The 288,358-nt window shown below is 38.9% G+C and overlaps 6 protein-coding genes across 11 annotated transcripts in view; 5 read left to right on the forward strand and 1 right to left on the reverse strand.

Moving 5' to 3' along the window:
- Positions 1-28,472: 28,472 nt before the first annotated feature.
- Positions 28,473-56,805, forward strand: NDUFV2 (NADH:ubiquinone oxidoreductase core subunit V2). 2 transcript variants are annotated; one of them, XM_070940625.1, is made up of 8 exons: positions 28,473-28,589; positions 33,155-33,220; positions 35,520-35,582; positions 35,729-35,845; positions 36,167-36,335; positions 37,349-37,458; positions 53,271-53,347; positions 56,662-56,805. In XM_070940625.1, exons 1-8 carry the CDS (start codon positions 28,548-28,550, stop codon positions 56,753-56,755), a joined length of 738 nt encoding a protein of 245 aa, XP_070796726.1. In that variant the 5' UTR covers positions 28,473-28,547; the 3' UTR covers positions 56,756-56,805. The 2 variants fall into 2 exon arrangements, with proteins under 2 accessions (XP_070796726.1, XP_070796727.1); XM_070940626.1 differs by lacking the exon at positions 33,155-33,220.
- Positions 56,806-63,171: 6,366 nt separating this feature from the next.
- On the forward strand, positions 63,172-149,184 carry ANKRD12 (ankyrin repeat domain 12). 4 transcript variants are annotated; one of them, XM_070940630.1, is made up of 14 exons: positions 63,172-63,341; positions 98,127-98,263; positions 114,937-115,084; positions 121,869-121,937; positions 129,591-129,737; positions 130,829-131,029; positions 131,632-131,774; positions 133,285-133,432; positions 134,435-139,002; positions 140,741-140,839; positions 141,113-141,256; positions 144,639-144,734; positions 146,289-146,362; positions 147,791-147,860. In XM_070940630.1, exons 2-13 carry the CDS (start codon positions 98,177-98,179, stop codon positions 146,310-146,312), a joined length of 5,874 nt encoding a protein of 1,957 aa, XP_070796731.1. In that variant the 5' UTR covers positions 63,172-63,341; positions 98,127-98,176; the 3' UTR covers positions 146,313-146,362; positions 147,791-147,860. The 4 variants fall into 4 exon arrangements, with proteins under 4 accessions (XP_070796731.1, XP_070796729.1, XP_070796728.1 ...); XM_070940628.1 differs by lacking the exon at positions 146,289-146,362 and having other exon boundaries at positions 63,172-63,456; positions 147,791-149,184; XM_070940627.1 differs by lacking the exon at positions 146,289-146,362 and having other exon boundaries at positions 147,791-149,184.
- Positions 149,185-154,510: 5,326 nt separating this feature from the next.
- Positions 154,511-172,494, forward strand: TWSG1 (twisted gastrulation BMP signaling modulator 1). The gene is made up of 4 exons (XM_070942373.1): positions 154,511-154,630; positions 167,588-167,687; positions 171,758-172,021; positions 172,313-172,494. The coding sequence occupies exons 1-4, from the start codon at positions 154,511-154,513 to the stop codon at positions 172,492-172,494; spliced, it is 666 nt and encodes a 221-aa protein (XP_070798474.1).
- Positions 172,495-184,679: 12,185 nt separating this feature from the next.
- RALBP1 (ralA binding protein 1) lies at positions 184,680-215,095 on the forward strand. Of its 2 annotated transcripts, none has more exons than XM_070940632.1 (10): positions 184,680-184,919; positions 197,033-197,329; positions 200,607-201,065; positions 203,644-203,993; positions 206,745-206,906; positions 207,947-208,078; positions 209,124-209,231; positions 210,105-210,226; positions 210,852-210,972; positions 212,417-215,095. In XM_070940632.1, exons 2-10 carry the CDS (start codon positions 197,086-197,088, stop codon positions 212,693-212,695), a joined length of 1,977 nt encoding a protein of 658 aa, XP_070796733.1. In that variant the 5' UTR covers positions 184,680-184,919; positions 197,033-197,085; the 3' UTR covers positions 212,696-215,095. The 2 variants fall into 2 exon arrangements, with proteins under 2 accessions (XP_070796733.1, XP_070796734.1); XM_070940633.1 differs by lacking the exon at positions 212,417-215,095 and adding an exon at positions 211,409-211,523.
- Positions 215,096-218,470: 3,375 nt separating this feature from the next.
- Positions 218,471-260,688, reverse strand: PPP4R1 (protein phosphatase 4 regulatory subunit 1). The gene is made up of 20 exons (XM_070942375.1): positions 260,588-260,688; positions 260,036-260,080; positions 249,694-249,829; positions 248,893-248,999; positions 243,375-243,517; positions 241,056-241,202; positions 238,454-238,561; positions 237,120-237,185; positions 236,338-236,496; positions 235,048-235,175; positions 233,753-234,255; positions 230,911-231,086; positions 230,667-230,765; positions 229,072-229,257; positions 228,088-228,249; positions 227,696-227,796; positions 222,351-222,471; positions 222,127-222,261; positions 221,442-221,583; positions 218,471-219,538 (listed from the first exon to the last, which is right to left on the reverse strand). The coding sequence occupies exons 1-20, from the start codon at positions 260,592-260,594 to the stop codon at positions 219,375-219,377; spliced, it is 2,835 nt and encodes a 944-aa protein (XP_070798476.1). The 5' UTR covers positions 260,595-260,688; the 3' UTR covers positions 218,471-219,374.
- Positions 260,689-280,041: 19,353 nt separating this feature from the next.
- RAB31 (RAB31, member RAS oncogene family) overlaps positions 280,042-288,358 on the forward strand; it is a 24,213-nt gene continuing 15,896 nt past the window's right edge. The window contains exons 1-2 of the mRNA XM_070942376.1: positions 280,042-280,320; positions 288,241-288,320. Of these exons, the coding sequence (XP_070798477.1) occupies positions 280,282-280,320; positions 288,241-288,320 (119 nt within the window). The 5' untranslated portion in view covers positions 280,042-280,281. The remainder of the gene's footprint in view (positions 280,321-288,240; positions 288,321-288,358) is intronic.

Here is a 288,358-nt window from a genome sequence, read left to right on the forward strand (position 1 = left end):
CTGTTATTTCCATTTTCATGTACTAATCCAAATGAGAAAGATCATCTCAAAGGAGTAGAAAATATATCTGTATTCCTAACAGCAGCACTGATAACACTTTTGTATTCCTTTCTCTAAAATCGGCTCTGAAATAAACTTTGTGATGGGATGCTGTTCTGTTATTCTAAGTAATGTATGACTGTTGGCCTGATGCTGAAAAGAACCACCAATGAAAGGCTTTATATAAGCTAAGCCAAACAGCATCCCTAAAGTTCATTCAGGTATCAATAGACAGAAGATAGATCCAGAAGTCAGCAACTAGGTTTTTATGCCCTAATGATCATAGATCAGCTTGATACGATTCTTACACATATATCTAAATCTCTGACTTTTCTTTCAAATGTCAATCCTTCCTCATTAGGTTTTACCCAGCATTAAATTTTATTTTCATGAAATAAATGTTGTTTTAGGGAACATGCTGTCATCTTAATGATCAGCTGAACGTTAATGGAGATATCATGATTTTATATACATAATATTCACTATAAGTAATAATAAATAAGGCAGTTTCTCAATATGGAAAATATAGTCAATTCTCCATTTTTCAATCTCCCCTTTTAAAACAAAGCTTTATCTTTAAATACAAATGGGAAGGGAACAAAAACCATTGATCTAAACCAGTCATTTGGAATAAGTTAAAAATGAATTACTTATACTTACTTATTCCATGTATAGATGAACATTCATTTTATTAGTTATATAAAGCATCCCTTTGCCAGTTGCCCAAGCAAAACAAATCTGGGACATCAATATAGTCAGTAAAATTTTTAAAAATGCAAACATTAAATATTGTACTTAAATAAGAATTTAAGTAATATTTAGAGTCATATTATCCTACTAACTCAGAACTGATCTTTTTTAATCTAATCTTTGGATGATGAAACAAAAATGATGAGAGAGAGGAAAGAGAAGAGATATTCCCATACTAAAGGAAAATATAATTTCAGTTTTTTATGAAATGAAGGATGGGCCTTTTTCTAAGTGGCATATGTTTGAGTTTTCAAAACAAACCTAGAAAAACGTCCAATATAACACAGCACAGAGGAAGTGCTGAAAAGCTGCAAAACTGTTGGAGAGATGAGACATTTTGCATAATCTAGTTGGCAAGTCTAATCCATCATCTTCCAGACACTGTTTATAACCATCAGGACAATCCCTATTTAATGCAGCTGCCCTCTCCCTCCCCCGTTTATTCCTAAGTACCATCTGTTTGCTTTGCCTCTCCATCTCTCACGTTTGAAGCTACTGTTTCTTGGAGTGACAAATGAACAATCTACGGTAAACTTAATTCACTGGCATAAACAAGAGCATAAGATCCAGATGGGCACCCTTAGCAAGAAACAGGAGCTCTGGAATAGAATACCCTGTTTGTGGAATGAATCACCATAACAACAGCAAATTCGCTTCACTGTGGCACAAATGGTTACGGTACTTTTGGCCTTCTGGAGATGTACCATCAGGAAATAAACAGCCAGCAGATGCCATTTTATTGTCCATTTTGGAAAAAATGAAAAGATGAGAAACTTCACACCTTGACTAGAATCTTGGGAGGGAGAAAGGGAGGGAGAAATATGGTAGTTTGCTTTAGGAAAATGAAAAATAAATGATGGATCTACATATTTTTTCCTCTCCATATTGCATGTATGTATTGAGTTCATATTAAAATATTGTGCTAAAATTGAATTAATAAAATGAAATTTGCCTTCCTAATTATGCTAGGGCTAAATTACAACTATGTCACTCTTAGCTACATTAAGGCTATTTCCTCCGGATTATATAAAGAAGGATTCTAATTTGCTTCTACCAAATTCTGATTATGATAAATGGAACAACTGCACAAAGCATTTAAAAGAGGGGTGTTGGATAGCACGCTAGCATGAACAAAGCACCTCTTTCAAAACGACAGAGAAGCCAAATCCATTGCTCAGTCTGCACAGCTGTCTCTAAAGCTCTCCCTGCCTGTCTCTACAGACTAACTTCCCTTGCACAGTGTAAGGCTGTTTCGCCTGTTCAAAGAGAGCTGTTTTGTTCAGGCTAACATGGTTGAAAGCACCTTTTTCAAATGCTTTGTGATTCCTTGAAAATGAGTCATTTGATTAAGGAGTGTCCAAAATAGCACTGCAATGGTGTGATGAAAGCTCCATCTGTTTGGTTTTTAAAAAATATCTGGCACAATTATTTAAATTGGATGCTAATAAATTTCATAAATACAAATAGATGAACATACTGAAATAGACTTTCTCAAAATCCACCATTTCATAATTTTATAGACATGGTTTCAGAAATGTGACCTTTATGCTTTGAAATAAATGGTTCATGCAAAGGAATAATCTTATACTATTATTTTATGGAAGGAACTGAAGAAAAAGGAAGGGGAGATCCTGGGTGAAACAGAAGCCACAACAGTAATAAAAAACAAGATATAGTCAGATTACAAATCACTGAATCCGAGAACCAATGTAGGGTACAAATTACCTTGTTGAACTGGGACTGGAGAAACCCAAGAACAAATCCACTTTCAGCCATGAATTGTCTTGACTTTAGAGCAATCATTCAGCCTAAAACTCATAAGGTTGTTGTGGGGCTAAAATGAACGACAATTTCTTTAATATTTAATTATGGTTTATTATTAAAATAGTAAGATAATAATTACAAATGGAAAATCTACACAAAATGGGTGTTCTTCATCAGTAGTAGGACTACCGCTAGGAAAATGTCCAACTGCGTGTGCGGACTCTATGCAATACCAGCATATTCAGATGCTTTGCTGAGCAAAGTGGATTAGAGTATGGTATAACACCTGCAGTTACTCTTGCCCTTGGCTTCAACTGTCTTGATGTTTCTCAGATTTGGATTAAGTTATACAACAAGAGAGGCTTCCAAAGTTATATAAGATCAGGCTTCCAATGGAATCAAGCTCCAGGCATTTATCAGTAAGTACATGGAGTTAGAAAAATTGTTGGTCAAGCCAAAAGTAGGAGATAATCCAGAATAAAAGGAGTCATTCCTTCCAAGATATCTAATATCAGAAGGGGTGTGTGTGTGTGTGTGTGTGTGTGTGTGTGTGTGTGTGTGTATTCAGTCACTTTATTAAATGATGATACTACGTAGACTTAGGAACTTCTCACTCTGATACTTCCTTCATCTCAAAACTGAAATAGTGATGTTCCTTCCCAAGACACTTCTGAATCTATAGGTTTGTACAAATATTGAACATAATGGGATTATTTCTATATCTACTACAAAGTAACTAATTTATCATTCTCAAATTCATTAGCATTCTTGGCTGGGAATTACAGGAGTTAAAATTCAACAGGTATGGACAGCTACAGACTAAGGAAGGTGGCCTGCAATTTGTATAGTTATCCTGCATCGGGGTGAAATCCAGCAGGTTCTGACAGGTTCTGGAGAACCGGTAGTGGAAATTTTGAGCAGTTTGGAGAACCAGTGGTGGAAATTTTGAGTAGTTCAGAGAACTGGCAAATACCACCTCTGGCTGGCCCCAGAGTGGGGTGGGAATGGAGATTTTGCAGTATCCTTCTCCTGCCACGCCCACCAAGCCATGCCATGCCCACCAAGCCATGCCCACAGAACCGGTAGTAAAAAAATTTGGATTTCACCACTGTCCTGCATCCTTAGCTTTTCCCAATACTTCTTCCATCGTCTTTCTTTTCCCCACTCTAGGAATGCAAATATTGATTAGCAGGGACAAGAGCTGTTTTCTGGAAACTTGTGGGAATTCTTAGCTAGGAACAGATAAAACTGAAAAAAATTATCCCCAAAGCTGAAAATACTTACGGCTATTCTGTCTTTAAAACTGTTGAAGGGAAGGCATTCTCTGTGTCCCTTCATTTCTAAGGGTGGTTAACTAAAACCTTTACATTAAAGTCTTCCTTTAAATTTTCATAAACAAAATATCCAAATCATCACTGGGTGTCCCCTATTATATTGTCCTCTTTCAGAGAAGATCCAAGTATTGGCAACAAAGCTGTCCTAATGGCGAATAGTACTTGTGGATGGGCTATATCTTGTTGTCATTCCCACATGAGCTCTATTAATAAGATTTGCTTCTAAATATCCAATACAAAGCTTATTCTCTCATCAAGAAGATGGAGCACCATCTAGTGGTAATGAAGCTTGCAATAATATAAGATGAGAAAGCAAAGTAAGTACAAAATTAAAACCAGGATTTGATTTTACAGAACAAAATATCACCCCTTTCAGATGCCCTATTATGAGGCCTTTTCCATTACATCACTGGAAATGTGGTTACAATACAGGCCCTTCTTTTGGTTGATGGGAAAATGTCTTCTCTTAAAGAAGAGAAAGAGACACATTCTTAAATGTATTTCATTTATGTCGAGAAGCATAATGGCTACTTAGCACCTTTCTTTAGAAAAATAAAAAGTTGACAAATGAGTCTAAGATCAGATATGCTTGTGTGTGTGTGTGTTTGTATTTGTCTGTGTGTGGTATAGTGTGTGTATGTGCATTTGCAGAATGTCATCCTGAAATATTATTAAGTGTTCCAGTGAACATTGCAACAAGAATAAGATGCACTTGGGATATGTTTTGATGGTACTTTAATTCTCTGATCCATTCCATTTCCTGTCTCCTAATGGTGCCAATAATAATCCAAGACATTGAAGAGCACTGAGTTAGCCTGTTAGTCAGACAGTGTTCAGACAGTGGTTATTTAATAGCATAATGGCTATGCCATGAACATCCCTTGACTCCTGGGAAAAAAAATGTTCTTAGTAATGCATAAATATCATGGTTATAAGGAAAAAGCCTAAAACTAGATCATAATTTAGGAAGAAAATTCAGATTTTCATCCAACAGATGTTGGATAAATCTGTAATTCCTTCCTCAAATTTGTAGATATTTGCAATTACCTGCTGATTCCTGGCACTCAAGAAAGCAATACTCCTCATTAAGCAATATTTTTATCCTAAATCTATGCAAACTGAATTGACAAACCAATCTCATTATTACAAATGTAGAACATCAGTTTCTTTCAGTTGAATTTTAATATTATAGAATCCATATGCACAAAAATACATGCAAAGCAAAAATCAGAATCAAAATAATGCTGTATTTTAGAGGCAGACACCTCTGCCTCTAAAATCGCATTGTATGAGCCCTGTATGAAGAATAGATAATATATAATAATATAGAAACCAAAATACATCTCCCCCCCCCTTGTATACCTTACTCTCTCCTCTTTCTCTTTCTTTTTTCTCTCTCTGTCATTTATGTGCTCGATCCTGTACTTCCTAGCTTGTGTAAGGTGTTAAGTGGGAGATGAAAAACTGGTTTGTCTGATCAATCCGAAGGAGCCAAAGAAACATTGTAAGGATGCTACACAAACCTGGCTGAAAGCTATTGACTCTAGAGAGGAACTCTATTAACTGACAAGTTCAAATGAATTTTGCCAGCTGGCAAAAGGTTGTTTTTGCAGAAGTCCACTTGAATGAATAAAGCATTTTAATAGCTGCTTCCTTGACAGCAGAAGGTCAGCATTTGATCTCTCTCATTAGAAAAAAGGGCTGGTGCAACACTGAGAGACTGATGCCTTGTTTTCCACAATGGAAAAAATTGCCTAGAGCTCCTTTGTCAATGAACATGAGATCGCTCTAGTCCACATGCAAAGTAATGAATTGTTAAACTGACCAAATCTGTACTTTCCTGTAATACAGACTTTAAATTTTCACACAAAAATGCTGGTTTTATTTAGTAATTACTGGATACTGCAATATTTAACTATCACATGAAATTACATTCTATCAGTATTTCAAATTGCAGCCATTTTTTCTTCTTCTGCGATTGAATGTGTTTCAGTTGACATATCAGGACTCCTATCAGCTAATGCCATTTCTTCCCGTGTATCGTTTGGGTCATTTTATGAACATAAAGAAAAATGTTCCAGCTTCATTAATAGTTCCTAAATAAACACCCCTCATTTATTATTTCTGTACAAAAATATGGATATATGAAAAAAGAAATGATTAAATGAGAGCACGCCAACAAGACTCTGTTCTCCCTTGCAGAAATTCCTAAGCCTTTGGGAAATATATCTGTGTTAGTTTAATATTTACATCCAGGTGGAAAGTTCTCCTCCCTTCTTCTTTGTTTGATCATTATAAAACATAAGCAAAAGGCACAGTATAATTACCCTCAATATAACAAGACATCCATCAATTACAAGGGAACAGGGTTACTAAAGAGAAATTTCTAAAAATAATCAGTAGCGTAGCTTATCTAAGACATTACTGAGCCTTTTACAAGTGCCATGATGATGGATTAAACTTTGATTCTATAATTTCAATTTCACTTCTTACCTTAAGCCACAGGTGTCAAACTTGTAGGGATCACATTGCCATCTCATGACGTTTCATGATGTTTTTTCCCTGCGTGTGACACATCTGGCCCGCGGGCCACTAGTTTGACACCCCTGCCTTAAGTAACAAAATATAATTCTTGTTTATAAGGTAAATATAAACTTGCTTGGACAATTCCCTTTCCTCTTCCTTCCTAAAGAATAATAGGAAGGATTCCTCTGAAGCCCTATTCCCATTTCATGTTTTTCTATAAACATGTCTATCAGAGAAAAATTAACACTCCCTCTGTCCAGTCCAGTAAAAAAATGAAGAGATCAGCATATCATTAAATAGTTCTTTGCATGATGGTTGACAATTCAACCAGGCAGAGACAGAGTGCTTCCCACAGCCCAGCTAACAAAACAAAATTGTTGACATGCACATTTCTCGAAAACTACTTTGTTTTTCCACCGACCACAACTTTTGATTCATGAAAAGGAAGTAGAAGGTGTCAAGATCTGATCATGTTTGCAGCATGAAAAATGAAAACTATGACCCAGATCTAAGAAGCCATGAAAAACTAGGTCTTATTAACTCCTGAAATATTTATCAGCTGTAACTTGTTTTCTTATTATTGAAAGACTGTGCTTCTTTATCCTGCTCTAGTAGAAAAAAGTAGAAAAAATATCTTATTTAGAACATAAGAGAATCTTATATAAAGATGTAACAGTTCAGCCTTTAGATATAGAGATTAGCTCTGTTCTGGCCAGCAGAACAGTCTTTAAAGAGGGCAGCTAAATGGCTAGTAGCAGGTACAACTGCCTTTCTCAAAGGGAAAGTACCAAGCTCTGATAGAGCACTGATCAACACAAGCAAAATTCTCACAATCGTTACAGCATTATTTTTCCAAAACAACTTCTCATATACTTAGTCATTTCCTTCTTTTACAGTATTTATGACTCATTCAATCCCAAAGGATTCTGGGACATGTAGCATATCAGCATCACCCCAAACATACACACATAATAATGCTATATGGAATGATATCTCCCTAGAATTCCATCCTGCTCACTCTGTTGATTTTTCACAAACTGTTGAAAATCGGATTGTTCTCCCAGGCCTTGGAGTAGACTGGTTGGTTGAGCTCCTTTAGGATTCTGCATAGGTTTGGTTGGTTTGGGTTGAGGTATTTTTCAGTTTTCTATATTATGAGTTAGTCTTCTAGTCAGCCATATATTTTATTCTTTGCTATATGCTATTTTTAATTTTATTTTATTGTAAGCTGCCAAAATTGCTGTGGAATCAGATGACCTCAAATTTAAAATATTAAATTCAACCTATCGTGATTTAGCATGACATTTGAACTTATCACCTCAAAAGATGGATGGCATTCACATTTTTATAATACAACAATAGTCATTCTTTACATAAGAGTCTGCTGCAAGGAATATGGATGCAAGGAATATGGATGCCTTAAATGCAAGGATAGCTTTTTCCAACTGGATGTTCCTCAGATGGGTTGGTCCTATCATTCCAAGACCCCCCCCCCCCATGGCCATGTAAAGTACAATCTGGAGATTTTGATTTCTGTGTTCTTCAGCAGACACAGCTATGAAAAAGGGGTAGGGGCCCTCCTTACCCCTGGGCAAAAAAAGGTGTTTGGTGTTGTCAGTTAGAAAACATATCTAGGTAAAGTGCTGTTCACTTTTGACCAAGATGTTGATGGTACACATTGATATTCTTAGCCTCAGGACTGAGCGGGACAATGGAACTGGTGTTCAGAATGATTAAAAATGCCATGAAAAGAAACAGGAAAGTTGGATGTTTCTAAAGGCTTTCCATTTTTCTCAGCTATTACCAGAACTAGGACTTACTTTCTTTTTCTTGAGAGCAGGCATCTCCACTATGGAGAAGCCATATTGAGCACAAATGGCTGCATTCCAGTTATCTATTCCAGTTATCCTATGAAATTCACAGTCAACTACTATTCAGTTCCTGCTAATATATGCAGTATTTCTTTCATAAAGGGACTTTTAAGAACCCCCCCCCTTTTCTTTACTGTGGTCCAAGTTATCACAATCCTTGTTACTTGCTTTAAATCCCCACCTCTGCCTCTGCTCTATTTAACAGATATCCCTCCATGATACCTAAATAGTTTCTGCATACAGTATTATCGGATTGAGATTTAATGCTTTATCTATACCATGTTTACTGGGACGTGGTGGCTCAGTGGCTAAGATGCTGAGCTTGTTGATCGAAAGGTCGGCAGTTCAGCGGTTCGAATCCCTAGTGACGCGTAACAAGGTGAGTTCCTATTACTTGTCCCAGCTTCTGCCAACCTAGCAGTTCAAAAGCATGTAAAAAATGCAAGTAGAAAAATAGGAACCACCTTTGGTGGGAAGGTAACAGTGTTCCATGTGCCTTTGATGTTTAGTCATGCCGGCCACATGACCACGGAGACGTCTTCAGGCAGTGCTGGCTCTTCGGCTTTAAAACAGAGATGAGCACCCCCCCCCAGAGTCAGGAACGACTAGCACATATGTGCAAGGGGAACCTTTACCTTTATACCATGTTTATTTGGATAGGTTGGACTTTAGTCCCATGCATCAGAATCATATACTGGCTTCCCCCCCCTCCCCAAATCAGCACTAATGAACATTCAAACCAGCCTGTTCCTGGGCATTAAGAGACATGCTGTCTAATTGCTCAGGGAAAACTATACAAGTGTTAATGGCAGGATTGAAAAGTCACTAATGGCTACAATGGGATCTGAACTGCTGCGCCAACCATTAGACAAGATAACTGGCGAATAGCACAGTAACAAATATACATGTTTGTAGGGGTGAGGATAATCCTTAAGGACTTGTTTGCAAGGACGACTCTCCTTGGTTTACAACTTTTGTTTGTTCACTTAAATCTAGGAAGAAAGAGAAGACTTTTAAAGGACTCAGGAAATGTCTATTTTATAGATCTGGAGAGTTGCAAACTAAAGTCTGCAATGATGAGATATTAATCTTTTGTTCAATAATTAAAATTTCATAAACTATGTAGCATATTTGAACTTCATTTAAAAAAAAATCCATTGCAGGAGAATCTGATAGATATAGCCCCGTTATGGCTCCCCTCTGTGTTAGGAATACTTTTACTTTATGTCTTCCAAGCTTCAATTTTGCAAATTCCTTGACATAAACTTATATATGAATTTATAAGAGGAATTATAATTTATATAGGAATTTAGAAGAGATGTCTGTGAGATATAAATTAATGGCCAGCTTAGGACAATTTGCATATGAGAGGCCAAATTCTGACATATTCTGATATTTTTTGCTTGGAATTTCCATTTATATCTGTAAAAAGTGTTGGATTTAGATCATAAACCTTTGACTCTAGGAACGTCAACATTGCCTCTGGAACACTTTTAGATGAAGCAATATTTCTTGTACTGAAAAGATTCATTTCCGGGAATTCAAATTGCAAGAAAGTCAGAGGATTTAAATGATAATAGATAACCCATGACCTGTTGGCTGATCATTTAGAGTTATTTCCTTATCAGATTCTCAATGCCTTCAACAATGTCAGTTCTTAAAAATTCAGGGAGATAGTCAGATATGTATCTGCCTTTAAAGTAGCCCAAATCTGAACTGCATAGCCTAGACAAATACCAGGGGTTGATCACTGGAACTATTTTATGACATTTTGTATTATGTCATTAAATGTTCATAAAATGTTTTATAACATTTTCCAAATTTCAGTTTCATGGATCCTGTATTTTGAACACATTCTATAAGATAGCCCACTTGGATGAAGCAGTTTTGCCCTGAGATCAGGGGTGAAATCTAGCAGGTTCTGACAGGTTCTGGAGAATCGGTAGCGGAAATTTTGAGTAGTTCAGAGAACTGGCAAATATCACCTCAGGCTGGCCCCAGAGTGGAGTGGGAATGGAGATTTTGCAGTATCTTTCCCCTGCCATGCCCACCAATCCACAACATGCCCACCAAGCCATGCACATAGAACCAGTAGTTTAAAAATTTGGATTTCACCACTGCCTGAGATTCATTGTTTCACCCAGTTAAAAAATGACAGACACAAGAGTTTTAGTGTTGTATAGACTAAATAGATATCAGAGAAACTTCTGTAGAAAGATAGCACCCACCCTTCTCCTAGAAGAATGAAATATTCTAGGAAATATTAAAAAGGCAGAATATTATACCTCCCTGGATGAGAAAAGGAGAAACATGCTCTTGGAAAGCAACCCCCACCTTTGTTAATAGCCTCAGAAAGACTGGTACCAATCTATCTACAAGACAAAAGGCTGGGCCATCTTATCTACAAAACAAAAGACCTTCACCCTCAGGACATAATAGGATTAGCCCTCTACCCATGTCACCACATGGCACCTGGAAAGATTGCATCACCCAGCAAGGTTCAACCAAGCCTGGGACTCAAGAAAGCCTACAAAGTTACCCTTGCACGGCCCCATGGAAGCCTGACAACCAATCAGAATACATGCCACAGGAACAGGAAGCAAATTCAAAGCCCAAGAGAGGGTATAAATCTCTCTCTCTCTCTCTCACCCATCTGCTCAATTGCCCAGGACCTCAAATCATGTGGTCCTGTCCACCATTAAACCATCTTTCTAAACAGCCTCCATGTTTCCAGTGTCTTTCTCCCCACTTGGAAATGAACCCAGATAGACATTTCTTCCAACACTTCCTTAATCACAATGGAATTATTTTAACATCAAAGGCCTTTTGATTTTGTTATCTCCTCTGAAAAATAAAAGTCTTGATGACAGGACTCTTTGGTAGGGTTTAAAATGTGAGTTTTTAAAAATTAAATGATAATTGTAGCTGTTTTGGGAAAAATTACTAAAATGCACATACATTTATCTACATGACTGTAAAGGTGAAAGAAATTAATTAGCATGCGCACAGCGTCCGTGATGATGTCCGGGCGGGTGGGCGGAGCCTCCCGCCGCCGCCATTACTGGTTCACCTGAACCGGGGCTAACCGGTAGAAACCCACCACTGGTCCACATAATTATTTGTCTTACACTAGAACAGCCAGGTGTGCTTGTGTCTGTATGTCTTTGTGGTTTATGGTCAACAGAGATTGGAAACGGAGTCTTACTATTATTTATTCTTTAGTATATAATGAGAATACGACAAAGAGAAGAAAACATATATACACAACCCACATAATCATATACAAAACTTCTACAGGGTACAGCAGTGATCTCATAACGGATGTCCAGTTCAGCTATCCAGGCGATTGCCTCTGGTGCTGCTTCATGCAGATCTTTCAAGGAACCAAAGAATGCAAACCATGGACAGTCTTTCCATTCATAGGCCAGTAGTCTAATCACAACATTACAGCAGCATACTAGGATGCTATGTAACTTTACTTCACTTCTTCTTGAAATCAAGAATAAATTATGAAGAAGTATATAGAAGACTCTTAAAAGTCAGGCTTAAATGTACTAGAAAGCAAGGTGACGGGCCATTTTTATCTACATATTGTCTCCCCTCTGAACAAATAAATGATGAAAAGTAAGATAGCATTTAATGGGTAAAATATTTGCCATGTGGAAAGCTCTTCAGAACTGTCTGGAAAATTTGGATTCTAGCTTCCCCGTTTTAAGATGATACATTTTTGCAAGTTGTATTAGTGTGAAAGGACAGTGCAAAGCTAAAGGCAGAACATACTCTACTGAGCGGTGGGGTGGATTATGCAGCATTATTTGCATGGTTATTGGAAGGAAACCCTGGTTGCATGTTGAAGAAACAACAGTTGGTTGTCAGGAAAATAATTCATATTCAGAAATTTTGTTTTGGTTTTATCTACAGTTTTACTGAAAAATTTTAACAGAATCTGTTGCCTCAGAATATACAATATAGTTGGCCTACGATTTGGAAATAGATGGAATAGGACACCAGAAAGTAGGTTATTCTGAAGCTTTTTCAGTCTGAGTTCAGGTCGGGGCATAGCACTGAAACTGCATTTAGCTAGCCACACCTGGCCTAGGGCCAGCAGAGATAGAGCTATAAACATTTCCTAGCTTCTCTTTGCTGAGTCCATGTTGCAACATAGTCCCAATGCTTGTAGCTGGAAATAGTTCTATACCTCATTGCTGGGTATGGATTTTAACAATCCTCCAAATTTAGCACCACAGCAAATGTGAGACACAGCTTCAAAATCGCTACTTCTCACTCTAGACAGGAAGTAGTAAATGAAGGGGAAAAATACATATATATACAACATTATAGATATTCCTTAATACACACCACTATCCTTTCTACTCTTTGGGAAGGTCTAAAGAGTGAAAAGGGCCCAATGATTAGAGGTGTACCACATCAACAAATAAACAGTTAAGCACAGAAGACTCTGAATTCCTTTTGGGTTTTCCTGCAGTATCAACAGGATCAGAACACAGAACAAACAATAGAGTAATTTCAGACTCAGAATGAGGTCTGACTTTGTTAATGGCTTACACAGGGGTGGGTTCTACTTACCTTTACTACTGGTTTGCAACAGGGCCGGACGCACGCTCTGTCAAACCCCCGCCCGTTGGTAACCCCGAAAGGAAAGAACAACTCGAATCAGCTCTTGGATGCACGAAGTCCTTTAATCCAGGTCACAACGAGAACGGCAGGTGACATCAATGCGAAATGCAGAAAGTCGGCGTTGGGAGCGGCTGCCTCCCAACGCCCTTTAAACTGGAGCGCCGATAAAGGAACCACCCTTCCGGGTTGGGCGGCCACAGCGCATGCGCCAGAGCTCCGCAGGAGCGGAGGGCGCACAAACGTATCCCTATCCCGGCCGCAGGGTGACCAACCGCCTGAATACCTGGAACAACACCCCCCTTCACCACAGTGATTATGCATGGCTGCCACCCCCACCCCGATCCATGCCGCTACGAGCGAACGAGCCCTGGTGCGTCCAGAGGGTGGCTGTCGGGGACGCTGCGGTGAGCTGTCGAGGGCTCTTGACAGGCGGCTCCCCCTACCAGTGCTGCTCCTGGAACACAGAAACAAAAGTATTACTTTCAACATAGAGAAACAGATGCTTTCCCCCTCAGGGCCCAGGTTTGTGTGGGTAGTGGGTGTGAAATCGTTTAACCAGCCGATTAGCTCGTATATCATCGGCCCTGACCCACGAGGCTTCTTCGAATGGATATCCTTTCCACTTCACTAGGTATTGTATCCTGCCTCTCCAATATCGAGAATCTAACAGGTCTTCTATTTCATAGTGATTCCCTTCTACTGGTCCAGGCCTAGGTAAGGTGTCTCGGACAGCTTCGAGTGGTCTCAGCAGGCTACTATGGAACACAGGATGGACCTTACCCAACAACGGTGGTAATTTCAGTTCCACGGTGACAGGGTTAATAACGCGCACAACAGGGAAAGGGCCTAGATATTTTGGGCCTAACTTTCTGCTAGGGGTACGGGGTTTCAGGTATTTTGTGGATAAAAAGACCTGATCCCCTACTACGAATGGTTTGTGATCAGCCCTTTTTTTATCCGCCTGGTGTTTATATGTTTCTGTTGCTTTGTCTAGAGCCATTCGTATATGTGGCCACTGTTTCCAGATGTGCGTAGCCCATTTATCTGGCGCCAGCTGCGTCCGGTTTTGGATGTCCAGTTCAGGTATAGCAGGAAACTCTTTACCTGATACAATCTGAAACGGGGTATACCCGGTACTACCATGAACCGCATTGTTGTATGCTATTTCAGCAAACGGGAGTAGCTCAGACCAATCGGACTGCTGGTATGATACGTAGCAACGTAGATATCGCTCTACCAGTGCATTCGCTCGTTCGGCTGCTCCATTAGTACACGGATGGAATCCGGAACTCAGGCCCTGTGATGACCCTATCAATTTCACGAACATACGCCAGAATTTCGAGGTAAACTGGACCCCCCTATCTGATATTATACGTTGAGGAGCCCCATGTAACCGATAAATGTGCCAGATAAACAATCGGGCTAATTTGCGAGCTGACGGTAGTCCAGTACAGGGAATGAAGTGGGCCTGTTTCGAAAAGAGGTCTACTACGGTCCATATTACCGTGTGACCATTACTTTCTGGGAGATCGACGATGAAGTCCATGGCGATTTCATCCCAAGGTCGTGTGGGCTCCGCCACGGGTTGTAGTAGGCCAAGGGGTTTTCCCATCCGGGGTTTTGCCATAGCACATATCCTGCAGCTCTTCACATATTGTTCCACGTCTTTTCTAAATCGTGGCCACCAAAACTGACGGCGCACTAGGTGTAAGGTTTTTTGTACGCCAAAGTGCCCAGCTGCTTTCGTATCATGGCACCTGTGCAGAACGGATTGTCGTAAAGCCTCGGGAATATACAGTTTATCTCGCACCCAGATAAACCCATCCCGTTGGGTCGTGGCTTGTTTGTGTTCCGTCACCCACGGATCATTGATCAACTGCTTTTGTAGCTCCTCCTTCCACGCAGAGTCTAAACCAGTATAGAATGTCTGGCAAGCTCGTTGGCTTCCTGGCAGTATTGCCTGTACCACCTCTTCCCTCTTGCTGTCATACTGTGGTAAGCGGGACAGTGCGTCTGCTAGGAAGTTCCGTCCCCCCGGAACATACCTCAACCGGAAATCAAAGCGTTGGAAATATTGTGCTCAGCGCACTTGTTTCGGGGACAGCCGTCTGGGATTCTGCAAAGCCTCCAGATTCTTGTGGTCCGTCCATACCTCGAATGCAATACCGCTACCCTCTAATAAATGTCGCCATGTAAGTAAGGCCCATCGCACTGCAAAGGCCTCCTTTTCCCAGATTGCCCAACGCCTTTCAGTGATAGAGAATTTGCGTGACGTATAGGCACAGGGAAGCAACTCTCCTTCCGGAGTTTTTTGTAATAGAACCGCACCCACTGCTACGTCACTGGCATCCGCTTGTACCACATACGGTAACGCAGGGTTCGGGTGTCGCAAGATAGGTGCTTGTGCAAATAATGTTTTTAACGCCTCAAAGGCTTTTTGACAGTCTGGAGTCCAACAGAGCACCTGGCCTGGCCTTGCTTTCACCCCCGACGCCTTGGTGCGTAATAAGTCAGTTAACGGGAGAGCTATGTGTGCAAACGCAGGAATGAATTGCCGGTAGAAATTGGCGAAGCCAAGGAAACTTTGTAGTTGTTTCCGGGTCGTGGGCGCTTGCCATTCTAGCACTGTGCTCACCTTTTTTGGATCCATCTCTACTCCAGCCTCTGAAATGCGATACCCTAAATAGTCGAGTTTCTTGCGGTGAAACACGCACTTTGATAATTTAACAAACAACTTCGCTCGGAGTAGTTTTGCCAATACTTGCCGCACTAACGCGACATGCTCCTCCATCGTTTTGGTGTAGATGAGGATATCGTCGAGATAAATGAGGACCCCCCTGTACAGATGTTCATGTAGTACCTCGTTTATCACCTGCATAAACACAGCTGGGGCGCCTTGTAAGCCAAAAGGCATAACCCGAAATTTATAGCTTCCCAACGGGCAATTAAACGTTGTCTTCCACTCGTCACCAGGCTTAATCCGTACTCTATAATAAGCCTCGCGAAGATCCAGTTTAGCAAAAACCCTCCCGGTGGATAGAGTAGCCAGCAGATCTTTCATTAACGGCAGGGGGTATAAATGCTCGACACAGACAGCATTCAAACCACGAAAGTCCACACATAGACGTAGGCCCCCATCTTTTTTCTCCCTGAACAACACAGGCGCAGCTAAACGGGAACGGCTGGGTTGGATAAAACCTCTGGCTAGATTTTTGTCGATGTAACGTCTTAGTTCCTCCAACTCAGGCCTTGTCATCGCATACATACGTGGTTTGGGTAGGGTAACCCTTGGTTTTAACTCTATAGCGCAGTCAGTGGGTCTGTGGGTCTGTGGGGTAACACCTCGCACTCCTCCTCTTTAAAGACAGCCTCGAGATCTTTATATACATCCGGATATGTTGGGGCTAGACCAACTAAACCCCCCACCTGTGGTCCTGTCTGGTCCACCTGTGCCTCCGGCTCTGGGTCTGGACCCACAGTCAGTCGAAACCCCCCTTCCCACCATATCGTGGGCCTCCATTTGTCCAACCACGCAAGACCCAATATTACAGGTTCTACCATCGTGTCAACTACCACAAAACGAATGGTCTCCCAATGTTCCCCGATACCCAACATGACTGCCTCAGTGACCCTGGTTGTCGGTTTCCCACCCAGCAAAGAACCGTCCATTTGTTCAAAACGGATGGGCGTGGGTAGTTTTAGTATGCGGAGACCTAATTCCTTAGCTACAGTTTCTCGAATGAGACACCGAGTACACCCGGAGTCTATTAATGCGCCCTGTTGGACCGTCTTTTGAGTGCGCGGGTGCTTTAGTACAACAGGTATAACAAAGGGCTGTATTGGATCACTTACCATAGGGTCAGTCGGAGCGTCATTGTCACTGCTGTCTGAGGGCCCCTGGGTGGCGTTCTGCTCGGGTGGCTTCTCCGTCTCCAGTCGAGACCCTCGGGATATGGTTGGAGTTGTTGCTCTGGACCAGTCTGACGAAGAGCGAGCCCGTTCCTGGCCCCTCGCTACCGTTGGCGTGCTCTTAGTGGACGGTGCTGCAGGTAAAGGGCATTCTGCTGCTCGATGCCTAACCGATTGCAACGGAAACACCGGATCGAGCCCCGCCCAATGAACGAGGGGGAGATGTACTAGCCACTGGAGGCCCTGGCAGCTTATCCACAGTACGTCGAGACGATAGGGGATAGGTAGTCACCCCCCTGGTACGGAACTCTCGTAAGCCCACATCCAGATCCACTGCTGCATGGAACCAATCTGACAATTTAGGGCCCAATCCCCGGTACACACAGGCCTGCCTTAGGTCCCTATCCAGGCCTAATCGGAACTGGTGCACTAACAGCCGTTCAGGCCACGCTCTTAAACGTCCGGCTACAGTACGGAATTCCTTGACGTACTGCCATGCAGGGCGTCCCCCCTGCTTCAAGGCCACTAGCTCCCCTTCTAACAACTGTGTCCGTGACTGGTCTTCAAAGCGTGATCGCAACGCCTCTAGGAAACGTCCCACATCAGTCAGTTCGTTGGCATGGTCGCTATGGAGGTCAGCGACCCAATCCGCTGCTTCACCCGTCAGCACGGAGGTAATAGAAACCACGATGGCATGCGCATGCGCAGAAGCATTTTGATGATGTCAGGGTCCGTGGGTAGAGCCTCCCACCGGTTTTACTACCAGTTCTATAGAACCGGTGCGAACCGGGATCAACCCACCACTGGGCTTACATTTGGATTAGACAAATTAAAATGTCTACTCAGAGCCCAGTGGTCAAGGAGCCTTTAGTTGTCAGCACATCTGAAATATGACATCCATGATATCTGTGAAAACCCCACTGAAAAAGATAACTCAAAGACTTATGTAATATCAAGTATCTTATTTCTTCAAATAAATTTGTGATACAGGAATGCTGCCCTTATTCAGGCCAATTTGTTTTTTTAGAAGGGGCAGTTTAGAAATTTATAGGACTTGGAACATTTGAGTTTATTTACATATATACTGGTTTTCTTAAGGTGTTGATCTAGAATTTGGGAGATCTACTATATATGATTCATTCTTGACCATAAAAGCTCCCTGCGTAACATGGGACCATCACTCGTTCTCTCAGGCCAGCCTTTGTCAAAGACTACAGGTAGTCCTCAACTTACAACAGTTCGTTTAGTGACTGTTTGAATTACAATGGCACTGAAAAAAGTAATTTATGGCCATTTTTCACCGTTGCAAAATCCCCATGGTCACGTGATCAAAATTCGGCCACTTGGCAATTGACTATTGTTTATGGCGGTTGCAGTGTCCTGAGGTCATGTGATCCCCTTTTGCGACCTTCTGACAAGCAAAGTCAATGAGGAAGCCAGATTTCCAGAAACAACCATATTATAATTTAACAATTGCAATGATTCGCTTAATCACTATAGCAAAAAAGGTTGCAAAATGAGCAAAATTCACTTAATAAATGTTTCCCTTAGCAACAAGAATTTTGGTCATAAGTTGAGGACTTACCTGTAGTTGTTTTGGAATTACCTCAAAATTGGCGAAAGGGATGGTCCTAATAACTTTTGATTCAGCTCTTTAATTCCATGCAGGACATAAGCAGAACTATTGTTTTCTGATAGGCTATTAAAATATTTCTAATATTATGCAAAATAGTACAATTAAATAATTAAAGATCTGTATTGCATTATACACATATTTTTCCAAAGTTCAATAAATCGAAAAGAGGGGGAAAAGGTTGGGAGAAAAATAGAATTTGGTTCAACAGCATTGGTGGAACATTTTCTCAGTTTCCTCATAGTTAGAACAATAAAAATAGAAACCAAAGAGATCAACAGAATTTGTGACATTAATTCGTCTTCTGGGCAGAAATGATTTATTTGAAGTATAGTGTTCTATAATTAAGAATAGCATAATGGTGCACAAGAGAGCTATAGACCAGAATTATTTGATTGGTTATATACTGGGAATCTGGCCATTAATAACTATTGCATTTTTTATACTGATCATATAAAATAAATTAGGGCTAGGCATTGGGTTTTCTGATATTTAATTTATTGACAGAAAAACTAAAACCCATGAGTCAAAAATTAAAATATATACAGGTGGTCCAAGGTAATCAAGTAATAATACAAAGTAACAGGTACATTTAATCAATAGATTAATATCAACTATGACCTGGATCACTGAGAATCTCCATAGACATTACTATCAATCATAATCCTCAATCATGGGGTTGGAGGTACTACAAATTAATTGTAAGAAAGGGTGAAGCCAGAATTAAATATTTACCTATATTATTTTTAGGAATCTTTTTCTTTTTCTTCTTTTTTAATATTTCTAAAACATAATATAATGAAGATTTCCCATTGTTCAAAATGTATACTTATTTTTATATCAAAAAAACAATTTAATGCACTCTGCTTAGTATTTTTACTAAATGTTATATTGAGCAATAATTGCATAGTTTCATTAATTATCTATTTTTCATTGATAATTATTTTTTGAAAATACAATTTTGTTTTAAATAAAATTAAATAATTTTAAAGACAATAATAATAATAATAATAATAATAATAATAATAATAATAACAACAACAACAACAACAACAACAACAACAACAACAACAACGAAATCATGAAATATCGCGGCCTGGCCATAGAAACTACACAGCTATGGATGAAACATGTCACATTGATACACATTGTCATCGGGGCACTTGGTACCATGTCCAAGAATTTCACAAAACAGTTCAAGAAATTGCAGCTTCCTGCAATAACACCAGTGGAACTGCAAAAAATTGTGCTACTCAGAACATCATATATTTTAAGAAGGTACTTGGTTGATACCTAGGACCCTGGCAGCAACCCGTATCAACCATTAGCACCCGTCAATGGTATTTGTGATGCATTTTTGAATGTTCAGTTGACTGAATTTCATGTTTAATGAATAAAGTAAATAATAATAATAATAATAATAATAATAACAACAACAACAACAACAACAACAACAACACACCTTACATAACAATAGTTGAAAAGAAAGAAGTATGGTTCATTGACATTGCAATAGCTGGTGATGCACGGATTGAAGATAAGCAGCAAGAAAAAATCACAAAGTACTGGGACTTGCAAATTGAAGTTGAGCGACTGTGGAAAAAGAAATTGTGTGTTGTCCCGATTGTAATTGGAGCCTTTGGAGCAATACCCAAAGGGCTACCCCGCTATTTAGAAATTCTAAATTTACTGGACTTGAACATTTTGACTTTACAAAAAAACACCTTACTCGGAACAGCTTACATTCTCCGACGATATCTTAACAGTTCCTAGGTCCTTGGTTAGGACTCGAGCTGCTGAGCTATTAACCAGCCTCAAAGGCTGTGAATCTCACTAAAGATTAACCAATAACAATAATAAAGCAAGCACAGAGTACTGTTGATATGCCTTTTAAAAGGGAAAAATTAAAATATGTATCTAAATCTGTATATGCTCTTTTTTTTCCTTCCTAGCATTTTCCCAAAGATCAACTAAATGTCAATCCATTGGTTTGGCTTCTCAGCTGAACCAAACATCCTGGGCTGAGAGAGAGTGACTGGCTCAAAGTCACCCAGCCGGTCTTCATGCCTAAAATGAAACTAGAACTCATCATCTCCTGGTTTTTATTCTGGCGCCGTAACACTTAACCACTTTTTTTTTGTTAAATAAAGTTGTAACTGTTAAAAAAGCAATAATAATCATAATAACATAAAATATTACACTAGCTAATAAACACTATACTTGTTTTTTTTTCCTGTATTTTAGGACATTGGTTTAAACATGGTATAAAAATATGGGAAAATATTTCTTGAGATTTTAAAAGAGAGATGGACATTTAGTTTAGGCTTTTAAGGAAATGTACTCTGTACAGTTTTTTAAAATAATAAAATGAAGAGAATAGAACACAGCTGTGTTTAATGCATTCCGCAATTAAATGTACAAGTCAACTTACCACTTACATTAAAGATTAATATGTCTCAACTGAGTAGTTTAACTTCCAATCTAATTAATTTTGCTAGGGAACTAGTGTTTTTTTTCTTTCTCATTTTCTCGTTGAAAAGGCATCTAGAATCTCCCTGCATTTCCCAATTTGGCCTCATATTATATCACAAACAGTTTGTTTAAAAAATTAAAAAGAAATAAAATGTAAACTTTCTACAGGTCACCAAATTAGATATCGAATGTTATGGCAAGGAACTTAGAGGGAATGTTTTCACCCAAGATATAAACCTAGAATCTGGATTGTTTCATTTTGGTTTAATGTATGGATGAATCCAGTCAATTGTTTATTCAATAAATCATAAGTAAGCAGTCAGTTGAAAAGAAAGCCACTCTTGTTATGTTGCATCATGGGGAGGAAGGAAAACCTCTACATAGCATAGCACTCAATGAGCAAAAGGTGTTAATTGCATAGACTGTGCCCTACATAACTCTCTTGCTTGCTTCTATGCACTTAGCAAACAGCAGAGAATGCCTTGTGCTGCAAAAGATTCCCATCCAGATGGAAAGATTTCAAGACTATAGTCACACTTACATGAGGCAAAATAAAGGTTTCCTTGGGAAGAAAGCCACTCAGGCCTAGCTCATCAGAATAGAGCCCTGTGGCTTCGCACAGCTTCATTTGGTGCCCAGTTGCATCATTTCCTAGAATGAGAGGCCCTTCAGATGTTACTCATGTCCTAGTCACTTCATGGCTCAGTTTACTGTGTTACAGACTTTCTTTGAAGGCCACTTGGAAGCTTCGACTAGTCCAGAATGCAAAGGCAGGGACTGTGATAGGCATGCCTTGGTATGCCCATGTGATTGCCAGATGTCTTCCAATCGTGATTCAACGTGCTCGTTATGATATATAATGCCTGATGTGGTTTTTTCCTGTAGTGGTTGGACTAGGTGGCCTGAGCTGGAGGCCATATATTTATTATCTACAAATAAGATAATTATTTTTTCTAACCTCTCATTCTAGACAGTTATAAATATTTTGAACAACACAGGATCTAACCCTGGTGATATGTCACTTGACACTTTCCCTCAACACAACACACAGCCATCCTTTGTGTCTATCAGATCTTTGATAGCTGTCTTATCTGAAAGGGATTTTTCCTAAACATGAATCTCTCCAAGTTCTCTTTAGGAAGCACTACTATCTGTTGCTTTTGGTTAAGAAATTAATTGCAACTAACTCTTCCCCTTGCAAAAAATAAAAAAACCCAGGAGTGCTTCCCTTTGAACTGGGGGAACGGGCAGGGGTGGGAACGGAGCGCTTTTACAATTTCCTTTTCTTCCTTTCTAAATCTTGAATGGGATGTTTGCCAACATCTCTCCCCTTTTTGGGGGGTGGGAATCAATGCCGTAAATTATTTATTGTCATTATTATCAATTTGGATATCTGGCCTGAAAAGGGTTCTTCCTTCTCTCGAAAAAAAAGACAGAGATGGAAATCCCCCCCCTCCTTCTCCCTCCCATTTCACTAAGGCTGTTCCTTCCTTCCCCCTCTAGCTGATTTGTTGGGCCCTAATTGTCCCAGGTGTCGAAAAACCTAGGACGAAACCTCCTTCTGTGTATGGGCTGCGGTGAAGCGCCTGGAGAGAGTGGCCATGGCCGTTGTGCCGTGGCGAAAGATTGGCGGAGGGACAGCCGAGGAGAAAAATTTGTGGCTAATAATCCAGAGGTGAAAACCTCAAGTCGAAACAGGGAAGGAGAAGGGTTCAAGCCGAAAAGTCCTAGATCGGTCTTCAAGGACCTTCAGAAGGTCAGAAATAATGAAACCAATTTCATCTCTGGGAGGGAGAAGATTCCACAATGTGAACATTGAAAAAAGCCTGCCACCTAGGGCCTGCCAAATGTAGCTTCCTAGACAATGGAACTGTAATATGCCCATTCTATTGGATGTGGTGGAAAGTGCAGATGAAATTAGAAAGAGGCAGTTCCCTCAAAAAACCCTGTCCCGTATCATCTAGGCCTCAATGTCAGCACCTTGAATTGGGCCCAGAAATAAACTAGTAACCATTGCAACTTGTGCAGCAGAGGTGTAACATGTGCTTAAAAGAAACACATAACTAGGAATTAAATGTGTTAACAATTGTATTTACTTACAACTTCAATTTCATTTGCAGTACAAACAACTTACAGCACACTGAGCAAATTAGAAACCCGGTTTTCCTGTTTTATAAATGAATTGTGTAAGATAATTTCTATATGTCATTATAGTTGAAATGTATTTGGTTTCAGGTTTTTGATATAGTGCTATGAGATTGATTTAACTTTTAATGAAGAATGGAGGAATTATACGTCCCAATCTTTATTTGTATATGTGTCTATCTTATATTTATGGTTTGGGTTTTTTTTGCATCCTCTTGCAGGGAATGAGCTTCCCTGACACCTATACTTGCTGCCACTGCATGTAACTGTTTAGATATTATCATAAGAAAAGAATTAACTGATAAAAATTCAGATTGATTGACATCACTATAAATATATGTGTGTATAAATGTATGGTAAATAAGCAAGTGTACATGTCAGTGAGGTTCATTTCCTGCAAGGGGATGCAACAGTACCATCTACTGGTTTGATAACCAGTCTTACGAAAAATGCTAATATCTACAGCATATCCTGAAGTTGAATGGTAGGGAATATTTACAGTGGCTGAATTATAGCTACCAGAAATTCCTGGCTACAAGAGGGCTACAGCTGTCTCACAAAAATATATTCCGCTCTCCCGATTATGGGTATACAGTGATAAGAGATAGAAATATTTATCCAGCAGAGCATTATGTGAAATCGTATTTACATGTATAGGTCCACTTTACTCTTTGTTCACAAAATACATAGGCTGGTGCCATGCCACAGCAACTGCATAATGCTGTCAAGTTTCCATGACTATATACCCATATGTCAGACAACCCTTAACTGTTTTAGTATGTAACCCTTAAGCTGGCAGCATCCTTCAGCAATTCCGAAGTATGTGAAGTCTGACATACTTTACACTAGAGTGTATCAACCCTGACAACTTTTAAGATTTGTGGACAGAGAAAGGAACAGTGGTTTACAGATTATTCTGTCAGGAATGCAGCCAAATGGCCATCCGAATGGGAACAATCCAGCCTCTATTGGCTACTTGTGGCTCATGTGCACACACCATTATTGTTTATGCCCCTGGGCTCTCTCCTCTGCCATTATTGTTTTCCATCCTCTTGTAACCTGATTTGCTTCCGATTCCTAAATTCAACCCTAATCTCCAGTCTCCCCCATGAGGCCAGAGATATGCTTTGTAGCAAGCAGTTCACTGTTATAAAGAAACCAACACTCTTGTGCTCTAGAAGGAGGATGGCAAGAAGGCAGGTGGGTCTGCAGAGAGGTCAAAAAAGTGAAACTACACCTTCCAAAATAAAAACAATGGTCACAACTGTGGGATCGAAACCTCACCATTAGGAGCAGGGATTTGATCCCAGAATGATGGCCACTATCTTGACTTTTTGACAGTCCCAGCAGATGCCTTACATGCATGGCTGTTGACTGGTTGGCTGGCAATCTAATTTAGGCTGAACTCAGGGGGCCTTTAGAAAATCCATTTCCTTCTGGCTCAACAAAATTCTGCACTAATAAGGAATAAACAAGCAGATTAAAAGTGGTCCCACAATAAATCTTTTCAGATAAGCATATAGGGTCTAAGGTTATATATATACAAACATACATGTCCTTACACAACTTGTTGGTAAAATAATGACTGTGGCTATCATTTGAAATCCTGTAGGCCTTTGGCACAATACTTATGTAATCAAAAGAAATGACTGGAGATTTAGACTGGAATTTATATCTATGTATACAGTACATGCTTCTTGCATTTGTCCAGAAGATGGCAGTCAATAAATGCTATACCAGTATTTTTACTAGAACTAGTTAATTCTTCCTTAAGCCTTTTAATTAAAGAATACATCATAATAAAATGTTTCTTAATTGTTCCTTCATTTACAAACCAAACTCTTTCTCATCTTACATCAAAAGGTGATATTTACAGTATCACCTTCTAGTTCACATTAAAGTCAATCTTAGTTTCAGAAAAAGCAGAAATGCTACTTAAAAAGTTGTGAAGGATGTTCACTCAAATATCTTTCTTCGGGGAAACTGATTCAAAATTGACTTCACTTTGGACAGTGTTTACTTAATTAAACTGATATATAAACTATGTCATATTGCACATGCGCATATATGCGTGTGTCTATCTTTATTGAAGTTATATTTAAATGCTAGACTTCTGAACCAGAAGTTGTCTTTTACTTATGACCGTTCATTTAATAATCATTTGAAATTACAACAGCTTTGGAAAAAGTGACTTATAGCCTTGAAATTATGACTATCATCGCACCACTTCTGCAATCACAATTTGGGCATTTGGTAACCAGCTTGTATTTACGATTACAATGTCTTGCAAGTATGTGATTACAATTTGTGATCTTCTCAGTTGGCTTCCAATAAGCAAAATCAATTGGGGAAGCAAATTTGTTTAATGAGCATGTGATCCATTTAATGACTATGTGATTCACTTAATGACTCCCAATAAAAATTGTTTATAAAATTGGGTCTGGTCACATGACCACATTGCTTAACAACCAAAATTCCAGTCCCAATTGTGGTCTTAAGAGGTACCTATATTCATAAGGCTATTTAATATACTTGTCAACTTATGTGAAGAAAAATATGTGTATCAACACTGGAACAACTAGCAATCTATTTTATTTCTAGCAAAATACCGGTAGATTGAATGTAAACTTTGGGAAATACCTTTCAGTGATGTGAGTTGATACTATATACTACAAATAATTTTTATAATTTTATATCTGCGGGCTAATTCAGGGTATTTTACTGGCACATCAAAAGTATATTGATTGCATTATAAGCAATTACCATTCATTTCCAAATGTTGTATTGTAGAATTTCAAAAACTGATGGAGTCAGGACACACATTGGGAATTAAGAATGAGATGAAGGGACTATTTGCATTTGAAACACCCTGCAAAAGATTACACTTTGGTAATATTATATCTTTGGTAATATAACCAAAGATATTCCTTTGATCCAAGGATTAATTAAGGTTTGTGAACTGGGTGCTAGCATAGAAAACTCTTTTAAGATGATCTCAACTAATGTTAGATTTACTGTCTGTACTTCAGTTTCTATATTAAGAAAGAACAAAACTGAGAAAAAAGTCACAAGAGTCTAGTTCTAAATCTACTATCTTTTCAGATCAATATTAACAGACCAAAATATATTTGTACAAAGTTTGCACTCCAAGACAAGATTTTAAAAGTTTCAATTTTCAATTTGGTTGCTGAGAATTTGGAATACGTGGCTGTTATTACTAGATGGGAATTGAGAAAGTTTAACCTCCTGTACTATTTAGTTACAATAATATTATTTGAGAACTGGAATTTATTTTCTATCTAGTTATCTGCTATTTGTAATACCTTCCAAATTTGTTTTGGGTATGTGGAACATCAATAATGATTTAAATAATAATGCCATATTTACTTAATAGAAAGCTGAGATCACTTTTCCTCATAATTAGAATGCAAATATTCATATATTGATGGTGCAGTCCTATATATTAGGGGTGAGTGACCTTTAGGTGACCAAGATACATACTTAATTTTTATAGAAGGTATTTTACATAAAGCTTTCATATGATACAGACAAGCAAAGTTAGAATTTTGGGGAGGGAGGAGTAGCCTAGTTTTATGAAGGGGTTAATAAAGTGTTGTTTTTTAGAGTGATGTATAAGAAACATATAGTTCTTGAACTAAAATATTTCAGAAAACTTGAATTGTTCATTCTTCATTTGTATTACTCCAATCTGGACATTCCAATGATAGTCCAACATTTTTCTGGAATAGTATGTGTTATACAGATATATTTTTAAACGATGCCAAGCATATTTTAGGATTTAAATTACAATAGTTCTGTTCACATGTCAAAATAGGAAGAAAGGATTATACTGATTTTGGCAACTTTTATCAAAAAAGTCTCCAACAGCCTTCCAAATGGGAATCAGAATCAACATGTAGCCATGGGATGGCTGATGGGAATTAGAATCAACATGTAGGCATGAGATGCCAAACTGCCTGCCCCTTTTAAAAACCATATGCAGAATGCAGAATACATAATAACAGTTGGAAGGGACCTTAGAGGTTTTCTAGTCCAACCCTCTGCTCAGGCAGGAAACCCTACAGCATTTCAGACAAATTGTTGTCCATTCTCTTCTTAAAACTTTCCAGTGTTGGAGCATTCACAACTTTTGGAAGCAAGTTGTTCCACTGATTAATTGTTCTGTCAGGGAATTTCTCCTTAATTCTAAACTGCTTCTCTCCTTAATTACTTTGCATCTATTACTTCTTGTCCTGCCTTCAGGTGCTTTGGAGAATACCTTGACTCCAGGGGTGAAATCCAAAATTTTCCCCTACCGGTTCTGTGGGCGTGGCTTGGTGGGTGTGGCAGGGGAAGGATATTGCAAAATCTCCATTCCCACCCCACTCCGAGGCCAGTCAGAGGTGGTATTTGCTGGTTCTCCGAATTACTCAAAATTTCTGCTACCGGTTCTCCAGAACCTGTTAGAACCTGCTGGATTTCACCCCTGCTTGACTCCCTCTTCTTTATGGAAACCCCTCAAATATTGGAAGACTGCTATGTCACCTCTAATCCTCTTTGTTAGACTAGACATACCCAGATCCTGCAACTATTCATTATGTTTTAGCCTCCAGCTTCCTAATCTTTGCTGCTCTTCTCTGCACCTTTCTAGAGTTTCAGCATCTGTTTTATAGCATGGTGACCAAAACTAGACATACTATTCCAGGTGAGGTTTTCCAAAGCAGGATAAAGCAGTGTTAACACTTCAGGTAACCTTCATACTATCCCTTTGTTCGTGCAGCCTAAAACTGCATTGTAAGTTCTCCTAAATTTCTTCTCTATTTCTTATGCAAGTAAGTTCTCTTAAATTCTTTTTAGATGGATTTACGCAAGATTACACTATAATAAGCATGCATCTCTGCTCCAGTCAGCTTCTATGTACAACTAAGATGTCATATTTGGCCGATTTACTGCTCTCTTAGTGTCCTCATTACCGCCCTTATTATTGGCATATAATGAATTGGGAGATGAAATCGGTTCTTCCCTCCGCTGCTACAACTTTTAGTAAACATCTCAAGCGCAGACTCGAACGGCACAGAAAGGTAGTCTTGGCAGCTTTGTAGAAGTGTGGTTTTGCAAACTGGGACTGTTTTTAAAAAGCCAGCAAGCGTAAAAGTACGCATCATGCATCAGGACTCCAGCCTGAAAAACGGACAGCCCGGTCAGTATCTGATCTCTTCCACGGTCTTCAGCTGCACTTTTGAAAGGAAAACCTCGCGTTTTTCTAGGGCGCTACTCCACCCGTGAGTGGCGCGTGCGTCCACCGTAATGGGCCTAAAAAAGCGCGCGCGCCGCACTCCCAACAGGCCGGTTGTTTTCACTGCGCCGGTTGCGCATGCGCTGCCGAGAGCGCCCAGGGTACTGAGTGTCTGTGACTCTTGAGGGCGGGCGAACCGGGTTGAGGTGGCGGTGGAGGCGGTTGCTGCCATGTTGTTCTCTGTTCGTTTTCGGATTGCCTTTCCACGCCTGGTAAGGAGGGGGCCGGGAAAAGTTGGCGTCCTTCAAGGAGCAAGTGGGGCGCCGTTAGAGAGCTGAGGGAGAGTTTGAGCTACCAAGGGCATAGTGGCCTTCCTCTCCGGGAAGGGGAGGAGCGTGAGGCTCGGGCTGTTGTACCTCACTTCCTCGGCGGAGGAGAAACGAAGGGTGGGTGTCAGAGCAACGCTATTTTGCTATAAGCGGCGGGCCTAAGCCGGCAAGCGAGGGGAAGATGGATGCGGAGCGAACCACCTGTCCCTTTATATCGCCCCGAAAATCAGTCCGTCTTAATTCTCAGATTCGTTCCGTTTATGCTAATTCGCCTGGGTCGAACTAGAGGATAGTGGCATTGACCGAAATTTGCAATTGTCATAATCGCCCGAACGGTTTTTCTACCTCTCGGCTTCCACAAAAGTCCTCTTGCATTAAAATACACCGTCAGTTGATTAATGGAACGCGGGAGCTGAAGCTGTATGTAGCAGGCAGCATTTTCTACATAAATTTGAGTTGGATAGTTACACGTATCTGCTGTTGTCCTGAAACAATGATCTGTTGTCCTATTGGCAAGTAACATTGGTGTGGAAGATATATGAATATTGATTTCTAAAAGAAGCCTGCATCTTCTAGATCGTTAGAAATAACAAAACTCAAAAGGTTTGCTACACATCTTTCCTTTTAATAATGTCCCAAGATAGTAAGCACTTCCTGATTCTTATCTTTTTTTATATATATAAACAGAAAGAAAAGGGAATAGTATACCAGGCAAAGAAGTTTACATTTGTACACCATGCATTATTTTTGTATTTGTATGACCTGGTTGTTTTAGATGGACGTTGCTCATTGCAGAAAACTTTTACTACCCAGGACACTGTCAAAATTTCAAATAAGTCCATTAAACTAGCAGTCATATCTTGTAGAATCTTTGATCAAAATTATATGTCAAGGTCAATGTTATATCTGGCTAATAGCTGCATCAACATCATTTTAAAAATATTCATGTTAATTCCTGTACTTTTGCTGCTTGAATGTCTATTGTATCTACTGCGTATTGTCTCTTGCCTGGAGGCTATCAAAGCATAGATTATTTCATGGAACTGAAGAGGTCATTTAGGCCAATTAAGCCCTTCATTAAGTGCTGAAATAGAAATTAAGGTACATCAGATGGTCTGAAGGCATTTATTTAATCTAAAAATCTTCTTGCCAGTTGTGTAACCCTTTTCATAAATTTGGTAAACAAACAACAAAAAACCTCCAGATCAAGCTGCCATCTCAATCATCATCTTGCTACACCCCACTCTGCTATCTTTTCTCATGGCTAAATATGCCATACGCCTGCAATCTCTCTCCACATAACTTAACTTTTTAGTCTGCAAATCATCCTATTGCATTCTCTGAATTTACTCAGTTCCTCAGAAACTTTTAAAGGGGGGGGGGAGTTTGCCTAGAACTAAACACTGTTTCGAGATGCTTTATTCTGAGCACGCTAAAATGGGTTAAACACAATTTAGCACAACTAAAGGTGGAATTCTTAATTTCCTGAGTTTGGAAATTATATTCTATTGTATTGATGTATGATCTGACAGTAAAACAAAAGAAAAGATGATTTAGTAATCATCTTTTCCAAGATTTTTCATAAGAATTCTTACCAAAACAAGTAAAGCACTTTTTCCTTCTGATTTGATTTTTGTTACCTAAACAAAACTCTACAATTTTCTCTGATAGATTTCATTCCAGTCATTCACTTTATTCCATTTTATTAATTTCAGCTTGTATCTCTAATTTGGCAAAGTTGTGTTGAATTTGATTTCAGGCTTCTAAGAAATTAGCATATATATCTACCTAATTGAGTGTTATGCACAACTTCGGTAAGCATTTCCTTTGTAAATATTAATAAAATGTTTAGAAAACCCAGGAGTGATCCTTGTGGCATCTGACTTCATATCTCTTTTCAGTTAAGATGTACTGATTAGAAAGACCTTAGATCTACTTCAGTTCCCTGCCTACTGCAGAAATCCACCTAAACATCTGACTGATGACTTTTATTTAAATGCATCCAAAAGAGCCACCCATCTCCTAACCCGAGTCTTCCATAATTGAACCACCCTTATCATTAGGAAATATTTCCAACCACTAATTCTGTCTTCACTGCTTCATTATTTTTTCTATAAACATTCTAGTTGTTTCCAAACATTTGTTGCTCTAATGAATTTGTAAGGAAACAAACACTTTTTTTATAATCAATCCACATCATATGTAAATTGGGATTTCAGCTGTTGTAATTCTCCAATATCATTTTATCAATCAGATTTTGATTTTTTTGTAATCTTTTTCCTTTTATTTTCTTTCTGTCCTATTGGAAAGATTTTTTTCTGAATCTTAGATTTGTCTACTATTATGCTTGTAAATAATTTAAACACTGTAGGCAAGTATGTTATTGGTCTATAATTTCCTGATGGTGTCCCTTTTGCTGGGTCTTTTTGAATCATAAGTTTTGTCAGTTATTAATCAGTTACTAATGTCTCTTTTATGCAATACTTCATTAAGCTGTTTAGTTATAACTGAATGTCAGATATCTGAGCTACAAGCTATGCAATTGATCATTTGCAAAAAAAAACCCTTTTCACTCAATTGTTAACTGTTTCTGCTGTTAATTCTTCCATTTAATTTTTATTAAATTCATTTTCAAATTATTTTATCCCTTCATCATTTTTATTATCATTTTTTGAGTTTCTCATAGATCTTTCCAAAACTGTATTGTTTTCTTTTTGTTTGGTTTTCAGTTTTCAGAATTTGTCATTTATACTTTGGCAGAATTGCCACTGGTCTGATTGAAATAGCTGATTTTGCTTAAATTGGATGATTCACGTCTCAGGTTTTCCAGCTATTGCTTTTACTGGTTGCTTTATGATTTCCAAAGCTGCTTTAATTTTTCTGATGCTAGTTGTTTTAAAACTAGGCTTGTTTTGATCCTTACATTGTTTAATTTTTATTCTTTCATGTTCTTTAAATTACTTGTATCTGATCTTAATTATTTTATTTTGGTCTGTGACCTTCCACTTTGGTATTAAATATGATTTTGCGGTTTTGTTTTCTAATTTTGATACCCAATTCTTCTGAAAATATCACTGTTCAATTGTAGGCAACTGATCGAGATGCTCTTTTAATCCTTGCAAGAATCTTATTCATATCCTTTGTGATTATTTTGCAAGTGCATTATGCTTTTGGCTTATGTTCATTTGTGATTCACCAAAATATAAGATGTATTTTGCAGGTGTTGCTGACTAGTAATGGTCATCCTGTACTCAATTTTTTACTTTTAGCTACCCAAACATACATTTACATTGTCCCTATTGCAGCTTTTTGCTTACTGTTCCAATTTGTTAAGATCCTTCTGTCAAGATGAGGAATCACAGATGAGCATTTTTACAAGATCTATTTACTGTAATTGTCAGAGTATCTGGTCCACACTTAACTAACTTGCTAATCAATTTAACATGATGAATACTTTGTTAAATTTTTTGCAAAATTAAGGCTGCAAGATTCTTAGAATCCATTAGGAAAATTACATGATCAAAAAGAGGTCAGGTTAGCCTAGCAAGATTGGTTCTGATTTCTGGGAATTACCACATTATTTTCAGGGTACTGTATCCTTCTATTATCTGCTCTAGAATTTTCCTAGATATTGAAATTGTACTGACTAGTCTATAGTTTGTTGGAGGTTCCTCTCCTCAGGACATTTGCTATAATTTATTCAGCTGTCATTTTATCAGTTGTCCAGAATTCCTCGAGAATAGCTATAGCCACTTCATTTGGTCTGGAGTTTTAAATTCATTCAAAGAAATATTGTATTCCCTCAGCATGTTTCTATCAAACGGCTCCTCATTGTCATTCAGTTTTGTCCAAATATGAACAACTTCCTTGTTTGCAATAATTTCCCAATCCATTTTTAGGGAACTGTTTTTAGACAGATTTAGAAACACAACATTATTATAAAGAACAAATTTTATTATTTCAGAATTTGCACAATATTTCTTTAGCATACCAGCAAAGATAGTAAATCAAGCTGCTAGATATTTCTATATTAAAGATTTGTAATCTAGTTCTCACAGTTTTATTCATGTAAGCAGATGTATAGATGGTTGGTTATTATGTCACAAAAGCACCAAAGATTCTGTTGATAGGATGACTTTTTAGTTCCTGGAGAAAATGAGCCTTATAGGGATTTCTGAAATGCAGGCTACAGAAGACAAAATTCAAGCTGTTTATCTTTCCTTTTCCAAACTTCCTGCAGGTAATTTCTTCTTTTGAATCATGAAGATTTAGATGCAGGTAGAGGACAAATTTGAAGTGTTAATACATATTATTACAGATATTACTACCTACTTTTGCATTTAATACTGTATATTTTTGGTTTATATGTAGTGTAGACAGATTATCAGCAGTACAGTAACAAAATAGACTCATCTAATTCAGTAAGGATAAACATAATTTAAGATCGGTTCGATTTCTTAGCTGTAATTGGAAATACAAACTATTAACTTTATATGAAATATTTGTAGGTGACAAATATTCGTTGCCTTTATACATCAGCAGAACGCAGAAGTAGTGGTGGAACTTTGTTTGTGGTAAGTAGTTTGAACAAATGATTATACAAAATGTTTAGTGAAATGGAAAAATGTGGCTTTTATTTGTGTGCAATTTGTTAATTATTTATAACATTACACTTCCTTTCTATTAGTAATAATAAAACTGCTATACATAGTATTGTAGGTGATTGTATATATGATTGTTGTACTTGGCAAATATATCAACCTACTGAATTATCATGTTTACTTAGAAGAAAAGCTCATTATGTTTAATGGAATCTATTTCCAGCAAGAATATAGAGGATATTGGCCCCCAAAGTGTAAATGCTTATCTGTTATATTCATACATATCCCATTAAGCAGTCATGTATAAGCTTCTTGCATTAGTTTTACATATACAAAATGACTATGGTAATTTTGTATAAGTCTATCTGAATGTATGTCTATCTGACCAGACTTCTGATTTTGTCAATAGTGAAGTAAGAATCGAAGTTGGAAACAAAAACCATATTTTATAACTTTAAAAGTGTATTAAACAATTGTGTGGTATGGTTACAGTATATATTCCGGATTAGTAGCATATTTAGTTGTTAAACTTTATAACAACATTGAATATCTAGCAATTGATTTGATATAAACATTGATATTTTGGGTTTAAAGTATTGTGTTAAAAAGCATTTTAGTAATTCCAAAGAGAATATATTTGATTGGAGGACCTTCCCCACTTTCATCAGTGTTCACCTAAAACTTTCTCCAAAAAATATTTCTTTTTTCACCATTGGCATCATTCTGTACATGTCTTACATTTGTGGTACTGTGCATTATTGTTCTTTATTCCAAACAGTTCTGTATTGTTTTTTCTTACATTTAATTGGGAAATTAATGTGTTTTCTAATACATTTTGTACAGGACTGGTACTGTCTCGTCACATCCTTTGTACTTTCACTTTTATTTAATTTCCTTTCTTCTGTTTCTATTTTCCCCTAACAACCATTTCTTTCTACAAAAATGTGGTTTGTCCCATATTCATAATTTCCTGTCACCCATGTATCCTTCACTAACTCTTAAACTTCCGTTATAAACTGTCAGCTTTAAAATTCATATTTATTCCTTTTTCATGTCTACACACAAGTTCTTAAACTTTGTATTCTAAACAAAGCAATATTTTTCTAAGCAGATATTCACCGGTCACTATTCTCATTCCTTCTTCAGTCTCTGAATGGCTCAGTGTCTTTTAACATGCGCTGGAATTAATACTTTTCCATTCATCCTAACCAAGTAACATTCTATCAGAATATTCATGAACTGGCAGAGACATGGTAACAAGGTCAGCCAATGATTAGGCATAGCAACTGGATCAGCCAATGAGGGCTGTTTGGAAACAGAAACTTAAGAAGTCTGGGCATGGCTTAGCTCTGTGCTCAGCTCTAAAACAAAACTAGTATACTCTGAACTCTGAATTGAAACTGATCTCTCCTCTCTACCATGTTGGAAGAACAACTATTGGTATTGTACATTTATTCATGTGTTATATTGCATATAAAGGGAAGTTAATGAATCCTGCTGAATCAATTATCTGTGTGTGCTTTCTGGATTTGACTTTTGCAACAAACTGACACATTCTCCCCTGGATCATCTTATTCAAAATATTGTGTAGTTTCTCCTGAAATAATGAAAATGGTACTGCTTCCAGGAATCATTGGGAGCAAGTCTAAGTGTGCTGCAGGGGATGTTGGGGTGGGGGTGGGGAGACCTGGCAGGAAAGGGCGCAGCAGAATCCCCCTGGTCTGTTGACTGTGAAAGCGCTGCATCTATTGTGACTTTGAAGAAACAGGTTCGTATGTAGTTTTGGGATGTCATTCGTTGTTTGAACAGTCATCAAATGGCATGTTTCTTAAGGATTACTTGTACTGTAATATTTGACTGGGTACAATAATTTTTATAGCTTTAGGTGATCAATTAAACGACATTCAACTGTATAGGTTATCATAAACTTTTAATTTTTCAATTCTGCATCCAATTACTGCAACAATATTTTCACTTATTGCAATTTGCTTACATAATAAACATGTAAATTGAAATGATGATCAAAGTATTCATTATTAATACACATATCCCGTGTGATATAATTAAATAGCATGATGCAACATTTTATTTCTGAAACTACTGACTAGAGTGATGATGCATAGAAGATGGTTCCAGTAATTCAGCTATTAGTACAGCTTTTCATATCTTCTTAAAACGAATCTCTCCTCATGAAGTATCATAATTAAGATACAGAAGCTATAATTTTTCTACATCTAACCATCTTTTCATTATTTTATTGTAATTTGTACAGCACAGAGATACTCCTGAAAACAACCCAAATACCCCATTTGATTTCACTCCTGAAAACTATAAGGTATGTTTTATTTTGTTATTAAATTACTTGGGCTTTTACACCATTTTAGTCCCTTTTTGATGACTTTTCATGTTTTGATGGGTGAAATGCTGTATTTCTATTTCAATAAAATTGGTTATTGTAATATTTATTTTCTTTAATAATAGAGGATAGATGGAATAGTAAATAACTACCCAGAAGGACATAAATCTTCGGCAGTAATCCCAGTCCTGGATTTGGCTCAAAGACAACATGGATGGCTACCTATATCAGCTATGAATAAGGTACTTATCTTTAATCTGATATTTTAGCATATGTATAACTGAACAATATTAACACAAAATAATTTTAATATTCATTAAGTACCTCATTTAAAACAAATAATTTAGAATGTTGCCAGATCATATAAGGAAGTTTATTAATCTTAAAAATATTCAGATAATTTCACAGTATTTACTGACTTCAGATTGCACTATGTGCAATAATTCTGTGAGTCATAATTTAAGAAAATTAAGACATTGCAAGATTTTCATTGCTTCTGCTAAAAGTACTAATATATGTAAATATATTATTCAAATAAAAAAATGATTTTCTCCTATTTATAGATTGCTGAGATTCTACAAATGCCTCCTATGAGAGTTTATGAAGTAGCAACATTTTATACAATGTTTAATCGTAAGCCTGTTGGGAAATATCATATTCAAATCTGCACTACCACACCTTGCATGCTTCAAGATTCAGATACTATATTAGAAGCCATTCTGAAGAAGCTTGGTATGAAACAACACTTAATTTTCCTGTATCATGAGTCTGTTCATGTTGTATTGACTTTTCTTACTTAATCCAATTTATATTTGTACTCTGAAAAGCATATTTGCAAAGAAACTTGATCATGACAAAGTTACCCTTGTATCCTGGAGAGCTGGACAATAGGATTTTTTTAGCTGTTGATAGTGGAGCTACATAGCCTGAGAGGCTGGTTTATAGCTAAGAAAAGGGAGAAAAGGAAATAAGAGCCTGAGAAAACAGATTGAAGGAAACTAAACAAGGAGAGAAGCAACCTAGAACTAAGGAGAAATTTCCTGACAGAACAATTAATCAGTGGAACAACTTGTCTCCAGAAGTTGTGGGTGCTCCAACACTGGAGATTTTAAAGAAGAGCTTGGACAACCATTTGTCTGAAATGGTATAGGGCAGTGATGGCGAACCTTTTTGGCACAGTGCCCAAACCGGAAGGCAAGTCACGTGCACGTGTGTGCCAGAGCGTCAGAAATCCAATGGCTGAGCTGGGGTGACAGCGCACGTACCCACAAAGGGCTCTGTGCCCCACCTCTGGTTTCTTGCCTGAAGACCTCCAAGGTCCCTTTCAACTCTGTAATTCTTTTCTATTCTAACATTTTGGCTTTTTGTGATGCGAGATCCCTTAAGGGGCAAGATGCATATGTTTAAACTTGCTGAAATTTAAGATACTATTTCATTCTTCCCCCAGCCCACAAAATAGTTTCTTGTGACATTTATGAAATAAAAATACCTTCATTTAAGATAACATTTGGCTCATTATATTATCTAACAGCCAGCTATATACCCATACATTCCTATAAACAGGATTGCAACTCTAGTGGCAAGAACAAATTGGGAAACGTGCTAATTTAATACAGTAAATCTAATACTGAATTATGCAAACTGCCATAATCAGTTTTGGAACATTGTATTGGGACAAATAGCCATAAAGTTTTCATGTTTACAGTTTGCTTTATTATAAATCAAACTAATTTGTTTTGCCTCAGGTATAAAAGTTGGGGAAACTACGTCTGATAAACTTTTCACTGTAACTGAAGTTGAATGTTTGGGAGCTTGCGTAAATGCACCAATGGTACAAATAAATGACAACTATTATGTAAGTAGAAATAAGCCTTATATCTTTCAGTGTATCCATTTTGTATATGCTTGTTGCCTGGAAAAATTAAATTGGCATAAACAGCAAGTTTTCTCTATCATAGTATGGGTTTTCATATAATATTCTAATGAACAGATTTACTAAAAATGAATTTTATATGAATTAGATCAGTGGTTCTCAATATTTTATTTGTTGTTCCATCATAAAAAGAGCAACTTTTTTTCAAGAAGGAAGTTCACAAAATTTTAGGGATTTTGCTTATTATTTATTGTGCTATGAAATTCTATACACTTTCCAACATATAAAGATCAGAAATTTGAATATGGCTATGCTGTGTGCCAAGCAGAGAGCAATATATTTTCTGCAAGATCCAATCTGGGTCAGTCACTGGAACCAGAAATTTAGTATTCCAAACTTTTGGACTTATGTTGGAGCCCATCCTCAAGGAACTTCTGGAACGAAACATATGGTTTGGACTATTCTATGCATTGTTTTTATATGGTGCCTTCCTATTGGTTGATTTGTGTGTTGATGTGCTTCAAGTCCTTGGCTTCTAAGTCTCTCGTAAACTGGTGGTAAATCAGTACTCCTGTTGACTGACAAGGGGCCCGTTTCAATCATTTCTCTGGCTATCTTTCTACTTGCACAGTTAATAGTCTTAGTAACTGCAAAATTGAATATACCGTATTTTTCGGTGTATAAGACGCACCTTTTTACCCCCAAAAAGGGGGTGAAAATCTTGGTGCGTCTTATACGCCAAATATAGCCCCGGCCCCCACCCTTTGGCCATTTTCGGCCAGTTCCAGGCGGCAGAGAACTGGGTCAGGGCACAGCCTGAGGAACAACTCTCCCTCTTCGGGACGGTGGGGGGTGGGGAGAATCTGCCCAGCAGCAGACCCGCGATCCCCTTCCTGATTCCAAACATGAGGTGTGCAGAGACAAAAAAAAGTGCACATTGTTTCAGGCGGTGGATCTGGCCAGGAGGAAAGAGAAGTTGAGTCTGCTGAGAAGAAGGACAGGAGCGTGCGGCTCTGCAATGTGCAGAAAAACACTTTCGGGCGGCAGTGCTACAATCTCCTCCCCGAATCCAAAGCACTTCCCAGTTCCCCGCTGCACATTGCAGGGGAACTGGCTGCCACCTGAAGTGCGACTCTTGAGAATTGCATTGGGGAATCCGGGCAGCAATGGCTGGAAAGGAGGAACGTTTCCCTTTAGGGGCTCCCATTCAGCTCGGCTTGGCTCCTGGGCGCAGAGAGGGCTTAGGCAGCAGTGGCGGCGGCTCCTCACATTGCTGGGGAGTGAAGTCAGTGCGGCCAGAGGGGTGACCAGCCGCAAATCGTGGCACCTGCCTTGTTCCCCGAAGCTGCAGGGCAGATTCCCCCCCCCCAGACCATCCTGAAGAGGTTTGTTCCTCAGGCTGTGCTCTGTCCCTCCCCCCAGAGCATGCGAGGGGTCTCTTTGGGGGAAAGCGAGTAGTCCCTGCACCTCTTGCTTGCAGGAGGAGGAGGAGGGCGGCGCCACCTTAAATGCTGGTAGGCAGAGGTAAAATACTTTTTTCCTTGTTTTCCTCCCCCAAAATTAAGGTGCGTCTTACACTTCGGTTTTGTTTTGTTTTGTTTTGTTTTTTATTGAATTTGTATACCGCCCTACTCCCGAAGGACTCAGGGCGGTGAACAGCCATAAAAATAAAACATATAAATACAAAATTTAAAATAGAGATAAAACAAATTAAATAAATTTGGCTGAACCATATTTAAAACCCCAATAATTTAAAACCGAATTTAAAATTCCCATTTAAAAACGGAGAAGTTTAAGTCAGGCCGGCTTGCTGGAATAGAAACGTCTTAAGCGTGCGACGGAAGGTGCGCAGATCCGGAATCCTCCGTATCTCGGGGGGGAGCTCGTTCCAGATAGTAGGTGCCCCCACAGAGAAGGCTCTTCCCCTGGGGGCCGCCAGTCGACATTGTTTGGCCGACGGCACCCGGAGGAGCCCCTCTCTATGGGAGCGTACTGCTCGGTGGGAGGCTATTGGTGGTAGCAGGCGGTCCCGTAGATAACCAGGTCCTAGGCCATGGAGCGCTCTAAAGGTGATAACCAAAACCTTGAAGCGCACTCGGAAGACCACCGGGAGCCAGTGCAGCTCGCGCAGGAGGGGCGTTACATGGGAGCGCCACGTCGCTCCCATCACCACCCGCGCGGCCGCACTCTGCGCCAGTTGGAGCCTCCGAGTGCTCCTCAAGGGGAGCCCCATGTAGAGAGCGTTACAATAGTCCAGACGGGAGGTGACGAGGGCATGAGTGACCGTGCGTAATGAGTCCCGATCCAGAAAGGGGCGCAACTGGCGAATCAGGCGAACCTGATGAAAAATCCTCCCGGTCACGGCCGTCAAGTGCTCTTCTAAAGACAGCCGTGAATCCAGGAGGACACCCAAGTTGCGAGCCCTCTCCGTGGGGGCCAATGCTTCGCCCCCAATAGTCAGCGATGGCACCAGCTGACTATATCGGGACGTCGGAAACCACAGCCACTCGGTCTTGGATGGGTTGAGTCTGAGCCGGTTTCTCCCCATCCAGATCCGTACGGCCTCCAGGCACCGGGACATCACTTCAAGGGCATCGTTGGGGTGGTCTGGGGTGGAGATGTACAGCTGGGTGTCGTCAGCGTACTGATGGTACTCCACCCCGAAACCACGGATGATCTCGCCCAGCGGCTTCACATAAATGTTGAACAAAAGGGGCGAGAGGACTGATCCCTGTGGCACCCCACATATAAGGGGCCTCGGGGTCGACCTCTGCCCCCCTGTCAACACAGACTGCGACCGGTCGGAGAGAAAGGAGGAGAACCACCATAATACGGTGCCTCCCACCCCCAACCCTTCCAACCGGTGCAGCATGATACCATGGTCGATGGTATCAAAAGCCGCTGAGAGATCTAATAGGACCAGGATAGAGGAACAACCTCTATCCCGAGCCCTCCAGAGATCATCCACCAACGCGACCAATGCCGTTTCCGTGCTGTACCCAGGCCTGAAGCCCGACTGGAACGGGTCTAGATACGTCGTTTCATCCAGGTACCGGGGAAACTGTCGTGCCACCACACTCTCAACAACCTTCGCAACAAAGCGAAGGTTGGAGACTGGACGATAATTAGCCAATGTTGCCGGGTCCAGGGAAGGCTTCTTGAGGAGAGGTCTCACCACCGCCTCTTTCAAGGCAGCGGGAAAGACACCCTCACTCAATGAAGCATTTATAATCCCCTGGAGCCAGCCTCGCGTCACCTCCCGAGAAGCCAGCACTAACCAGGAGGGGCACGGGTCCAACAAACATGTGGTCGCATTCAGTCTACCCAGAATCCTGTCCACGTCCTCAGGGGTCACAGAGTCAAACTCATCCCAGATAACATTCTCAGGACCTGCCCCCGTCATCCCCCCTGGATCTACCCAGTCGGAGTCCAGATCTTCCCGAATCTGAGTGATTTTGTCATACAGATACTGAACAAAGTCCTCGGCTCTTCCCTCCAAGGGGTCCTCCCTCGCTTCCTGATGGAGCAGGGAGCGGGTCACCCTAAACAGGGCGGCCGGGCGGTTATCTGATGACGCAATAAGAGCAGCAAGATGAGTACATTTTGCTGCTTTTATCGCCACTAGGTAATTCTTAATATGAGATCTTACCAGTGTCCGGTCAGATTCAGTGCGACTGGCCCTCCAACTACTCTCTAGGCGTCTTTTCCGGCGCTTCATCTCCCTCAGCTCCTCAGTAAACCAAGGAGCCAGGTGAGATCGGCGCCGGGTCAGAGGCCGCAAAGGCACGACTCGATCCAGAGCTCCAGCGGCCGCCCTATCCCAGGCGGCCACTAAGTCTCCAGTCGAGGCGTGAGCCAGGACCTCAGGCATTGGCCCAAGCTCCGTCTGGAACCTATCAGGTTCCATCAGGCGCCTGGGGCGGTACCATCTTATCGGTTCCGCCTCCCTGCGGCGGGGAGCAGCGGTTCGAAGATCAAGGCGAAGGAGAGAGTGATCCGACCATGACAAGGGCTCGATGGCTATGTCCCCTATCTCGAGATCACTCAGCCACTGTCCAGAGACAAAAATCAAGTCCAGTGTGTTTCCCCCCATGTGCGTAGGGCCATGAATTAGCTGGGTCAGATCCATAGCCGTCATGGAAGCCATGAACTCCCGAGCCACCTCAGACGTCTCACCCACGGACGGCAGGTTGAAATCCCCCATGACCATAAGTCTGGGGGTATCAACCGCCACCGCAGCGATAACGTTGAGTAGCTCGGGCAGGGCTGCTGCCACGTGGCAGGGAGCCAGGTACGTGATCAGCAAACCCATCTGAACCCCATGACCCCACTTCACAAGGAGGGTCTCACAACCGGCCGTCTGAGGAACAGTGGCCTCCCTCGGCCTAAAACCTTCTCTAATAATAACCGCTACTCCCCCGCCCCTCCCCTTATACACCGAAAAATACGGTATGTCCTTGTTCGTTGCTATTTGAGGCTACCAATGAGTTTGAGTCTACTTGTCTGACCACTCACTTGTGTTCTTGCAATCTGGTTAGCTTCCTCCATGTCCATCCTACATAAGTCATGGGGCAATCCATGCAGGGAATCCAGTAAATTACATTAGAAGTATCTCCCACCTCTGGGTAGTATGCAATGCCCACTTGCAGATATCAGAAGCTGCATTCTACTGCTTCTGAAATGTTTTTGATGTGCCATATATTGATCTTATACCTTCTTTCACTTCATGTGTTACGCAGATATCTTGTAATAAATGCTTATGGGTACCCATTCTGCCTGAATTCTTCACATAGGTACCTTCTCTCCAGTTATTTAGCTTGCTTTGTACTACAGTGAGTCTCACCCTGCCATTTGGTGTTCTGAGGCAACTCTTTTTGTATGACAGTGGATGGTTACTGTTGAAATAAAGAATATGTGGAGCGTTGGTAGCCTTGTGATAAACCATGGTTTCTAGGCTTCTATCTTTCTGCCTATTGACAAGCACATCTAAAAATGTTAATTGTCTAGCTGTTTCTTCCTCCATGGTAAATTGTATGTCTAGAAAGATGGAGTTCAGTAGAGTATGAAAGTCTTTCAGTGCATTTCTTTTGTGGATGACAAACATGTTGCCCATGTAGCGGCACCAAAATTTAGATGGGTAGTTTAGAAATGCACGATGTTCTAGTTCGCATAGGACAGTTTCTGCAATGATTCCTGATACTGGGGTGATCCCATGGGTGTCCCTTCTTTTTGTTGATTCTTCTTCTTGTGTTATATCTGTCATCGGACGTTGGCGATCATGTTGGCAATCCTATTTTTGTCAACAGCCGTATGAAAAAGTGCTGCTGGGTTTTGTCCAAACCAGTCCCTTAGGTTTCGAAGCCATGATGTTGTTCTTCTGTCTGGACCTCGTTTGCCTTCAATCTTTCCCTGGAGGATTAAGTGAAGGATGCCGTATTTTTCCAGAGCGCTGCGTCTACACTCCATAGCTGGATTATTCCTCATGTTCTGACAGCAACTGGGTGAATTATTCAAATTTGTTTTCTCTCCATCTCTGGTCATGCCCACTTGTCCCATGATTCCCCAGTCTTTCACTCAGTTGCTGACAGACTGAGGTGTCATTTTGTTCTCTCTCTGGAAATTCCACCCCCCTTTTGGTAGTGCGACTAGGCATTTAATTTATTTTTGAATTTCTTTCTTGATCTCGGTTGAGAGCTGCATTTCGCTTGATTTTTTCTGCTGGGAGGCTCGGTGACACGTCTGGAGATCCAGGCCATCCCTTGCCTTAGTGCTTCGAGCGCTTGACAGCCACCAGATTCCGACCCCTGGGGCGGATCCGGCTTGGATTGCGGCCACCACACATCCATTGCCTCAGCGTTTCGAGCGCTTGACAGCAGCCAGATTCTGACCCCTCGGGGCAGATCCGGCTTGGATTGCAGCCACCAGGCATCCATTGCCGCAGCGCTTAGGGCGCTTGACAGCGACCAGATTCCGGCCCTTCGGGGCGGATCTGGCTTGACTCTTGGCTGCTGGTGGGTGCCTTTGGCGGGCAGCTCGCCGTCGTCGGCCCCACCACCACCTCCTTGTGGCGCTCCTTGGTTAAGGAGGCTCCGGAGCGTTCGCACGAGCTTCATGCACGCTCTGAGGACATCTTTGGCGCAATACGATCGGAGGAGCGGCTGGCGGTAGGTGAAACTGTTGGGGTGGCCTTTCCACGCTCGGATCCTAGCTCCGGACCGAGTGCTTCAGATCGAGCTGCCGTTTTGGGTTTCGGCAGTTGCGCCTGCCATTTTGGACAAGAAACGGGACAGCGCCCGCCATTTTGTGTCCACAATTGTGCCGCGCTTTGGCGCCAGACCCTGAGAAATCCTCTACTTTGTCTGGTGGCCAACGCTTGCAGTCTGGCGCCCTTTTGACCTCCCTGCCTTTGCCCAGTGCCAGGGATCGGTAGTCAGGTGGACGCATCTGGGCCCTGCGGGTTTCCGACGCCTTTCAACCCTACAGCCTGCGCTTTCTACCTTCTCACCTGGGTCTCAGTGTGTCCTGGCCCATTCTGCGCACCAGGGAAGCGGCTGGGGGTTGTCAGTCCCACACCTCCCTTCTCACCCCAGCAATACCTGGCTGCTACCAGGGGGTCTCTCCCAATGGCGGATTCTTCACTATCGTCCGATTTGGAACAGGAGGCCAGTCCTCCCAGTCATTCTGCGTCACGAAAAAAAGTGGCAGAGAAGCGGTCTGTTTCATCCAGCCGCAAGTCCCAGAAGTCCAAGATGGCCTCCGGCTGCGACAAGGATGCCTTGTGGCGGCACAAGGCCTTTAAGAAACAGTACAATAGGGCCAGGCAGGCGACCTCGGTCGCGCTCGGTCTGGTCCCACAGCCCTTACAGTGTTGTCCTCCAACACAAATCAAGCCTACTTCCTCTATTCTCCCTCCAGACACATCACCAGGTGGCCCGTCCTCAGAGGTCATGGCTCATCCGACTCAGTCGCTGTCTGCCTCAAAAGGGGTCTCAAGTTCCATGCCAGATGTTTTGAAGGTTGGCTTGGATCCATTTCGGGCTCCTCGTCCAGTTGTTCCTGAAGCCACTTTCACACTGACTGCAGCAGGGCTCCGAGCAGCGGAAACGTCATCAGCGAGCTTTCAACTCAATTTCCAGTCCATATTATCTACGGCCTTGTCCACGATCTTTGCTGCGGGTCTACAACAAGCATCCCTCCCCCCGGCTCCGTTACCTGGGCAAGTGGTGGCTCCCAGTCAGGCCGCTCGCAGCTCTCGCTCACCACAGCGAGGGGACTCTGACTCTTCCACTGATTCTGACCAGGCTGATGCTGACCCAGAGGACCTCAAGTTCTCAGAGGACGAGGGTTTGGCTCCTGATGTTCCGGCCTTTATGGATCTGTTCAGGCCTGCCCTCTTTAAATCCCTCCTGCACAAGGCACGCTTGACCACTAACTTTGGGGCGGTCAGTGAACAGGCTTCTTCTAAAGCTGAGGCTGGGCCCCATGATGCCTTATTTAAAGTGGCTAAACAGAAGGATTTTATCCCGTGCCCACAACTGTGGATGTACTCCAAACACCGTGGGGTCAGCCCGGGTCCTTCACAACGTCCAGCAATCTGGATAAGAAGCTGTACTGTCCGGCTCTGGAACTGGAAGCACTCTTAGAGTTCCCGACTGTTGATGCCCCACTGGCAAGCCTCGCTTCACCATCGGCCGTCTCGTCGGACCCATTGGATGGCCTAAACTCCGAGGACAGACAGGCGGAGCTCGCCTTCCATAAGTCCCATCAGGCGTAGCCTGGGCAATCAAAATGGCGTCAGCCACCTCGGTTTTCAATCAGGCGTCGCTCATTTGGCTGCAACAATTGCAAAAATGGCTTCCCCCTGAGGAAACCAGATTACATCAGGACATCAACAAGATAGTCGCAGCCACTGAATACTCCGCTGATACTTCTCTTAACTCGGTGAAATTCGCCTCTCGGGCCCTCGCCTCGGCAGTCACCTCCCGGAGGCTCTTTTGGCTTCGTCATTGGAAGATGGATGCCAAAACCAAGTGGAAGCTCTCAGCGTCTCCGTACAAAGCCCCCAACCTGTTTGGGGCTGCGCTAGACCCAGTCCTCGTTGAGGACAAAGATAAGCGCAAAGTGCTGCCATCTTCTTACCGCAAAAAGGACCAGCGCTACACGCCTTACACTCAACGGCAGCCCTTTCAGACTTTCTCTGGCCCCGGGGGGTGATTGTCTTAACGTCCATCTTTCCAAGGGGCTGACCACTTTACGGGCAGACAATTCCACGACCGAGGCAGACCACAGCAAGCCTCCAAACGCCCGTTTCGTGGCGCCGCTTCCAAGTCATTCCGATGGGGCAAATGATTCCGGGCCGCCGCATCCCATCGGCAGACGATTGCAAAACTTTTAGCATCAGTGGAACTTGCCGATGTCCGATGTGTGGGTCCGTTGGACCATCTCTCAAGGCCTATCCATAGAATTCATCGGTTGCCCCCCGTCTTGTTTCCTCAGATGCCCGGTTCCTGGCTCGCTGGACCAGCGCCGACTCCTGTCAGCAGAGATTGCGCACCTTCTGGACATCAACACAATAGAGTGGGTACCCAAGGACCAACATGGGACAGGTTTCTACTCGGTGTTCTTTCTCGTGCCCAAGAGCTTGGGCGGCTGCAGAGGGATCCTGAATTTGAAACAACTGAACCTTGCGGTCCGCTACCGCAGATTCAAAATGCACTCCCTCTGTTCCATCCTGTCGTCCGTGCGGCAAGGGCACCTCCTGCAGTCAGTGGATCTGTGCGAAGTGTACCTGCATGTACCGGTTCACCCCTCTCACAGGCAGTACGTGCGGTTCGAGTATGCAGGCATTACCAATATTGTGCCGTGCCATTTGGGCTTTCTTCGGCGCCCAGGATTTTCACCAAACTAGTGGCTGTGGTGGCAGCCACCCTTTGGTCAGTTCCGGTGAGAGTCTTGTGTTACCTGGAAGACATTCTGGTCCTGTCATCGTCCCAGGTCCAGGCAACCCGGGACATGGAGCTGGTGATCTCAGCCTTTCGGCAGCACGGTTTCTTGATAAACATGGACAAAAGTCAATTTATCCCCTCCATCCACATCTTGCACCTTGGGGCAGTGATCGACTCCTCCTGGGGGCAGATGTTCCTGTCTCAGGACAGGTCCTGAGCATCAAAGACTTGATCACCCAGGTCTGGGCTCGCAGATCTATTCCTCTACTGACCCTATCTCAACTACTGGGGAAAATGGTGTCTTGCTTCAACATCGGCCCTTGGGCATGCCGACACTCCCGCCCGTTACAGTGGCTTCTCCTCCCCTATCAGCGGAGGGGTTGTTGCAACACGACAAACAAGTCGTACTTACTTCCACAAGTTTGGCTGTCGCTTTACTGGTGGCAGTCTTCGGCCATTCTGCAGGGCTGTTCCTTTCTGGAGCAGGACCGGATCGTGCTAACCACAGATGCCAGTCTCCAGGTCTGGGGTGCCCACATTGCCAACCAGGTGGCACAGGGACAATGGTCGTCATCGGAGAGACTCCACAGCATCAACCTTTTAGAACTTCGGGCGATTTGCCTGGCTCTCCGGCACTTTTGTCACGCTTTGGAGGGCTGTCATGTCCTGGTCCTCACGGACAACATGTCGGCCAAAGTGCATGTGAATCGGGAAGGGGGCACGAGGTCCCACTCCTTGATGCTCGAATTGGCGAGACTCTTCAGCTGGGTGGAATGCTACCTACTTTCGATCCGGCCGGACCACATCTCCAGGGTAGCTAATGTTCGGGCGGATTGGCTCAGCAGGGAACAGATCGACCCAGCGGAATGGCAACTGCATCCCCAGTTGTTTCGAGAACTATCTACCCGCTTCGGGACGCTGGTCATCGACCTGTTCGCCAGTCCGTCCAACGCTCAGCTCCCTCGGTTTATAACCCGAGTCCACTGGCAGAAGACCATGATGCTCTATGATGTCATTGGCCTTCTGGCCTCCTCTACGCGTCCCCACCAATTCCACTCATTCAACAGGTGGTTCGGAAGATGATCATTGCCAAGGCCGATCTCCTGTTGGTGGCTCCCAATTGGCCACGCTGCCCATGGTTCGCTGACCTCGTAGAGTTTTCAGTCAGAGGTCCGTGGGTAATCCCTCCCCATCGGATCGCCCTGTGCCAGGGGGCTATCTGCCATCCAGAGCCTCAGTGGCTCTAGTTGGCCATCTGGCATTTGAGCGGGTCATCCTGAAGAAGGACCACCTGTCGGACAAAGTAATCGGCACCATCTAGGCTTCTAGACGGCCGTCCACATCTCGAATCTCGAGGCGTCTTGGAGGGCGTTTTGCACCTGGTGTTCCGGACACCATGTGGACCCGACTTCGGCAGCTATCCAGGACATTTTGGAGTTCCTTCAATCAAGTTTGGATAAAGACTTGGCCCCAGCCACGTTTTTATTTTATTTTATTTATTTTATTTTGAATTTATATACCGCACCTTCTCTCGAGGGACTCAGGGCGGTGTATAGCCAGATAAAAACATACAATACAAACATTAAAAAACAATTAAAAGGATATATATTAATTTGGCCCCAATTTAAGATAACAAACCAATTAAAAAATTAAAAATATGTTAAAAAATATATTAAGCCAGCCCGGCTTGCTGAAAAAAGAAAGTTTTAAGGGCACGGCGGAAGGCACCGAGGTCTTGGATTCTCCTTATCTCTGGGGGCAGCTGATTCCAGAGGGTAGGTGCCCCCACAGAGAAGGCCCTCCCGCTGGGGGTCACCAGCCTACATTGTTTGGCTGATGGCACCCCGAGGAGGCCCTCTCTGTGGGAGCGCACAGGTCGGTGGGAGGTCATCGGTAGCAGCAGGCGGTCTCAAAGATAACTAGGTCCTATGCCATGGAGCGCTTTAAAGGTGGTAACCAACGTTACGGTGTCAGGCAGCGGCTCTGTCTACGGTGATTTCGTGCCTGCCCTATCAGTCCTTATCCCATCATCGTTAGGTGCGGGGATTTCTACATGGTGCCACCAATTTAAGTCCTCCCACTGTACGTAGATATCCCTCCTGGGATCTTCCACTCGTCCTACAAACGCTCACCTCCCCACCATTTGAACCTCTGGGTTCCATTTCGCTCAAATTCCTTTCATTGAAGGTGGCTTTCCTCCTGGCTATTACCTTGGCCAGGAGAATCTCAGAACTTTCCGCTTTATCCATCAAGAAAGATCTCTGCATTTTTCACGGTAACATGGTGGTGCTTCGTTTGGACCCATCTTTCACTCCTAAAGTAAACTCGTGGTTTCACTGGGCCCAGGAGACCATTCTGCCGGACTTTTGTCCGTCTCCAAAACACCACCGGGAGGTACTCTGGCACACACTCGATGTTCGACGTGCTCTTTGTCGTTATATCCATAGGACGGCTTCCTTTCAAAAGACAGAGGCTCTCATGGTCTCTTTTCATCCGGCCTCTATGGGCCAAAAGATTTCTTCATCCATGGTGGGCAGCTGGATTAAAGCCTGCATCTTGTCGGCCTACGACCTCAAGCACAGCCCATTCCGGGCAGGATCCTGCCACACTCCACCCACAGTGCGGCAACTTCGGCGGCATGGGCGACTCAGGCATTCGTGTCAGACATCTGTCGGGCGGCCACATGGACTTCTTTGTCACCCTTCATCCGCCACTATAAGATTGATACTTACGCCTTGGCTGAGGCATCGTTTGGGCGGAGGGTCCTGCAAAGCGTCCTCTTGGACTGAGCCTCAGGGAGCAGTCAGCCTCCTACGCCTGGGTTATGAGCTTGGGTATGTCCGAGCTATGGAGTGTAGACGCAGTGCTCTGGAAAATGGATGTTGTCTTACCTGAACGTCCATTTTCGGGGTGCTGCGGATACACTCCATTCCCTCCCTTCCTTGTTTGGGGCTTCCTACTTTGTTCCTGTTGTTTGCAGGCTTGGCCGTTTCTGATTCCTGTCTCCGGGCGGTTCCTTTGCTGTGCTGCGCCTTTGTTCAAGACTGGGGAATCATGGGACAAGTGGGTTTGGCCAGAGATGGAGAGAGCAAAAAAATTTATATAATTCACCCAGTTGCTGTCAGAACATGAGGAATAACCCAGCTATGGAGTGTAGCTGCAGCGCCCCGAAAATGGACGTTCAGGTAAGGCAACGTCCGTTTTCTGGGTGTTGCATCACATATCCAAAATATTCTAACTTTTGCTTTTTAATGGCTTTGATTATTTCCCTTTGCTTTCCCAGGAGGCTTATCACCTCCTCATTTGTGATTTTATTAATCCAGTTTATACATAACAGTCATTTGTAAATCCACATTTCAAATGCTTCTAGTTTCTTCAAGGGGTTTTCTGTCAGAGATCAATTCTCAACTCCGTAGAGCAGGACAGAAAAGGTGTAACATCTGGCAAGCCTGATTTTCAATCTTAGGCTTATGTCGTGACTGCAGAAGACCTTTTTCATTTTGAAGAATGCTGTTCAAGCTTTCTCTATCCTTGTCTTTACTTCACTGATCATGTCCCAGCTTTCATGTAAATTAAAACCAAGGTATGTGATCCTTTCAACTTTTTCTAATAGTATTCCTTCTGAATTTATCAGTGATAAATTAATGGGTTGTTTGCTGACCATGATCTTGGTTTTTGAGATGTTAAGCTTCAAGCCATATTTTTCAGATATTTCTGAGACTCTGTTGATGGGGAGCTGAAGGTCTTCATGCTTACTGGCAAGCAGAACTGTATCATTAGCATATCTTAAATTGTTGATCTGAACACCATTTACTTTGAGGCCAGCATCAATGTTTTCCAGTGCTTCGTTGAAAATTGACTCAGAGTAGATATTAAATAACAGTGGAGACAGAATACAGCCCTGCCTAACCCCTCTTCATATTTCTGCATCATCTGAGTATTTTTGGCCTAGTCTCACATTTGCTAGTCTCAAAATTGCTCTTTTCGCTGATACATTTCACTTTTGAATATGAAAAGGGTATGCTGGTGGTACTGGAGTAACTTCATGATTTGCGTCCTGGTTAGGTTGTTCTGATCTGTGTTGTACTCTTCTGATTTTTTAAAATCTACTATATTATATGTGAGGAGGGGTGGACATTGTGTCGGAGGAGACCATGATCTCATCAAGAGTCACAAGAGCCTTGTAGTTTTGGCAGCACAAGGAAACAACAGCCAATTGCCAGCCATCAATATGCCAATCGACCAATAGGAAGGCACCACATAAATACACACATAATAGCCCAAGGACAGTTCTGTTGAGCGAGAAGTTTCCTGAGAATTGGCTCCAGCACAAGTCCAAAAGCTCAGAAGATCCTCTGGTCCCGGTGACTGATCCAGATTGGATCTTGCAACATTATCCTGGGACATGTATACTTCATTTGTAATATATTTTCTGCCATTTAACCTAACTTCCATTCTGTCTCTGAAGCCCTGAAGTAGATGCAGCAACTTTTCCCATGCATAATCAAAAGTTATAATCTCATGCAGATATCCCAGGTAAATTTGGATGTGCTAAGCAACCACAATTATTTTTTAAAGCTTTGACTGATTTAAAAAATTAATTGCCTCAAAAATTAATTTTGCTTTTCCATCATTATACGGGCCTGGTGGCTCAGCAGACTGATAGCATTGTGATTAACACCAGCTGTCTGCAATTACTGTAAATTCGAATCTCACCAGGCTCAAGGTTGACAGCCTTCCATCCTTTCTAAGGTAGGTAAATTGAGGACCCAGTTTGTGGGGGCAATAAGCTGACTTTGTATAAATATACAAAAGTATGAAGGCTATTGCTTAACGCATTGTAAGCCACCCTGAGTCTCTGGAGAAGGGCGGCATATAAATCAAATTAAAATAAATAAAAAATAAAAAATAAATTATAAACAATCACTTTTATTTATTTGTGGCAAAAACATAAATATTAGAATTATAAGAAACACATATAATGCACTCAAGTGAAATAAATCAATCCCTCAAATTGTATCAAAACTAAAATAAAGTTAGAAGTAAATGATATCACAGTAAAAAAGATATTCAAGAAACAGAACAAGCAAAAACAGAACTTGCAATTCTGTCCAGTTGTCTATTATAGCTAATTCCCTATTCCTTTTTACTGACTGGCTATGCCTAAGTATAGACCTATCTAGAAGAGAGAAGGTAAGACAAAATAACACAGCTTGGATTCTTATTAACTAGTCTTCAAGAACATTCATAAGCAGAAGGACCACTAGAGGAAGCTTAGAAGTCTTGACCCAACAAATTTCATTGTCTAATAATAGCAAAATTGCCTCCATGAGGAGCAAAAGTATACTTAACAGTCTGGTTAAGGTACTCTCAAAAGTAGGTACAGATAGTCCTCAATCTATCACCACAATTGAGCCCAACATTTCTATTTTCAGCTAAACAAAGTTAAAAGAGAGTTTTGTTCCATTTTACGACTTTCTTGCCACAATGTTAAGTGAATCACTGCAGTTTTCAAGTTAGTAACACTGTTGTAAAGTGAGGGTGGCTTCCCCATTGACTTTGCTTCTCAGACGATTGCAAAAGGTGATCACATGACTCCAGGACACTGCACAGTTGTCAGGCGTCCAAATTTTGATCACATGCATGGGGATGCAATGGTTCCAAGTGTGAAAAACTATCTTAAATCACCTTTTTGTGTTGTAGTAACTTTGAATGGTCACTAAACAAAAGGTTAGTCGAGGACTACCTGTATAACATAATTCACACCTAAACTCTTGGCACTCAGTGCAAATTGATCATTGGTGCCATTGGCTTTCTGACTGGGCAGGAAGTATTGCCTGTACTGATTGAAAACACAATGGGAAGGAAATATGAATGTGGCTCCTGCAGGAGAGCATATTCATCTCTTGTCAGTGATAACCATAATTTTTTCTTGTCAAGAGGTTATGCCCATTATGAAACCATTATCTTTTTAATTGAATTGTTTCTAATTGGCATGTTTGTCCTTATGCATATTTATCTGAATAAATTAATTACAAGATGATGCATTATAAAGGCTTTTATCCTGGCAACTTGAAATGTGATTCCTTCATACCAGTGTAAAACTCTTACTCCTCATTCAGTTGGCAAGTTTGCTTGTGTACCACCTACATTGCTTTTGTGCAGTAAATCAGGTTTTTCAAATTGTACCCTTGTTCTCACTAGGGTTTCATGAGAACTTGATGTGGTTCCTTGAGAGATTAAAGGGGGTGGGGAAGTTCAGACATAGTCAATGTTCTCTTACTACAGTGTTACCTATTGTTGGGAGTGGCAGAATTTGTTAAAAAAATATAAATTGTTTCCATAACTTGAAAAAGCTTGAAAATCCCTGTGCTAAATCACATGTAGTGTTCAATGAGAGCATGATGCTTTTTACTATGTGAGGAATTCAACTCAATTGACATAAAGATATAGACAGATTTTAGTATTTTCCTTTTCCTTTTTTGACTTTAGTTGAAAAATTAAGAAATCTATCATCCTCAGGTATCTAATTTTGTCAATATTCTATGGCTAATATAATAACTCAACATTAACTATGCATTTGATACAGATACAGTAAAATACAATATGCATATATATTTAATCTTAATATATAGGTTTTTTATTATGTCCAGAATATCACAGAAAGTCACAATTGAAAGATAGGCAGCCATATAAATAAATATAAGATAGTCTGTTAACTTCTGAAATACAATTATTGTAGTCTTCTGTATCAAAAGAAAGAGTTCTATAACATTAAATACAATAAACATACTCATAAAGAAAATGTCATATTTAATTTGTGGAATATTGTTTTCATTAATTTTACAGGAAGATCTGACAACAAAAGACATTGAAAACATAATTGATGAACTGAAAGCTGGAAATATTCCAAAACCTGGACCAAGGTATATTATTTGCATAATAAAATACCATGAGAAAGCAAGAAAAAAAATCTACTAAAACAATCCTGTAGAACAGTGGCCCCCTACCTTTTGGGCACTGGGGACTGGTTCCATGGAGAGGGGTTTTTACGCTGACTGGAGGGGCTGTGGTGTCATATGCTGCCTGCATCCTATGGACTGGCATGTTTCTGGCATGCCAGTCCACAGCCCGGGTGTTGGGGATCCCTAGAAAGTTCTTAGGATATATATTTCAGTGTAAGATTAAATATAAAATCTTATTACCAGGACATCTTGCTTTTTATGTTCCATGCTATGGTGGTCTACAAGAAGCTGCTTCTTAATTTTTTTTATTTTAAAATAAAAATTTTTTAGAGTATAAATATTAAAAAAAACATAACATGACATACACACAACAAACATTTATACAACATATAAACCAGTGGTTCTCAACCTGTGGGTTGGGACCCCTTTGGGGGTCGAACGACCCTTTCACAGGGGTCGCCTAAGACCATTGGAAAACACATATTTTCAATGGTTTTAGGAATAATTTTATGGTTGGGGGTCACCACAACATGAGGAACTGTATTAAAGGGTCACGGCATTAGGAAGGTTGAGAACCACTGATATAAACAAAAAGAAATTATGTTTCCTTCTTAAGCATTGTTTCAAAGTGACATTCTGCTTGTTATATATTTCTTCACCTCTCCTTAGTGTAATGACATTTTTTATACCGGCAACATTTCCCCTCTAGGTTTTTTGTTTATTTCTAATTTTTAACCAATTATACCATTTATTCCATATTTTATAGTAATCTGATTCTTCTCTTTCTTTTATTTCTTTGGTTGACCTATCCATTTCAGTGCATTCTAGAATTTTTTCTATTAAATCTGTTTCGTTTGGCGTTTTTTTCTTGCTTCCAATTTTTTGCATATATTATTCTTGCAGCTGTTAGTATGTGGATTGTGAGATATTTAATATCTTTAGGGTATGGTTTATTAAAAATTCCTAGTAAAAACGTTTGGTTCTTTATCTGTCTGTGTTTCTGTTATTTGTTCCAGCCATTTTTTGATGTTAGACCAAAATTTCTTTGCTGCCAGGCATGTCCACTATAAATGATAGAAGGTTCCTTGTGTCTTCTTACACTTCCAGCAAATCGAACTATTTTTAGGGTGTATTTTTGCTAGTCTGGTTGGAGACATGTGCCACCTATAAAATATTTTCAGTTGGTTTTCCTTGTACACCACTGCTCTTGTTAGTTTTATATTTACTTGCCAAAACTTTTCCCATTTTTCCAAATTTATTGTATGTTTGATATTTTGAGCCCACTTAATCGTTTCCTTGACTGTCTCTTCTTCCATTTTATAGCGTAAAAGAAATTTGTAAATTCTGCTAATTAGTTTGTTTTCTGAATCTAATATAATTTTGTCTATTTCTTGTTTTTGTTTATGAATTTCATATATTTTTATGTGTTCTCTATATTTAGATTGTATTTGGGTATAAGTCCACCAATCTATTTCCCTATCTAAGTCTGTCAACAATTGTTGTTTTGTCTTCAATTTACCTTGATAGTCAATTAAATCTTTATTATCTTATTATTTTTGTCTTATCTGTTAGATTTGGGTGTCTAATTGATTCTACCAGTGATAACCAACTTGGTATTTTCATATAGTGCTGTTTTTTAATTTTAAGCCAAATTTGTAGTAATGAGTTTCTTATTGTGTCTTTTGAAGTATGAATGTGTTTCGTATCTTTCATCCCACATAAAGGAATGCCAGCCAATTTGAAGTTCGTGTCCCTCAATTGTTAAAATTCTAGGATTTTTTAATTCTATCCAGTCTTTGACCCAAGACAATACTGCTGCTTGATAATGTCTCCCAATCTGGCAGTGCAACTCCTCCTCTATCTTTTGTGTCCTGAAGCAGCTTAAATTTTATTCGTGGCCTTTTCCCTTGCCATATGAATTTAGATGTCATTTTATTCAAAGTTTCAAACAACCATTTATCTATTTTTATTGGAGTAACCTGAAACAGGTATAAGAATTTAGGCTGCTTCTTAATTTTTAAGCAGTAGAGAAAGATGCTTGTAGGCATTTTTGAGAAGTAATATCAAGTATTTGCCATATTTTATTGGAGATAGATTGCTTTTCTTATATATGAAATATTTTTCTCATTTCTAAATATGGTAACATTCTGTCAAGAGTTTAATTTGGTAGCCCTATATCCCCAAACTTATTTCAGATGCCTAAACTTTTTAGGCAAAGTTTCAGCCAACTATTATCAATGTATTTTGATGTTGTATAGCAGGGCTGACAAACTTGCGGCCCGTGGGCCAGATGTGTCACACGCTGGCCACATCCTGTTTAGCGAAGGGGGGGCAGTCCCGATACGTGACGCTGCTGTGATGACACGAGTCTGACACCCCTGTTGTATAGGATAAAGTTAATTAAATGTATTTGGTAGTTATATTGCACTGTGCATCATTGATTTGTGATGATCATTTGGTTTATTTTCATCAGAATCTGCTTTTTGAAATTTCAGGGTTTCTTAGTTGTTGAGAAACCAGTTCCTTTTGTTACTTAATGTTCCTTTTAAGAACAAAGATATGTCTATAGGAAATGTAAAGAAAAGAAAATAATATTCATACTAGGTAGTCATAGATTCTAATCTTGTTCAGAGTTACTCTTAAGTAAACCTTACTGATTTCAGTGGGATTACACTCAAGCAGACATATACTTCAGTGTGCAGGTAGCCCTCAATTTATGACAAATTGCTTAGCAATCATTCAGTTACGAAGGACCTCGTCAATGATACTTATGAGGTTCACATGGCCACATTTTGGGCAGTCAGCAACTGGCCCACATTTGCAGCTTCTTGCAGTCACATTTGCTGGCATTTACAACTGACATTTATTTCTGGTTTTCAGTAAAATTGGTCCGTTGTCAACAGTTAGTTCACTGAATGACTGTGGTGGTTGCTTAACAATCGCTCCAAAAAAGTTATAAAATTAGGTTGGTCATGTGGTGACTCACTTTACAACTGTCATGACTTGCAGCCATAATGGGCAGGCTTCATTACAGTCATTAAGTTGAGCATTATCTGTAATCAGAAATAATGTGTACATTTGGCAACTAAAACCCTCCCACCCACGCATTTCTATTTCTTTCATTCACATTTTATCTTGTATTGAACTAAAAGATGCTTAAAACAAATCATTGAAAGTTGAAACAAATTTTTGTGGATGTTTCAGAATGACTGAAAATATATTGAACAATATATTCAATATAAATTCTAATATTTAATTTCTATTTTTTTTTCCAGAAGTGGACGTTTCTCTTGTGAACCATCTGGTGGTCTGACTTCTCTGACACAACCACCCAAGGGACCTGGTTTTGGAGTTCGGTCAGATCTTTAAAACTATTGTTCTAAGTGTAAAAATATTGGAAAAATAAATTCTAAAATATACGATGGAAATGCAAATTTATATTATTATTTTAAACAGGCTAAACGTGTATTTTATTTATTAGAAACAAGAAATGGAAGAAATCCAAATTATTTATTTATTTAGTGTATGGCTGGTCACACACAATATTAAAACACTTCATTTTTACAGGTTAAAACATTTAAAACAATTAAAACAAGAACAGTAAGAAAACCTAAGAGGAAAACAGAAATAACATTTCAGAGTTTAATGTCGAGTTTGGAGATCCAGTCAGTAGCTGTCGTTGTTACGCAAAATCCAAAAATTCCAGTTAATCAGAAACAGTGTAGATCAACTATATTTATAATTATTAACAGTTATATCGACGTTTCACTCCCAATATTATATGTGACATATCAGTGATGCATAAAATAAATGTAATGGAAATGATAGCATATTGCTCACTAATCACAAGATTTTACTAACAGAAATGAAGTTTTGGCATCCCACAATACAGGGTTAATTGGTACACTGATGAAGTAGCCAGAATGCTATAAATATTCTTTGGAGATAATGGCACAAAGAGAATTTTTAAAAAGTGATTCTTACAAAAATACTTGTCTACTGTTAAATGAGAACTGAAGGAAAAGCTAGACTAACTTTAGTCTTTAAAAAAAGCCTTGCACTTATTTCCTATTACTTCTGAGAGAATTGCCTTTCCACAAGCTAAAAATTGAGTTGGTCTGGAATCTTAGAAAAGAACTGACATCATAGTGACTATTGTGTCAGTCTGTGCTTTGTTTTTATTATTCATTTATCATGGGTGTTTTATTTAATTTCTAATTATGTATATGAAGCGTTGTCCTCTTGTGGCAGCATACAAATCAAGTAGGCAAATAATTATATTAAAATGGCATATCTATTAATGCCAACTATAGCTATAACTATATCCAGCCAAGCTGACTACCAAAAATTTTAAAATGTAGACAATCTTGCTTCATAATATGTATTTTATGTGTATTATAAGTATAAAATTTAAATTGTGTACATCACCTAGACACATACATAAAATGGATAGATTATAAATTTAGTAAATAAATAAATGGAAAAAATGTTTTTTTTAAATTTCTGATTGACAGGAAAATGAATTAATCATCAATTTGTCAATAATGTCAGTCTGAAAAAAACCAAACTCCATATCAGATGGTGACATACAATGAAAGAACTAAGCAATATGTTTTATTGCATACTCCTCCCAATAAGATAGTTTGTAACTGCTTACTGGTATAGTTTGGTCAGAATCTAAATTCTTCTGTGCTTGCCATACTTCTGGAGATATCCATAAATTCTTGTAGCTTTCTGTTGGGGTAATGATTGCAATGTGATCTACATTTATTTTCTATTAGTTTCTGATAAATTTTGTTGTTAGTTGCAAAGTTGTGTCTGACCCATCGCGACCCTATGGACAACGTTCCTCTATGCCTTCCTGTCCTCTACCATCCCACGGAGACCATTTAAGCTCACGCAGACTGCTTCAGTGACTCTATCCAGCCACCTCATTCTCTGCCATCCCTTCTTCTTTTGCCCTCAATTGTTCCCAGCATTAGGCTCTTCTCCAGTGAGTCCTTCTTTCTCATTAAGTGGCCAAAGTATTTCATTCTTATAAATAGAAAAAATCTAAAGTATTTTGACTGCTAATATACCTATTGTATAGAATTTCAGTATAGTCTTTGCATCTTGCTGATCTTTGAACTAGTTATCTGTCAAGTGGGATCTTTTAGTATACTACATTCTTCTATGTTCAGAAATCTTTTGGAAGACTTTCCCTTTTTTTTTATAATCTGTTTCTATTCTCAGTATTTTTACAGATATCATAATTCTGCTTGTAAGTTTCTTTCCATGATCTCAGATTTTCTTAGTTTTGGCTTCTCTTCTTGACAATTTTCCATCATCTGTTCTGACATGCATTATTGTTTCATCTGCTGCGTGATCCTTTACAATCTCTTTTCATATTGACCCTTAACAATTTACTTGATTTCATTCTACAGTTCCTCTAGTTCCTTATAAATGATGTTCAGGACTTGAAAGCAATACTTGATGTTATCCTTGAAAATGGTGGTGCGTTCATGCTTAAGATCATATTGTAGAAACTCCTTGGCTTTCTTTCATTTTAGCTTGACTTGGAACTTGTACATGAGCAGTTGATCTGCTTCACAATCAACCCCGGCCACATTTTTTTTCCTATTATAATAACTTTTCCAATTATTGCCAATAATGTAGTGTTTAATTTTTGTGTGCTGTGTCTGGAGATTCCATATATGTAACAGTTGTTTTGGTTGTTTGAAGAATGTGTTAATAAAGAAATTATTGGATCGTCAAAAACTAAATTGTTCTGCTTCATTTTCGTTTCCTAGGCTGTATAGTCTAACATTGTTTTCCTCCTTTTCCAACTATAACATTCCATTCTCCAACCACAAGCAGCATATTTTATTTCCACATTCTGTTCATTTCAGATTGAACTTGATCAAAAAATTCATTAACCTCTATACTGCATCAATTATTGAAGCAAGGCTGTCCCTGAAGTGTAAGACATATTTTGTCACTGACGAGACTCTACCCCAGTACTGTCTTTGCTATAATCCTATGAAAGAAATGCCATTTTTTCTTATTTCCTTAATAAAAACAAACACAAAACTACTCGATTCATTATTTCAATTCATTAATACCTGAGATGTCACTGTGTAGTTGATTCATTATATGATTTCACTGTGTTGAGATTTTTCATATCCATGTTTATCTTCTATGTTCCCACTGTAATTCTGTTTTCAGTTTCCGATTTTATTTTCCTACATTGCAACTTTCCCGCAACTAGATTGGCTTCAATCTAGACTTCATAAAACCATTAGTAGTACTCAAAAAGCTCAACTGTTCTCAATATCATATTTGCTGTCATTTAGTTAAGTGCCACTTGGTCCATGGAGCCCATCGTCTGGCATTATATCATCAATCACTTTATTCTGTCTATCCAGGTAGTTTTCATGGTTAAATACAGGAATGACCTTACCATTGCATTTTCCCATGCAGTATGAAATATTTGCAGTTGTTGCTAAAGCAATCATCCATTTCTTCTTTTTCCTATGTGTCTGCTTCCGTATATAAATCCCTGTCAGCTTTAAAAGGGCACCTAGGATGACCTTCACATCCCGGATGATGTAACTATATTGTATTGTTGTAAACTCCTGGCGTTCATAGCCCATTCTCCCAGGAACAACTACACACTCACCAAGATGAGGCAGCATAGCTTGACTTGAAGGACATACACATAAATTATCTTAACACAATATTTATTTGCCTTATTTCAAATGAATTTATAGTTTGGTATGAATAGCTAGATTCTCAAACTAAATCCATTCATCAATTACCCTAAAATGTTACTGCAAATCTGTTTTTAAGGTCACCAATTTATGGTATTGCAAATTCAAATTCATTTTATGTATGTATGTCTCAATGTGTGTGTGTATGGGATTTTATAATCAAGCTAATTCAATATTCAAAAAGATACCATTACTTTTTTCATGGATAAGAGGATTCTCTGGTTTTTATTTTGTTCTCATCTGAATTCTTTTTTATTGAGTGATTATATTTCAAAACCAGCTTTCTTTTAAGAAAATATAATTAATGAAGTTTTTAGGCCAAACCTAATGTAGTTTTAAGTCAGTATCAGTAGCAACTAGCTATAATTCTGATTAAGCAATCACTTTCCTTCTGAATAATTATTGTCACGTTCCCATTATATAAATTTTGATTGATATTCTGGGCATTATTTCATTGGTTTATATGAATATGATATTTTATAGATTGTCTTCCATCTAAAGTCTAAATTCTACAAAACTGAATGCATGTTGTGCTCATTGATCAGCGTGTAGTGTATATGACAACCTTTCAAGAATAGATACAAAATTATCATGCAAAGTTTTAAATGAAAATGGAATATAAAGAATTAAGCATTCTTTATTAAAGATTCCCATTTACGGGCGCTGTTCTTCTGATCAATGACAAAAATCATTTATGATACTGCTTTCAGTTATGCATGGGAACTGAAAGAGCAGAAAGAAAGAAATGGGAGAATATTATCTTGAGATATTAATATATCTTCAGAGATATTAATATTCAACTTCGTTGCATGTTGACATGACATGTTTGTTGTGGTCAAATGTGTATTATGGCAAACTATACTTTTCTATGCATTCTCTACACAACAAAATTAAAGAATCCTCTGCATATTGGGGGGATGAGAAAAAAAAAGAAACCTACATATTGTGAAGGTTTAGAAAAAGGGGATTACATAAGGATATAATAAAATAAAATCACTAATTTAAAAAAATCTGTAAACTGATAGATTAAACTATTCAGCATAATATCTCTATTTCTCATTCTCCAAAAGAAAACTACTAAATCTGTTAAAGAAGGAAATAATGCCTTGAATTATATTCAACTAAATCTGTGGCACATCTCCTTTTCTCATAAAATCTTTTGGAAAATTGAGGAATCCTCTGGAGGAAAATTAAGGGAATTCATGGATTGAATCTAAGTGAAAGTCTTACTGCAAAAAGAATAAGAAGCTTACATAACACTGAGTGAATCATGTTGATATTTAGGCTCTTTTTTTCTTGAAATTTTATATTTAAGAGGAATTATTCAGACCAAGATAATTTGATTTTTGTTCTTATTGGAGATTTGGTTTTTTTACTGTGACATGGGCAAACATCTAGGGTACATAAGAGAGGCAGTTTGGTATTAAGGCATCAAGCTACAAATTGGAGAATTCCAATATCCTGTTCTGCTTTAAACACAAAGCCAGCTGGGTGACAGCTTGGGCCAGTTGCGCTCAGTCCTAGAAAGATGGCAGTGGCAAACCAAGAAACTACAGGGGCTTGCCCAAGCATTACCAGGAATTAAAGCTTTCTTGAAGGCACACATTTATTATTTGTAAGGCCAAAAAAACTGAATGACCACTAGCTGGCAGCAATACAGTTAAACCCATAAATAATGTCTACTCTGTTACAATTAAAATTTTGCAATGAAATTAAAAGCAGCAGAGGTCTATCTGCTATGTTTGTTCCTGAATGCTGAAACGGAACAATCTTAATATAGACCTATTGCCTATAGATTTATTTGTATACTAATAGTGCTGTATACACCACCTTTTCAGATTCTAAATATAGAATTTTATGGTCCAAAAAGGAAAATATTTTTACTATATATTCATCCTAAATAGGCAAAAGGTCTTAATTTAACATAAGGGTAACTTCATAAATCTTCGTTTACACTTGTAACCTAGGACAACACTGTATCCACCAATCATTTTTAACTTAAGGCTAAATTTAATAATATGATATTTGATAACTTACCAACATACAGTATTTTGATTTAAATCTTAATTCTAAAGCCCATTTTTCTATATTCAAGTAGAGACAGGTAGAGATCACAATTAAAAACGCAAGAATGTTCCGAGCAGCCTTTCGGACTTGTAACGGCGGCGTCTACTCGAAAGTTTCCAACAGAAACCCGGTTGTTCGCGACACTTATTATTCAAGACAAGCAAACGGATTGCATGGAAGTCGGCCTACACTGACATGTCAATAGTGCACTGAGCTCCATTCGTGGATTTCACGCGTCCATCCTTCGAAAGGAAAAAAAAAACGGGGGGGAAAGGTCTGCAACAAGTACAAAGAAAAAAAAAGGACCCGAATGCGGTTTAACACCTGCTCCCGGACGGCTGTTTTATTAGGATGCAGCAGAGCTCCTCAAACCAGCCACGCATGCGTGCTCACTGTTTATTAAAAATTCACTGCGCCACCGTCCTTCCCAAAGCCCTTCCCTCGGGAAGGGAGTAACCTGAATGACCGACTCCTAAACGTGCTTCGGTACCTGTTCGAATCACCTGGACAAGCGAAGTCCGTAGATTCTTCTCTCCCCTCTACGCCTCTTTAACAGAACCACCCCTGCCCCCGCCGCCGGTATTTCGAGAAAGTTCTAGCCGCACCACCCAAGAAGAGAAGATGATCTCGACGCTTGCGCACTAACACTTTCTCCGCCCTCTAATCGTAACCGTGCCCGTTATTCTTTTTTTTTTTTTCTCCTTCTGGTCGGTGGCTATGTTAAGAAACGACTTAAATTACTGCCGCGGAATCCCTAGAAACGCTAAGAACGGGCAATTGTGACGTCGGCCTTTGCTCCGAATTCTCCTCACCTCCCTTCGCCTCGCTAATGCTCACGACCGCACCGCGTGTCTACCCGTTCCTCTCGCCCGACTCCCGTCACGTGAATGGCGTTTCCACCAATCCGGTAGGCGAGTGACAAACCGACATACTGACGGACTTGAGGGGGGGGGGAAGAGGCGAGGAAAAGGGGAGCGACTGAACTGAGGGGAAGGGGTGTCGTCCAAACCCGACTGTTACCGTAGCTGTTGGAACGGGGTTGGAACTCGGGGCGCCGCTCACTGGCAGCGGGTGGCTGAGCAGCCTGGAAAGGACAGCCCGTCTTGTCAGGAGTCGTCTCTCTCTTCCGCTGAGGAAAGGTAAAGAGAGGAAGAAACTGCCAGTGTCGCTACCGCAGATTCGGGTCCGGGGAGGGGGAATGAAGGCGGCGGCGGCAATTACGTGGATGACACCCTCGGTTAATATCGCTGTGAGGTGAGGGGGGGAAAGAGGTGGCGGGAATAAAAACAGCCGCGGTGGGGTTTTAACGCTGCTCCGAGATTTTCAATTTCGCTTCCTTCTGCCATATATAGATATATACGTGTCTGTCAAACTCGCTCCTTTCTGCAAATGTGGCTGTTTTTCTGAGGTAGTGAGCGTGTATGTCCGCCCCTCTTCAGCCCCAACCCGGTCTATACATGGATGCGATGGATGGATGGACGTCGGTGTGTGTATATTATTCGTGCCTATGTATGTGTGTGTGTGTCCGTGTGTGTGTGCTCACAAGCGCGTGTACGTGTGCGGACCTGGGTCAGTGCACAGACTACCGTGGTGCACCCCGCGAATCGCCCCTTCTTGGGGTCCTGGGTGTTGTGTACTGAGCGGGAGTCGTTTTGCTCCGCTGTGTTTCCCCCCCGGAGCGTTTGAGAGGAAGAGAGAACACTCCTCCTGCTTCCCACCCCCTTTCTTGCATTGCCTTTCCTCGTAATGGAGGTACTGCAGCCGGTTTGCCTTCCTAGAACGGGCACGAATCCTTCTCGGCTCTCCCGACACGCCTTCTCTCAGCCTCCACGAAAAGGCTTGCATTCTCTGGAACGGTCGCTCCGGAGGCAGCAATCCCCAAGCTTTCTGGCGCTCCCAGCCTGTCACCTTTGGCGCGGCTGCAGCTGGAGCCATGGCTGCCGCTGCTGTCACTACTTCTCCGTGCTTGTGGGCTGGTCCCTGATACGCGTTTTCTCTCCGCGTTCCTCATCGTATACGGTACTAAGGCTTCTGCGTTTAAAAGTAGGGTAATTCATAGCTATCCTAGCGCTGCTAACTCCCGAGTTTTCTGGTCTGCAGCATTGTCAGCCCTTTTTTAAAAGGAAGAGGCGGTGGTTAGCGGGCGCGCGCGCGCCCCCGCCCGTGAGTGTTTGCGTACATTTCTACAGGCTGCTGAGAGGGGGTGAAAAAAAAAAAAGAGAAAGCATAAACGGTGTTTCTAGAGCTTACGGAAATAGTTATTGCCAGCATCGTTCTGATGGACAGTGTGTGCTAGGAGCAAAAGAGTATTTAAAAACTGCGCCTTAAGTTCAGACAAGCCGGTTAGCCTAGTTTGGTACAAGACATGTGTCTCTTGGCTGGATCTTAAGATGGAATAAAATATTTATATTTTTCTGTTATATATTAAATAGCTTTCTGTTTCTTGCTTGACTTTTGCCAGTGCTAACATTCTTATTTAACCTTTAAAATTGAAACGACTTGAACATTAAAGAAAGGAAAAGAAAAAGAAGTGCACTCTGGCTAAAAATGGCCAGAGTTTTGAGAGTGAGAAAAATAGCATATTGAGAATCATGGAGTTTGGTGAACGTGGATAAGACTATTAGATATTTCTATGTGTTTTCAGACAAAACACTCTTCAAATTTGCCACAGTGAATACTTAATGCAATTATACTGAAATTATATAGTAATGAATTATGTAATTAATAAATATACCTGGAAGACAGGAAGTGTTGCAGAAGATTTAATTAGCTCTCACTTGGTTCTGTGCCTCACACAAGCCATTACTTTTGGATCATACTGACTGAAAATAATTGCAGATGTCACAGATGTATAATGGTAATTGACTGGTCTTTGAGGTGGTCCTTTATCTGGTTCCAGAAATTCCACACAGAAAGTTGCTGTTTCTTTTTATACTGAAAATAGGGGAAGTCTCTTCCCCTGAAATACATACATATCTATTATTTGGGAATACATACATCTATATATAAGAACCACTTGTTTATCTGTTGTCCTAAATGAAAGGTTTCCTTCCTTTTGCTCACAAACATTCTGGAATTTTTTGCTTCTCATCCTTTTCCTTACTAGTCATCTTGACCTGTAAATCACACAGAAATTTGGTTAGCTGTAGAATAGGGTGCAAGGTGTAATGTTTTGTATATGATAGATACTGGCAGGGGTGAAGTCCCTACCAGTTTGGAAGTGCATGCGTCGCATCACGTGTGTGCGCAGATCCTCTACACATGCGGAAACCCTTCTGTGCATGTGCAGAGGGTAAAAAACAGGTTACTTCCTGGTTAAAACCAGGAAGTAACTATGACTGGGCAGGTGGGCGGAGCCTCATGCTGCCACCACTACTGGTTCTCAGAACCACCCGCCGCCATCGCTACCGGTTCGGCCAAACCAGTCCGAACTGGTAGCATTTCACCCCTGGATACTGGTAATTGTATGCCACATGGCATGATGGAAAATGTCATACAATGTTGGCAGTATTTCAACTGGCAGAAGAAAATGAGATTATAAATGACATGGTAATTGCCAGATTGGACCAGAAAAGGTAACTCAGGGTTGATGACAGGTAGAACTGCACTTAATCTTCTGTTTCCTCAGTTGAGCTCTTTTCAAGATTGTTATCCAAAGTCCTAATCATAAGTGTGTTAGATTATTGCATTATATTTGCATTTGAAATTGTTATTTAGCCATACATAAATGTATTTGGGGGGAAAGTTTGGTAATTTCAGTTTGAGACTAATATTCATATAGAGATAAAGTATATGAATAGTTGTAAGTAGGCCAAGAAGGTTTTACCAGCTGTGTAAATCAACCCACCCACCCCTGAGATGAATGCTCCCTCATTCTGCTGTCAGAATCAGTAACATGGACTACTGCACCACAACATAAATATGTGCTGGAATAATGGAAAAATGATTCAGTATTTCTGATAATCATGCTTGTGGTTAAGAATATTCATTCTTATTTATTCTGAATACTATTCATATCCATTCTAGAAAATATTCTACATCTACAGGAAAAGTATTTCACTCTACTTAAAAGATTAGGTAGATGGTATGGAAGTACTTTTGGATCCATTATTAACATTAGAGTCTTAAAGGTCTCAGGGGCTTTTACAGCTATTTATTAAAATAAAATTAGAGCTTGTGACCAGTTTATTTTGTAATAATTATTTTGTAAATAATTATTCAATTATTCATAGCTTTCTATGGACAATTACAATGATTTATTTGCAACTGTGTCTTTGGAAACTGTAAAAACTAAGGTTCATTCAAATCAGCATCTATGCCATCTGGACTGACAGGTGCAAAATATATTATTTTGTTGCTTTGCAGTGTGTCTATAGTCCATTTCCAAACCCAGTTCAAAGTACTAGTGTTCAATTTACTAGCACTAAATGGTTTAGTAACTTAGGAACCTCTAATATTTACCTATTTGGATTCTAGTGATCTCTGTATAAAGCTTCTCTCCAAGTACCTTTGCCAAATTAAGTGAGGCAGATAATCACAAGAAGGGCCTTTTTAGGACAGGTGTTTTGTTTATGAAACCTGAAAACAAACCTGGAAAACTTTGATACCTTATTGTGTATCTTGAGCAATCATTTTATTCTGATTTGTAGTATTGTTATTCTTTGTTACTATTCTTTGTTTTTCTCTCTATGGGTGATGTAGAAAGGTAGCATACAAAATAAATCTAATAAAATATTGAGATTATTGTATTAACCAATTTAAAATTGTTGCCAAGATGAAGGATAATTACTCCATTTATAGGCTAGCTTTTTAAAATAAGCTTTAGATTTGCTTTCTTCTCCTCCCTTAATTATGTATTTTGATTCATGGACACAATTTCTGCATGTCTATTAATGATTGTGAAAGCACCATGAGTATTGACTTTTGCTTACAAATGCATTTTAGTTAGTAAGCAAATCTGGAAATACAGAATCCAGAAATAAGTATAATCGACTATGCAATTCAAATATAGACTATTCCAGATCTCAATAATTGGATAAAAATGCCAAATGCTGTCTGACTGTGTCACAAATAAAATAATAATTGGCATATTAATTACAATATATTGGTTTTCAACTAAAAAGGATGTTTAAAACCCAGAAGTATAAAACGGAATTTCTGATCTAAATACTGCAAATTCATTATAATATTTTCTAAATTTATAAATTTCTGTAGGACTACTCTGGTCAACATACAAAGATACTAGACAAGATGATTTGCAAAATAAGTAAATATTTTTAATTGATTTTTACAGTGTTTGTACCATTAACATCTTAAATTTATCTGATCGTACTTACGTGAAATCCAAATATGATCATATTAAACATAGACCTTTCCATATCACTATGATTTTGTGGTATTAGAACCCCAATTAGCATACTATCTCCACAAGAGTATACAAGAAAAGCATTACCTGTAATTAAGTTTTTCTGTTTATTTTTTCTGTTCCTGTAAAAGTTATTATTTTCTTCAATAATGTGGCCCTTCTTCCTCCTTATGTATTAGAGTGAGGTGGATGTTTTTGTCTAATCGTCTACCTTTTGGCATACTATTTCAAGTTCTCATCATATCACTTCATTTTCCACAGAACTAATTTATTGATTTGTTGATTCATTAATTCATCTAACTATTCTAGTGCCACTGTAAATTTTGGGTCCTAATTTAATTTTCCCTTCTTTTCTAATAACCTCCTTTCAAAGACCAGAGGTAAAATCTATCTAAGCTCTAAAATGCTATCCACTCTTCGTCTTCCCTGCTCAATCATGTTACTTGGATGTTTTATTGACAAACAACAAATTGATCGATTGGCATATGGGAGAAAAAACAAAACACCCCCCCCCATGCATCAAGCTACTTTCTTCTTTATCTTCTGGCCATTTTCAACTGAATTTCTTTGGAAAGAGCTAAATATTCCTTTCTCATTTGGTTTGTAATTTGTTACATGTAGAACATATGAATTGGTAGCAGACATTTTGAGTTAATGTAAGGTAAGAATGGTGCATTATGGGAAAGTGTAGCAAAACTGTGCTGATATTCAGTTTGCATAGGGGTGTCAAACTGGCAGCCCACGGGCTGGATGTGTCATGTGCAGACCACGCCCACCCCGGCTCCACAAAGGCAAAAAACATTGTGATATGTCACGTGACACGATCGAGTTTGACACCCATGAGTTAGCAGGATAATGACATGTAGAAGGAAAGCAGGGAGTTCCATGGATTGGTCAATTTTAGATCAATTATCTAAGTTTTCGGATTTTTCCACTGATTAGAAACAGGTAATGAGGCTTACTTCATAAAATAAACATGCACCTTGAGGTCAAACATTCTAAATGCCTGTATGATATAATAAGTCATGCAACCTTATGTTTAAACATTCACCTGGCAGCCAGAAATGATAAAGTATTTTATATAGATGACTATACTGGAAGAATATAGTCATCTATATAGTATAGTACAAGCAGTCTTTGATTTACAATAGTTCATTGATTGACCATTCAAAGTTACAACCTGACTGAAAAAAAGTGACTTAAAACTGTTTTGCACATGACCATTGCAGCATCCCCATGGTCACATAATCAAAATTAAGATGCTTGGCAACCGGTTCATATTTATAATGGTTGCAGTGTCCTCGGCAGTGGTGAAATCTTCCGCGGGTTGCCACCAGTTCGCTGTCCATGCTGGCTAATGGGGGTGTCTACAAATTAAGCTAAGCAAAAAGCAAAACAAAACATCACATTATGACCTTTACAACATTTAAAGATATTTAGAGGGATATGCAAAAACATTTCGAGAACTTTGGAACAACATCAGAACAGTTCCAGTTAGATCTGAACAACCCATTTCAAATGACAGTTGAAGTAACAACTCTTTTCAGCTCGAAATATTTTGAATTCAAAATATTCTACACATATGTACTGTTTAAATTTAAATCTAGTTTTTCCCCAAACTCAGTGGTTTTGTTTTTAGATAGAAAAATATAATGGAAGTTAGTCTCTCTCCCTGAGATAAAGTGAAATATTTTTTTAAAAATATGTATGCTTTCATATATTTATTTTAATTCAGATTCTGTTGTACACTGACTAGAATTCCTTTCATTTTAAACAGTTATTTTATTTGTACTTTTAGAAACTATGAAATATTTTAATTTAATTTAATTTAATTAATTCAATTTATATGCCGCCCCTCTCTGAAGACTCAGGGCGGCTCACAATACATTTTAAAAAATCATTATAAAAAACATTTAAAAATTAAAAACATTAAAAACTCATTCACGCCATTCATGGCCGGATCTCACCAGATCACAAGAGCGAGATCAACAGCCCCAGGCCTGCCGGAAAAGCCAGGTCTTCACTGCTTTTCGGAAGGTCAATAGGGTGGGGATGGTCCGGACCTCAGGAGGTAACTGCTTCCAGAGAGCTGGGGCAGCCACAGAGAAGGCCCTCCCCCATGGGCCCTTCAGCCGGCATTGTTTAGCTGACGGGACCTGAAGGAGACCAACTCTGTGGGATCTTACCAGTCGCTGGGAGCTATGCGGCAGAAGGCGGTCTCGAAGCCATGTAGGGCTTTAAAGGTAATAACCAACACCTTGAATTGTGACCAGAGGCCAATAGGGAGCCAGTGCAGCTCGTGGAGAATTGGTGTAATGTGGGTGTACCTAGATGCACCCACAACAGCTCGCGCGGCTGCGTTCTGGACCAACTGTAGTCTCCAAACACTTTTCAAGGGTAGCCCCATGTAGTGCGCCTTGCAATAATCTAACCGTGAGGTGACAAGGGCATGAGTGACTGTGAGGAGAGCCTCCTGATCCAAGTAGGGTTGCAATTGGTGCACCAGGCGAACCTGTGCAAAGGTCCCCCTAGCCACAGCTGTCAGATGTTGCTCTAATCTTAGCTGTGAGTCTGGGAGGACACTCAAATTGCAAGCCCGTTCTGAGGAGGACAATTACTCCCCCCCCAGAACCAAGGATGGACAATCAACATAGTCTTTAGGAGGCAATACCCACAGCCACTTGGTCTTGTCTGGGTTAAGTTTGAGCCTGTTGACTCCCATCCAGACCCTCACAGCCTCCAAGCACTGGCACATCACATCTACCGCATCACTGAATTGATGCGGGGTAGAGATATACAGCTGGGTACCATCCGCGTATTGTTGATATCTCACCCCGTGTCGTTGGATGATCTCACTCAGTGGCTTCATGTAGATGTTAAATAGAAGGGGAGAGAGGACTGAGCCCTGAGGCACCCTGCAAACGAGAGGCCTAGGGGTCGACCTCTTTCTTCCTACCAACACCGACTGTGACAGACCAGAGAGATAGGACGAGAACCACCGTAACACGGTGCCTCCCACTCCCAGCTCCCTTAGTTGTCCCAGAGGGATGCCATGGTAAATGGTATTGAAAGCCACTGAGAGGTCAAGTAGCACCAAGATGGAGGAATGACCCCCATCTCGGGCTTGCCAGAGATCATCCATCAGCGTGACCAAAGCAGTTTCCGTGCGGTAGCCAGGCCTGAAGCCAGACTGAAAAGGGTCTAGATAATCTGTTTCCTCCAATGACTGCAGGAGCTGAAGTGCCACCACTTTCTCTACAACCTTTCCCACAAAGGGTAGGTTGGAGACTGGACGAAAGTTCTTTAATTCTGCTAGATCCAGGGAAGGCTTCTTGAGAAGGGGTCTTACAACCACTTCCTTTAATGGTTGCGGGAAGGCCCCTTCCCTCAAGGACGCGTTAACTAAAGCCTGGAGCCAGCCTCGTGTCACCTCCCTGCTGGCCAAAACCAGCCAGGAGGGGCAGGGTCCAACAAACAAATGGAGGAACTCATCGCTCCTACAGCCTTGTCCACTTCCTCAGGAGTCACCGGCTCAAACTCATCCTACACAATAGGACTAAGACCTGCCCCCGTCATCTCGGTCAGAATTGCCCAATCAGAGTCCAGGTCCATCCGAATCTGAGCGACTTTATCCGACAGAAACTGCACAAACTCCTCAGCTCTACCCTGCAAGGGCTCCCCCACTCCCTACATTAAGGAGGGAGTGAGTAATCCTAAATAGGGCAGCTGGGCGCGAATCAGCGGATGCAATAAATGCGGGAAAATGCGAACATTTTGCCGCCCGTATACATTTCTTTTTAATGATTATTTCATAATATATCAAACATACAACCAATTCTTTGTAAACTATCCAAAATGTTTCTTTCACAAACATTGTTAGAAATAATGTATTTAGGATAGACATAGATGTTCCCTTGTCAGAGGACTTGGAAAAGCCGTGTAGGTACTGTTTTCTATATTCAGAAAATATAGTGTGGGTGTGGAGCAAAACTTCTTCAAAATCCAATTTCCTGCATAATAAACATCTTCTCTTTATTAGATTTAGCTTTGGAAAGTGTAGGATTTCACAAAAAAGAACTAAGCAGAATTAAGATTTTTGCTTCACTATGCATCATGTATTGGCTGTGCATCATGGTTGATGAGCTGATTTTGAATTTTGTGGAATATAAATTTGCTTCAATTTCATTGCTGATTCTAAAGAAACTGCTGAATTTTGTGTGAAATGTAAGATACAGTATTTTAAATTTTTTGGAGAAGTTTTCAATCAGTAATGACTTGAAATGTTTGTATCTGAGTGTGTTGAATTCTGGAATGTGTTATTGATAGTGGTGATGCTATCTTATATTTTTTCAATTTGTAATATGTCTGCAAATGCAGATTTTAAAAAAGGTATTTCCAAATGTTGGATCTCTGTTTAATTTTTTTGTAAATGAAAAAAGGTTTGCAAAGCATAATTAAATCCAATAATAAGACGTTATTGAAGATTAGCAGTAACTAACTTTTAAAAACTGCAGGACCCTCAATAGCAGGGGTGTCAAACTCAATTTCATTGAGGGCCACATAAGGGTTGTGTTTGACCTTGGGGGCGTGGGGTGTGTGTGGCCAGGGAGGCGTGGCCAGCTCAATGTCATTTGTATCGGGGACACCTGTGATGGCCTGGGTGGGGCTGGGGACATCTTCCTGCAGCCCTCCGCCAATGAAAACTGCCCTCCCAACCTCTATTTTCGCTGGCAGAGAGCTGGAGGAAGCCGTCGCAGCTGAAAAGAAAGCCCAGGAGGGCCTCATGCGGCCCTGCTGAGCTCCGTTTTTACTGGCAGAAGCACCACAGGCTGGTCCTTTGCTATTTCCAGGTCGGCCCCACGGGCCAGATCTAAGTACCCCATGGGCCAGATTTGGCCCATGGACCTTGACTTTGACACCCCTGCTCTATCATACTTGTCTTCACTTTGGACTTGGTGATAGTAATCTGATAACTATAGTTCTGTGTTTATTAAACAACCAACAAAGGTAATTTTTCTCCAATATGTTTTCTCTTGTTTAATATTCAAAGAAACAACACTTATGTTGCTCCCCATATTTGTTGTGTGAGCAATCTGTTGCAAAATGTTCTGGCATTTTCCAGTGTGATGGTAATTGTGTGAAGCTTCCAAAATAACATTGGCTGAACTATTTTTTTCTATTTACAAACATTGCATTAAACAAGTAATAAAATAAAAATAATTTTAATTTGCATTCTAATTAATTTTAAAACATGTGTAAAACATGTTTTATAATGTAAATATTTTCCAGCCATTTTAAATATAATACCATGGTAATATATATAAAGAAAGTAACTCCCACTTAGGAAAATGAATACGGCAATAATAGTTGTAAGAATGTTTAAACAAAAATAGCCAGTTTTTTTTAAAAAAAACCCTTTCCTTGCATTAATATATACTGCATAGTTATACAAACTTTGGCATTTCAAAATTTGATAATTTTAGAATATATATTCTACCTGTATTGTGTTCAATTTAGAGATAAGTTTTTTAAAACAAGGACACAGATTTTGGTATGATTTACTCCCAAACAATATTATTCAATTTTATGGCCAGACATTCAACATAACACTGAGTTTAGTATGTTCATTGATTGATTGGTGTTATGACCATATCAATAAAATAAAATAAAGGTAAAATACAAGGTCTATTTACAAGATGAAACAGGTAAAAGAAAACTCAATAATAAATATATGTGCTTAATACAAACATCAATGTTCAGATAAACACATTGCCTTTACTCAGTACACCAATCTATTTAATATAATAGATCATTGATGGTTAACCTTTATGGTGCTGAGTGCCCAAAGCATGCGCGTGAATCCACATGTGCATGCCTGAACCCCCAAAATGCAATGCGAGCACCCCCGTGCATGTGCCCTGCCCCCGTGCATGCACGTGCGTTCCCTGTGCATGCGTGTGTGTTTCCCGCACATGCCCACTGCATATTCCCCCCACACCCCATTTTGGCTTCCAGGTTGGTGCAGGAGGCTTTCCAGGCCCAAAATGGTGGAGTGCAGGGGACCTTGCGCTGTGCCCCCATGCCCCGTTATGGCTTCCAGGTTGGTGCACGAGGCCTTCCAGGCCCAAAACAGGGCATGAGGGGCGCACGCGCGAACCCCCAAAATGCAATGTAAGCGCCCTGCGCATGCACCTCGTCCCCCGCACATGTGGCTCACACCCTCGCACATGAGTGGCAGAAACCTGGCTGGCAGGAGCCGCATGTCCATGCGCGGTGTAGCTGGGCTGGGGGAATGGCTGGCATGCCTGCAAGGAGGGCTCTGCGTGCCACCTGTGCTATAGGATCGCCATCACGGTAATAGATTCTTAGCTGAATTGTGTATAAACTTAGCAGTTCTGATAATAATGCATATGTTAGAGCCCAAGAGGAAATAGGACAATCAGGTCCCAGGGGATTGTTCTTTCAAGTAGGGATTTTAGATATCTACAGATAAAAGGGACCTACAGTTGACAAATAAGTCTTTTTGATGGGTAGGGTTTTACACCACTATACACTTTCAATTAGGTTTTGAATAGAGTTCAAGATTTTGCCCCTCATCCACATGTCCACCACACGTCCAATCAGGTATCGTCTGGAACAGAAGATACCTTCTCATCCTTCTCAACACAGCTGCAGGGCACAATGGTCTTGACTTTCTATAAAGAATTTTATTTTGACTACATATCTTCTTCACTCTATACAATCCCCACTCCCAATTTCCCACAGTAGAATTTGTGGCAGGCCTGAAGCCTGAAGGCACAAAGGTAGAAAGATGGCTTCCAGGTCTGACAGGCTGCCCCCCCTCAGAAAAGACATATGTCCTGGAAAGAGAATAATACAGGGGGTTAATCATATTCCTAACCCCCCCCCCGGGGGACCCTTTGGCTTGTCCAGGTACTTGTCATGGAATTGTTTGACTAGCCTATCTGCTTTCATATTCCAACACTTGACCCAGGTAGCTCCAGACAAAGGGTACCCTTTCCAGTGTACTAAGTTGTAATTGACCGCTATATAGCCTAGAATCTAATATTCTCCGCATAGTAGGGGAACGGCTGTCACCTTGGGGTCCGACAGTGCCATGCATCATGTGACCGAGTCTACAAATTAGCTGAGCTCCGCCCTCCAATCCAGTGTTTCGACTCGGTCTATGCTGGCCGGTCGTGTCTCCCTGTTGAGCTACCTCCTTTGCCTTTGCTTAAGCCTAGTTTGTTTATTTTTTTCCTTTTTTCCCTTTTTTTTACTGCTGTTTATTGTTTTTACTCTATTTTTATCGTCAGCGCTGCGTTCTGCCGCTTCGCGCTCCCCTCAGCCATCGGGTTGAGCGCGGCGGCGCTTTTTGCGCGCGCTTTTCAGCTGCAGCCTTCACCATCGGGTAAGACTCTCAATTTGAATTTGGCGCTGCTGCTTCTAATTGAGGAGAGCGATCCGGGATCGCGATTCGGCCTTTGTGGGTCTGCGATCGAACTTCTCTCCCTCCCAGCCTCTGCTCTCCTGCTCTCTGCCGCCTGCCGCTTTAACAGCCCTTCGGCTGGCGGCATTTTTGAATTGATTGACAGTCCGGACTGATTTGCATTGGCCGCGATCGCAGTAATAGCCTTGAGCTAGCGATCCCTCTATTGCCGCCTGGATCGCTGAGTTAGCGATTACCTTTTTTTTTCTATTTTTTATTACTTTGGATCTGAGGCTTGCCTTTTCCTACTCAGGACAGCGGCGGCGTCCCGTTATTAGTGTCGGCGGCCATTTTGACCTATTTGTTTCCAGACAGAGCTTTTTTCTAAAATGGCGGCTAGACATCAATCGGTTTCAAACCAGTCCAGCAGAGCTTCCAAAAGGCCTGCCCATGATGATCCCTTGGAGGGCCCCGCTCCTAAGCAGTCCAAATCTCATAGGGGCAAAAGTAGCAAGTCTGGCTCTTCATCTGCTAGGGATGAGCAGAGGCGCCACAAGGCCATTGAAAAGGCCTTTAGCAAGGCGGTGGCCCAATCCAACCCTAGTGACCCAGTGGTCTCCTCGAGGGCTCGGTCTCCTGTTCCTTCGCTGGCGTCCTGTACCGCCCGGGAGCTTTCACCGGATGGCTCGTTTTCAGCTGAACCGCCTCATGTGCCTGGCGCTGAGCCTCTCTTTCAAACAATTTCGGTTCCTGAGGCTCCCCAAGGGATGATCAGGGATGCTCCCGTTCCGATGGCTTCTTCAGGGGTTTCGGCCCCTTCCATTCCAGAGAATTTCGAACTCATGCTGGCCAGGTTTATCAAACAGGGATTGGCCCAATGTATGCAGCAGGGCGACATCATTCCTACACCTCAGCCTTTACAGCGTCACCCATTGGACCCGGCTGGGGATTCCGTGTCTGAACAAGACCTAGCAGAGTCTATGGTTTCTCCGGATCACGCATCTCTGTCTGAGGTGGATGAGGTTCCTGATTCGGCCCTTTCCGATGATGAGGGACTGGCCCCTGATCAATCTCCGTTTATTGGTCTTTTCAAGCCTCAACTTTTCCGCTCCTTATTACGCAAAGCCATTGTGACTACCCGTTTGGGCACTGTCCCTTCCGTTCCACCGGATTCCGTTGTTCCTGACCCGGCTTCAGCGGTCTTTGCAGAGCCTACGGTGGATCCGGAAACCATCCCGGCTCCCAAACTTTTCTTAGATGTGCTCCAACGCCAGTGGAACTTACCTGGGGCTGGACCCAGCCCTAACAGCCTTGACAAGAGACTGTACAATTCTGCTCCCGCTCTTGCGGATTTACTGCAGCCTCCTGCAGTAGACGCTCCAATAGTGGCTCTTTGCAATTCTGCCCGTCCCGCTGGCCCTCCAGAGGACTCTTTGCGTCCAGAAGATCGCAGAGCTGAGAAGGTCCTGCTCAAGGGTCACCAGGCAGCTGCCTGGGCCGTCAAGGCCTCGTCCTCGGCTTCATTCTTCAACAGAGCCGCCTTATTATGGATCAAACAAGTTCAGGATCGCATTCAACCTGCCGATTCTCGTTCCCGGCAGGATTTGAACAAGATTGCAGCTGCATTGGAGTATTCAGCAGACGCCACTCTCAATGCGACCAGATTTGCAGCTAAGGCCTTAAGTTCCAACGTTACATCGCGCCGTCTTCTGTGGCTCCGCAACTGGAACGCCGACATGCGGAGCAAGTGGCAATTAGCTTCTGCGGCCTATACTGCAGGCTCCTTGTTCGGGCCCCCGTTGGAACCTCTCCTGGTTGAAACTAGAGACCGACGCAAGATTCTTCCCTCGGTTTCCAGACGAGCGGATTCTCGGTTTTCGGCTATTCCTCGGACCCAGTCCTTTCGTGCTTCCGATCCCGCTCCTTACCAACACCGCTTCCAGCGTCCCTTTCCGGCGAGATTCCAGTCCCAGGATTCCCAGGTTAGACAGGGAAATAGATTCTTCCCTAAGCGTTCGTTCAGGGGGGGCAGGGGTCGCTTCCAGCGTAGATCCCGCTAATTCTGCCCCCATTGGGGGACGCTTGTCTCTTTTTCTCCATCAGTGGGAGGTTTCTACCTCTGATGCCTGGGTTCTATCTACTATTAACTCGGGGCTTTATCTAGAGTTCCTTTCTACTCCCCCCTCTTTTTTCCTTCCCTGCCCTGTTCCACGGGATGTTTCTAAGAGGGCCTTAGTGTCTTCAGCCATTTCCCATCTTCTGGACTTAAGGGCTGTCCAGAAGGTTCCTCGAGAGGAGTGGGGCCAGGGTTTCTACTCCCGCCTTTTTCTTGTAAAGAAATCCTCGGGGGGTTGGCGTCCCATTCTAGATTTGAAGGCTCTGAACCGGTACATTACTTACCGCCGGTTCAAAATGCATTCCTTGTCCACCATTTTGGAATGCATTCGCCCAGGGGATTGGCTCTCCTCTATAGATTTAACCGAGGCATACCTCCATATCCGTATCGCCCCTTTCCACCGTCAATATCTCCGTTTTAGTTTTTTGGGACAGCATTATCAGTATAGGGCCCTCCCCTTTGGGTTGTCGTCCACCCCGAGGGTCTTCACTAAGGTTATGGCCGCTCTCATCGGGCATATCCGGACCCTTTCTATTCGTATACAATTTTATTTGGACGACATTTTGGTTCAGTCCTCGTCTTTCCCTTCAGCTCAACGGGAATTAGAGCTGGTTTTATCCACCTTGCAGGCTCATGGCTTCTCGATTAACTGGTCCAAGAGCCAACTGGTACCTAGTTCCCGTATCCTTCACCTAGGGGCTACTATAGACTCAGTTTCTTCATTAGTTTTCCTTTCCCCAGAACGTCAGGTTAGTCTTTCCGCATTGGCTTCTCAGTGTTTAGCAGAGGGTTCCTGTTCTGTTCTTAAACTGTCCCGTTTGTTGGGGAAAATGGTCTCCACCTTTGGAATAGTTCCCTGGTCTCAATTGCACAGCAGGCAGCTCCAGTGGTTCCTGCTTCCTCACCAACGGGCCGGCTGCAGTTCCTCGCTCATTCTCCTGCGGTTGCCCCCTCAAGTGGCCTCATCCCTGCGGTGGTGGACTTCCGACGCCCTTGCCCGGGGCAGTTGCTTTCGCGAACCCCATCGTCTTTCTTTAGTGACCGATGCCAGCCTTCGGGGCTGGGGGGCACATCTGCTACAGCATCAGGCTCAGGGCCTCTGGACTGTGCGAGAACGTCGAAACAACATCAACTTCTTGGAGCTGCGGGCTGTCCGCTTGGCATTCCTTCGTTTCCAGCACCTAGTGGAGGGCAAGGATATTCTGGTCCTGACGGACAATATTTCCACAAAAGCCCATCTAAACAGACAGGGGGGGACTCATTCCAGTTTACTTCTAGCGGAGTCTCTACGCCTCGGCTTCTGGGCCGAACGTCATCTTCGGTCTCTAAAGGCGGACTACATCACAGGAGCTTCGAACGTCCAGGCGGACGCCCTCAGTCGCCACGTTCTAGATCCCGGAGAATGGAGTATTCCTCAGCTCCTGTTTCAGGACATCACGAACAGGTTTGGGACTCCTGTTGTCGATTTATTCGCCACCTCTTCGAATCACCGGGTTCCCCGGTTCTTCTCCCGGTATCCGGACCCTCGGGCGGAGGCCACAAACGCCCTCCGCAGTCCTTGGCCGTCCGGCCTACTCTATGCATTCCCCCCTCTGCCTCTCCTGGCGCGGGTGGTTCGGAAGCTCCTGGACGAGAGGGCAGAACTGATCCTCATTGCCCCTCACTGGCCTCGTCAACCGTGGTACGCGGACCTTTGCTCCCTGTCCATAGCGACTCCATGGCGCATTCCTCGACACACTCTATCCCTCTCCCAAGGTGTTCTTCAACATCCGGACCCGACGAGCCTCCAGTTAACCGTTTGGAGGCTGAGCGGCGCCTGTTAGCCGACGCTGCAGGTCCTCCGCGGGTCATTTCCATTATGCAGGCGGCCCGCCGCGGTTCGACTACGAGAATATATGAGGGAACCTGGAACGCTTTCTCCTCCTGGTGTAGCCGCTCGGGGATAAATCCGATGTCGACCTCAATCATTGTGGTCCTTTCCTTCCTTTTGGAGGGGTTTGACGCTGGATTGGCCCCTTCCACTCTGCGTCGCCAGGTGGCGGCTCTTTCAACGGTTTTGACTTGTGGATCCAAAGAATCTCTCGCCCGTCATCCTCTCATCAGAACTTTCTTGCGAGGAGCGTCCAATTTACGGCCCCCGGTGGTCCATCGGTTTCCGACGTGGAATTTGAATTCAGTTCTCAGGGCTCTATCAGACTCTCCCTTTGAGCCCCTCCGGGAGGTCTCTCTGCGGTTTATGTCCTTTAAAGTTTTGTTTTTGGTGGCAATCACATCGGCTCGTCGTATATCCGAGTTGGGAGCTCTTTCAATTCGCCAGGATCTTTGTATTTTCCACAAGGACAGAGTGGTGCTCCGCCTTGACCCGGCCTTCCTGCCCAAAGTCAATTCCCTTTTTCATCGGTCTCAGGAACTGGTCCTCCCTAACTTTTGTCCTCGCCCTTCTCATCCCCTCGAACGATCATGGCATACTCTAGATGTACGACGAGCCCTCCGCATCTACCTTTCTCGGACTGCTTCATTCCGTAAAACGGAGGCACTGTTCGTGTCCTTTCAGTCGGATTCCATTGGATCCCGCGTCTCTGGGTCTACCCTAGGTCGTTGGATTCGGGCTACTATTGCAACCGCTTACCAACGGCTTCGTCTACCTGTGCCTCCTCGGATTACGGCTCACTCGACTCGGAGTGCAGCGACTTCGGCAGCCTGGGCTACCCGCGCTTCGGTGGATGAGGTGTGCCGAGCGGCCACCTGGACGTCTATCACGCCCTTTATCCGGCAATACAGAGTTGATTCGTTTGCTTCTTCGGATGCTGCCTTCGGCCGGCGAGTCTTGCAGGCGGTTCATCGTTCCTGACTCCTTCTTCCCGCCCTGGAGGACATTCAGCTCTGGTATGTCCCCAAGGTGACAGCCGTTCCCCTACTATGCGGAGAATGGACGTTGGTCTTACCTGATACGTCCGTTCTCGTTGTAGGGGAACGGCTGTCACGCCCTCCCTTCTGGTCCCATGGGGTGGGAGGTGTACTAACTCTTTCTCGTTCCAGGGAGACACGTCAGTCTACATCATCGCCCTCGCCGAAACACTGGATTGGAGGGCGGAGCTCAGCTAATTTGTAGACTCGGTCACATGATGCATGGCACTGTCGGACCCCAAGGTGACAGCCGTTCCCCTACAACGAGAACGGACGTATCAGGTAAGACCAACGTCCATTTTCTTGACTTCATAATGGGTTTCTCCTTGTACCACTATAGGAGGAGAAGGTGGTTGGGCTTGAGGTCTTAAATTGGACCCAAGTGAGGGTTTCAGCAAGCTACAATGAAAGACAGGATGTATTTTCCCTAGAATGCAAGGGAGGCTAAGCTGAACTGTCACTGGGTTAATTATTTTTACTATTGGGAAAGGACCTAGGAACTTGGATCCCAATTTCTTGCTAGTCAGCCTTAATCGTATGTATTCAGTGGATAGAAAAACCTTATCCCACACCCAGAAGGGGGGTTGGCGCGAACGGTGCTTGTCTATCTGTTTTTTATATTCCTCTGCGGCTTCTGACAGTGCTTTCTTCATATTTTCCTACCCCTTTTTAAATGACTCCATCCATTCTGTTACAGACATAGACGAAGGGGGCTCTCTGGGCAGCTCCGGCATGGGGATAAACTCCATGCTGCTGGTGACCTGGAAAGGACGCTCCAGTGTTACTGTGCACTGCATTGTTGTAAGTCACTTCTGCAAATGGTAATAGATCTGCCCAGTTCTCTTGTTGGTAATCCACATAGCAACATATATTGCTCCACCATTGTGTTCGTACGTTCCGTTGCTCCATTCGTGCTCGAATGAAAAGCCAAACTAAGCCCTTGTGTAGATCCAATGGACTTCAAGAATTCTCTCCAGAATTTTGCGGTTAACTAGACTCCTCAGTCTGAGATGATGCGGCGGGGTATTCCATGCAGGCGGTAGATGTGTTTGATGAAAAGTTTTGCAAGTTTCTTTGCGGACAGTAGACCGGAGCAAGCAGTGAAATGGGTTTGCTTTAAAAACAGATCAATAACTGTCCAAATTACTGTGCTCCCCCACTTTCTGGGAACTCAACTATAAAATCCATTGCAATTTCTTCCCATGGTCTGCTGGGGCTTGCCACTTGCTGAAGAAGTCCCGGCAGTTTTCCAGGTCTTGGCTTCATTGTTGCACATGTAGCACAGCTTCTTACATAGTCGTCTACCTCTGCTTTCATCCTTGGCCACCAGAATTGTCTCCTAGCGAGGTGTAGTATTTTTAGAAATCCAAAGTGGCTGGCCAGTTTGGAGTCGTGACTGCACTGGAGTACTTTGAGTTGCAGGCTTGCTGGGACATACAATTTGGATCCTTTCCATGCTAATCCCTCCCTCATGGTCAGGACATCTTTATTGTTGGTGAGCCAAGGATCTGTTGGTAGCGCTGCTTTCCATTTAGCTGTCAATCCATCCTGATCTGAGTCGGGTGATCCTCTTGCTTGTCTCCTGGTGGTGACTTGGGCGGCTGATTGTGAGGGGGGAATGATGGCGTGGACCACTTCCTCCCAGTGGCTGTCAAATTGAGGCTTCCTCGATAAGGCATCTGCTAACAGATTTTTTCCTACTAGTATGTATTTCATTCCAAATTTGAAGTGTCTGAAATATTGAGCCCAACGAACTTGTTTGGGAGACAGTTTCCTGGGGATCTTTAGGCCCTCAAGGTTTTTGTGATGTCCAGACCCCAAAAGGCACTATACTCCCCTCTAGGGAGTGCCTCCAAGACAGTAAAGCCCATCAAACTGCATAAGCCTCCTTTTTCCAGATGGCCCATCTTTTCCTGATAGGGGACCTGAGACTCCAGGCATGGGATTCACTCTGTCTTCTAGCTTTACAGACTGGTTTGTAACTCTGCTTACAACTGGGAGAGACACCCCCTCTGCTGCCTCTCCCAGTTTCAACTCATTCTCGAGCTTGTTCAGACTTGCTGAGAGTGTTCTTGTTGTGGCCCCGCCCTTTGAGCCTATCCCATCGGAGGAAGAAAGCTCCGAGCATGAGGAAGAGGAGTCAGCCAGGCCTCCCTCTCCAGGCCCCTTCCCTCTGGCACTGTCTCAGGTGCCGGCCGAGGGAGAGGAGATTAGCAGGGAGACAGGTGTCTCGGATGAGAGTGAAGGAGAGACATCATTCCTGGATGCACGCCTCTGAAGGCGTGATAAACGATTACAACAGCTCAGGAGGCGTGCTAGGGATTAGAACTGAGTCACTGGACCACACCCCAGAGACTATATAATAGAGGGTGGTGGCCAGTGATCCCTGTGACGAACAAAAATAAACCTTGGATAGTCACTAGAGCATCGTCCGAAACTGCTGAGAGGAATATTTATTTTTGTTGGACTCTTGTATGCTGAGTATATTATCTTTCTGTTTTCTGTGGAAATAAAAGCACTTGGCAGATGGTGTGTATATCGCTGCCAAGTTGGAGATAAAGACCTGGGTGTGTGCCAAGTGCTTCCTTAACCCTCGTCTGGCTGTGTTTGTGTGTGTGTGTGGACAGGGACAGATCAGTTCTCTGTTGAAATAGGCTAGAGCAGAGGTGGGTTTCAGAAGTTCTGACCAGTTCTGGAGAACCGGTAGCGGAAATTTTGAGTAGTTCAGAGAACGAATAGTAAAAATTCTGACTCGCACCGCTCCCATCTATTCTCTGCCTCCCAAGTCTCAGCTGATCGGGAGGAAATGGAGATTTTACAGTATCCTTCCCCTGAAGTGGGGTGGGAATGGAGATTTTATAGTATCCTTCCCCTGAAGTGGGGTGGGAATGGAGATTATATAGTATCCTTCCCCTGCCACGCCCACCAAGCCACGCCAATCAAACCATGTCATGCCCACCAAGCCACGTCCACAGAACCGGTAGTAAAAATTTTGAAACACACCACTGGGCTAGATGTGTTTTTCGGATAAGCCTTGCTGATTTTTCTAGCAGTGGAGGAGCCGTAGGCTCAAGCTTGCTGAGATTTCGCCGTGTCGCTGACCACCGCATAACAGCTGTTGAACACTTCAGCGGAGCAGACTACGGCCGCCATTAGGCGAGCAAAAATGGGCAGAAAAGCCCAGCGCCCGAAACCGCTGTGGATATCGTTAGCATGAGTTTGGCGTGCTGAGCGCTTGAGATGGTGTAGCGAGAGGTGGTAAGAGTCAGCAGGGGTGATCAATCCCAATTTCTCTCCCCTTTTGGAGCTGGGCTGGCGTCAGTGCAAGAGCATTACAGTCGAATTGGGCGCGAAGCGGCAGTCTTAGTGGTTGGCGGTTAATGGCGGTGGCGGCCATTTTATGCTCCCTGACAGGCAGTTTTTCTGGTGATTGACATGCAGCTTGTAAAAGGGCTTGGTTTCCAACCCTCAGCTAAAAACGCAGCCCTTGGAGGGCGCTGGGTCCGACCCTGCCATAGGCCTGCGAGGTGAACAACATTGCAACGGCCACAGGGGACTTGGTGCAGCAGGACTAGTCACTAATTGACAATGCGCGCCATTTTGTCCCAGAGCGTGAAGGGCTGGAGGCCTGATACCGCCTGTGATTTGGAAGAGCAGCTTCCCAGAAGACCTTGGGCTCGGGCCTGGCGTTGATTGGGGCTGCACCCGCTTGAAGCTGGATTGCAATAGCGGCAGCTGGCAGGCTACTACACAGATTACCAAGCAGCAGGAACTGCAGGTGCAGAGTGCATTCACAGCAGTTGCGCAAGGCCAGTCACCTATATTGAGCTTCCAGCAGGATTTCTGGTTGGGGTGCTACTTGAGCAGGCCCATTTCGTTATAACTTAATGGCTTAATGCTTTTTAAATGTTTTTAATATGTTTTGTTATTGTTTTTTTAACTTTGGGGCCAAATTTATATATTTCTTTTTAAACTGTTTTTTAATGTTTATATTCATGTTTTTTATTTTGGCTGTACACAGCCCTGAGTGCTTCGGGAGAAGGGCGGTCTATAAATTTAATAATAAATAAATAAACTATATCTATTGCATGGACTTGGACGCCTCGTTTGCTGACCCTATGGAGAGGGGTGAGGGCTTTCCCTCCCATGGGACAGCTAGGCGCAGTTCCAAGCGCTGTTCTCATAAGGCTAAGAGTGGGAATAAGGAGGCTGCGGCTAAGCTGAAGGCCAAGGCCATATCCATCAGGAGGCCTTTCAAAGCCCAGGAGAGGGCGGAACAGCGGTTACAAAAGGCACTAGAAAAACAAGTGGAGAAAGGGGTTAAGGCCACTGAGAAGCGGAGGCATCTTAGTCCCCATGAGGATTTCGGGGCTAGAGCCAGTACAGGCATTGCCCAGTTGATCGACCCAGTTGATTCGGATCTTGGGTTATTGGCAGAACCAGGCCCATCTATTAGCCTCAGGCCATCAGGGTCATTATTTCCACTGCCCCTAGGAGGAGAGTCGAGCAGGGGGCTGAGACCTTCACCTGTGGCCTCTCTCATCCAGACGGTGTCGGTGGAACGTCCGTCAAGGGGCGGTGAGATGGAGATGTCCTCTAAGGTCCAGAAATGGATCTCGGAGGCGATGCAGCACAGCTTTGAAGCCGGCAAGCACCACAATAGGCAAGCAAACATCAGTGAGGTCTGTGGGGCCCATTCAGGACAGATTCCATCAGTTTACCATCAGTTTACCAACCAAGGAGGGTCAGTGTCCCAGCTGAGTTCGGACTCAGCTTCTCAGACCGGAGATTCCTTGTCCATGGAGGTGTCCCTATTGCATCAGGTATTGTCGAACGAGGAGGCCTGATGCCGGAACAGCCCACCTTTAAGGGGCTGTTCAAGCCTCACTTGTTCAAGGCCCTGCTATTTAAGGCAAAGACCTTTACAAGGTTGGGAATGACCACTATGGGTCTGGAAGTAGCAGGAGCGGCACAGGATCCAGCGGAGTTGCTCTTTTCTGAGCCTGCTACTGAAGCAGAAGTTATTCCGGTACCCCAATTATTTTTAGATATGATCCACAAGCAGTGGTCATCACCAGGGGCATATCCTAGCATGACCTCATACGAGAGAAAATTTTATAACACGGCTCCTGATCTCATGGAGCTTTTATAGGTACTGGTGGTTGATTAGCCGGTGATTGATTTAGCATCCCCATCAACAGCGCTAGCGGAGGCTGAGGAGGTGTTGAAGCCAGAGATGCATAGGCTGGCGCTCCATAAAGCACACCAGGCGGCAGCCTGGTTGATCAAGGTGACAATGGCCGCCTTCTTAACAGTGCATCCTTGCTTTGGCTAAAACATATGCAAGAGAGGGTGCTGGTCACAGATATAAGGACACATCAAGATTTTAATAAAGTAGTGGCGGCCGCAGAATTTACGGCAGATGCTACTCTCATTTAAGCTAGGTTTGGACCCCAAGCCATTGCATCGGCTGTTACGGCCAGATGCCTGCTTTGGCTCAGGTTATGGCAGGCAGACTCCAGGCGAAAATGGAGACTCGTGTCTGCTCCATTCAAAGGGTCCAAGTTATTTGGCGAGTCCTTGGATCCAATATTGATAGAAGCTAGGGATAACAGGAAGATTTTGCCAACTTTATCACGGTGGCTTGATTGCCGGGCAGTTGCACCCTTTTGAAGACCTTATTTTTGTCTCTATGGGGGAGGTCGAATTTTGGCAGGTCTCGGAGGGGGTTCGCACAGGGACAGGGCTATCAGCCAGGACAGTATCAGTTCCCAGATAGGAACAGGTCGCATCCCCTGAATAAGCAGCCATTTCACTGGGGGGGGCAATCACTCCTTTTGCCGCCACCGCTGACTCAAAGGACAGGGCTTCCATTGGTGGCCGACTAAGTCTTTTTGCAGACTAATGGGAGCAGACCACCACAGATGCGTGGACACCATAACATCCAGTTTCTCCATGGAATTCCTCGTACCCCCCCCCAAGGTTTTTCATCCATTGCCCTACATCACGGGATGCAGCCAAAAGATGGCTCATGGATACAACCATCCAGATTTACTGGACATAAAGGCGGTGGAACCCGTTCCAATAGAACAGCGGGGGCACGGGTATTATTCCATGTTATTTATCATCCAAAAGACCTTGGGGGGGGGGGGAGTTTCTGACCGATTCTAAACCTCAAGGGCCTGAACAAATATCTGAGGTATCGGAGGTTCAAGATGCATTCTCTACAATCAATCTTGGACAATGTCCGGAAGGGAGACAACTTGACCTCCATCGACCTCATGGAAGTGTATTTACACATCCTGATTGCCCCACACTACAGGCAGTACCTGAGATTTTGCTACAAGATCAAACATCTCCAGTATTGAGCACTCCCGTTTGGTCTAGCATCAGCGCCCAGAGTGTTTACAAAGATCTTGGCAGCGCTGGGGGCTTCACTCAGGGCCAGACCTGTCCAGATACAAACCTACCTGGATGACATTCTAGTCCAATCGACATCACACGAACGAGTGGAAGTGGACTTAGGGGTCACAGTACGCTGACTGCAGGCCCATGGCTTCTCAATCAATGTGGGGAAAAGCCATCTCATGCCGACAAATCGCCTGTTACATCTGGGGACGATAATCGATACTGTAAGCTGTCAGGTTTTCCTGTCCCCAGAGGGACTGGAGAGCATCAGGAGCATGATAACCTTAATTCGCTCAACCAGAGTAGTGTCACTAGCCATACTGTCAACCATATTAGGCAAGATGATTTCTTGCATAAATGTAGTGCCTTGGGCAAGGCTCCACGCACAACCTCTGCAGTGGTTTCTCCTGCCATTTCAGAGGTCGGTCCGAGGCAATTCCCCGGCCAGAATCCGGGTCCCATTGGTGGTCTTGACATCCTTCTGCTGGTGGGCGTCCAGTCACATGGAAGGAGGGTGTTTTTTCAGGGACCAGAACTGTCTGTTGGTCACATCAGACGCCAGTCTGGACGGCTGGGGTGCCTATTGTCAAAATTTGGTGGCCCAAGGGACGTGGTCAAGGACAGAGTCACAACGGAGCATAAATTGGCTAGAACTGAGGGCAGCATGCTTGGCTCTCAGAGAATTCAAGGCCCGGATTGCAGCCCATCACATGCTCCTATTGACTGACAACATAGCCACCAAGGCTCACGTAAATCGACAAGGAAGTACACACTCCAGGTCACTGATGGAGGAGGCGAGGCTACTCTGTCGCTGGGCGGAGAAACACTTTGATATCCATCAAAGCGGAGCACATTTCTGGCTTGAACAATGTACAGGCAGATTGGCTGAGCAGGGCCACCATCGACCATTTGGAGTGGTGCCTGCTGCCGGAATTGTTCGAGATTGCAGTTTGATTCGGTCAGCCGATCATAGACCTTTTCGCATCACTGGTGAACAGTAACTGCCTTGCTTCTTCTCCAGATTCCCAGCACAGGGGGCGGAGGGAGTCAACACCTTTCGTTGTCCTTGGCCCCAGGGTCTTCTTTACGCATTTCCGCCTATGGTGCTGATACCACGGGTGATCACTCAATTTTTAAGAGATAAGGCAGAAGTGATTCTCATAGCCCCACGTTGGCCCAGATGTCCGTGATTCGCTGATCTGGTCAGCCTGTCGATTGCCACACCGTGGAGGATTCTGCCCAACAGGATCTCCCTCAACCAGGGTTCCATCTATCATCCAGATCCACAATGGTTTCATTTGACTGCGTGGCAGTTGAGAGGAGACTTCTGAAAAAGCGGAACTTCTCTGGCATTATTCGGACGATACAGGCTGCCAGGTGACCGCCCACAACATGAATTTATGATGCCACTTGGTGGGCCTTTTGTGTGTTGTGCACCAGATGGAACATTGAGGCCACCAGGGTCTCTGTTCTACAATTGTTAGACTTTCTTCAAACCAGTCTGGAGAAGGGGTTGGCCCCGTCGACTACATAGGCAGGTAGCGGCTCTGGCTTCAGTTTTGTCCTGCGGAGTGAGTGACTCGATAGCGCAGCACCCAGAGGTACAGAGGTTTCTAAGAGTGGTCACCAATTTAAGACCTGTGGTGGTTCATCGGTATCCTACTTGGGATCTCTCTAAAGTATTGCAGGTACTCAATAGAGCTCCTTTTGAACCACTTAGGACTGTCCACCTGACTTTTTTAACATATAAGGTGGTTTTTCTCGTGGCCATAACATCGGCCAGGAGAATATCGGAGCTGCCCGCACTCTCCGTGAGGAAGGAATTATGTGTTTTTCACATGGATCGAATTGACTTGCGGCTGGACCCTGCCTTTCTACCCAAAATCAACTCCTGGTTTCATCGGGCACAGGAGTTGGTTTTGCCGGATTTCTGCCCCAATCCATCTCATTCCAGAGAATGCATATCGCAAACTCTGGATGTGCGCAGGGCCTTGCGCATCTATATAAAGAGAACGCAGGCCTTCCGGAAAACGGAGGCACTTTTTGTGTCCTATTTACCAGCCACGATGGGGCAGAAGCTTTTGGCTTCCACAAGTTGCTCCGGGCGACGATTGCCAGAGCTTATGATATACAATCCTTGCCGAAACCTAGGGCAATTACTTCCCACTCCACCAGACGTGCGGCGACCACAGCAGCCTGAGTGAGATGGGCTTCGGTGGATCTGCCGGGTGGAGACCTGGACGACTCCGTCGCCATTTATATGCCATTACCTGCTGGACTCCTGCACCTCAGCGGAGGCCACATTTGGTAGGAAAGTCCTACAGCGGGTTCTAGAGACGCCCAACGACCAGGAACAGACAGGTACCCACCCGTGAGGATGACCTGCTTTGGTAAGTCCCATGCCTGGAGTCTCAAGTCCCCTATCAGGAAAATGGGTGTTGGTCCTACCTGACACACCCCTTTTCTGAAGGCGAGGAGAGACTCCAGCCCCACCCTAAGAGGGATATGGTCAGGGGAGCCTTGGGGTGTTGTTGCAGGTGCTGCATCCTGGAATATTGCGAGGATTTCGTGGAAACTGGGAGAGGCAGCAGAGGGGACGTCTCTTCAAGTTACAACCCAGCCTGTGTAGCTGGAAGACAGAGTGAATCCCATGCCTGGAGTCTCTCCTCCCCTCCAGAAAAGGGGTGTGTCAGGTAGGACCAACACGTGGTCTCTCTGTGTCATTGAGCTTTTGAACACATAGGTGCAGGGCAGTAATTGTCCTCTGTTGTTCCTTTGTAGAAGTACTGCAGCCACCGCCACATTGCTGACATTGCCTTGTATGATGAATTGCTGCTCTGGATCTGGGTGCTGCAGGATTGGTTCTTGGGAAACAGTCTTTTTAGGTTCTCAAAGGCTTTTGGCAATCCATTGTCCAAGCAATTGGTTGTGTCGGCTTTTGCTTCGTCAGCGGGGACCCTGTTTTCAAAAGTTCGGTTAGGGGTAACCGCAAAAGCTGGGATGAATTGCCTATAGAAGTTAGCGAACCCCAGGAAGCTCTGAAGTTCCCTGTGGGTGCATGGGGGTTGCCAATCAAGAACTGCTTTCACTTTCCCTGGGTCCATCTCTACGTCTCCGCTGGAAATTTGGTAGCCCACGTAGTCTAGGGAGGTTTTGTGAAACTCGCACTTTCACAGCTTCGCATAAAAATTGGTGGCAAGGATTTTTTTCAGCACTTGCCGGATAAGTTTCACGTGCTCCTCAAGGGTTTCACTGACTATGAAAATGTCATCTAAGTAAATGCGGATCTCCTTATACAGATGCTCAAGTAGCACTTCGTTAATGAATTGCATGAACATCGTGGGGGCGCCAGTCCAAATGGCATTACTTTAAATTGGAAATTGTCAAGCGGGCAGTTGAAAGCAGTCTTCACTCATCCCCCTCTCTGATCCTTATGCGGTATTAGGCTTCCCTTAACTTCAGTTTGGTAAATAACTTGCCCTTCGACAAGTTGTTAAGCATGTCTTTCATGAGGGGGAGGGGGGAGGTGTTTTCCACGCACATGGCATTGATTTCATGAAAATCAACGCAGAGCTTCACACACACCCCATCCTTTTTCTCTTTGAAGAGCACCAGGGCTGCCACTTTGGATTTCGCGGGCTGGATGAAACCTCACTCTAGATTGGCATCTATGTATTTCCTCAATTCCTCAATCTCTTTTGGAGTCATGGAGTACATTTTCGACTTGGTAATTTAGCCTCTGGCACAAACTATCACACAGGTTGGTCGAGCGGTGAAGGGGGAGGAAATTGCAGTCCTCTTCACTAAAAAAACCCCATAAGTCTTGATACTCCGTGGGCACTTGCTGGTTGCCAGGTAGGGCATCTCGGGCTCGGGCTGCAGGTTCCAGCGCGATAGTCTCCTTTGGGGTGGTGAATTCTGGGTATAGTCCTGCCTTACAGGTGGCAATGGCCCAATGCCAATGACTTGTTTTTGTTTTGTTTTTTTAAATTTGATTTATATGCCGCCCTTCTCCGGAGACTCAGGGCGGCTTACAATGCGTTAAGCAATAGCCTTCATTCTTTTGTATATTTTATACAAAGTCAGCTTATTGCCCCCACAAACTGGGTCCTAATTTCACCTACCTTAGAAAGGATGGAAGGCTGAGTCAACCTTGAGCCTTGGAGAGATTCGAACCAGCAGAAATTGCAGGCAGCTGTGTTAATAACAGGGTGCATTAAACCACTGTACCATCAAGGTTTCCTGTAGCTGCCATCCCAGGAGATGGTGGGGCCCCACTTATTGACCCATGCGAGTCCCAATATGACTGAGTCGGTCATCTTTGGGGCGACCATGAACTGGAGGAGTTCCTGATGACGCCCCATATCTAGTCTTACGAGCTCAGTGACCAACGTGGCAGGGGCCCCTCCAATTAGCATTCTCTCGACTTGCTCAAAGCTGATGGGGTGCACCAAGGGCCTTGTGCGTATGCCCAACTGTTCAACTATGGGGAGACTGATTAGGCATTGCATGCAACCAGTGTCTATGACGGCTTCTACTTCCCCGTCTCTGGGACTGCTAATGTAATTTTGAGGGCAAAGGGGCGGATGGCTCCACTTACCATTGGGTTGTTGCCACTACTTTTCCTTGGGGACATTGGAGGAGATCTGTTGGCCAGAGTTCCCTCTGCTTAAATGGGCAGGAGTGGGACTTCTGCAGCGTGTTTGACGTTCCGTCCTTTGTTCTGTGATTCCTGCGGGGTTTTCTTTGCTCCAGTTTGAGCAGGAGTTGGCTGGAGTTGAGGGCTGTTATCTACAGATCAAAGGGACCTACAGTTGACAAATAAGTCTTTTTGATGGGTAGGGTTTTACATCACTATACACTTTCAATTAGGTTTTGAATAGAGAGCCTTAATCAGGAGTATGCGTCTGGGTTCCATGTTTAATGTGGCTAATTTCTTCCAAATAATGTTTCTATTATGGAATTAAAAACCACATTTGAGATCTTTGAAGGAAGTAAACAGTTTGTCAGGGTTCCAAGTAACACCCCCAATGAAATCAAACTCCGAAGCTTGAAGTTCCTCAACACTAACTTTTATTAGAGATGTCATATTGGCACAGCTGGGAAAACCTGAATCTAAGAGTTTCTGGGTTTTCCATACCCAAAATTAAGTTCAACACCTTGCCCCTCACCTACATGTCCACCACACATCCAATCAGGTACCGTCCGGAACAGAAGATAGCTCCTCATCCTTCTCAACACAGCTGCAGGGCACAATGGCCTTGACTTTCTATAATTTTATTTTTCCTACATATCTTCTTCACTCTATACAATCCCCCCTCCCAATTTCCCACAGTAGAATTTATGGCAGGCCTGAAGCCTGAAGGCACAAAGGTAGAAAGATGGCTTCCAGGTCTGACAGAGTTTCTTGTTTTTAATTACTCATTTCGTTATGAGAAGGTATAAAACAAAACATTTGTCTATTACGGAGCGCTCTGATCTAAATTGCAGTTTGTTCTTCCAGTAAGGAGATTTCTTTTTTCCGTCATTAAGCCTACTGTTTTACTCAAAAAGTATTTTGCACTCATCTTAACCATGATTCTAAGAAGACTATAGGTCTATAATATTTTGGATCACCCTTGCCTCTTTTTTTATATATGGAGAACCCAGGCAGGATACAACCGGTATTATTTATATGGGAGAGCAGCTCAGCTAACAACGGGGCTCACCAATCAATATGTGTCCTAAAAAGCTTCAAGAGTAGAAAATCTTTAGGTGCCTTATTCAGTTTTACAGATTGAATAGTGGAATTTTTGATAGTGATGACACTGGAGATGGGTAGGGGAGGTTTTCAAATCCTAATGGGTAAATGATTTGCTTATGTAGAAGGCTCTGGTTAGAAATAGCAAATTGTGTTCGCTTTTTGATGGACAGATTCTAGGATAAGAGATTTTATAGAGTTATCAACCAGTTTGTATGTTATATGTCATTAAATGAGGAACAGCTCTCTCTAAAGTGGGGAATAATTTGCTCAATTTGTTTAATTCAAAAGTTACAGATTTTTATTTATAATTAACAGAACTTGTAGGCATGCATATTAGGAAATAAAAATGCAACTGGATTAATATATCAAAAGCATAGCAGATGAACTTATTTCTAATGGTCTATCTAAATTTTCTTTTGTTGGGTGTGGTTCCCATGGCAATGCCATTTGTAATGAACCTTTATTGTGGAAAGACAGGACAGAATTTGTTTTGTATAGAGTTTTGATTTGCAACTAGATGGATTACAGCCATTTGCTTTATTTTAAGGAAAAGAAAATGAATCTTAAATTACTCTGATTGTCCTTGAATTTGCATTTTCCCTAATCAAAAGAACCAATTATTATGAACTTGCTGCAAGACAAGGGAATAATAAAAAAGAACTCCATATGGCTTTATTATTGTGCAGGTAATCATGGAATTTTGTCATCTTTTAATAAAGGGGGCAAGTCAAATTATGTTGATTTGAATGAAAGGGATGGTTGAAGTGAACAGCAGTATAAACTTTGAAGAATAGAATCTTAACCTGAATATTACAGCTGGCAAAGAAAAAGAGCTGCTTCATGAAGCTTTGGCTGCTTTGTGGATTAGACCTATGATGATGCCTTTAGAGCGGTGCTCATCTCCATTTCTTAGCTGAGGGAGCCAATGTTGTCTGAATACCTTTCTGTGGTCATGTGGCCAGTATAACTAAAGTCAAAGGCGCAGAGAATACAATAATGAAAGTTAACTGGTTGTATCACTTGATTCACAGATATATTTGGGCCCATTGGCAGTCTGACATTTATGTCCTTTGGCAATGTATTAATATCAAGATGTTAACATGTACAAAATACAGTTGGTTTCCAATACTGCATTCAAAATGTATTGAATGTATCATTGTCATGCACTCATTCAGTTTCTAAACTTGAATAAATTCCATGAATGCATGATTGTGTGTTCCTTTAGATGAGGATATGTTTTTAAAATGTGCAACTTTGTTAGCTGTGCTAATTTTGCAGATATCCAAACAGAGAATTATGTTAGCAGATAGTAAATCATAATGCAGGTAATAGTATCCTAGATTTGCCACTCAAAGTGATCTTATTTTATTGTGATCAATAGATAATTTAAATACAGGTACTCCTTGACTTTCAACCACAATTGAGCCCAACATTTATGTTGCTAAGTGAAAAATTTGTTCAGTGAGTTTTGTCCATTTTATGACTTTTCTCGCCACATTTGTTCACTGCAGTTCTTAAATTAGTAATAGAGTTGTTAAGTGAATCTGGTTTCCCCATTGACTTTGTTTGTCGAAAGATCACAAAAGGGGATCACATGATTCCAGGACACTGCAACTGTCATAAATGTGAGTCAGTTGCCAAGCGTCTTAATTTTGATCACATGATCATGGGGATGCTGTGAAAAATAGTCATGTTACTTTTTTCAGTACTGTAGTAACTTCGAATGGTCATTAAATGAACTGTTGTAAGTCAAGGACTACCTGTACTCACAATTTAACTTCTATAAAAGAAGTAAATATTCTTCATGTATATTTAATAAATATTAGACAATATTGCTGTGTTATATGTATTTAGAAAAATATAAATTTAACATGAGAACTTTATTGCTCTATTACCATCTATTGCTTATATCTTATATGATATAGATCTTATATCATCAGGGCACTTGATCTGTACAAATGCTTGCTGCTACTTTAAGACAAATTTCATAAAGTCATACACTAATCACAACAATGTCCATTTTAAATAGTAACTCAAAATAGAGCAATTAATGTTACCCAAAGCAATAAGGAAAGTCCATCAAATAGGCTTTATTCTTTGACTTGCATATAGAGCCTCACTTGAGCACTATTTTCAATGTAGCAAAAATGATTTTATAAGATGCTCAGTATGGAAAAAATTCAGTCTTCAACATAAATTTGAATATTGTTTTTTCTCTACAATTTGGAAATCAAATTTTAATCCAAAATCAATTAGCTTCCTTTTCTCCTGTAGGTGGCAGCAAGATGTTAGCTTCTTTTGATTTCCAAAGTGGGGAACTACTTTATTCTATTTGTTCAATACGTAAAATCACTATTTTCTTTTTTCTTCCAGAGTAACCATAATGTTTATCTAGAACTGTGGAATTACCTATTACTTTTGAAGTGTCATCCAGAAAAGCCAAAATACTGTCAAATATATAAATAAAACTCATGGATTCTTTTTGAAAATAAATGTTCAGTCCTCTGTTGAGTAATGGAATCAAAAAAGGGCATTCTAAATTTGAAAATATTTTATCAATAGCATTTATTTTTAGAATTCTAATGATTGACATAAGTTGTCTTCCATTTTAATTTAGAGTTTATTAAGATGCCATAGATCGGGGTCTCCAACCTTGACTTTGCTGCCTGGAGAATTCTGGGAGTTAAAGTCCACAAGTCTTAAAGTTGCCATGGTTGGAGACCCTTGCTGCAGATCATCCTTGATTCAGTTGGTGAAAAATGAATAAAAATATGAAATAGTGAGCAAAAATGCTTTGGAGAGATTGATGATACTGAATTAGATATGATTGACCATATTGTAAGCAGAAATCCATTGTAAAATATGCAAGTAGTCCATGGTTTATATAAATTTATTCAGCAAGTGTTCAAAGTTAGGATAGCACTGAAAAAAAATAGTTATGACCAGTCTTTGCACATGATTATCTTAGCATCCCTGGGGTCAAATGATCAAAAATTGAGCAGTAGTGGATTCCACTTACCTTCGTACCAGTTTGGAACCAGGAGTGCGCTTACGCGCAGTGCTTGTGCGCATGCGCAGAGTGTCTGTAATGACGTCCGGGTGGGTGGGCGGAGCCTCCCACCTCCACCAGGGTGAACCAGTAGAAACCTGAACCAGGGCGAACCAGTAGAAACCCACCACTGATGTGGTGATCAGCCAGCATTTATGCCCCCTGCCCCATCACTCCAACTGAGCTTTGTCAACTTCTTTGCCTGCCTCCCTCCACTGGCCTCACTGATGCTGGCTAGCCTCAAGCTCTATGGTATGGGGGCTCTGTCAATTATGTATGCAGTGTCTCCACCACTTCCCCCTACAATCAATTTGCCACATGTGAATCTCTTGGTCAAGTAGTACCTTTGGCAAAGCAGCATTTACCTCCAAGTGCAGACGGGCTTCTTACCATTTAGTGAGTGTAGTGGCGAGAAGGAATTTTTAACCATTGATTAGAGAAATGGGAGACCATTCAACTGCTGCTACCAATGCTGGTGCAGCCCAAACACCAGCTCAACCATGGATTTGTGAGACTTGGCTGCTCCTACTTCAAACACTTAATGTGAAAGTTAGTGGTGCAGCTGTCAAGGCCCAGGCTCAGATTCTGAATTTGAGCCTAAAAAAGAAGCTCCAGCTGAATCTCTGGTATGTAAGCCTCAGAAGGAATCAAATGTGGCTGATCAAACATAAGCAACATGTGAGCAGCTGGAAGAGTCAGAGGAGAAGGACTATAAGCTTCCGAGCCCAAGCATGCAATGAGTAGAGAGGGAAGCAGAATAGAGAAAGTCTATTAGGCTTCTCTCCAAGCAAAGAAATAAACCTGACTGGTGACATCTGGTTACAGCCTGTATAAGAATCTGCTCTATCTATTCTTTTTGATGGAAACAATGTCTGATATATGGTTTATGGGTGATATTGATGTGTGGATTCTGCTTCTTGAACCATGGGCAGGAATACACGGAGCATGCAGAGACTTCCAGGCAAGACTGAGTTGGGCTGACACTGGTGAAGTGGGCATCCCTACCAGAGCACCCTACAAAGGCATACAGTGCCCCTGCATTGTAGGCTTGAGGCTGAGAAATAAATGGCAAACCCATTAAAAAGTCAAGGTGAAGAAGATTTTGAAGTCAGCTTGGGCAATGGTGGCAGAGGGTATCAGCAGAGAAATGCAGTAGCCTTTTCATTTTGCCATGCTATATGGGGCAACCAAAGGACAGAGATGCAAGGGATTGGCGGACGGGGGAAGTTGAAGCAAAGGCAGTTTTCAAGAAAGGTCCTTTCCTAATAACTGCAACCAGGAATGATGAGACAGCGGTTGCTGAGCAGCACAGTCATATGATATTTCATTTAATTAAATATTCACTGAGCAATGTAAATTCTGGTCCCAATTAAGGTTGTAACTCAAGGACTGCTATAAAGCAATTTGTAAATTGCTCCTGGTCTTGACAATGATATTGTCATTGGTATTATTATCAGCATTACCATGCCAAAGAGCAACAAATGGAGGGGGGGATTTTATTGGCATCACAACATGGAGTTGTGTACTAAGATTTTTTAAGTTTTTATATGTACTATAGCCTAACCTTCCCTGGCTTTTGAAAATAAAAATCTATATCAAATTGCATATCAATTTGATCATTGTTTATACAAGAATAAATATTAACATATAATTCAATCTTTAGCCATACAAAATATTAATTTAAAATTTTGTATCAGTCTGTGAATCCTTTAGCTCAGCCTTTTCTATGTATACACTGTGTTCCCAAATGTATGTAGTATTTTAACTCCCTTTAAATAAAATTTGGTATTTTATTTAATATGTACTTATATTTAAGCAGAGTATATTGTTCTAATATACTTTATTAAACTTCTACAAAAAGTAAAATATAAAAAAGCAAACAAAAATTATTAAAAAGGAAAAAGGGGAAGGGAAGATGCAAAGGAATAAAGAAAACCTAATAGAATTAAAGAAAGAAAAACTTAAAATTTCTCCAATATAGTTACAAATATAAAATATATAGAACATAGAATCATAAGGCTGGAAGGGATCCAGAGTTCTTCAAACCCCTGCTCAAGGCAGGAGACCTTATACCATTCTGATCAAATGGTTGTCCAGTTTATTTTTGAAAACCTCCAATGATGGAGCACTCGTAACTCTAGAAGGCAAGATATCCCATTGATTGTTCTCACTGTCAGAAAATTTCTCTTAACTTCTAGGTTAGATTTCTCTTTAACAAGCTTCCATCATTATTTCTTGTCCTGCCTTTTTGTGCTTTGGAGAATATCAATCCCCACTTCTCTGTGACAGCCCCTCAAGCAGGGGCGGGTTTCAAAACCTGTTGCTACCAGTTTGCTCGTGGGCGTGCATGCTGCTTCTGCACTTGTACAGAAGCGTCTGGATGGGTGGGCGGAGCCTCCCGTCGCTGCTGCTACGGTTCGCCCGATCCAGGGCGAACCGGTAGCAACCCACCACTGCCCTCAAGTACTGGAAGACAGTTATGTATCCCTGTAATCCTTCTCTTCAATAGGCTAGACATTCCTTCAACTGTTCATCATACGATTTAGACTCCATAGTAAGTGGTGCATGTGTGTATAATTTCTGATGCTACTTTAACACCAATGTTTTTTATTAAGCAACTGAAAACTATATGGACTGAGTCTAAGCTGATAGTCTGGGTTGCCAGAGAGAATGGCACTAATAGCTTCCACTATTTATTTTTCATTTCACTATGTCTATCAGATGAATAAAGATAACAGAACCATATATCTAGTATATTTATGTTTTTAAGAGCCTTGATATAATTTATGCAACTACATGTAAACAATTCTATAAAGACTGAAGTATATTTCTTATCTGTGTAGCTGAATAATTTCATATATCCAGGTGGTTATTTCTATTTCTTTTTCTTTTTTTTTTACTTGGCAGATACATAATGAGCATATTGATGCAAGATAAATTTAGTGAACAACTATAAAATGCCCAGGTTTGGGTCAACAAAGACAGTTCAAGTTCAGAATTCTGTCAGCGATAGCACCATGGTGGAGAAACCAACTGGAAGAAAGGTATAAAAAGAAACTTAAGATTACGTTTTAGTTAATGTATGGAAATAGAATCTTTGTGAGTTAAAAACAATTAGTTGAATAAATGGATTTTAATGGTACAAAAAAGAGTTGCTATAGTCACATGCTAAAAAACCCTCTACTCCTTTGATATGATATTGTTTATTGTATTTTTTTCTCTTTATAAAACATTTCAGTGTGTCATATAACTGGTGAAATTGCTTGAAGGTAACTCAAGTGTTTCATTTAAGATACTGAAGATGATATTTCATAGCATTAATTAAAACAGTAGTAATATGAGGTGAGATGGGAAATTATATTGTGGATACTATCACTTCCTGTTTATCTCAACAAACATGCAGTATGAAATATTGGAAGAAGTGAAAAATAATTAAACAGTTCAAAGTTTATCTTTCTCAGGAAAGACTGCTGGATTTTGTTGAAAGGAGGCATTGCTAATTAGTCATTTCCTGTTTATGGAGGGGAGGTCTTCGATATCTTTAATTTCTGGAATAGTCATTCAGGAACCTATCAAAAACAGTACCATAAAAAACAGATTAGGAAAACAAGTTAAAATAGGCAAGAAAATGGTAAGTGAGCACCTGTCCACCCTAGATGAGTTTAAATCGTCAGGACCAGATGGATTACATCCTATGATTCTGAAGGAACCAGCACATGTGATCTCAGAACCATTGAACTATATTTTTCAAAGATCCTGGAGCACCAGGGAACTACCAGGAGACTGGAAAAGAGTTGATGTAGTTCCCATTTTCAAAAAAAGGAGAAAAAAAAAGGTCCGGAAAACTACTGAGCTATCAGCCTGATTTCAATACCTGGGAAGATTCTGGAAAAGTTAATCAAGCAACAAATCAGCTAACACCTGGAGGCAAACAAAGTCTTAACCAAAAGCCAACGTGGGTTTGTCAAAACAGATCATGCCAGACAAATCTTATTGCATTCTTTGACAAAGTGATTCTTTGAAAAATTACCAGAGGAATGCTGTGGATATAATTTACTTGGACTTCAGTAAGGCATTTGATAAATTAGACCATAACCTACTATTTAATAAGATAGAAAAATGTGGGTTAGACAGCATCACCATCAGGATTCGTAACTGGCTGACCAACTGCACTCAACATATAGTCCTCAATGGAACTGCATCTACATAGAGGGAAGTATGCAGTGGGGTAGTCCAAGGCTCTGTTTTAGGCCCAGTACTCTTCGACATCATCAATGATTTGGGTGAGGGGATAGATGGGGAACTCATCAAATTTGCAGACAATACCAAGCTGGTAGGAATAGCCAACACTCCAGAAGATAGACTTAAGATACAGAAGGATCTTGACAAACTTGGATATTGGGTGTTATCTAACAAAATGAAATTCAATGATGAAAAAAGTAAGGTTCTACATTTAGGCAAGAAAAACCAAATGCACAGGTATAGTATAGTTGGTACCTGGCTCAATAGTAGTAATTGTGAGAGAGATCTTGGAGTCCTAGTGAATAAATCAGTTAAATATGAGCCAGAGTATGCTGCAACTGCTAAAGACGCCAACACAGTTTTAGGCTGTATTAACAGAGGAATAGAATCAAGATCACATAAAGTGTTAATAGCACTTCATAATGCCTAGGTAAGACTTTGGTAAGACTTGGAGTACTGCATCCAATTTATGTCACCATGGTGTAAAAAAGATGTTGAGACTGTAGCAACAAAGATGATTAGGGGACTGGAGGCTAAAATATATAATGAACAGTTGCTGGAATTGGGTGTGTCTAGTTTAATGAAAAAAAGGACTAAGGGTGACATGATGTGGCCTGGAAAGCCTGCACCAACCTAGAAGCTAAAACGGGAGATGGGGGCGCCGTTCGAGGCCCCCTGCACCCTGTTTTGGGCCTGGAAAGCCTCCTGCACCAACCTGGAAGCCAAAATGGGTGGGGCGCATGTGCAGGGGGGCAGAGTGCATACGCAGGGAATGCATGCACATGCACAGGAAACGCATGCACGGGGGACACTTGCATTGCATTTTGGGGGTTGGGCACACACATGTGCATTCACACACACACTTTGGGGACTCAGCACCAAAAAAGTTAACCATCACAGGTATAGGGTTTCCTGCCTGAGCAAGGGGTTGGACTAGAAGACCTCCAAGGTCCCTTCCAACTCTGTTATTCTGTTATTCTATTATTCAGGACCTAAAAATCATGATTAGACAAGAGTCGAGAGAAACAGTAACAAACTTTTGATGGCTGAGATTTTGTTCAGGCTAGGATATAAGAATACTTTGTTCTGAATAATAAAAAGGTACATAGGAAGGTTTTGATTTTGCATTATTATAAATCTGCTTAATGAAAATTGTACTACAAGAGCGCCTAGATAAAATATTCGCATGATTTAGTGGTGGGAATGCTTTAAGATTGGGTTATTTGTCTCATCTTGGCTTTTGATGTCTACTGCACAGATTTTTCTCATTAATTAGGTAACTGAACAGTCAGTTTTCAGTTTCTGAAAAATGATAATTCTCTGGGAGCATATCTCTTTAGTGTGTTAGATTAAATATATAGCAGAGGCTCTCCAATTGAAGATGCATATATATTATTTTACATTTATCAATGTTGTGATACATAATTAAGCTCTTCTGTACTCCTTTGGATCATTTTCTTCCTAGTAGTCTCTCGAATAACTAGTAGAGCTGTTTTTTCTGGAATAAAATGAACTTTCTATCAACAGCGTGATCAAGGAACAATATCTGACAACAATTTAGCATGAACACAGAATTAATATATTTTATCTTCTGAATTAATGTGTTCAAATATTGTTGTAAATTGTTGCATACTAATATTCCTGTGTTTGCCTATTTCAAAAGACTAATACATTGTTGTAATAAAACATACATTTATAGCTAGTCTACTGAGTGTAAATAAGGAAAATTTAATTGAGGTTTTTAAGACTGACTGTGCCAAAATTGCAAAAACTTTCTGTTTGTAGGTATAGCGTTTTTTATTGCTTCTGCATTATGCTACTGAGAGATTAAGAAGAAATTGTCCTTTTAAGTCACTTTGTGTTTGAAAAGGGTAGGGGTTTTCTCCTCTTTGAAAGCTTGGCTTGAATTTCTGACTACAGTAGTGTTCATCAATAAGCTATCCTGAAGAATAAAATAATCTAATAGCAGTTTTCTATAAATGTATACTGAAAGAAAGTTCTAAAGAGTCCATTTGTCCTTATCCTGTAACAAATGTTATGGAATTTCAGTCAGAATCAATGAGGACAATTCATGCAGTCATATCATTTTTAATTGATATGATTGCAACAAAGGTTTACTTCTGAATACAGATAGTCTTTGGTAAACAACAGTAATTGGGACCAGAATTTCCATCACTAAGCAATGTGATAGTAAAGCACAACATATCATGACCACATTGCTTAGCGACAGCAATCCTGGCATGCCCCACTGCCATTGTTAAACAAGGATTATGAGTTATTAAGCAAGTCCCAAGCTGTTTGCAAGCAGGCCAGCAAGCAGTTAAGGTGCAGTGTGAGCATGGTGGTACTGGAGGTGGTTGTTGCCAGGTGGTGAAGGGTGGTGAGTGGTCTGCAAGGTGCAGCGCAAGTATAACAGAACCAAGTGACTGGTCCCGAGCAGGGGAGGATGTGGTGAGTGGCACATACCATGTTATAGGGTAGCTTTTGCAGGCAGAGAATAACATTTGTTCCCTATGACTATCATTAAGTGTTGTACCTTATGATTCTTGATTAGCGTACCTTTTCTTTTATGTACACTGAGAGCATATACACCAAGACAAATTCTTTGTGTGTCCAATCACACTTGGCCAATAAAAATTATATTCTATTCTAAAAACAACAAGTGGTTGTTAATAATGTGAATTAGGTCTGCAAAGTGCATTTTCTATTGGAAAAAGATATATAGTTAGTAGCATTTTATGCTTTCAAGGAACCCTTCCATTAGCATTGTCAATTATAGTAGATTAAATCCAGATTAGAGCAAAAATAAACAGATGAGCCTTTAGACATTGTTCTTAGAAAATTATTTATTTATAAGGCATACATGCAGCTTTACATAGTTAGACAAAAGATAGAGCTGAAACATGAAGAGTTTATCTAATTGTAATTAGGTGCAACCAGTTAATCAGCCAAATCTTTCCTTGGATCTAACAATTAAAACAGATTTTTAAACAAGTTACTTAAATGTACCGTATGTTACAAGTTTAAATTCTAGATTTATGAATATCTTCTGTTACAAGATGCAAACTCAGTAGAGGACTTCCTTTCATTTCACTGCTGCCTCATCTCAGCAGTGATATGTTGTCAGGATCATCTTTAATACAGTATGTAGATACAGTATAATGTCATAGCTGGTTGTTTCTAGTCTAGAAAATCTTGCATCTGTGTGAGTTTAGCTATTTTCAACTTTAGACCTTCCAGATGTGTTCCATTATTAAAAGTCTCAACCAACGTACAATTAGTTTATCTGTGTGTCATGCTGTGTTATTTGTATGCCTATTAATGATCATACCTTTTAAATACTGTTTTAAATTGCATAAGTGAATGAGGTTTCCTTGTCATTATTTCATATAATAATGACTTTGGGACTTTGAGGGATTTTTGAAAGAAATCTTTATGATTACAGGAATATTTTAAACAACAGCAATCTTACTCCAGATAATTTAACTATAAAAAAAATCAGATAATTTAACTATAAAAAAACCATGAAGGAGAGCCTTCTCTGTGGGGGCACCGACCCTCTGGAACGAGTTGCCCCCGGAGATACGGTGGATCCCGGATCTGCACACTTTCTGCCGTGCTTTAAAGACATTTTTGTTTCATCAAGCTGGGCTGACCTGACCATATTTTTAAATTGTTTTAATTTTAAATTGCTAATTTATGGGTTTTAATATGGGGGTGTTTTAACTGTAGGCCAAATTAATTTAATTGGTTTTTAATATTGTTTTAATTTTTGTATTTTCTGTATTTTATCTGCTGGCTGTTCACCGCCCTGAATCCTTCGGGAGAAGGGCGGTATACAAAATAAATAAATTATTATTATTATTATTATTAATAATAATAATAATAATAATAATAATAATAATAATAATAATAATAATAATAATGGATTTGAGTACAGCAAAAACCACTGGGAACATCAGGTCGAGAAAGTTTTAGAGAATGAGAAACTCAAGATCTTGTGGGACTTTAGGATTCAGACTGACAGGCACTTGATCCACAACACACCTGACATAACAATAGTTGAAAAGAAAAAAGTATGGTTCATTGACATTGCAATACCTGGTGATGCACGAATTGAAGATAAGCAGCAAGAAAAAATCACAAAGTACCGGGACTTACAAATTGAAGTTGAGCGACTGTGGAAAAAGAAATCGTGTGTTGTCCCGATTGTAATTGGAGCCCTTGGAGCAATACCCAAAGGGCTACCCCGCTATTTAGAAATTCTAAATTTGCCGGACTTGAACATTTTGACTCTACAAAAAACCACCTTACTCGGAACAGCTTATATCGTCCGACGATACCTTAACAGTTCCTAGGTCCTTGGTTAGGACTCGAGCTGCTGAGCTATTAACCAGCCTCAAAGGCTGTGAATCTCACTAAAGATTAACCAATAAATAATAATAATAATGAAGAAGAAGAACAATTTATAGCAATTTAGCTATGCAGTATTTAACATAATTTGGGATGTAAGTTGTTTTGTTTTATCCTTGACAGATTTTTTTAAAAAAATTAAAATTCCAATGATGATTAGAGGGATGGATGCACTTAAGAACATGATGATGGGATTAAAGAGGGGAAGGAGGACGAAAGCCTATCCTGGATGATGTGGCTTGAATTGAACCTTGAATTGCACTCTGAACCATATTGGCAATCAATGACTTTTGTGGAATAGAGATGTTACATGTGTTAAATAACTAGAACCATTTACTATCTATGCCAATGATAAACCTTTTTGATGCTGAGTGCCCAAAGTGTGCGCGCGAATGCACGCGTGCGTGCCTGAACCCCCAAAATGCAATGTGAGCACCACCCATGCATGCGCCCCGTGCATACGTGTGCATTCCCCGTGCATCTGTGTGTGTTCCCTGTACATGTGCGTGCATTCCCCGCACATGTGCCCCACCCCCCTGCACATGCGTTTTGCCCCCACGTGCCCCATTTTGGCTTCCAGGTTAGTGCAGAAGGCTTTCCGGGCCCAAAACAGGATGCAGGGAAGTCTTGCATGGCGCCCTCATATCCTGTTTTGGCTTCTAGGTTGGTGCAAGAGGCCTTCCAGGCCCAAAACCAGGCACCAGGGGCGTGCGTGCACCCCCAAAATGCAATGTGAGCGCCCCGCACAAATGCGCCTGGCCCCCCACACATGCGCTGAAGAGACCCGAAGACCAGCCGGCCAGTGGGAGACGCACATGCGAAGTGGAGCTGGGCTGGAGCGACGGCTGGCGTGCCCACAGAGAGGGCTCTGCAGGCCATCTGTGGCACGCGTGCCATAGGTTCGCCATCGTGGATTTATACTGTTGCATTGTACACCAGTTCAAGCTTCAGAATGCTTTTAAAGGGCAGCCCCATATAGAGTGTAGAGTTCAGACTGGAGATCACAAAGACATGAGTAACAGTGAGCAGGGATTCCTTGTCCAGGAACAAGCACTACTGCTACACAACCGAAAGGTGTGCAAAGACCTCCTAGCTATGGAGCAGGAGCTATGGAGCAGGAAGACCCCCAGATTGCGCTCTAGACCTGTTTGAGGCAGTGCCACCTCACCCAAGACCAAGAGTGAAAAGTCTCCAGCACCAAAAGGTTCAAACACAAAAAGCCAATCAGTCTTGCTTTTGCTGAGTTGAAGTTATTGTGCTCCAGGCCCTTCAGTTTGTCCTTCTAACTTTAAACTTTAGGATTGCTTTCCTGAGTAGAATTCATTCCATTCATATTTGAAACTAATTCTGGAAATGCGCTGGCATGAGGAGTAGATATAAAATTATTTAAATTCAAGGGAATAAAATTATAAATTAAATTAAATAAAAGTGGCGTTGGTCCTATCTGATACACCCATTTTCAGGAGGTGCTGAGATACTTCAGGCATGGGATGACTCTTGTCTCATAGCTCTTTAGACTGAATTCAAACTGAAGACACACCCTCTGCTGACGTTCCCCAGTTTTGACGATGTTACAGCGATGTCTCAGGACTTAGTATCTGCAACGACACCCCAAGGATACCTTGGACCAGACCTTCCTTAGGGTGGGGCTGGAGTCTCTCAGCACCTCCTGAAACTGAAATCAGGTAGGACCAACGCCCATTTTCCAGGAAGGTGCCTCGAGACTCCAGGCATGGGACATATCAAAGCTGGCTGTCCTCACGAGAGGGTGCCTGTCTGGTCCTGCTCACCGGCCATTCCTAGTGCTTGCTGAAGGAACCTCCTGCCAAAGGCGGCCTCAGCTGACGTGAAAGAGTCCAGCCGGAAGTGCTGGATGAAAGGCAAAGGTGAAGACCAGGTTGCCGCATGACAAATTTCCTCCACCGAAGCCTGTGTCGCCCAGGCTCCCGTAGTAGCAGCACTCGTGGTAGAATGTGCTGTGAGCGCCCTCAGTCTCGGCAGGGCCTGCAAGTCATATGCCTTGGCAATGGTCGCACGAAGCCAACGGCCTACTGTTGATGCCGTAACCTTCTGCCCCATTGTAGCTGGTTGAAACTATATAAAAAGTGCCTCAGTCTTCCTAAATGCCTCTGTCCATTTTATATATATGTATAAGGCCCTCCTCACATCTAGAGTGTGCCATTCCCTTTCTCTGGAGTGTGAGGGATTGGGACAGAAATCCCGTAAAATCAATTCCTACGTTCGATGAAGTCTTGCGAGAATTGACTTTGGGCATAAAAACTGGGTCTAATCTCAATACTACCCTGTCCGTGTGGAAGATGCATAAATCTTCCGTCACAGAGAGGGCGGCCAGCTCCGATATCCTTCTGGCCGATGTTATGGCCACCAAAAAGACCACCTTGTAAGTCAGGAAACTGAGGTGATTAGTCTGTATGGGCTCGAATGGTGCCTTGATGAGAGCCTGCAGCACCTTAGAGAGATCCCAGGTGGGATATCGGTGAACCATCGTCGGTTTTAAATTGGTGGCTCTCTTAAGGAATTTCGGCTATAGACTTTCGAACCCCACAGGGTAGTTTTATAAATCCAGGTAGTGGACGGTCGCCTGGCAGCCTGGATCGTCTGTATGACACTTGAGGAGAAGTTCCTCTCCATCAGAAGTCTCCGCTCAAGCACCATGCGGTCAAGTGTAGCCATTGTGGATCCGGGTGGTAGATGGGACCCTGGCTGAGGGAGACTCTGTTGGGAGGAATCCTCCACGGTATGGCAATCGACAGGCTGACCAGATCCGTGAACCATGGACGTCTGGGCCAGTGAGATGTTATGAGTATCACTTCTGCCCTCTCGTGCAATATCCATCTGACGATCTGTGAGATCAAGGCGAGGGTTGGGAATGCATACAGGAGTCCCCGGGGCCATGAGCAACAAAGGGCGTTGACTTCCTCCAACCCCAGTGCTGGAAATCTGGAGAAGAAGTGAGGCAGTTGGCTGTTTGCTGGGGAGGCGAAAAGGTCCAGTATCAGCTGGCCCATCTGAACCTATATCTCCCTGAACAACTCTGGCCGCAGGCGCCACTCCAAATGGTCTACGGTGGCCCTGCTCAGCCAACCTGCACATTATTCGAGCCCAAAATGTGCTCCGCCTTGATGGATAGTAAATTATTCTCCGTCCAGCAACATAACAGCTTCGCCTCCGTCATAAGTGACTTGGAGTCATGCCCCACTGTTGGTTCACGTGCGCCTTGGTGATGGCGTCAGTGAGGAGGAGTACATGATGGCCTGCAATCTGCTGATTGAATTCCCTTAGGGCCAAGCGGGCCACCCTCAGCTCTAGCCAATTTATCCTTTGGCGTACATTCGTCTTTGACCATTTCCCCTGGGCCACTAGGTTCTGGAAATGGGCTCACCAGCCCTCCAGGCTGGTGTCCGTGGTAATGATTAGACACTTCTGGTCCTTGAAAAAACAACCCCTCTCCATGAGATTGGATGCCCATCAGCGAAAGGATCTCAGTACTGCTGCCAGGACCCAAACCCTGGCAGGGGAATTGCTTCTGCCTGATCTCTGAAAGGGGAGCAGAAACCACTGCAGAGGTCTGCAGCTTCGTTAAAGTCTTGATGCTCTCCAGGCATTCTGGTGACAGGAAAACCTGACATTCTAAGGTATCGATTATCGCCCTCAGATGTAATAGGCAGGTAACTGGCCTGAGATGGCTCTTCTCCACATTGATGGAGAAGCCATGGTTTTGCAGTCATTGTACCGTGAACCATAAGTCTTCCTCCGCTCGCCTGTGTGAGGAAGATTGCACCAGAATATCGTCCAGATAAAATTGTGTCCAAACTGGTCTGTCCTGAGATGAGCCCCCAGCGGTGCCAAGAGTTTGGTGAACACTCTGGGCGCTGATGCCAGTCCAAGCGGGAGGGCCCTGTATTGCAGATGTCTGCTGTAATAAAAATCTCAGGTACTGCCAGTGAAGTGGAAGAATCGGGACATGTAGGTATGTTTCCGTAAGGTCAATGGAGGACAAGAAGTCTCCCTCTCTGATTTTGACTGGAAGCATCATGGCGAGACAGTCGGGGAATTAGTGGGCTCCGACAAGCTCCACAAAAACCCGGACTGACAAGCCGCTGCCGAGAGGTCTTTGGACTGGAACCATCCTGTAGGGACAGAGAAGAAAGAGAGGCACCTCGGAAGACCAAGAGGAACAGGCAAGTTCCTTAAAGGTCAGAGGAAACTCTCCCTGACTCGGCAGCGGGGGCGGCGGCCATTGCAGCCACCAAGAAGCTGGGGCAACCAGACTAAGTATTGAGCAGGAATGGTGACTGGAACAGAATTTTGAAGCCGGATGAGTGACAGCCAACTCATAGGCGAAATAACAGAAAAAGATTTTTAAACTTGAAAGACCCCCAGCGTAATAATAGCAGCTAACGGGCATGGGGGGAAGAAAAGAGGATGTTTGAAGTGGAACTTAAATGGACAAAAACCCAAAAAGAAAATTGACTTTCGAATAAAATTATTTGGAGATCTTTAAAAATTCAGAAATAACCCCAAAATTGGCTAAAGGATTGGAAAGAAAATAAGTAGATCCTTTTTTTTTTTTGAATGTGAAGAAAAACAAAAGAGAAATTGGAAATTAAGCCCTGCAATAGAAGTGTTGTACTAAAAAAAAGAGATGGGGGGGAAACATATTGTTTAATTTGGACTGGACTATAAAACTGATTTGGCATTTTCAAAGTTAAAAAGAAGAAAAGAAAAACTAGTAAGACTGTTAACATGGATTAAAACAAAATGGATATTTTGTCAGATTGCTGATTGGAATTGTGGATTGTAAAGAGACATCTTCAGGAGAAATAAGAACATTGCAATTTGGAACTTTTGTATTGGAAAATTCTGAACTTTAATAGTGATAACAGCTGTGAGAATTTTTGAGGAGGATTTCTTTGTCTGCAAGCGGCTTGACTTTGGAAAAAAAAAGGAATACAGCGAAACTTTTAAATTGGAATAATACCAACCTGGAAAGAATAAAATGGCGCAGGAAATTAGAGAAATGATGAAAATGATGTCCTTGTCATGGAAAACAGAAATAAGAGAAATAATTATAATGTTACATGGAGAACCAAAACCTGAGGATCCAAAAATTGTGATAGAGCATACTTAAACTGACAAGGAAATAACAACGGAGAAGCAAGACACAGAGACTGAAAATAAAGAAGAAGAAAAAGACAACGAGATTGACTATGGAAAACTAAATGATTATGTGGATAGTAACAATAAAAAGGAGGCTTTTAGAGATTACATTGGGATTAACAATGGAAAAAACAGAGAGGGTGGAAAGAGACAAAGAAGGAAAGAAGGGTGGAATAGAAAAAATAGAAAAAATTTAAATGATTACACTGGAATTAACAGTGGAAAGACAAGAGAGAAAAAGGGTGGAAAACAGCAGGAAATACAGGGCAAAATAGAAGAGTCCAGGACTTTGAAATACAAAATGATTACACTGGATTAACAGCGGGAAAATAAGAAAGAGAGAAAAGAGATGGGGCAAAATAGGAGAGTTCAAGAGTTCAAGCACAAAAGAAAAAAGGGGAAAGGAAAATGGCAAAAATAAAAACAGAAAGGGAGAAAAGAAGAATGAAATGAAAGAGGAATATGCTATATATATTTAGAATTGAAATATGAATTGAAGTAAGAAATAATGGAAAATCATATGAATGTATAAATGAATAACAATTGGAACATTTTTATCTGCATTTCTGGAATTTAGATAATGATAAGTTTTTAGAAATATGAATAAGTTTAATAGATTAGAGAACAACAGCTAGATTATTTTCAAATCTAGGGAAATTGTAATAATTAAAATACTTTTAATGGTATATTGTGGTGAAAGCAGAAATGATTAAGTTGTGGTTTTGAGGAATATATGGGGTTTATTATTATGTAAAAAGAAAAGATGGCTACATAATTAACTGACTTTTTAAGAAGTTGGATTGTATAGAAACTGTAATAATTGGAATATTAATGTCAATATTCCTGGAATCTACACAAAGAAATATATGGGGAAAGTTATTTGGTTTATGATTACTATATAAAGAGAAAAGATAGCTATATAACTAACTGACTTTTATTAAGATGTTGGATTGTATTATTTAAGAAATATATGCTAAAAACAATTGGGTTTATTCTTATAAGAAATGAATGATTGTAACACCACATAATTAATTAATTTGTATTAAGGTGATGGATATTGAAATAGATGACAGTGGAAAACATGAGTAATTATAATAAAGGAATATTAGGAAATATTAGGAATATTAGGTGAGATTTTAAATTTGAGGGGTACAACATAGAATGGAAGAGAAAAATTGAAACTTGGCTAAGATTAGAGGTTAGGATGAAGGGTAATATTGGGTTTAAAAAAAATAGAGTGAATAAATATTATGGCAAAAAGGAAGTATAGAAATTGTAATTTAGTTGAAATGACTAAAAACTGTTTAAATTTGTGAACTGGCCAAATACTCTGTTCAGAAAAAATACATTGTATGTGTGTTTGTGTAAAAAATAAAAAAAAAAAACTTTTTTTTTTAAAAAAAGAAGTCTCCCTCTCTGACGTTCTCCAATATCGATTGTAGAGAATGCATCTTGAATCTCCGATACCTCAGATACTTGTTTAGGCCCTTGAGATTGAGAATTGGTCTCAAACCCCCCACCCCCCGAAGCTTTATGAATCATGAATAGTCTGGAATAATATCAGTCCCTTCTGTTCCTCTCAAACTGCCTCCACTGCGTGGATTTTCAACAAATGCTGGATGGCAGTGTCCATGATCTTTCTTTTGGACTCATCCCTTGATCTGGGACAACGGATAAAAAACCTCGGGGGAGTTGCAAGAAATTTTATGGAGAGACCAGATTTTATGGTCTCTCTCACGCAAGCATCCATAGTAGTTTGTTTGGTCTACAAAAAGACCTAGCTGGCTACCAATGGGAGCCCTGACCCTGGAATCATCGGGAGTGGCGAAAGGTTGCCACTCCCTCAAAAGGGTCGCTTGTTCAGTGGTTGCGACCTGTTCCTGTCCACAAACCCTTGTCCTGGCTGACTGTACTTTAATAGGTAATATTAAATAATTTTAGATAGGAAAAAATGGAATAGAATAATATCTTCTCCCTAAATTTTAGTACAAAATAATAGAAGATGCCATATATACAACAGTAATTTTGCTTAGAATATGAAGTCACATATGTGTTTGTTCAAATAGGCACATAGATGCTTGTTTCTTCATATTGACCTTTTTAAAAAAATATAGTCTATACAGTTAATAGAATCAAATGATTGGTAAGTGATTTATACTACCATCTGCTAGAGGTATTGAAATGTTTCAGTACTACTATGCATTTGTAGTTGTTTTTTGGTCCTGTTTTATTCTTATCTTGTCATAAATTTCTCAGACCACTAATTTATTTTGAGCTGATTTTATTAGATTATTAAAGTACTTTTTTAGGAAGTAGTGGTAGTTGTGCATAATTTACAGACAGAAAAACATAAAAATGAGCATTCAGAATTCCATCATAATTTACCTTGTGAGCCCTGCATGTGCCTTTACAGGCAAAAAAGATGGACTTTAATCAGATCCATATTCTAGGAAAAGGCAGGAAGCCTGCTTAATATAACCTTTATTTTAAAAATTCTGAGATTCAGTAATGGCTATTCTTAAATATAAACTGAAAATAATGAGAAGGAATCGGCTTAACTTATTTAAAAACAGAACAATATTACATTAACTGCACATTGAGGTCAAGATTATTAAACTGGAAGCAGTTTTAATCATAGCACTACAATGTATTGGGCTATTGGTAAGAATGTCTTACATGTTTTATACAATAATAAATTTAAGATTGATCTGTAGCTAATTGAGGAGGTAGGTAATGCTGCCTGTTATCCCTGTATTTTTATCTATAAAAATAGAAGATACTGTATCAGGCTCTAGCATTTTGTTACAACTATTTTTTCAAAGGTTTCACAATAAAATTTAATAATCTTACTAAAGTGTTATAAATTAAGGAACAGTTTACAGCAGCAGTTCTCAACCTGGGGGTCGCGACCCCTTTGGGGGTCGAACGGCCATTTCACAGGGGTCGCCAAAGCCCTCTCTCGCCCACCCCCACGCCTTCACTCACCCTCCCTCTCTGCTCTGTGGGATCGCCGGCCGTTCGCTTACCCCGCCCACCCCCAATCTATTGCTGTTTCCTGAGTCCCAGCTGATGGCTAGAGGAAAAAAAAACTGTTTAAATTCTTGCTGCGGGGCTTGAAAGGGCCGCCCTATAGCCAGTGGTGCAGCTGAACCATTTGTTAAATTGCTGGCTTGCCCCGCCCCTCCGCACCACTATTTATTGCCAATAAATAGTGGTGGGCGAGGGGCGGGGGAGCCAGCAATTTAACAAATGGTTCGGTGTTTTTTTTGTAATTTTATTGGCCCGTGGAGCTTCAGCATAGGCTAATTAGCCCTTGATTAGATCAGCTCCCGACTCTCAGCTGAGTTGCTCTCAGCTGTTTTGCTCAGGGCTCTGCTGCTTGCTCGAGCAGATTTTTTTCCCCCTAGCTATGCTGAAAAACAAAACTGAAAGTAAAGAGGCTGTTGGCTTTGCTGTTGCTGCAAGTTGGAAAATTAGGCAGGCAGATTTCTTTTTCCTCATCAAAAAAGGTAGGTGCAAACAATGGGAAATTTAGGAAAAAAGAGGAGAGTTCAAGATTTTAAAACACAAAAGAAAAAAAGTTCTATTTAACTAGGGAATTGTAATAATTAAGATACTATTAATTGTATATTGTGTTGAAAGCAGAAATGGTTAAGTTGTGGTTTGGAGGAATATATGGGGGAAATTATTTGGTTTATTATTATTGGTAAATATAATTAATTGATTTGTAAGAAATTGGATTGCATGGAAATAATTGGAATATTCATGTTCATATTGATTAATATACAAAAAAGATAGTTATATAACTAATTGATTTATATTAAAATGTTGAATTTATATTAAACAACTGTAATATTACATAATTAACCAATGTGAGGATGGATATAAAAATAGATGACAATGGGAAGGGGCATAATATAGAATAGAAGGGAAAAATTGAATTTGATTAAGATTAGAGATGAGGATAAAGGGTAATATTGGTTTTTTACAAAAATAGATGAGGAATAAATATGGCAAAAAGGAAATATAGAAATTGTAAATTTAATTGAAATGACTAAACACTGTTTAAATTTGTGAACCGGCCAAATACTCTGTTCAAAGTGTTGGAAGAAATCTCCTTCTAGGTTCTGCTCCAAGTGGGGAAAAAGACACTGGAAACATGGAGACTGCTTGGAAAGATGGTTTAATGGTGGACAGGATCACATGGCTTGAGTTCCTGAACAGAAAAGGGCAGATACAGTAAATTCTCGGGTTTTTATGCTCTCTCTGGCTCTGCATTTCTTGGGGCCACGAAAGAGTATCCTGATTGGTTGTCAGACTCCCAGGGGGTGGGGATCTTAGCTAGCCTTGCTGGCTGATGGTCACATGTGCTTCCTAGGTCACATGTGGTGAGTTTCTGTTGCTAGATGGGTAGAGAGCTAATCCTATCTTTATTGGATCTTAGGCAATTCCTACTATGGCTCTGCCTGAAGGAGGTAGATCTTTGTTATGTAGAATAGACTGGCCCAGGCCTTAATGGCCCATTGACAAAGGGTGGGGGCAGGAAGATGGGAGCTGCTTCAAAATATGCTTATCCCAGGGAAATATAATATTCTGCCTTTTTCATATTTCCTAAAATATTTCACTCTTTCACTTCCAGGAAAGGGGTGGGTGCTAACTTCCTACAAAAGAAAATACATTGTATGTTTGTATGTGTGTTTCTAATTATTGTTATTTATTCATATTTATTCTCTTATTCCTTAAAGTTTAACAATTCATTCTTTATCTTAATATCTTTATATTTGTTTAGGGTTGGCTTTCTTCCCTTTCATCTTTTTTATTGTACAGCAATCTTTCTCCTCAAACCTACCACCTCTCTCTTTTCTTTCCTTCTTACTTTCTCTTCCTCCCCCTCTTCTTCTCCTCCCTACTTCCTCTTCTTTTCTCCTTCTCCTCTCTTCCTCCCTCTCTTACCCTCACTCCTACTCTAATTTCCCTTCCCTTCCTTCATCCCTCTCTATTGCTGTATTCTTTTATGCATATGGACTACTCAGAGGGCTGAAAAAGTTATTTCTGACTGGTCCTCGCACTTTTGACCAGTCCTCGAACTTACGACTGTCCTCACATTTTATGTTTTTGCCCTATCTTGTCACCATGGTGAAGAGAAGCAGTTGTGAAATGAGTGACATGGTTGTTAAGAATGCTACAATGGGCATAAATGATGACCAGTCATAAGTGCGAAGACCGGTCAAAAATGCGAGGACCTGTCAGAAATCACTTTTTTCAGCCCTCTGGGTAGTCCTTTTGTGCACATGGACTACTCAGAAGGCTGAAAAAGTTATTTTTGACTGGTCCTCGCACTTTTGACCAGATCTCGAATTTACGACTATCCTCACATTTTACGTTTTTTGCCCTATCTTATCACCATGGTGAAAAGAAGCAGTTGTGAAATGAGTGACATGGTTGTTAAGAAAGCTGCACGGGCATAAATGTGAGGATGGTCATAAGTGTGAGGACCAGTCAAAAGTGCGAGGACCTGTCAGAAATGACTTTTTTCAGCCCTCTGAGTAGTCCCTATACACATAGCCATGGCCACCCAGTCACATGACCAGCTAGCCACGCCCACCCAGTCATATGACCTCCAAGCCACGCCCACAAAATAAGCCACGCCCACAGAACTGGTAGTTAAAAAATTTAGAACCCACCCCTGGTTGGGGGTCACCACAACATGAGGAACTGTATTAAAGGGTCGCGGCATTAGGAAGGTTGAGAACCACTGGTTTACAGGGAAAACTATTGTTGGTTAATTGAATTGAAGCATTCAGTGAATGTGCTTATTTTGTTTATTGTCAGTCTTATGCAAACATTATACTTATAACAGTATATTTTTTGTTTATATTAGAGCAAAGACAAGATTGCCTCCTACAGCAAAACTGCAAAAGTGGATAGAAGTGATGTGGGAAAGGACATGAAAGAAAAATCTTCCATGAAACGTAAACTTCAGTTTAATGTTAGTCCACCTAGAAATGAAGATCGAAATTCAGATACAGGTAGAGCCCTTTTTGTTTTATTTTCTCTTTTCATCATGCTTGTAATAATTTTGTTAAATTGGCTTGTCACAAAATATGAAAATTAATAGTGAAATAATAATGAAATATCCCATTTGTTAGCTATTACTCCAGCAAACTGTTTTTATTAAATTATAAGGGAAGCTATTAAAATGTTTCAATTTCTACAATTCATAGCAACTCTACCTGCTATGCATCTCTTTTACAATCAAATTGACACTTTATAGCAGTATTTTGGGCATTCCTATTATGTATTTAAATAAATTGATACCCATAAATATCAATGATGAACACAATTGCTAATTGTAAGTGATGTGTTGGCAGAAAAAGAGAATCAAATGCATAAAGAGCACAATCAGATATTTGTCATAAAGTAATGTATTGATACGTAAATATAGAGGACACAAATCATTTACATATAAGCATCTTTAAATCTCACTTATTTAAAATATATATTTAAATGTATTTTTAAATCTATCAATTAAAGAGTCAAAATGTTCATTTGGACAGATGATATACTCAGAAATGATGTGGATATGCACTCTGTTGCTTAAATTACATATTCCATTGTTTTAAAATATCTAATGATCATTGGGACACGATGGCTCAGTGGCTAAGATGCTGAGCTTATCAATCGAAAGGTTGGCAGCTCAGTGGTTTGAATCCCTAGTGTCGCATAATGGGGTGAGTTCCCGTTACATGTCCCAGGTTCTGCCAACTAGCAGTTTGAAAGCACGTAAAAAATGCAAGTAGAAAAATAGGAATCACCTTTGGTGGGAAGGTAACAACATTCCTTTGGCATTAGTGTGCCAAAGGACACTAATGTGTGCCTTTGGCATTAGTCATGCCGGCCACATGAACACGGAGACGTCTTCAGACATTGCTGGCTCTTCGGCTTTGAAACGGAGATGAGCACCACCCCCTAGAGTCGGGAACAACTAGCACATATGTGCGTGGGGAACCTTTACCTTTAATTATCATGGTCTTTTAGATTTTGTATTTTATTTTCAGTGAACTGTAAATCTAATTTTCAAGATGTGTTTGTGCTTGCCTGATCTTTCAGTATGTTAGTGTCTAAGGGAAAGTAGCAATATTTAAGTTCAGAATATATGTATACAAAAGCACTTCAAACCACACTTAATTCTTTGTTGACTTAATTAATATATAAAATGAGTCAAGCGTGTACATAGGATAAATGAGCTGTCCCTAAGCTTTCTGGCTCTGTGGACCTGCAGTGGCGGGGATGGGAGAGGAGATGGTTTTGTGCGCGCTCCTGCCATTTGCACAAATGGAGCTTCAAACACTCATGCTCTTCCCTGCCACTTGCCTGGCCCCGTTCCCAAAAGGCTGCAGACTGAGTCCAGGCTGCGAACTGGGGATTGGGGAACCCTGGTCTAGATCAAAGGAAACACTCCTTAAGAGATTATAACTCATTACAAAATAATTTGGTCTACATGAGCTTCATTGAGATAGTTTCTTTCTCGGTCCATCTCCTCTTCCCCCTCCCCGAATATTATGTTTTTATACTTACATTTGCATTCATGGTGAAAGGTTTGTTTGATAATTGTCTGCTGCTTTTTGTATTGTTTTTGGTTTAAATTTTGTTGGAAGATTGCTTCTACATTTCACATGCATAATATAGGGCTCTCACGGTATTTTCCTATTTCCCATGTTAGCATTACATGGACCTAGTAAATATCACGTGAGGATTCATCCTGACTGTGATGATACTCAGCTTCCATTTCCTAATCCTGAAAGTAAGGACATTGAATTAACATGAAAGAAAATTTAGTTCTTTGTGGGTTTGGTTTATTTGGTTTGTTTGGCATGGAGACAATAAAAGCAAAGATTATTTAGGCAATTAAGAATTGGGTGATTTGATGATCTAGAAATATATTAAGATGTTATTTAAGGATTCACATTTTCTTTGTGCAGAGGAATACTCCTAGATTTTTTAAAAAATAGTGCTATTCATAGTGTCCAAGAATCTATTTACTAGCTGTGTCCTTTCCTGGGGAGAAAAAAAGTCATACTCTCCTATTTTTGTGTGTGTGAATGTCCCTTTACCTATCTCCTCAACAAAGCTGTTTTTAAGGAACTCTATAAATTTAAGTTGGTTCAAAATATAGGTAGCCCTTGTTTAACAATAATTTGTTCAACAAGTTTTCAAAATTAAGATGGTGCTGAATGAAAGAACTTATGATCTGTGCCCAAAGTTGCTGCACTCCCAGAATCACATGATGAAAATTTGGGAGTTTAGCAGTCTACTTGCATTTACAACCAAAAGTATGCTGCAACTATCCCTACCCAGCTATCTGTTCCCCAATCTCAAGCACCCACCCAGCCCACCAGCACACATAAAACTGTCTTGGCCAGGAGGCCTCAGTTGCTCCCCTGCCTATGAGGAGACCTCAAGCAGTTACAGGTTCCCAGCACACACAAAGTGTCCCACTTACCTTTGCAGTTTTCTGCAGCTGCTATCAGGTGTGCCCAGCCACTGAGGGGCACAGCCTTCCTAGTGAATCCACCTCATACCATTTGGCAAATGGGTGCATTCTTGCAATCTTTCTAAAGCTTAATATCTATGGAGATTCTCAGTCATCCAGGTCATGGTTGTCCCAAAGATGCTTTTTCAAGAGGCAACTGGACTTTCTGGTTTTTCTTTGAAGATGTTTTGCTTCTCATCCAAGAAGCTTCTTCAAAGAAAAACCAGAAAGTCCAGTTGCCTCTTGAAAAAGCATCTTTCAAAAGCTTACTTCTACAAATTGCATGATTTGGTGAAAGTGGTTTTCAAAGCACTATGAGAGTGGGGTCATGGTTGTGATGGTGGTGATGGTGATGGTGATGTACCGTGAACTTGGTGTTGACTATTAACAAGCCTTTAGCTAAATTTTCTCCAGAATGATTTGTCCTCAACCTAGTCCTTCAGATCTTCCAATATTGTACCAATCTGCCACTGTGATTGAGTTTAGCTATCTTATCCTCTTTTTTCTTTTTCTTCCTCCTTGAAGGAAATGCTTAATTGGTCAAGAATGAACATATATTTCCTATAATGCTTCCAAAAATGTAACAATAAGATTAGACAGGTTTGTGTAGTTTCTTGTTAGAGATTCCTAATTACTATAGTTTTTTGAAACATAGGAACCTATTTTTGCTTTCAAGAAACACAGAAGAAAAGCTTTGAACCACATGTATTTTGTCCTCCAAAAAACTGGGTGATTCAATCTATTAATAGAGTAAAATTTACAAATTGCTATTTTGTAGATTGCAGATGCAATAGTCAAAACCTGTCTGACTAGGCCCTAATATAAAAGCTGAAGTTGAAGTTGTTCCTTCAATATACTACCCTGTTTCCCTGAAAATAAGACATCCCCTGATAATAAGCCCAACCGGGCTTTTGAGCGCATGCACTAAAATAAGCCTCCCCAAAAAAATAAGTCCTCCTTGAAAATATTTAAACGCAGAGCTGGAAATCAGGTAAGACGGCAAGAGGAACCCCATCTTGCTCCATGTACCCCAAAATAATAAGACATCCCCGAAAATAAGGCCAAGGGCTTATTTCGTAGTTCAAAAAAATATAAGACAGGGTCTTATTCCTAAAACAGGAAACACGGTAACTGCAGCTGAAATTGTCCAGAACAGAAACTTGAATTTATGTTATATTAAACAACTACGATAAATCTTCATGAATGCTATAATTTGTGCTATTTGTATAATAATATCTTTATACAAATTATTATAATCTATAATTTATACCATTGTTTTTATATATAGCTGAATGTTGCAAACAAATCTAGTACTCCTGCCCAGTGGTGGGTTTCAAATTTTTTTTACTACCGGTTCTGTGTGTGTGGCTTGGTGGGCGTGGCAGGGGAAGGATACTGTAAAATCTCCATTCCCACCCCACTCCAGGGGAAGGATACTGCAAAAACCCCATTCCTTCCCAATCAGCTGGGACTTGGGAGGCAGAGAATAGATGGGGCTGGGCCAGTCAGAATTTTTACTACCGGTTCTCCGAACTACTCAAAATTTCCGCTACCGGTTCTCCAGAACTGGTCAGAACCTGCTGAAACCCACGTCTGCTCCTGCCTCTTATTTTCCCAACAACAACAACCTTGTGAGATTGATCAGGCTGAAAGAAATTGACTGAATCATGCAGCCAGTTTTCATACCTAAGGGAGGCCAAGAGCATACCATCTCTGGTTTCTAGATCAGCACTTTAACTAGTTATCTAATGATCTACATTGTAACAAATAATATACTTTTAGATTTAATAGAAATTCAAAAGTACACAGTCATCAACTTATCACCACAATTGAAACCAGAATTTCAGCACTTTAACCATTACACCGAACTAGTTATCTAATGATCTACATTGTAACAAATAATGTTCTTTTAGATTTAATAGAAATTCAAAAGTACACAGTCATCAACTTATGACCACAATTGAAACCAGAATTTTCATTGCCAAGCAAGATGATTGTTAAATGAGCCACACCCATTTTAAGATCCTTTTGGCCACATTTATCAAGCAAATTACTACAGGTTAAATGAATCATTCTGTTGTTAAGTGAATTTGATTTCTTCCATTGGCTTCACTTGCCAAAAGCTGGCTGGGAAAGTTGCAGATGCCAATCACATGATCCCAGGACACTACAAGCATTGTAAAAACATGACAGTTGCCAAGTTCTTAAATTTTGATCACATGATGGTAGGGATGCTGCAACATTTGTAAGTGCGAGGAACAGTTGCAAGTCATTTTTTTCAGTGTGATTGGGCTCAAAACAAAAGATTGTAAATTGAAGATTAATTGTAACTCGACTCTCCATCTTCTTAATTATCATCTTGAAATGTTTCTTTGTGTGTGTCTGTGTGCATGTATCTGTATATTCTTTAATTTGAGGTTTTCCTCTGTTATTTAATAGTAACATGCTTTTATGAGAAATAAATTAATATTTAACTAGTAAGAACAAACTGTATTTAAAACCAGAAATAATTTTGGAAATGTAATTCAGATTCTCATGGTCATGAATTAAGTTTTTAATAATCGTGATGCAATTAAAAAAGCACATACATGCATGATTTTTTTCTCTCAGAAATTTATAATTGTTAATGTTTGTTGCTGCTGATAATGTGTAATATATTCTGACTATTTTTAAAACTTCAACTAATTTCCAAGAAAATTAAACAATATTGGTTATAAATTACATTAAGATATGCTTACTGGCCCTTTGTGCAGTTTATTATTATTTTTATATTTTTACTAATTTTAAGATGATTGAAGGCATAATGTAGTGTTCCCATTTAGAAACTGAGGAGACCCAAAACAACATATACAGTATATTTAGCTTCATAGCCTTATTTAATATCAAATATTTCTTATGCAATATTAACATTTACTCATGGGTTTGCAGAACTTTAATGGGTGAATTAATTTAACCCTCTTTCTTTGACTCTCGATTTAGGCTTAATTGTAATAAATTATAATTTTCATTTTAGATTTAATAAAATGATATTTTATTAAACAAGCTATAAATCGTATTTTCAAATATGATTAAGCAGTTATAGTGGCTGATTGGATTAGAGCCATTGAAATCCAGTCAACCTTCAGGTATGAAAATTCCCTAAAACAATTTGGATCAGTCACTAGTATTCAGTCTGTCTTCCACGGAGAAAAAAAATGCATGAGAAAATGATATTCCATCTTTTGCCCTTGGTAAAGTAAAAGGAAAAATCTAACAAATTGTATTTTGTTATAGAACTATCTCAGTTCTCTCTAATGACGCTATTTCATATTGGTGGTCCTTTAGGGCTTTTTTCCAGTGCAGCACATTCAGGTTTTTAAAGATGAAAGTAAATATCAGCTATACCTTTCTATATTTAAAACTTTATATGATCTCTTGAAGGGACATGATCAAAAGGTCAGCAATTCAGCGGTTCGAATCCCTAGTGCCACATAATGGGGTGAGCTCCCATTAATTGTCCCAGCTTCTGCCAACCTAGCAGTTTGAAAGCATGTAAAAAATGCAAGTAGAAAAATAGGGACCACCTTTGGTGGGAAAGTAACAGCATTCCGTGTGCCTTTGGTGTTTAGTCATGCCGGCCATGACCTCGGAGACATCTTCGGACAGCGCTGGCTCTTACCACCCCCTAGAGTCGGAAACAACTAGCACATATATGCGAGGGGAACCTTTACCTTTATGATCTCTTGAAGGAAAAAATTTCATCTGAATATTCTTGTAGAAATATGATTTAGCTAAATCTGTGCAAAAGCTTTTCTTTCACTTCATCCACCCCTCTCCCTAATTGGCAAAATATAATAAATATGCATAGAATCAGTGAAAAGCAGTGAAGTCTTTTGGTATAAAGTAGAAGCAGATAGTTACTGAGCCAATCAACATCTGAAAAAGGTGTGCCAATTTATAAATAAGAGAAAGCTGGTACTAGTTAAGATGATAACTTTCATATAAAACAGCACTAAAGTGAAGCACTAAAAGGAAATTACATCATTAATGTGCTTCCTTTAATTACTATTCAGTATTTCAATATAACATTATCTATATTTATTTGATATCACCAATGTGTTTAATGCAAGTAGGAATTATTCTAGAGTTCGTTAGGGATCTTTAAATGACACTGTAATTGGTGATAGATAGATGCTACAAAAAATCCAAAATATCATGTGAAGTGTATCTATCTTGTATGCCACACTTCCTTCCTCTTGCTCTTCTCCATCCCTTTCTCCCATGTCTTCTTCATTCTATAGATTCAGATCCAGGACATACAAATGAAAACTGTGGGGAGAGATTAATCCCTTCTTACAGGACATATTCAGGTAAATAGATTACCAGGTGTACTTATTATAGTTGCTTCTTTAAAATTGTTAATGTCATCACAGTAGTTGTTTATTTTCTGTACTAATGAACAGCCTGCAGATAATGTACTTATTAATATAAATGTAATATTACTTTTTTCATTGGAAAATTAAAAATGCAGATTAAACTTCTACTATAGTATTTTTCCATTCCAGTGAACACCTGTGGAGGAATATGGCAGTTACCATGAAGTAACCACTAATTTATTAGTAATAGCAGTTTTGATTCCATATACAGTTGCATCATTTATATAAAAGTAATATCTAGAACAATTTATTGATGGTAGTGAAGCAGGAAATCTAGTTTCACATCTAAAACTTTACATGTCAGTTAACTGCCCACAGCCAGGAGTTCAATCCTGAGACTCAGCTTTCCATCCTTCTGAGATCGATAAAATGAGGACCCAGATTGTTGGGAGCAATATGCTGACATTGTAAACCACTCAGAGAGTGCTGTAAAGCACTATGAAGCAGTATAAGTTTAAGTGCTATTGCTATATTAACTCAAGCAAAAATGGATGGGAATGATATCAATTTAGCAAATATTTTTTCTTTAACTCTTTTCTCATTATATGCACTGACTTGGGCTAAGTATTTGTTACATTAACTCCAGGCTAACATAATTGAGAAGTCCAGGCCTAGCACCTAAGGAATGGGGGGATGTGATGGTTTGGGATTATTTATTTATTTAATTTAGTTATTTTATTAAATTTGTATACCGCCCTACTCCCGAAGGACTCAGGGCGGTGAATAGCCATAAAATAAAACACATAGATACAAAATTTAAAATAGAGATAAAACAAAATTAAATTTGGCTGAACCATTTTAAAACCCCAATAGTTAAAAAGAGGAAAATTTAGGTCAGGCCAGCTTGATGGAATAGGAATGTCTTAAGCGCGCGACGGAAGGTACACAGATCCGGGATCCTCCGTATCTCTGGGGGGAGCTCGTTCCAGATAGCTCTCCCCTGGGGGCCGCCAGTCGACATTGTTTGGCCGACGGCACCTGGAGGAGCCCCTCTCTATGGGAGCGTACTGGTCAGTGGGAGGCTATTGGTGGTAGCAGGCGGTCCCGCAAATAACCAGGTCCTAAGCCATGGAGCGCTCTGAAGGTGATAACCAAAACCTTGAAGCGCACTCGGAAGACCACCGGGAGCCAGTGCAGCTCGCGCAGGAGAGGCGTTACATGGGAGTGCCACGTCGCTCCCATCACCACCCGCGCGGCCGCACTCTGCGCCAGTTGGAGCCTCCGAGTACTCCTCAAGGGGAGCCCCATGTAGAGAGCATTACAATAGTCCAGACGGGAGGTGACGAGGGCATGAGTGACCTTGCGTAACGAGTCCCGATCCAGAAAGGGACACAACTGGCGGATCAGGCGAACCTGATGAAAAATCCTCCCGGTCACGGCTGTCAAGTGCTCTTTTAAAGACAGCCGTGAATCCAGGAGGACACCCAAGTTGTGAGCCCTTTCCGTGGGGGCCAATGATTCGCCCCCAATAGTCAGCGATGGCACCAGCTGACTATATCGGGACGTCGGAAACCACAGCCACTCGGTCTTGGATGGGTTGAGCCTGAGCCTGTTTCTCCCCATCCAGATCCGTACAGCCTCCAGGCCCTGGGACAACACTTCAGGGGCATCGTTGGGGTGGTCTGGGGTGGAGATGTACAGCTGGGTGTCGTCAGCATACTGATGGTAGTCCATCCCGAAACCACGGATGATCTCGCCCAGCAACTTTACATAAATGTTGAACAAAAGGGGTGAGAAGACCGATCCTTGTGGCACCCCACATATAAGGGGCCTCAGGGTCGACCTCTGCCCCCCTGTCAACACAGACTGCGACCGGTCGGAGAGAAAGGAGGAGAACCACTGTAGTACGGTGCCTCCCACCCCCAACTCTTCCAACCGGTGCAGCATGATACCATGGTCGATGGTATCAAAAGCCGCTGAGAGATCTAATAGGACCAGGACAGAGGAACAACCTCTGTCCCGAGCCCTCCAGAGATCATCCACCAACGCGACCAATGCCGTTTCCGTGCTGTAGCCAGGCCTGAAACCCAACTGGAATGGATCTAGATACGTCGTTTCATCCAGGTTCTGGGGGAGCTGTCGCGCAACCACACTCTCAACAACCTTCGCCACAAAGCGAAGGTTGGAGACTGGACGATAATTAGCCAATATTGCCGGGTCCAGGGAAGGCTTCTTGAGGAGAGGTCTCACCACCGCCTCTTTCAAGGCGGCGGGAAAGACACCCTCGCCCAATGAAGCATTTATAATCCCCTGGAGCCAGCCTCGCGTCACCTCCCGGGAAGCCAGCACTAACCAGGAGGGGCATGGGTCCAACAAACATGTGGTCGTGTTCAGTCTACCCAGAATCCTGTCCACGTCCTCAGGGGTCACAGGATCAAATTCATCCCAGATAACATTCTCAGGACCTGCCTCCGTCATCCCCGCTGGATCTACCCAATCGGAGTCCAGATCTTCCCGAATCTGAGTGATTTTGTCATACAGATACTGAACAAAATCCTTGGCTCTTCCCTCCAAGGGGTTCTCCCTTGCTTCCTGGTGGAGCAGGGAGCGGGTCACCCTAAACAGGGCGGCCGGGCAGTTATCTGATGACGCAATAAGAGCAGCGAAATGAGTGCATTTCGCTGCTTTTATCGCCACTAGGTAATTCTTAATATGAGATCTTACCAGTGTCCGGTCAGATTCAGTACGACTGGCCCTCCAACTACTCTCTAGGTGTCTTTTCCGGCGCTTCATCTCCCTCAGCTCCTTGGTAAACCAAGGAGCCAGGTGAGATCGGCGCCGGGTCAGAGGCCGCAAAGGCACGACTTGATCCAGAGCTCCAGCGGCCGCCCTATCCCAGGCTGATTAGTTGCCCATATATAATGATATACCCACTTTCTGCAACTAGTAGAGTTTTTGTCAGGCAGAAGTGGAGCGCTAGGGTGGAAAGAGCAATGAAACTCTTCCATTGGCAAAAGAAGCTTCTGAGAACTAGGATTCTGAGCTGCATTTAAGTATTTGTATTGGTCTGTAAAATAATTGTAAAAGTGTTCTTAATGCTTCTGTTGCTAAATATGTTTTCTGCAAATGTAATACAAACAATGTATTTATACAAGGGGTATATATTTCTTAGAAAATAATTTACAATGATAAAACATGCCAGACAAGCTTGACCTCTCTGTTTTATCAGGTTTACAAACGCACCATGTGCAAGACATTCAGGCTAATAAACATGGCAATTCTACTTTTTACTCATAGCTATGCCAAACTAATACAATGACAGTATTAAAGATGTAAATTACTCTGGTATAGTTGTTCAATATAAAATTTATTTTCAGAAAAATAAAAATCTACTAAATGTAGTTTGAAAGGCAATATACAGTACAGAAAAAATCTTATCCATAGCAAAAGCATTTTTCAGGTTTCACATACTTTTGATACAATACAACAGGTCAATAATTAATAGTAAGTTTATGTGATGTTTAAAAAACTAAAAAATCTATTTTTATTGAAGAATTTCATTTCCCTACAGTATGTAATAATAAATACGTCACTGTAAGATTTTTCCTATTATATTTTGTTGCAAAACTGCAAACAAAATATCTTTTTATTTTTGTGTGCTTTTCTGTGTGCTCAGTGAATGGGGAAGAGATTTCAAGATTTCTTAGATAAAATCATTGAGGTTTGAAGGAAAATGTATAGCCCAGTAAAAGATGAGAAATTAAGTCATATGGCTATAAGAAGAATTGCTGATTAAAATAGGTGCAAAAAATGTTGAGAAGTTATTGATTGAGGCATATTAAGCCTCACCTCATTTCACCTTTAGAGAAACATGGTTTCCCATCAATTCTCTCCTGGTTCCATGTACATCCAATTGGTGTACCTGATCTCACAAGATGAAAATTATTCATTTATTATGAAGAAATATCGAGACAATGTAGTTATAATTGGGAACTCAACTTACTGTCCTATACATCATAATAAAAACAGAATAAATCCTGTTGACAAATTTGTAAAGAGTTATATAAGTAACTGAATCATAATGCTCTTGATTATGCAGTCATATTACTAACAGTACATTTTTCTTCATGTTATAATGTTGCTTCCAAGAAAAATACCATACAGAAAATATCAGTATGCGTACTTATTTATGAAACGTTACAAATTATAATTATAGCAAAAGTACAGTTAACAAGGATAATGAAACTCAATTATAAAAATAATTACTTTTATTTATGAATTTCCTATGAAAATTATATTTATTTAGGATGAAGATATGGAAATTACTATCCTGCAATATTATTATTTCTGAAGATATTTATTTTGTATCACATGATATAAGTCATATAATCAAGCTAAATCCAATTGTCAAATAAACCAACATGTCAAGTAAAATACTTATAGAATATGGCATTACGTGTAAAATGTTATAGAAAGGAAATGCTGAAGTCTTATTTTTCTGTATTCCATCTTCCCCAATTATTTTTTTCCAGATGTTTTTGCCAGTGGAGGGAAATATTATTTTAAATCATGATGTTCCATTATGAAAATAAGTAAAATAGTTTTTAGTTTAAAAAAATATTCTCTCACTCTCATGATGGTGTGTTTCTTCTTCAATATCTGTCTTCTACCAGAAGCCTCAGAGTTTGAGGTCTGTGGAGATACTCAATCATCCAGGTCATGGTTGTCCCAAAGGTGCTTTTTCAAGAGAAAGTCCAGTTGCCTCTTGAAAAAGTACCTTTGAGTCAGAGTTTGAGGATTCTGTGCAGTATCTTAGCTATTCCTAGCACTGTGCTCTTCTGGACAAATTGATCTCATGTTGTTCCTGGGTTATGTTAGCACCACTCTCCCATTTTAGGAATCACAGCCTAAGTAATACTCCTATCACCACTGTGAGCACTTTGGCCTTTGCTTTCTACATCCTCTCTAGTTTCTTCTTCAGGCCCTGGTACTTCTGCTTCTCATATTCCTTTTTCCTGATGTTTCTGTCACTTGGCACAATTACATCTATCATCATTGCTTTCTTCTGGTCCTTGACTATTATCGCAGTGTCAGGTTATTTGGCCAATATATATCTGTCCATCAGGATCTGGAAGTCCCACAGGATCTTAGCTCTGTTATTCTCCATGACCTTCTGTGGAATCTCCCATGGAGACTTAGGACAGTCTGGCCCCTACACTGTGCAGATGTATACAATGCCAAATTCTTGGTTTTGTCATTCAGTGTATGCTGTTCCTGCCTGAATCTTATAACCTGCTGTTATGTGTTGGACCGTCTTTGAGCTTTTCTGCATAATCTGCACCATGAGTCTTATCTGGTGTGGGTTGCCTTGAGTTGACTCCAGTGTAGTTTTCCACAGTCCCATTAAGTTCTTGAGGAAGGTCCTTAGTATCTTGTTGATTTTGTATATCATCATCAGTCATTCACAAATCCATGGGCGTGTTATGTTGGTTCATCTGTGTTGCTAGGCATTCATGCACTGCTGAATTTTTTTTTAGACAATAGGTGTAGGTATTTGCTGGATGTCTGTTAACATGATGGTGACTGGTTCCTGTTCTGGGAAATTAATTTTGTCTGTTCTCGGATCTTGCAGTTATTTTGCACTGGTGTTACGTGTCTATTGTTTCTCTCATATCTTCTTCCAATACTGTTCAGTTTCTGCTGTTGATAGATCTGCTTTTACTGTGTTGTTGTACTGCAGTTTTGAGTATACTTTGGATGGTTCTTTGGAGAACAGGACATTTATCTTCTTGGCCTCTGCTTTTCTAGCATATCTCCTTATCTGGCAACCAGTACCTTTGTGTAGTGGTCTCTAAGGCTTCAGGTGGAGTCAGGCCCTTGTATTTTTTCAGTAGCCAAATCATATCTTTAATCTTCACACCCTTCTGTAATTCTACCATCTGACTAATCTCTCTCTAAGTTGCCTTGATTTTAGCCTCTAACCTCATTTTCTGGGGGGTGGAGGTGGATATGTACTGTTGTTCTTGATCATGTAGCCAAGCATCGCCAGCATTAGAGGTTGTAGCATTCAGTATATCAGTTCATTGGTTTGAGTTATAGCGGTCATAGGAATTGTCATGAAGGCTCTATTGGCATCTTTTAGCATACTGTTGGATGGTACTTCTCCACTGAGTCTTGGTAACTGGTCTTGAAGGTTGACTACAGCTACCGTGTTTCCCCGAAAATAAGACAGTGTCTTATATTATTTTGAACCCTGAAATAAGTGCTTGGCCTTATTGCCATGCGTTCAAAAGCCTGTTTGGGGTTATTTTCAGGGGATGTCTTATTTTGGGAGAAACAGGGTACTTTATCCATGCTCTTATGAGTCGCATCAGCTGCTCAGCTCTCTAAAGGCAAAGGTGACAGTGATGTTCCAGTTTCAGGTGTTGGTTGCATTTCTAGTAGGTATTCTTGAGTCTGATATGTTATGTTGGTAGTTGGTCTTTTTCAAACTGAGAAAGCAGCTTCCCTTTTCTATGTTGAAGAATCAAGATAATTTAGCTGTTTTTCAGTTAGTGTTGATGTAGGTCTTTTATGCATCCATACCTCCCTTATATGCTTCATATATCTCCTCTCATTAAGTTTACTGTTGTAGTAGCATTCATCAGTTCAAGGTTCTCTTACCTAGTCCATTTATGGTTTGTTCCAGTAGTCCACTTATTGTCAGATTGTCCTGGTTCCCCAACAGCGGACTCAGATCTTGTTGATCCAGGTGACATCAGTGCTGGCATTACTTTCCTAGTTTGTGTCACTCTCATATTTGAGGTAGGCAGATGAAGTGTTAAGGGGTCTTGCTCAAGGACACATATTGGTATGTTTAGGTACAAGCTGAGATTCGAATTCTGGTCTCCCACATCAAAGGCAATGCTGTAACCAATGGTGAAATGCACTTACCTTCATTACTGGTTCGGAAATGTGAGTGCGCACACTCGATACGCTCACGTGCGTCTCTCCTGTACATGCACAGAGCCTTCTACTCATGTATAGGGGGTCAAAAACAGGACGTAATGACGTCCCGGTGGGTGGGCAGAGTCTCCTGCCGGCCCTACTGGTCTGCGCGAGCTGGCGGCCGGATTTCACCGCTGGCTGTAACCATTACATTATCCATTTGCGTGCACACACACACACACACACACACACACACACACACACACACACACACAAAATAATATATAGTATAATATATATGTACATGTGTGTGTATAAACAATGAAGAAGCAGTTCAGTACCACTTTTCCAGCTATACATCCATTTTTAGGAGTTTATGCTGATAAAATAGGGTTCTTTTACCACTTCCACTGTATAAGCCTTGTATGCATAGTTGAGCTTAGATGTATTGACTAAATCAGTGTCCTAGAGTAAAAAGTGTTGCTTTTCATGTATTTGAATCTGACTCTCCAAAGTTTATGACCAACGCTCTATGTAATTCTCATTTACTCAGTACTCTGGCAGAGGGAATATTTAATGTTTTTAGATTTCCATCAACATAGGGAAGTCATTTAACAGCTTTAGGGAGTTATTTTCCCAAATTGAAGATGTTTATTTTATTTAGAATCTGCTATAATTGGGAATATTTTGCTGCTCTTATGAGTCTACTGGTATTTCCAGAGAAAGAAGTCCCAGAAAAGAAGAAAATGAAAAAGGAAGCTGGAAATAAAAAAACAGCACCTGTTAGCATTCTTTTTGGTTACCCATTATCAGAACGTAAACAGATGGCCCTTCTTATGCAGATGACTGCAAGAGACAACAGCCCAGGTAATAGCAGAACTCTTTCCATTTGTATATGACTGTCAAAACAAAGGCATGTAGAGGGTAAGGTAACATAGCAGGATATTTGGATTTTAATTGGAACTGCACTGCAATTTACTCCTGATTTGGGATGAGTGGGATAATAGGTCAACATTATATTAAAAAATGAATTACTTCACTTGTACTCTGACAATTAATGTAACATGATTAACCCTGAGACACCCTTCATGACAAAAAGCTTTACTAAGGTATTCTAAATACACAAACATGGGTTTGATTTGTGGATTAACTATCTTTAGTAGCTGCAGAATAAAATAAAGTATTCAAGTCATGGCTTGATTTGACAATTAAATTATTTTTATTTTTAATTTGACAATACTATTTTGCAATTTATTTTCCCTCCAAGTCAGGCTAGTTTAAATACAGTAAACTTGAAAATAATGGAGTTTTATTTAAAATTAACACTAAAATTTAATCTATCAGGTATCAACAAAAATGCAGTTTATTCTGATTATAAACTGTTTACAAATATTTACAAATGTTACGTTCTATTTGGTTCAACAGCAATTAATATTAAGCAGTTTAGATTCAGATGTTTTATATTTAATTAACTGCATTCTATTCTATTGTATATTGGTGACTCACAACACTTTTGTTTTTAAAGTTGAGAAAATGAAGCAATCTCAGCATTTTCCTCTGCCTCCCCTTTTTTTTGGGGGGCGGGGCGGGGGGATACCTTTGAGTCTATCTTGATTCCTGGCAACTGCCTGGAGAAGTTCCTGCAGTTTTCTTGGCAAAATTTTGGAAGTGAATTGACATTGTCTGCTGCCTAAAGTTAAGAGACAATGACTGGTCTAATGTCAACCAACTGGCTTTATTCTTAAAGTGGGATTAGAATTTACAATTTTATGGTTTCTAGTGTAATGCCTTAATCATCACACTAAAAGAGACAGAGGGAGGGAGGGAGAGAGAATGTGAAAGTATGTAGAGAAAGAATGAGGAGTAGAGTATGTGTTTACATATCTGAATAATGAATTTGTTAACATTCATTTTTCATTTTTTTTTCTGATTTCATACTTTGAATTTTGTTTTTGTAGATCCTAATTTAAATCACCCTTTACAAACAGTGACCACACAAAAGAAAACTCCAAGTTCCTCATCACGCCAAAAAGATAAAGTTAACAAAAGAAATGAACGAGGGGAAACCCCCTTACATACAGCTGCCATTAGAGGTGATGTTAAACAAGTTAAAGAATTAATTAGTCTTGGTGCAAATGTGAACGTGAAAGATTTTGCAGGTAAGTTTGACAAGTAGTCAGTTTTAAGACTATCTAATCTATTTTACAATTAATAAAATGATTGATCCCTTATCAAATATGAAACTGAATTCCAGATTTAGTATAAGATTCTTTACAATATAAGTTTTTAAAATACAGTGAATTCAAATATTTAGAGTTCCGAAGCAGGGAAATGGGTAATAGTCATCTTCCTACCTCTCACTTGAGTTCTAGAGTCTAGGTATAACTGGAAATAAGAGTTTCACCTGAAAATTGAAACATGTCCTCTTTTCAAATAGAAACTAGATGGGACAGAATTCTTCTTCTGTGGGACTTTTATCCAGGTCCACTAGGTATAAGTAGTTTGGGAGTATGTGGCATTAGTACAACCCCAAAAGTTGAGTAACAAAGAATAACATATTTTGATTTTAATAAATGCAATGAAATAAGTACAGGTCTGACAAACTGTATTATGTGCAATGTATGAAACAAAAGAATACTCTGGCTTTAAAATTACTTAAAGCTTACTTATAAAAAATATATTTGTACTATCTGCATTTGGAAAGAAAAATTTGGAAAGGCGAAACATTAAAACTCAAATTATGTTTTGTCTTTTGTTATAGGTTGGACACCACTTCATGAAGCCTGTAATGCTGGTTATTATGATGTTGCTAAGGTCTTGATAGCAGCAGGGGCAGATGTAAATACTCAAGGCTTAGATGATGATACACCACTCCATGATTCTGCAAGCAGTGGACATAGGAAGGTAGGTATCATTCATGGAAAAATTAAATACATAATATGTGTTTATTTTTAATAATCAAAGCTTACTAAACAGAATATAACAAAGGAATCCTATATTATCAATTAGGCCCTTGGATATGAAAAATTTGTTACCAACATCACTGGCAAACACAATGGTGATTATTTTACTGTGCATTTCAAGATATCTATTCAGATAGAGATTCAAATCATATACAATCACAACCATAATATAAATGGCAATAAAGAAGAATTAGTTCAACTATTTTATCTGTGAAAATATACAGTAATAGTGCCATTGGGGAAAGAAGCCTGCAATGGAAACACAGAATCTTCATAGGTCTTTTCAGTCATCCAGGTCATGGGTGTCCCAAAGATGCTTTTTAAAAAAAGGAAATAAGATTTTAAGACATTTTAGTTCTCATCCAAGAAGCTTCTTCAATTCTGAAGAACCAAAGAAGTTTCTTGAATGAGAACTGAAATGTCTTCAATAAAAATCAGAAAGTCCAATTACCTTTTAAAAAAAGCACCTTTGGAACCCCTATGATCTCCATAGACAATCTCCCTAGGTCAATGTTTCAAGAACCTTTATAAGGGAAAAGCTCTTTAATAATAGTTCTAAAGGTAAAGAGCAAGATACAGACAGTTCAGTATGCAATGTCTGGTATCTCAGTTTATAGGGAAGCAGGGAATTGTCCCGACTAAAGGGAAATTTATTAAGGGTCAAATTAGTGTTGACTCTTAGCAACCGCATAGATTCTATCCAGGAGAATCTGTCCCCGACCTGGTCCTCCAATAATGTACCCATTGCCATTGTATGTAAGTCCATCCATTTCGCTGCTTGTTCTTCTTTTTTGTCCACCTATCCCAGTACTATAGACTTCTCCAGGGAGTTAGGTTTTCATATAATATAACAAAATATAATAATCTGACCCTGCCATTTGTGTTTCAAGTAAGAATTCGGGGTTGATTTGATCAGTTATTTCCCCTCTCCCCCCCCAATAACTGTCTATGGTATTTTCCAACACTGAAGTTCAAAAGCATTAATACTTCTTCTATCATGTTTTGATAAAATATCTGTCTTGATGACATATTTCAAGTTATGTCAAAGCCTTTTTATGTGTCATTTTTTGATATAATATTTGCTTTGATAATAGAGTATTTAAAGTTCTGCCAAGTCCTATTTTTATTTAGCTGGCAGAAATTGATTATAAGGTTATTATGTAAAAATCCTTTAACATTGTAGGCTAATAAATATTCAGGTTTTTTTTTTAAAAAAATTAATCTAATACAACTTCAAAAACTGCTTTAGAGTAATCACAGATGACACGTTCCATATAAGAAGTATGAAGATTTCAACGGTTTTGATTATATCTATCATTCTATTATTTATTGATATCATCAGTATAATATGGGGTTTAAGAGTGTTAAAAATACAGGTTAGTTTTCACTTTATTTCCTGATGAAACTTTTTTAAAATGGGGCTTTTAGTTGCAATGAACCTAATATTTCAGATTGTGAAGCTGCTCCTCCGACATGGTGGTAATCCATTCCAAGCCAATAAACATGGAGAAAGACCTGTAGATGTAGCAGAAACAGAAGAACTGGAACTATTACTAAAAAGAGAAGTTCCTATTTCTGATGATGAAGATGGCTGTTCAGGTCAGAAAAAATGATGTTAACTGTGTATATACTATGTTTGAATTGTGTAATATTTCAAAATACTAGCACAAGTAGGGATTTACAAATGGGTTCTCTGTTGCTAAATGCTGACATCAAAGGATTTGCAAATTTTAAGTTAACCCAGGGAATTTGACTTAATAAATTGAAAATGGTATATATGTAAAATGTATTAATAAACATTGTAAATATGAACTTGGAAATATTTTGTTAATCCATTAAATTAAATAAAATGTACATTTTTTTCCAACTGCTGTGTTTAGAGATAGGAATGGATAAAATAGGTTTGCTTGATTATTTCAAGTGTCTTCAAAAAGTTTCCTTCTTGACAGATAGAGAAGTCAGAAGACATATTTTAATTTTGTAAAATATATAATTATTTCAAAGAAGGAAGTCCTTATACCTGTAAGTCCTAGTTTTTGTTATTGAAGCAGAAATTGGGATATTATAGTAAGAGAATTATAGCGCAATAAAAAAACTTTTTGGGCCTCCTGTTGTTCCAGCTATTTCTGATGTTTCTGTTTATATTTTTAGTGTATATATAGAATTATCATTGATATTGTTATTGTATATACCTGTCATTTAAACTTGTGGCATGAAAAAGCATAAAACACAAGACATCTATGGTAAGGGAGGGGGGGAAGAACATAAATACAATAAATAATGCATGATAAGAAAACAATAACATAACTAGATTATAGTTCATAGTAAGTAAAATGAATTGAAAGTCTTAAATAACACATATAATTGTTTTTTTTTTTGAATTTTCAGTTTACACCTATCAAATTACTATTATTCTATGTTAAATATAACAGTGTTTTATTACACAATTTATTTTTCTTAAAGTAGCATATTTCATATTTACTTCTATCTAATTTATAGTACAATAATTTGAGCTAATGAAAATGCATGACAAATATATAAGATTTCTTGCCATTAATAGTAAAGGAATGAACACAGCAGCATCCTGTTTTTCTATTCTAGATCTTGATGAAGCACCATCTGTAAATCCTTCCAGCATAGAAGGCAATATGGATTCTGAGACAGAGAAAGAATCTCTAGCTAATGAAAACAAACATGTTTCTAATAAAACATCTCTTCCATCAGCTCTTGATGAATATGAATTCAAAGATGATGATGATGAAGAAGTTAAGAAAATTATAGATGATAGACATATTCCACGGAAAGATCTGAGAAAAGAAGATATGTCTGAAACAGAACAAAGTAACTTATTTCTTACACAGGAAAAACTATCATTTCCAAAACCTTTTAAAAATAAAAAACAGAAACCTTCCAGAGTCCTGTATTCAAGTTCTGAAAGTTCAGATGAAGACATTCTTCAAGACAAAAAAATAATATCTCCTTCATGTACTGTTACAGAAATTTCAAATTCTGATGCAAAGACTAAAAAAGAATATGTTTATAATGAATATAAACAAAAAGGAAAAGTTAAAAGAAAAGTAAAAAATCAAAGCAAAAATAAAGAAAATCAGCAATTAAAACAGGAAAAAGATCATTCCAGATTGACAAACCTGGGTGTTTCTCTATTAGAATCATTAGACAAAAGCAAAGAAGATGATAATTTCCGAAAAACATTTAGCCCGAAAGAGGATTCTTCTTTGTCCTTACTCCATATTACTCCTAGTAGATCCCCTAAACATCCATGTGGCATTAATGAAAAACAGTCTTCAACATTTAAACAAGAAAATGTTAAAATCTGTTTATCTCCAGAAGAATCAGAGGTAACTTCACAATCTGAATTAATTCGATATGACCATAATGCAGATACTGATTTTCTTTTAGAAAATTCTAGTAATAAGTCTTACAAGAACAGAGACAAAAGTAAGCATCAGAAAGAAATTATTTTAGAATTTAGTGAGAAATCCAGTCCTAAACAGTCCAAAGATGAAGATAACAGTCCAATCTTTGAAAATTCTGACACTATGATGAAGAAGACTGACAAGGAGGGGAAAATGCTTAAAAAGCATAAATTGAAGCATAAAGAAAAGGATAGGGATAAGCATAAAAAGGAACAGGATGGAGAGAAAGAAAGATATAAGCATAAGGAGAATTCCAAGGATGTCCAGAGGAATGTTGAGTTTGATAGAGAATTTTGGAAAGAAAATTTTTTCAAAAGTGATGAGGCAGAAGATATGTCAACTGTAGACCATGACCCTCAAATGTCAGAGAAGAAATCTAAATTGGAAAAGATATTAATTAAAGAAGACAAATATGTGAAAGAGAGAAGCTTTCAAAAAGATAAACATTTTAGAGAAGAAAAAGAAAGAGAAAAAACTAAAAAAGAAAATGACAAGGAAGAGAAAACAAAAGAACATAACGTATTTCTTGATAAAGAAGCAGATTTTTTCTCTTTAGGTGTTAGGGATATGTTGTCAAATATAACTGTAATAGAGAAGGAGGACATTGATAAACAAGAAAAAAAGGATCACAGAGAAAAAAATGAAAAGCGAAACTCTTCTATTGAAAAAATAGATAGAAAAAATACAGATAAAGAAAAAAAAGTAAAATGTGAACACAAAGCAGAAAAGGATAAATCAGATTCTCTTGAAAATAATGAAAAAATAAAAGAAAAAGAAAAGGTATACATTCAACAGGTAGAAAAAACAAATAAAGAACATGATAAGTTAAAAAGCTTCAATACTATTAAAAAGCTTGATGACAAAGAAAAAATCAAAGATAGATTTGAAAAGAAGCATGATAAAGAAAAAAATGATAGATACTTTTCCGAATCTAAAGAAAAAACCAGCAATGATAAGAAATGCAAGAGTTCTGAAAAGGATAGTGAATATTCTAAAATGGAAAAGAGTAGAAACAAAGAAAAAGAAATGGAAAAAAAAGAGAAACCGAAAGAACGTGATAGTTCAGTAATTACAAACATGAAGCAAACAGCAGAAGAGAAAAAATGCAGTAGTGAAAAAACTTTATTCTTAAAAGAGAAGCCAAAGGATGAATTGCTGAAAACTCCTGATGGAAGAGAGAAGGATAAAAAAGATAAAGATATTGATAGATACAAAGAGCGTGACAAATATAAAGATAAAATGCAACAAAATAATGTATCTAAATTGAAATCTGAAACTGAAAAGCTTAAATCTAAACCATTACCAGTGTCTAAAGACACTCGACCTAAAGAAAAGAGATTATTAAATGATGACTTGATGCAGACAAGCTTTGAAAGAATGCTTAGTCTTAAAGATCTGGAAATTGAACAGTGGCATAGAAAACACAAAGAAAAAATAAAACAGAAGGAAAAAGAAAGATTAAAGAATCGATCCTGTACCGAACTTAATAAAATAAAAGATAAGGATAAAATAAAATATTCACTTACTGAATCAAAGAACAAAGAACTGATTCGTTCAAAGAGCTCAGAGTTATCAGATGCTTCTGGGAAAGATAAGCAGCTAAAAGATGCTACCAGCAGTAGATCAGTGTCAGTTGATATAAAAAATTCTAGTGGAAAACCATCCCTAGCATTGGACAGTAGCTTAAGTAGGTCTCCTAGATCAGAAAGTGAAAAAACTGGACTAACCTCCAGATCAATATCCATGATTTCAATTGCTAGCTCAGAGGACTCTTGTCATACTACAGTAACTCCTCCAAGACCTGTTGTTGAGTATGATTCAGATTTTATGCTTGAAGGATCTGATTCTCAAATGTCTTTTTCACATTCACCATTTTTGCCTAGTGCCAAATCACCTGCAAACTATGAGAATGATAATTTGTCAGAATTGCCAGAGCGCAATAAAGCACCTACTTTAAACAGACTTCCTCCAGCTTATATTAGATCAGCATCAGTCGAAGATGTAAAATTTGTTATAAATGATTGTAGACCAGTTGTAGAAGTACGAAGATGCAGTATGCCGTCTGTTTATGAAAATACAAAACAGTCCCGAGTACCAGAAGAAATTAATCACAGTACTTTGCTCTCAGTTCAAAGTTATAATTCTTTTCCTAAACATGAATGTTGCAATTTGCTTGAAAAGGATTCCCAGAATGGACTGACCAGCTTGTATTCCAGTTCTGCTTTATCCCCAAGTAGACCTGTTCATAAACCTAATGCATTAGATGCAGTTGGTAAAAACACTGCTCCTTCAAGCTCATCAGGAGAAAGTCATACATATTTAGAACATAATAATACGACTCCATCAAGTAAAACATGGGATGTGCCTTTGGATAGATTTATTTCATTAAATAGTGAGTGTTCCTGTTCAAATTATTCAGGCTGTGAGCTTGATGCAACAAATATCTCAGCCATAACTAATTTTGAAAATAAAACTTTGAAAGAGCAGAAAAGTTCTGAATCTTTTTATCATCATGCTGAAAATGTATCAAATCCTACATCCCAGGAAATGGCAGAATTTTTGTCTGTTCAGTCATGTTGCCCTTCTCAGATTCAGCCAAGCACAGATACAATTTATATGTCAAAGCATGTAGGTTTGTCAGATACAAACAGCCAAGAGCTTCTGATTAAGAACCCACAAAGTTCCATTCAACCTAGCAATTCAATCTTAGACATAGATGCTGCCAGCAAAAAAAAGATAGAAAAAAGTGTCTTGTCAAACAACAAAAAGGCAGATATGCTTATCACAGTTTATCCTGAAAATATTACTAAAGATATTTCACAAAATTTTGAAAAGGATTTTGTTGCAAATGATCCTCGCTTACACTCCAGTGCAAATCCATCTGCAGTAAGTAAGCTCATTTATAAAACGTCACAAGCTGAAGAACTTGATAATAGTGTAATTGACATTCAGTTCCAAAGTGAAAAAACCCATTCCATTGACATCTGTTCATCCCATATGGCTGGTAATAAAAATGACCTAGATCTTCAAGATCTAAATGGTAGAACGCTGAAAGGAATTACAAATGAGTACAATAGAAATTTTTTTAATATGGACAGTGCAGAAAACAATTCAGTGGAAGAAAGGCAACAGTACCTACCACCTAATTTGGAAAGCCATTCACAGTTAACTGGACAAGAAGTACATAAATTTAGTCCAATTATTAAATTAGAATTGGAAGAAGCCGTAGAAGATCCCAAAGCACAACACTATGAAATTCCTCAAAGAATTACAAGGAATAGAGCAAATATCCTTGCTAATCAAAGTAAGCAGAATCTTTCTGGTTGCTCCCAGATCTCAGAAAGAGATTTTGATTCATCGGCCTCTTTGAAAGGACGGATAAGATTAACTGAGGAAGATGATGCTCAGCCACATCATCCACGTAAAAGAAAGCTGTCACGTGTTCCTCAGCCTGTTCAAATAAATGCATCCTTAATGCAAGCTAAAGAAAAAACTCATCAGTCTCTGGCAGCTGTTGTAGACTCTCTAAAACTAGAAGAGATTCAGCCATACAGTTCAGAGAGAGCAAATCCATATTTTGAATATTTGCATATAAGAAAGAAAATAGAAGAGAAACGTAAATTACTATGTAGCGTTATTCCTCAAGCACCCCAGTATTATGATGAATATGTAACCTTCAATGGATCATACCTCCTAGATGGCAATCCCCTGAGCAAGATATGCATTCCAACAGTAAGTAACTAGGAATTTGAGTTACTATAGAATTAATTGTTGGCTCTTAGTGATTGCTTTCAAAACTTCACTTCATTGTAAGTTAACAATATTGGTGTTTATCTTGCTGATAAAGCTCAGTCAGAATATGCAGACATAATCATGTTTTACTCATATATTCGCTCCTCCAACAAATCTAAAATGCATATTTTGCAAATAAAGAATTTAAAAAAGATATCTTGAGTGCATCATGAAAAATTGCACATGGTACAACCAACTGATTTATATACCATAAATTAGATATCTTGGCCCCTCATCAGGCAGGTGATACAGGAGAAACCATATATTTGGCGAATGTCAGAGTCTAGATAGAGAGGAACAGACTTTGAATCTTTTCAAAACTGCTTGACTTTGGACCTTTGGCTAAATTATTCCAGGGTAATACTTGGTTTTGAATACGGTTGCATTCCTCTGCTCAGAGGTGCTCTGCAACTTGGAGATCAACCTGGGCTGATGGTTCCTGCTCAAGTACATCCCTCCATTTTTTTAATTACATAAATTCCTATACATAGTGAGAATAGCTCATCAGCATTTATACAAAGAAATGGATGCAAATTGGTTTAGTTATCATGTATTAAATGTGGTAGTTTGGTAAAAAATCATCTTATTTATCCTATATCAATTCATAGATATACAACTTCCCCCCATAAATATCTATGAAGACAGCCTGATAAAAAGAAATAGGAGAAAACAAGAAGCAGGAGGTGCAAATAATAGCAAACTTCACTGCTGAATGCGTTTGCAAATTAACTAAAGATTAGCAATTTCTTGAGAGTGTTTAATCAAAGAAATTTTGACACTCTTTATAATATATATCTAAATAATGGTTTGCTCTCTTTCCTTGTTCAGTTACCTTTTCCCCTTCTCTCTCATCTCCAGTTGGTTTTGTTCCTCCCCTTTCTCTTTTTTTTCCTTCCTTGTTCTCTTCAGCCTTTATTTTGTCTTTTTGGTTGTTTCTTGCTATTTTTCAGAAAAAAAAATAGGGAACACATATATATAGATGTGGGATTTGTTTTATAAAAGATTTATCTTACTTTACAAGCAATTTTAATTAGTTATTTATTGCATTTAATAGTTCTTTGTTATACTACTTGTATTTTTATATATGTATGTCATCCTTGACCTGGCCCTGATTTTTTTGGTGTGACTGCTGATTATGTCTGTGTACATACAAGTGTGTGTGTACACACATTCATTAGGGAAGGAAAATTTCCAGGATTGGTTTCAGCTACAGCAGATAACTTTAGGCTGACAAAGTGTAGAAAACTGGACATTGCATAGGCTTTTTGTCTGGATTTACATTTTTTTCCTATTTATATTTTTCTGGCAAGAGCATTTTAAATGCATGGTAATATTTTTCTGGTGTGTATTGTTGATGACGTTCTTGGGAGCCTAATGAGTTGGTGATGCAAGATTGCAGATATTTAGAATAATCTTGTATGAACAATCAATTTTACTAGAACCAAGCCTTACATCAAGCCCAACCTTAGGTCCCAGTGTATTTTAAAATTACTGTATTTTAAAAAGTTCAAGAGAATATACAGCAAGTGTTTCATTTTTTTATACTCAATTTTGCTCCAATTTTAGCCACCATTCAAATACTGTAATTTTTACCTCCCATCACATGTATCTTTTACATATTCAGAATATATATCTTTTGCATATACAGATTTATATCAAAGTGATATTTCTTTCACAGATCACACCACCACCATCACTATCTGATCCACTTAAGGAACTCTTTAGACAGCAAGAAGTTGTAAGGATGAAACTTCGTTTACAACACAGTATTGAAAGGGTAAGAATGAAATACAGTCTACTGACTGATCACCACTTTAAGAGGTTTTCATTTTTTAAATGAAAATGAGAAGAAATTATATTAAGTTGGTCGATTCAGAACTAAATATTTCAATTTTTTTCAAGAGAATTTTAAAATACAATGCATTGTATATTTTTAACAGGATTCCTTCATAAGTAAGAAAGATTAGTTTTTCAGAGTGATAAGATGTATCTTTGAGATAATAAAATATTATATGATTTAGCTAAATTATATGTCTTTTAATTTAATTAGGAAAAACTTATTGTTTCCAATGAGCAAGAAGTATTACGAGTCCATTATCGAGCAGCAAGAACTTTAGCAAATCAGACTTTGCCTTTTAGTGCATGTACGGTACTGCTGGATGCTGAAGTATATAATGTGCCTCTTGATACACAGGTAAAAAAGTTGTTTGAAGAAATACGGTAAAAGGAAAATTATTGACTCATTGTGAATATAAGTTTATATCCATTCAGTTAATTGAAAATAGTAGTTGTGTACCTTTGTGTTCTTCCATGAGGTTTGTTTGTCTTGGGATCATCTGTTGATAACTAGTATTGTCTTTGGATGGATAAGCAACGCCTATGAAACAAAAGATTTGTGATTTGGGGGTCCTGCTAGAACAGCAGGCGGAGGCCATAGTTAAAAAGGCAGTTTTGCCAGCATAAGCTGGTATGCAAATTGCAATCATACCTGCTGTAGGACACAATTATAGTATGTGTGTATATGCATATGTATGTGTTTGTTTGTTTGTTTATTTATAACATTTCTAAAGCTGTCCATCTCAAGCCTACTGCTGGGTGACTCACAACCTCAAAATAAAGCACTATCTATCTACAGTAAAATAAATACATTAAAACAAAAATGACTGGCACTATAGCTAAATTTTCTCATTCAGCCCACAACAGGTTCATCCCATCAACCTTGCTGTATCCTAGCACTTGGGAAGAAAGCAAGTGTTTTTTTAAAGATTAAAAGGATGGGTGCCTGCTGAACCTTGGAGAAGGGTGTGTTCCATAGGCATTAAGCTTTCACAGAAAAGGCACACTTCCTAGGTCCATAAAATGGCAACATTTAAAGGGAAGGGACTAGGAGCCTGCCCACCCTATCTGATCTAGTAGGACAGGCAGATGTTCTTAGAGAGAAACAGTCCCACAAATAAATTAATCTTGTGCTATCTGGACTTTAAAGGTAATAACCAGCATTTTGAATTGCACCTAGAAGGAAACTGGAAGCCAGTGTGCATCTCGCACAACAGGATTGTAATGTGGATGAACCCAGAAGCATAGAGTGTTATGGAAGCCACCACATTCTGCAGTAGTTGTAACTTCCATATATTCTTCAAGGGAAATCCTACATAAAGTGCATTGCAGTAATTCAAGCAGAAGTGACCAAGGCATGAATGACCAAGAGCAAAGCCTCCCAGATGTTGTGGAGGTAAAGCAAGTTCCATGTAGGAGGACCCCCAAATTGCATACCAGCTCAATCCAGGGAAGTGCTTCCCTTCCAGAGTCAAAGAAAATGTAACACCTGGACCCGAGAGATCAAAAACGTAAAGCCACTCCATTTTACCAGGGTTGGATCAAGGCTAGTTTCTTCCCATCCAGACCCTTAACAGCTCCAGGCACTTAGCCAGTACCATACCAGCATCATCTGCCTTTCAAGGCGAGATGTATAGCTATACTGAGGATACTGCATCCCATGCTCAGTGGTTAGGGTTAGGGTTAAGATCTGAGCCCTGGGGTGCCTCAGTTGCAGAGACCTGGGCTCAATCTCTCCACCTCCCAATAACACTAACTGGAACCAGCTATGGAGGAAGGGAAGAGAACCACTGCAAAACTGTGCCACCCACTCCTAACACCAAAAACTGTTGCCATCACCACCACTCAATTGGACTACTGTAGCTCACTTTACATGAGCCACCCTTTAATAATTATTTTGAAATTGGCTTGGAATATGTAGCCTGCATATTTGCGTTCCTAACACTGGAAGCTTATAACATCATTGTAGCAGAGCTACAATTCTGAGTAGAATTGAAAATGCTGGTGTTGACCTACCAGTATAAAGCCCTTCATGTTTGGCACTTGGGCATCTAGAGAACTACTGTTCCCAACATTTGCCTGATGTATCAGATCATTTTGGGAACAGCTACTAATGTCCCACACTTCCAGTAGGTAAAGAAAACCGAAGGTAGATTGTGCTGCTTCTCTCTGGCAATGTCATTACCACGGAAAACTGAATTACCCTAAACAGCTTTTTTCACAACAAAACAGCTTTTTTATTATCATTATGTTTTCATTATCACTTACCTTGTTACTTTTGATTGTTGTCTTGTAAGCAAGTGAAAATCAGTCAATTTTGAAACCTTTAAATCACATACAAACATACGTCTGAGGGAGTATTCTAAGAGACGTTTGGAAAAGAGGTCCAGGAGAAGGCCTTTTTAGTGATCTCCCCATTTTTTAAAATAGTTTTGCCTCATAAGGGCAGGTTGTACCCTTCTCTCAACTTTTTGAAAGACAGTAAAGATCTAGTCCTGTTCCTGCAATACATAGTTAAGGAATTTATTAGTATGAAATATAATCAGTAATGGCTTCAACACTATAACTTAAGGGATGGGTTAAAATTCATGAAAAATATACATTAATTGTTAGTTTTTTAAAAATAAAAGGAATATGTGTCTGACTAGTGGATTTTTATAAATGAGAAGTTGGAGTTGCTTTTGTGACACCTTAAATTTCATTGAAACATTGTAGGTTGGGTAGACTTTGTTTGATCAACCATACCTCTCCTTAAATTCTTGTATATATTCCCTAAAGATTTTCTCCATTTTATATTTATCTTATAAATGATGACCAGATATTTAGAATGTTACCAAATTTTACCATGATCGCTGTTGATTTTCTAAGCAAATGGTTATAAATATTGCTATAAAATGGTGAGCATTGCAATTATGTTAAAATGTTTCATGTTATAAATTTCCAAATACATAAAATTCTTTCTATTTATATTAATTCATTCATTCCACAAAGAAGGCATTGTGATACTAATGTAAAATTTATTTACATTTGCATATGACTTGAAGCCAAGTGGCTGTAGGCAGTAGAAAAAAATATAGATGTTTTACGAACTGTCAGAAGAGTATTAATAGAGCTTACAATGCAGCTGTATTGCTGAATTAAAACTATATTATTAAAGACATAGCATATGAAGAAGACACACTGTAGAGGGCTATAAAAAGATACAGGTTGAGTAACAATTAGGTGCTTCATAACAGGTGCAGATTTACAACCATCACAGCATCACATTTGCAAACTTCACAGCTGGCTTCCAATATACAAAGCCAATAGAGAAGCCAGCAGTAAAATTGTAAGTTGTAATCACATGATGTCTCACTTCATGTCCATGGGTGATTTGCGTAACAAGTGCTGCAGAACTGTTGTCATAAATGCAGTGTGGTCAGGTGAAGTTTTGTTTAATGACTGCATCACTTAAGTGACAGAGTTGACAGTCCCAACTGTGAGGTTTAAGGGAGGACTACCTATAGTGGAACAGAGATTGTGCAATAAAGATTTCTCTGGATTGCCTAGCAAATCACATTTTTAAATTTTAATTCTTCCACTAAATTGAAATATTGTACGTTTTTCTCTAAGAATAATATCACCTTTACAGACAAACTGTAGTTATCATTAATCATATAGATCTATCAAAGACATTGTATAGTATGGGAATGAGTGGACATATAATTAACAGGTATAATTTTAATATGTTTAATTTACAGACTGATGACAGTAAAGCATCAGTTAGAGACCGATTTAATGCAAGGCAGTTTATGTCATGGTTACAGGATGTGGATGACAAATTTGACAAATTAAAGGTATGTATCTTCATTGAACTCCTCCCAAAATATTTTCCATTAAAAATTTCTAGTAAGTTATTAGACATGCTGCCACTCTATCAGACTCTTTTGTGTGATTACAAATTCAAGTAGAAATAGCATTTTATCTTGCTCTTCTGCTAAAGAATGTCCCCCAATGTCTGTAGATCTGTTCTAAAAAGACTGTTTGCTGTTAGATTTCAAATGTGAAAGGAATAGTAGCATAGCTGATATAATAGCATTTGAATCCATATTTCTGTTCTATACTTTAATCAAAACTGTTTTATATGATACTGAGTCAGAAGGAGCAGTTCCCACAGTTTCTTTGCATGTAGAAAGCTTTTCCATCCATTATTCTGAGTTTAGTGCAATACTAAAAGAATTGTGTGGTCAGATATTTCTCCCATTGACTAGATGAGTGAGCCAATTGTAGTCATTGTACACTTTAGAGCAGGGGTATCAATCTGGCGGCCCATGAGCCGGATGCATCACGAACAGGCCATGCCCACCCCTGCTCTGTGAAGGCGAAAAAAATCACGATACATCACATGACGCCACTAGTTTGACATCCGTACTTTAGGGTATAGCAGAATTCTGATTCAGATATTCTTCATATACTTTTCCAAGTACACAGTCAAGACAAATACAAATACATTCAAACACTTTTGTTTCAGTGGAAGTTAAAAAGCAAATTTCCTCCTAATTTAAACAGGACCCTATTTGAATGAAACAATATACAGTAAAATTTTAGGTTATCTATAAGACAAGCTAGTGTGCTAAAAACACATCAGTGCAGCAGGAAAACAGGGAAAACATGTTCAATGTTACTAGCTATAATAGCTAAAACAAATATCTAAATTAAGCAATTCACAAGCAGTCAATCTACATGGATCCTAAATTATATTTGCAATTTAAAGATGCACAGAACATTTCAGAGTCAAAATGTTTTATCTGTGGATTGTCTTGTTTAGACTTTGGAATGCAATTTGACCCAGTGTCCCAGAAGCTATTCTAGTTTACAATGTCTAATTTTGAAGTGGGAACAGTTAATTCTTTGTCAGATCAGGATATTCTGAAAAGGAAATGCTTCAACCATAGATATTTTGCCTATTTCCAGTGTAGTTCAGAGATGACAAAGCAAAGATGAGGCTATAGGGCACACATTAAGACTTTCATTCCTATTCTTTGGAATCATATCACTACAATCTTAATTATGTTAGAGTAACTTGCATATATAAATGCTATTTTTGAAAAAAAGAATGGTGCAAAATGTATTTCTGCATTTTTAAAAGGAAACAGTTAAGACAAGACTCATCAACTTTATAGAATAGAAAATATGCAGAAATATGTGATACAAAGTAAAACCCACTGAAATTAATATAAGTAGTCCTTGCTTACCAACCACTGGCTCAACCAAAGTTACAACTGTGCTGAAAAAATAGCTTTAGAATTATTTATGATTTTCACAATATCCCTCAGTCACATTGGTCGTCATTACAGTCAATTTTCATTCTCTTGTATCTAATCTGTTGTTTTCTTTTTTCCTCCTTACAGAGCAGAGAGATTGGAGAAGAATGAATTAGAACAGATTAAGCATCTGCACAAAGGGAATACACACCAAAATCAATGTACTGGTGCTGACAGCTATGAGTGCGCTCAGCAACAGCTGATATTTTTCCCATTGTGTGCCTGCTTACTCTCTTTTAATCCCTTCATCTCCAATTGCTTTGCTCTGCATGGGGAGTGACAGAATTAACTTCCTTGTAGCTTTTTCCCCACCCAACAGAAAAAGAGGGCCAGCATGACCTAAATTGGCTGGCCAACCCGCTTGTGGGGACCTTCTTTCTGCAAGTATGCTGAGATAGATACTGCAGCTAGATGCAATTCATAATATCAAAGTGGCCATGAAAATGCCCTTTTGGGTCTCTTGAGATCCTGGGCCAGCCAGGAAGAGATATGCAAAAGTTAATGGATGTCTTTTTGAGGCAAATGCAAATCTCCCCTGTGGACAAGAAGGAATAAAGGAATTTGTCAGGAGCAGCAGACAAGAGAAGCCACCTCACTATTCTGCTCCACTTGGGAGTTGGTGTGCAACAAAACTCTTAGTGAAGGCCCATTGTTAACCACTCATCTTTCCTCGGTTTCCAGTGTCATATTGGAGTAAGGTTAACTCTTTGCCATATGCATGACCAGCAGCCCTCATTTCTCTCACTGGTATCTTCTCATTCAAATGCACTGTCTACCTAGGTTTGCAAAGTAAGAAAGAGGAAATACCCACATATCTCTGTCTCTTCTGCCCTGTCAATATCCAAGTCATTTCTCCATGACAAGTGATTTCTCTCCTCTGTTTCCCTTCACTGAACAGAAAGACTGGAGATTTAAGAGGTTAGAAGAGAGTAAGGAGGCACACAATGGGAAATATATTTAGCCATTTGCCAAGCATGCTCACAGCTGTCAGCACCAGTACATTGCTTTTGAAGTGTATTCCTTGTAGTATGCCTTATTCCCTTCTAATCCCTTCCTCTCCAGTGATAGAAGCATTTTTTAATTACATAGTGCTGAGGTGAGCATTACAAAGGTAATGGTTAGCAGGCAAAAAAAAGCCAAAAAGTATGAAATTATTACTCTTGTCAGTTTCAACCCAGAAAGCACAGTCATGGTTATATGAATCCACTTTATTTAGTAACCAAGTTGCTAGTTCCAATTGTAATTGCTAAACTAGGACTACCAGTGCATGTAGAATTGAAGCCTAAAAGTGCTATTGTTTTAGAGGATAAATTGTACTATTTTTTTAATTATTTAAACACAAGAGACTATTATTAAAAATTAATATTCAATACAGTACTTGTATTATTATTATGTATTAAATTTTTAAAAGAAATCTGTAGATAAATCTTGGAATAGGTTATGAGAACCAGACCAAATCATTTCACAAGTCTTAATCAACCTGTGGATTGCCAAACTAATAGTTCTTGGGTTAATAGAAGTACAGTGTGCTTGTTTATATAGAAGCTTGCTTGAGGTAACTAAAGATTCTTCTATTTATTTTTAAATAGACATGTCTCCTGATGAGGCAGCAACATGAAGCAGCAGCTTTAAATGCTGTTCAGAGACTGGAATGGCAGCTTAAACTACAAGAACTTGATCCTGCAACTTACAAATCAATCAGCATTTATGAAATCCAGGAATTCTATGTTCCTCTTGTGGATGTTAATGATGACTTTGAATTGACACCTATATGACAGCTAGCATTTCTTGCTGTTACAGCTCAAGACTGTGGGATGCTTAAATTACAGCACTAAAATGGAATACTGCCTTTATCAATATTCCATGTATTCCTTCTGAAATGTGCCCCAAATCTCATTCAATATTGCACGTATAAATACCATTTGTTAATAAATGGTATTATTTTAGCCTCTGGGTTCAAAAAGCATCTACTCAATAAATCTATCTATGACAGTCTTTTACTCAAGATTTAACAGCGCTGGCAGCTGTAAGTCCACTAAAAAGTCTTGCTATTTAAAACTTCAGTGGTTTTTATTATTAAACATACAAAAACAACAAAAACCTGTGGAAGAACTTTTAAGTTTGTGGGAATGTGCAGAATGAGAGAGTATTCATCTTACATAATTTATAGGTTAACTGTACAGTTTTCTTTTTGAAAAAAATGTTATATTGTTTTCATTTTTTAAAATAACTTATTTTATACATATTGTGCAAATGTAAATATTCTTATATTTAATGTTCAGCCCTGTACAAAAATAGATATTTTAATTGTAAAATTGTTTTGTCTAATGTTTATTGGACCAAAATTGTTGTTTCTTATGTGTAATGTACAAACAATTTTCTTTTAAAAGCATGGTGTTTGATTTAGCTGCTTGTTCATCACCATTACTGCTAAAATTTGATACTGAGTGGTATTGCATGCTAGCTCAGTTGAATTTTTCCCCTACTACAGGGTACCTAACTGATTGAAATATTTGTTACCAATCCAATATACTGCTTTGTACAGCATCCATTCATTCAGAGAAATTTGCATGAATCCCTTTTCATTGTAGTTTGTTGCAGTGCTTATCGGATTATGTCTTAACTCCACAGAGCCATTTGTCTTTTGCTCTGCTGCTACAATGCCATATTTGTGACTTAACTTGAAAAGAGTATTTTGTTTAAAATCTTTACAAGATTAGAAAACCAGCTCTTACATCCTGGTCTCTAAAAGAGTTTTTCAGTGTCCAATTTATTTCCTTTTACATGCCTCTCAATGAGAAATCTTAAAATTGTATATTGTCTATTTTAATATTCCCTGATAGAAACATATGTAAATAACTGTAAATAACTATGTTTAATAAATTCTATTGGTCATGCTAACAGATGTTTGAATCCTTGTGATTGTGAAATTTTCATTTTTGAAGTTTTATACAATTTGACAAATAAATCCTTGAAAGTTCCATGATAAGGTTGTACTTGTATATTCCTATTATTTATGAATATATAATTAATATATTGCTATTATGTTAGCAAAATGCCTGCTACTGTGACGGGGAATATATAGAAGGCTTTTAGAGATTTGGAATCAAAAAAGCCTTGCCAAAGCTGAGCTTTGGAGCTTTCAAAGAGGCACTGAGTTTTCACACTTTCTTAATCAGCATCACTGGATATGGATTGTAAATTGGTTTGGGGATATTAAGAAAGACAAGTTTTATTACGCTGGGTGATTTTTCTTCAATTTTTTGAAACTGGTTAACATTTTAATTGTAAAAAGGGACACACAAATCAGAAGAGTGACTTGGATGTGTGGATTTCAACTAAGAAGAGTGACTTGGATATCTTTCTTATTTTGGACTTACAAAAGATATGTATTATACCTTTGAAGGAATTCCTAAAAAAAGATGAATTAAAAGAAATCAGCTCCTATAACAATATTTAAAACGAATGAACATTAAACTTTTAAAATAAGATTTATAAAGTTTGACTTACTCAACCAAGGTTAAAGTGTGTGTGTGTGTGTGTGTGTGTATTTTCCTTCCTAGCATATTTTAATGGTGTGTTTTTACCAGGATCGAATAAGGCTTTCAAGATTTGTTTACATACAAAATATGGGAAGAATATATTTGTTCTTGTATTTTTAGAGAAAGTGATAAGTTGTGGTATCAAAATTGAAGAAAGTGTTAAATTTCCATAGGAGTTTATGAGAGGAGATGAAGAGATGATAGGAAATTAATTTCTGGGACCTTATTTGAGGGAATTAAATTTCAATGTTATTTCTGATAGCTCGTAATGGAAATTTCTGATTAACCTTTGAAGATTTCTTTATAAGACATAGGAAGATTTTTTTTTATTTTTAGAGAAAATGATGTTACCATATAAAGTAAATGAAGAGTATGAAATTTATGGAAATGGCCTTATAACCCCAGATTTATGGGCAGAAACATTTGCTTCTCTAAGATGTCTTTCTTCTTTGGCATTGTGTTACCACACACCTCAATGCTGGAGACTAGCAAACTCCTAAAACTAGAGGTAGTCACAGTTGCTGATGATCAGCTGATAAAGGGCACATGATCAGCACCTGTCTGCTACTTAGCTTCTTCATATATATATGGAACCAGTAAGGGTATACCTAGTTTTTCACACATGGCTTCTCCATTTTGGTTTTCTTTTTGTAAAATAAATGATGACATGTTGACCATCAGTTATAAAGCCCTTCATGGCATATGGAGCTCCTGTCTCCAGTTGCTCTTGTCCATCTCGCTCTATTTACCTTTCTTGACTGAGAATGACTGGCCCCAAGGTCACCCAGCTTGATTCCATAACTAAAATGGGACTAGAACTCAAGACTTCTGGTTTCTAGGCCACCACCTTAACCAATACATCAGACTGGCTCTTCTCAGTTCTTTGATTTGGTTATATCCACAGCAATCAGCTGCCAGGGGCATCTGCTGCACTCAGCTTAAAACTGCTATCAGGCTTGTTTGTATATAAGCACCGGAACTGAAGAACCTTTTTTCCTTCCAAGATGGTATATGGGAGAGAAAGAGGAAAGCAAGTATTGTATTTACAACTATGGTCTCAATAAGTAATACTGGTTACTTAAGCCCTCCATGAAGCTTGGCATTAACTGTAGCAAACAATAGGCACTGGCCTATTTTTCCTAGTCAATCAAGTGTTGGGTATGCACATGATAAATCACAATTCAAACAAGATTGAGTAAAGCCCAAATTGGCTCCTCTCAAATAATATGCTAAGGCAACTATGTTTTACACAACTGTTGGGATTCACACAGCAGGCAAAATGCTACCTACGAGACCGTCTTTTGCCACCAATAGCCTCCCACACTTCATTCTCACAGGGAGGGACTACTCAGGGTACCATCAGTCAAATTATGCCGACTGGCGACTCCCAGGGGAGGGCCTTCTCTGTGAGGGCGCCAACCCTTTGGAATGAACTGCCCCGAGATACGAAATATCCCTATCTCCGTGCTTTCCGCCGTGCCCTCAAAACTCTGATGTTCCAACAGGCGGGGCTAAACATATGAACATGTGAATGTTTTTAAAATGTTATCTAATTTTAGGTTCTATTTAATTGGGCCAAACTATGTTATAATAATAATTTTAATTAGCAATTTTATGATGTTTGTGTATCTATATTTTTCTTGACTGTACACCGCCTTGAGTCCTACGGGAGAAAGGCGGTATAGAAATATAATAAACAAACAAACAAACAAACATAAATAAATAAATAAATAAATAAATAAATAAATAAATAAATAAATAAATAAATAAAATCAAACATCACATTGTGGCTGAGTTAGGTGTATGGATTATGATCTCCTAATAATGGACGTTATTTTTTTTATTTGCTCACTATATTAACGTATACAAAATGCATTTAGAAGGGGAGCAGGAGACACTTCTAAGCAATCCACAAAGAATTAGATAATGTGGTGGTCCCAGAGAGAAGACCAGGCTATTGTGTCTAGCAACTGCGGCATAGAGCTTTTAAACTCCTGTGCCGATATCAGTTAAGATAACCTGTATTGTCCTTTTTTTCTGTGAGCACTCTGGCACCCATTAAAAAAATGCTCATTTTATGCAGTTGTCCTACGCATATGGCAACGCCTGTTAAAGAAAAGCAACAAACTACTTGCTTAGCTCTGCAGGAAAAAAATCCTACGGGTGTGTATGAGAGAGAAGTAGAATTTATTTTGGTCCCGTTTTGCAGACTTTTTAAAAACGAATACGTGGACAGCACAATCCAGCAACAGGTCGGGCGGAGGCGCAACTCCTCAGGGTCACAAGTGGAAAGGCCCTACGCGTCCACTGAGGGGAAGCGAGCCCCTTTTTCCCCTTCCGCGGGAACTATCCTGGATAGAAGTCACCCCGCTGAGCCCAAAGGTGAGCTCCGTGGCGTCAAAGAAGGGGCCGGCTTACCAACGAAGCCAGTCCTAGATGGGCAGGTCTCTCTCCCCAGCGGCGCTTTCCCGCCCCAGAGTGCCAAGAGGCCGAATTTCGCGATGCGCTCCGGGACCTTCTGCGAGGAGACGGCGCGTGGGCGAGTCCCTCCGGCGCCGTGAGGTGTGTGCGTGTTTGCTCTGTATGTTTAAGGCCGAGAAGGAGGAGACGACTTGGCCGAGTTTTTCCCGCCTCCCTTCGCAGCCGAAGCTGCTCGGAAGGCAGCCGCCGCGGCCTTTCCCTTTATAAGGTACTTCGACGCTGTCCGCCGTCCGCCCTGCGCAAAGGCAGCCAAGCGGGGCTGCTGCCGCCGCCGCGTGAAGCCGGGTGGCTGGGGGTGGGGGTGGCGCGAAGAAAGAGGCGGTCGTCGGGGAAGAAGCAGGCAGAGTGAGTAAGGGGCATCTGAAGGAGGGGAAACGGGGAGGAGGTAAGCGAGTCCAGCCGGCGAAGGCTGAGATCGCAGTGGAAACATGCGGGAGCGAGCGGGGCGGTGGAAGTATGTGTGGAGGTGTCGGAGGTGTCCCCTTAAAAAGGCAGGAGGTGGGCGCACGGACAGATCTCCGCGGCTTGTTTTGTAGGATCTGGAGCTTAGCGGGGTCTTGGGTTTTAGAAAGCGGCGTCGGTTGAGCCCCTTGCCCTGAAGCGAACTTTCCTTTGAAGCCTGGATAGCCGAGTGCTGCTCCATCTCTCCAGTTGTCCTTTGTACTCCCTGCCGCCGCCGCCGCCGCCGCCTTTTGCTGGTCCGTGCTGAGAAACTTGAGTTTACTTTATGAGCCTCGCTCTGTTGCCTTTCCGTCCTCACCCTCCCTAAATTTCTCATCCTCCCCCCGGCGCTAAACCCCGATTTAGCGAGGCGAAGCAGACGCGCGGGTGGGGAGGGGAGAGCTATGCCTTTGGCTCGGCGGGATTGGATTTTGGCCGCTGCATTGGAGGTTTCATTAAAAGTCCTTTTTTTTAAAAAAGTACGTGCAAGAGTTGAGGGTTTCGGCATTTGAGAAAATTTGCCTTTGCCAACTACGGGGACTTGATTAACGATTTACTGAGTAAGGCAAAAGGGTTTAATGTGCCATTCAAGTAGAAAAGAGAATAATATGGTGCGGATGAACAGGTGTGAATAACTTCCGAACAGCTTTGTTTGCTCTAAAAATGTTTCTCTATAGTTTTTTTTTGTCCATCATAAAAACTTTGAAATGTGGAATCAAATAAATGTTCAACTGTCCTTTTTTTTGATAATAGTACATTTTGAATTGTGAAAGATCTCAACTTTTCAATTGATAGACCAATTTATCTGAAGGGAAGGACTGACATAATGAAATTGTAAAAACTGGATTCAAAAGGACAGGTTTCTGTTGACTAAATTTTTCAAATGTTTTCAAATTTTTCAAATGCTTATATGTTTTCAGATTATTTCTCCAAAACAATTTTCCAGTAAGGAATCTAAAATTACTGTTCAAATTATTATCCCTTACTTTGTAACTCTTAAAATCATGTTCAGTGCATAAAGAACATAATAATTAAAAAAAGAATCCTAGAGATGTTTGTCATTTCAGGTTTTTTTCAAATTGCTCTCCTAAAGTTCAGAGGTGTCTAAGTGAAAAGATGGTAGACCTTGTTGGACAAAAAGGAGCTCCCTCCCTATCTTTTGTTTGCTTCTTTATGTTTTGATGTTTCTCAGCTGTATTGGAAAAGAGTATGATAGGGAAATAGTAAGTCAAAAGATATGATTTGAGTACGTAATATTACTGAATTAGAAGCAGAGTGCAGAGATTAAGTCACCGACTATATCCTTTACCAATATAATATTCTGTTGATTAATATGTGGCACCCATCCAATTCCTTCTTCAGAAGCCTTGTATGTAAAGTAATACTTCTATATCGCTGGAATTGAAATGAGGTTATGTTAAAACATGTTCTCATTTATCTGTCAGAAAGAATTCTTCTACTTTAGTTCTAGTAGGCCTTTTTTTCCTAGTCCTTCTGTTACTCCATGAAATAAATATGTTGCAAATAAATACTTTACCATGATAGGATTGTAACTCAAATAATTATATTTATTAGCGTTTGAAGTGTCATGCTTTACATAACTTTGAAGTCAATGGAAAAATAATTGTCTTGACTTATAATTACATGAGAACTTTTTTTTTACTAAACATGCGGCTGATCTGAGCATAAAAAACTAATGGGAAACAAAACAAAAGAAACTGCCTTTGAGAATTATGGAATAAAGATGAAAGCTTAGTCTTTTCCTCAGAAAACATGGGCTTTTCATACTACTTTTTATTTCAATACAGTTGGAACATTTTTTGAAATCTCCCTCCTGAACAAAAGATGAGGTTGTGGTACTTCCCTGGGTTCCTCATAATCAGTTTGCTGTACTTCTGGATCCCATCATCCATTTGCTGCAACAAAGCTCTCTGTGCTAGTGATGTCAGCAAATGCCTAATACAGGTATGAGATCATTTACACTTATGCTTGATAAGTATCCAGACATTTTTCTGTAATAATAATTTTGAAAGAAGTGAAATAAAAATTATTTTGAAGAGAAATTTATTGAAGAATGTGGAAATCTTTATTTTGAATTTTCATTCTTTTAATGCATGAAGAAACATGCAAAAGCTTCAGGCGGCATCTTATAAAAGATAAAATTTGAAATTAATCAGTAAAACTGATTTAATGTGGTGATTTGTTTATGTAATAAAGTTCTAATCTACTGAGACCTAGGTTTTTGGCCAGTTTGTAAAGTTAAATCATTGAAACCTAAATTTACAATAAGTAAAACCGTATTTGCTTTTCTTTTACAGTGAATCAATAAAAAGCAAATAGTAAATACTATAAGGATAGGGCATATATAATCAAATATTATTCCAAAACTGATCAAATACTTAAAATAACAGAAATGCCTGGAAGGAGAAATTTTGTCTTGCATTGAGGAGGTATTTATGTGGGTACCCTCAAACATGAGTGGGACATTACAGGTGAAACATTTCCCTTTGAGGAAGCACCTGGAAGAAGATGGTTGAAGATGTCTGAAGGTCCTATCCTCCTCCAAAATGGTGAAGGTATTCCTTGAAATACCAAATTACCAGCTAAGATATCACTTTCAGTGATATCCAGTGTACTTCTCTTTTCATGCTGCATGGGCTTATCCATGAATTGAAAGTGACTACTTACTTCTCATTTAAACACATCATAAAACTGGATCTCTGGTACAAAACTTAAAATTGTTGTAGAAAACTGTATGTGACAGAGTAGATACAGAAAAAATATATTGATCAAACAAATATAAAAACAATGAGTTGATGATTTTTCTTATAAAAGTTTATTATTGTATCAAAATTAAAGTGTTCTGTTTGAATGTAATTAAAATTATAGAACATGTTGCTATTACTGTAATGAATTTGGAATTAATTTTTGGAATTTGTTTTATCTACCCATATTTTTTTATATTATTGCAGGTCAGGCTTATTTATATATACTCTGTGCAAAACTATATATACATACATACATACATACATACATACATACATACATACATACATACATATATATGCATATTCTTTCTAGCCAGGTTTTACCTACGTAAACTAAGTTGTTCTGCAGCTCTGGTTGTGTGAAATCTCATTCACAAGCTTCAGGGCTTTTTTTCTGTTGACAAACTGCAACTCTGTGTTGCTCTCTCAGAGTTGCAGTTTGTCAACAGAAAAAAAGCCCTGAAGCTTGTGAATGAGATTTCACACAACCAGAGCTGCAGAACAACTTAGTTTACGTAGGTAAAACCTGGCTAGAAAGAATATGCACATAAAAGCCTACGAAAAAGAAAAAGACATATATATATATATATATATTTATTTATTTCTTTTGATTCATAGGTATAAATGTGCGATATTTTTGCAATCAGGGTTTTTTCCTATGTTGAAAGATGTTAAAATGGCCATGGTGGGATGAAATCTCTATTCATCGCTTTCAGGCCTGTCAGACATTTTATGTTGTTTCTTCTGAGACTTATGGGAGACTGGGATAGCACTATTTCGGCCTTTTTAGACCTCTTCAGCCAGACACACCCATATTTTGTGACTCCTCCCTGTAGAGGTCAAATATTTATTTCTTTTGATTCATAGGTATAAATGTGCGATATTTTTGCAATCAGGGTTTTTTCCTATGTTGAAAGATGTTAAAATGGCCATGGTGGGATGAAATCTCTATTCATCGCTTTCAGGCCTGTCAGACATTTTATGTTGTTTCTTCTGAGACTTATGGGAGACTGGGATAGCACTATTTCGGCCTTTTTAGACCTCTTCAGCCAGACACACCCATATTTTGTGACTCCTCCCTGTAGAGGTCAAATATTTATTTCTTTTGATTCATAGGTATAAATGTGCGATATTTTTGCAATCAGGGTTTTTTCCTATGTTGAAAGATGTTAAAATGGCCATGGTGGGATGAAATCTCTATTCATCGCTTTCAGGCCTGTCAGACATTTTATGTTGTTTCTTCTGAGACTTATGGGAGACTGGGATAGCACTATTTCGGCCTTTTTAGACCTCTTCAGCCAGACACACCCATATTTTGTGACTCCTCCCTGTAGAGGTCAAATATTTATTTCTTTTGATTCATAGGTATAAATGTGCGATATTTTTGCAATCAGGGTTTTTTCCTATGTTGAAAGATGTTAAAATGGCCATGGTGGGATGAAATCTCTATTCATCGCTTTCAGGCCTGTCAGACATTTTATGTTGTTTCTTCTGAGACTTATGGGAGACTGGGATAGCACTATTTCGGCCTTTTTAGACCTCTTCAGCCAGACACACCCATATTTTGTGACTCCTCCCTGTAGAGGTCAAATATTTATTTCTTTTGATTCATAGGTATAAATGTGCGATATTTTTGCAATCAGGGTTTTTTCCTATGTTGAAAGATGTTAAAATGGCCATGGTGGGATGAAATCTCTATTCATCGCTTTCAGGCCTGTCAGACATTTTATGTTGTTTCTTCTGAGACTTATGGGAGACTGGGATAGCACTATTTCGGCCTTTTTAGACCTCTTCAGCCAGACACACCCATATTTTGTGACTCCTCCCTGTAGAGGTCAAATATTTATTTCTTTTGATTCATAGGTATAAATGTGCGATATTTTTGCAATCAGGGTTTTTTCCTATGTTGAAAGATGTTAAAATGGCCATGGTGGGATGAAATCTCTATTCATCGCTTTCAGGCCTGTCAGACATTTTATGTTGTTTCTTCTGAGACTTATGGGAGACTGGGATAGCACTATTTCGGCCTTTTTAGACCTCTTCAGCCAGACACACCCATATTTTGTGACTCCTCCCTGTAGAGGTCAAATATTTATTTCTTTTGATTCATAGGTATAAATGTGCGATATTTTTGCAATCAGGGTTTTTTCCTATGTTGAAAGATGTTAAAATGGCCATGGTGGGATGAAATCTCTATTCATCGCTTTCAGGCCTGTCAGACATTTTATGTTGTTTCTTCTGAGACTTATGGGAGACTGGGATAGCACTATTTCGGCCTTTTTAGACCTCTTCAGCCAGACACACCCATATTTTGTGACTCCTCCCTGTAGAGGTCAAATATTTATTTCTTTTGATTCATAGGTATAAATGTGCGATATTTTTGCAATCAGGGTTTTTTCCTATGTTGAAAGATGTTAGAGATTTCATCCCACCATGGCCATTTTAACATCTTTCAACATAGGAAAAAACCCTGATTGCAAAAATATCGCACATTTATACCTATGAATCAAAAGAAATAAATATTTGACCTCTACAGGGAGGAGTCACAAAATATGGGTGTGTCTGTCTGAAGAGGTCTAAAAAGGCCGAAATAGTGCTATCCCAGTCTCCCATAAGTCTCAGAAGAAACAACATAAAATGTCTGACAGGCCTGAAAGCGATGAATAGAGATTTCATCCCACCATGGCCATTTTAACATCTTTCAACATAGGAAAAAACCCTGATTGCAAAAATATCGCACATTTATACCTATGAATCAAAAGAAATAAATATTTGACCTCTACAGGGAGGAGTCACAAAATATGGGTGTGTCTGGCTGAAGAGGTCTAAAAAGGCCGAAATAGTGCTATCCCAGTCTCCCATAAGTCTCAGAAGAAACAACATAAAATGTCTGACAGGCCTGAAAGCGATGAATAGAGATTTCATCCCACCATGGCCATTTTAACATCTTTCAACATAGGAAAAAACCCTGATTGCAAAAATATCGCACATTTATACCTATGAATCAAAAGAAATAAATATTTGACCTCTACAGGGAGGAGTCACAAAATATGGGTGTGTCTGGCTGAAGAGGTCTAAAAAGGCCGAAATAGTGCTATCCCAGTCTCCCATAAGTCTCAGAAGAAACAACATAAAATGTCTGACAGGCCTGAAAGCGATGAATAGAGATTTCATCCCACCATGGCCATTTTAACATCTTTCAACATAGGAAAAAACCCTGATTGCAAAAATATCGCACATTTATACCTATGAATCAAAAGAAATAAATATTTGACCTCTACAGGGAGGAGTCACAAAATATGGGTGTGTCTGGCTGAAGAGGTCTAAAAAGGCCGAAATAGTGCTATCCCAGTCTCCCATAAGTCTCAGAAGAAACAACATAAAATGTCTGACAGGCCTGAAAGCGATGAATAGAGATTTCATCCCACCATGGCCATTTTAACATCTTTCAACATAGGAAAAAACCCTGATTGCAAAAATATCGCACATTTATACCTATGAATCAAAAGAAATAAATATTTGACCTCTACAGGGAGGAGTCACAAAATATGGGTGTGTCTGGCTGAAGAGGTCTAAAAAGGCCGAAATAGTGCTATCCCAGTCTCCCATAAGTCTCAGAAGAAACAACATAAAATGTCTGACAGGCCTGAAACCGATGAATAGAGATTTCATCCCACCATGGCCATTTTAACATCTTTCAACATAGGAAAAAACCCTGATTGCAAAAATATCGCACATTTATACCTATGAATCAAAAGAAATAAATATTTGACCTCTACAGGGAGGAGTCACAAAATATGGGTGTGTCTGGCTGAAGAGGTCTAAAAAGGCCGAAATAGTGCTATCCCAGTCTCCCATAAGTCTCAGAAGAAACAACATAAAATGTCTGACAGGCCTGAAAGCGATGAATAGAGATTTCATCCCACCATGGCCATTTTAACATCTTTCAACATAGGAAAAAACCCTGATTGCAAAAATATCGCACATTTATACCTATGAATCAAAAGAAATAAATATTTGACCTCTACAGGGAGGAGTCACAAAATATGGGTGTGTCTGGCTGAAGAGGTCTAAAAAGGCCGAAATAGTGCTATCCCAGTCTCCCATAAGTCTCAGAAGAAACAACATAAAATGTCTGACAGGCCTGAAAGCGATGAATAGAGATTTCATCCCACCATGGCCATTTTAACATCTTTCAACATAGGAAAAAACCCTGATTGCAAAAATATCGCACATTTATACCTATGAATCAAAAGAAATAAATATTTGACCTCTACAGGGAGGAGTCACAAAATATGGGTGTGTCTGGCTGAAGAGGTCTAAAAAGGCCGAAATAGTGCTATCCCAGTCTCCCATAAGTCTCAGAAGAAACAACATAAAATGTCTGACAGGCCTGAAAGCGATGAATAGAGATTTCATCCCACCATGGCCATTTTAACATCTTTCAACATAGGAAAAAACCCTGATTGCAAAAATATCGCACATTTATACCTATGAATCAAAAGAAATAAATATTTGACCTCTACAGGGAGGAGTCACAAAATATGGGTGTGTCTGGCTGAAGAGGTCTAAAAAGGCCGAAATAGTGCTATCCCAGTCTCCCATAAGTCTCAGAAGAAACAACATAAAATGTCTGACAGGCCTGAAAGCGATGAATAGAGATTTCATCCCACCATGGCCATTTTAACATCTTTCAACATAGGAAAAAACCCTGATTGCAAAAATATCGCACATTTATACCTATGAATCAAAAGAAATAAATATTTGACCTCTACAGGGAGGAGTCACAAAATATGGGTGTGTCTGGCTGAAGAGGTCTAAAAAGGCCGAAATAGTGCTATCCCAGTCTCCCATAAGTCTCAGAAGAAACAACATAAAATGTCTGACAGGCCTGAAAGCGATGAATAGAGATTTCATCCCACCATGGCCATTTTAACATCTTTCAACATAGGAAAAAACCCTGATTGCAAAAATATCGCACATTTATACCTATGAATCAAAAGAAATAAATATTTGACCTCTACAGGGAGGAGTCACAAAATATGGGTGTGTCTGGCTGAAGAGGTCTAAAAAGGCCGAAATAGTGCTATCCCAGTCTCCCATAAGTCTCAGAAGAAACAACATAAAATGTCTGACAGGCCTGAAAGCGATGAATAGAGATTTCATCCCACCATGGCCATTTTAACATCTTTCAACATAGGAAAAAACCCTGATTGCAAAAATATCGCACATTTATACCTATGAATCAAAAGAAATAAATATTTGACCTCTACAGGGAGGAGTCACAAAATATGGGTGTGTCTGGCTGAAGAGGTCTAAAAAGGCCGAAATAGTGCTATCCCAGTCTCCCATAAGTCTCAGAAGAAACAACATAAAATGTCTGACAGGCCTGAAAGCGATGAATAGAGATTTCATCCCACCATGGCCATTTTAACATCTTTCAACATAGGAAAAAACCCTGATTGCAAAAATATCGCACATTTATACCTATGAATCAAAAGAAATAAATATTTGACCTCTACAGGGAGGAGTCACAAAATATGGGTGTGTCTGGCTGAAGAGGTCTAAAAAGGCCGAAATAGTGCTATCCCAGTCTCCCATAAGTCTCAGAAGAAACAACATAAAATGTCTGACAGGCCTGAAACCGATGAATAGAGATTTCATCCCACCATGGCCATTTTAACATCTTTCAACATAGGAAAAAACCCTGATTGCAAAAATATCGCACATTTATACCTATGAATCAAAAGAAATAAATATTTGACCTCTACAGGGAGGAGTCACAAAATATGGGTGTGTCTGGCTGAAGAGGTCTAAAAAGGCCGAAATAGTGCTATCCCAGTCTCCCATAAGTCTCAGAAGAAACAACATAAAATGTCTGACAGGCCTGAAAGCGATGAATAGAGATTTCATCCCACCATGGCCATTTTAACATCTTTCAACATAGGAAAAAACCCTGATTGCAAAAATATCGCACATTTATACCTATGAATCAAAAGAAATAAATATTTGACCTCTACAGGGAGGAGTCACAAAATATGGGTGTGTCTGGCTGAAGAGGTCTAAAAAGGCCGAAATAGTGCTATCCCAGTCTCCCATAAGTCTCAGAAGAAACAACATAAAATGTCTGACAGGCCTGAAAGCGATGAATAGAGATTTCATCCCACCATGGCCATTTTAACATCTTTCAACATAGGAAAAAACCCTGATTGCAAAAATATCGCACATTTATACCTATGAATCAAAAGAAATAAATATTTGACCTCTACAGGGAGGAGTCACAAAATATGGGTGTGTCTGTCTGAAGAGGTCTAAAAAGGCCGAAATAGTGCTATCCCAGTCTCCCATAAGTCTCAGAAGAAACAACATAAAATGTCTGACAGGCCTGAAAGCGATGAATAGAGATTTCATCCCACCATGGCCATTTTAACATCTTTCAACATAGGAAAAAACCCTGATTGCAAAAATATCGCACATTTATACCTATGAATCAAAAGAAATAAATATTTGACCTCTACAGGGAGGAGTCACAAAATATGGGTGTGTCTGGCTGAAGAGGTCTAAAAAGGCCGAAATAGTGCTATCCCAGTCTCCCATAAGTCTCAGAAGAAACAACATAAAATGTCTGACAGGCCTGAAAGCGATGAATAGAGATTTCATCCCACCATGGCCATTTTAACATCTTTCAACATAGGAAAAAAACCCTGATTGCAAAAATATCGCACATTTATACCTATGAATCAAAAGAAATAAATATTTGACCTCTACAGGGAGGAGTCACAAAATATGGGTGTGTCTGGCTGAAGAGGTCTAAAAAGGCCGAAATAGTGCTATCCCAGTCTCCCATAAGTCTCAGAAGAAACAACATAAAATGTCTGACAGGCCTGAAAGCGATGAATAGAGATTTCATCCCACCATGGCCATTTTAACATCTTTCAACATAGGAAAAAACCCTGATTGCAAAAATATCGCACATTTATACCTATGAATCAAAAGAAATAAATATTTGACCTCTACAGGGAGGAGTCACAAAATATGGGTGTGTCTGGCTGAAGAGGTCTAAAAAGGCCGAAATAGTGCTATCCCAGTCTCCCATAAGTCTCAGAAGAAACAACATAAAATGTCTGACAGGCCTGAAAGCAATGAATAGAGATTTCATCCCACCATGGCCATTTTAACATCTTTCAACATAGGAAAAAACCCTGATTGCAAAAATATCGCACATTTATACCTATGAATCAAAAGAAATAAATATTTGACCTCTACAGGGAGGAGTCACAAAATATGGGTGTGTCTGGCTGAAGAGGTCTAAAAAGGCCGAAATAGTGCTATCCCAGTCTCCCATAAGTCTCAGAAGAAACAACATAAAATGTCTGACAGGCCTGAAAGCGATGAATAGAGATTTCATCCCACCATGGCCATTTTAACATCTTTCAACATAGGAAAAAACCCTGATTGCAAAAATATCGCATATATATATATATATATATATATATATATATATGTGTGTGTGTGTGTGTGTGTGTGTGTGTGTGTGTGTGTGTGTGTGTGTGTGTGTGTGTGTGTGTGTATGTATACAGAGTATATATAAATAAGCCTGACCTGCAATAATATAATTTATATATATATAAAAAACTCATAAGGAATTATTACATTTTGGCCAGAAATGAATATATTTTATTTATGTAAAGTAGGCAAGCAATACATACTTTCTTTTGCTTTTTAGTTTTTTGAAGATTTTTTAGAACTAAATAACATTAGGAGAAGCTGATGGATAACTAAGGCTCTATGGCTCAGTGAATATGGAAAAAGTTACATTCTGTTATACTGAAATAAATAAGTATTCCACTTTGGTGTTATTTGTTCACTTCAAAGTCTCTCTCTCTATAGAGAGAGTATATTAGTAGGATCCCTGTGGAAGCTGTAGTAACATTTGTTGGCAAAGATATGCAAAAATACAGAAATCCAAGAGGTCAAATACTTTTTTTACCGAACTATGTGACACGTTTGTTTGTTTGTTTGTTTGCTTTTTGTATTATGTTTGGGAAGTGATTTTAAAGATAGCATTGGGTATTTCATGTTTACTAATGCATTTATACAACCCTTGCTGGTTTAATTCTACCAAATTTATAGACTTCCTAGAATCGGAGTACAGAATTTAAGTGTGCATGCACTGATGTTGAAACATTGCTCCTGGTTATAGAATTCTTCTGTCTGGAATATACTCATCATCTCTGTAGCCAGATCGTCACTTAGAAAAAGAAGTCAAAGCAAAAATATCTCTGTAAGGAAACACTTTGCATGTGATAAATGACAGATAGTTTTGAAGCATGTAGTAATAAAATGGCCAGTTTTTCCAGTAACACAAGAACAGAATTGTAAGTTCAAAAATGGATTGGAAAGAAATCCAAAAATATATTTTCAAAAGAGATGAATAGTAATAGAATGGCAAACATGAGTCAGCATAGACAAATGTTCCAGAATGTGGCAAAAATCACCAGGAACCAGAAGGTAAACATAATTTATCATGATAGTTGCACGTTACCATCCCAATTTACTTTTGTTTTTATTATTTTCCTGGCAACATGGATGCTTCCGAATAAAGCACTATGCTCCAACAATTTTTTTTAACCCATCTTTATTATTTTTATAAATAATTCAAGGTGGCACACATGCCTAATACTCCTTCCTCCTTCTGTTTTCTACACAATAACAAACCCTGTGAGGTGAGTTGGACTGAGAGTGAGTGTCTGGCCCAAAGTCACCCACCCGACTTTTATGCCCAAAGTGCAATTAGAACCCACAGCCTCCTGGTTTCTAGCCTGGTAACTTAACCACTAGCCAAACTGGTTCTTTATGTCTTCATATTTGCTTTAAATCTTTTTATTTGCTTTCTAAAAATTCCTAGTGCCGCCTCTTGTAAATACAAATGAAGATGGTAGTGGACAGTTTGATTTTTTTAGGAGCCAGATTTCATTTAACCTAAATAAAGATTAGTCAGTATGTGCATTGATGCCAATGGATGCCAAGGGAAGTTTCTGTAGGCATTGTGGGACTCGGGCTCATCTCATTACCTACCTTTAAATTATGCAATAATTGTCTCGGAATAATAACCTCTGAACTGCAGCAGCTTGGTAACTGTGGGTGAATTAGAATTAGAAATAACTAATTCATCAACATACATACTCTAATTCTAACACATACTTGAGGTTTATTTCTTGACTGTTTTGCATACTGGTTTTAAGTAAACATTAAACCACAAAGGTTTTGTTACTAAGCTCAAAAGTTGGTATTTCCTTTTTTTTAATATTGTGAAAACAATTCAATGTACTTGCTTGGTTTTTTTTTTTAACCTTAAGGATCAGTTTTATAATTGTAACTATCCAACTATAGACATTACCTTTTTTGAAACTATATTTTAAATTAAAAAGAAAAGGAACTAATTAACTTCCAGAATGTGAGACTTTGCTAAAACTATAGTGTTTAACACCAATAAGGCTTCATTGTAAATAACTTCAGGGTTTTTAGAGGGAGAACTGGTATATAAATTTGAAATCTATGGATGCTTAACATGACCAAATGTGCCTAAACTTTTGCCCCATATGTTAAAGAAATACAGATGCATATATTTCTGTGTGATTAAGTATACTTAGTCCTATGAGGAAATTCTTCAGCCTTATCAAGATAACAAATTGAATAATTTATTTTTATAAACCTTTTAACCTTTTTTCTACTGAACATTTTTGTAATTTTCATAATTAAATTTAATAATGAGCATTTGTTAAAAAAAGAACCTTAACAACAAAAAATACAGTTCTGGTGCATTTCATGGTTCATTGACAATTAAAAAAACAAATAGTGTATTAATAAAACACCTTAATTTAATTTATAAATACATTATAAGGGATTATCCCTAAATTAAGATTCTTTATCTGAAAAAAATATGGTATATAAAAGCCTTGATTAAATATTCAAGTTTTGGTGGATACTGTGCAAGTTAAGTTACTCTCACAGATAGAAGTAATTAATTTTTAGAAGAGTTTCGTTTTCTATAATAAGAACTTGTACTGAAGAGAGGGGAAGAACTGAGGGAGATAAATCTAGTATTAATCAGTTTCTTTCCTTCGTGTAGATAGAAGAGATTGCATGAACTGTACTCCATTTTATAGAATGCAGGGAATGGTTGACATAAATATTTATTTTATCAGCTGTGTAACAGATGTGAATGAAGTCAACAATCTTGTATTGAAACATACTTGATTTGTTTGTCTTGCTAGATAGTTCTCTTTAAACCCTGTTCAGATAGGATTTCAAGAAAGTATCATAAACCTTTCAGCAATCTCAACATTTAAGTCATGAAAAAAAATGAGTTGTTCATAAAAAAATTAAATCTCTAAACTGTAAATATACAAGTAAATATATCATTTCTAGTAGATCACATTGATATTTCTAGCAAATGAATGGCAGGATGGTGCCATGATATGATTTGTATTAGTGAAATAACCCATGGTGACTCAAATTCAACATACTGTGACTTTTCGTGATGCATAAATCCAATCTTTTGGACTCCTTTACCATAAACAAAGCGGGGACTGATTTTGGCTTAATGCACTGTGAAGTCAGATATTCTGACTTGATCCTTAATAAAGTGATAAAAATAATCAGTGGGTTAACCCATTGTATGAAACCATCTATCATTCAAGAGTTGTGGAAGCAAAGTTTATTCAGCACAATTTATTTCCTAATCAGTATTTAAGATGATAATTTTAAATCAATAGTTTCCAAATAGTGTGTCTGGCTTTTGCTACCTTATGAAACTGTAATCATATAATTGTTGTGGTAGGTTTGAAAAAGTGGTATGTTTATATGTAACTTGCAATATGGTTTTATAATATTTCTTTAGAAATATGTCCCAATTAGATGCATCCTCCTCCTGAGTAAGTGCAACTTAATTATTTATGTTCTTATTAAAACCAGACAAAATACATAATATATGCTAGGCAATTTGTGACTTTTAGGACATCATTTCAGAGATATTTCCGTACCAGATTCCTCACTGCCTTCAAAGAAAGTAAAGTTCCAATATACTGGAAAAGTTCCTAAAAGTCAGGGAAATATTCAGAGATGTATCTGCCTTGTGTATTTGCATAGTCAAACATCGGGAATTGTACACAGGAAATGTTTTATGCCATTTTGTGTTACGTTATAAAATGCTTAATGATAATTTTTATGTCATAAAATGTTTTATAAATTTTGCCAAATTTCAATTCCACTGGAGTCATTGGTCATGGATTTCAAATACATTCTGTAAGTTAGTCCTTCAAGAGACCGTAGTTGAAAAAAATTTGCCCTATAATGCACCATTTTGCCCAGTTAAAGATTACAGATATGAAAGTTTTAGTAGTCTATAGATTGCTTAACATTGTATCCTGGTAGCACAATGATACATAGATCTGTAAAAGTATAAAATATGTAAATGTATATCTATTTTTTTGCATCTGCTTTTGTCTTATTCTGAGATTAGTAATGGGGCTGTCTATAATTTCTAAAGCTTTCCCCAAGAATTGGGTATTATCCAAAGTTCTTTGTGTGTGTCGTAATGAAATAACCTTTAGCATAGTGTGCTTCGGTATATATTCTGAATATATTTTATCATTATGTTTGGAGAAAAGATTACTACTACTATTAAAGCAAGATTTTTTTCATGTATGCAACAGGGTTGCACTCTTTCTTTGATTGCTACTGCTAGCTATCTGTGCCATTATTACCAGATAAGGAAGGAATTTTATAATTGGCTAGTTAGACACAATGAAGTGTTGCCTTTGTTGAATAGATGGAATTAATGTTCATTATATTTTTGTCCAGTCTGTTTTCTAAGGCACTAAAATGAAGGTAAGTGGGGCTTGGAAACTATACATCCAAAGGCTGGACTAAATTTATAAGGGATCATGGAGGGAAGTTTATACATTCAGCCAGGACAAGGGGCTTACTTTCTGCACCTTCTGATGGTAGGAAAGCTCCCATGATTTCCTCATGAAGAGGTTGATTATTTAAGAACCATAAATACAAATCATAATCTTTCATTGATACTGCATATACAGAATGACATAATATAATGTGATATATTTTTGTCTCTCTCTCTCTCTTTATCCAGGAGTTGTGTCAATGCCGACCTGGTGAAGGAAACTGTTCTTGCTGTAAGGAGTGCATGCTTTGTCTAGGCACACTTTGGGATGAATGCTGTGACTGTGTTGGTAAATTCATGTTTTTTTCACCTCTACCAAAACCAGCTATTTTCAGTAGTAATTTTCAATGATTTAACAGCTTTTGAAGTTTATGCCAAAAGTAGCAACAGGCAGAATAATGGGTATTTTATATTTAATTCAGTGTATACATGAGTTTAAAATTAAGCTATTTATGAAGGAGGAAGTTGTTCACGAAGTAACTCTTGGTGCTTTAAGCCAAAATTCATGAAATGTATACCTCATCCTATATTGGAGGAAGAAACTTTTATTAGGATTGAGAAAAGATAGTGTATGCTGCAAATCTTTCTGAAAAATATTGTTTTGATTAGTTTCTTTCAAAGTTGGAAAAACAGTTGTTCAAGACATAATGGATATATGCAACCCACTAGATTAGACTAAAATGGGCTTAAGTGGTTTGTGAGTCAGCATGTAGGAAGCCAGCCATTGAATTTTGAATGTTGTTTGAACAATGCAAAAATCTGAAACTTTGTTTTGAAATGTTTAATTTTAATTTAATAATTTAATTAATTTTAATTTGTTTTGAAACTTGTTATTTGTTTGTACAATATACTATGCAGGCAGAGGAATTAATGTTTAGTTAACCCAACCATAACTTGTGTGACCTGCCAGCTATCATTATAGTCTAGTGCTTAATGCATCTTTCTTTAGTTTTTCATTGCTATTAAATGTTCATGAATGGCACATGCCCACCTATTTGCTTATGGGAATATGCCCATAGCAGTGGGCAGAACAAAGCTGAGAATTTATTAACATCAATGGATGGGAAGAAATCTCAGCTTGGTACTTTCAGCTGATATTAAATGTTAAATTCCCAACTGTAATGAATTATATTGAGGCTTTAAGGAAAGCTGAGTCTTCATTTTCTAATGTTGTTTTGGGGAAAGATGATCCTTTCCACATATTTCATGGCTGCATCACACTGTGATAGTGTTGATCTGCTGGATGTTGCTGCAGTCTGCCAAGCCAATCTGAGAGTGAATTTTATGAAGACTTACCGAGATAGAGTTAGGATTTATTACAAGCTAGATTTGTTTGGAAAGAGAATGAAGAGTCTCTGTTTTTAGGAGTCTTTAGATCAGTTCATAAATTATGGGAGAAATTAGATTGCTGTTTCCTATGATTTGAATTATATGCCACTACAATATCAGTAAAAAGGAGCTATAGAATATAGGGAATTCTTATACTCAACTACGTAAAAAAACAACAGCTCCCTAGGAAAGTAATAGACAACACTGGTATGGAAAAAATGTGCTAGCCATCTACCCGTTTCTTTCAATTGATGTTACTGTAGGGATTTAGCTGGAGTGAATTATCCGGTTCCAATTCCTGCTTGGAAGAATAGTTGGATAAGAACGCTTCCTTTCTTGTAAGGAAGCCAGAGCTTCCCAGTCAAAGAATGGAAGGTGCAAAAAAGTAGTGCCAGATTTAAACTCCAGTGAGGATTTAAAGGGGGTTGACAGAGGACAGTCAACTGATCATAAAGCTAATTATGCAGCAACCAATTGTTATCTAGCCTCACTGTTTCACTGTCATAATTGCTAGTGTAGATTCTTCTGAAACTCAAACAGAGCTTTATGTGACCCTGCTGACTTATAATTCCATTCTCAGTAGATGTGAGTTGCAGCATTTAGTGTACTTTCCCTTACCTCAAAGTTACAACACAAACTATATTGTGTCATATCTAACAGTATTATTTTAGATATTGTTATATTTCTGAGTGCTAGATTTACCCAGCTGTTAGTTGCTCTGGCCAACTGTCTCTAAGGACAAGGAAATATTTTTCTATTCATCTGAATTGTACATTTTTAAAAAACCCACAAAATTGCAGGTGTTCTGAGCCATCATCAAAAAACAGGCTATACATTTATGATAAACAAAGCAAAGCTGGTCTAGACTTACAATTGTGTTCTGCTGTACAAAATGGAAAAAGGAAAAAGTGTACAACAATGCTGTAATTATGATTAGTTACGGACACAATAGAGAACAAGGGATCAGATGCTTGAATTGCCTCTGACAAATTTTGGATTTGTACTATTTAATGTTTATACTAAAGTTCATTAGGTTATTATTACTAAGTTCAGGGGCGATTATGCTATTTGAATCTTATATTGCTGCTTACATGTTACTAAAGGATATGTGGGAAAGCATAGCAAACTGAACCCACATGTTCTTAAGATCTGTTTGAGGAAGAAAACTGAAAACAAATTACTGTAGAACATGCCCTAATTAAAAAGGAAAAGCTGTTATAAGCACAAATACTATATAATGTCAATACTTTTCCATATAATGTTCATTGTTTATTTGCAAAAATATTAGACTATTAGAGGATCATAATACAACAAAAACAAAAAGATATTTGAACTATATATAGAAGTAGCCCTTGAAGTACAACCATTCAAATTTACAGTGTCACTGAAAAATGTGACTAAGAAGCATTCCTCGCACTTACCACCGTGATCAAAATTTGGGCACTTGGCAATCAACATCTATTTATGATAGTTGCAGCATCCTGGGGTCATATGATTGCCATTTGCGACTTTCCCAGCCATCTTCCAACAAATATACCACATTATTCATTTAACTGCAGTGATTCACTTAACAACTGTGGCAAAAAAAGGTCATAAAATTGAGTATGAATCACTTAAAAACATCCTTCCGTAACAACTGAAATTCTGGTCTCAATTGTGGTCATAAGTTGAGGACTACCTTTAAGTGATTTCCTTGCATCATATATTGTCAAAGTATAGTGCTAAACAATTACAAATGGTGTAAATTAAATAGCCCATTATATAATATATGTTACAGCTGGATCAGATTGTTAGTGTTAATATTTGTGTTGATACTATCAACAGGCATCATCTACAACGTATTTCCACTTTAGTTATTGGAATAATTACTTAAGATGTTCTCTTGAAACTTTATTTTAGTGGATGCATTGTATTTTTTTAGTTAGAATACATTAAGGATTGTATTGAGTACTTCAGAAATGAAATGCAGTGAAACAGTTTTTCAGACTAGTTTCATATTTAATTTCTTTTAAGTTGTGGTAAAAGTGAATTCATATGCCTTGCTGTCTTTAAGGAAGAGTAAGATCCTGGTGCACCAGCTCAGTATTGGTGAATTAGCATATCCCACTTCCATGAGCAGTGGGTGAGTGTGTGCACATGTGCTCTATTTGCATGAGCAGCCTGCGTGCCTGCTCCCACGGAACTCCCACCCCACCCCACCCCCCGTCAGCAAAACATAAAAGGTTGGGAAACTCTGCTCTATGCCATCTCCATGACTTCCCATCCTTTTTTGGAGCAAGGGAATCAGGTTATATTGATATTGTGGTATTGTTTGTTGCAATTGCTGAGTTAAAAAGCATCTGGATCTAAGATCCAGATAGCTGTAGAAGATAAACAGGATTTATTGGTCTCTTCTTCCCCAGCATAAACAGGATGAAAAGTTCCTTTGTTGTCACTGAAAGGCTCTTAATCTATTGAAATGCAGTTTTTAATATATGGATTTTTGTGTATATTATATTGGAAAATTTTATGACGGGACTAATGTAGTTCTCTACAGGTAGTCCTTGACTTAACAACAATTTGTTTAGTGACCATTCAAACTTACAACAGAAATGAAAAAAAGTGACTTGTGACCTTTCCACACTTATGACCGTTGCAGCATCTGTAGGGTCATGTGATCAGAATTCAGATGCTTAGCAACTGACTCATATTTATGATGGACATGTGACCTTTTGTGACTTAACAACTACAGTAATTCACTTAACAACTGTGGCAAAAAAGGTCGTAAATTGGGGGAAAATTCACTTAATGATTGTCTCACTTAGTAATAGAAATTTTGGGTTCAGTTGTAATCATAATTCGAGGACTACCTGATTTTTTAAAAAGAGAAAAAAAGAAAATGCTTTTTAAAATTCACATTACAGCAAAATTTAATCTCAGAAGCAGCTTTTGTAAATGCCCTTAAGGTTGTTAATGTCAACTTTTCTAATGTTACTTCTCAAATATTGTTATGGGCAACTGGTATTGAACAACTTGTCAACTTGTCTACAGGTATGTGTAACCCTCGGAATTATAGTGACACACCTCCCACTTCGAAAAGTACTGTGGAGGAGCTGCATGACTCGGTCGCTTCCCTTTTCCGAGCACTTACAGAAGGCGACACTAACCTGAACTGGAAAATTGTGTCCTTTCCCGTTGCAGAGGAGCTTTCGCCTCATGAGAATTTAGTCTCAGTTTTAGAAACTGTGAACCATCCACAGCATCACAATGTTTCTGTTTCAAACAATGTTCATCCTCCATATTCTAGTGAAAAAGGTAAAATATTGTGGTTGAAAGATTGGGAAAAAAATTGGGTGGTGTTTGCAAGTTAAAGTTTTTAAAATGAGGGGTGGTGATTTTCATCTTATTTTTAAAAATCACATAAATATGATCTCTATTCCAAAATATGGGAAACATATTAAATATGAGCAGTGATCTAATATATTGTTATAGGAAAAGAGACATGAAACCAATAACTTAGGAGTTTGTTAGAAGTTTTATTTGAATGATCTGTGATTTAAACCTTGGTCAAAAAACTAAAATCTACCTTCTGCTTTGGTCACTTAGAACGCATATGTACTGTGGTTTACTTCGATGACTGCCTGTCAATATACCAATGCAAGATCTCTTGTGGCTCTATGGGTGCCTCCAAATACCGATGGTTTCACAATGCCTGCTGTGAATGTATTGGACCTGATTGTGTTGACTACGGGAGTAAAATTGTAAGATGCTCAAATTGTATGTTCTGAAATTAAACCATTCAATTTTATTATGGCAGACACCAAAGAATGTGTGGGAGGGAGGGAGGTATACTTTGCATATACAGGTAGTCCTTGACTTACAACAGTTCATTTAGTGACCGTTCAAACTTGGAACGGCACTGAAAAAAGTGACTTGTGACTGTTTTTCAGAGTTACGACCTTTGCAGTATTCCCACGATCATGTGATCACTTTTTGCGACCTTCTAACAAGCAAAATCAATGGGGAAGCCAGATTCACTTAACAACCGTGTTACAAACTTAACTGCAGTGTTTCACTTAACAGCTGTGGCAAAAAAGGTCGTAAATTGGGGCAAAACTCACTTAACAATTGTCTCCCTTAACAACAGAAATTTTGGCCTGAATTGTGGTTGTAAGTCAAGAACTACCTGTATTACTTTGGATGGTACAGCTGCAGCACAGTTGAAAGGACCGAGACATGTATATTATTTTAAATATGTAATATTACACTTTAAATCATTGGAACAATTAATTAGTAAATGTTTAGATTTGGTTTTGATTGGGCAATGAATGAAGTTTCGTAAGTTGAATTTTATTTCAGGCTACTGATTAATCTGCATTAAGTAGATGATCATGAAAGTTTACCAGAATCATAATTTGGAGTTCTGAATTAAGCACTGTTATATTTTTTGAGCTTTTCACGTGTGCCAGTTGTGGACTGTGAATTGCTTCTATAGACCATGCAGATTACCTGTTTACCCCAGCAATAACTATTTGTTTTTAAGAAAGAAAACAAATTTAAATTGCTTTTTTGTTTTAAGAATTTACCCTCCTTATGAATAACACCTTATAAAAAAATTGATACACTTATTATGTTCTTTTCATTGCACCCTTCTTGTCTGTGCTTCCCTAACTCTTGACCTCAACTAGTTTGTTTTGAACAAAATGGAAGGAGTTTTGGATATTAAATTGTAAATCATAGTAATTCAGTAAAACAACATGGGGTTTAGATTAAGTAGGAAATTATTTTAAAAATTATAGCCAATGCTATCTACTAAAATTTATATACTTGCTTGCCCATTTTCCTATTTCTAATTTTAGATTCTCATAATACACTATTTAAATGTTAGTGTTAACAAACTGCCTAATTTATTACTGTCATTTGTTGTTTATGGAAACTATACTTTTATATGAAAATATGTCTAGAAACTGATACTTTTATGATTTTTATAATTGATTGAATCCAGGTTGGGATTGTAAAAAATATGGTTGCTGTTCTCAAAGATTAGAGCAGGATTTTTCAAACTTTTTCAGGTGGAACCTATTAAAGAGAAAAAATTCCTAGAATCCCTGATCAAAACACAAAGTTTAGGGATAAAAAATTGGCTGTGTTCAAGTATCCATAGAATCTGTTTTTTTCTATAGAACATTTTTAAAATAATTCTGGAGGAGAGGAACAGTCAGTTGTTAAATAGGGTCCTGCAATGCCTCTTCCCATCTCCATCAGATATTGGAGATTTAGTCAAAGTTGTTTCTACTGCTATGCATTTATCAAGTGAGATAACATCACACAGCATCGCATGGAACAGATTTATGACCATAATGGAGCCTGGAATTTCTGTCTTAAGTTATGACGGTTGTAAATCAAGGCACCCGTGTGAATGGACCCAATCTCATGTATGTTTTCTTGCAGTGATCATTAAAAGTGAATGCTGTGATCATTAAGTAAACACTGTAGTTGTTAAGCAACACCATGTATTCCTATGGGCTTTTTTTTTTTTTGGCCAGATTCTGGCTGAAAGAGTCAGAACATTGTAAATATTGTAAATCATGGTCATGTGACTGCGAAATGCTGCAACCAGCTGTAAAGGTGATCCAGTTATCAAAACACCTGAAATGTAGTCATGTGACAACAGGAATGTACAGTCATCAGAATTCCACAATTAGCTTTTGGACGGAAGGTTTGTCTTCAAACAATTGCTTGGTACGGTTAGAAGAAAACAGGATTACCTGTATGGTATATTTTTAAATGTGAGCTACAGGTAAATCTTGATATATTTTATCTAATTTAAGACAGTCTGAGTGGTAAACCTCAATACTTTTCATTCAGAACTAGTATACAGTTGTAACACTGGATTTCCATGGAGAAAAGATATATAACTGCTTAAAGAAAGAATCTGTATATAAAATCTTTCGCCTTCCTTATTCCAGTTCATTTATTTTGCAAATAAATGTTTTACATCTTTGTTAGCTGGGGAATTCTAGGAGTTGAAGTCCATACATCTGAAACTTGCCAAGATTGAGAAACAATGTTGTAGACAATGATTCCATTGTATTATTTTTAATTTCTCCAAACATTCAGGGCAACCAATTAAATGTTGTTGGCTGTGTCTTAATGAATTATAGCAAGAGATGATGAAATCAGCACTGCAAGTACTTCCAAATTTGGAAGGGGATGGGTGGGGTTTAGTCCGCTCAATTACAACTCCATTAATACACAGATGACAATATTCAGCAGCTTCCCCCACTCCATGTAGAATTCTTTGATTTTATAATGTAGTATTCACAAGGTATATCTTACAGTCTTACTTCCTGGAGGAAACAGTAACAGTCCTATAGGTAATTTAACTTGATTCTATCTATAACAGAAAATTATACCTTAAAATGGAGGACTGTTATAACAAGTTATGCAACCCAGTAGCATTTAATCAATTGGCAATGTATTGCAATAGGAAGTCTGTTCTATAAATGGCAAAGAAAATTGTTCAATGTAATAGTCTTCGAGTAAAAAAATCTCTATATAATTTTGAATGCTCAGCCTGTAAAATGCATAATTCTGATGATTATTTTCTCATTCTGTTAGGGTGGATTTATGAGATTATTGTAATAGTTTAAAAAGTATTGCAAGAAATAATTGAATTTGGAATGACTCTTTGTTGTTTATTGTAGAAATTCTTCAACCTTTAAATATATATTAGAAAGAGTGGTTCTGTTAATCTACAGTGTAATTCATAATACAATTAAAATCATCTTCCAGATGTATATGCAATTACAGTAATAATTTACAACACTATTATTTCCTTTTTATATTGTCCAAGAATGTTTTAATAAACAACACCTTGTTTATCTATTTTGTTCATTGTTTTCTGCTTTAATCTGTAGAGGAATTAGTATTAGTTTACTTGTAAGAATTTTTATATTGAACATGGCAAGCCTGCACTATTGCTAAGAAAACTGCATGTGTGTCTCAGTGAAATCACCAAGGGTAAGTTTGAAAGTTTAAAGGAGAATTCAGCTTTAGCCATTTTGAATGTCCTTAGTGCAGCAAACTGGGAATAAAAATATTTTACAAAATGGATACATATTTAATAGAATAGGTATAAGTAGATACTTTATAGGCAGAAATCAGTCTCAGGCATGGATAGAAGTTGTATTGCTCTTGCTGCTTAATTATCATTGTCAGGTCCTAGGCAAGAGGATGTGCCTACACATCAGCAGTCTTTGGTATCATTGATCATGAAATTAATCTGAACTACCTACATGATTGAATATTTAGGAGCCTATTTACAGTGATTCTGCTCCTTTCTCAGTGGAAGAAAACAAATCATTCTAATAGCCTATGATGTGTGAAGTGTCATGAGGTTCGAGTCTTTTACCTTGTTAACCTCTACATGAAGTTGTTGAGAGAAGTCATCTTCTGATTTGAAGTAAAGCATAATCAATATTTTTGGGACACCAACTTTATGTTACCATCTCAGGCTGCATCAGTGATGAGGTTGAGACTGAAGGAGAATTTGGGGACTCAGGCTAAAACTCCATAATCCCTATCCCATATACCTCCTTGGGAAATACACTTTCTCAATGAATTTAATACTGACAGCCATTAAACATTTAGAAAACCAAGGAATGCTGATAAGCTAGAAAAAATGAGGTGGTAGGAGGTTATAGATGGCAATCATTGCTCTGAGAAAGCAAAATAAACTCCCTGGAAAGAAACTATGTTCATAGAATAATGCCTCTTTATTATTTCAAAACTCCATTGTCTTTATGGTTCTGCCCTATTAGCTTTTAATTACACCCTAATGTTTCACTGACCTCACTAGGCACATATGTTATGTTATATAGGTAGGCAGTCATTGATTTACGACCACAGTTAGGACCAGAATTTCCATTGCTAAGCAAAGCTGCTATTAAGTGATTTGTGCCCAATTTTACAACTTTTTTTTGCCTCTGTTGTTAAGTGAATCATGTGATCATTAAGCAAATCCAGCTTCCCCCACTGACTGCTTGTCAGAACCTGATAATGATATGATAGAATGATATCTAGGACACTGCAACCATCATAAATACACACCAGTCGCTAAACACCTGAATTTTGGTCATGTGGCCGTTGGGATGCTGTGATAGTTGTGTGACTACTACTGTAGTAGTCAGTCACTTTTTTCAGTGATGTAATTTGGAATGATCGCTAAACGAATGGTTGTAAATTGAGGACTACTTGTATCAAATTACCTTGCTGATATATACAATCCCATCGATAATTTGCATAAGTCTATAAAGATTGATTGTAACCCCACCCTTCCTTAGGCCTGTGTTTGACCCCAGAAGTCAATAAAGCAAATTATGCTTTAATGTAATGTGTTCTGTTCTCCTATTCAGATGAACCCTCCAAAAAAATCTTTTGTGCTTTGATTATAAGGATCTGATTGGAGGCAGGGAACAGGCTGAAATTGATCCCCAGAAAGACCAATTTGCTCTTTATTCATTGAGACTTAACCTAAGGGACAGTTCCTTCACTTGTGGTTCTTCTCCTTATCTCATAACTACCGTACTGCTGGAGGTCAGGTGGAAATTATAACTAGGAAAACTTTTGCCAAGCTCTGGCTGGTATGCTGGTTGTAACCAGACCCTACCCGAAGTAGGAGAATCTTGCAACATTCACAGGGCACACTGTTATGTGATACTTTTGAAGACCATTCAGAAGTTTGGCACAAAATGCAATGGCATGCTTGTTAACTGTCATTGGGTGCAGTGAGCATGCTGTGGTCCCTGCCATAGTTACTAATCAGTTTATTAAGTACTGATTTTGACCTAATAAGTCTCATTTGATCTGATAGGTATATTCAGGACCACCTGCTTGTGATCCTTCATTTCCAAGAATAATTTTGAATAGTTACTAAGCTCTGAAATTTCAACTGCTACTTGGCATTTTTCAGTATTTAGATCTTCCTGCAATGGATGCCTACTGCATTTATTTATCAAATTTATATGCTGCCCATTCCCAACAACTTTGGGTAGCACATAACAACTAAAACAAAGAAATTCAATTAATAACAAGTAAAAATGAATAAAAGATTGCAGGAAGAACAACGTAGATGGGAACTTAGTGAAGGGCTTTATTTGTCCCTTGCCAAAGGCCCTTCTAAACAGCAGGGAAGAGGCCACCCGGGTCTATGGAAGAACCTCATTCCAGAGACGGCGAGCTTCCAGGCAATCCGAATGCTCCTTAATCTATTTTTTATTAGGTTAAAAGCCCAGTTTACAGATAGTCCTTAAGTTATGACCACACTTGAGCCCAAAATTTATGTTGCTAAGTAAAACATTTGTTTTGAGTTTGAACATTTGAGTTTGCCCCATTTTATGACTTTTCTTGCCACAATTGTTAAATGAATCATTGCATTTGTTAAATTAGTAACATGGTTGTTAAATGAATCTGGCTTCCCCACTGACTTTGCTGGTCAGAAAGTTGCAAAATGGGATCACATGACCCCAGGAGAGCACAACCATTGTAAATACAAAGCACTTGTCAAGCATCCAAATTTTGATCATGTGACTATGGTGATAGTGCAACGGTCAGAAGTGTGAAAAACAGTCATAAGTTATCTTTTTTCAATGCCGTTGTAACTTTGAACAGTCACTAAATGAACTGTTCTAAGTCGAGGACTACCTGTATTAGTTTATTTATTTATTCAGTCACTTTCTATAGCTGCCCATATCAGTCAATGACTCTGTTGGTGACGGTGGGAAAGTAATTGTCCAGCTATCCCATTAAAATCAATTTTCAAAAAACGATTCAAATTTTACTTTTTTAAAAATTAAAAATAACTACCTATCAAGCAAATTCCTTTTAAAGTGTGTCCATCTCAACCAAACGGTGCTGTTTAGTTTTTAAATCAATCAAACCATTTTAATCTCATTTTTCTAAATTTGCATTGATTTCGATGCAATGCAATGCAAAAGGCCATTGATTGAATGGCCTTTTATTTAAGCTCAGTATATGTATATTCGTGTTTATATTTACAATATTGAGATAAGGGGTAGTGTGTATAGTCGTGTGTATAGGTATATGCACATCTTTCTGTCAGTAAACGGGGTTACTGTGTACTTAAAAGCTTTATCAGAGAGTTAAGAATTTCTGTACTTTTAAAAGACATGGAAAATTACAGACAAAATACAGGCAACTATTATTTTATTTTAACATGATTTACATATTCTGTAAACAGTGCACAGCTATTCAGAATGACATCTAGTGTGTAAGAAACCCAGCAAAGTTTAAAAAGCAATGCGCTGGCTCTAGTTAGGTTAGACATAATAAATGGCAGAATTATTCCAAGTCAAAACATTCCACCCTTGTACATAATCAAAAGAGTTAATAAAAATAACTAGCTAAGGATGTTTGTAATGTTAAATACAGGAACATGAAATTAAATTGGGGAAAGTCTTAGTACAGAATTTCTGTGGCTTCTGAAAAGCATTCCAAAAAGGTTACAGCATCATCCTCTGGAGCATGAGACAAAGTCCGATTCTATAGATACAGTATGTTCTAAGGGCGGGCTACTACCTGGACCTCAGTGACATCCAGTCTAATAGTGAGGGTGCAGGGCTTTAATCCAGCTTTCCAGAGATGACTGTTCAATAATTAATTTCAAAACATTCTGATTACTTAAAAACCATTAAGAGTGACTGCTGATTATCCACCAATGAACATGGCAAGCTGAAAAAGGAGCCTCACTATCTCCCCACTAGAAATTTATTGGTTACCAAAACCAATAATGCCTCTAAAACAGCATTGGATTTTGCCTCCTCTGTCAATGAACTGTGTGCCCAGAATTCCTTCCTTGGAGCAAGAGAGGAAGATGAAAAGCTACAGAGCTAGGCGCCGCCCCACAGTTGCAACTCCCAAATGAAAGAAGCAAAATTGGCAGCCAAACTAAGGAAGATCTCAGTGCAAAATGGGAAAACAGCCAACACTGAAACTGATTGGTAAACATTCATTCAGTTGCATTTCTTCTCTTACCTGCCTGGCTTCAGACCTGAGGATAAGATATGAATGATATGGGGTATGATCTAATCCTAATCAATAAAACCATGAGATATGATCTAACCCATACCCAGAGGGCCAGGCTGGAGAAAAAGCCAAGTTTTGGTCCTCAGAAAAGGCCAACAGGACTGGGGCTAATCTAATCTCAGACTGAATGATGTTCCACAGAGTGGGTGCCAGAGCAAAAAAGGTTGTCTTTCTGAGCTCCGCCAACCAATATTACCTACTGATGGTATCCGGAGCATGCTCTTTCTGCTCAATCGTATAGGACAGGTAAAAATAATTGTGAAGAAACAGTCCTATAAGTAATCTGGTGGTGAAAACCAGCAGCTTGAATTGCACCCAGGAGCACACCAGAAGCCAATGCAGCTCATGGAGCAGTCATGTCACATGTGATGAATAATTGGTACCAATATCTGCCCATGCTGTCATATTTTACTCCAATTGAAGCTTCCGAATACACTTCATAGGCAGCCCCGCATAAAACATATTGCTGTAGTCCAACCTGAAGGTCACAAGGACAGGAGTGATCATGAGCAGGGCCCCCATTCTAAGAATAGGCATACCTTCAGCTGTGCAAAGGGCCTGGTAGCCAGAGCTGCTATCTGCTTTTCAAGCAGGAGCCCTGAGCCCCAGAAGGTGCAGTAAGTCTGTCTGGGGCTGTGCCACTCCATCTAGAATCAAAGATGGAAGTTCCCCAGAACTACGATATCCACAAATTCAGAACAATACAGTTTTGTTTGGGATGAGTTGAATATTAATCACAACCTAAACAACAAAAGACTAAAAGGATCAAAGTATTTATAAATATGAATATGTGAACAGGTGAATTAACTAATGATTCATCATTAACTGATTGCTTTTCCTGAAACCCTTTCCCATAATTAATTTGCAAACATTGGCCAGGAATCCATGTGTAGCAATATGAAGCTAGAACATTCACAGAATATTTAGCAATAACCAGGAAATAGGGAGGGAGGGTGATTTTAAATCCAAATTACAGAACACCTGAAAGGGAAAAAGACCGATGGCAGCATATTCAATTTCAAAAGAAATCAAGTCAGATCAACATGTTCTTGCCTGTTTTCCTTAGGTCATAATGAGAGGTATCTCATTGCATGTTTGCCAGTTTTAAAAACAACTACTAAATTCTAACAAATCTGGCAGGACTCCCATTCACTGATAATTAAAATTGGAAGAAATCATCTAAACACCCAAACAAACATTTTATTTCCAGGAGTCTCATTTGGAGGACTATTCAGAATTTTGGACTAAGTTTTTGTTAAATAAAGCAACAGAAATATTAGTATTTCTATTAATATTAAAAAATTAATGTTAATGTATGTAGTGGGGTATGTAAGTCTAGTTTTGTTGAATAAATACTGTACACATTTCTGGGGCTTTTTTTTCCTATACACATAATTTAAAAAATAGAGAGTGGCATGGTGGCCTAGTGGTGAAGAAGCTTGTCTCCCACTCCAAAGGTTGAGAGTTCATTCCTAGATAGCAACACATGTTTCTCTGCTACGGCGCAAAGAAAAATATATCTGCTGTGAATTCCATGTGGCATCAGGAAGGGCAGCTGGCCAGTGAATACTCAGCTCCATCCAGTCGCCCGACTCTATCCTGAATTAAGGGATTACAGGATCATAAAAAGGGAGTACTGTATAATAAAAAAATCCTAAAAAGTTACTTACTGCTTTCCTTATCAATTTGAAACTGTTGGCATTAAAAATCTGTAGAGATTCTCAGTCATCCAGGACATGGTTGTCCCAAAGGTGCTTTTTCAGGAGGCAGCTGGACTTGTTGGCATTAAATTTCTGTTACCTTCAAACACAGCAAGTGAAATGGAAGTATGTGATTATAAAGCGCACTGCAAATATGAAGCCACTTATAAACACCAAACTGAGTAGAACATACAAATTCCCAGGATAAACTTGTTTTATCACTAGCGCAATTACAACAAAGAACTCATTCTGTTAGGATTGAATAAAATTGCAACTGAAATGATTAAAGCATTTGGCAATCTGCCATATAAATAAAGTACTCAAAAGTTCAAGGATTATGCTTGAATGCCAGGCATGTGAATTACATTTCTAACTGAATTGTATTCTCATGCTTGGGAGTGGGGGAAGAGGGGAATGAACTAAGCAGCTGTTGATCTTTTTCCAAGAAAGTTGGATTTTTTTTTTAACCAAAAAGTGGTCAAGAGCAAAGAAAAAACAGACCTCAAATAAATGCAAGCTGTATTGATGGTATAGATCTTGTTCTTCCCACATAGCTGACTTTTTAAGATCTGTCTTCATAAGTGGGCTTGTGCTTCTTTGCCTCCTCATGGTTACCATGTGACTGGGATATTAAGATACATCTAGCTGATCTGGTCTAGTATGTGGCCAATTGGTAGTTCCATATCATCAATCTTAATTTATCTTACTTTTGTTTACTATCACCTAGCCACACGACTTTAGTCTGGATTACATCCCAGTGCCCTCACTGTAAAAGACAAATTGCTTGGAAAAGTAATACATCTACTTGATACTTGAAAAAGTATCTGATACAATCGAGCCAAAATAATTAATTGTTGTTTTACAAGGAATAGTGGATTTTAGTTGTTTATAGAAGAGATAAGCATCATGGAAACAACTTGTAGCAAACTATGTTAAAAATGAACCATTACTATGTAAATTGTGTAAAAAACATCAAATAAAAAAATAACTGAGTTCAGCCCAACTGACATTACTTAAATGGTAACGTCTTTTCCTAAATTGCAAAAATACAGGAACCAATTGAACATAAAAAAGATTGTGGTTCCTACAATATGAGGGAAGGAAGGTAAAGCAGTATGTGAAGCATGAGCTAAGGAATAAAGTAGTTTGGTGGGACTGAGGAACAAAGAAGAAAAAAGCCATTTGGGTTTAATTATTAAATACTGGTCTACGATTACAGACATCTGGGTTAATATTCCCTGGGGCTATGACATTTAGTGGATATTCTACGCCAGGGGTCCCCATGCCAGAAACCAGGCCGCACAAACAAGCAAAGCCCCATCCACAGCATGCAGGCAGCACACAAAACCAAGCCGCATCTGGTCCACCAAAAAACCTCTCTCCGTAGTCCTTGGTGCCCCAAAAGTTGGGGACCACTATTGTAGGCTGATGATCTCTAATCTATTTTATAGATAACATTGGATGATTGACTCCATAAAGCAAAGAAAACCCATAGTTTTTTCCAAACAGCTAAGCTGCAGCTATCAGCATCTCCTCGGCCATGCTGACTGGGACTGTATTCTGCAAGGCAAGTCCTTAATTTACAACCACAATTGGGATGAGAATTTGTGTTGCAAAGCAAGGCAGTTGTTAAGTGGCTTATGCCTGATTTTACAAGCTTTTTGATCTGGCTTTCCCCACTGACTTTGTCGGAAGCTGGCTGAAAAGGTTGTGGTCATGTGACCCTGGGATGATGTAAATACATGCTGATTGCCAAGCTCACAAATTTTGATCACATGACTGATGATTCTACGATAGTTGTTATGTGTGAGAACTGGTCCTAGTCACTTTTTTCAGTGCCATGCTAACCTCAGTCACTAAATGAATGGTTTTAAGTCACAGTCTACCATATTTGGAGAACTACAGGCTGACCATTCCAACCCTTATAAATAGTGGATAGAAATTAATAAAAAGAAACAGACTTATGTGTTTTTGATGGCCTTAGGCAGCTGAATGTAGGGTTTTCTTGCAGATTAACTGGTTTTCATTCAAGAAATGAAGAGACAGAAATGGCTAAAGACCAGTGGTGAAATCCAAATTTTTTTACTACTGATTCTGTGGGCGTGGCTTGGTGGGCGTGGTGTGGCAGGCGTGGCTTAGTAGGTGTGGCAGGGGAAGGATACTGCAAAATCTCCATTCCCACCCTACTCCTGAGGGAAGGATATTGCAAAATCTCCATTCCCACCCCACTCCACAGGAAGGATACTGCAAAATCCCCATGGGGAAGGATATTGCAAAATCTCCATTCCCATCTCACTCTGGAGCCAGTCAGAGGTGGTATTTGCCGGTTCTCCGAACTACTCAAAATTTCCACTACCGGTTCCCCAAACTGCTCAAAATTTCCGCTACCGGTTCTCCAGAACCTGCTGGATTTTACCCCTGCTGAAGAGCCTTCTCTTTCTATCCTCTTGAACAGCACTGCCACCAACGGTCTGAGAGTTTCTTGATTTTGCTGTTTTCTGGCCAAGCCTATCATGTTGCCAGTAATCAAGTATGTTACTTCTGAATAAAAGCCCCGGTCACCTTGTTCTTTTTGGAGTGAAATGTTACTACAGGTAGGATATGGGTACAGTTTAAGCACTGGTTGCAAGAAGGATTTGGCCATCCGGATAGCTTAACTCAGAATTTTTCAATCTTGGCCACTTTAAGATGTGTGGACTTCAACTCCCAGAATTCTCAACCCAGCATGTTGGGTGGGGAATTCTGGGAATCGAAGTTACATATTTTAAAGTCAGCGAGATTGAAAAATACCTGTCTAAATGCAACTTCAATCAGGAATAAGGCCCAATTAGGAAACACAACACAGCTAGATAAATGCGTTGAAGATGTGGGCCTGTATCCTGAATGCATTCTCCCCATCCTCAAACCAGCCTCAATTTCCAAATGTAGTTCAAGCACACAAGTAATCCCAATTCAAAATTCCCTCGTCCCTTTTGCTTGGATTTAGAAGAGACTACATTTCCCGAAATGCACCATAAAGAGGAGGGTGTGAGTCAGGTTCTGGCTTATTCCATAAACCGTAGCAGGGAGAGTGAACGCGCAGGCGCAACTCTTCCGCCTGCCTTCTTTGATCCTCCAGAGAAGTTCGGTCGCTCAGTCAATATGATGGCCCCGCCTTGTACGTCATGCGCTTGCGCGCTTAATTCCGGCCTCTAACCAAGGTAGCCGAAAGGCTGGAAGAAACAGAACGAGAAAGACGGGGAAAAGGGTGACCGCGCATGCGCCTCTTTCTGTTTCCTATACACCCGACCTTGCAAGCAAGACAACGGCGGGTTGGAGTGCAGAGCGGGGTCTAAATGATGCCGGGTACGAGGTGAAGTTAGTACAACCGTCGTGTGAGCGGCAGGATACTTCTCCCCATTCCTCAGGTCAGTGTGAAGAGAATGCATGGCCTTCCCATATTCCGGGTTCTCTTCGACCGAAGTTCCATTCCCGACTAGGGGAGGCCGCCCCTCGGTGACCACGATGGGGATGGGCAGTAGCTGACGCGTGCTCTGGAGTGCGCATGCGTACTCGGCTCAGTACGGCGCCCTGAGTTCTGGTTGGAACTTGCGCTGTCATTTCCCGCGCACCCCGCTTGCTCAGATGTTTGACTGGTGGGGTGACTCCACAGATGCAACGCAACTGCCCTGGGCTTTTTATGTGCCACATTCAATGCTTTCAGGATGCATTTCTATTTGGGAATCAAACTTGGAATGAACGCTCTGCAGTCTGCCTGCCATTTATTACTGCTCCCTCGGATTTCTCTGCCCCCATTGCTCAAAGGCACCAGACTTCGACGATGAATTTGTGGACGAGACATTTTTGTGGCTCTGGTTAGAAGGGCCAGGTTGCCTCCAGATACCTGGGGACTGTAACTTCCAGAATCCTTTGCTAGGTGTACATTTTGAGACTTGCCATCCTAATTAAAGTGAAAAATAATAGGGAGGGAAAGTCTGGTGCCTGGTAATTAATTCATGGTCATCAGGTGGTTGACATGTACTCCTCAGCCCTGAGCAACAGTAAGGCTGCTTGTAGTGCAATCTAAAACAAGTACTTGCTTAGTCTGTTTACTGCTTCTGGCTAATTTCTGTGGGGGGAAAAAACAGGCAATGCAAGCAGAGTACGTCTGAAGAGGGATTGTTGGGAGAATCCCAGTAACAACTTCATTTATATTTAAAAGTACATGTTTTGTAATTATGCATGCCACTGTTAAGATCTTCCATATGCCACATTTAAGATAATTATGTGTTCTAAACAAAAGGAATATTCTTAAACTGATTTATGAGTATGCATTTGCACTCATTGTGACAGCAGTTGCTGTTATCAAGAATTGGTGGAAATGTGCAATGCAAACTGTATTTGAATGTGTGGATATCAAGGTTCACACATATGTATGTATTTGTTTGTGGCCTACAATCACTAGTTCCAAAACGTATCCCTCCACAATGCAATTTGTCCTATTCTTTTTTTTTAATCTGTCATGGAGTGTGAGATTGAAATAAATAATGTAAATGATTCTGCCAAAGCTATTATTTGTGCTTGTTATGCGGAAGAGGTCCTCTGGCTAGTGTGAGAGAAATTAATAGGGAAGACATTAGCAGGTAAAGCAATGCTGGTAATATGTGCTACTTAGACTGAAATTTCATGTTATGATGGAAAATACTTTGTTCTCTATTCCTTTCTTATTCCTTTCTCTGTCCTATCTGCATTTTACTTAAACCTTTTACTACTTTGCAGCCTTTCCCTCATTTATGGTATATAAGTATGCATATCATCTGTTATCTTTGGTTCCTTTGATATACTCTGATATATTGGGCCATCTTCCCATTGTATAGTTATCACAGCAGCAGATACAGAATAGGTGTGACTGAATGATAAATATCTATCTGTCTTGTCTCATATGCCATTTATTTGAGCAAACAAAATATCTTTACTATTCTGTATCCTTTATTATGATCAATTGCTAATATTCAACTGATAATCTTGTGCTTTCCCTAGTTAGGTAGGCAGGTGTGGCCTGGATATTTTTTTTTTTTCTAATAATTTAGGCTGATTCATCAAGTGCTGGCTATTGTAAAGAAGATGAGCTTGGTTTCAATTATTTGCTTTCTAACTCTATCCAGGTTAGATTACTGCAAAACACTCTTGAAAATTGTCAACAACATAAATTGGAAAAAAAAATAGCTTGCCATATGTTCAGTTGACCATATTGTCAGTCCTAAACAGTCTGTTTAGCTTAGTTTAAAACTCTTAAGTAGTCTAGAACAAGGGTATTTTAATATTAGTAATCTCTTCTGTAATCCTATCTGAAGCTTGTTATTTGTTTTAGAGGCCCACTTTCTGTTCTGATGTAACTAGAATCTTTTCAATGATTATTAAAGACACTGCCCTCCTCCTCCCAGATCTCTCTCTTCACAGATAGGCTAGAAAAACATATCTTGGTCTATGGTTTTTTGATAGATAAATAATTCCTTTTTAAAAAATTATCTTCATTTGATGCTGTAATTGTAAATATTACCATTTTGTTTATGACATTTTGATTGTGCTCTTTAGATTTCATCTGTTAAGTTTAAATCCATTTGGAATAATAAGATAAAAATTGAATTAATATAGTTGGGAAGTGCCCTGCTGTAGCCGTATTGTTTATAGTTTTTAATCTAATAATTGTATTGTTTCCTGTATTATCATGGTATTTGGGTTTTCATTAAATTGTGTAAACTTGCAATTTTTTGGGGTATTCTAGATTGCCTATGCTAAGTATTAGCAGCATAATACATGTAAAACTCCACAGTACTACAATTCCACAACATTGGAACTCATACTATTATTGCTACTACTTTAGCTATATTGTTATTTTAACTTAGAATGTTTGTACAATGCATACTGCTATGCAAATGAAGAAACTTGATTTAAACAGTATTAGTATAGGAATGTTCTTTCTTGACTGAAATTCAGATATCATTATAGCTTTAAGAAAGAAATCCAACCATAAGGCTAGAGCAACCCGGAAACCTTGGTAATGTATTAACCAGGTTAAACTTTAGAAAAGCCGCTGCTACTTATTATATGCTCACTCTGTGGAACCTGAGCAATTATGATTTGCGGGAGGAGGGGGGATCTCACAACAGAATCAAGCAGATTATTTTTTGTGCGTGCACGCGCACACACACACACAATATTCCCTTTCCTTATAAAATTCTTCATGGTATTAACTGTGATAAAGAACAGTCTAATTTTATCTTATTACACCCTTTTGAAGAGAAATTCATCTATGTTCAGTTTTACATATATTTTTGGTTATCATTAAAACTCTATTTTCATGCTAAAGCAGATGTGAAAGTTGTATGTTTAAATTCTCATCCTATTTTTGTGTTGTGTGTTACAGTTAGAGTGATAACTGCTGTTGGAAGAAATATTGGAGCATGATTTTAAAAATAAAATGCAAAGAAAAATTGCAAACATTTTTGTTTGTTTAGAATTCATTTGCTGAGCATTGGCCAAAATTACCCTGATTATTTCCTTTCTTCTTGAAACTGTTACATGGAACTTCACTTTAGCCAGTTGGACAGGAAAAGGGCAGGAACAGGAACTTGGCAGTCATAATATACATCTTGTCTACCAAATAAAGTAATACATGCTTCCCTCTCCAGATATTTGCACAGTCCACTTTTAAATTTTATTGTGGTTGATATCTATGTGCCACCCTTTATATAGGATTGAGGCCTTAGAAATATTGAACTGTGGCTGGATGGGTCCTTTAATATCCTCTGTCATAGATAAATGCCTTGTATTGAATTGTTCATCTACCTAGATGTCTTAAGAATAGCACTTCATAGACCTTTATCCTATAGGTTTATTTATTACTCTTTTAAACCTATCCAAATTAGTAGCCATCTTGCAGTAGGCATTAATATGTGCCCTTTTCCAAAGATCATACTTGGGTTCAACAGATTTTTGTCAATTCCAACCTTCCTTTCTTAGGAAAGGTTGTTGAAAGGGCAGCTGCCTTTCAACGGCAGAAGGCCTTATATGAAGCAGATTATCTGAATACTTTCCTCTGTGGGTTTAGGTTGGGTTACATTATGCAGACAGCATTGGTCACGCTTGTGGATGTTCTCTGGAGGACTTGAGACAAAGGTGGTGCTATTGTCCTGACTCTTGCTTTCCTGGGGCCCATTGATACCAGTGACAGTGGTATCGTTCTGTACTAACTTCAGGGGTTGGAAGGCTTTGCTTTGCAATGATTCAGCTCCTTCCTTTGTGGCCAGTTCTGTTTGGTATGGGGGGGGGGGAGAAGACTCCTAGGCTCCTGTGTCTGGGATGCCTTAGGACTTGGGTCTTTCACCATTCTTTTAAAAAATCTACTGTACATGAAACTGCTTGGTGAGCAGCATTTGATGACATGGGATGCAGTATTGTCATCAGTAGGCTGATGATACCCAATTATACTTCTCCATCCCTATCCAGTCTGCTGATGCCATATCATTGCAGAGCCAGTGCCAGGAGAAACTGTCTAACTCACTCCTAAAGATGGACTAAAACGCTAAATGCTTAGCGTTTTAACCTTTCCAACGTTGGTGTTGTGTTATCTCTGCTTTTCAAAAGGTACCACTTACCCAGACAGCTGATGCACAATTTGGAAGTCCTCATGGATTTAAGCCCATTCCTGGCATTGCCTGTATCACTTATGCCTCTATCACTTCTTAGTTGGACTGCTGCAGCGTGGTGTCCTTAGACACCACCCAGAAGTTACATCTGGTTCAAAATGTGGCAGTATGCAGGTTGGCGAGTACTCCTTGTTTGCCCATGTCACACAGCTGTTGCACAAACTGCACTATCCCCAGTTTCTTTCCAGGTGCAGTTTAAGGTCCTGGTGTCACTTTTAAAGCCCTGCATGGTACAGGGCCAGGTTATCTGTGGGACTGCCTCAGTAGTGGGTTGCAAATCCCGTCGCTACCGGTTTGCTTGTGGGCACGCTCGTGCGACACGCATGTGCAGAAGCGTCTGGGTGAGTGGGCAGAGCCTCCCACCACCGCTGCTAACAGTTCACCCGATCGGGGGCGAACCGATAGCAACCCACCACTGGACTGCCTCTCTCTGAGGGGCATTGCTGGTTCCCCACCAGACTAGAAGGTGAGCATGCTACAGATTCAACTCTTTTAAGTGTTGCCATCCAGTGGGACCTAGGAAGAGTGCCATTTCTATTAACACTCCCTCCCCTGAACAACAGGAATAGAATTAGTTTAGCTTTCTGGAAAGCCATAAAGAGCTGGCTTTCCTTCCGAGTGTTGGAATAAGATAAGAGTTGGACTCGGGGGTTTATATTGTTAGATGGATCCGAAAATGTTGTTTTAGATTCCAGATCTTTATTTGGCCTTTTGTTTATTATTGTTGTTATGAGCCATCTAGAGTTTTTTTCCTAAGATGGGCAGTGATATAAGTCTTTTAAATAAATATACCATGGTAAGTTTTGAGTGTTTTATCAGAGAAAAAGCTCCACAAAAAGCAACACTGCAAAAATAAACTCTTATGTCGTGGTGATATTTGGGTCATGAAATTGAAGGTGACTGCTGCATGTGATCTTCATTGACCTCTGACTTTTATTCAGCTGGAGTTGATCTTAGTATTTTTCACCCCAGCCTGAGACTCTTCTCCATATGTTACAATACTGGGGGAACATATTATTATCCAGATCTTAAAGAGAAAGTAGGAAAGGTGTGGAAAATCTCTGTTTTAGTCTTAGATTCTTGGATTGTCCAGCTGAGGTTTAGTAATGAGAAAGACATGTTGTGGCAGTGTATCTGTCTTAGAAGTCATAGAGGGACTAGCAACCTATTCAACTTGACCAGATTGGAAATGCAGACACCTTTTAGACTGCATAAAATATAGGAGAATTTTTATTTGCGCTCCTGTTTTCCTTTATTTCATTTTAAAATAGCCACACAGATCTTTAGAATAGTATTGCCAATGGAGAGAAAGATTAATACATTTATTTCACACACTTGTTAGAATTTCTCTAACAAGCTATCACTAGCCCTGACAGTAAGGGGAGTACAGAGAAACTTCTTGCATCATATGCGGTTTAGTATTTGCTTTGCCTGTGAAACTTGCATCATTACAAATCCTTTCACTAATAGTAATTGTAGTGTGATTGTGATTCATGTGGGAACAATGAATTGCCTGATCATCTTTATCCCACGATACTGGTTTTTGAAATGAAAACTTGTTCTACCAGCACATAGTGTACACTTGAGACATTTTATTCTTTCAGTTGAAAAATGTACTTTATTTTCAGACTGGCTTGTTATGGATGTAAATTAATTGTAATCAAAACAAAAGTTTCCTATCAAAGTCGTGGTTTGCCTTAAAATAAACCCTATAGTCTGCAATTGAAGTAAATGAATGGAAAATTCAAGGTCTACATTATAATTGTGTAGTATACAGTATTGCTTCATGAATTTCCATCCCACCTTAAAATTAACATGAAGGGAAAGGATGCATTGGAACCTAGGAAAGTCTTGCAACTCCCTTGGAAAAGATAGTGAAAAAAATATCTTGAATATCTACTGAGATTATTTTTTAAAACTTTAGCAGACATTTTGAAAGATGTTTCTAAATAGACAGATGATGTTGTGTCTTCTGCCAGTTGCAGTAGTTATTCTGAATTTCCAATTTTTATTTCATATGTTTAAATCCCACCTTCAAAATGGGGAAACCAGGAAGATAAAAGTGGTCAAGATTTTGGCAGCCTGTTGTGCACCATTATTAATTTGCTGTCATGCCATTGTGTGGGAGCCATTTATCTGATATAAGCATTTGATGTCAGGGTTCCAACCAATGCCCTAATAAAATCAGGAGCCTCAAGCCATTTTGCGAGAAAATCCAGTTTATTAGGAGTGCCATGTCGGCACGACCTAAGTGAAGCCAGCTCTGACTTCACCCAGTTTGCGTCTTGCCTCTAACCCTGTTGCCCCCTCCCCCCAAGATGTGTAACCAGTCACATTCCCAATGAAGCAATTTTTTTTTAAATTTTATTAACATAAACAAACGTAAAACACAAATACATGTAAACACTTATACATTAACAAAAAGTCCATCGATTAACTTCTAGAGAACGTTCGCATCGGTGATTAATGTCCATTTAACCAATTTTCCTTAATCATACTATTTACAAATTTACTTGCTTATACCTTAATACATTCATAGAAGTTCAACAGTATCTTTCTACAATCATATTAACAATTTATTTATACAATCCTACGGCTCATCTCATGTATCTATTTCTGCAATTCTTGAGTTATGTTCTCCTAGTGTCCTATGTTGTTGGCCCTATCCTTCCTTCTAACCATGTGTACCATTTTTGCCAAACTAAATAAAAGTCAGTGTTCTCTTTATCTTGGAGCTCTTTTGTGAGCCTATCCATCTCTGCGCATTCATTTATTTTTGTTATTATTTTTTCTTCTGTTGGTATTATCTCGGATTTCCAATTCTGAGCGTACACTATGCGTGCCGCTGTCAATATGTGGATGGTAAGATATTTTATCTCCTTGGTACACTGTGGTGTAGTCATTCCAAATAGAAAGAATTCTGGTTTCATTTCTACTCTGCCTCGTTGTTTCTTCAATTATTCTCTTAATCTCTTGCCAGTAGTGTTGTGCCTTCCTGCAAGACCACCAGAGATGGTAATATGTCCCCTTTTGTGTCTTGCACTTCCAACACATTGGTGATGTGTTTGGAAACATTTTAGCCAAACGTGCCGGAGGAAGGTGCCATCTATAAAATATCTTGTATAAATTTTCTTTGTATGGAATCGACAGTGTCATCTTATAATTTTCTGCCCATAGCTTTTCTCCTGTGGCGGGCACGGCAGTCAGGATGGGCGGAGACACGGGTGTGAGTTGTTAGGACCGAGTCTGCTGAAGCAACAAAACCCCGCCTCCTTGCTCATGCTGCCAGTTTTTTCGACTCGGTCGAGTGGGACGGTAGTGTCTAGAGGCTTCGCTGTATCTCCTTTCTATTGGGACGGCTAGATTGCTCAATTACAACCTAATTCGGCGCTTACGGACAGACTAACTCACAGTAAGACCGCTGTTGGCCATATTATCTCCGCCGGTGGCATCAGCCAGCTCGGTTCCGGCGTTCGCTGCGACTCGGGCTTTGCCCTGCAGCAAGGCGGCGATCCGTTTAGCCCCAATTTGAAGGTATGGCCACCAATCAATCATAATGCCTCGTCTTTCCAGTTCTTGTCTCGTAAGTAGGTCTCCCTCACTACTCAACAATTCTTGATATTTCTGCATCTTTCCTATTTCTATAGTATTTGGATAAATTAGCGCCTCCATAGGCGACAACCATCGCGGGATTTTACTATAGTGTTGCCTTCTGATACCTTGCCACGTTTTATATAGTGCACCTCTTATTACATGTCTCTGGAAGTACGGATGTTGCTTGTCTGTGCCTTCCCACAGAAAGGCATGCCAACTTCGACTCAAATCAAATCCCTCTAAGTATAGCATTCTCCTATTTGATAGATCTATCCATTCTCTGATCCAATTCAACGCCGCCGCCTTGTAGTATAGCTCCCAGTCTGGTAGACCTAGGACTCCCTTCTCCTTTGTGTCCTGTAAGCATCTCATTTTAATTCTAGCTTTCTTTCCTTGCCAGATGTATTTCATTATTGTCTTGTTGAGATCCTTAAAGAAATCTTTTCCCGGACCAATTGGTATCACTTGGAAGAGATATAGGAGTCTTGGTAATATGTTCATATTTACAGACGCTATTCTGCCAAGAAATGATAGTTGTACCTTATTCCATCTTTCCAAGTCTTTTCTAATTTGCTTCATCAATTTAGTGTAATTGTCCTCTCTAATAGTTGTTGCTTTTGTAGTAAGCCAGATTCCCAAATATTTTACTGTCTTCGCAATTTGCATTCCTAATTCTTCTTCTAATTTTTCCTCTTGTGTCGTTGTCATATTTTTGGTCAAGACTTTGGTTTTTTGTTTATTGATCTTAAGCCCCGCCACTTTGCCATACTCCTCTATCTTCTCTAGTAATTTGACTCCCGCTACTTCCGGCTGTTCCACTATGAAGACCACATCATCCGCGAAAGCCTGTAATTTATACTCCTCATTCCTTATCTTCAGTCCTTTTTTTTCTTCTTCCTTTCTTACTTCCTTTAGAAGGACTTCCAATGAGATTATAAACAGTAGAGGCGATATCGGGCATCCTTGTCTTACCCCCTTTTGGATGTTTATTTTTTCAGTCATATCTCCATTAATTATAATTCTCGCTGTCTGGGAAGAATATATTTTCTTAATCATTTTCAGGAATTTGTCGCTGAAATTCATAATCTGCAGTTGTGCTATAAGGAATTTCCAATTCAAATTGTCGAATGCCTTTTGCGCGTCGAGAAAGATTAGCGCTACCTGATTATTGATATTTTGCTCATAGTATTCCAGAACGTTTATTATTGTCCTCATGTTGTTTTTTATTTGTCTCCTTGGGACAAAACCATTTTGGTCGGGGTGTATATAATTATGTATAATTGTTTTCAGCCTCTGTGCTATAATTCTCGTGAATAGTCTATAATCTACATTTAGCAGCGAGATGGGTCTATAATTTTGGACTTCAGTCGGATCCGTATCTTCTTTGGGGATGAGTGAGATGATTGTTTCGGCCCAAGATTTAGGTGTTTCTGCTTCCAGCAGTGCCTCAACCCAATGAAGCAATTTCACGGGTCATAGAAGTAGGGTGGATTTATTTGATTTAAATCGAGTTGATTTAAATCACAATTTAAATCATAATTTAAATCACTAGTAAAAAGGCTTGATTTAAATCAACTTGATTTAAATCATAATTTTTAAAGAGCAACTGTCATCTCTGCTACTCCTTTGACCCACTGTTGACTCACCGATAGTCCCAGTGTTGTAGAATATACAGCCTCATGCTACATAACTAAGGTCCATTTCATGCTGAATAAACTAAATTATTTATGTATCTTAAATAGAAAACTATCTTACGATAGATTTTTACCCCAAAAGTTTTTTATTAAAATAAATTCGATTTAAATAAAAAAAAATCTGATTTAAATCAAAAAAATCAGATTTTTTTTTGATTTTTTTAAAAAAATCATTGATTTTTATCCACCCTGCATAGAAGTCACTCTCTCCGGCTGTTGCGGGTCTCCATGGAGATGGCCTTGACTTCGGCCAGCTAGGATGTGTTTTGTTTTGACTGAGGTGTGAATTCCTCGGTGCAGCTGCGAGGCGTGATTTCCCATCCCCCTGCCTATGTCAACTTGGGAGCAGGTCAGGAAAGCTTTGCGAGTTGACATTCTACTTTGCAGATTTGCTAAAGGCAAATAATCTACATTCAAAATATTTTTTAAAGTACCAGTGAAGTATTGACACATATAGTAGAGCCAGTTTTGTCTAGTGCAGGGGCGTCAAACTCACGTCACAGCGGCGTCACGTTATGTATTGGGACTTTTTTCCCCTTCACTAAACCGGGTGTGGGCGTGGCCAGCACATGATACATCCGGCCTGCGGGCGGGAGTTTGACAGCCCTGGTCTAGTGGTTAAGGCATCAGGTAGAAACCAGGAGACTGTAAGTACTAATCCCACCTTAGGCATGAAAGCCAGCTGGGTGACCTTGGGCCAGTCACACACACTCAGCCCAACCTACCTCACAAGTTTGTTATGAGGAAAATAGGAGGAAGAAGAAACATTAGGTATGTTTGCCACCTTGACGTTCATAAAAAATAATAAAGGGATAAAAATAAATGACATGTACATTGAGAATATGTTTTCTCAGGTAGATGTTATAGATCTGCTTTTAGAAGCAGTTGCTGCCTAATATATTTGGTGAATACTGCAATGTATTTGTGATGTTTTTAAATATCTGGCATCAGTTCTGTTTGGGGATGTTGAATTTCATTTCTTTATTGTATTTATTTAAATTTCTGTACACAAATATTCATCCAATTCAGATTCCAGCTAAGGAATGAAAAACACTTTGGAAGCACCTCTGCTCCTTATCTTTCCAAAGAATCTCAGAAGAGAAAGGAGACACAGAGTGTTGAAATGTTACTCTTCATATTAGCATTTGTTCCTGGGATTTTACCAGTAGCTTAAATCAGAATAGGGATAAGGTAGGCAGGTCTTCATGTTGTCTCTTGCAGCTGCCCATTCCTTCTGACAAATTGTTACAAAGGATTGGGAAAAGTTTCTAGTGCATCAAAGCAATATAAGGAAGGAAGAACTGCCAAGAAAACTACAGTTCTACAGAATTATACTACAGAAGGAATAGATCAGACATCCAGCCTTTGGTTATCAATGGAGACCAAGTGGAGCAAGCGGCCAGTTTTAAGCTTTTGGGTGTTATCATAAAAGTGGACCTGACCTGGGGGGCTCACATTGCAGCACTGGTCAAAAGGGCCCAGCAGAGATTATACTGCCTGAGACTTCTCAGGAAACAACAACTGAATGAAAAATTGCTGGTGACTTTCTACTGCTGCACTATAGAGAGTATTTTAACTTCTGCACCTGTGTATGGTTTGCTAATTGCACAGTGGCAGATAGGACAGCGCTCCAAGGGGTTAACATCATTGCTCAGAGGATCATTGGTTGCCCTCTCCCCTCTTTGGAAGAGCTTTATAGCTCTCGCTGCCTGAAGAAAGTTTAAAACATTCTTAAAGATCCATCTCATCCTGGGGACCCTTTTTTTGAACTACTACCAACTGGCAGACGGTACAGGACAATAAAAACAAGGACAAACAGGCTGAAAAACAGAGCAATAACTATATTGAATTCTACTGTATAGTGTAATATTAATGCCATGTCAGGGGTTTTCAATTCAATTGTATAGAATGTGATGGATATATGTTTTTGTTTTATTTTTATAATTTTCTTATGTATGATGTACACTGAAGTTGGCATTTAATTTTGTTGTATGTGGTGCAGTGACAATAAAGTAAACTAAACTAAATTATTCCATCCCTAATGCTGTATCTTGTTATTAGCCTAAAGAATAGCTTTGTGTTAAGAAGTCTTTAATTTCAAAATTAATACAAGGGGATTGTCTTGAAAAAAATAAAATGCTTGGGAAGTGGAAGGGTATATTTGGATAATGGTAAGTACAGTACAAACAAGCTCAACATATTTATCCTGCCAGTTTCATCAGGAATGCCTTTATACTTTTCTTTTGATTAAAGCTGTTGATTAGGTTTACTGTATTACGTAAACTCAGAATTTCCATGGATTAATTAATCTTGAGAATTTGCCAGGAGGTAATTAAAGTTATGAGGTGATGGCTATAAGTTGTTTTCCCAGATAAGTCTTCCTGATATATTTAATAAAAAATAATAGGGGAAAAAGTAGTGGAATTCCTGTTCATTTTTGACAAAGGGATGGGCATCTTATAACCCACATTATAAATGTGTCTTGAAAACATCTTTTTGTCCCTGAGAATATTTGGAGGGTTTCATCTTGTGTTTTTGTTGCAGGAGTAATGGACAGGTAACAGGATACTATTCTGCTGTGGTGCCAGAGAGTAAGAATGACAGAGTGCTTCCTGCCCCCCACCAGCAGTCCCAGCGAACACCGCAGGGTAGAGCATGGTGGAAGTCTGGCCAGGACCCCAAGCTCTGAAGAAATCAGCCCAACCAAATTCCCTGGTTTATATCGCACGAACGAGCCTTCCCCACCTCATGACAGCCTCCACGAGCCTCCTGATATTGTGTCTGATGATGAGAAAGAACATGGGAAGAAGAAAGGGAAATTTAAGAAAAAGGAGAAAAGAAGTAGGTCACTTTAAGAAAAACTGTATGCTATCAGCGTGCATTGATTGTCTTTTTTTCATGACCCAGTTTCTTTGTCAACTGTTCTTTATCCTTTATTTATTACTTCACTTTGAATGTTAATGATATCCATGTTTTAAAATAACCAACTGTTCTTTAAGCATGAAGAAATTCATAACATATATTTTGAGGAACTTTTTTAACCAGGCCAAGCCCTGGCTTTTCAGTTGTCAGTCTCTAAACGTCTGTAAAATGGAAAAGTTTTCATAGCTTTTAAGTGAAAAGTATTTCCACGTGGAAATAGTAATACAAGGTCCTCTCAAAGTAATACCTTTCATTCCTTTGTATGCTAATGGCTAGTTTTATATATATATGTCAAAGAACCAAATGTTCTGATAATTTAAAATGGCTATAGCGAAATATCGTTTTTATTAATTAGCAGTCCATTGTTAGCATTTTCTGAACTACAAAAACAACTTCGAATATTGAAACACTGAAAAAGATTTTTTAATCCTTAAATGAATTTTAATCTGTTTTCTGATTATGTCATTTAAGAAATATATAGAACTTGAGATTGTAGAGAACAATTGTATATAGCTTTTTTTTTTAACTAATAAAGCTTACTTCTACAGAAATTTAATCAGTATTGCATCCTAAGGTTGTACTTTGTTATTGTTATTGCCACTTTGGGGCTCACACTTTGTAACTAGAATCTATTGTAGTTACTAATAAATTGTAGAACATTGATAGGATTCTGGCACAACAGTTTGAAAATATGTACTGTATGTGTTTAAAAATTATAATTTTTATTTTCATCTAGTTGCATCTTGCACTCTAGTTCTCTAAAAACATAGTTTTTATTCAAGGTTTAGGAGTATAGCAAAACCATAATATAGTACTTTGGTACAACATATTTCACGTACAAGAGACCAACTTATCCTGATGATCTAAGTCATTTGTGCAATGATATAATCATTCAGATAACATAAACCACTACATTGACATTGCTATCTGATTTAATGTCAGTTGGGAATAATGGATCCCATTCTCCATGGTTAGTACAGTAAATTGAGGTTCTACTGCACATCAATTGTATTGTAAATTTCACTAGTATACTAATTATTATCAAATTTTGCAGCCTGAAAACTTTAATCCCATTCAGCCTTTTCCTTGTATCAGTGCTTCCCAACCCTGTGTAAAATACTGAAAATTGGGTTAAAATGGTGTTTCTTTAGGTAACCACAGAAACCCAATCATAACAGAGACATTTAAATTGATGTAAAATGTTTTACCTACATTGCGTAAAAGGGCTTTCTGATAAGTGGTTTGGGGTAACAAAGGAAAAAGTTTGGGAAGTATTCTTTTATATCATAGCATTTGTGTTGCAATTAATTGCAGGTGTATGTGTTTATTTGTTTAAAACTGATTTTCCTATTCCTACCTAGAGGCTAAGCAGGGTTAGTTATAGAGGAGGTATAGGTTATTAGACTCCTATGCATATATTTCAAAGGCTGTAAAGAATTTGGTAATTCAGTTTGGTAAGAGCTAAATTTGTTTTATGGCTGTGGAATTGGAATCACGTGTGCAGTTTGTATAATCCACTAGAGCAAGAGTAGTTTATAAAGAGACAGGATGCTTGGGATCGCTTTGCCAACTGAATACCATGTTTCCCCGAAAAAAGACAGGGTCTTATTTTCTTTTGACCCCCCCCCCATAAGGGCTTGGCCTTATTATCGGGGGGTCTTATTATTTTGGGGATGCAGTAGGCAGCGAGCGTGGGACTGAATGTCCCATCGCTGCTGTCGCCTCCCCTCCCTGTTCTTCGCGGCCCAACACATGCCACCCCACCCCAATGGCAACAGCTGCTTCCCTTCCCCGCCATCTCTTTATCGAGAGGGGCCAGGTGGGGCGGGGGAGAAGTGAGACATGTGGAGCGAGACATGGCTCCCTTTGCCGTCTCTTCTCCCCCCCCCTCGCTGGGCATGACAGGACTCCTGCCCCTCGCTTAGCCACCCGCCCCCTTTAGGGATGCAATTTGGGGGTGGCAGGTAGGGCAGGTGAGAAATGGAATGCGCGTCTTACCTTTCCAGCTCAGTCGCGTTCCTCACCGTTGTGTCCAGGGAAACACGCTGTAAAAGAAAACCTCCTCGCGAGTTCAATCAAACTTCTCAAACTTGCAATAAGGTTTTCTTTTACAGTGTGTTTCCCTGGATACACACTGGATTCCACCTGCTAACCCTCTTGATAAAGAGAGGACGGGGAAGGGAAGCAGCCAGGCTGCTGGTGCCATTCTGGTGGGGTGGGACATGTTGGGCTGGCGCAAAGAACAGGGAGGGGAGGGCATGTCACCCCCTTCCCTCCCTCCAGCCTCACCTCCTCAACTCATTTTGGTTGCGCAGCAAGCAACCAGAGGAAATGGCGGGACCGGCTGCGCATGCGTGTAAGTAGTTGGTGGGGGGCTTATTTTGTGGGGGTGGCTTATATTATCGCATACGCTGAACAGCCCGATTGGGCTTATTATCCGGACATGTCTTATTTTTGGGGAAACACGGTAGTAAGTTTTCTTTCTTTTTAGAGAATGGGCCTAAGCACTTTAATATATATTTTAGAATACCTGGTTTAATATTTGAAAAAGAAAGAAAAAAATAAGTGATTGAAAGAGTTAAATTGGAATTATATTCTTCGCAATTTTCAACGACTGTTTTTAAATGTGCTTGTAAAATACGATTTAGGATCATGGCAATTATAGTAGTGCAGGGGTGCAGAGATTTTTTAAAAACTATTTTCCCCATTCCTTGATTTTTTAAATCAACTAAGAACTGAAAATAACAGCATTATCTTTGGCATTATCTTTTTAAGATGTTAAACTGAGGAGATTATATGTCATTTATACTGGCCATTACTCTGTACATCAGTTTTGGATTCATTTTGATACAAGATTTTATTCTGTGATGAAGTTACAGTTCTAACCTAATACCATTAGATTCAAGTGGGATATTTTCAGAATTATCAAACAATTGCATTGCTATTTATAATAAATTCAGATTGCACATAGTGACAGAACTCTGGGTACTTGTCAGTAAATAATCAAGAAATGGACTGATTTTGCTCAGAAAGGAAAATGTGCAAAACTCCTAATATTTGACTTGTTTAGTTCTGCAGAACAAAGTGTGTGTTTTGAATAATAGCACATTAGAGTTGGGCACTAGCTTTTTTTCTTCCACAAAGCTTAAACATCTGGTTTTATTTCTGCTCTTCCTCTCCCCCCCCCCCCAAACAGCGGAAGGTTATGCAGCTTTTCAGGAAGATAGTTCAGGAGATGAAGCTGAAAGTCCTTCTAAGCTAAAACGCTCTAAAGGGATTCATGTTTTTAAGAAGCCAAGTTTCTCCAAAAAGAAGGAAAAAGACTTTAAGATAAAAGAAAAACCCAAAGATGAAAAGCATAAAGATGATAAGCACAAGGAAGAGAAGCATAAAGAGAAGAAATCAAAAGACTTGACAGCAGCAGATGTTGTCAAACAATGGAAAGAGAAGAAGAAAAAGAAAAAAACAGTTCAAGAGGTAGAAATGCCACCAGTGGATGTTCCTAGGCACCGGCCTGTGTTTGGAGTCCCTTTGAGTGATGCAGCAGAAAGGACCATGTTGTATGATGGCATCCGTCTACCAGCAGTGTTCCGGGAATGTATAGATTATGTAGAAAAATATGGCATGAAATGCGAAGGCATCTACAGAGTGTCAGGTACAGTGGCTCACCTGAAGGTAGATTTCTTGATGAGCCCGATAAGATGTTGCTGCTTCATGGTTTTTTAAATTCCATAATATTTCTGTCATTAGGGGGCTTCCCTAAATGAAAAAGTGTTTTTTCACTTTCTTCAAATTTATTATTAGTTCTGACTTAATTGTGATTGAGCGCATTCACAAACATATTTATATATTTTAAAAAGTATAAGTGGCTTATTTAATAGAAGTGTTTTGAAAGTTAAGTTTGGTTAACCTACTGTTCTACAGATGATGGTAAAAAATTCATTGCCAGGGTTGCTTTTGATTTCCAAACTTTTGATAAGCGCAGTTTGGATTTTTAAATTGGCACTGGGCACTTTGCAACTACATTGGTCATTTTGTTCTGAATGTCAATAGGATGGTGTTGGTTTAATTACTTCAGAGTTAGTATAGCAATGTACAGTTCATGAAGAGGAACTGTAGCTCATTTATAGTGTGTGTGTCTTCCATGCAAAAAGTTCCATGCAAAGCACGGTAAAGGCCAATAGAGTAAATATATATAGGAAGTTTCTTATATTTTTAAATAAGTTTTGTATCCTATGTCTGCTAGGATCTTGAGGCTGTTTTCCTGGGACCCCAAGTATGTGAAGGAGCCAATTTCCTGGCTATGCTCATAGTTGTTATGATTTTGCTGTGTTGCTATGTAATATTTACTTGTTATAGATGTGTTTTTTTTTCTTTTAAGACTGTTAGCTGCCCAAAGTCATTTATTTATTGAGATGTGCAGCCATATAAATTGACTAAATAAACAAATATTTTGATTTATACAGGGCAAGAAGGTATGGTACTAATAAGTAACGATTTGTCAAGAACTTAAGCAGGCAGAGAACAGTTCATTAATTTGTGTCTTCTTCCTATGCTTCGGTATCGATGAAATTCCTTTTCATTAGTAGGTGTCCTCAAACCAGAGAAAGTGCCAAACAGCAGTTAAACATTTTTTAGCTAAGATTTGAAGAAAACATCCTGGTAGTAAGGCCAAGATAATTAGCATTCACAGTACTTGTGTAACTTTGACTCACTTAAAATTAACAGTGGTTTGAGTGAGTTATTTAGTTGTATAGTTTTTTTTTTAAATTGCCAATGCCACTTGTGAGATGAATGATGCAAGCAACATTCATGTAATGCAGAAGCAGAGAATAAAGACAAAACTTCAGTGAAAATAAATACTTTGCAAGCATAGTATCTTATATACACAGAATATGAATGTCACTATCACTGAGTGGGACAATGTATATCTAGTGCTTAGAAAAATGATAGCATTGGCTGGGATAATGGTTAGTCTTTTAGGATAGTAGTTTATATGCTGCCTGAGCATAGCAGAAAGCATGCTTCTCTCAGTAATAACTAAGTGTTGCTCTGTATCTAGGCTTGAAGAAAAATTCATATAAGAAGCCAGAAGTACATGAGCAGAAATTCAAATGACATAAGGAAGCCAATTTGTTTTATTATAATAATCTTTCAGTTAAGATCATAAAAGTTAGTAGACTGCTAAAAGCCTAGAACAGAGGTGTCAAACTCGCACTGTCACAGCGGCGTCATGTGACATATCTGGACTTTTTTCCCCTTCGCTAAACAGGGTGGGGGCGGGGCCTGCACCTGCGGGCCGCATGTTTGACACTCCTGGTCTAGAACCTTTGAAAAGGATTAGAGGGATCTGTTCCTTTCCTCTCTGCTAGCCTCCAGTATTATTAGACGGGTCATAGAGGAAGAGACTGTCTTTTTTGACAACTGATACATGCAAAGAATATTTTTAGGCATGGTTTCTAATTTAAAGGAATGGAGAGAATTCTGAAATTCCAACCAATTATCATCCTGTCTCTCTCTATTTTCCTCCTGCCTTTTTTTGTTAATGAGAGATGGCCAGATCTTTCTTCCATGGCAATTGTTTTAATTTGCCCTCACTCACAGTCCTTGTGTATCATTGTTATACATGATTTGGGCCCAGGAATTTGTTACTTTCCAGAAGGAAGATAGGATGGAAAACCAATATTGAGTATTGTTCAAGAGAACTAGAAGAGCTTTAAATAGCAGCTAAAGATAGAATCCTGTAAGCAAAGTTATATTACAGAGTGTTTCTCTGAATTTTGGTAGGATTTAGGGTTTTTTGGCCATTCAAAGAGCATCACCAATTTTGTGCTATCTTTTATGAATAGAATTGCTGCTGAAATAGATAGGTTCAAATTCCTATCTAACCATTTTTCTTAGGAAGAGATTGTGGATCAGTCATTCTCTTAGCTCAGGGGTGTCAAACTGGCCGGATGCGTCACGTGCAGGCCACGCCTACCCCAGCTCTGCAAATGGGAAAAACGTCATGTGATGGCAATGTGACACCACGAGTTTGACATCCATGCCTTAGCCTGTCTCATAGATTGTTACTGTGAGAACATTAGAGGATACACCATGTGAATTCTTTGGACTTCTCAGATGAAAAGTGAAATGTAACAAGTGATACTGTTCATTAAGATGACAGAAAAATATTGAACTATAATTCTTTTTTATTCTCAAAGGATTTAAAAATCATTCTAAATATTTTTAAGGAATTAAATCAAAGGTGGATGAGTTAAAAGCAGCATATGACCAAGAAGAATCCCCTAACCTAGAGGACTATGAGCCCAACACAGTAGCTAGCTTGTTGAAACAATACCTGCGTGAACTTCCTGAAAACCTGCTTACCAAAGAGCTGATGCCTCGTTTTGAAGATGCTTGTGGGAAGAACCTGGAGTCTGAGAAACGGCAGGAATGCCAGCGCCTCCTGAAAGAGCTACCAGAATGTAACTTTCTCTTGATTTCCTGGCTGATAGTGCATATGGACCATGTCATTGCAAAGGAGCTAGAAACAAAAATGAATATCCAAAATATTTCTATAGTACTCAGTCCAACTGTCCAGGTATGTGTGCTAGCCAGCTGTTATTTAAAACTCGTTTCAAATATATTTCTGGAAGTCACCTTATTATAATGCATGTGGTTATGTATATTTCCCCTGTAGAGAAAAGGTGTGCTACTGTCCAAAACAGAAATATACTTACAGAGTGCATGCTTCAAATGGAACTTACCAAGTGAGCTAAACAAGAGATACTCTTGCAGGGACTTCAAATCTCTAGAGGACTGCTGCTTAACAAACCTGGATTTAGTTTTGTGCTTTCAGTTCTCGAGTTCTTAGAATTTAATATGGCCTTTATTTTATAGATACAGCATATTTTTTAATATTTTAAGACAACTTTGATATCAGGATCACTGTGATTAGTATCTTGCAGCAAGTTTGGTTGGAAGTATTAGTTAGGTAACTACTTTCTCTTTTTAAAATCTTATTTTATATAACAATTGGTAACAATTACGGTCACAATGTCCAAACATATCCCTGAAATCGAACATGCCAGAGATTCAGATAATTCAAAATATTTGAATTAAAGAGGAACTCTGAATCAACAGAAGGAATATCTACAAAATAATGCAGGTATATGTGTTGATGTTTTACTGTAGGATTGCAGCTAAACAGTTCCTATTCTTATGTTAAATTTATTATTCAGCTAAAACATTTATATAGCTACCCATCTTATAACCATTCCCAATCACAAGTTAAAACAACATACAAAAACTATATTAAAGTTATAAAACTTAAACATTAAAATATTAAAATAGTCACAAGCCCTTGGTTCTTGTCCCTGAGTGGCAGTTGCAGGAATAAAAGCCTACTTGTAGTTTTACTACTTTTTACTACTAAAAAGTAGTAAATATTACTACCAGAGCAATCAATAAAAGCTCTACAGTATCTTCTAAGTTGGGGTGTCAAACTCAATTTCATTGAGAGCCGCATCAGGGTTGTATTTGACCTTGGGGGGCCGGGGTGGGAGTGGCCAGCTTGATGTCACATATGTCAGGGGTGCCTTTGGTGGCCTGAGCGCGCTATCAGTGAAAACGGACTCCCAATCTCCATTTCCGGTTGCGATGGCCTCCTGCAACTCTCTACCAGTGAAAATGGAGCTTGAAGGTGGCATGTGGCCCTCCCGAGCTCCGTTTTCACTGGCAGAGGCACCGCGGGCCAGGCCTTTGCTGCTTCCAGGGTGGCCCCACGGGCCAGATCTAAGCATTGCATGGGCCGGATCCAGCCCCTGGCCTTGAGTTTGATGCCCCTGTTCTAAGTGAAATAGCTGTTTATGCAATTACTGTCAATATTTAAAAAATTATGACAAAAAAAATGAAGTAATTTGAAAGTGATAGTTCACTGATTTTGTTCAAATATGTTCCATTATGCCCAATAATTTAACTTATAATTAGATCAGGGTAGACTCTAGGTATTGTATTTCTTTGATATGACTCATTACTGGTGAGGTCTACGTGTAAGGATTAGTTAAATTGTTAATAACTTTACTCGGCACTTACGAATGCAATGTGTTCATATACTTTTCACTTTGGTTATTTAACTAGAGTTTCAGTATTATGAAATTGAATTCAGGCCCTTTTGGAATTTGGAGTTTTTCCAGATATTAAATACAGCAACATTAAAAAGTGGTTAATAGTTAAATACCACACAGTAGAACTTTTTAGCATCCTTATAGCAATTATGTTACATTTTACGATTCCTGAGTAGTAATAGAACATAGCTGAGGATCATTGGAATATTTTATGGTGGGGAAAGGGCTAAAATACTTTAAAGTATTTAAAGCAACTGCCATGTTAATTTATAAATACATAATATAATACTTCTAGACTTTTTAAAGAAGGTTACATTGGATTAAAATGTAAACAGAAGATTTTTCAGTGACTAAGATCAGTTTGCTAACTTGAAACATGTGATTGGTCTTAACCAGATTTAGTTTGAATCCAGATTTACAAACAATCATTTGAACCTGGTTCAGTCAGATTAATCATAGTTAATGTTAAGTGGTGTTTTTCTGAATTTGGGTGGCATGGTAAGCTACAAAGAAGCAAAAGTAGAAACAGAAATCCTATTTGGAAGGATAGAAGAAGTATAGGGTCTCCTGGTTGAGCAGGTGGTTGGATAAGAAGACCTCCAAAGTCCCTTCCAACTCTGTTATTCTGTTTTTTGAGATTGGTATGGTGTTTGCATGGCACTCTTAAGAAGACTATAGCACAGTTTTTCTCAACTCATATTCAGGACCACATATCCAACAAAGCAGGAATGTTGAATAGATTGCTGCTTCAAATTAATAAGGGCTGCTGTGCAGAAGACAATCATTCAGTCCCATCTTTGGTCATATCATAAACTTTGCATGGACATTTCACGTCATTTTCCATTACAAAATGGGGCAATATGTGCTGAAGACAGGTGTATTTAGAAGAGACTGTTGCATGTTGTTCACACTGATAGGTCAAGTTCTTTGTAAGGCTCACACAGCTTCAGCAGTTGTCTCCTGTTGTTTTGGGGCATAGATGCATGCATACACAGCCATTTCTACTGGGACTGTCGCCATAGGGCTCTGGTTTAGGACAGCTTTCTAAGCAGCTCTAAAAGCCTTGCAAAAAATCCAGTTGCTTTAATAATCTAACCAATGTCTCCCAACCTTGACAACTTGAAAACATAATGCTTTAAATGTGTTTAGGAAGGAATGTTTTATTATTTTGCAAGTGTCTACACAATGAATGACAATACTTCTAAAGTGGTACTGTGTCTTCTCAGATCAGCAACCGTGTCCTTTACGTGTTTTTCACTCACGTACAAGAATTCTTTGGAAATGTGGTCCTCAAGCCAGTAACAAAGCCTCTTCGTTGGTCTAACGTGGCAACCATGCCAGCATTGCCAGAAACACAGGAAAGCATTAAAGAAGAGATCCGAAGACAGGTTGGTCATCTTTGAATGATTAGAACTTTCTAAAAAATTTGATTGAGAGAATTATTTCCAATCTTTTTATCACTGATTTATACTCCTTTTTAATTAAGCAAAGTGCTACATTTATTGTATGATGGTGAAGAAGAAAAAAAACTTCCAGCTTTTAGATGTAAGAGAAGAGCTTACACTTATAATTTAGGTAGCCTGGACATTTTAAATTAAGGCTTGAATATATAATTTTCTCTTACATACTGTCCTCATTTAAGATCTAATTCTCTCTTGTTCGTATAGTACCTTGATTTTTTCAGCCAAAGTTGTATTCTTTTGTAGATTGAGGTCAAATTTGCAACAAATGGCATAATTTTCAGATTTGGGTCTAATTGAAATATGATATATATGAACTAATTCAGTACCTCCAGTAATAGACAGAAATTGATCTTCAGGAAATTTGACTTGCTAACTTAAATTGACATATTCCATTTCTGGAAAAATAGTTAGAACTCACCAACTGCCTTGTACAGTGGCTGTTCATAGTTTCAATAGTGCTAAAAAATAACTTCATGATCCAGGCATGTATTTTTACAACTTTCACAATCACGTTACCATTATAATTGGTTAGTACACATCCTGTGCCTGACCCATATTTATTTATTTATTTATTGCTTTTCCCCCCTCCCCTTGCATAGCGGAGTAATGGACAGAAAAGGATTATAAGAGAGTAAGCAGGTACACAATTAGAATACCATTGGAAAGAATGTGCTAGAACTGGCTATTTAACAGCCCTTGAGTGTGCTAGGAGCTAGTACACTCCTTTTGATTTTATTGCCTACTTATAATAATTTCTGTCCAATTAATGTAAATAAAACTTTAACTCCCTTCTTGCAATCACCAGCGCCATAGTAAACATTCCAAAGGGAGTGGGGGAAAAGGAAAGCTGATGTAAAATTCTAAGCACAATCATAGCCATGTGTATTAGCAACCAGGTTGCTGTCACAATAATGGTGACATTATCTATCTGCATATTTAACAATGTGCTTGTTTTTTAAAATTAGGAGTTTCTTTTGAATTGTTTGCACCGAGATCTTCAGGTAGGGATTAAAGATTTATCCAAAGAAGAAAGATTATGGGAAGTGCAGAGGATTTTGACAGCTCTGAAAAGGAAGCTAAGAGAAGCTAAAAGACAAGTAAGTTTGTGCTTTTCTCTTATAAAATCGTGTGGATGGAATGTTGACTGTCTAGTTTACATCAGTATAGTTAAAATATCAGACCTTGGCAAGATAAATAGAACCATTAAGTTTCCTTTCATTTTTTTTTCTTGAGTGCAGTGCAGAATTATGGGGCTTTTGATAGTTCTAAACCCATATTCTTTTCTTAGATTCTTGGTTTCACTGGTGCTTTGATGCCATTGGATAAAAAATTGAAAAGGCACTTTATTTATTTATTTATTTATTTATTTATTTATTTATTTATTTATTTATTATCAAATTTATAGACCGCCCTTCTCCCGAAGGACTCAGGGCGGTGTACAGCCAAAGTAAAAAACATAGATACAAACATTAAAAACAATTTAAAAAGATATATATAAATTTGGCCCCAAAGTTAAAAAACAGTAACAAAACATATTAAAAACATTTAAAAAGCATTAAGCCAGCCCGGCTTGCTGAAAAAGGAAGGTCTTCTATGCCAGGATTTAAGTGATTCTCCTGTAATGTTCACATCATCTGTTGATACTAATTTTTTTTTCAGTTTAGTTTCTGTTTAGAATAGATCTACTGCACCACTGACTGTTTTTCCTATAAGTAAGCTTTAGGTTTCTGGATGTAATTTCATTTTCAGAGTTTCATTGTTTTGATCTATGACTATAACTCTCTTATACTACATTTACCTTGTATTTTATCAGGCATTGCTTAACTGCTTACTTAAATTACGTTCCAGCGTGTAGGAATGTTTTATAATTGCTAAATCTGCTGCTGATATACCAAGAAAAATTTATGGTCTATCAATTTTTGGAAAGTCAAAACACCCATTCTCATTCGACCATCATCTGCCTTATAAAAATGAATGATTAATTTGATCTGCAAATGCTGCTTTAGGAAGCTTGAGATAACATACGTAGTTTCTCAATATTGTAGGTAAAAACACTGCAGAAGCTGCAGTTTAAATATTCTTGCATGTTAATATATGATCCTTTGAATTGAGTTATTAGTCAAGATTTTTTTTTCAATACAGGAATGTGAAACAAAAATTGCGCGAGAAATTGCTAGTCTTTCAAAGGAGGATGTTTCCAAAGAAGAAATGAATGAAAACGAAGAAGTTATAAATATTTTGCTGGCTCAGGTAGTATCTGTTATTTAAAGTATTTTTATTCTTAATATTTAACCTACACACTGTGAAAGTAAATTGGGGAGAATTGATTGAAAGAGATAAAATCTTCTTACAGACATTGTGTGTGCGTGTCTCTGTGTCTGCGTGTCTCTGAGTGAATGATAGATAGCTATCAAAAATAAATCAGAGCTGAAAATAGCAGCAACATATGTGTTTCACCACTGACTCATAACTGAAAAAGCTGATTCTTGTATGTAAATCTGGACAATTGTCAATTCAGAATTTCAGGATCCTTTGAAATAACAAATTGGTTGCACTGATTGAACTCCTTATTGAATAGCATGTTACCATCTCTGCTAGTTCTTCACCACCCTGCAGCAAGCCCTTCTATTTTTCAGTTTTCCTTAACCTCTTATTCTTCCTGCTTTCCAAACCCAATCCCTGAAATGCTGTGGCAACCAGCCACAATTCCTTCCCATTTTTTTCCAGATGTAATACGTGAAACTTCCTAATTTAAGATTTTTATGTGCTTCAACTTTTCATAGACTGAGAGCTGCCAAGAGATATTTAGAGCACCAGCACTATTATGGTTTCATGCAGGGTGTAACAAGTAGAAAAAAGTTATTTTTGTACAATCTGCAATAAATGTCTGAGTCTAGAAAGATATATTGAGAAGCATATGAGGGCATTATATGTACAGTGGGCATTGTATTTTCCTTCATCCCTCCCCAGAGCAACCCAGTCTTCTTTTTTGCACATTTTCTACTTAGCTACATAAGAAGCTAGGTTTTATGACCATAGCCAAGAAAAAATAATAATGTCTTGAATCAAGATTGGTTTATCATTTCAGTAAAATTGCTCATATAATTTGATTACATTTGATAGGAGAATGAGATTTTGACAGAACAGGAAGAACTGCTAACAATGGAACAGTTTTTACGTCGACAAATTGCATCTGAAAAAGAGGAAATAGATCGTCTCCGAGCAGAAATAGCAGAAATTCAAAGGTAACTCAGCTTCTGCTTGAGGATTAACTGTTGGGTGGAAATTGCAAGTCAGCTAATTCCAGTTAAACATTAGAAGAAAGTTCCTTACAGAGTAGGCTCTGGTTGATAGTGACTGCCTAAGGAAGTGGTGGATTTTCCTTTCTTGAAACGGACTAAAACTGAACCTGGAAAGTTATTTTTTAGGGAACGTTGCAGCATAAACGTTTCCATCTTGGCACCTTTCACATATATTGGGATTGCAAGTCTGAGGCCAAGGTCCTTTTGTGTCGTAGAAGCACCAATAATATCTGCAGGATTTCCAGTTGGTGAAAGTTATTACAGTGGCATATTATGGATCCTGAAAGAAACCAGGGCTCAGACTAGGTGATCTCCATAGTCCTTTCCAGCCAAAATTCTATGGTGCTAAACTTACTGAATTTAAATACTATTTTAAACATTGTTTCACCAGAACAGTTACAATGGATAAACTTTTATGCTACGTTGTAATTATTCTTCATGAGCATTTAAATTCATTGAATTGTGTTTTGGAGTATATTCATTGTGTGTGCATGAATGTGCTTGAAGAATGTATAGCAAACCAAGCCAAAAGTGATAGATGTTACAAAATTTACACTTGCACATCTAGTCGCCAGCAGGGTCGCAGTGAAACTGAAGAATATTCTTCTGAGAGTGAGAGTGAGAGTGAAGATGAAGAAGAGTTACAGATAATCTTAGAAGATTTGCAACGGCAGAATGAAGAACTAGAGGTGAGATGGCTTTCTGTGCAGTAGATATTCACCAAGTTCTTTATTCAGGCATGGGAAAATATGATGCAACATATGACAAAAAAGAAAGTTTTGTAATATTAAAAGTTATTTAACTTATGGAATAGCATAGCTTAGAAAGTAGCAGATCCTCTTTTGTTAGAAGTAATCTACCAGATGCTGCAAGAGCAGCTTTCCACTTTGTCACTGGGTTGGTTTAGATGAGTTTTGTGGCAAATTTCCACATTTATTAAGACTGAGATTGGCTTCTGCAATACTTCTGGTTTTGAAATTCTCATTTTAAAATCAATATTGCTGAGCAATGAAATGTAATAAAACAAAAATCATTGAATGAATATGGTAATCTTTTTAAATTTGTACCAGCCTGTTTTCCATGCTGTCCTTTTCTTTCATGGAAGGTTTTTTTTTTTTAAAAAAGGACATTGTGGAAGTGTGCCAACACTGATCCATGTTACCCATGCAGGAAGTTTCATCAGATTTCTGTGGGTTTCCTGGTTAACCTTCTCATTGAAAAAGTTTTCCTGTCTTTCCAATAAAGGCATTTCATGTTGCTTCTCTGCTTTTTAATAAACGCTTCCATTTAGGTGAAATACATAATATTGTTCAGACAGAGGTTTCCTTTTAGTTAACCAAATGTAACCAAAATAATTATTTTCTTTGATTCTTAGAATTTTCTGTGTCACAGAAAACCTGAATGGCTGCCTAGAAATAAACTCTGCAATTTAACTTCTTCAAATTGGCAGCAAAAGCAATACACAGAAATATATAATATGCAAAAGCAATGACACTACTTTGTAGAATGCTTCATTTTTTTCAACAATCGTTACCACAGCCTGAAAAACTGATCAACATTATTGCCTCCTTATTTATAGCAGGAAAGAAAGCTAAGGGAGAACTATTTAACTAGACCTCTGTAGTTTGCAATATGCCTTTACATCTCTTCAGAGTTAACCCCTCTTGGGTTGACATGGATGTGACAGTCAAAGCTTGTGAGTTAATGGCTAAGGCGTGAGGTGTACTAGGGAACCACTTCATATCCTATTAATCACATCTGTCTTCACCTATGTTGAGTGATAAATCCCCCAATAAAAGTACAAATAAAAATTTCTTTTTAAGCACATTTCAAAAATGAATATATATGAATAAATAATTTAACAGTTCCCAAGACCTATGAGGAAGGCTGGGGGAAGGAGGCACATATTTTATGTTGCCTTTGAATCTGCCATTGTAAATTGCTCATTTCTGCTAGGGCTGGATTTTCCAAGTGCCTCCTTTCTTGTTTTGTTCTGCCTGATGAGACCCCGCTTGTCTCCCTTCCAAGAGAGAGCTGCAGTGAGGAATACCTTATTAATGATTCATTAGTTCCATCAGTAGCTGGCTGTGTATAAAGCTCAAGTGACCCTTTTTCCCCTTTTGCTGGATCAAGGTTAAGAATAACCATCTGAACCAAGCGATTCACGAAGAGCGCGAGGCCATCATTGAACTGCGAGTACAGCTTCGCCTCTTGCAGATGCAGAGAGCCAAAACGGAGCAGCAGGTGCAGGAAGAGGAAGAGCTTGAGAAACGAGGGGGCCCGATGCAGCAGCAGCTGCCCCTGCCAAGAGACAGTGTCCCAGAGACAAAAGCTATGAAAGAGCAGCCAAAGGCAATCCAGGAGTCAGTAAAGCCATCTCCAAGCAAGGACAGAAAAGAAACTCCAATTTAATTGGATTTCTGAGCATTTGGATTCTTCCCTGTGCAAAGCCAGGACTGTGCAACTTACTGTAAATCTATGGCCTGTACATTCTGTAAATATTTTCTCTTTTACATTCTGGGGGTATTTTGTCCCCGTCCTATGTGTGGCTTCTGCCTATCAGGCTCAGGTTACTTGGAAAGATAAAGCAGAGAGAGAGAGAGAGAGAGATGGCAGGAGGGGGCAGCTCTCTAGTTACTCAGCCTTTCAGACATTAGCTTTGGCTGATCTTTGGGAATTGAGGGGATGATGGTGCATTTTAGAATAATTACATACTCACTCTGAAGCAGACTTTCAAATTCTCTCATGCATTATCTGTCCAAGGGCTACTTCATACGAGATATTTCATTGCACAGATGTAGGAAAAAGTACGTACTCTGCTGGGCATATAGCAATATGTCTGGTAATTCTTGACCACCAGAAATTTCAGGTAGAGAAGGTTGCGTATCCCCCTCCCCCAAATCTCTCCATTTGGTTATCTTTCTGGCCACGCATGCAGATGACCATGTTTCTCTCTGACAAGCACCGAAACCAACAGGTTAGCAGAGGAGGGGAGAACACTGCACAACCCCTCTCTATGCCATTTGCAGGTAGTCTAATTTAAAAGGAAGTTTGGTAAGAAGCATTTCCATTCTGGTCTTGAAAGGAACTTCCTCTTAGCATCGAAATGGCTTTTATGACTATATTTACAAGGCTGATACGTCACTAGTCAGTGCAGTTGTTTGTTAAGTGTTTATAGAGAAGCCACACTTGACACAGCAAAATAGATGTTTGCAAGTATGTTCCACAATGGTCCATGCTTTTCTGTGTGGGGGTAAAGGAATTGTATGAAAAGTGGCTGTTGGTTAAGAATGGGGAGATCCAATCCATATCCCATTCATTTATTTGCTTCGTAATTTTTTTGCTCTCGTTCCTCATAATTGTTTTTATTCACTCTTACTTGTGCCTTTCAGTAACAAAGGAGCTTTACAAAATAGATGTGCCCGAATCGGTGGAATCTTCAAAACTTTAGTATTATGTAACATGTTTTCATCTGACTTTTTTAAAGCTTTATGAAAGTTCATGTGAAATTAAAATGAAAAGATTGATAAGCACATATCCATAAATCCACTACGAATTCTTGAACCCTGTCAATACAGTTATATGTAGAACAGATTCCTAGGGTTGCCAATTAATCAGAGAATGGAAGCATTTTGCAGGTTTTATAGCAAACCTCATAATACTGACCTTTCTTTCTTTTGATAATTTAAAGAAATTAGTGAATGTTGTTGATTATCAAGGTCCCATGATTTAAGGAGTTGAAGGTGATTTTTGTTGCACTCTTTCTTTGGTGGATTGAGAGCACTTTGTGTAACACAAGTGTGCAAGCCTCTCCATCAGGATCTTGGAACGGGTGTGAATGATAAGAAAGAATCTTGGCCATTTTAGTGGGTTTGAAAGAAGTATTACATTCAGAAAGGGCTTCATAATTGTTCTAGAACTTGTACCAGTTTTTGGTACACGTTTGAAAGTGTGTTGTAAGTGCTTTGGTGGTCCTCTCAAGCACAATGCAATGGAGAGAAGGACCATCCCCAAGCCCTTCCTGGCATTTTCTAAAAGGCAATAGGGGGAGTGTATTTGTGATCTTTTGTGTGCTTAAGAGGGCGATTCCAATAAATAAAAAAGCTGGTAATATATACCCATAAATTTGTGATGGAAATGTTCATCTGCCTTATGCTTAATTAGTTACCATTGCCAGCAGTGAATTCTTACAATAAATTGTGGCTTTTCAGAGCCGTATCATTTAAAATCCCAATTCAATTTGAAGTGGTTGATGTTAATTGAACTTTATAGGGTGCTTGTAGCTTATTTAGTTTCTGTCTATATTTATTTTTTATGTGATGGGTGGGTTTTTTGTTTTTTTTGCCTATTGCACTGTTGTGAATCATTGGCCATGATTTAATGTTTGTACAAATGATATTGAGATGAACATTCTAAAGAACGACTTTTTTTTAAACCTTAAAATTTATGGAGGTTGGTTAAATGACAGTTGTAGGTAGATTTTTTTTTTTGGCCTGTTACATACATTTTATATTTCTGACAGTATTTAAACCTTTTTCTTTTGAATTCATACTAATTTCTATTAAATTGTCAAACTTTTATAATCAATGTTCATCAAATATTTTGATATTTGCTAATTTTTGTTTGTCAAGAATATGTTAATCAAGAAAATAAATTTAACAGCCACGTGCTAATGGTTTTATTGAATTAAAAATGTTAAGATTCACAAATAAATTCTCTGATCCACATTCAAAGCCCTGATGTGGTAATAACCAACTGAACCTATGAAAAATGTTTGTATTAAATAAATGCAATTCTACAGAAAAACCAAAAGGACAGCAGATTACTAATTGTGGTTCCTTCTGACTCACATTTCTGGATTGTACTGTATGATTCTTCAATCTAATCAAGAATCAGAATCACTCTCTATGGCAGAAAATGGTTAACTAATGAGGGAAGGCAGTTGAAAAGAAATCCTTTTAGGATGCAGATTATTGGCAAATTGAAAGTTTTGAGTGTGAAGCATTTCTGGAAAGTTCATGATTTGAACTTAATTCATTGAATGCTCAAACTGTTCTGAATTCCAAATATTTTTATCTACCCTAATGAAGAGAAAGCAGCTCGGCAATGAGACCTAAATTTGTATTCATCCCCACTTCTTTCATTTATGAATTTTCTGTAGATTAGTAGATACAAAGTTTACCTATCTATGCTGCAAAATCAAGTGCCTTGCTGCTTGCTTCTGCGACCCTACACTGGTTTATGTTGTCTGAAAGCAGAATAAGCTTGCTTACAATTTCCACATATCCACTCTTGCTGATGGTCCTTTTGTTCTAATTTGAGAAGCAGCTATGAAACTTGCAAACAACTTTTGTTTACATATTTTTTGGGGGTTAAAAAAAATACATATGGTCATAAGGTCAGATCCTATGGAACTGTATGAAACTCGTGTTCTTCTAACTCTTCAAAAAAAAAGGAGTCATAGCAGGGAGAAATAGCAATTTCAAAACTAGAAGATAGGTTAAAATGCTTGGTTTGGATGCATTAATTAAAAAATGCCAGTCAAAATTGTAAATTACATAAAAGGAAACCTGTTTCAGAAGATTCATGATTTCTGCAGAGGAATTATTTTGCTAAAATGTTTTAAGGATGTGGATGAAATGATTTAGTAGAAAGTATTCGTTTACACTTTCAGGGCACTTTTGAAAGTAAACAAGGATTCCTGAAGACTAGGTACTTATGAGTCAAATGTTATGATAAATGCAATAAATAATATAAATGGACTATATTCTCACAATATAGTGAAAAAAATGGAGTTTGTCATGCCCCCTTCAGAGTCTGAATCTGCGGGGAAGGGGTGAGATAAGCTAGAACAAGAACTGACAGATGGAGAGGCCGTTGGCAGTCAGTCCAGGCAAGGCTTTTCTGAATTAGGCCTGCAAACAGGGAGAGCTCAAAAAAGCAAGGGCTACCCCCTCCTGATCCAAGAGCAAGGAGGAAAGAGACAGCGAGATCAACGCAGATTGAGTGTCCTGCCCCCTTTCACAAGGCACACCTGGGGACTGAGATGTAAGGAGGTGCCAGTGGAAGGGGCATTTGTCAGGAACAAGCGTTGAATCTATGGAGCCTCGTGTGCACTTGCCAAAGCCTGGAAATTGCTGTACTCTGTCTTGTGGGGCTTGCCAGTTTGCCTGCTTCACTGAACTTCTTGTTCTGGTTACTGTGTAACTAACCTGGTTTATTGGGCTGCTGGCCCTGGTTGCTGTTTGGCTAACCTGGCTTACTGGACTACTTGCAGCCAGAGGGTTCTGAAGGTACGTGTGAGAGCTTTGCTCCAGGACTTGTAGTGAAAGTGGGAACGTTTGGGGTCACAGCTGGAGCAATAAAGGGAAGTTAGACCTGTTCTCTAGGAACTCAACAGTTTAACTGGCATTTTGATGTAGGCTGGCTCACATTTAGGAGGGAAAGCCCTCTGTTAATAAGCTGATGAAATATGGATTGATAATGCCTAAGCAGAAATTTTTTTCTGTCCATTTTGATTTCGCTTGAGAAAACAACAAATATGTTAGGAAAAGGGCTGTACAACGTATTCCAACACAGCTTTTTCATAAAGCCCTCTCTGAAATAAGAGGCAGGCTCCTTGCCAATCTTGATCAGCAGTTTTAATAGCTGTCTCTGCACATGCTCTTTACTTCACTGGCGGTCCCAGAGGAAGCATGGCCTATGCATCCCCCTATAGACAGCTGAGGCCAGCTGTCCTGTCCCTTGGAAGCATGGCTTCTTCAAGGTATCAAACAGAGATTTCATTCATATTAGCACCTTAGGAATACCCCAAATGCTTTGCCAAGCCGTAATTAAACTAAACCGCAGTGTACCTGAATGGCCAGTTTGCAATTTGAGTGTGTTTTCTTCAGTTGTATAGCAGCGCATGTGTGGAAAGCCAAACATCAACTTTGCAGATAGCATAATACCAACTATTTATATTTCTGCCCTATGTTACTGCCTCTCCCATCAACAGAATTAAGCTAGAGAAGAGACCACAGTAGGGGAAGTAGAAACTCCCCCCCCCCCCCAAAAAAAAACCCTCACCTGAGCATCCACAGAGAATGTGGCTTCCCCAGTGAATGCCCCTTCAAAGCATTTTGGAGAGGTGATTTTATCAAGAACAAGTGACAAGTTCCCAAAAGCCATTTTCCCCTAGTCATTGCTCAGCTTTCTTGCAGAATTGGTATGAAGACCTACCCTACTGTATCTAGTACATTGAGTGAAAAGTCTATTATATCATTAACTAAAAACAGGCATGCAAAACCCTAATGTTTATATCTAACATATAATATGTTGATAAATTCAAATATTTTCCCAGAAATGAGAACAAATGCCTACTATTAACAAAATTTAAAGAATTCACAGGAAGGTATTTTTATGAATTCCCATCCCAGTGTCTTACTATGCTGAGGTATTCACACAGCAGTAGCAATAGCACTTAGACCACTGATGGTGAACCTTTTTGGCACTGAGTGCCCAAACTGGGCTATGTGGGTGCACGCGCATGCGTGCGCCGGAGCCCCGGAAACCCAAAGACCAGCTGGCTCTGCGTGCCACCTTTGGCATGCGTGCCATAGGTTAGCCATCATGGACTTAGACTCATATACCATCTCATATTGCTTTACAGCACACTCTGGGCAGTTTACAATGTCGGCATATTGCCCCCAACAATCTGGATCCTCATTTTGCCGACCTTGGAAGGATGGAAGGCTGAGTCAACTATGACCCCCATCAGATTGAACTCCAGACTGTGGACAGAGTTAGCTTGTAATACTGCATTCTAACCATTGCACCATCAGGGTTCTTAAGCACTTTGGCATTTATAAATCTACTGCAATCCTAAAAACAGATACTTGCATATAATCAAGGTTCAAAAAACAGGCTAAGTCATATTTTTTCCTCCCTAAAATATCTTCGTTGCAATTTGAGGCTATGAAAATATATAAATACTAGTTGTACAGATGTTTTCTCCAGTAGAATCAGGATATTCAACTATTTTTTAGGAAAACATGGGAATCAAAACACACTGACATAATCATGCTAATTTAAACCTGCATTTTTATGCACATTTGAATAACCGAACAGGGAAAAGTTTTTATGAAAAACAGTTCTTAGTTTCAAGGGATTACATGGCATTAAGAAAAGGAAAGTTCATTCTTATTAATAAATTTTTTATTCTGAGAAGGAAAGAACATGTTATCACAACAGTTTGAAATAGCATGATTAAAGACTGCAGCACTCCCACGAGTGGTCCAAGATATGTACAGTATATGAAGAAAAAGTTGCACCTCAGAACCGATCATGATCAAGTTTAAAATACCTGACTTGAAGTACATGTGCTATTAGATTTCCTTCAGGTCATGACCAGCATGAAAAAAAATCAAATATCAGGACACAGGTACTCAGCATAGATTTCTGCTTACAGACACAGCAATATGCTGTGTTTTAAGGGTTAAAATCAGATTGTGGTTTAATGTTGGCACTGAATCCTTAAGGTGAGAAAAACAAAACACCAAACTTCTACTTTTCCCTCATTTACACATCAAAACTATTCACACTTAAGGATGTGCCCAGCTGCACACAAATTTAAGTCTTTTCAAAGATTAAAAACTTTAATAGCTAATACTGGAGACAGCTTCTTTGCTTCTCGGTATAAATCCGCCAGCTATTGGTTCCTAAGAAAGAAAGAGTTTGCTAAGATAACTCTTTGACAGAAAACAAATGACAGTCTCTGGAAATCACTCCCTTTCTACACTGAAAATGCTCAGACAATTCAAGTTTCACATATTCAGGAAGACAGAAGATTTAAGGCTCTGGTGACAAATACAATCCTCTGAGCAAAGTTTTTCTAGAGTCAAGATTCAACACATAACGGGTTTTCCTTGACTCCAAAATTCTTGATCTCAGATTTAGATAACATCCAACTGAAGTTAAGTCTGGCAAGATATTCTCTCCTCTGTGGAAAAGAGGTTTCAGTAATCCATGTTAGGAGCACTTGACGATTGCCTACAATTTTGTAATGTTTGTTCTCTTTTATTAAAATTATACCAACATTCAGGAACTACTTTTAGTAAGTTGAAGAGGCTGTGCTCATAGCATCATCAGAAATTTTGGTACTGGCCGGGTGGATGCTTGCAAAATACTTGACATCATTGTCATTATCCATCTGGAGGGCCACGATTGTCTGTTCTACAGCCTCTTGATGGGAATTAACACACATCAGAAAATATTCTGTATGGGGGGGGGGAAACAAAGGAAATGGGAAGGGAATGAATTATTATTAATCATGCTCCAATCTGCATGCAGGAAATAGCAAGTATTGGTCATCAAAACCAGGGTGTGGCAGAAATGAAATATAATTTAAAGTCCACAGGAGCCAAGAGATTGTTTTCTTTTTCCCTCATTTAGTGTTCCTATCTTCCTTTGCCTCAATCCAGATAATAAACAATGGTGGATCTACTTCTTCAATCAGTAATCTCATTCTGGCTTCTGGACCACTTCCTTACTCTAAACCTAGCCTACTTTGCATTTTTAATTAAAAATCATTGATTCTACTTGATGTGTCCTTTTTACCCTGCAGAATTCAGGATGAATTTTTTACCTTGTTTTTTTTCTCTCCTCCATTTCCCAATGTCCTTCCATGTTTACATGTCCTTTCTCACAAATTACGCTTCTGTCTCTTCCTTATTATATTACCTTCCTAGGTCTTTTCTAAGCTATCAGCTTTTGCCAATAAATTGTGCAGTATTTTCTTTCCAACTCATTTTCTATTCACATTCTTAATCCCATAAATATTTTTCTCCACTGTTTTCTATATTCAGTCTGTCTTTTATTTTTCCTCCCAGTTACTAATCTTTTCAAAAATCATTTATCAGGTGCCTCTTATTTCTCATGCTGTATAAAAAGGAAAATATTTTTGAAAGCAAGAGATCTTTCTTTCACTATAATATATATAGTTTGGAAGGAATAGAATGTAAAATGTAATCTTATCAAATATATTCTAATCCTGTCCGGTGGACTTACTCCCCATACATATGTTCAGGATCGCAGATTTGTTCATGAGTACATGCCAAATATCTTCAACTATAAGGGAATCACAATCTATTTAGTCACTAAAGCAGGAATGGGCAACTATTTTGATATTAGGAGCTGCTCTTTTTATTTTGTTTTGTTTTGAAAGCTAAAGTGGGTATGTATAATGGTGTGTGAAAATGGCCTTCAGGGAAGAGGTGAAGATATGTTGCCCAGGAAACAGAAAAAAGGGAGGAATCTCCAGTGGTTTAATAGTGAGAGGAAGAAACTTAGGAAGGACCCACCCTAACTGATCAGGCAGTTGAAAAGAACAGTAGGAGAGCTGTACATTTAGACTTGCGAAATTCTGTGAATGTAACCTTACAACACAGTAGAATTAGCTCATCTTGTTGTTGCCTGAGTGGTTTAACTATAGGATCCGCATTTACTTAATGATTGCTGCATTCGCCTAATGACTGCTACATTCACTTAATGACCACTGCAAAAAAGTTAGTAAAATTGGGCACGGCCATCTGATGACTCACTAAATGACTAGCATGACTTACGACTGTAATTCCTAGATCCATTATGGTCAAAAATTGAGGACTACCTGTAACATCATAAAGAACAGAGGTAAACCTTTTCACCCATTTGGTTTGTGTTGTGGGGAGACTTTTTTTTAAAAAAACAATGTTTTAAGCTTCTCCAAGAATTATTGGAATTCTCTTGGATCCCATCCCTGCATTATAGGAAGAGTTTTTACATCTGAGACTTCAGACAGCCTTGATCTTGAACTGATTTAATTAAATATTACCTGGAGAGAAAACTGGTTAGAATTAGGAGAGGCAAATTCTGTACTTCCTGAGTACTTTCTACCTACCTATAATAATATCTCCGTTTCTCCCTTGTTCAAACCTGACTCCTAGAAAACTTTATAACCCCCTAAATTTTGGCTAAAATACTCTCCACATTCTAATTTAGTTCAAAAATTACAATCCAGTTTAAAACAAAGGATTACTCAGTGGTCCTTGTCATTCCCTTCTAGATAATAAGCACATAGGAAATTACTTTCAAGATAACAGGAAAGACAGCAAGGCAATTTGATAAGTTTAGTACCACCAACCTTTTTCTAGAAGTGTTTGCCTTAAGGTCTTTGCAAGCAGGACTCTAACGTTTGGAACTCTGTCTGAGGCCAAGTGTAGCAAATGGGGTAGTAGATACTCAGCAAAGTGATCCATTGGCAGGCAGTCGTCTTCTATAATAGTCTGAAAAAGAATGATATCTAAAAACACCTGCTTCATTAAACCAATGTTCAATGGTGGACAGTGAGGTGAGCAATAAAAGCTTAAAGTAGCATGGAACAAGAATCTAAGTCAGATTTGGGCTTTTTTTTCTTTTCTTTCTGGCTTTGATGTTCTTTTCCTATTCAGCCTCTTCTTTCTCATCTTGTCATAAATCCAATCAATCAGTCAGTTAAATTCTTCTTTTGGATAATGAAATATGTAACAATTACACTAAATCACACTAAATCCTGGCTTGTTCAACTACGTATTTGGAATAGGCCACAAATGCCTGTGATCATATAATCTGCTAAATAAATTATGCTAAACTTCAGTAATTAAATTGATGTAATTAAATTAATTACTAAAGAATTAATTGGATTAATAACTAATTAAATTAGATTGAGCAAATGATCAACATTTGCCATTTTTCATACATTGCATTTTAAAATGCAAAATAATTCAGTACTGAAAATGGAGGAGCCACAGACAATAGTGATTATGAAGAAGTAGAAGAATAATTCTTACCTGGCAAATAAAGACAAATGCTTGTCGACCAGACCACTTTGGACATCTGCAGAATCTTTCAATCAGTTCATTCATAAGATCAATCACAAATGTTGGTGTTGGAGCATTGTACAGCTTCTTTACCATTTCACTAACCTAGAAAACATGGTCCATTACGTAAATCAATCGCTAAAATAGTTGGTGCATTAAACTGTTGTGTTCAAGGACTGCTTTTTAACTTATACCAGCTTGTAGGAAATCCATCGAACAGAAGAAACCTTGTCTGCACAAAGGTTGAGGGCAATAGGTCGCAGATAATCATATATGTCTCTGGGACTATACAGATCAAGAAGCAAAATCAGCTGCCTACAGGAATAGAAAAAATAAAACAAGAGGTCATAATTATTTTCAAAAATCACAATAATTATTTTATTACAATTAATGAAAGTTAATGAGCTGACCATATGCCAATTTATTATTTATTTGCAACTGTCTTAAAATATAACAAACCTTTGAAGATCACTATTATTCAAACCCATACTGAAATAAGGCTGTTACAGGGGCTTTCTCTCAAAACTAATTATTGGGGCAATAATTTTAGAGTGCTGATCGTTAATCTCTGGAGTTGAATTGATCTCTAGGGAGATAAAACCAGAGAATGATGGTATGATTTGCCAAATACAGTGCATGGGGGCAGCAATATGCCTAAAGATATATGCGGAGTTTCTGTAAGAATCTACTACACCTACTCCTATTCCCGCCGTTACTATTACTATTATGACCTATACTAATATGCTGTTTCATAATATCAGAGCCATCACAGAAAAATATTGTTGCTTGGTTTCCATCATTTATTTTATGGAAATGCAAATTCCCTAATGGTTTCCTCTACTTGAAAACACAGAATGAGTTGGTTCTAGTTGCAATACTTAAATTGTCTTGTACCAAGCCATATAGAGTCTGATAGACACTTTCAATTACATTTGGAAATTTAGTGGTAGGCAAAGCAGGTTTACCATGAGTGCAAACTGTCACATTCCTACCTGCCCCCCCAAGAGCCTTGGTGGTGCAGTGGACTAAGTGCTGTTATGTAGCACTTAGCTGCCAGCTGCCTGCAATTAGTGCGAGTTCAAATCTCACCAGGCTCAAGGTTGACTCAGCCTTCCATCCTTCCGAGGTAGGTAAATTGAGGACCCAGATTGTGGGGGCAATAAACTGACTTTGTAGAGACACAGCTTATGGGGGGCCAAAAGCCCTAATAAGCAGGTATATACAAAAGAATGAAGGCTATTGCTATAAGTGCATTGTAAGCAGCCCTGAGTCTTCGGAGAAGGGCGGCATATAAATTGAACAAATAAATAAATAAATAAATAAATAAATAAATAAATAAATAAATAAATAAATAAATAAACAAACAAACAAACAAACAAACAAACAAACAAACAAACATCTAGATGGGCACAGAGCCAGTCAATACATGATGGAGAACATGTTCAACAGTATACTGGTCATTTGAACAGAGTCTACAGACCAGACCATTGCAGGATGTTATGCCAGTCATTGCTTCAAGCACCTCCCATAAAGAGTTCAGACTGAGGTTAATCTGAGCAATTGTTGACAAAGTTGTGAGCAATAGTGTCAAACTGGCCAGATGGGTGATTTATTTGTGCAGGTTTCCCTAAAAGGGAATTCATTAGCTTAAACAAGGCCAATGGCTGGCAGCCTGCCAATGCAATAAGAGACGTTTCAACAAAAATAAAAAAAGCTGGCTTGCTACCAAGAAGGACACTAGCTTTCAGAAAAATTTTCATTTTTCAAGATGCCTTTGGTTTCTCCATCAGTCTTACAGGCATGCTGAGAAAATAAAAAGTAGTTATAGCCAAATGTTTTGTTTGCAAATGTTCCCTTCTCCACCAAAACATGAAGTCACAGGAATACATAAAGAAGTATCCTGGGTAGAATAGAAAGGAGTATTGCAACAACCTTGCTTGCTTGGTGGTAAATTGGTGTTTTATGACTAGCCATGGTTGGTTTTATGACCAGTTTTAGAAGCCAGTTTGTGAATGGCATTTCCAGTCATTTTGTTTAGCACTCATGACATGGTCTGAAAATATCAAATGTATTGTTCTTCATATTTTCCATGCTAGCATTTTTTGCCATCATTTCTGGCACTCACTGAAAATGATGATGTATCACAAAGAACTGTGGTCTCTCCCAGCATAGAACTAAGTCCTGATCTAATATAACCTTTCTGAAGGAAACCATAAAATAGCAGGAACCATCTGCTTTGTTGACACTGCTGATTCTGGAGCATTCTTTAACATCTACAGGTCACCCACTAACTTTGTAGCTTCTTCCAGACTTAGCAAGGAATGTTTTTTTTGGGTACTTGAGAGAGCAGAAAGATGTTTCTGCTCTTAGAACTAAAATACTTGTGGACTATAATCCCAAGTATATTAGTTTAGTAGTAAAACTCTCTGAATTAAAACTCTATTGAGAATAAATTCTTCTGAACCCATAAGGACCTACTTATGAGTAACCATGGATGGGTCATAGCTATTAATTTATCATCTGGTAAGAGAAAATTTAAGGAGCCGGTTTTCTATTTTCTCAAAATTTTAACTATGTTCATTTTGAAACATTATAGTTATGACTATTTTAATAATCAGTTTAAGAAGCTGAACAATTTTGTTCTTATTATAAATTTTCCTAAATACTTCGCTTAAAAATACAAAACATAATAATAATAATAATAATAATAATTTTATTTCTATACCGCCCTTCTCCCGAAGGACTCAGGGCGGTGTACAGCCTATTTAAAAACACAAACAAAACAATGATATAAAATTTAAAATAATTAAATAAATGGCTCAAATTTAAAACCCCAATAAATTTAAATACCCCAATTTAAAACTATTGTATTGATAGTCCGGCCTGGCGGAACAACAGGGTCTTCAATGCGCAGCGAAACACCCGGAGGTCAGATATCTTACGAATTTCCGGGGGCAGTTCATTCCACAGGGCTGGGGCTCCCACAGAGAAGGCCCTCCCCCTGGGCGTCGCCAGCCGACATAACTTGGCTGACGGCACCCTGAGGAGACCCTCTCTGTGGGAACGAACTGGTCGGTGGGAGGCTATTGGTGGCAGAAGACGGTCTCGGAGGTACCCGGGTCCTATGCCATGGAGCGCTTTAAAGGTGGTAACCAACACCTTGAATCGCACCCGGAAGACCACCGGGAGCCAGTGCAGCTCGCGCAGGAGGGGTGTCACATGGGCATAACAGGTTGCGCCCATAACCACCCGCGCGGCCGCATTCTGGACCAGTTGGAGCTTCCGAGTGCTCTTCAAGGGGAGCCCCATGTAGAGAGCATTACAATAGTCCAACCGGGAAGTAACAAGGGCATGAGTGACCGTGCGCAGGGCGTCCCGATCCAGAAAGGGCTGCAACTGGCGAATCAGGCGAACCTGATAAAAGGCCCCCCTGGCCACGGCCGTCATATGCTCTTCTAAAGACAGCCGTGCATCCAGGAGGACACCCAGATTGCGAGCCCTCTCCGTGGGGGGCAAAGATTCACCCCCAATAGTCAGCGATGGCACCTGCTGACTATATCGGGGCGCCGGGAGCCACAGCCACTCGGTCTTGGAGGGGTTGAGTCTGAGCCTGTTCCTCCCCATCCAGGCCCGCACGGCCTCCAGGCAGCGGGACATCACATCAAGGGCATCGTTGGGGTGGTCTGGGGTGGAGATGTACAGCTGGGTATCGTCAGCGTACAGATGACACTTCACTCCAAAACCACGGATGATCTCACCCAGCGGCTTCACATAAATGTTGAACAGGAGGGGCGAGAGGACCGACCCTTGCGGCACTCCCCATGCGAGACGCCTCGAGGTCGACCTCTGCCCCCCTGCCAACACGAACTGCGAGCGGTCGGAGAGGAAGGAGGAGAACCACCGCAAAACGGTGCCCCCTATTCCTAACCCCCTCAACCGCTGCAGCATGATACCATGGTCGATGGTATCAAAAGCCGCTGAGAGATCTAATAGGACTAGGACAGAGGAACAACCCCTGTCCCGAGCCCTCCAGAGATCATCCACCAACGCGACCAATGCCGTTTCTGTGCTGTACCCCTGCCTGAAGCCCGACTGGTACGGGTCTAGATAGATAGCTTCATCCAGGTGCCGGGGAAGTTGTCGTGCCACCACGCTCTCAACAACCTTCGCCACAAAACGAAGGTTGGAGACTGGACGATAGTTGGCTAATTCAGCCGGGTCCAGGGAAGGCTTCTTGAGGAGGGGCCTCACTACCGCCTCTTTCAAGGCAGCAGGAAAGGCACCCTCACCCAAAGAAGCACCTATAATCCCCTGGAGCCAGCCTCGTGTAACCTCCCGGGAGGCCAGTACCAACCAGGAGGGACACGGGTCCAATAAACACGTGGCGGCACTAATCTTACCCAGAACCCTGTCCACATCCTCGGGAGTCACAGGATCAAACTCCTCCCAGATAACATTCTCAAGGCCTGCCCCGGTCTCCTCCCGTGGACTCATCCAATCGGAGTCCAAGCCATCCCGAATCCGAGCGACTTTATCGTGCAGGAATTGCACAAAATCCTCAGCACGACCCTGCAAGGGATCTTCCCGCACTCCCCCCCGAAGAAGGGAGTGGGTCACCCTAAACAGGGCGGCTGGGCGGTTCTCTGCAGATGCGATAAGAGCGGAAAAATGGTTAGATTTTGCCGCTTTTATCGCCACTAGGTAGGTCTTGATATAGGACCTCACCTGTGTCCGGTCGGAATCGGATTGACTAGTCCTCCAAATGCTCCAAACATAACAGGATAGGGATAATATAATCATAAACATAAGTTTATTTGTCAAGCATATATAAGATAACAGGTAAAAGTGTAAACATAATTTGAATACATGAAAAGAGTAAATAAAAAGGAATATTAGGACAAGGACGGTAGGCACGCTGGTGCACTTATGCACGCCCCTTAAGACCTCTTAGGAATGGGGTGAGGTCAACCGTAGACAGTTTAAGATTAAAGTTTTGGGGGTTTGGGGAAGAAACTACAGAGTCAGGTAGTGCATTCCAGGCATTGACCACTCTGTTACTGAAGTCATATTTTCTGCAATCGGGTTTGGAACGGTTTACCTTGAGTTGTATCTATTATTTCCTCAATTTGATATTGATATTGTTATCAATGTCAATATCAATAACTGCAACAAACTAAGATCTATTTCCAAGCAATGGAAATTATGCAGTAAGACTTTTCAATTCATTTCCTTCTTGCCTAGGTCCTTGCAAGGATCTTGATGATGTTTATTGCCAAGATGTTATTGCTAAGAGTACACAAAACCTTCCCGGATGGTCTGCAACAAAAGCAGGAGGGTGTCTAAGCAGCACATTGGATGAGTTAAGAAGAAACATCCAATCAAACACAAGCCATTTCCAACATGAGTTCCTTGGTTTGCATTTTGGCTTAGAATACAGATTATTAAGAGAAAAACAAGACTGATCTTGGTTCACATGTTAAGAAGCCAGCAACATGCCCTTACACATGTTGCTGACATATCTAATTATCCAAAAACTTACTCAGCAAGCTCTGCTCGAAAACGCCAGTTCCTGCTATTGTCTGTAACCAAGAATTCCTGAAGTTGGTAAAGATACTCCCGCCTTTTATCAGGATGAAGAAGCTGGAATAAATAATTATGAAACACTTTAAGAATCACATAGAAAATAATAATTGCTAAGAGAATCAGAGTAAAATCACTGTATAAAAAGTGAAGTTGTCTTAAAAGGCACTTTTGAAATTGTTATAAGACAGCACTATGCAATATAAAATTACATCAGAAATTAAATTACAAATATAATAATTTCATAAATAAAATTTACAAGTTAAAACACAGAACAATATAGGAAAGAAGGAAAAATACTAATTTATTTTTGAATATGTATATATGTATATATATAAAAGAAGAATGTACCTTCAAAAAATCATGTAGATGCTTAAGCACACCAATCCTAACTTCATCGAGATCTTTTAAGAAGCCATTAAAGACTGGAACCAGATCACCTGCAGTGAGCTGATCTCCAAGAATGACTGCAAGTTCATGTATGGAGAAAGCTAACGTTCTTCGAACTTTCCACTGAAAGGACCCAAGCAATTATCAATTATACAAAATGACTCCAGTTTATTTCATTGCAAGTACAATATTAAAGCAAAACAAGGAAAGATATGTTTGAATTTTATCAGAAGAAAGTTAGAAAAAACAACAGTGGCAAATAGGAGAAACATTTTCAGGAGAAAACAAATTATGCTCATTTGTCTTTCTCCTGATTTGTTTAAAAATTATTTTGCATTCCTGCCAACCCAGGAACATTAAACAAAGCATTTTTATACCAGAAGCCTTCTTTTTTACCAGATTAGATGCCTGATATGTATCTCAGCCTCCCTATACTTCAAAGCAAAATATAGGACTGGTTGTAAAATCTCTCTCTCTCTCTCTTTTTTGCCTGCAATTTTGCAGTAAAACAATTCCTCTTTTGCTAATAATGTTACATTATTTATTTAGAAATATTAGAGTTTTGTAACAATTACTGAGCAGGAAGTAAACTATTTTTCTAATTCCTGCTTCCCCCTCTTTATTACATAACCATATTTATTTCTTAAACAACAATTAAGCAGGAAAAATGATATTTTATAGAAGTTACATCTCAACAAGCAAACAAATTGTAATGTAAGTATATTGTAGAGTGAAATAAAATTCCATTAGTTATTTGACTATCTAGAGCTATAATCTACAAATTAACTTTCTCACTTTTCCTAAAACACTTTTCTCATGAAAAAATCCAAGAAGCACAATAAATAAAGCAACATTTGTTTTTTATTACTTCAATGAGGCAAATTAATCTTAAAATAGCGTAATGAATTTCTATACCATCCAAGTATAATGTGGATTTTCCATTACCTGCATATCAGAAGCTAGAGTCTCATAGGTATCTTTCAGGCAATGCCAGTTCTGTCTACCTAGGGTAAGTGCCACCCCTGGAATGCTATAGGCACAGTGTTTGGCAATCTCGGTATCAACAGTCTGAGCTCGAGAGGGATCAGTCATGGATAAATACTGGTCTAGCAAGGCTTGAGGTACAACGTCCTAAAACAGAAAAACAGAATTTAGAAGTCATCTGAAAGAGGTAAATCCCTCTGCAAAACCGGAAAAGGAGAATGCCTGGCTGTATCTTGAATGGTACAACACATGTCAGACCATTTATGGCTGCATACCCAAATGAAATTATGAGTAAGCAAATCCAACAGGACTAAAGTATCCTGTCCAAGATGATCTGTTTGGATTAAAGAGCTGAGGGAAAATTCTCATACCTTTAATGATTTCTCTCCAACCTTCTATTTGAAGTTGCACAGTCAATTTTAAACACCTGATTTCTGATTTTATGCTAAAACTGTGAATATTTAGGATTATATTCAATGAGAATGCCATATGTCTAATTATACAAAATACAGATTAAAAAATATGTATAAATTGAAACTCTTATCCAAATTTGTGAATGTCTACTTCACACTGTTGTCCCAAGATTAAAAAGCAGCATCTTAGAAATGAACAAAGATATGGGATTTGAGGCAAAAAGATGAAAAAAGGCTATATGCATGCTGCTCCCATTCTGTTTAGATATATTTAAAGAAAAACAGATTCATGGAAGTGTTATACTGCAGCTGCCAAAATTAAGAGTATGTAACTTCCTTCTAAATCATGAGGTTGTCAAAAAGCCAAGAAGGAAACCAGTCTATCTCAGTTTGAGTTAGGAGGGAACAGTAAAGATTAAAATTGGAAAATAAAAACTGATGATTGTAAGAACAGGATTAGAGCAATCATACCTTTGTTTTCCCCAAGTGTAAATAAAACGAGGAGAAAAAGAAATACAGCTTGACCTTGCATATTCATTTTTTTGTTCTCTAAGGGCTCACACAGAGCTGGAACATTCAAATTCCAATACTGTGTTAAGGCTCACTAACAGGAGAATAAAAATTAGAGCTGATAAATACCTATAAATATCTATATACCATTAAAACTCTTCTATATGTAATCTTTAATAAGCCAAAATAGTATCATAGAGCAACAGTTTTTGAATCAAGAGTCCTCCAATGGTTAATTTACAGAATGCATCCATAACCCAGGACTCCCATGGGATTGAAATTTGGTGAATTTATGATTGCTTCAATATTGCCGCACTGCTACACCACCGCCTGGAGGTTCAGTAGATCGGTTGTACCCTACCCCTCTGGAGGCTACCTTGACTGATTCCACCACTGGCTGCTGGAGGGTGGTCAGCTGCAGTTAAGTCACTAGAGAATCAGAAGTTGTTCCTATTCCTAGTGCTTTTTTGCCCTTAGACATTCATTTTTCTCTTTAGATAAGAAAATATCTCTAAAATAATGACCCAACAGATTAAGGGTTATCTAATTATAGACTAGAGATGAATGATATGTATTTAGTTTTTATGAAGGTATAGCTTCTCTATTAACCTGAGAGAAACATTTAAAATATACCTGAATTTTAGATTTTTTTTCTTCTTCAGGGCTGAAACAACTATTAGTGTTCATGTCTGAGTCACTGTGAATATAACGAAGAGTAGATTCTACAATGTCCTGAAAGTGTGGGGGGGAAAAAGAACATTTTTTTAGAAAGACTGTGTACAGCAACATCCTAGGCATATTTACACAGCACAGAATCACTATATAGAATGTGCTATGCTGATTTAGAAATTCATCCATTATGTTTTCTTTTCTTTACCTCAACAGCATCATTGATTAAAGGCACTGTGCCAGCCTGGATGAATGAACAGTTTAGTTGGTCTTTAATGCACGCTTCGTTTTGACAGTTTGAGAACTTGCCCATGCTTGCTGCAGGCTCCTCTTGAGGATCTAGACTGGAAGCTCGGAGAGCAGCAGAGAGTACTTCCACTTGGGCTGTGCAGAAAGGAGAAATACTGTGATATATCAAGAAAGGTTCTCTACACAGCAATAATACACACAGATTAGTAATTCAGCATCACTTCCCACATACATTCTGAAGATACAGGGGCAAGGGCAAATAGAGATCTCCATTGGTAACTTTGGGCAGATTCATTCATATCTTTGTAGCTAAATTAGGCATTCTTTCCAGTTTTCTCTGACCTCTGTGAAACCAAGTTAATCCATACACCAAAAAATTAATAAATGCAACCTAAGTTCCAATCAGTGTATTTAGTCAAGAACCAAGTTTGAAAATTGCTAAGAACCAATGAGTAGAATCCTCACCTTTTTTTGAAAATACAAAACAAAGAAAAAGACTGAAAGGGAGTCCAGTATTATTTTTAAAATTTTATTAAGCCCTTTTTTCTGGCTTTCTAAAGTTTTTTATGGTTAAAAGTCTAACTTCAAAATTATTATACAGCAATCGTCTTACCACATATCTGACTCAAAGATAAAGCATGTTATTATATATATATGTAAATTCTACTTCAAGAATATGAAAATTAATGGAGAGCCTTCGTAATATAGTAGCTGTTTAATGGTGCAAACCAAAAGATCAAACTACAGGCACTAGAGGTTCTCAGAGCCTAATTTAATTGTACTAGTAGTTGTTAAATTCACTACAGATGAAAGCAGCACAGGGAAAGCAGCACAGCCGCCCTGAATCTCCAGAGAGGGGCGGCATATAAATTTAATAAATAAATAAATAAATAAATAAATAAATAAATAAATAAATAAATAAATAAATGGTTAATTCTGGCTATTTACGCACTGAGAAAAAGGTCAGCTAACTGATGATCTCAGGCTAGCTTCTGATTTCTTTTGAAAAGAAAAAATTCTAGCTGTTCAATATACAGCTAGAATTTCTCAGGTATTAGGAATTAATTGCTGTTTAAAGGCTAGACTAAGGAAAGAAGGAAACCTTAGACAGACGTGGTAAAATATAAATGTAGCTGTAACCATTATCAAAAAGACCAGAAGCTGATTTTTTATAAATATGCTTTTTCCTTTTCCTTCATTCCTTCTTTCCTTCCCCTATTTTTCTTTGTATTTTTTTCTCTTATTACTTTCCTTTCTTTTTCTTTCAAAATTTGTATACTTTTTTTTCTTTTAAACATTTCTTTAATAAAAATTATGTGAACAAAAAATTAAATTAATTTTTAATTGTTGGACTTTGTTCAGCAATGGAATAAGTTATGCAGTCTGAACAGCTAAATATATATTATTTCCCACAAATAAACAATACGAACAGTTAAAGAGAACATTGAATGTTTAATGATTTTTCCAAATATTACTTTATCAATTTTATAAAAGGAACCTTCAGGTAGTCAGAAGTATTATACTCTGCAGAATAAGAGAAATAGAAAGCAGAGAATGTTTGCTAAAAGTTGCCTTTTTGTGAGAGAAAATATAAGCATTACTTCCACTTTGCTGATGTCTCAGTCATTGCACATTATAACGGTTATTTGCTCAATAGTCTGGAAAAAACTAGCTTTTTAATATAAACTACACTGAAGGAACAATTTCCATGCTACCTTAAAAATAAAAGGATTCTACTATTCTAGCACCATACTTTAAAGGCATATTCATATCAAATGGGAGAATTTGTTTTTATTATTTCTAGATTTGTAACTTTATTCTCATGTTTGATGTCTGGACTAACTTTGTAACTCTTAACTTTATTAGACTGATTTCTGCTTCTGATCAGCATTATCAAGTTTTTCTCCAGTTCATCTTGCACTAATCCCATCTTCAGTTTTCAGGTGTGACTAAACCGTTGCTTCCTGAATGACAGTATTTGTCTAACAATTGCCTTTGGATGGGTCTCAGTTGTACCTTTATGTGACCTATTTTGTGCTGACATCTTCTGTAGCTACCCTTTCTTTGTATTCCTGCCATATAAAATGTGGGTGATATTGGCAAAATCATGCTAGCTTCACAACAGCATAAGCAATTTAAGTATTGGACCAAGGTAAAAGAAAAGCAATTTGGACAATAATTAGTAAAACTAATTAATAATGGAAACTTTTGGACCCTTATTGAATCTATTTTTCCTATTGCACTAAGTCTTTCTAACCAGCTCTTTTATTACTTCATTTCATTAATTGTATTACTATTTAGAGTTTTGTCTTTTTTTTCTCATATTACTAAAATATTGCAATTCAACATCCTTCCTGGGCTTTTCTCAAATTAGCAATTTCCTGCTTTCCCAAACTGTTTATTTCCTTTTTCTCTGCTTCCTTGTTACTGCTCCACAGAGAAAGTTGGTAGATTTTGACACAACTAAAGCATTATTTTAAACTTTTATGAAATAGTTACCAAAGGTAAAATTTATGCATTAAATAATAATAGTTTCCTATTGTAATCCTAATATTAATCATTTAAATATTTTTATTTGTGAGTTTTTTTAAAAAAGTAATAGGAGCAGGAAAATCAGTTATTTCTTGTATATCTATTTTCCTTTATTTCCTTTATTTTTTCCTTTATTACTTTTTCTTTGCATTTATATTTTATTGTTATATTCTTAGTTTTAGTTTTTTATCTTTCTATTTGTAAACTTTAATAAACATTATTAAAAATCTAATTCAAAGCTCAGTGTATACAATACAAGATATAACTACCTTTAACATCTGGATCATCCATATGAGGCTCCAAATTTTCTATCATTTCCTCCAGTTCCTTTCTTGTAGCCATGATGTTTGAAGATGCACATGCCATAACCTCCTGTTGTCCTTTCTGATTTGCTAAATCATCCTTTTCTGCATTTTCCTGAAGCTCTAAATCAATATCTATTTTAGGAAGTGGAGTCCTCCAGAAATGGAATGAGTTATACAGTTCTTGCTCAACAAGTGAGTTTTCCTGTGAATGCAATGTAGGCTCTGGTAGCACTGCTAACGTACAATGATCAAAACTGGGTTCATTCTCATCTGAAGGTTCTTTGCATGGTTCTAAAGACAAAGTACTATGTAGCAATGCCTCATCCTGGAAATGAACCAAGTTACTTTCTGCTTTGTCATTTTCAGGGGTGGCTTCAAAATCGCATTCCTCAGTGTCTAAAGACAACTCTGTCTGGCTTTGTACATCATGTGTGGATACATCTTCTGAATCCTTATTGTTTTCACTGCTGGATGAAAATAGATGTTAATATTAGCTCATCTAGTATAAGAGCCATGGTGGCGCAGTGGTTAGAGTGCAGTACTTCAGGCTATTTCTGCTGACTGCTGGCTGCCTGCAATTTGGCAATTCAAATCTCACCAGGCTCGAGGTTGATTCAGCCTTCCATCCTTCCGAGATGGGTAAAATGAGGACCCGAATTGTTGGGGGCAATATGCTGGCTCTAAACCACTTAGAGAGGGCTGTTAAGCACTGTTAATCAGTATAAAAGTCTAACTGCTATTGCTAATAGACACACACACACACACACACACACACACACACACACGAATTTAGCTAGAATAGAGTTGGTCAAACAGCAACTTGTGAGTAAGAAAGGGGGAAAGGAAATGAGGATTTGTAGGATGCCTGAACAGGAATAATAAAAACAAACAAACAAAAAGGGGTAAAAACCAGACCAAAGTACAAAGAACAGCAGACAAACTGTAGTACACAGGAAACTGATCTCAACTTCTGGCATATTTCCTTCAAAAATTACTCACTCTGATCTGTATAACAACACATAAGCTCACTGACTCATTCACAGATGGAAGCCTCAAAAACCATTAAAGATTTTCTACAATAAACAGAAATTTGGCACAAAGAAAGAATCATCTTTCAAAATATTAGGAAAAAAATGGAACATGTGTTGTCATCATCTCTCAGAATGTGAGAGATTCACTTCTAAAGAAAGATAAGCAAATATGAAAATGTGTGAACATTTTATTTCAACATTATTTTCATTGAATTTTATTATCCATACCTGTGTTCTATAAAATTCTGACTTTCAGTCTTCTTACATTCTTCTTCTCTAAAAAATTGACCACTGCTGGATGGATTTGCAAATGTTGATATAAAAGGCCCCAGGGATTGAAAGGCAGCTTGGCGAACCTGGAAGAACGTATTCCAGAGAAAACTATAGCTATTTTATTGGGCATGATTAGGAAGGTGATACGGTCGCAAAATTATGTAGCAGGGAATTTTTGCATCTGGGAATGTTCAGAAATCAGATATGGCAATATGCTACTTGAACTATCTGAAAAAGTCTTTATTATATTTATTTTGATAAGGTTTCTTATGGAACAAATTTTATTTCATGAAGGATAAAAACAGTTTTTAATCTCTATGGTGATTAGTACTAAAAAGCAGTAAAAGTAAACTAGAAATCCAATTATTTTAGAATTTAAAGGTTTTTACTGTAAAATGAAAGCATGGGTGGTATCAGTAGTAATCTCAGATATCATATATACAGAATTAAGCAGAGATGTTGTGGGCGGGAGAAAAACCGACAGAAGCAACTTACTGAAATGATTTGCAACTTTCCCTGCCAGCTTCTCCATTGACTTTGCTTGTGGGAAGCTGGGAGGAAAACTTGCAAGAGATTGCCAATGGCAATCATGTGATTATGGTGGTATTACATGGTGGTGGTGCAGTTCCAATGGTGGAATTTCAATACTAGTCATGCATCCCATTTTTTCAGTACTGCCATAAATATGAACAGTCACTGAACAAATGGACATAAGCTGAGGACTATCTGTAGTAGCGACAGAATTGAAAAATCTCACCCCGTATTAAATATATTCCCAGCCTTCACAATCATAATGATCTACTGGACAGATATAATCAATGGGTTGCATTCAGATGGGAGATCTGAGGATAGATGTTTCTTTGAATTTGCACCAGGATTCAGTGAAGTTTCCAGCAGGAAAACATTGTGATTTTTTTTTCATTTTTTTTACAAAACTCCAACATTTTTTTCATACTATTCCAAAGGCCTTTAATTCTGAGAAAACTTCTCAAATAGCACAGTGGAAATAAACAATGAGATATTCTCCAAACCCTCCTCCTAATCTACATTTTAAACATATCCACTGTCTACAGTGCAAACCATTGGTTCCAAAGAGTAGAGGATAGAGGATTGAACACTTTTCTTTATACATGGCCCACCCTCATGTTAACTGTACTTTCAATCATATGATTTGTTCTCAGAATAAGTGAACAAAGAAATTGAGAATTTAAAGAGATAGAAGGTAAATTTAATAATTGAACTTGCCCATCGTGAAGGGTCACTGATAAGATTAATAAAAAGTGTTGACAATTTTGTTCGACGGACTTCCTGTGATGTGGCACATGAAACAGCCATAAAGCATTCAGCACAAGCCTTCCGCACACCCCACACATTATCTGAACAAAGCTGGAAAAATCTGGGTAACTGGAAAATATAAAATATGATTATCAAATACAAATGATTTAATTTGGATCTTCTTCCACTCCTTATGGACTTCAAAACATTTAAGAGAAACTTTCTAATGTAGGATCTGGGTAAGATTATAAAAGTATGGAATGAGGCTTTATTTACTATTTCTGGAACTATTTTACTTTACATTCTTTAACAATGGCCAATATTAGCTTTGGAAACATAAAATAGAATAATTCCACCTTTTCACAAGTAGAATAATTTCAGAAGGAAATATTTTTTTACAGTAGCAAATCAGTGAAAGCAAGGATTATAGGAATGCATTCAAAGACAAAAGTAATCAAATAATTCAATAAAATCACATTTAGTGCTATTTGAAATATGCAAAAAATGTGCTTGAACCTTATAGAAATGAAAAAAAAAAACCATAATAGTCTTTTTCCAGGTATGAAATGCAATAACGCAGTATCTATTGACAACAAACTGTACTCCTGAAGAAATGATTATCAAAAATTAACTCTATCCTATCCATTTTTATTCAAGCTCCAATAAAATTACTTAAATGCCTATGTTGAAATTCAGCACAATTTTGCAATTAAAAATTAAATAAAGATAGAACATTGATGTATGAAACTCACCAGCATTTCTTCAGTGGCTTGCTGTCCAACTACACTACAAATATCTCCGAAATTGGCTGCACACACCTGGACAAAAATAAGTATTTAAATTAGAATTGGCGATGAATGAACCAAATAAAGTAATAGTTTTGGGATTCGAAGATAATTCACAAAAGCAGGACCATAGTTCAATTGTTTTTGAAGTCATACTTAGTACTTTTAGTACTTTTACTACTTAGTACTTTTTAATTAACAGCAAGTATTTTATTTGATGAAAAATTATTCACTGCAGTTCTCATCTCTCTCTCTCTGGTGCTTCAGGAACTCCAATTTACCATTCATAGGTGCTCAATGGGATGATCTAAAAGTAAATCTTCTTCCACGTTCTGCTAACTACCATATTCGGGATAATATTCCTCACAGATTAATCTGAATAATAGATATTTTGCCTTCAACTACCATCAAGCATATCATCAAGTAAATCAAGCATTTATGCATAAGAAATTTATCTAAATTAGGTTATTTTTATGACCTTTCTAATTTTTCTCAGCTCTCTGAAACCAAAATTCTGGAAATAAATATCCACAGAATACTATTCTCTATGGCAGGGGTGTCAAACTGGCGGCCTGCGGGCTGGATGTGTTACGTGCAGGCCACACCCACCCCAGCTCTGCGAAGGGGAAAAATGTCACGATTTGTCACATGATAGCATCATGACGCCACGAGTTTGACATCCGTGCTCTATTATGATCTTTCCTAGCTTGCTCTTTTTATATGTAGACCAACTCCTCAAATTTCCCATGAGAAATAACATAATTCCTTATAGCAACACTATTTTAAATTTACTTGGCTTACAAATGCATTATATTTTTCTTTAGGTTAGAATGTAATTGAGATTCTTAACATGAATAGTTTATCATCAATTTTAGCCATTGTCTATCCACTGCAGGATGAAGGTCTCTTCCGCTGGTTTCCAACCTATATACCTACTCCTTTGGCTGTGCATCATTTAATGTTCTCAATATTCTTTTTGCTATTATCTGGGTGAAAACCTTGTAGATGACTGAAAGAAAACTTTTTGGGTGATAGTTCTTTAAATCATGTGGGCCCCTAAAATGTATAAGAATCATTTTAGCATTTTTTCCATGCAGGTACTTTTTCTTCTCTGAGGAATCTTGAGTATAGTTTTGCTAGTATCTTGTATAAACTGTGACCACCAGCTTTCAGAATTTCAACTGTAACATTTTATCTTATAGCAGACTACAAATAGAGAGCCATAATGTCTAGCTCTTCGTTAATACTGAAGTGCTTTTTTAATAAAAAGCAGTATAGATTTATAAAGGAAGAAAATATACCTTCCGTACATGAAACATTCTACAATCACAGCACATTTCACAAAATCTAGGAAGAATGAGTCTCTCTGTGATGTCCTTTCCAACCATGGAGGCCATTTTGCACATTATCTAAACATAAAGAAAATTTTAGTTATGCATCTAGCAGTCCAACTTCTTTAAATTTATAAACCTATGCCTCTGCATCCTATACATATACATGTGTATATGTGTATTTGTCTGCATTCATAGACATTGAATTATTAGCAACAAAAATTGAAATAAAATTATTTTTCAATATAAAGTTAATAGAAGACACATACGAATGAACTGTGACATTGACTAAATGAAGAACTTTTGGTCAGTTTAATACAGCCCTTTACTGCATGTCCACAAGCAGCAGTACATATAAACAGTTCAGAGAAATATAGATTTGATACTAAACGTCTGATTTTTGGTTCAAGGATGTGTGAGCAATGTGTCATAATAAATTCCAATCTCCTCATCCGATGTCATCAGAGCCAATAATGGGTATGATGGGAACTGCCCAGCACTATTATAAATACACAAATCACATGGCTTGGGAAAACACACGGGAAGTTATACCCATGTAAACAAAGTCCCCTCAATTAAAAATTACACTATGCTGTTTTTTTAAAAAAAAATCCAAATAAAGGTCAGTTAAAATATAAAGGCTGTGTGGCTAGAAAAACATCAAGAAAGAAAAATGAGAAAAATGAAAAGTGAATTTGACTGAATATGGGTATGACCTAAGAGCTGAGCTTATAAAATAGGGATGAGGGAAATAATGTTATGATTATAATATTATGATTTTTCCTCTCATGTTTTCCTGTTTAAAGTGGCAAGTTACCGTATTGGGACAAATTTCATGTCAAGCTGCTATGACAAATTGGTACAGAACCTTGTTGGTAAGTCATCCAGATTCACCAAAATCTGGACACTTTATGGGCAGTTTGTTATGGTGACTGGGGCAATATTTTGACATGTTATCTGGAACTCTTTCTGGACAAGTCCTCCTCAGCCAACTGTGTGTGTGTTCCTTGTCCCTCCTGACTCCTTTGGAAGCTTGGAGGGAGCGTGACATCTGGGAGAAGATCAATGCCTTGCTTCAAGTGGACTAGTATCAGCAATCTTGAAAAAGGCTTGAAAGAATTTGCCCATTTCTTAAGAGACCTCCATGAATTTGTAAGTATTTGATAACTATCGTTTTGACTCTAGCATCCCCTTCCTTTCTAGAGGAGATTATTGATTACAGATGACTGAGATTTTGGTCAGTGTACAAATATAGAGGAATGCATTATCCCAACTCTTTTCTGGCACAATTCAGATCTGGGCATGGGATGCTTTTTTTAACATTTACATGAAACTGCTAGGGAAGATCGCCTGGAAACAATCTGCTTTATACTGGGCTGCCTTTGAAAACCACTTGGAAGCTTTTACTTGTCCAGAATGTAGTGTCCCAATTACTAGACAATACCTGCAACATAAACATATTAAACCTGTGGCTTTAGGTTTTGCATTGGGTTCCTATTTATTTCTGAGTGCAATACAAAGAACTGTTTTTCATCTTTAAGATCTACATGGCTTGACATGGTGTACTTGCATGAACATTTTCCCTCCTAATTTCAACATACCCAATTTAGATATCCCAGGAAAAATACTTCTGACCTCCTTACTTTTGTGAAGGAGAGGAGAGGCTCAGAGATGTGCTTTTCCTATGGAAGTGTTTCTCTCAACATTTGATCTGCCCCTACTTCTCCACTGTCTTTGGGAAAATGAGCTGACACCATGAGACCAGGGCTAGGCTGCTGGGGGTTCACAGTGGTTTGGGAGAACCTCTAGCTAAGATTCTGTGCAGTTTGGAGAACCCCCCAATTCCATTCCTAGCTGGCCCCGCCCGTCCCGCCCACCCCAGGAGTCCCCATGCGGCCCATTTTGGATGCAGGTTAAGTGCAGGGTGTGTGTGGAGGCTCGGTGAGGGTGAAAAATGGGCCTACTGGAAGTTCCGGAAGGCCGGAAATGGGCCTCTTTCCGGCTTCCAGAGGGCCTCCGGAGCCTGGGGAAGCCATTTTTGCCCTCCTGGAGGCTCAACAAAAGCCTCCGGAGCCCAGGGAGGGCAAAAATGACCCCCCACGCCATATTGCAGGAGGCTGACTACCTGCACCATGGCCATTTCCATCCAGCAATCAGGCAGAGAACCCCTTGCTAAAATTTTTAAAGCCCACCCCAGCTTGAGGCTGACTGATTCCTATATGATAATCTAAATTGGATTGCTTTTCTATTTTTTTTTACCATAGATATTTAACTGTATTATTGAAATACTAGATCAACTGATAGTCTTTTAAATTTTGATAAAGTACTGTATAAATCTAAATAACAAATATTGAAAGCCTGTGTCTTTTTCTGAGACTATAGAGCAGTTTTGGTCCAAGCCAGCTTTTTGTCCCTGAATCAAAAGTGATGTATGGCTGTATTGTGTAAAAGGGTTAAAAAGCTGTCACATAATATTTATTCTATCAATGAAAACACCTCTGTTACTGTGATATACTGTATATTCAGATAATCAGTCAAACACCAATTCCTGGAACATCATTTTCTTACTTACTGCCACTGCCTCTGTCTTCACATCATCATTGCTATCTGGAGCAGTCAGTTCTACTAAAACGGGACATACTTTGGTCTCCACATCATATCGTTCAATAAGTTCTTGTTCCAACAAAACAAGTAATGCTGCTTGACTTGTTTTTCTCACCTATGTAAAAACATAAAAAGCAGGAAAAGGACAATTCAATTTGTCTCAATCTCTGCAAAATTCCCATTGCTAAGCAAGACAGATAAGTGAGGTTTGTCCCATTTTACAACGTTTCTTGCCATAGTTGTTGAGTGAATCTGGTTTCCCCACTGACTTTGCTTATCAAAAGTTTGCAAAAGCTGATCACATGATGCTGGGACACTGCAACTGTCATACATACATGCCAGTTTACAAGTGTCTGAATTATTTTCATATGACCGTGTGGATGCTGCAATGTTGTTAAGTGTGAAAAATGGTCATCAGTCTTTTTTTTTTTTTTTTGGTGTCATCATAACTTCAGTCACTAAACAAATGGCTGTAAGTCAAAGACTATCTGTATTATATTTATGGATTCTGCAATATATTTCTGAGCAATGAGTCATCTGTGTGATAAAGATTCTAATAACTGGCCTTAATTGTATTACTGCAATGATGAAATATTTGTTAAGCATCACAAAGCATTAAAGGAAATGAATAGTCGAATAACCTTTTCACACAGTTTTTTAGCAGTTTCACTCTGCTATGGAATCCAAGTGGTTCTGAATTCTTATCTGGAAATATTAATTTCCATTCTTCAAATATGTAGATTTATTCACAAACTTTCGATCGGCCAAACTGCACAATAACTGGACACAACTCTGGATTCAAAACTCAGCACAGTAACATCAGAGCATTTTAATCTCCCAGAACATTGCACTATAATGTTTCAAAGTTGTTGTTTTGGAACAAAAATATTTTACCAATGCAAAAAGGGGAGAAATTGCTGAACTCTACTCTATACATCAAATATTTTCAGGCCATTCCAGAAGATCTCAATAAAGGCAAGGGGTTTTTCACACCTCAAACATATAATTGATAAATACTTGTAATCTCTCACATATAATTTGCACTGCATAACCACCCTTAATTTCTCCTCTTTCCCCTTTCCCTATTCTTCTAAATCCTACATTTGTTAGACATTTCATGCACCTGATGAAATGAGTTGTAGTTCATGAAATGTTGCTTTTTAGCAACATTTGCTAGTCTGAAAAACTGCTACCAGAATCCTTCTGATCTTCAGAACAGAAAAAAAGGAAAACTACAAAAGCACTCAAAATAACAAGATAAAACACTGGCTCACAAATAACGAAATCTTTCTTAATTAGAAATTAATTTTATAAAGCAGTGTTAGCTCCTATGTAAAGATAAAGCCAACATTAATCTTCCAGAACAGGCTGCAGAAATTATTAAGGGTTGCATGGAACAGTAGAGTTGCTATGCTAGCAATGTGTAGGTTATGAGTTTTTGTCTCCTTATTTTCTCCTACACAAAAACATTTTGAATAAAAAATCGTATTTCCTCTATGCTACTCACATAAATATATTCCCCTGTGCTCCCCAGTCTTTCACCTCTCAGATTTTCTATTCTTTTAGAAGAAAAACTTTGCTCTTTTCCTGTGTTACTCATGTTTTCTCTTTCTTTCTAAAATAAAATTCTGGACCATATTCCTTCATTCTCTGAATAATTTAGGGGCAGGCTCAGCATCCCAATTTTTTAAAAAAAATCTGGTGGCAGAAATTCAGTAGCATGTACATATTCTACACAAACCTTACATTGTCCACATACGCCCAAATATAAAATGTAAATATAAACATATTTTATAATGTGTAATGTCCAAGGTAGTAGCCAAAAGTTTTCTTTGCCTGAGTCCTCACTTTCTTTCTGCAGCTTCAGATACAGAAAGGATCACATGATATCATCAGAAGAGCACAGCTGCAAAATTTAACACTTTGGGAAGAGCTGCTTTCCAAATTGTTATGACATATAACAATTGATTAATACACTTATTATGCTTTTAAATACCCTGACTGTTGAGTTGTAGATAATACATCAATGAGAAATTTAATTAACTCAGTAGCTAAGTCATTTTTCACCTGATTTGTCTTTAAGCAATCCCTTACCTAGATTTCAAAGTATGAGCTTTTCAGATAAGGTAAGACAAGATAAGGTAGGGTAAGGACATACCATGTTTACACTTTAAAAAACTACAAAAAATTATGAAACTAGGTATGATGCAAAAGACATCATACAAATTATTTAATTCCAAACAGGTAAAGTATTTACATGACTTCAACAAGTTTAAAGTAATGTTACCTGATTATTCTGGTCTGCTAGATACCTCACCACAATGGGCAATAAATATTTTGAAAAGGCATAAGGGATTGACGGCCTGTTTTCTTGACAAAACATAGCAATATGAGGCACCTGTTCCATTAACTCAGCTCTTACTGTTGGCTCTATCGATAAAAGCACAAAGAAGGAAATAATCATTTGTAAGTTCCATGTTTATGTTCATTTGAATGTGAATTACTATTACTTACAGTACATTGCTAGTAAAGGGGTTATATTTTGATTTATACTTGACAATTAATGAATGTCCTAAAAAAGTATTATTGCCTTATTTTAAAAATAACATATTTTTCCTTCTTTAAAACTCAAGTCACTGATAAAGAAAGGGTTTTGATAAACCAAATATAGCCAATTATTCCCATATCTACAAGCTACATAAGATCTCTACTGATCCTTTGGTAGACCTAAATTAAAAGATAGGAAGCCTGGGGCAGAAAGCTCTCTATATAGTGGAGGCAGTTTTGAAGTATTCGGGATGAAACTAAGATTATTATTTAAACCTTTATAAGGAAAATATTCAGAAATATTTCATATGTCTAGTAATATTCCAAAATATATTGAAATTAAACAAACACTAAATATCATGTCAAAAAAAAGTACTGAATATACACTGCTCAAAAAAATAAAGGGAACACTTAAACAACACAATGTAACTCCAAGTCAATCACACTTCTGTGAAATCAAACTGTCCACTTAGGTAGCAACGCTGATTGACAATCAATTTCACATGCTGTTGTGCAAATGGAATAGACAACAGGTGGAAAGCATAGGCAGTTAGCAAGACATCCCCAATAAAGGGGTGGTTCTGCAAGTGGTGACCACAGACCATTTCTCAGTTCCTATGCTTTCTGGCTGATGGTTTGGTCACTTTTGAATGCTGACGGTGATGTCACTCTAGTCGTAGCATGAGACGGAGTCTACAACCCACACAAGTGGCTCAGGTAGTGCAGCTCATCCAGGATGGCACATCAATGCGAGCTGGCAAGAAGGATTGCTGTGTCTGTCAGCGTAGTGTCCAGATCATGGAGGCGCTACCAGGAGACAGGCCAGTACATCAGAAGACGTGGAGGAGGCCATAGGAGGGCAATAACCCAGCATCCAGACCGCTACCTCTGCCTTTGTGCAAGGAGGGACAGGAGGAGCACTGCCAGAGCCCTGCAAAATGACCTCCAGCGGGCCACAAATGTGCATGTGGCTGCTCAAACGGTCAGAAACAGACTCCATGAGGGTGGTATGAGGGCCCGACGTCCACAGGTGGAGGTTGTGCTTACAGCCCAACACTGTGCAGGACGTTTGGCATTTGCCAGAGAACACCAAGATTGGCAACTTCTCCACTAGCGCCCTGTGCTCTTCACAGATGAAAGCAGGTTCACACTGAGCACATGTGGCAGACATGACAGGGTCTGGAGACACCATGGAGAACGTTCTGCTGCCTGCAACATTCTCCAGCATGACCGGTTTGGCAGTGGGTCAGTAATGGGGTGGGGTGGCATTTCTCTGGGGGGCCGCACAGCCCTCCATGAGCTCACCAGAGGTAGCCTGACTGCCATTAAGTACCGAGATGAGATCCTCAGACCCCTTGTGAGACCATATGCTGGTGCGGTTGGGCCCTGGGTTCCTCCTAATGCACGACATTGCTAGACCTCATTATGGCTGGAGTGTGTCAGCAGTTACTGCAAGACAAAGGCATTGATGCTATGTACTGGCCCGCCCGTTCCCCAGATTTGAATCCAATTGAGCACATCTGGGACATTGTGTCTCGCTCCATCCACCAACGCCACGTTGCACCACAGATTGTCCAGGAGTTGGGGGATGCTTTAGTCCAGGTCTGGGAGGAGATCCCTCAGGAGACCATCTGCAACCTCATCAGGAGCATGCCCAGGCATTGTAGGGAGGTCATACAGGCACGTGGAGGCCACACACACTACTGTGCCTCATTTTGACTTGTTTTAAGGACATTACATCAAAGGTGGATCAGCCTGTAGTTTTTTTTTTTCCATTTTGAGTGTAACTCCACATCCAGACCTCCATGGGTTGATAAATTTGATTTCCACTGATAATTTTTGTGTGATTTTGTTGTCAGCACATTCAACTATGTAATGAACAAAGTATTTACTACAAATATTTCATTCATTCAGATCTAGGATGTCTTATTTTTGTGTTCCCTTTATTTTTTTGAGCAGTGTATATCCATCAAGAATAAACATTTTTAATACAGCCTTCAACACCAACATTTTCAGGCATTTCCAGGCAGCGATGGGCAGCGGCAATCCCCTCAGCCTGATAAGTGGTATTCCGGGAGGCCGATCCAACCGCCAATCAGCTTATGCCAAATCAGGCTGTGCTGAAGCTGACCAGGCTGTTTGCTGTTTGCTGCAAGGAGGTAAATTGCTGGGAGGCAGAGGCCGAAGGGTGGGGGGCAGCAGATGGGCAGGGTTTAATTAATTTAATTTAATTTAATTAATTCAATTTATATGCCGCCCCTCTCTGAAGACTCAGATGCTAAAGTACAAGTGCCTCAGTGTCAAGTATAACTTTCCTATCATGATTCCTATCATATTTCTTCTGGAATCACCCTTCCATTGTTATACATGGTGACCTACCTTAATATAAGATACACACTTGATACTAGATCAAACACTGCCAAAAGGCCTAGGAAAATTACCGTGTTTTTCGGAGTATAAGATGCACCGGCGTATAAGACGCACCTTAGTTTTGGGGGAGGAAAATAAGAAAAAGCTGATTGGCGGGTGGATGGCCTCCCAGAATACCCCCCATCAGCTGTTCTCAGAGGTGAACTTTAGCAACAGGTTTATTGGTTGTGAGCTCTGCGCCTTTTTTTTTCAGCCTCCCTTTAAGTGGCTTTTTTCAGCTTCTGAAACCTCCGTTTCAGAGGCTGGGCGGGGCTACATTCAGTGAATAAAACGCACCCAAATTTTCACCCTCTTTTAGGGGGGAAAAAGGTGTGTCTTATACTCCAAAAAATATGGTAATAAAGTTATCTTTGCTCCTTACACATCCCCAAAATGCCCAGTTAAGTTCTGCATTAGAATTAATCTTGAAATCCATATTGTAATTGATAAAGGCAATCAAATACTGTAAAATGTTTTACAGCAAGAGGATACAATGGACTTGATATTCGTTACATATTTTAGAAGCGAAGCAGAGGGCTCTTTGCAAGAGGTCAAAAAGCCATAATCTTATAGTCTTTCTACAGAGATATTCATTTCCTCTTGGCAATACCAGGTCACTTTCTCTTTAATGACAGTTACAGTATCTATTATCATGATAATGAATAGAAATCATCCATTAAAAGTGAATAACTGATATCCTGGTTAGGGATATTATAGCGAGCATGCAATTATTTCAACGAAAAATCATAACCAATGCCACTGTATTATTATATTATTAATTCTGTAGAATCCTTGGTTGTTTACTTGCAGACATTTCAATATTTGACTAGGTAATAGCACTATTGCTGATGAATATAGGCTTTATTCCTGTTTATATACAAGAGCTTGCCTTGCCACTGTTGATGGAGGTGGTTTTCTACTTGGTAGTTCCTTGATAAATTTTCTGCTTTATTGGCCTGGTGTTAATTTTCTGCTTGATGATTGGCCTGCTTCTTTGGAGTTGGCTGCTGAAAAGGATGCATTCTGGTCTTTTTGTTAGAATTTTTATTATCTCTTTGAATGGTGCTAAAATATAGTTTGTCCTTATGTGTCTACTGATGATTGATTTGCATGAATGCCAAGTTTTCATTGAATTCCTTCGTGTTTGGTTTAACTTGGTCTAGGACAGTGATGGCTAACCTTTTTCGGACTGAGTGCCCAAAGCGTGCGCATGTGTGTGCAAATGCATACACATGTGCGAACCCCCAAAAGGCAATGTGCGTGCAGGCCCTGCACATGCGCCCACACATGCACGAGCACCCCATGCATGCGCCCCACCCATTGTGCATACATGCACACCCTGCATATGCCCCGCACATGTAGGCGTGCCCCCGCATGCACCCCGCCCCCGTGCATACGCGGCAGAGATCTGAAGGCACGCACGCATGTGCAGTGGAGCTGAGCTTGGGCAACGGTTTGCATGCTCACAGAGATGGCTCCGACTGCCACCTCTAGCACGTGTGCCATAGGTTCGCCACCACTGGTCTAGGATGTTCACACTTTCCTTCCCAGTTGAAATTATGATCAAGAAGGTCCATGTGTTGTGAAATCAAGTTTTCATTGTGTTTTTTGACTTCTAGTTGGTGTTCATGGGCGTGCTCTGCAAATCTGTACATTTCTTACATTGTATGTTATAGATAACTTCTGTTTTATTTTCCCTTTGGCCATATTTTGGTTTCCTAAAGATGTTTTGGAGGACTTTTGTTTGTGTGCTATGGTGATGTTGCGTGGTTGTAATAGTCTATTGGTTGTTACTGATATCTTTTGGGGGTACCATATCTACTGTTAGCCTTTTCATAACTTGTATTAGTTTTGCTGTAGTGAGTTAAGCAGTCAGGCATTTTTTGATAAACTTGCCTGGCCATCTATTTTGTTGGAAGATATTGTACAGGCAGTCTGTTTCCTTTTTCTGGTGTTCTGGGTTGCTACAGTGCATTTGTACTCATCTGAATAATGCTCTTACACAGCTCCTGTTGTGGGAGGTTGGGTTGTTACTTTGGTAATGGAGCACTTGGTTAATGTGGGATCTTTGTCAACAGACTTGGGTTTCTAATTTGTTGTTTCCTCTGCTAATGAGGATATCCAGGAAGGATAGTATGTTCCTTTTTTCTTCCCTTGTGGGTTTTATTCCTTTGTTCATTGTTATATATGTGTATTCCAAATACCTAAGATTGAACATGTCTTCTCTAAATACATTAAGATTGAAATATCCAGAATTATGGACCCATCTGCCTCACTACCAACTTGCAGTTTGACGGATAAATATACCAACAAATCTGAGGAACACTCATAGGATCTCTCATTCTCTCAGGACTCAGAGCAGAGACTATAACAATAGCACTCCCACACATGCAAGCCAAAGGATGGATCTTATATATAGACAATACCTTTGTCATAATAAAAAAGGAACCGCTAACATACTTTCATAAAACTGTCTCTCGCATACAATATTTCTTCTTCAAAAGCTCTTTTTTACTAGAAGACGTTAGCTATTATTTCTGTAGAAAATCAACCAATTCAGGATCTGAGCTCTTCGTTCCCAAATAGATGAACACCCCGTATGAATTCCTTCTAATTTAATGTCCAATTGTTTTTTTTTTCATGACAGCTAACAACATTCTGAATTTGATTTTATTTGAGCATTTCTATCCTACATTTAACCAGAAAGGTTCTTAGAAAGACTTCCATTCCCTGAAAGGCTTCCTGATTAATTAGACAATTCCATCATTTCTTAAAGTTTTATTACTTTCTGAATTTCCAAGTCCTTTCTCTTATCATACTGGCCTATAAAAATTGTTCATATTACATACCTGAATCATCTGCTAGCCTGCTGACTCTTTCCAATACAGCAATACAATCTTTCTCATCATCACTCACTTCTTTCAAAGTATCCAACAAACTTCGAGCCACCATTTGCCTATAGCATGAAAAAAGAAGTTTATTGTAATTTTACTGCATATTATTACATTGCAAGAACTTTATCTATCCCATTTTTTTTAAAAAAAAAAAACATTTATAGATTGCCAACTACTTAATATCTCTGGGTGATCTACAATCTCACTTTTATCCTGGCCTTCTTTGTAGAATTTAAATTAGTACATATTTCCTATTCTGTTTAGACCTTCACTACAAATCTGAATTTAAGCAGTAAGTAATTTTGTTCCCTAAAGCAGCACTATTGTACTGCTACAAACATTCCGTACAAGTGTCTAGAACTGCAACTGAGAATACATTGAATAATTAAGATCATTTTTATCATACATATATTTCAGTATCCTAGACTTATCTTTGTAAATAGCTATGAACATTGCAGTTCCCCTTGTTTAACCATATTTTTAAAAGTATTTGAGTTACTATTGTTTAGTTTTTCTGTGATCATAGTAAAAGATTCTTACTATTATAATTTTATATAAAATATCATAAAATCCCTGAAAAAGGGCATATAATCCACAAAATAGAAAAAAGGTAGATTTGGGTATACATTTAATTTCAAAATGATATAAAAATTAAATTCTCTCTCTCTTTCTCTCTCATACACACACATCACTAACACACACACACACAATGGCACAATAAAATATTTACTCTGTTCCTTAGGCTATATACCATACCTATTAAAAATATTCTCGCTTGCAGCGTACTTGTCCAATCTTCCCAAAGGCGTCAACATTTCATCTTGTGAGACAAAGTCCAGGGCTGAAGACACAATAATCGCATCAGATTCTGAGATGTAGTCATCCACACCAACTATCAGAGACATCAGAAATATTTCTTATCATCACATTTCTATGATTTAAAACAGATGGATACTTAAAGCCTTATGCAATAATATTTCTCAAAACTGAATCTTTCACAATGGTTTCTCTTTCAAAAGAGGCTTTTGGGCAATGATGCAATGACTTTTTGAAATTTACACTTAACTGCATTTGCTGGGGAAAATATTTTAAATTATTTCATCAAATAAATGTCTTCTTAAATAGAAAGGTCTGTTTTAAACATACTAAGAACAATGGAGGCACTGGCAGAGAATTTTTTTTCTTTTGGACAAGGAATTATGACATTCAGATTAATTTTCCTTCCATGTAAATATTGCACTTCATTCTAAAAAAAAATCTCTAATATCTCAAATTTCTAAACTTTAAAATTTATAGAAATCATATAATCTTTTTGTATGGAAATGGTAAATTAAAGTTACTTACAAAGGACTAAAGTCAAATGACAGTTTTTGTTTATAATTCATGTCATACTGAATAAAAAATCTATAATCATAATATGTGTATTCACCCACTAAAATGACTGAAGATTCCAAAGGGTAGAATCTCGGCTTCATATTTAAGCCAAAGCACTGCTTATATGCAAACAATTTTTTTAAAAAGCATGACTTCCTTTATACATGAAAAAAATCTGAGGAAATCTATGAAAGGATCAACTATTGTGATGCTCCATGCTTTACATAACTGATTCAGTGCTGTAGACATACCAGTCATACTCAGTATTCTATAAAAAATGGGTAAAACAAAGACAATATACCTGTATTTTTAAACTTCCTTTCAAACATAGCTAAAAATTCCAAAACATTCAGAGCTCACATTTTCCATTCTTTATGAGAAAGTCTATCAGTAAATCTGCTGTCAAAATGTATTGCTTATAAAATATACAACACCAAATTTCCATATGAAATCAGTTGTAATAATTAACTTGATGCAGTTCTTAGATTTATTTTAAGCATTATGTTTTTTTCAAGGATTGGATATCTCGAGGAACAAAATAATAAAAGTAATAAAATCACATGAATTATAAGCAGTTAATAAAACAAAGTAGTTTTTAAAGATCTTTGCATCAATATTTCTCAGAATTCATTTAGCTGAACAATAAAAAAATCTTATTTTTTAAAAATCCAAATTGCCAATATCAGCTGGATTAAACTTTTAATGTTAAAAGAAGACCCCAAGTGGCTTATTTAAATTATAATGTGAGGCTTATTTAAATGTTATTATCCATCTGGAAAATGGTTGAGGTTAAATGTCATATTACATTTATAGTATTCCAATTATATAAAAATGAAACATCAACTCTACACACTGCAATAGATTTCACATACCCTACAAAGTCAAAACCAAATACACCTAGTCAGATTTATTAAATAAAACATGCTTAAAAGGAGGCACAGTATAAGTATATTTGGAACCAAGCATGAAATGTTTGACCAAGAATAAGGATCAAGAATAAAGTTGGAAGCCTTGTCAGAAAATTAGAAAAACTAATAAGATATTCAGTGCAAAACTGTACTAGGAGACTTAACAGCCAGTTGAATAGGATTCAAGTGACCAGTCTTGATGTTTAACACAGTAGTTTGAAGACACAGTAGTTTATGAAGTGAGTATAGTTCAATGCAGAAATTAAAGAAAAATAAAGCAGGGTGAAATGCATGAGGAACACAGTTGCAGAGCACCACAGAATCTGAATTATTTAGGGGGGAAGGCAAATTTTGAGTAAGTGAGCAGACATTGTAGAGTTATAAGGGAATCTGGCAGAAACAGTAAGAGTATTAGATTATCAGAGCATGAACCAGAATTTTAGCTGAGAGATCAAAGGCATTTGTACACTACTGTGTAAAGGTTTAACTTGCAAATTGATTGAATGTGACAAGCAAAAATAATGAGAGATTAGAACAGGATTATTAGCAACATCTTCACCACAGGAGGAAAAGTAAATAGTTATTTCTGTCTTGAGAACACATTATTTGAGTTTCAAGCAGCAGTAAGATATTGAAGGATATACCAAACAGAAAAATGCAATGGGAGGGAAGGAAGAGAACTAAGTTACAGAGGTAGAGTAAATCAAAGTCCTCACCATATTAAGTGGTAAAGAAAATGACAGTATCAGATAGTTAAGCTAGAAAAATGTATAAAACCAGACTGTCCTTAGTTTAAGGCAACGTTTAGTCTAAGTCACTCATACTAAAGAATTCAATTCACCTCTTGCAGAAATCAGCAGTATTATTCACAAAATCTATTGAAGACAAACTGAATCAAACACATTAGCTATCTATGCTATTTAAATATGTATCCTATAGGCTAAAAATTATCTCTCATAAAAAAGGGAAAATAATTAATTACAAATAATTACAAGTTTACATTTGTAAACTGTCCCATTCAATAGTTATGCAGCTATGCAGACAACTAGAAAGAAGTGTCCTACGATATCAATCAAAGACTTCTTAGGTCCTGCATTCTGTTTCCCACAGTGGTTAACAGATATGAGAGGAGTCTGTAGATATATCAGCACACTTCCTATTCTCTGGAATCGGGTAATGAAAGGCCTGCTATCTCTAATATTGTATACATGCACTGATAGCCTTATCTCCATATACTGTAGATGTGCCTTTAGAGTCTCCTCTCTGAAAGCAACAAAAAGAAGAAAGAAATAGTAAGCAAAAGCATGATATGAGAGGAAAAAGAAATATATCTAAAACTAGTTTATGCAAATGGAGTAAACAGCTGAGGTTCTCATTTCTACCACATCAATTTATCAATTCATATATACTGCTCAAAAAAATAAAGGGAACACAAAACTACTGTATGGAACGAACAAAGTATTTAATAAGGCTATTTCATTCATTCAGATATAGGATGCCTTCTGCTTGTGTTCCCTTTATTTTTTTGAGCAGAGTATTTCCCCATAAGTATTTCCAATCACTTTTGAAGCATAAACAAATGGCTGACATCACATCTTTAGGAAACCAATTCCACAGGTTAAATATATCCTTTGTGAACATTATTTCTTCTTGACAATTATGAACACCCTACCATTCAGTAACCTTTCTAGAATTCTAGTTTGTAGAATTACAGTAAGAGAAAAAATTGTCTATAACTGTGTAACTATCATATATGCTCACTTCAGTGTTCTAACCTAAAAAGTCCAAACACTGCAACCTTCACTTGCAATGATGAGCCAGAATTCTGAATTACAAGTTAATTAGCAGCGTGCAATTGCATACTACCAGTTCTTCTTGCCAATGGACAATTTGTGTGTGTTTATGTTTTGCTGCATTAGGTGACCCAGCAACTCTGGCAAAGAATACATCATAGCAATGAGTTTTAAACAATTCTGATATCATTCCAACGGAAGTTTGCCATTGCAACCTAAGTTCATAGAGAAGCACTTCCAGTATTGGATCACTTTATGGAATTCTTTCACAATGGTCCCTACTGTACAATATAATTTGGCAAAAGAGAGGAACAGCATTGCACAGAGCATTCCAAGTGCATCCACACAATTGTTAAAAAGTAAGGATACTGTTTACTTTCAATCTTTTTCCAAAAACTGAATTTGTTTTACATTAGTTACACATTATGCCAATGGTTTCACTAAGCAGGTTTCTCGCAAAATCTAATGATAGGATAGAGTATTAGGATTATTTATTTTGCCGTGTATTATTTTAAAATGCTAAGCAAGCATATTTGCACAGTGGGGCTTCCAGTTGCTCTCTGGGACAGATGTTGAGAGCTTTGGAAATTCTTTGCAGTGCTTCACAATCTCTTTTTTGCTTTTTAAGCTAATGTCTAATGCTTTACAGAATCATCCCATTAATGAGAGAAAATTTGCAATACTAGAAATGTTTTCCTTTTTGAAATTTTCCAGCTTAGATTTTTTTTGTTTCTTAAAAACTAATGAATATACACTTAGTGTACATTATTAAGTCACAATATTTCAAAACAGGTATTTTTTTTTTTAAGTTAGGTCTTCAAGTTAAATTGATTCCTGGTGAAACTATGCTTTTTTTTGGCAACAATACTGAAATGGTTGCCATTGTTCCTTCTGGGCTATTTCTTTAGGAAACCATTTGCAATTGCTTTCTTCCCAAGCTAGTCTACAAAGATGTGGATTTTGGTATTCTTATGCTGATGCATTAAGTGGGTCCCATTCTGCTTAGCTTTTTCCAGATCATATCAGATTTATCAGGTCTGCTAGCTTCTGTAATTTTAAAGTATTTCCAATAATATTAATAAAACAAATCCTAAATAAAAACTTTTGAGTTTGTTTAAATTTATATTTTCAATTTTGTAAGTCCTCATTTCATTTAAATCAATATTTTCACTTCAGCCATTTTGAGCTAATGTTTAAAAAAAGGTCTTTTCAGATATAAATGTTGTGTGTAAAACTAACATGCCTTAAGTTAAGACTCACATTAATGGAAATTAACTTATGTCAATCAATGGTGCATCATTTTATTTAAACATGAGGCCATAAACATGAGGCCACGTTTTACCTGATTCTTTGAGATCTATAGACTGTTTTAAGATTTATTTACAGAGAATATATGAGAAAATTTGGCATCAGCTTCTGCATAAGTCACATTGTTCTACACCTTTTATCAAGTGTAAATTTGTATTTGTTTCTGTACATAACTTTCTATAAGTACCGAGCCATGAAATGCTGTACAGTAAAACTAAAACTAAAGCATTTAATCACTTTACAGATATTTTAAACATTTTTGAAAATCCAGTTACAGAGAAGTCTTACAAAATACCCTCTATTTCCAAAAAGGTGGTTGATTCTGATTCTTTCGTGTATATGCCATCAGTGGAATCCACTTCAGCCATTTTGATTACACTACCAATCTAACAAGGTTTCTCCTAATACAGTCTTCTTGCAAGAGGAATGCTTGTAACAAGTAAAAAAAAGCATTTCCATTATTGCATTTTTTTGAATGAACAATGGGAAGATGAAATTCCCAATATTAACTCTTTTCACAGAGATAGGTATTCCAGTTGTCTCCACATGCTTTCTTATTTGTACTTCAGCTCTATAGTATAGATGTAAATCAGTTTTTTGTTACTGACTTAATGGTAGATACATCACAATGGGAACCCTGATGCAAGATTAGGCCTTTTTTGCATTATCATAAATTGCTAACAGTCATCCACGTCTATATTTATAAAGATTTGTAAAATATTTAAGTCTACTTTGAAGCAAAAGAGAACACATAAATTAATAAAATATTTCATTTAAGAAAAATGATCATTTCATACAAAGATAATTGTTTTGAAAGATGATACTAATATGATTGAAACTTTTAAAAAGTTGCTAAGTAATTTTTTCAAGGTATTTTTCAGATAACTGTAAACATGAATACAGCAATTCAAGCATATTTTACTTAGCTAATTATTTTTCAGTATTATTTCAGTATTATATTTAATATTTTTTATTTAAATATGTTTAAACCACTTTCTGTTCAAATCTCTCAGTTCAATTTAGCTCAGTTCAGTTTAATGCTTTGAATACAGAAACAGCTTTTGAGATATTTATATGAGACAGTATAACATATTAATTTATTATAGATTATTAAACAGATATGATGAACATGATGCAAATTCATTTAAAGTATTGGAAATTTCTCCCATTTTCACAGCACTATGTTATATAGTACTCAATATTTTTATAATGAAAACATGAAATAAGCCAGAGTTTTTTTTACTACATTACAAGGTTTCTAATTTCAGTTTTGGAAAAACCCATATATAAAATGCTAAGATTTTATTATCTTGCTGCAGTGTCTCTGAAGGTCTTATCTATATTCATCTTTGCATATGTTCCATTGTGACATAGTTCTTTCTCAAAAAATATAGGTTAGGACTGCTGGAGATATATTCCTGAACTAGAGTGAACTTTTAAAATGGGAAGTCATTCAAAATGTAGCATTGGTATTTGCATAAATAAGAATGAAAAAACCTTGTGCAATTAATTCATTCTATATATATTAAAGAAGAATCAATTTAATAGTCCACAAGATTGTAGGGATAATGGGAAAATGCTAACCAAGGATTATAATAAACAAATTAGTTAGAAAAGTTTATTTATATAAAAAGTATTTAATTCTTTCAAAGGCTAGCTATGTTTTTAGCATTTGAGTATTGGTAATTGAGTGCAATATTTGTATCACAGAACAATATACTATTACATTCAAAATGGCAATTATATTAACCTTGAAATTCAAGTATTCAAGTTCAGCTATAGGAATTTAGCATTTTTTTTCATTGTGTTCCTAAATAACGAATTAATTGTATACATTGTATACATACAACTCAACAACAATGGTTCAAGAAGAATATAATTGTCAGTATGCAAACTACACAATAGTACATAATATGTGTAATTTATTTACAAATAATAGTGGGTCTCCTTCTTGTCTTTATAACTACTATACAAAATTTATTAAGTTAATAAAACTAATGTACTTTGTCTCTGTAAAAAGTGTAATAATGGAAAACATGATCTATCACTGTGAAGGCGAACCTATAGCACGTGTGCCGGAAGTGGAACACCAGCCACCGCCAGTTACTCTTCTGGGTTCCGCTGCTGGTCTTTGCACACGCGGGAGTGCCGGAAATCAGAAAAGCAACTGCCTGGCATGCATATGTGTGCCGGGAAGCTGAGCTTCTGGTTTCTAGTGTGCCAGCTGGTCTTCACATGCACATGTGTGTCAGAAACCGGAAGACCAGGTGACCGGGGTGCATATGCACACCGGAAAATGGAAGCTCAGCTTCCTGGTGTGCATATGCATGCTGGGGAACTGCTCTTCCGGTTTCTGGCATTCCCGCGCATGCAAAACAGGGAACTGCTCTTCCAGTTTCTGGTGCTCCCCTGTGCACGCTCCCGTTTCGGCACTCAGTGCCAAAAAGGTTCGCCAACACTGACATATCATTTTAATATTCCAGTGGTTCCAGAACTACAAGGGCAAATGTATTCATTAAAAAGAATGCCTTGTAAAATGCTTTCTAATATTTTGACATAGCTAAAATGGTAAAGTAGCAAACTGGTCCCCAACAGAGATCAGCTTTCAGGATTTAAATTTTTTGTATATTTTGCCTAAATTAAATACTCTGCATCCAAAATGTTTCCTAAGAATCTCTTTAGCCCTCTCATAGACCATGTATAATACAAACTCTGGTAAAAGGCCATATGGCAGCAGTTTCCTTAGAATTGCTGTTTTCTAATTTGTTTGAAAATTACTGGCAGAGCGAACGAAACTAAGAAAAGGTTAACAAAAACCAAAATACCCTTGTTAATCCTGATAGATGGAAAGATAGTGTTCTCAAAACTGATTAACTGGAATACAACCCCAAGTCTAATTAGACACTATTTAGAGATTAGAAATTGGGCCACTGTTTTTGCGTAAAGTAATTTTAGAGTACAAACTCTCAAATGAAAAAATAAAGAACTTAGCCTCCTTCTTTCCTAAGGCATGAAATGCCACACCTAGGAACACAAAAAATTGCATATTGCAATTTGAATTCTAGGCTAAAATACCCACCAACCAGACTCTACTAGGAGATCAATTTATAACATGCAATTCAATTTACTGGCATTATCAGTGCCTCACTTATGGCCAGGTAAAGATTCTACCTTTATCCATAAATCTCTGAGTACAGATAAAATATTTTGATGAACATTTCTATAGCCTCTGTATAGAGGGCCAAGACAGCTGCACTACTCAAGGAACACACAGGGTACAACGTTCAAAATAAAACATGTAAGAACAAGAAATAATGTGTTCTCAGTTGAAGAACTTTGGCACAAAGATGACTTTTACAGGAAATGAAGCTAATATAGATTTCAAACACGTCAAGCACTCATTAAAAGATACTCCTCTTTGATAAAATTTTCCCACTGTAACTCTAATAATCAAGAAAGTAAAGGCATGAAAGCTCATACGACAAATGCCACTTTCATGCGTTAGCAAAGGAAGAGAGAAAACAACCCTGTGAATATTAATGTGAATTCAGCTGTACAAGATGAATGCTAGAACATTGTTTACAATTAGAAAACAATTTTACTTTCCCCTAAAATTGCCCTTACAAATTAGAAACTTTGCAAGATAAACTCTGATACACAGTAATTCAATCTAAAAGTTAATGGCCAGGAAATAATTACATACAATGTATGTCTCCAGGCAGATGGCATTTGAGTCACTCAAAAAAGATGTTATAATAAACAGTATCAAACTGTTTTACATCTTTATTGGTGATATATATAATTCAAATACAATCACTTCTGATTTTTTCATTGTTAGTTCACTTTTCCATTATATCAAGGATTTTCATTAGTGCCTACGGAGGCCAATATACTCAATCTATGCTTGCCAAGCCCTGTACCTGTCAATCATTAAAACAAATAAAAAATTCTTTAAAAAAATAAATTGATATTCTGCACAGCTAATCACTATATTTTATATTTCACATCCAAGAATTCTTTGCATTCCTTATAACTAAGCTTACAGGAGTGGAAAATGTTACGTTTCTACAACTTCTACTTTTTGAAATAAATATCTAGACTTGTCCAGAAAACAAATAAAGGCTAGTTGAGGGCAATATAATGAGTACTGGCTGAACAACAAATACTATAGAGCTATCTTGTTGTTTTGTCTTCTGCGATTTCATATTTCATTAGCCAGTCAAAATGAATCTGATACTGTTCAAATGGACAAGACCTCCTGCATGGCAGCCTTTTTAAAAGTTTCTATATTACGATATCGAAATGCTGAATCCACAAATTGACTTTAAAAAATTCAAGTCTCTGAGGCATAATTCACAGATATTCCAAACCTGATCGATAATAAATAATAACCTTCAGATAAATTGTACTGTAACTCCCAAAATTCCCCATCATCCTGAGTACTGGCTCAGAATTATGTGAACTCTGGCCAAACATATCATGAAAATAAATAGGTTGGGAAAGGCTACAAAGTTTCATGGACTGTTAGCATATTTGCTTCTTTTTAAAAGATACACTTTTCCAGGAATTAACAGAATATGCCAAATTACAGACAGTACAAATGCAACCTATTTCAAACACTTACACCTGTTTTTAAGTAAATACATTTCTTGAATTAATTAGTCCTTCCAATTGGCAGCAAGTCTCAGAAGGAAATCCCTTCTACACCCACCCAACTGCAAATCCATCACCAAATTTATTTAAAATAGAAATTAACTTGCATTTTTTCTAAAACTGAAGCAAAATATAACCCAATGCAAATAAATATTTATTTGAACTGCTGGACATCCCCCTTTTCTATACAGCGCCTGCTTTGCACCACCCCAGATCTTTTACTAAGTTTTCCATATCTCTCCAGAGTAGATTTGGGGTACATAAAGAATTATTTCTGTTTGCACTGTAGAAGCAGTTATTCTATCCAGAAAACTATTTACCTCAATATTACTCAAGATCAAAGACACTACCGTATTTTTAAAAATTTTTTATAGAAAGTAAACTGTTCTTCACTGCATCAACTAGCCCAAAAACGAATACATCCCTCAGTTGAGGGATGAATTAAACATATAAACATTATAACCAGAAAGAAAATCAATTCCTGTATTTCCACCTTAAACCAATTTCAGTGGCAAGAAATAAACAACTCCCTTCAAAGGCAGGAGTAGTAAAGTGGAAGCTCAGAAGCACCACATGACCTACATCACATTCATCAAAAGACTAGCAACCATGCTATTAAACCCAACCAACCCATCAAATTCATAGCATTCCCCATTTTCAGTTCAGGGCCTGCCAAGGAAGTAAAGGCACCCACAGATACTTTTGCAAGCCATGCAGTACGTCTAAATGCCCTCAAATGAGGGACAGCTGAGCTTGGCTACTTCCTCCCACAATGCAACTTGGGCCGCCCTCACGATTTCAAACCCTCCATTCACGGAAACAAAATTAAAAGAGGTCAACAAAATACTCCTCTGCCCCTCCCGTATTTCATCCAAGGCACCAACCGCGCTTGAAAAGAGACGGGTTCCCTCTCCCCATTTCTCTCAAGACTCGGGGGGCACCCAGAGTTTCCGGGTGAGAAGGAAGTGGGCCCGCCCCCGGCCCTCCCCAGTTAGCAGCAGGGCTGGGAGGGCCTTCCATGTGCAAAGGGGGAAGGCGGCGGCGGCGGCTGGGGATACTCACATCCGTCTATCTCCTCCTGAACGTCCTCCTGGAGCAGCGACAGATCTGGGCAGGCGGATTAAGACAAAACAAAAGACAACGTGAATTCTCGCCGAGGGACTCCGCGCGGCGCCCTCCCCCACCAACCCACCCCAGCCTCATTACGAGCTCCTTTTGGCACCCGACCCCACACCTCGCCCCCTCCTCACATTCACACTCCGAGGGAAGAGAGACGGAAGGGGGACGCCTCCCTCTGCCAACAAATCCCACAAGCCCTTCCTACCTCACTGTGACTGAGAAACGCGAGCGAGCCGCAGATCTTTTTTTCAAAAGAAGAGGGGGAAAAAACACACCCCACACTTTTTCACCATAGTTGCACAGGCGCACACCCCGTGCAACTCGGGCAGAGAGGCCCCAGATACCCCACCCAAATCGGGGAGTTGCCTGGGGGTGTCTCTCTCTCTCTAAGGCGCCGCTGCCTTTCCTTTTGGGACTTATTTGTTCCGAGGAGGGGGCTCTCGCAACGGGACGATGGGGTGGGGGGAATTGGGGTGGAAGGGAGGTGCTACCTACCCGCCATGTTCCTGCAAACCTCCCCGCCTGTTCCAGGGGCTACATTTAACCGCAAGGGCACCAAGAAGCGAGGGCTGAGGGAAAAGACGGCTGGCTTGAGGCCTTTGGGCCCAGGCGCGTTTCCGGGCGTCCCCGGGAGAGTCTCACACCGAGCGAGCCAGAGAGGGAGGGGTCTGAGTCGGACACAAACGGTTGCCCCCGCCTCCGCCAGGGAGGGAAGGCAGGCAAGCAGGCGGGCGAGCCTGCCTCAGACAAGCTGAGCAGCTCTGCTTTTCACCTCTCCTCCGACTGACTCACCGCAGCCTCGAGAGCCGCCTGAGCCGGGCGCAGCCCTGTAAGAGCGGTTTATCCCGGCCGGACAGGCCCAGCCGGAATCGGTAATGCGGAATGAATGGCTTTAGCCCGCTCGAAAAAAAAAGCCACATGGCAAATTGGCGCGCCCCTCCCAGGGTCCAGCTCTTGTCCTGAGAATGGCTTCACTTGACTCGGACCCGACCTTGCCCCCCCCCCCCGCTCTCCCTTAAAATTGGTTGAAAGACATGAAATTTGAGATGTTGGTTTCTCTGGCCCTGGTGGGCAGTGGCACCGTTTCATAATTGAGCTTGAAGATTGTTAGTTAGGTGTCCTTTACACACTTCTCTTTCTTGGATCAGACACTCGTTTCCCACCCCTTATGAGCGAATGTTGTCTTGGCATTGTTCGCGTTGTCACTGACTTCATCTTTTTCTTGATGGATGCTTTTAACCCCTATCTAGGTTACCTTAGAAGCTTTTTATTATGTAGCACAATTTTCCTATGTAGGATATTCTGCATTACATTTAACTAACTATAAACTGGAATGATAAAATTGAACTCACTATTTTAACTGTAGGTGACCCCTTTGGTTTATAAGATGGCAAATGGAGCTATTGATGTCTGGCACAGCAATAGATTAAACCATTATGATGTCATTCTATGAAGAACTACCTTTCAGAATTGGTGTCACAATGCAGCAAATTCATGCTTTATCTTATCTCTTGGCAGTATAAGAAATTGTACAAAAAATTAATCTGAAACTATGGTTTGGAATGCAAACTACTATGTGAAGGAAAGACACAATAATAAGAATCCTTAGGCTCATATACAAGTACACTGAGATTGAAGATACAATAATTTGATGGAAAAATAGCCTAATGGTCAGAAATATTGTCAGATAGGAGTTCCCTGGTTGAAATCTCATAGGATTATAGCATTAAAGTGTCATATGGCCACATTAATGTGCTATTTTTCTTTCTTTTCTGCAGAAAAGCATGCTGGCAAATTTGCTGCTTCGGTTGCTAGCTCCATTCTATCACAATAATGAGCTGATAACTATTGCTATCCTTACTGTTTTAATGCACAACACTTTAAAGAAAAGGATTGGTGGAGTCCTCCACCATGCATCATCTGCCAACAGGAAAACAGCCACCAATCACTTTGTCTAATGTGATATGAACTAGTATAAGGAAGTGCTTAGTGTAGCATGCTTAGCTACCTATCAAGTTGTCTAATTAATAGGTTGCAGACCCCAATGTCCTCAATGCCTATGCTGTGTCAGGTTATAAGTCTGGCATTCTTATGAAAGAGCTAAATCTGTCCAAATAACTGGCAAAAAAGTTGTAGGCATGGAATGGGGGGGGGGAGGTAAACAGGAGAGAGCGATTGATAATGAACAAGTTTCACCTGGTAATGCTGCAAAGGCAGGCCACTGTTGGCAAAGAGCAGTATCAGGAATTAGTCCAAAGTTTAAAAAAATACAGCCAAATGTATACAGCAGAAAAGATATAATTTACTCTGCGATGGCAGAACCAGCCACAGACAACAGTTAGAACCTGTCTCTTCTAGTTTATATCAAACTTTGCAGCATAGGACTAGCCCTTTCTTAAAAGCACTACTTTTTAAAAATAGATATAGTTCTTTTTCAACATGATAAATATGAAATCCTTATTTAAAAAACAGGTGCAGTTCTTTTTAAAAAGATGAAACCAATATTTATAAGAAAGCTGCATTGCCTTATTAATGTATCAGAAAGCGCCTGGCAGATATCACTTAGGTAGATGCCTTCGCGGAAGCCGCCTACCTGCTTACCCCCTTAGCCCATGCAAAGATGGCTATGGAGGATAATTCTTAGAGATCATAACAAAGAGGATGTGCCTTCAGAAATTTAAATTGGTCAGTAGGAGTTGGGCAGACCCTGCATCTCACAATATTACATAATCAATGAAAAGTACTAGATATGCCATTTTCCCATTGGCAAAAAGTGCATTGGGAGAAAAGGAGGAGCACTATTTTAACATAGGAATAGTTAAAATTTGCTTCAGTTGTAGCATGGAAATGGAATGAAGGCAATGTTATAAGGGCATAGTATAATGAAAATCAGTAGTGAGATAACGTTTGTCCTCCAATTGCAAGGATAAATCAAGGGTAGAACTTAAATGAAATTTTGAAGCTAATACGTAAAGTAAGGCTTATATTAAAAATCAGCTAATAGTCTCACCTGCTTCTAATCTATCATATAGAGACAATAATATTGGATTACAATCTATAATATGGAAAAAATACTTAGTAACTAGTTAAAGTTACAATGGACACCCCCCGCCCCAAGGTACTTACCTCTGAGTTCTGACATTCCAAAGGCTGGGCCCTCTCTGTGGTCATGTGACCTCATTTCAGGGTCTTGGCAATTGGCCCACATTTACAACCATTTGCAGCGTCCTACAATCATGACATCACATTTTATGATATTTTTGCCAAAAACTGCCTTTATTTCCAGCTTTTAGCAAAAATGTCTCATTGCAAACAATTGATTCATTTAATGACCACTGCATTAATGACTTCTACATTTGCTACCTCAACCTTCTTGTAAAACTACTGTGGTTACAGTTCCTCTTACAAAAGAAGGAAATTCCAGATTCAACTGGTATAGTCAGATACAGGTATGGTATCATTACATTACATCTTACCATAGGCCATTTGAAAGTTGTTCTATGTAGCACATAATCTGCAGTACCTATCCCGGAGAAGAAGGGTGGGGAGGTTGAGTTTAGTATAGGTATCATTAATAACTATCCAGATTGCAATATTGTAAAATGGAGCAAATAATAAAACTTCAAAAACTATATCATGAAAGTCCAAAAGCACTCTCATATTAAAAATCATAATTAATACATTAATTATGTACATCTGCCCTTATTTAATTAAAACCTGCCTGCCTATTTACATTCTTCCCATGTGAAGAATATTGCATACAAATACAGATAAAACAATTTAAAGCGTCTTTTCAAAGCTGTCCCTGTGTGTTGGAATGCCATACTGCTTGAGATTAGGTTGACCCCAACTTCACTCATCTTTTGGAAAGACTTAAAGACCAAGTTGTTTTTCCATGCATGGAGATAGTCAGGGGAAACAAGCCCACCCTGCTGGCATATGTTGTGTTCATTAGCCACTTTGTGTTTCAGTTGGTTGTGAAATATATTCTTACTGTATTTTTTTTTATTTTCACAGTCGCCAAGAGTTGTATGGCAGCCATATACATTTACCGGTATTTAAATAAATACATAAATACAAAAAGTACAATATAAATAATAACATTTTACCATTTAAATAGTTACAATCTGTAACCTCATACCCTACCACCCTGAAAAAAACACAAGGGCTTCTTCACAAATCTCTAAACCATTGGAGGGCTTATTAAAATTATGGGTGAACTGGTTATTGTACTATGGCTTGTTAAATAGCCATGGTATTTTTTAAAAATCACATTTGCTTAATGCAGTAGGACTACCAGCTGCAAACTAGCTCAATATTCAGATAAGAAAAGATAAGAAAAGTCTGGGTGGAGAATGGGTGAAGCAAACGCTTTGTCACTGATTTCTATAAAATAAGTGGACATAGAATGAAAGGAAGGGTCCAATGGAAAGCTACCAATAGAAAAGTGGAAGCAAAGGTTCTGTTAACAGCGAGGAAACAATACGCAGGAACTGCAAGAAGATTCACTAAGCAGTAGAATAATGAAGGACCACACTTTGATATTTAAGATTATGAAGAGAACATAGAATGGGAACTTTCAAGCTTGAAGGAAAGTTGTGTGAACATATGTGCATGGCAAGAGATCTAGAAAGTATTAGACACCCTGTGCCCCACTGGGTCATTGTTTTAGAGATACTTCCAAAGGCAGGCAAAAAAGCAGTGTAGCAGGAGCATCTTCCAACTTTTGGTTTCACCAGTGGGTTTCCTTGTTGGAATCTTGGAACTTTCCCATTCCCATCCCATCCCATCCCATCCCTTTCTAATATGCAGGAAAGTGACTGCTGCTAAATGGGGGAATGAGTGAGGGATTGTGAGACTGACTGGAAAACTTTCAGAATGTTGAAAATGAAGATAATGTGATTGCAACAACCTGGTAGCACAGTAGCAGCCAGTAGCACTGAAGCAGCCACAACTTTCATTTCCTTGGTAATCATGATCCCCAGGTTTTGGAAGCTTTCTGTAGGCTAGCCCATTTGAAGTACCTTGGTTCAAAAGTTACTGCACTATTTTGCCCAGTTAAAGGTCATGGTAAGAGTTTTAGTGATATATGGATTTATATACTCTGCTTTCAGGTTTTGTTGGAAGAAATTGGCCATGAGACTTAATAGGAAGACATACAACAAATCTTACTGGATAGGAAAAAAATTGGAACCTTAAGGAACGGAGAAGCGGAGAAGAAAGTATTCCCTGTCAGAAGATGAGGAAAATTATGGTGATTTACTGCTGTGACAAACAAAAACAGCTACGTGTCTGGATTCTTTGGCTCATGAAGAATCCTATCTCTCAGAAACGTGGATTAAAATGAGAATGACTTAAAAGTATAGATGAGGTTCAGAAAAAGATTAACAAAGATGGTGCCACACACAAATAAAAATTAGAAGGAGAAATTGAAGGAATTAGGTATGTTTGACCCTCATAAAGTATCAAGTGTTAGATGTTACAGTACATATCAAGTACCTGACAGTTGTTACTCATAAAAATGCCATAAACTATTGTTTGTTCTACTAAATGCAGGATATGAAATAATGTTTAAATTACCATATAGAAAAACAATTTTAAGTTGTATAGGAGAAAATTTCAATAACATAATGAGTTCTAAGGAAGTAGAGAGCTTTTCATATGAAGGTACATTTAATCACAGGCAGTGTAGACATTCACAACAGGGTGAATGTTGCACTTTGCATTGCCAAATATTGTAGTTCATATTTTCCAAATGACACACACAAAAAATTCATATGCTGAACACCATAACAAATAAGTTCTCTATGTTCATGTAACCAGATTATAACCCACAGATTTCAATATAAAATACTATTTAGCGGTCCAAAAATTTTAGTAATCACCCAGGATACTAATTTTATAATTAATATAATTTTATTTAAAACATTAGCTACAAATGGAAAATACGGAAAAAGAGAAATTTCCATTGCAAATTCCTGCTTCAAATTCAAGGATGTATTTAGGAATGACTGACTGACTGACTGCCTGAATGAATGAATGAATGAAAATTTATATGGCTGCCTAATTCATTCTCTGTGACTCTGGGCAGTTTACAAAGATAAAAATCTCAAAAAAAAAAAAAAGCCCAATAAAAAGTAATAACCCCTCACCTCCCTGAAGACAATAATCAGTCAGTCAAATAAGCCACTTGATGGGCCACATCCCATTCTGGGTTCCCCAGGTCTGTTGGCAAAATCAGGTCTTCAGGGCCTTGTGAAAAGAGTGTCAAACAGGTTGTCAATCTTACTTTCTGTGGGGATAATGTTTCAAAGGGAAGGAACCAGAGGAATGAGAAGGTCTTTCTTCTTGGTCCCAATAGATAATATACCTTCTTGGGAGAAGGGATTTGCAGCATTCCTTGCCTCTGTGCTCTGGTAGGTAGAGTAGATGTGATTAGATCTGCAGTTTATGTTCATGAAAGCATTTTAAAAATGAATTACTGAATTAATTTAGAATATTTTGATCCCTGTCCAACACTGTTAAGCATGCTTAGGTCCACACTGAAATGTAACCAGTATAAAAATTCAGATGACTTGCTTTTTAGAATGTTTATGTACAAAGCAATATTAGCCATTTGTTATAGAGTATACTTGATGTGAAAAACAAGGAAATGGGGTAGAAAATGGTTGTGAGCAAAGAAAATTGTCGTTTATGCAGGAACCATCTACTGAGAATTCCCACTCCATATGAGTGAAAGGCATAGTGATCCAATGACCTTTCTTCTCTAATAACTGCCTTCATACTCTGGAACATTTCTTGAGGTGTGAAATATCCTAAATTTCATAGCCTTCAAGAAGGTACTCGAGATAAGTCTATTCCACTGAATCTTTGGTGTTAGCAGTCTAAAAGCTACCATATACTTAGTATGGTTAGCTTCCTAACCATGTAGTTAGGAAGTGTGAATAATTAATTTGTGGGGGAGTTGTAAGTTATGAATGTTGGTTAATTAAGGACAGCCTTGAGTCTAAGCACCATATAATATTTTGTAGAAATAAATAAAATGAGTATAAGTGACAAACCTGTCTCTCTTAGCTTTGTTTCCTTGAGCAACAAAAACTATAATACTAGAACAAAGGCAAATGATTGGCTGCTTTACCTCCCTTGTTAAGAGAGGTGTCACAATCCCAGTATGACAATGAGTTGTTTCTTGGCTGTCAGAAGAAGCAACTGAGCAAAAAAAAATTTTTCCTCAAAGGTCTATGTGCTTTTTCTCATGCACCTATTCCATATTTTTTATGTATGGAATAGGTACATACGTATTTCCTTAGATTCTTATGACTATAACTTGTTATTGTATCTCATGATTTATGTTGATTGCTTTTATTTAGCATCCTATTACGATTTATGTTGATTGCTTTAGTAACCTATGACAACCATTGACTGTTGTATCTATGATTTATGATAATTGTATTTTATGATTATGATTATCACTTGTTGCTTGTATGTACAGTACAGTGAGAGTTTATGCACCGTAGCCAAATTCCTTGTGTGTCTCCAATCACACGTGGCCAATAATTCTATTTCTATATTTCTATTTCTTTTTTCTAGTGATCATTAATGTCTTATGCAGAGACAAATTTTGATTTGCCAATGTGTACCTATGCCCAGTAGTTCTGGCTAGTAATAACTTCCTGACAAAAGTTTCTTATTGATAAGAAACATTGATTTGAGATACTCATATATTTATTGAGATTTCCTTAATATATTCCGTGTATACTAATTCCAACAGCTTGTGTTATCCTTATAGATTCATATGTGGATCTTTCACATCCTGGTAATATATTTCTTCACAGCACCATCTGCAACAACTGCAATGATGACGGGGTATCAGCTTTATACAGATGTCACTGTTATACATTTGTATTTCAATTTCTGACACAAACATGTAAATGTGCATGATAACATTGTTGCATGCATTTCATAATTTGTCTTCCTGCCACCCATATCTCTTCAGAGACTGCTACTTCTTCTGCTCATAAACATTTCATTCTCCAAGTCCCAAAAAATCCTGCTATTTTGATAATATCCTTCTTATTTCTTCACATACTTTTCCTTTTGGTTGTTTCTAAGCAAAGAAATAGGTACACTAAGATTGCTCTAGAAAGGGCTACGTTGTGATAGCCTTTTCATCTTGTACTCTAACATACGTGTTTTGGAAAATATGTTGCAAGGATCTATGAAGCAGAATGGCTGTGTTTTCTTAATTGTTGACATCTGGCACAACACGTTTCTGCTAAATCTTATATGATTGAATTAATTTGTGTTTTATTTCAGTGTTTTATAGATCTGATATTTGTTTGCTTAATTATTGCCAAATATCGTCAGGAATATGACTGATTTTTTAAATATTTGTTATATAAGAATATTTATCTGACTATAAAACTTAAGCTACTTTATTTATAAAATAAGTCTTTGTTTATTTTATATTAGTCCAGAGATTGCTTCTTTGAAGTCTGTTCACGTAGTTCTTGAGATATATAGGCCAGTTAATGATTGTTTGAAGTTATGAATACACCTCAAAAGTGTACTTATGACAGGGGTTCAAAATTGTGACCAACAGGAAGCCTCAGAAGTCATGTGACCTAAATTCAGTCCATTCTGAAGCAGCAGGCATTAGTCCTGTGACCTCTCTTTGAGAACTGGAAATCTCCCACAGTTACAGCAGGTGATTTCTAAGGTCCATATGGTCATGTGTGTGTTTTCCCCTGGTCACATGACCAATCCAGATCGGGATCTTTGCACCCAGTGTGCTTTCTTTCCACCTCACTGTTGCCATGTGGAGGACTAGAAAAGTGAATCTCTTGTTGCTTCTTTTGTTGCCTTGAGGCCTGGAATACCGTAGCTACTTTGTTAATACTTTAAAATTTTCTTTTTTATTATAGTACCATGCTTGTTTGTAAGTACTTTCTAAAAATAACATTTTTTTCATTTACTGTGTTTGTGTTTGTGTTTGTGTTTGTCTTGGATTTGCTTGCAGAAATACTAGCCGGTGTCTACAGAAAGCAGATTCAGCAAAATTCCTTAGTATTCTACTGTAGTGTGTTTCTTTGCATATGGTTTAAGATTGCTTGCAGAACAATTCATTGCATTCTACTGAACTGTGGCAGCAGTTCGCTCTGGAGACTCCACGCTGGGAAATTCAGCTGCCAACTCAATTTAAGTCCAAGCCCCTGCCTGGAGGTGCTGTGGTTTGAAGGTGGAGACCCACCTTGCCTTGCTATAGAACAGCTGACGGGCAGGCAGCAGTGGTTCTCTCCAGAGGCTCCATGCCAGTGTCTCAGTTCACTTAACGATTATGAAGGTCATTTAATGAACCAAAGCAAATAGCAAACCCAATGTTTGTTCACTTAATGACCCAGTTACCAAGCACAGTTAAAAATGTCATAAAATGAGTCATCCATTTTATGACAGTGTTGACTTATGACCCTAATGGGCAGGCTCCATTAGAGTTGTATCTCAAGGACTAGCTGTATTTGGTTTGTATCTGTACCATATAGGAAACATTATTTCTGTATAAAATTAATACTATTTTTTAGAGTATAAGATGCTCCAGAATATAAGACACATTAGTTTCTCCTCCTTGGTGGGAACGGCAGTCAGACATGGGATGACGTTAGCCAATCAGGACCGAGTCTGCAAACTATTAGGCCCCGCTCTCTTGCTGATCTCCAGTTTGTCGACTCTGTCTGCTTGGACAGTCATGTCTCCTCGTTTCTGAGCCTGTCTTAGGCCTCATTTGAGATTTCTCAGGTTTTTCTGCTCCCAAACAAAATCGGTAGAGCTTATTCCAGCGTGAAGGACAACTGTCTGATCCCTCTGAAGGCCACGTGGCGGCTTTGGACTGCTGGCTGGCAGTCCAACCGGCAGCGCTCACGAGTCCGCTCCGTGGCGCTGACCCGCACTGGCCCAACTTCTTCCTGGACATTGGAAGATTGTTTTTCATCAGCGGGTGTTTAACGTTGCATTTACAGCTATTGCTCAGCAGCAGGAGGCGCGTAGAGCATGAGTACCGTGCCAGAGTTGATCACAGTTTCAGCCCGAGGGCTAGCGATCCAGACCTTCTTATTTATTTATTTTATTTTATTAGATTTTTATACTGCCCGTCTCCCATTGGACTCAGGGCGGTGAACAGCCAAGAATAAAAACATCACATACAAAATTTATTTAAAAAAAAAAAGAATTAAACAAATTTTAGCCCAATAAATTTAAAACATTCCAACTAAAATCAATTAACAATTAAAAATATCTAAGGGGGGGGGTGTAAGCCAGCCCGGCTTGATGAAATAAAAAAGTTTTAAGGGCACGGCGAAAAGCATGGAGATCTGGGATCCTACGTATCTCCGGGGGCAGGTCGTTCCAGTGGACAGGTACTGCCACAGAGAAGGCCCTACCCCTGGGGGTCACTAGCCGACATTGTCTGGCCGACAACACCCTGAGGAGTCCCTCTCTGTGGGGAGCGTACTGGCCAGTGGGAGGCTATCGGTGGCAGAAGGCGGTCCCGTAAGTACCCAGGCCCTAAGCCATGGAGCGCTTTAAAGATGGTAACCAACACCTTGAAGCGCACCCGCAAGACCATTGGGAGCCAATGCACCTCGCGCAGGAGGGGTATCACATGGGAGCGCCCCATTGCTCCCATAATCCCCTGCGTGGCCGCATTCTGTACCAGTTGGAGCCTCCGGGTGCTCCTCAAGGGGAGCCCCATGTAGAGAGCATTACAGTAGTCCAGGCGGGAGGTGACAAGTGAATTCTTGGTGGATTCCCCTCACACAAACTGCGGGAGGTGACAAGTGAATTCTTGGTGGATTCCCCTCACACAAACTTCCTGCCATACCTCTACTGTTTGTCCAGGGGTCTTTCTAGACAGCGCAGTAAGTAGCGATTGGGGACCCAACCGCATTGGAGAAATTTGGGGCGCGAAGCGGATTCAAAATGGTGGACGCCACTGCTTCGAAATCGGGCTGCATGGTGGCAGCCAGGGGAGGAGAAAGCGCCATGATAGTGACCCGGGGACCTCGGGCCAGGGTGGAGGCTCCTCATCCTCAGGTTAAGTCCTCCTAAGCCAAGAAGAATGAACAGCGGCGCCACAGGGCTTTAGAACATGTCATTCAAAAGGCACAAGAGGAGGTTTTGAAGCAAGCTAGATCTCTTCCCACATCAGAGATACTTCCTGCTCAGGATTCCACCTCTCTAGCCTTGGATCGCCCAGCGATTCCCCAGCCCCTTCCAAGGGCCTCCTTATCACCTGATCGGTTGGAACAGGGAACCTCCTCATCTTCAGCAGAAACGGCCATTTTATTTGCCACCTTGCCAGCTCAAGGTCTTCCACAAGCCTCTTCCATTTCAGAGGAAGGTCAGGATATTCCTAGGCCTTCTGCAGTCCCCTTGGCTTCATCTGGCAATTCATTTGACCCACAGCCCCCTCCAATCACACCTACTTTAGCCTCCTTAATATCTGAGGCTATTCGCCAGGGTATAACACAAAGCCTCCAACAGAGATCTACCTCAGATGTTTCTGAGTAGGTGAGTCAGGTCAGTTGCGTCCATCAATTGGACGAATCTGAGGGACAACCAGTTGACCAGAGTCTCTTGATTCAGGCAGTCAGATTTCCTTGGCTGCAGAAGACATGCCCTTGGATCAGGAATGGTCTGATAATGAAGGCCTTGAGCCAGACCAACCCTCTTTTATAGGTCTTTTTAGACTTCAACTTTTTCGATCTTTGTTATTTAAAGCTCTATTTTCGACTAAGATGATGCCCTCTTCTGCAGTGCAGGAACCAACCTCGGCTGAGGTTGATCCATCCTCTTCTCTTTTCTCAGAACAGACTGTTCATACAGAAACCTTGCCTGCTCCAAAATTGTTTTCAGACATGGTGCGGCATCAGTGGATGTCTCCTGGTTCGGGTCCCGTCCCCAATGCCCAGGACAAACGTCTCTATAACTTGGCTGTAGAATTTTCTGACTTGCTATAGGTTCCTTCAGTGGATGGTCCTGTCGTTGCTCTTTCTTCGACTACCCACCTGGCGGGACCTCCGGAGGAATCATTACGTCCAGAGGACAAGAGAGCAGAAAGAACCCTAATCAAAGGACATCAGGCTGCTGCTTGGGTGGTAAGAGCTACTTCAGCAGCCTTGTTCTTTAACAGGGCTTCTATTTTGTGGTTGAAACAGCTTCAGGAGAGAATTCCTCCTTCCGATTCAAGGGCACACCAGGATATCAATAAGATATTGGCAGCTATTGAATTCTCGGCGGATGCCACTCTTAATGCCGCCAGATTCGCTGCAAAATCCATTGGTTCTTCAGTCACATCTAGGAGGCTACTCTGGCTTAGGCACTGGCAAGCCGACACCAGAAACAAATGGTGCTTGGCTTCATCTCCTTATTCAGGGGAGAAACTCTTTGGTTCTTCTCTTGACCCTTTTCTTTCTTTCTTTCTTTCTTTCTTTTTTTTGCCAAATCATTTTTTTTTAAAAGAACATACAAACATCATTCATTCAATCAAATACAGACAGTACATCGGTTGGACACCATTATCAGTACAGGGCATTACCCTTCGGGCTGTCCTTGGCCCCGCGGGTGTTCACTAAGCTCACAGCTGCCCTCGTTGCCCACATCCATGCCATTCCCATTCAAATTCTCTTTTATTTGGATGATATCCTTATCCTCTCCAAATTGGTCCTCATAAATTGGTCATAAAGTGCCTCTAAACCCCCTCTATATTAAGCATTAAGCATTTGGGGGCTATAGTAGATACCATCAAATCTGAGGTTTCCCTTTCACTGGACCAGCAAACCAGCCTTCATGAGCTGGCCCTCCACTGCTGCAGGGATCGTTCGGCATCTCTATTCACTCATTCCCGCCTTTTGGATAAAATGGTATCTACATTTGGCATTGTTCCATGGTCCCGTCTTCATAGCAGACAGTTGCAGTGGTTCATTCTTCCCTTCCAAAGGGCGCGCAGGAGCACATCTCTAACAAGAGTTCCTCTTCCCCCCATGGTCGTCGACTCATTACTTTGGTGGACTTCAACTGCAGTCTCCAAGGGCAGTCGGTTTCGGGAAACCCGCCACTTAGTTCTAACCACAGATGCCAGTCTATCAGGGTGGGGAGCTCACCTGGGGCCCCATATGGCCCAGGGCCAATGGACACAGCAAGAGAGACCATTCAACATTAACTAGTTAGAGCTGCAGTCCATTCATCTGGCCCTTCAACAGTTCCACCACCTGATCAGAGGTTAGCATGTCTTAGTGCTGACAGACAACATGTCCGCCAAGGCTCATGTGAACAGGCTGGGTGGCACTTGCTCAAAGGCCCTCATGCAGAAAGCTCTTCGTCTGGGTCTTTGGGCAGAATGGCATCTAGCCTCCTTGAAAGCATCCCACATTTCAGGGAAGTCGAACATTCAAGCCGACTCTCTCAGCTGGCATCTGGTGGACCAGGCAGAATGGAGTCTTCATCCTCTTCTATTCAAGGAGCTGACTTCCCGGTTCAGCCTTCCAGCTGTGGACCTCTTTGCCTCTCAGACCAATCACCAGGTACCACGCTTTTTTTTCAGATTTCCAACTCCCAGAGCAGAGGCGGTGGATGCTCTACTTGCCCCTTGGCCTCAAGGCCTCCTTTTGTACGCCTTCCCTCCCCTTCCGCTCATTGCCAGAGTAATCAGGAAGCTTCTGGAGGAGAGAGTGGAGTTGATCCTGCTGGCTCCACATTGGCCTCAACGGCCTTGTTTTGCGGATTTGGTCACCCTATCGGTAGCACGCCCCTGGCGCATTCCCAGCAACAGGATTTCCCTACTTCAAGGGACTCTAGCTCATCCAGAACCCCAGTGGTTACAGTGGAGACTGAGCGGCATCTCCTAGCGAAGGCCAATATATAGAGTCATCCGCACCATACAAGCCGCTCGGCGTGTCTCGACTAACCATATTTACGAGGCCACATGGCACACCTTCTCTAACTGGTGCAAGAAGAGGAACCTGGCTCCCACATTGGCTTCTACTGCTCATATTATTGATTTTTTGCAGAGGGGTTTCGATTCTGGTATTTCTGCCTCCACGCTATGATGGCAGATTGCAGCCATTTCCTCCATTTTGGCATGCGATTCGTTGACATCTGTCGCCAGAGATCCGTTTGTACATAAGTTCCTCAAGGGGGCCTCCAATTTCCGTCCTCCGGTCATACACTGATTTCTCACATGGGACCTCAACAAGGTGTTATCCGCCTTGACCAAGGCTTCCTTTGAACCTTTACGGGACGTGGCTCTCAGGTTTCTTTCCTTCAAAGTGGCATTTCTTGTTGCAATCACCTCTGCCCGCCGCATTTCAGAACTGGCCGCCCTTTTGATTCGCCAAGATCTGTGCGTTTTTCACTTGGACAGGTCATGCTCCGCCTAGACCCCACCTTCGTTCCTAAAGTTAATTCCATTTTTCATTGAACCCAAGAACTGGTCTTGCCCAATTTTGGCCCATCTCCAGTACATCACTTAGAGAGGATATGGCGTACCTTGGATGTTCAAAGGGCTTTAAAAATTTACATTTCACGCACCTCCTCCTTCCGCAGAACAGGAAGCTTTATTCGTTTCCTTCCAGCCTAGCTCCATGGGCTCCAAAGTCACGGCTCTGGCCTTGGGCTGCTGGATCAGAGCTTCGACCTCTACAGCCTACGAGTCCCAGTCCTTACTGGTTTGGCAGCATATCACAGTTCACTCCACCCAGAGTGCGGCCACATCAGCATCATGGGCAACTCAGGCCTCATTGGAGGAGATCTGCAAAGCCGCAACATGGTCTACCCCAACACCATTCATTCGGCATTATCGTTTGGATTCCTACGTGTCGGCAGATGCTGCTTTCGGCAGATGAGTACTTCAGGGAATCCACTCCTCATAGGATCGGCATCACCAGTGTATTTCCCTCCCGAACAGGACAACAAGCTTTGGTATGTCCCATGTCTGACTGCCATTTCCACTAAGGAGGAGAATGGGCGTTGGTCTTACCTGTCACTCTCTTTCTCTCATGGGGGGGGAATGGCAGTCAGCCCCTCCCTGAATGGGGGCCGATACGAACGTTGTCAGGGTGGGTGGGTTCCACTAACTCTTTCTTTTTCCAGATGGAGACACATCCGTCTGCATTATGGTCCTCGCCGACAAACTGAAGATCAGCAAGAGGGGCGGGGCCTAATAGTTTGCAGACTCGGTCCTGATTGGCTAATAGACAGAGTTATCCCATGTCTGACTGCCGTTCCCCCCCATGAAAGAAAGGGCGTGACAGGTAAGACCAATGCCCATTTGGAGGAGGAAAATAAGAAAAAAAATTCTGCCTCTCCCTACCAGCATCCATCGGCATTAATCTGGCTAGCATCCTTGCTGCAAACAGCAAACACCCTGGTTAGGTTCAGCACGTTATCACAGCCTCATTTAGCATGAACAGCTGTTTGCCAGTGGGATCGGCCTCCCAGAATACCACCAATCAGCTCTTCCAGGCTGCGGGGATCGGCAGAGCCGATCGCCGCCTTCGCGCATCACAGTTTTGGCCTCAGCGCATTGCGTTTTTGGCCTTTGCATGCTCCATTTTATACCCATTCCAGGTTACGGGGATTGCCACAGCACATTGCTGCCAATCACTGCCTCTGCACATTGCATTTTTGGCCTCCACTCATCACGTTTTTGGCCTCCACACACCCCGTTTTTAGCCTCCGTGCATAGCATTTTCAGCCAGTTCCAGGCGCCGTGGATCGCCGCTGTCGATCCCCGCCACATGGAATTGGCCGAAAACACGATGTGTGGAGGCCGAAAATGTGACACGCAGAGGCGGCGATTGGCGGCGATGAGCTGTGGTGATCTCTGCAGCCTGGAACAGGTATAAAATAGGGCGTGCAAAAGCCGAAAATGCAATGCGTGGAGGCTGAAAATGGCCAAAGGGCGGGGCCACCGGGTGGGCGGGGCTTTAGCAACATTTGGTGTATAAGACACACCACAATTTTCACCCACTTTGGGGGGGGGAGTGCATCTTATAGTCCGAAAAGTATAGTAGTTATCTTCCACAGTAACTTTGTTTTTCAGATCCTCCCACTGCATTCAACATGTGATCTTGCTAAACCAAAGATAGTTCCAGAATTCCCAGCATTCCCAGTCATCAATCTTGCTCTCTGACTTCAGACTTCTAATATTTTCCTTTTTCCCATAGAGATACTGGCATGACATAGTCATGTAGTATCAGCATTTCTCTTTGGTCACCACAAAACAGTTTATTTACCAAATGCTTCTTAGTATAATTTTATCATTCTATATGCATGCAGTCAGTTCAGTTTTAATTTAATATTTAATTAAATTTATTCAATTTAGCTACCATCTGAGTCGAAACTGCTCACAATATAACAACAATAAAATAAAGATAAAAAATAAAAAAGGAAGAAAAATAAGCGGAAGAAAAAAAAAGAACAAGAATATAAATGTAAGTCCAGCCAATAACACAAAAATACTGTACATCCCAGAAGGAGCTACATATTTTCTACCTCTAGCCCAGTGTACCACTGGAAAAAGATAGTAGCAAATCCTTTTTCTATGTTCAATTTTGGATCACAAATCCCATCACTGTCAAAACTGGGTCCCATCAATATCACATGACAAGGCCTGATTCTTAGTTTATCTAGGAAATGTCAAACAATCTTATAATCTCACAAGTTAACAAGCAAGCATCAAGTGTTACAGAGAGGGGGGAAATCCCCAGTGCTTTCTCAGCCTTAAATGGACAATTATTGCTATGCCTCAATCCTACATTTTCCAATTCACATATAAAAAGTCTGTATAGTTTTGATCTTTTCTGTTGTATATTTCTCAGAACCTTACTCCTGGATACTAGGGAGATCAAGAACTGAACACAGATATTTTGCAGTCAGTAGTTTGCTCTAGCACTCCATTACGCTCTGACTTGTTTTAATAATGTTGCTATTTTTTGAGCTTAAAAGTAAATGTTTTAATTTTTTAGAGAATTAAAACTCAAAGATGTTTTCCAAATTAAAATCAGCAGGGCCTATAATTAGGATAACAGGACTTAGTTTTTTTCGTAAGTTTTAAACATACTAAAAAATGAGAAATCCCTTAGGAATGTTTCCTTGACCTCAGGTCTTTAAATACAGACTGTTATGAAAATTCCCGGAATAGAATGGTTCAGAGACTGTTCATTACTAATTCTATGTTTATCCTTTTTGTACACAAAGATTATCTTAACCTTTGTTCCTTATTCTGTGTGATCTAGTGATATGAAACATTATAATTCCTTTAACATAGTATATAGTTAGTAGATTTACTGAAACTTTTTTCTCTTGCTCAAAATAATAGGTTTTTTTTACCAATTTTCTTTAGTCAATATACTGTATTATCCAAATTATATCTTATAGATGCCTTAATTGTTAAAGGAGTGAGTCTGCAATGCACAAATGCAATTATTTCAGTAATTGTTAAAATATTAGATGAAAACTCCAGAATAAATTGTGAATTATGATCTCTCAATTGTCAAGAACCCATTTTTACAGGAAGGGGTTTTTTTGTCTTCTCCTGGAATTTACAAAACTTTAGATGGCACTTGTTGGATAGCTTTTTTTAAAAAATAAATTCTGCAGTCCATGTTATCATATTATGAGCCACCTTGAAATCCAACATTTTGAGGAAACTTGGCTTTAGAAATGTGTCTTGTGAAGGGCAGATGTATAAAATTATTTGGCGTAATCCGTTTGGTGCAGCAATGTATTTTGTTGGATCAAGACAAGTCAAATAGCCTTTCCTTATAAATTTGACCTCTGATTATGATTCCTGGCAGTTGGAAGAAAACCCAATTGAAAAGGGTTTTTTTAAATGTAGCATCTATCTATTTCCAGTATAAATACATTCTTTTGAAAGGATTAGGTATATTAGAGATTAGGCTACCCATTCCTCAATTTTTTTTATTTTTAAAACTTATGAGCAAGCTACTGAAGGAAAATGTTGATAAAATACTGAAAAGCACTGAACTCTTTTTTGCCATGTTTATCTTATAAAAAATAAAAGCAAAGGAATGGGAAAAACTATGCCTTCATTTCCTTTACTTCTCCAAGGGGTCCAAAAACATTATCTCAAGCCATTTTTGTTCTAATGAACTTTTAACATGTCCAAAAATTCAAATCTTTATTCAAGCATGTAACATCAATTCTACAGTATTTGTAACTTGACTCTTTTTATATATCAGTAGAACTCATATTGAAGTTCTGATTTAGTAGCAAAAATATGTACAAATTCAGAAAACCTAAAAGAGGGCCAATATTTTTCACATAACTTTCCCTTGTTTGTTTTTGCAATTCATTTTATATCTAGAGATTCAGCTTTGCTAATTTAAAAACATTTTTTTCATAGATACCCTGCTGTTTCAGGAATTTCACAAAATTTTCAAAAGCCTGGATTCCAGATTATGGGCAAGAAGTTTTACAGCAAATTCTTTGTTTTTCTAGGAATTGTTTGAGAGAAACACAGGAACTTCTATGGAATTGCTAGGAATTTTCCTGCTAGATGGTTTATCAGTTCACTCTGGATGTTAGTAGCCTATCACAATCATAAACCTCATTTACTGGACAATTCTTGGAAGAAAGCCTCTGCTGGAGAGATGTCTATGGAGATTCTCAATAATTCAGGTCATGGTTGCCCCAAAGGTGCTTTTCCAAAAGGCAACTAGACTTTCTTGGTTTTTTCTTTAAAAATGTTTCATTTCTCATCCAGAAACTTCTTGGATGAGAAGTGAAACATTTTCAAAGAAAAAAACAAGAAAGTCCAGTTGCCTTTTGGAAAAGCACCTTTGGGACTTTGCTGGAGAGGTTTAAATTAACAACCCAGTTTAACAATGTCATTTTGGGATATTTTGTTGTTGTTAATTGAGAAGTAGTGTCTGACCCATCGCAACCCCATGGGCAACGTTCCCCCAGGCCTTCCTGTCCTCTACCATCCTCTGGAGTCCATTTAAACTCACACCGACTGTTTCAGTGACTCCATCTAGCCACCTCATTCTCTTGGGATATTTACTGTCTCTCAAATCAATGTACCAAAAGATTATTGGAATGATAGGAAATGTTGGAGATGGGAGTGCTATGCATGACATCTTGAATTTTTGGAGAAGATGCATTTTAAAACTAATAAAATGAGTAATTGGAAGCTTGGTCAGATGCTGTAGTTTCTCTGCTTGTTCTGAGTGAAAATGTGAATAAGTGTGAAAATACTGTTGGTATCTATTTGAATGTACAAGAGGAGATTTAGTAGTCCATAATTTGGTAATCCTAGAGAATTAATTATATCGCCCTTTGATATCTCTCTGAACCTGCTGGATTAGGCTTGCAAAACATTCAGATTGTATTAGAGCAAAATAAATGGACTTTATTTATACAAATCCAGCTTTTGTTTGATAAGCTTAGAATTCTAAATTTGCTTTCCTTAACACATGCTTGCATTATTGGCTATAACCTTAATGGAAATTCTGTCAAACACATTGTTGCTTAGATGGTTTAATTTCTGATTTAATGTTTTTTTTTTATTTACAGGGGTGTACTGTAGCTTTGAAATCTGCTTCCAGGTAAATGGCTAGTAGCAATATCAATCCAAAGACGCCGTGTAAAAAAAAGTATTGTATCTTGTTTTGCTTTTAATTTTATCCAGCAGCTTTGAAATCAGTCCACTTATCATATCCGTGACATTTTCTTCCTCCCCATCCCCTTCAAAGCGTTGTCTGCTGCTGTTGTTCTACTTGGAAATTTGAGCCCTCCGCCAGCGGGACGCGCGCTGAGAGAAAAATGGGCGGGAACGCAGCGTTGCTTCTGTTCATTTCGCAACCTGGAAACGCTCAAGGGCCAGCCGCGAGTCCAGCGCGCCGATCCAAGAATGGCAACTGCGTCTTCCGAAATACGCTGAAGCGCAGCTATTTTGTAAGCCTTGGATTTGGGTGAGGAAAGCGGCAAAAGAAAGCGAGGAGGAGCCGAAGCCGGGGTTGAGCTCATGTGACCGCTAGCGACACAGGGCTGGGGCTGCTGAGTAGTAGCTGGAACTGCTGCTGCTTTTGCCCGGTTTTGGAACTAGGTAACAAGCGAGAGAGACCGGAGGATTCGCTCCTCTCAAGGGTGCGAAGCCGCCTCGCTCCAAACAGATGATGGCGATACGAGAGCTGAAAGTCTGTCTGCTTGGAGTGAGTAGCAACCGAAAGAAAGAGAAATACGAGTGGGGGGAGGGGGATCTGGGAAGGAGACGCTGAATTCTGGGTAGCAAGTGAAGATTTTAAGCAAACACCGTCCCGCACAAACGACCGACAGAGCGCAAGCCGAGCGGAGGAAGGACGGGCGCTGCAAAGCAGCTTGTCAAGCCTGCGATTTATAGAACAGCTTTCTTTTGTCTTCCTTTTGGCACATTCTAGTTCGGATACGGACTGGCTTTACGCTCACTTTACTTTTTCGATTTGCTTGCTGGGAATTTTGGCAGCTCAGGCAGTTAGACTAAATAAGGATTAAGCAGGCATACTTTCCTCCTCCTCCTTGTCCGAGATTTGTTCCAGTTACATTCTACTTTGTCTGTTTTCCTTTTACCTGATGGAAAACGTTTACAACTATTCTCCTGGGAGACATGTTTTGATTCCGGTAGAGATGATGGAACCCCGTTGAATCCTTAACGATGCGGTGGGCAGGCAATGTTGAATGCTGCTTTATAGCAAATTAAATAAAAACTTGCAGAAACTGAAATTCATGTGGCAAGCTGATCATATGGAATAATTTTTTCTTTTAACTCTTTAAACCAATTATTAAGAGTAGGGTAACTACACTCTCACACCTGCATTATGATCAGATTCACAGATAGATGCAATTTTTGTACAAATGGTTAGCGTGTTATCTTGTTGGGAAATGTCCCTTGAAAAGTATTATTTTTAACTATTAAAATATAGAAATCTCGTTCTCCTTTCCTTCACTCTCTTCTACAAGTTAAGTATGTTGTGTTTGTCCTAAATACTGTGTTTTTCTGGTTTGTATTTAGCAGATAACATTTTGAGCTCAGAAGAGATTGCTACACACTTTAACTGATTTTGGCTGTAAGTGGACAGAAATTGCATCAGTGCAAAAAGCAGTTCACCATGAGATGCAACTCAGCAAAAACTGTTTCATTCTGTGGCTAACCATATCCTCTTTTTAGAATAAATCTCTGCAGTGTTATGGTGAATTCCTCCCAGCTGATAATTTGCAAACCCACATAGACCAGTGTCAGGGAATTCTTCCTTTCTTTTCCTCCTCTATTTTGTACAGTCATGGTGATTTAATAGTTTAGTTTACACTGCCTCGATTTAGCTCCCATTATTAAGAAAAAACAGTACAGCTATTTATTATGAATAAACTGCACTTCATATTTACAGCAAAAAAGGTGCCCTTAAGTTTGCAAAAATGTTATACTGTTTGCAACTCCTTAAACCATTTTCTTAAGATTGCATTCAGTTTTAAAATGTTGCAGCAACTGCTGTATAAATGCTTCTCTAGAGTACCCTTATCATACAGCCAGATGTTCTGTTCAGACTGAAGTTAACTTCTGCTTTGTGGATTCTCCTATTTCTTCTCCCTTCCCACATAATCCAGGAAAATAAATACCAGTTGTTTTCTCTTTGATGGTCTTGTTTTTTTCAAATACAAATAAATATATTACATTTCATACTTCCACTATTGAATCTGTAAAACAAAACAAGGTCAAGTGGCCCAGCCTTTCATGACAGGCACCCCAGCAAATCACTATAAAATTACTGTTGAAGACAGAGTGGGGACTAGATGAGATGGGTAGCCTGCTAAAGCACTCACTAGCCTATTGATGTGGAGGCATTTATATTTATATACTGTATTGAGGCATCTGCTACATGTACGTATCAGGATTACCACTCATTTTTTGTAGGCATAGATTCATATACTTGGAATTGGAATTTTGACTAGGGAATCCTATTCCCATTTCTGGGTAGGAATCAAAATGAAAACATGCCTTTCTTGCCTCTATTTGTCTACATTCAGGGAAGAAGAACCTTGCTAGTTCTCTGAATAATTGGAGTCACTATTGCTCTGCATTTAACGTCAAGAATGCACTATCTGCAATGATAGAAAATAGATCTTGGCTACTGTCTATGCAAAATTCCTTTAGATGAATAAGTATTACTGTATGCCAGGCTGTGAGAAGCAGATAAAGAAATCACTTTGGTATGAGACAGGCAGACAAGATATGGGGGCTATAAAAGGAAGTGTTTTAATTGACCTGCTACTTGGGACTTTTATTGTTTCCAAGTTTATATTTTTTATACCTGCTTGGGTCTTGCTTCTTGGGTTTGTTACCTATCTGTGACTTAACATCTCAAGGCTATATAAGCCCAAGACTTTCAATCTCTCTTCATGGAACTAGTTTTCAGTCCTTGATGCTAGTTTTTTAGTCCTTCATGCTTAATTTATAATCAATTTCTAAGATGTCTTTCAAAATAATTTTCCTGATCTATACCCAACATTTTGATTCCTGTAACATTTGTTTCTGTTAAATTTCATTGTTATGTTCTGCCTATTTTCTATCAACAATGTTTTCATTTTATTTGTTAATTACATTATTTACTATCTTACATACTTTGTGTCAGATGCAAATTTAATAAACACATCCCCCACCTCTTCATTCAAGTAATTTATTTAAAAGTTAAAGGAGAGTTTAGGATTTGACTTTATAGCACTCCACTCAATGCCTTCTTCCAATCTGATAAGAAATTATTGATGAGTGTTTTTTCAGTTCAGTTTTTAAGCCAAGTATGTAGCATTAAATTTTTAATGGATTGAACTCAATAATTGCTTATCTCAGTATCTTTCTGTACTTTGTCAGATTTTTTTTCTGGAATCAAGGTATAAGAAAAGAATTTCCACAATTTGTTAAGGAAGTTGCTTGATCAAAGAACATGAGACAAGGTTTGCCTGTCAAAAATTGTTCTACAATAGATAAATCAGTGTTGAGTTCTTGTAATCACTTTATTGTCCTCAAGATGCTTATAGGTAATATGCTTTATAATCTGGAAACTTCCTAGGTATTGATGTTAATCTGACTGTTTATAGCTTTTCTCCTTTTACTAGATTTTGGGTATAATGGCATTTCTACACAACTGATACAACAGAATGTGTGACATAGTTGTAGAGAAAAGTAGCAGCACTTTTCCCTCTTTAATCAACAAACATTCAAATATGCATTTGCTTGGGATGGTGATCTGCCTCATTTCTCCAGACTAATGGAAAATCTGTACCCAGCTTCATTAACTTGTGATGAATTTTCATTCCACATAACTTTTTTTGTATTGGTTATTTAAACCAGATACCTAACAGTATTTAGAGGAAAAGAGTTCCCCATAATTCCCCATAAATTCTATTTAAATACTAAGGTGTGTGTATGTGTAAAATATTATCTTTAAAAAAAATACTAATGAAATCAGGGTGGATAAAAATTGATTTTTTTAAAAAAAATTGGATTTTTTATTTAAATCGGATTTTTTTTATTTTTCTCAATTTTATTTTAATAAAATGTTTTTGGAGTAAAAATCTATCTAAAGATAGTTTATTATTTAAGATATATTAATAATTTAGTTTATTCAGCATGAAATAGAGCTTAGTTACGTAGCATGAAGCTGTATATTCTGCAATATTGGGACTGTTGGTGAGTCAACAGCAGGTCAGAGGAGGAGTTGCTGCGGGACAGATGACAGTTGCTCTTTAAAAATTATGATTTAAATCAACTTGATTTAAATCAAATCCACCCTGAATGGAGTGCTGAACATTATTTTCTGAATGTAAATCCAAAATTTTTTCCTGTAAAAATGGTGTTTCATAAAAAAAAAACCAAGGATAGTTTGTTCTGTACTTTTATTTAGAAACAGCCTGTTTTGATCTTCCTTAAGCGAAATGAAATTCATTAAATTAATATCTTCCTAAATTTTACTGAACATATTACATATTAATCTGCATAGGATTATGATTTTAGTATTTTGAAAGGCTAATATCTTAGAAAAAACTTTACACCGTAATAGTAAAGTTAGATGTACAAGTATTTTTTAACACTGAGAAAAGACAGGATACTTAAGCTTATACAATTCTTCAGAATACAAACTTTTGCTTGGAGTAGTAATTACTGGGTACACATTTTTTAAAATTTAAATAAAATTTAGTCTAGGAAAGCACACTTTAATCATGGTATACTGATGTTACATTTCATGAAGGTAGTCACTTTTAATAGAAGTATTAACATCTTTCTAAACCAGACCAAGTTTTTAGGAACAGCTGTTAGAACTGAGTTGTTGAGGGCTCCTAGTAATAAAGCAATAAAGTATATAATTTTACAGCTAATGCTATATAAATAAATGTTTTTACTGGCCAAACTATTTTTACTGCAACTGTGATTATTTATTTATGAGAATTTATATGGCCACTCATTCACTTTCAGTGACTTTGGGTGGCTTACAAAAATTTTAAAAAAACAATATATAAATAGTAAAAACATTAACTCTCCCCCCACCTCTTTTGGTCATAAGTTGACCATTTTTGCCAGGATCATAAAGCACAACACAATCACTAAACAAATCCCATGGTGGTTAAATGAATCCAGCATAACCAATGGACGCAACTGATCATAAATGCAACCCAGTTGCCTAGTGCCCAAAATGCAATCAGATGATCCACAGGGGTATGCAGCACTCATGACTTCAAGAATAGGTCATAAGTAGTTTTTTTAAGTCTGACAAAACTTTGAAGGGTTAAGCGAGGACTTCCTATACATCCAAGAAATCAGAAGGACATCAGTGGAAATCCATCAGTTGCTTATTGTTTGAACAACAATAGGAGTACCTTAGTAAAAAAAAGTTTACTGGCTTGTTTTTGATGCTCATGGTTCCAAAGAAAAACATGGAAAACTCTTGAACGTCAAACCATTTAATAAGTTGATCAGACATCAGAAGTTCAAGTGGAAATAGACTGATTTGCAGAATATTTATTGAAGAGTTTTTGCTCAGATAATGGCAGAGATGACTAGAACATTTTGTGCAGAAAATTTTCAGTTTGGCAGTTTTATGATACTTTACTGCTTTATTGCCTATTGCTCAAGATTGTTTCAAATATTATAATAAAAATATCTTTCTCTACACAGAGCTTTTGTTTCTTTGAATGTACTGTTCCAACTGCATAAAATAGTTTAAATATACTTTTCCTTGCATCAAATAATATAATCCAAATACTTTTGTAAATTCTGTAGATTTTGTAGATGAATATACTAACTGAAATCATTAGGAAATTAATGCATAGGATGCAATAAGAAAATATTTCAATTTAAAATATCCTGAAAATTTATCCTATAAAGCAGAGGTGGGGAACTATGACCCTTTTATGACTTGTGGACTTCAACTCCCAAAATTGGAATTCTGGGAGTTGAAGTTTACAAGTCATAAAGGGGCCATAGTTCCCCACCTCTGCAAAACTGTAATTTTAAACCATTTGTCCTCTTCCCTTTATCCCCAAGATAACCTTCAGTAAGGATTTTCTACATTTTTAGAGAAAGATCATGAATAGCACTCATTTAAGTTTTATTTCCAGTAGCTATTCTAGAATTGTCCTTGAATGCAACAAAAATATAGTTAGTTTGCAAGTTGCAGTTATTGACAACTGTGTTCAGACATTTTCTGTAAGGAGCACTTGGAACTTGGAAATGTGGTTAAAGGCATAGAAAAAAATGTAGAATTGCTATATCCAATAATATGCTTTTTTGGAATGGCAATAAGAAGAAATGTAATTCCTCATTTATTTATTGGTTCTTCTTTACCATTTTACATACATAACATGTTTTCTTAGCACTTTACATACATATGTCCATGCATGTCACATATTTGAGCAGCTGAAGGAATCAAGACTGCTTTCTTCCTGGGTTCTGCTTGATGGCATTGTTTAACTGAGGGGACCCAACACAAGCAGAACAGGCAGACACTGTAGGAGAAAGGCAGTTCTCTTGTTTAAAGCTTTCTCGTAGCAAGATAAGTGACTACTTGGGTGCAGAGAGGTTCCATATTGACAATTATGCACAGAATGTGTAAGTGGTATTTACTACATTTCAGTTTGAATTACACATAAAATATTCGTAATATGTTTAACTGGAAATAAATATTTTATAAATATAAAATAAATATAAAATAATATAATATAAACAATAAATATAAAATAAATATTTTATATCCTTGATACCTATGTATAAGTAATTTCTTTTAGGATAAATATATTAGCCCAGGGGTGAAATCCAGCAGGTTCTGACAGGTTCTGGAGAACCGGTAGTGGAAATTTTGAGCAGTTCAGAGAACTGGCAAATATCACCTCTGGCTGGCCCGAGAGTGGGGTGGGAATGGAGATTTTGCAATATCCTTCCCCTGCCATTCCCACCAAGCCACACTCACAGAACCGGTAGTAAAAAAATTTGGATTTCACCACTGTATTAGCCATTTTACTTGTTACCAAATTCTGAAGCAAGACTAATTTTATCTAATGAAACAAATTGTTGATTACAGAAAGAGAAAAGGTGAACTTGCAAAACTTTAATGAACATTTCTGAATTTTGATTTTGTTACATCATTTTGTCCCATCTAAATAAAATGTTGTCTACCCTATGTTTGAAAAGTGAATAATAGCAACAAGAAAGGAACATGCAAAAACATAGATTGATCCATATGCCACAGAGTGAGTATTTTACTTTAGAAATGAGCATAAAGCCATGGTTCCAGGTAACATCGTTGGCTTTAATTTTAAGGAATTGAATAGATTATTAGCGAAGGAATAAAATCGACTCTTGCCTATTCCACACAGACCTTTTGAATTTTATCCAGCCTATCTGCCAAACTTTTTAAAGATTTGCCTAGAGTCAGACAAGTACATCTACAGTACTTCCAATTAACGAAATACATGAATGGACTATGCAGGAAGCATTGGTATGGATCACAAAGATCTTAAAATAAATTATGTACAGATCATTTCAACAGCTTATAAGATATCAATAGAATAAGTGAATTTAGTAATATTTTGCCAGAATTATTGTTTAGAACCTGTTAAATTAGTTGTCTGTGTGTACATGTGTACTTTTGAAACAATCTTGATTCCTGGCAACAGCCTGGACTAGCCCCTGCAGTTTTCTTGGAAATATTTTTGTAAGTGATTTGCCATTACTTTCTTCCTAGGGCTGAGAGAGATTGACTGGCTCAAGGTAACCAATTGGTTTTTCTGCCGAGGGCAAGACTAGAACTTATGTTTTTTTAGTTTCTAATGTGCCTTAAACACTACATCAAATTGGCTCTCTTAAATATATTTAAATATACAACTACTTAAGCCTTGGAATATACAGTAATAATCTCTGCAAAAGTCAGTATTCTAACACAGGTTTGAAGCTAGTTTGCAGAGAAGGTAGTTATTCAGAATTAATGGGAAGAACAATAATGCTAATAGGGGAATATTGTAATAGAACAGAATCTGTTGGCTTCCTATATTCAGGCAAGGACTTTCAGATGAAGTGTTTCTTTTTTGTTAGTTTGTTTCTTATACCTTCTCTGATCTCTGTCAAATGCTAGTCTGGTGTATTATTTTCTGAGATTGAAAGTTGTGCTTCTCTAACTTTTCCCATCACACCTATTTCGGGCCTAATGAAAATTTCAACTACTGTTTTGGGAGTTCCTCTATTATTGGAGAAGCTAATGGTGCAGCATTTCTATATTCTGATATCCTTCAGCCATTTTCTTACAAAGTACAGTACAGCCTCTTAAGTAAATATACTCTAAACCAGTAGCCCCCAACTTTTTGGGCACCAGGGACTGGTTCAATGGAGAGAGATTTTTCCATGAACCAGAGAGGGCATGGTTTTGTGTGCTGTCTGCCTCCCATGGATAAGGGTTTGCTTGTTTGTGTGGCCCAGTTTCTGGCAAGTTGTGGCCCGGTACTGGTCCACAGACTGGAGGTTGGGGATCCCTGCCCTAAACCTAAGGGTTTCTTCATTTAAAACAGATGGGCGTTCAGGACAATATTGGGCTGATTCTTCCTTTCTTAAATTTTAGGATACTGGAGTTGGCAAATCAAGTATAGTTTGTCGCTTTGTTCAGGATCATTTTGACCACAATATTAGCGTTACTATTGGGTAAGTACCGTGTACAGTTAAGTTAAATAAACACTGAT

This window comes from Pituophis catenifer, unplaced genomic scaffold (assembly GCF_029215685.1).
Source record: "Pituophis catenifer annectens isolate HBS135680 unplaced genomic scaffold, rPitCat1.0.hap2 SCAF_3, whole genome shotgun sequence".
Lineage (NCBI taxonomy): Eukaryota > Metazoa > Chordata > Lepidosauria > Squamata > Colubridae > Pituophis > Pituophis catenifer.

What these genes read in the sequence shown, in the direction of transcription:
- NDUFV2 (XM_070940625.1), top strand. Translation starts at nt 28,548, where the DNA reads ATGTTGTTCTCTGTTCGTTTTCGGATTGCCTTTCCACGCCTG. An exon ending in TCACTCCTGAAAACTATAAG is followed by an intron (nt 35,583 to 35,728) that starts GTATGTTTTATT and finishes CTTTAATAATAG; the next exon opens with AGGATAGATGGAATAGTAAA. An exon ending in ATTCCAAAACCTGGACCAAG is followed by an intron (nt 53,348 to 56,661) that starts GTATATTATTTG and finishes TTTTTTTTCCAG; the next exon opens with AAGTGGACGTTTCTCTTGTG.
- ANKRD12 (XM_070940628.1), top strand. Translation starts at nt 98,177, where the DNA reads ATGCCCAGGTTTGGGTCAACAAAGACAGTTCAAGTTCAGAATTCTGTC. An exon ending in GCAAGATATGCATTCCAACA is followed by an intron (nt 139,003 to 140,740) that starts GTAAGTAACTAG and finishes TTTCTTTCACAG; the next exon opens with ATCACACCACCACCATCACT. An exon ending in ATGTGCCTCTTGATACACAG is followed by an intron (nt 141,257 to 144,638) that starts GTAAAAAAGTTG and finishes TTTAATTTACAG; the next exon opens with ACTGATGACAGTAAAGCATC.
- TWSG1 (XM_070942373.1), top strand. Translation starts at nt 154,511, where the DNA reads ATGAGGTTGTGGTACTTCCCTGGGTTCCTCATAATCAGTTTGCTGTAC. An exon ending in TCAGCAAATGCCTAATACAG is followed by an intron (nt 154,631 to 167,587) that starts GTATGAGATCAT and finishes CTCTTTATCCAG; the next exon opens with GAGTTGTGTCAATGCCGACC. An exon ending in TGAATGCTGTGACTGTGTTG is followed by an intron (nt 167,688 to 171,757) that starts GTAAATTCATGT and finishes ACTTGTCTACAG; the next exon opens with GTATGTGTAACCCTCGGAAT.
- RALBP1 (XM_070940632.1), top strand. Translation starts at nt 197,086, where the DNA reads ATGACAGAGTGCTTCCTGCCCCCCACCAGCAGTCCCAGCGAACACCGC. An exon ending in TACTCAGTCCAACTGTCCAG is followed by an intron (nt 203,994 to 206,744) that starts GTATGTGTGCTA and finishes GTGTCTTCTCAG; the next exon opens with ATCAGCAACCGTGTCCTTTA. An exon ending in AAGAAGAGATCCGAAGACAG is followed by an intron (nt 206,907 to 207,946) that starts GTTGGTCATCTT and finishes TTTTAAAATTAG; the next exon opens with GAGTTTCTTTTGAATTGTTT.
- PPP4R1 (XM_070942375.1), bottom strand. An exon ending in GGATGATCCAGATGTTAAAG is followed by an intron (nt 231,087 to 233,752) that starts GTAGTTATATCT and finishes CTTTCTGCACAG; the next exon opens with CCCAAGTGGAAGTACTCTCT. An exon ending in AAAAAAAATCTAAAATTCAG is followed by an intron (nt 229,258 to 230,666) that starts GTATATTTTAAA and finishes TTTCTGTTTTAG; the next exon opens with GACGTTGTACCTCAAGCCTT.